This window comes from Haliotis cracherodii, unplaced genomic scaffold (genome assembly GCF_022045235.1).
Source record: "Haliotis cracherodii isolate W230 unplaced genomic scaffold, xgHalCrac1.p SCAF_16, whole genome shotgun sequence".
Taxonomy (NCBI): Eukaryota; Metazoa; Mollusca; class Gastropoda; order Lepetellida; family Haliotidae; genus Haliotis; species Haliotis cracherodii.
The window spans coordinates 23,741,923-24,030,280 of record NW_027266271.1 but is presented as its reverse complement, the minus strand read 5'-3'; the positions used below and the strand labels follow the sequence as shown (position 1 = coordinate 24,030,280).

The 288,358-nt window shown below is 39.6% G+C and overlaps 11 protein-coding genes and 2 long non-coding RNA genes across 17 annotated transcripts; 6 read left to right on the top strand and 7 right to left on the bottom strand.

Moving 5' to 3' along the window:
- Positions 1-7,339: 7,339 nt before the first annotated feature.
- LOC139463962 (uncharacterized) lies at positions 7,340-11,720 on the bottom strand. Its single transcript, XR_011653082.1, has 3 exons — positions 11,593-11,720; positions 11,212-11,295; positions 7,340-7,776 (listed from the first exon to the last, which is right to left on the bottom strand). It is a non-coding gene; the product is annotated as an uncharacterized lncRNA (long non-coding RNA).
- A 150-nt stretch (positions 11,721-11,870) lies between these two features.
- Positions 11,871-14,141, top strand: LOC139463963 (uncharacterized). The gene is made up of 3 exons (XR_011653083.1): positions 11,871-12,099; positions 12,537-12,627; positions 13,303-14,141. It is a non-coding gene; the product is annotated as an uncharacterized lncRNA (long non-coding RNA).
- A 3,388-nt stretch (positions 14,142-17,529) lies between these two features.
- LOC139463500 (NF-kappa-B inhibitor alpha-like) lies at positions 17,530-19,329 on the bottom strand. Its single transcript, XM_071244771.1, has 2 exons — positions 19,296-19,329; positions 17,530-18,757 (listed from the first exon to the last, which is right to left on the bottom strand). The coding sequence occupies exons 1-2, from the start codon at positions 19,311-19,313 to the stop codon at positions 17,660-17,662; spliced, it is 1,116 nt and encodes a 371-aa protein (XP_071100872.1). The 5' UTR covers positions 19,314-19,329; the 3' UTR covers positions 17,530-17,659.
- A 4,240-nt stretch (positions 19,330-23,569) lies between these two features.
- On the bottom strand, positions 23,570-26,210 carry LOC139463499 (NF-kappa-B inhibitor alpha-like). The gene is made up of 2 exons (XM_071244770.1): positions 26,138-26,210; positions 23,570-25,667 (listed from the first exon to the last, which is right to left on the bottom strand). Exons 1-2 carry the CDS (start codon positions 26,183-26,185, stop codon positions 24,600-24,602), a joined length of 1,116 nt encoding a protein of 371 aa, XP_071100871.1. The 5' UTR covers positions 26,186-26,210; the 3' UTR covers positions 23,570-24,599.
- A 9,723-nt stretch (positions 26,211-35,933) lies between these two features.
- On the bottom strand, positions 35,934-39,534 carry LOC139463961 (NF-kappa-B inhibitor cactus-like). 2 transcript variants are annotated; one of them, XM_071245432.1, is made up of 2 exons: positions 39,395-39,534; positions 35,934-37,779 (listed from the first exon to the last, which is right to left on the bottom strand). In XM_071245432.1, exons 1-2 carry the CDS (start codon positions 39,440-39,442, stop codon positions 36,703-36,705), a joined length of 1,125 nt encoding a protein of 374 aa, XP_071101533.1. In that variant the 5' UTR covers positions 39,443-39,534; the 3' UTR covers positions 35,934-36,702. The 2 variants fall into 2 exon arrangements, with proteins under 2 accessions (XP_071101533.1, XP_071101534.1); XM_071245433.1 differs by lacking the exon at positions 39,395-39,534 and adding an exon at positions 39,005-39,157.
- Positions 39,535-51,585: 12,051 nt separating this feature from the next.
- On the top strand, positions 51,586-55,469 carry LOC139463633 (ATP-dependent DNA helicase PIF1-like). Its single transcript, XM_071244903.1, has 3 exons — positions 51,586-51,892; positions 52,103-52,276; positions 55,003-55,469. The coding sequence occupies exons 1-3, from the start codon at positions 51,586-51,588 to the stop codon at positions 55,467-55,469; spliced, it is 948 nt and encodes a 315-aa protein (XP_071101004.1).
- Positions 52,015-54,754, bottom strand: LOC139463498 (uncharacterized). The gene has a single exon (XM_071244769.1). It carries the CDS (start codon positions 54,460-54,462, stop codon positions 52,624-52,626), a length of 1,839 nt encoding a protein of 612 aa, XP_071100870.1. The 5' UTR covers positions 54,463-54,754; the 3' UTR covers positions 52,015-52,623.
- A 5,423-nt stretch (positions 55,470-60,892) lies between the features above and the next one.
- On the top strand, positions 60,893-89,539 carry LOC139463960 (uncharacterized). Its single transcript, XM_071245431.1, has 3 exons — positions 60,893-61,178; positions 83,564-83,767; positions 88,893-89,539. Exons 1-3 carry the CDS (start codon positions 61,159-61,161, stop codon positions 89,134-89,136), a joined length of 468 nt encoding a protein of 155 aa, XP_071101532.1. The 5' UTR covers positions 60,893-61,158; the 3' UTR covers positions 89,137-89,539.
- Positions 89,540-95,320: 5,781 nt separating this feature from the next.
- On the bottom strand, positions 95,321-118,639 carry LOC139463959 (YEATS domain-containing protein 2-like). Its single transcript, XM_071245430.1, has 18 exons — positions 118,609-118,639; positions 117,767-117,925; positions 115,955-116,052; positions 115,674-115,760; positions 114,890-115,075; positions 112,422-112,531; positions 110,001-110,162; positions 108,792-108,903; positions 108,152-108,196; positions 105,709-107,147; positions 104,969-105,045; positions 102,755-102,834; positions 101,660-101,798; positions 100,885-101,088; positions 99,362-99,480; positions 97,354-97,428; positions 96,709-96,776; positions 95,321-96,226 (listed from the first exon to the last, which is right to left on the bottom strand). Exons 2-18 carry the CDS (start codon positions 117,858-117,860, stop codon positions 96,100-96,102), a joined length of 3,222 nt encoding a protein of 1,073 aa, XP_071101531.1. The 5' UTR covers positions 117,861-117,925; positions 118,609-118,639; the 3' UTR covers positions 95,321-96,099.
- A 9,749-nt stretch (positions 118,640-128,388) lies between these two features.
- Positions 128,389-215,778, top strand: LOC139463958 (serine/threonine-protein kinase DCLK3-like). 4 transcript variants are annotated; one of them, XM_071245426.1, is made up of 7 exons: positions 128,389-128,465; positions 168,786-169,286; positions 197,490-199,081; positions 206,324-206,470; positions 207,375-207,507; positions 209,013-209,180; positions 210,929-215,778. In XM_071245426.1, the coding sequence occupies exons 2-7, from the start codon at positions 168,875-168,877 to the stop codon at positions 211,162-211,164; spliced, it is 2,688 nt and encodes an 895-aa protein (XP_071101527.1). In that variant the 5' UTR covers positions 128,389-128,465; positions 168,786-168,874; the 3' UTR covers positions 211,165-215,778. The 4 variants fall into 4 exon arrangements, with proteins under 4 accessions (XP_071101527.1, XP_071101528.1, XP_071101526.1 ...); XM_071245427.1 differs by lacking the exon at positions 128,389-128,465 and adding an exon at positions 166,016-166,041; XM_071245425.1 differs by lacking the exons at positions 128,389-128,465; positions 168,786-169,286 and adding an exon at positions 179,915-180,805.
- A 3,762-nt stretch (positions 215,779-219,540) lies between these two features.
- Positions 219,541-234,803, bottom strand: LOC139463956 (sorting nexin-4-like). Its single transcript, XM_071245424.1, has 14 exons — positions 234,706-234,803; positions 233,383-233,489; positions 232,504-232,642; positions 230,819-230,896; positions 230,394-230,465; positions 229,872-229,919; positions 228,537-228,592; positions 228,073-228,145; positions 226,735-226,862; positions 224,824-224,913; positions 224,418-224,508; positions 223,747-223,904; positions 223,380-223,494; positions 219,541-222,138 (listed from the first exon to the last, which is right to left on the bottom strand). The coding sequence occupies exons 1-14, from the start codon at positions 234,796-234,798 to the stop codon at positions 222,091-222,093; spliced, it is 1,296 nt and encodes a 431-aa protein (XP_071101525.1). The 5' UTR covers positions 234,799-234,803; the 3' UTR covers positions 219,541-222,090.
- Positions 234,804-262,086: 27,283 nt separating this feature from the next.
- Positions 262,087-287,894, top strand: LOC139463953 (collagen alpha-1(I) chain-like). Its single transcript, XM_071245419.1, has 48 exons — positions 262,087-262,359; positions 264,777-264,983; positions 266,429-266,451; positions 271,053-271,115; positions 271,487-271,531; positions 271,746-271,799; positions 272,161-272,214; positions 272,504-272,557; positions 272,880-272,933; positions 273,110-273,163; positions 273,350-273,448; positions 273,602-273,700; positions 273,935-274,078; positions 274,259-274,357; positions 274,526-274,633; positions 275,072-275,125; positions 275,408-275,515; positions 276,100-276,144; positions 276,640-276,693; positions 276,964-277,062; positions 277,309-277,416; positions 277,593-277,745; positions 278,231-278,329; positions 278,744-278,797; positions 278,986-279,039; positions 279,258-279,473; positions 279,891-279,944; positions 280,144-280,197; positions 280,537-280,698; positions 280,866-280,973; positions 281,156-281,263; positions 281,425-281,532; positions 282,057-282,164; positions 282,321-282,374; positions 282,575-282,628; positions 282,970-283,023; positions 283,304-283,357; positions 283,619-283,672; positions 284,122-284,193; positions 284,470-284,505; positions 284,699-284,743; positions 285,290-285,349; positions 285,595-285,609; positions 285,869-286,007; positions 286,222-286,325; positions 286,513-286,590; positions 286,814-287,017; positions 287,277-287,894. The coding sequence occupies exons 1-48, from the start codon at positions 262,302-262,304 to the stop codon at positions 287,427-287,429; spliced, it is 4,137 nt and encodes a 1,378-aa protein (XP_071101520.1). The 5' UTR covers positions 262,087-262,301; the 3' UTR covers positions 287,430-287,894.
- LOC139464113 (calphotin-like) lies at positions 267,056-270,161 on the top strand. Its single transcript, XM_071245653.1, has 5 exons — positions 267,056-267,061; positions 267,766-269,262; positions 269,320-269,394; positions 269,524-269,675; positions 269,708-270,161. The coding sequence occupies exons 1-5, from the start codon at positions 267,056-267,058 to the stop codon at positions 270,159-270,161; spliced, it is 2,184 nt and encodes a 727-aa protein (XP_071101754.1).
- Positions 287,895-288,358: the final 464 nt, after the last annotated feature.

Genomic DNA, 288,358 nt, shown 5'->3' with positions numbered 1-288,358 from the left:
ACAAAACAGTTGAGAAAACAAGTACTTACGTTAAAGTGTCCACTGTATTTTCGGGAAATATCTTATCATTTCAGTAGACGGAAGTGAACGTTTCCTGCTGCGGGGAGGTTTTCACCTACAGATACAACAAAAGCCCGGACAACTGCCGTTCCTCGGGAATTGGTACTATGTCAGATGGGACGTTTCCTGTTTACTGTAATGTCAATGGCCTCGTTAAAGAGTTAAACTTTCCATACAAATACGTTCGGACACAGATGCATTTTATTGGATGTTCAGCCAAACATGTACATGGTAATAAGATCCTTATGTGATCGATTTCCATTAAAACGAAACCTTTTGAATTTGACACGAAAACAGGTTGTATAGCACGTGGTATATTCGTCTTTATTATGATGAAGGTAATATATATACGGAACGGCAAAATATAATTTTATATATATACTTATGTATAAGTATTTGCCGTTCGTTTGTTCTTGAAGATAATTGGTAATTCCTTGCATCTTGCGCCGTGTCTGAGATTGTTCGGCATATTCCTGACCTCCATATCCACTCCATCCCCCCCATGTCATAAACAAAATACAGTATTTCAAATAAATGTATACTTCAGTGCAATGCCGTCTCTTTAATCCTAAGGGTCGACCATTGACAATGAGAGAACAAGCCAAACAATTGTTATTTGACAGGTAAAAATGCATCCAACATACAGGCATTTTGAAACAACAACATATATGATATGTAGATGATATGGGCTATGAATGTACTTGTACGTAAAAGGTATTATCCATCGAATAGTCGGCCAAGCCACTCGATCTAATTTCATTGCGATTCAAAGTCATTCATGGATTTAACACAATGCAGATATGTCATATCTTAATGTGATATTCAATTACGTGGCATACGTATAAATGACAACGAAGTTGAGAGATAACACGGACACTTGTTTCCGAAAGTGTTGCTTTATTCCCCTTTTTGATTGGTTGGTCACGAACCAATGAAATACTAGATACTAGTTGTGCGACATATGTTTTGCATGTTTTAAGTTGTTTAGGAAATTAGGAAAACGGAAGAAGATATAAGAACTTGTTTTCGTGAAACCATGTAGATCTAGCTTATAAACTCGAAAACTATATATGAGAACAAGATAGAGACATTACGCGAATCAAAATCTGGCATAACATTTTATTATTTCGGTGCGCTCGAGGAAACGTATGTCATGTTTAATGCTAACGCGCTAGGTTTGATGTAAAGTGAGGGGCCGTTTTCTATTTTTAACTCACGAGAGGTGCTACCTCTCATGTTCAGTAATCTCTCGAAATCCTGAAGTCGCCATTGCAAGAAAACAATGATTAATAAAAGTAGGTATCCATGAATGCACGTTATGTGTTGACGTTTTCATATGGCTTATCGGTTAAGTAACGGACGCATCGTGTCCTCGGGTACATGAATGAATATATTCTTTACGTTATGATCATACTCATTATACACCTATTCGGTTGGTTCCGCCCATATTCGGGTATATCCGACACAGCATCCAAGAGATACGTTCGCAAAGGGGTTTTGCTCACAAAAGTGGTGATAGTATTCCACACAGAGACAGCAACGATAAAATAATCGAAATAACGAGAAAAAACTCGAGAAAAAACTCGTTATTTCGATTTTTAAGATACACTTGAAATAACGAGAGAAAAATCGAAAAAAAATATTTTTTTTGAAACGAGAAAGTAATCGAAATACCAAAAAAACAAAATATAATCGAAGTAACGAGTAAAAACAAAATTTCGAAAAAGTATACAAATAATGGAAATAAAGAGAAAATTCGATTAAAAAAAATAATTATGCAACCAAAGTAGCACCATTAGGCTTTGGTATGAATCCGAGCGTACCTTGTTACTTTTTATTCTAGCATGCATGTGTTATTGTTGGCATATTAAATTTCATTTTAACTAGGATGTACATGTTGTAAAAGTGTCTCGTAAGCCAGTTGGCAAGGTGTTCATATCCTGTTTTAAAACTATGAGTGAGTATGGTTTTACCCCGATTTTAGCAATATTCCCGCAATATCACGGCAGGGGACACCAGAAATGGGCTTCACACATTGTACCAATGTCGGTAATCGAACCTGGGTCTTCGGCGTGACGAGCAAACGCTTTAACAACTAGGGTACCCGACCGCCCCTTTAAAACTATGAACCGACTATTGATTTACATGTATGTAGAACGTGACACTGCAATAAAGTATTCTTCTCCCACCACCACAATAAACTAACACGCCGTGATATGAAGGGCCGACCATTTCGTATTAACCATTTTTATTTTACCCGCAGAGTAGGTATCCAGTATACGCATTCTGTTCAATATAGAATTGAAAAAAACCCATCATTTGTCCTCAAGTTTTCCCCAATACACTGTTCGCTGAACGTGCTAGATGTCCGGAAAAAGTATTGTGAAAAAAATAATTTTCTGCTCCTAACTTAATGGTGGTTCCATACTGAAATAATGTAAATAAAAGCGACAAAACCCTTTCCATATTCATAAGAAATCTCTGTCAAAAGCAATTCGATTGTACGATTCCGACTATATCAAGAGCACGTGCTCACTCACTCACTCACTCACTCACTCACTCACTCGATCGTTCTAGTAAATATGTCACATTGAACGGGTAAAAAGAAACTGTACATGTCATATCTCACGATGTGGTTTTGGGGCCACATTGTGGTCCCCATTGAGGTCCTGTGGTCCCAATTTTGGCGATTTCGCTTAACCGTGAGGGAAAGGGACTTGTTCTGCTCAATAATATTGAAGGGAGTCATAATTATGTGACTGTATTTCCTTAATGACAAATATAGCGTTTAAACAAACAGTAAAATGCATAAAATATATCATATAGAAACAGGAAATACTACAAAGACCTGATTTCTGAGCAGATACTGACCATGAAATATACCTTATTATTACTTACGTATCATACTTCTTCCTATTCCTATCCGATTTGACTGTCCGAAAACAAAATTACATGAAACTAGAATAAAAGGGGAATACCGGCTTATATCTCACGACTATCCACGTCAAGTACTGGTAATAGTAAATAACTAACACGGAAATGTCAAATTATGGTATAAGTATGACTATAGTCACGAATTGTAATACTAAACAACGCCCACTCACCAAGTGAAACTCCGATAGAAATTCTCCGGAATTATGAATATGACCGTTCTCTAACAAAGGGGAATACTGTGTTGGCAAGTGTTTATAAATCCGATTTATGCGGAATGTATTGGGGCCTTGGATTTGCCACGAAATCGAGCTTTGTGATAGCACTATAAATCTTTGATGCTGCTTGCCGTTATTCGGCTGTCTTCTTCAGGGATTAAAACACTAGGCTGTGTGAAAATGTGAACTATGTTACGAAATATAGTGAATGAATTCATTCGAATGGGGAGTGATTGTATGTAGAGATTGTGTATGAGTGGCAGAGAGTGAGTGACAGTGATTTATGTGATATATAAGAGAAATAGAAGACGCTAATCACCAAAGAAAAAGGCATGTCTGTGATTTGGAACGTCGCCTCATTGACGTAAAGTTTGGCAGTAAAACGGCGTGTTTTCGACTGATGCCGCGTCACATGTATTGAACCCAAGTGAAATGTGCATGCCATGTGACAAGATTTTGTTGTGCTGATGTATTTTAATAAAAACTATGTTCATGTTTATGCAGGAATATTTTATTGTGTTACATATTGTTAATAAATATCATGGAACACGAATCGTGTATAACCGAATGTCATGTGCATCGATTCATGATACGATGCTTTCTTAGAGTAACATTTTCAAGCCTTTGAATGACATTTTGAAGTGATACACATAAGGTTGAGAATTTACGGATGTCAACTTTTAAAATGAGGATGTCAACTTTTAAAATGAGGATGTCAACTTTTCGGAGTATATGCTCGCTCTTTTTATCATTTTCGTCTATTTTCCATTTATCATTTTCAACTCACCCAGGGCTTGTAATTGCAATTAGCACCTATTGCTCTAAAGCGGTAGTCGACGAGTAAATGTAGAGTACAAAACGAGCTCCCGTGTAACACCAGTTTTATGAAACGAGTGAATAGTTACGGTATATGAGGGGGCACGGGTGGCCAAGTCGTCTAAGGCGCCGTGATTCGCTGTGCAAAGTTGCGTCCCTTGGGCACGCCAGAAACCTATGATTGTGGGTTCGAATCCCGGTTCGCCCCGATTATGTTCCTAGGTTTGTCAGCACCATACCCGTGCTCTTGGGTTTCACCGAAGTGGTAAACGTCTGATATACCTGCATCACTTCGGGCTTTCCTCCCACATTAAGCTGACACGCCGCAATATATCTGGAATACTGTTAAAAGCGGCGTTAAACCCAACTCACTCACTCCCTCTTGTATCTGACGAGCGAAAGACACATTGTAAACACCTGCTGCCCTAATAACTCGGTCACGTGACATTCGGGATGTCCTTAGGTCCTATTCTTCCCCGAAATCTGCACAGGGGATTAGCAAGAAACGAACAGGATAGACGAGGGGGTAACCATTTATCGTAGATAAGTAAGAGGTATATAGGATTTGAATGAATGGCCGTAAAGGACGTCACGCCAACACACATTCTCCTCATCTTAACGCATAATATTAAGAAGAAGATAGACGGATATAAAATTATCTCGTATAAGAAAAGTATAAGTCGGTCATTCAGATTGCCGACTCTGTATCCTGTCTTTGTCTGACAGTAACGTAGGTCGGGTGGTACAAAAGAGCATCCCGTGTCTACATTTGCCAGGACATTGTCAGGGCCTACTGTTAACATGTAGAGCTGTAATTAACTAGTCTACAGTTTGTGACTGGAAAATGAAGAGTCTACCATTTCATGAGTGATTCTGCCCCCAAGTGATGATAATAATCATGGACTTGAAGATGAATACCATTAGGAGTACTACAATTTTACCACTGGTCGTTAAATTTACGAATCATGACATTCAATAATAATGTTGTTTTGTTAGTTTAACGCCGCACTCAGCAATATTCCAGCTATATGACGGCTGTCTGGACCAGACAATCCAGTGATTGACACCATGAGCATCGATCCACGCAATTGGGATCAATGACATGCATCAACCAAGTCAGCGAGCCTGACCACCCGATCCCGGTAGTCGCCTCTAACGACAAGCATAGTCGCCTTTTACGACAAGCATGGATTCATGAAGACCTATTCGACACCGGATCTCACGGGTCCAATAATAATGCAATGCGTTGAAGTTTGAAATATTATCTCAGTGTTATAACATAAGCATTGTCAAATTCTTTACTCGTGTAGTATCATAACAAAATATTTGTTTTGAACCACATATGACGAAACACTCTGTCCGACAGAAGCAATGTTTTGTTCTTAAAGAATTGGGAACTGGGGGCGTAATGTGGTATAAATACGGCCAGGAAAATACAATTTCTAACGTCTGATACGTAGTAGTAATCATTCATACCAAAATAACTTTCCGTAGCCTGTCAAATAAAGTCTGAAAATGTTGAGTAACATTGAAATTTTCCTAAAAATTACATTCAGTCTCAGCGTCCTGTATTCCTAGTCGTGCCGTTTAGGAGGGTATATCCTTGAAGCTGACGTAAGGATATACATATATTCAAAACTTCGCCATAAGCATCTGCAAATCAAATCATTGGATATCAGCTTTAGATGCTACGCTGTATATTCGTATTATTGAAGTGTACGACAGTAGGTACGATGACCTTAAAGATACGGGGACGATAAAGATATTTTCCAAATTACGTCGTCACTTAACTTCGTACAATGGATTTCGTATGTTCCCGGTACCTGCACTATTTGATAGTGATTCATAAACACATGCTCATGACAGCTGGAATCGTACAAGAGATTTAAGCAGAGATTTCTTAACGCCATATTACACCGAATGAAATCTGTTTCGTGGGATAAGCGAGACTTGTTATAATTTGGTGTTGACGATATATATATTTAATATGGAAAGGGGTTTATCGCTTTTATATTACTGCGATTATAGAAAGGATTTTGTTGCTTTTATTTCACCATAAGTACCAGCAGAGCCTTTCGTGGGATATCACCTTTATGTGCTACTTCCTTTCATTGGGGTTTGTGTTGAATATACGAAGTATAGTGTTTGATAGTATAATACTGTAGCTGACGTTATAAAGAGCTTTACTATATTCACAGCAAAAAAAATGCAGTTTCCGGTATCCGGATACCTGCCGGATACCACCGGACACTTACCCAAAACGCGTCCGGGTATCCGGTGGCAGAAACCTTGCCGGATACCAGATCCGTGGTATCCGGCATGGACACCTCACCTGAAAGTATGCCACCTGGAATCCGGGTATCCGGCACCGGATACCTCACCGGATACCTCAATCTGGGTGTCCAGGGATCCGGCACCGGATACCTCATTCTGAGTTTCCAAAAACATGTCACAATTTGGGGGGTGCATTTTGTTCAATTAAGTGTGAAACACCTAAAAATATATTGGAAACTAACCATGAAAATTGAACATTGCTGAAGGTATCCGGCAGGTATCCGGCAGGTATCCGGATGCAATTTTTCGAGATGTCTTTCTCCTAGTAAATAATGTTAGCCTGGGCATAGCAGATAGCTGTAGTAATATTCTGTGTTATTTTGGTTGTAAATATCCCCTTAAAGTTGAGATCTATGGGCAGGTACTTTTGGTGAAAACATTTTTCAAATTCATATATATTTCATTTTAGATGTTCAGCGTATTAAATGAAAAGCATTCAGTCCTGGTATGATGGTATCCTTACATTTCATCTTCATATTCCCAGTTTGTTCTAGCTTCTCGTGGTTGAAGCGCTCGATTCACCACATCGGTACATTGCTTGGTGTCACCCATCATGATATTGTTGGAATTTTGCTCATAAAGTGACATGACACCATATTCACTCTGACAAAACAAATGAAAGTCATTGGCTATGTGCTCACTTGGGCCTTTGTTCCTGGTGAGATTAAAAGATTATTTTGGAACTGTATCAGTACTTGTTACATCTTGACAGACGAGTTTCATTGAAGTTTGAAACAGAATATCATTAACCCAAATGGGTGCATCCACAGAAAACACCTAATAAAGTACCGGTACATAAAAACATCAATGTAATTTTTCTACTGACATGGAACTAAAAACTTCATTCAGTGAGCTGTATTAATTGTTGGAAAACATTCAGGGCATTAGTATATTTGATATATGTTAGCACCTATGTTATGAATGATCAATATCATATTTCTTTAAAGAAGCAAAACAAAAAAATTTGTTAAGATAACAAATCATATTTATTGATTTTATGACATTTCATTGGTTCAGTAACCAAAGGTGTTTGCAAGAACATTCAAAAACAGAAACAGATGCTTCAATGCCATTTTCTAAATAAACAAATCGGTCAAATCTCAGAAGAATTTCAAGGGAGAAGAATATCTAAAGTCAATTATGTTTGTGCAGTAAACCACAAAAGTCATTCAGATTTGTATAGTCAGCGTCAGTGTACACCACATAAACATAGTCTCACTGCTGTGGTATTAATTCCTTTAGACTTGATTAATGTCGTAATAAAACAACCTACAGAATCACACTGATGTGGCATTAGTCATTCAGAATCATCACTTTCTGAGGTGAACCTGCTAGTTGTTCTGGGGAGGATTATTCATCACCCTGAGAGTCCTTTGTATGACTTGTCTGATCTGGTGTCATTGTGAAATCCAGGTGCCTGAAACAATTTATAACATCTTTAAGATCTTGTTATTAAAAATATAAGAAACACACATATATTGACAAAGGGTAAAAAGTTGGTTTCTCAATGAGTAAGGTAATGACAGTTTATCAAGCAACTGTTAACCAAACAATGTTAATCAATGTAAAAAAGCCATAGCAAACAGTAAATTTTACAGAAAATACAAAATTGTAATTGATCTTCTGAAAACAATTCCTGTAGTGCCATAAGGCAGGCTCACCTGATTTTTTCTCAAATGTTTGCATTACATCAAAACATAAGGAAGGTTAAACAAGGCAATGCAAATTGCATAAAATAGGTTCTTATACATAAAACAGAACTACCGTATTTGATGTAATAAGCGCCTCGCTCTAATAAGCGCCCACGGGAATATTTGCTAAAATATTGTCTCGTTAACAATCCCAAATAGCACCCTTTCCAATTGATCAATGTATACAAGACTTATTTATTTGCATATAATACTCATTCGTGTGTGATATGCACCCTTAATTATGGGGAATTTCATTCTGGAAAAATATATTTGTCGTACATTAACATTTCAGGCTGCCAGCATAAAGCAGGAAATTTTGAGAGCGCCCTGGGCGCTTATTCTGTCGAATACGGTATTCATAATTATCAAAACTTTCAATCACACAAGTAATGTAAGTGATCTCAAAATATTATATAATGAGTGTGCAAGTTAGTATAGTTCCACACAGCTTTTAGCAATATTCCAGCAATATATCTGCGGGGACACCAGAAATGGGCTTTTCACACAGTACCCATGTGGGGAACAGAACCCAGTGCTTCGGAGAACGCATTACCCACTAGGCTACCAAATACAAATATCATCTCAAATACAAAAGTAAGTAACATTAGGATTTCATACAACAGATATTTTCTCCAAATATCAAGTCACTATACAACTGATTGAATTACTGATTAGAGAAGCAAGGACATATAAATGTAGCAGCTGAATCAGGCTTAATTTGAATCGTTCCTTGCTTCAGTTGCAATGGGAGCCACATTGAAAATAATTATCTCACTTATTATTGATAATTAATATCTACCATTAATTGGTAGGCCAAAATAGACACTGATACAAAAAATCAACTGAAAAGAACCACCTGAACAATCGACTAAAAACTATGTATATTACATTTGGGGGACCTTATTTCGGCTGCTGGCAATAGCATGGGCGGATACAGAGGGGGGGTTGCTGTGGTGCGCACCCCACTTTTTATTTCGAAAATAAATCTTTATTTCTGTATAAATTTCCACCAAAGACAATAAATAGCTGTAAAAAAGCTGTATCCGCCCATGATTAGTCATGAGTAAAATCATTATCATATTTTTATCATTTATCCTATCTTTAATTAAGATTAACAATAACGGGAAAAGCTGCCAAATATATTGGTCAAGTGTAATCATAATTTAAGTAGTTCTATTTGGTTTTGGAACTTTTCAAGGGTCATTGTAAATATATGTGTATTCCTATTTGAATACTCGTTTGATTGTTATAAAGTTACACAGTATTGCATCTATCGTCTGTTTCTAAATACAGTGGAACCCATCTTTGACTTGTGTGACATAATTGAATCATACCCCAAGTGCATTGTTATGCATCTGCACAGAGTGGTCAAAGTCCTTGTCACACACATAGTTTGCTACAAGGCAGAATCCAATAAGTACAGTTGAGACATCAGGTTGTATCCAGACAAACTGTCTGATAATCTCAAGTATGGTCTTGGTAGGATCAAGGGATGTAGCTAATCCTAAATAAACATTAAACAAATGACATAATCTCTTCTACAGAACACTTGATCAAAGCCTGCCCCACCTTTGATGTTTATCATCTTGTTACGCTCACAACAGCTCATTAGCAAGATGAACTCAATGTCAACTCATGGTGGATTAGGGATTAACAGGGCAATTAGTGTCAGGTGGGTATTATCACTTGCAATTATCTGTTAATTACTTAATTGAGTAGTGACGGCTTAGTTAGTTTCCAACCACACTGACAAGTCAGTTTACAGTTTACTAGTAACATGTTTCTGTGGACCAAGGAAATGTATCTTGCCAGATACTTAAAAAGTTCTACTCATAAGTAATAAAATAATGACAGTTTTGATATGCAATTCTCCCTACAAAGACATTTAACATTTGATATACATAAACTGTCTGTTGAAACTATGATGATGCTAATATACAAGTCGCACAAAACAACTAATTCATATACTGGTACCTAGCCAAACATACATAATTTTTATACGCGTATGCACATGCTTGTACATATATACCTCTACTGGCACAGCACACATACAAACAATCATTAGATGGATGTAATCGTTGAAAAAATATTTTACATACACAAACAAGTGAACAGATTCTGTAATAGCATGGTTAATATTGGGAGATGTTTAAGCATTTCCATTTTCACAGAATCGAAGGCATATCCTTTCAGGACTCAGATCAGCTTGTAGTGATTTAAATTCACATAAAAATGATTCATGTGAAATGACCTATCCCGCACGTGTGGCACCTGTTATAAAAATACCATTCATTACTTATTTGTGTGTCCAAATTATGCTATTATTAGAAATAATAGGTATTATTATACAGCATGGATATAAGAAAGCTTTATATGGAATTGTTGAAAATTATGTACAGGAAAACATTGAAATAAATCAATCAATACGTGCATTTATCTCAGAATCTGGTAGATTTAATCAATATGGACTTCTCCTTCATTATCTAATTATAATCAGATGATTACATTATTGCTCAACTGATAGTTTGCAATAGTATAGAATTAGTATTTTATTAATAATTATTTTGTATTTGAGCATCATTTAGATAAGCCAATGAAATAAATATATGTTTAAAACACATGTAGTAGAACATATTGCAATAGTTAAGACCCGAAAAGAAGTTATGTGTAGGATCCTCAAAATGGTATCCACAAGAGCAGGTTGTAGAATCATGTTGGTGTTTGTTGTTTAACTCTGCACTCAGCCATATTCCAGCTAAATGACGACGGTCTGTAAATAATCAAGTCTGGACCAGACTATCCAGTGATTGACATCATGAGCATCCATCCACACAATTGGGATACAATGACATGGATCAACCAAGTCAGCGAGCCTGATCAGCCGATCCATTAAGTTATCTCTTACAACTAGCATAGGTTGATCATGTTGATGGGGACTAACTTCAACCTGGAATCCCCATGTGAGTATGTATGCGGCTGTTAGCTTTGTTTGATGTTTAACGCCACACTCAGCAATATCGCAGCTATGTGGCAGGAATCAAACCTGCATGGGTCAAGAGTGAACGCTTCAACCACTAGGCTACCCCACCACCCAAAATTCCCCCATGATAAAGTTGTCATCATGGTTATTGTTCAGCTAGTTCAAGTGAAAATGTTCATACCCTTAAAATGTCTTATCTTCCACTTCACGATGATCTCTGATGCAAAACTTCCCTGTCATTAAAGCTGTTCTTGATTCTTCACATCTGGAAAAATATGTTGAGGCTATTAATCATCTCACAGAGTAAAGGGAGTATATGAAATAAGACAGTGAGTCACATTAGCATACAAATTATCCAGTTAAAGTAAACATATTTCTTCATTATATACATAAGCATATACTAACATATGATAGACAGGCTACTTGTTATATAAAAATATAATTATATCCTGATACATTTACTTACATGTTGGTTATGAAAGTTAATGTGTCACATGTGACAGGCTTACATGTGGTAAATTACTTTAATACGTGATCATTGTAATATTCACATATTCCTTACCTTAATGTGTCACTTCAGCTGCCAGCATTACCTCAGCTGCAATCTCAATATTTGGCCAGTTTTGACGAAATGACCGATTGTGTTCAGTGTATAAGCTGGGCCTCGTCTCTAATATAACTTGGCGCAAGTTGACGACGCGCATAGAGAGCCGGGAACTAGCTTATGTCGTGTTAAACTAGTTCCCGGCTCCCTATGCGCGTCGTCAACTTGCGCCAAACAATATTGTGATATTAGAGACGGGGGCCCAGCTTTGTGTTAACCCGGAACAAGCCAATTTACCCATATTCCCCTGCGGTCCAGGGCGCCATTTTAGAACATGGATGTAAACAAACCTCGTGTATAGATATACACCGTGATGCTTGATTACGATAAGCTTACCTCGTGTATCGATAGATTGTTCTCATTCACCTCCACCACGGAAATGCCGGCCGAAGTTCCTCTGAGCCATCCACAACGCGGAAGTCAACAGTATTTGGAAAGGCGATTGGCAGCAAATGCGGATGCCAGGTACGTAGCAGGGCTTCGTGACCTTATGATTTCCGTGCAGAGATCTTATGGAATGGATTGATTTAGATATTTTCCTGCTCTACATACTTTACTGTAAACGCCAAGGGTCCTTTTTTTAGTATTATGGTCAACTGTTTGTTATGACGACAAGGATTTGCATAAGGGGCGTAATGGATTTGTGGTCAAAACAAGATGATCCAAATTAGATCGGCTTTTTATAGATAATGAAGAAATGTACAAAGATCTAGGAACGATTATTAACTCTAAACTTTTGTGGGATGCTAATACAGACTATAATTTACAATAATGGCCACCAAAGACTTTACTTTTTTTACGCTTAACATATTTTTATAATTACACTGTTATGTCCTTGTTTTGTATAAGCTTCATAATTAAATAATATATTTCTGTAATGTGAATGCTACTTATTTTTGCAGAATGTCTGGATAAATGAATGAGTCAGTCATCTGCACAGCATCAATGGAAAAAGGGAAGCAATGAGGAACAAGAGAAGAGTAGCAGTGAGTGGTAAATATTTGAAATTATTCTGTTTGGTTCATCATGTTCATGTAGCTATTTTGCAAATATTTCTTCAGTTTGCTTGTTCTTTATCACCTGTTGGCATGGATGGCCTAATTATCAAAGGCACCACAACTTGCTGTGCATAGTTGCATCTCTTGGGCTTGACAGAAACCAATGGTCGTGGGATTGAATCGAGGGTAGCATCATACACTTGCTTGTGGGTTTCATCAAAGTGGTAAACATGTAAGACCTGCATCACTTCGCGCTTTCTTCCCATTTCACTCATTTAACACCACATCCAACAATAGTTCAGCTAAATGACAAGGATTATAAATAATCAAATCTCAAATCTCAACTAGGCAAACCAGTTATGAGCTCGATCAAGACGCACCGATGATGACTGTTATGGACAACATCCCACGTTATTGGGTCCGATTACGAGCGATCAATGAGCCCACTTGCTACCTCATCTATTACTTTGGCTTGTATGGCAAGCATTTTTAAGAGATGTCAGTTAATGATTGTTTCAACTCATCAGCATGGAACAATATATATCTCAAATGTTTGGTATATAACAAAACTCAAAGACGATAAATTAAGTGAATTTGCTGCCTTTTATCTGTAAGTACATGTTGCAACGATTCTTTTTTATTGCTACAATCTTTATACATAATTTTGCAGAAACTGAAGTCCAGCTTGAGATACCCGGATGACTGGTTGACAGTCTGGAAGGACCCTTCCAGATATCAGAAGTGATAGGCAGACAGTGATGAGGAGAATCCTGTTATTTCAATGGGGGCCTACCAAGAAGTTATATCCCAATTGACACTGGGACACACTCACACAGGCTGGTCTGGCTAATGTGAGAAGACCAGCCAATGCCAAGTCGGAGTGGGACCCTTCAAGGACGTTGAAGAAATTATTGTCTTTGGCCATGTGGTAATCACTTGAAAGGAATGATGTTTGCGACTACTTGTCTATAAATGTGGACCCAAACACCAAATAGAATTTTCACAATTCTACTAACACAATGCAACAGGGATAGAGCCGATCTGGCCTCCCCTCATCCTGGTTCCTGTTTTTCCATGGCAATATAGAAGGGAAAGGATATTTGAGGGCAAGTAACTCTGAACTGGTGAGCATGGTCTGCTTATGCTTTCAAGCGAACAGTTATCCCACTCTGTTATGAGTATTGAAGAATAGGAGGAAATTGCATACTGCATCAGGAACCATCATGTGAACAATGTTCAGTGTGTGATATAGGCATATAAATAAAAGAAATTGATAATTTGTTTGTTGTTTATGTTTCTTTAGCCAGGTGTGTAAATGGGGATTTTCCAATATTTTGCCTCACTTTGATAGCCATAGTTATCGGATGAAACCATGCATTGCTTGGACATCTTTGGAATAACACATTGATCTGCTATGTCAAAGGTCAATGTCATAGCCAGACAAAAAAATTGTTAATGGCCAAACTCTTCCTTAGGGCAGGGATAGAAGTTGGCAACAGGTCATACACTTACTTTTTATCCCCCCGGCATATAATACGGGGTGATGTAGCGATCAGCCAGTCTGTCTGTCCGTCCGTCCGTCCATCCGTAATCATTTCCTTTTCCAGGGGAAGGATTCCCAAACCATTCAGTGTATTTGATCGAAACTTGGCAAATCTATCAGGCACATACTGAAGTGGTGCCTTTCGATATTTTGGGATTTTTCTAAAAAAAATTATTTTTTTTTTTTTATGGAATGACGTTGGACATAGACTCAATTGGGGATGGGGTTCGTTTCCGGGGCAGAATTCAAAAACCATTCAGTGTATTTGATCGAAACTTGGCAAAGCTATCAGGCACATACTGAAGTGATGCCTTTTGATATTTTGGGATTTTTCTAATTTATATTTTTTTAAATTTTTATGGAATGAAGTTGGACATAGATTCAATTGGGGATGAGGTTCGTTTCTGGGGCAGAATTCGAAAACCATTCAATGTATTTGATCGAAACTTGGCATTCATATGGATGCGACCATGGTGGATCTTTTGTGGATAAACAATGTATGCTTCTTAAAGAACTTTAAACTGTTGACTCATTACATACAGAATTGCACATTTACTAGTGGTTACTTTACAGACAGCTGCCGGGGGGTTATGTCATCTTTCTGATGACTCTTGTTCTCTAATGTGCCTTTTCCTGCAGAAGTCTAAATAACTCTTATACATATAGTTGTATATCATTGTCATATGTTTGTCAATGTTATACTGAATGAAGCAATTTACAATTGTTTTTGAAATAGTCGCAACTGATATTGAAGGTCAAATTAGCTTTCAATGTCTTTCAGTAAAAATGTTCACAGTAACTGAGGAACAGCTCTCTGTAGTGTGATGAAATCTGGTACATGTCACCCTCAGAGTGAGGCATATTGTGTTTCAAAACTTAAATGAAGCTGGTATGCTCGTAACAAGTACTTGTACCTTTACAAATAATCATATTATCATCTCACTAGGACCAAAGGCCAAAGTGAGCACACAGTCGATGAGTTTATACTTTCACTCAGAACAATCTGGAAGTCTGAACATGAAATTTAAGGGTATCATCATACATGTATTAGAACTGATGTTTGTTCATTAAACAGCTTAACATCTAAAAAGATTGAAAAAATTGTCTTCTCCAAAAGTACATGCCCATAGATCTCAACTTTAAGGGGATATTTACAACTAAAATGACACAGAATGTTACTACAGCTATCTGATATGCCCAGGCTAACATCATTTACCAGGATTAAGACATCTCGAAAAATTGCATCCGGATACCTGCCGGATACCTGCCGGATTCCTTCAGCAATGTTCAATTTTCATGGTTAGTTTCCAATATATATTTAGGTGTTTCACACTTAATTGAACAAAATGCACCCCCAAATTGTGACATGTTTTTGGAAACTCAGAATGAGGTATCCGGTGCCGGATCCTTGGTATCCGGTGCCGGATCCTTGGACACCCAGATTGAGGTATCCGGTGAGGTATCCGGTGCCGGATACCCGGATTCCAGGTGGCATACTTTCAGGTGAGGTGTCCATGCCGGATACCACGGATCTGGTATCCGGCCTGGTATCTGCCACCGGATACCCGGACGCGTTTTGGGTAAGTGTCCGGTGGTATCCGGCAGGTATCCGGATACCGGAAACTGCATTTTTTTTGCTGTGATTGCGACTTGGCCTCAAAATAAACACATGAAGACATAACTATTGATCATATTGTAACTGTTGACATATCACATGCAACACGGATATTCGTGTCACTAATGTAAGCGATTACTCAGTACGGCTCCATTTCATACACATTCAGAGTAAAACACGAGTAAAACACGAGCAAAACACACTGTCACTCCAGACAATACACAGTATACAATATACTACGGTTATATCGAACGCAATGGGACCGCACATTTTAGTTCGTTATAACTGTAGTTCTATATAAGCATATATACAGCAAATGGCCGGGACCAAAAAAACAGATCGTTATAAGCGTGTTCGTTATTAACGTATTTTTCTGTACAACAATACATTTTGTAAAGCAGAGTGCACACGTCGCGGGAACACCCCTCAAGATCCGTATCTCAGCCTGTGATGCTGTTGGAAATTACAAGTCAAATATCGCATGCGTCTATCCATGTATATCCTAGACTCTGAGATCTGCCAGTCATCACGTCGCTTGATGTACTCATATACATGTTAAAATTATTACTTTATATTCAGTAAAAAAACAACACTCTTGTAGCAATACAGTGCGTTGCGTGATATATGTGAATCCTTTAGGTAGAACAGTATGTTTCATGTGGCAGAATGTTTTAGAAAATATATTGCTATATACAATTAAGAAAAGGAGTGAGAGATAAGATACAAATGGTGGGATATTCTAGAACGTATTTGTCATTATATCCCGTGAACTGAAGATGACTTGATGAGTCATGATACGCGTGAAGATCCGGGTAGGATCAGGTCTTCAGCAACCCATGCTTGTCGTAAGAGGCGACTATAAACGGGGTCGGGTGGTCAGTCCCGATGACTTGGTTGATTCATGTCATCGTATCCCAATTGCGTGGATCGATGCTCATGATGTGAATCACTGGAGTTTCTGGTTCAGGCTCGATTATTTACAGACCATGTGTCATACGGCTTGAATATTGCTGAGTGCGGTGTAAAACAAACAAACAAACAAACAAGCAAAAGATGTCTTGAAAATCGACGACTGTGTATTATTGAACATGTAATGGTTGTTGTTATATATATGTGTTATAGATGTACATAGCACGCTAAACAAGGAGACCGGTACATGCTTCTTTGTATCATCATTCCCGAAGGGATGTCGGGATCAGATTTGTCCCCAGTAGTGAGTGAGTGAGTGCGTTGGGTTTTACGCCGCTTTTAACAGTATTCCAGTTATATCGCGGCGTGTCAGCTTAATGTGGGAGGAAAGCCCCAAGTAATGCAGGTCTCAGACTTTTAGAACTTCGGTAAAACCCACGAGCACGGGTATGGTGCTGACAAACCTAGAAACATAATCAGGGCGAACCGGGATTGTCCCCAGGAACATATACTTGTAGTAAGAGTAGACTAAAATTGATCGGGTGATCAAGGTCGGTTACTGGGGTAACTGGGTGTCACCCCCTACCCCGAAGTGGTAAACGTCTGAGACCTGCATCACTTCGGGCTTTCCTCCCACATTAAGCTGACACGCCGTGATATGACTGGAATACTGTTAAAAGCGGCGTTAAACCAGACTCACTCACTCACTCATTACATACAGACATACAAGACGTAAACTCGTCATATAAGACTTGACATCAACAATGTTTGTGAACATACTTTTTATTTAACAGTAAATGCATGTTGGAATAAGTATGAAGAGCTGATGTAATATTTAGACACGTGCACCATTCATACATGCATCAAGCAGTGCGCTCACCACTCTGTTTGTAATTAGTTTCATATGAAGCAGGAATGTACATTACTAACACATGATACAAGCGTTGTTGATCAAGGTTATCATACAGGTTTCATCATATTGAGATTTCCTTCCGCAAACTTAAGCAGAACCACAGAACAATACTCTTCTTCTTCCGACTGATCTGAACCGTCTATGTCTGTGACGTCTGCACCGTTGGCGAGGAGGATGGAAACGACATCCCCGAACCCCCTCCCTGCAGCAAGACGAAGAGGAGTCAGACCCCCATATGTCCTGCAGCAAATGTCCAGATGGCACTGTGACAACAGGAAGTGAAGAAGAATTCTGTTTCCGGTTTCAGCAGCGTAATGGAGAACTGTCCTTCCGCTGGTGCCGTCACGCACATTGATGCTAGCTTTCTTAGACAGAAGTAGTTCAAGAACTTTGAGATGTGTCGACATGGCGGCCAGGTGAAGACACGTATGTCCATCAAAGTTCCTTTTCTCCAAATCCTGGGGTATCCTTTGGTATGGAAGATCATACTGGTTCAGAAGTGTCTCCTCATAATACACAGGTCTCAGAAGACACTCCACGATCTCCTGGTATCCCTCTCGACATGCTGTGTGAAGTGGTGTGTTACCATAGAAATCTGTAACGTCAACCCTTGCTCCGGCCGTCATCAATCGCCGGACTATATTCACCTGACGAGTAATAACAGCGAGATGGAGGGGCGTCTGTTGAAGCAAATTTGTAATGTTCAACCACTCACAGTTCGGCGCCGCCGATATAAACAACAACACCAGAGATGTGTGTCCTTGAATGATTCCAGTATGTAGATCCGTGTCGCCATCTTTATCTTGATGATACACCTGAAAGACATCAACCGATCTCATGGATGTCACAAGTCTGTTGTTCTCAGTCTCCTGAATGGACATTCTGTCTGTGAAAGATATTGACTTGCTTTCATATCCTTCATCTGTAGAAACAAACCTGGGGCAGGTGTTTGTATTGACACTGTCAAGTCGTACACATGTGTTGACCACTTGACCCACGCTGCCCACCTCTACCCCAGTTTCACACGTGTCCATGTCACTCTCATTAAGGCTGAGGCTACCAAAGTCCACATCAAGATCCACGTTTCCGCCTCGACCGAGAGGTCTCTCTAACTTACTGTCCTTGCTCATATTTTGTGAAAAATTCTGAAAAGAAAAAAAACAAGCGTAAGATACAAGACCAAAAAGAAGACTTTCCATGTTGAAGACTGATTCAACAATATACGAGATTAACACTGATTTCAAACCTGTAAGTTAGGAAGACACAGGTGGCCGCTATCGCCTAGCTAGAATGAAAATGGCCTAACATAAGCATGAAGTCTTAAAATATATAACTTTACACATATAGAAAACTCTAAAAAGAACATCGACATAACAAATAGTTTTGGTGATATTTCAATGAGATCGTGAAATGATATATTGTAACGGCAGTAGATCATAGAGAAACTTTTTCCATACATAATTTTTTCATTTCCCTGTAACTTTTCCTTGTTCATATTATCCTTTGAAACACGAGAGGTGTTACATTGAATTAAAACGAAACTGATGTTATTTGATAGTGCAATAGTAATTATTAAAATATTTAACAAGAGAACAAATCAACGTATGAACAGCATGTATCAGGCCATGAACAAACTGACGTGACATACATCAGTGAGCGCAACTTAACTACATGCCAACTTACATGTGTGTTGATTATCATAGTCACTTCTCTCACGTTCTACTTGGTAACATGATGACAACCGTTAATGTGGTGGTTATTTATACATAGAATTCAAATACTAAAATAGATCTCTGGACAATCCCACAAATTCAGTCAGGAGCAACAATCGAAGGTCATTTCATGATGTGACATGGGCTTATATCAAGGACATGCGTATATAAACGTGATCATGCTGATATACATAGGTGGGCCGTTGCTTATTCATCATTTCCTTGATTCGTTAGTACACATCTCATTTCCGGTTTAGATCTTCACCAACCCGTGTTTGTCGTAAGATGCGACTAACGGGATCGGAGGTCCAGGCTCACTGACTTGGTTGATGCATGCCATAGTATCCAAGTTTTATAGATTGATGCTTATGATGTCAATCACTGGATTGACTTACAGACTCGATTATATACAGACCGCCGTCACATAGCTGGAATATTGCTGAGTGTGGCGTTATAACAAACAAACAAACGGACGAAAAACACTACTTCACTGTAATGACTGATTATAGGAAAACGCATTCACACGGTTCTGGCTATAACTGCACCTACCAACATTTGTAAATCTAGAGTGGGCCCACACGCTCGCATCGAGAAACCTCACACCCTTTACTTTGAAACATTATGTATAAATGCGTACCAGATTATGAATCATCATATGAATTGAATTTTTACTGGTATCAGATTTTAATTTTTTTTTTTTAATAATATGAATTAGAATCATCATTATCAGATTCACTGCGATATATTCATATACATAACGGTTTCCGAAACCTCTTTCTTACCCCAGGTATTCACACGTCGTATGTCTTATCAACGCATGACTGTCGTGGCATATTGTTGCGAGCAGAAATAATGTACATTTAAGGTAACAAAGTAAATTGTTACCAAAGTATCTGCATATGCATTAAACTGTACTCCATTAGCAATAATAAGTTAATAAACAATTTATATAGCTTTCCTCTTATTACCGATGTCTACGTGTAACAATTTTGCAAATGTTTTCGTTTGGCTCTGGGCATGACGTTCCTTCTTTTAAAATTTATTTTGGTCTTTGTTATGGAAAATGATAATTAGGTTTCCTATTTCTTAGTAATTCATGTTGCCATGTCATTTCCATGTGTCAAATTGTAGAATAGTCAAATCCCGTTAATGTGTCATGGAAACCACGCGAATTTGATTTTCAAAATCATATCAATGTACAATTACATTTTAACCAAATCTTATTCGTATGTAAACTGCGTTAAATGTAATTAACTGTACACAAATAAGATATTGTATACGTCTATGTGTTGTATTCGGCTATATATTGTATACGTCTATATATTGTATACGTCTATATACTGGACATGTCTAATCTACATATTGTACATGTCTTTATATTGTAAACGTCTATATATTGTACATGTCTAAACTATATATTGTACATGTCTATGTATTGTATACGTCTATACATTGTAAACGTCTATATATTGTAAACGTCTATATATTGTAAATATCTATATTTTGTACATGTCTATATATTGTAAACGTCTATATTTTACATGTCTAATTTATATATTGTACTTGTCTGTATATTGTATACGTCTATTAATTGTAAACGTCTATATATTGTACATGTCTTTATTATATGTCTATGTACTGAATTATATTTTACATTGCTTGTCTGTGATAACGTGTCAAGAGAAGGCCCAGTAAGTCCACGTGACATGCTTCCAATCCTACAATATTGCAAATAACACAAGTACTAACCCAATGCTGTGTCAGTGAAATGTTCAGCCTTGTATTGTAGTGCTGAGAAAGAGACCATGGCCGCAATTGTAAATACGTCCTGTTGAGTTTCACAGTAGCTTGCCACAAACTATACAATCACGCAGCCTATCAAGTGTATCAACACTGTCAGAGAGATCATCAAAGAACGACGGCAATCATAATTAATCACCCAGAAACAATTCAATTGGTTTCCCTTCATTCAAGATCGTTTCCACGATGTATCCTTTAAACGTCCTGTACTACAATGAGTGAGTGAGTATGGTTTTACGCCGCTTTTAGCAATATTCCAGCAATAACACGGCGAGGGACACCAGAAATGGGCTTCACACATTGTACCCACGTCGGGAATCGAACCCGGGTCTTCGGCGTGACGAGCGAACGCTTTAACCACTAGGCTACCCGACCGCCCCTGTACTACAATGAAGACACTGAAATCCATAGCATTTTGTTACAATGTATCATTGTGTGTATGTATCCAATATATGAACATACCAACACGTGTCCCTATGAACAGGATGCTCATTTCCGGAGGGGGTCCCGTGTGGATTCCGAGTTAGAATAGGTCCTCACCATGTTGGTCGTCAGAGGCGAACAAATTGATCGGTGGTCAGTGAGTGAGTATGGTTTTACGCCGCTTTTAGCAATATTACAGCAATATCACGGCGGGGGACACCAGAAATGGGCTTCACACATTGTACCCATGTCGAGGAATCTAACCCGGGTCTTCGGCGAGACGAGCGAACGCTTAAAACACCAGGCTACCAGACCGCCCCGGATCAGTGGTCAGGTTCGGAAATTGGGTTGATAGCGTGTCATCGTATCCGACGGCGTGGATTGTTGCTCTCAATATCACTTGCAAGATTATCTAACCTATACTCGATCATTTACAAGCCGCAGTCGTTTAGCTGGATATTGCTTAGTACAGCATCAAACAACAAAACGATGGGGCTGGGGGAGCGTGGGGTAGCTGAGAGGTTAAATTCAAGGCCTGGGTGCAATTCAACTCTTGGGTAGAATGTTTGAAGAGGATTTCTGGTGTACACGACGTGATATTACTGAAATATTGCTAAAAGCGGTGCAGATATATACTCCCTCCCTGCACGCACGCACGCACGCAAGCACGCACACACACATACATACATCTGTATAACATACATACATACACACAAACACACACAAACAGCATACACCACACACAAACACTCTCTCTCACACACACACTCAAACACACATACACTAAACATACCTACACCACACACACAAACATATATACACCAAACACACACACACATAAACACAAATACACGCATTCACATACGCACACACACACACGCACACACGCGGGTAAACGCGATGTTAATCCCCTGTTCACCTCAACCTCTTATATGAATCAATATTTTTTCACAAACGTATTTCCGGTAGTCTGTCATATATATTCTGGAAATGTTGAATACTTGTCTGAAAATTCCAGTCAAATTCCATGAGTGAATCGAACGTCTGTTATTACGTGGTAACTCTGAGAGTACCAACCTCAGCGTCCTGTATTCCCAGATCTGTTCGCCGTATTGGATGGTACACCCTTGAAGCTGACGGAACAATAAAGATGTATTCCAATTACGACGTCACCTAACATTCACCATAATTTTACTGGCCCCGTTCCACAAAGCCATTATAGCGCTAAGACGATCGTAACTCCAATACTTTAACATTGACTTACGACTGTCGTAGCGCTACGATTGCTTTGTGGAACGGGGCCCTGTAGAGCAAATAATTGAATATCAGGTTCAGGTGCCATGCTGTATACAACTCAAACACAGAGAGAATCAGGGCAGTGCTTAACGTTCTTTTAGTGGTGTATAGTCATGTTATTGATGTAAACGACATTAGTTTCTCCCCATTAGTATTTTCATTTCATGCACAAAAAGACACTGCTGTATGTGAAGCACGTATGCCGGATCAGATTATAACGTCGCTGGCACATTCCTCCAGATCGTGTAGATCCGCACGACTGGTTATAAATAATACCAAGCATGTGAGTGTATAACCAAAGACTCCTAGATCTGCCAGTGTTTGTACCTATGTAACGTGTTTATATGTAAAGCTTACGTTAGGTTTATTGAAAAATCGCACTCTGATCTTAGTATGTTTACATGACAGATCCCCAGGGGATTCCGGGTCCGTTTAGGTCTATATTAACCTGATACTTGTAAGAGTAGACTCAATGGGCTGGGTGATCAGGTTCGGTGACTTCGTTGATTGCATGTCTTTGGGCCCTGGAGACGTGGACCCACTCCTCATATGCTTAAATGTTGAAATCCCAGCTGTTATCTGGCAACGGTTTTCTTGTAGAAACCGGATTTAAATTACTTCTCATCAGCAGACTCACGCACATACACAACTATACCTTTTCGTCACGATGTATATGTTTATTAGCGTATAAACATTATGTAAACATTAACTACATGTACATCCATATTATCTGAACCATACAAACATTGTTTAAATATTCACAAAAGTAAAAGCATATCCAACAACAACCATGAAACTCAGTTCACATAATAACATTCACAAACATATTAAGCATTAACAAAATAATGTCCTGGTGAGACCTTTCTGATCACAAGACACGTGATGTAACACAAATAAAGTCCATCAATAAGGTACTATCAATAAATAGTGGCAAAGAAAAATATCACATAAATGAAATGACATTTTTTTTCTATTTTCAAAATCAAAAGAAACAGTGATTTAATAAATTTAATAATAATCTTAAACTAATCATATTTATGTTAATAGGGACTATGTGGTTTTACAGATTGATCAAAAGGAAAATATAACTTCTTCTGTTCCTTCCAAACAGCTGAAATGAATATAAAAATCCCAAGAAATTCCCTACAACTTGTATAAATAATACAAAACCTGGAAAGCATCTTTAGGTCACTTCACAAGAAAATGAAATATCTCTAGATAAGAACATAATCGTAGTTACTTTTGCGATTCATTAAGATTATACAAACATATACCAACACAAAGCAACTAATGCCATTATTGACTGACCATTGCGTGTACCATAAAAACAACCATTCACACGCATTATCAAGCATAGTATTTGTCATGAAGAATAACCAAAAAACCCGATGTGAGTGTCAGTCATTTTGACAGTAATCACAAGTATTTTCTGTTTGGCACAAATTTCAGATGAAATGAGGTAGTTTGCAGATAGAGATTTTGTCACAACATGTGATACGTGCAAAGAAACTGGTGTAATCTTTTCATTAGGAATCGTCATTGAATATCCCTTATATATAGTTCCTCGATTGACTCCAGCATGTAAAGTAACCAAGGTATAAACAATAGAAAAAAAACCCGTTAAAGCCAGAGAATAACCAGTCTCCATTATAAGTCATTATAAAAACGTTTTTCAGATTACAGACAAGTGTTGTCCTTTATCAAGCATTGTATATATGCACCTTCGATATGATGTGACTTAACAGTTGTAGATTGGTTACAAAGCAACTGGGTGTCCATTGATACAAAGGTCATCAAAAACTTCTTCGTCTGACTGATCTGAACCGTCTATGTCTGTGACGTCTGCACCGTTGGCGAGGAGGATGGAAACGACATCCACGAACCCCCTCCCTGCAGCAAGACGAAGAGGAGTCAGACCCCCATATGTCCTGCAGCAAATGTCCAGATGGCGCTGTGACAACAGGAAGTGAAGAAGAATTCTGTTTCCGGTTTCAGCAGCGTAATGGAGAACTGTCCTTCCGCTGGTGCCGTCACGCACATTGATGCTAGCTTTCTTAGACAGAAGTAGTTCAAGAACTTTGAGATGTGTCGACATGGCGGCCAGGTGAAGACACGTATGTCCATCGAAGTTCCTTTTCTCCAAATCCTGGGGTATCCTTTGGTATGGAAGCTCATACTGGTTCAGAAGTGTCTCCTCATAATACACAGGTCTCAGAAGACACTCCACGATCTCCTGGTATTCCTCTCGACATGCTATGTGAAGTGGTGTGTTACCATGGATATCTGTAACGTCAACCCTTGCTCCGGCCGTCATCAGTCGCCGGACTATATTCACCTGACGAGTAATAACAGCGAGATGGAGGGGCGTCTGTTGAAGCAAATTTGTAATGTTCAACCACTCACAGTTCGGCGCCGCCGATATAAACAACAACACCAGAGATATATGTCCTTGAATGATTCCAGTATGTAGATCCGTGTCGCCATCTTTATCTTGATGATACACCTGAAAGACATCAACCGATCTCATGGATGTCACAAGTCTGTTGTTCTCAGTCTCCTGAATGGGCATTCTGTCTGTGAAAGATATTGACTTGCTTTCATATCCTTCATCTGTAGAAACAAACCTGGGGCAGGTGTTTGTATTGACACTGTCAAGTCGTACACATGTGTTGACCACTTGACCCACGCTGCCCACCTCTACCCCAGATTCACACGTGTCCATGTCACTCTCGTTGAGGCTGAGGCTACCTAGGTCCACATCCAGATCCATGTTTCCTTCTCGACTGGGAGGCCTCTCTAGTTTGCAGTCCTTGCTCATATTTTTCTAAAATACAAACGATTGAAAATTAATAGATATAACTACCAAATTTGTTCTTTTTTCATTAAAAGCGACAAAATCATAAAACAAACAAAAACAAATCCAGTTCAAAACAAGGTGATTCCTCACAACAAGCTAAACACATGTAACAATGTGTAAGTACAGAACACAATATACACAAAGGTTATCCATGTTTAGGCTAGAACAAACTAAAATACTTATGTTGCTATGGTTCGTGAAATATTTATCGCTAAAATTTTAAATTTTAAAATAGTATTTCTCCATATCCCCATTATCAGAAGAATATATCCAAAAGAACAAAGGAAGAATATATTGTGGCAAAAAAATGACTCCCTTTGAAATGTTAAGAAAAGCCAATTCTAGTTCTCATTTGGGATACGTATGTATATACTGTACTTGAAATATATAAATATAAAACGATGAACGTCTATTTCCGCTAGTTCAGTAAAACTCACGAAGATCGTGGTCTGCTGTTCTGTAACTATCTCTTTCTCCTTGGCCATGTTTAATGCTTGCTGACTCGGTTCAACGCTTCTGTTTACCTGGCCCCGCTCACACGAACATATATATATACCGTGATAGGGGATTTCCCTACTCTATATATAGCCAAATCGCGAAGCTTGTGTTGTATTAAATAGACACGCCCCTTTCTCCATTTATTGCGTGGGGGGAAATCCCATTGATAATGTTAGGCGGCAGTTACTGTTGAATGTTGTAGTGCACAGTAACCCCTATAGAGCACGCATAAATCATTCTGTTGCAACAGGTGGGGTAAATGAGTGCAGAAGTAAAACCGCATTCCTAAAATCACTGCTTGATTCCGCTGTGTGTTAACTCGTGTAATAGTTAATGACCGTCATTGGTATAAGCAAACAGCGTCCTGTCCACTATCAATACCTTTCCCCAAGTAGACATAATAGTAATATCAGATATTGAACTTCCTCCAGTGAGGGCCAGTCCGTACTTACCGCCCAAGTCTTGGGGTCAGGGTTTGAAACAAGACTTGGGTCTCTTAGGGAACTAGGTTGGTTAAAAAAAGGCCAATATTATTTTCGGGAGTTTCGGAAACTGATTTTTGCTTTTACAAAATCCCAGTTCTTCCCAGTATGTTTGGAATACCATGAAGCTTACTAAACTTAGCTCCGAGCCCAACATGAAACGGTTACTGAACGGGCAGGGTCGGCAGTAGCCTGAACTTTAAACGACCCGCGCTCTTTATTGAGGGGGCGGTGGGATAGCCTTGTGGTTAAACCGTTGGCTCGTCACGTCGAAGGCCCAGGTTCGTTTCTTGTCTTTTCCGCCGTGAATATGCTGGAATATTGCTAAAAGCGGCTTAAAAACATACTCACCAAATCACACACTCTTCGTTGAGGAAATACAATATGACACATCAAAACATGCAACTGTCCTACCTTAGTGAGTACACCCATGTTGTTGTTTTGAAAGATGGTAGAGTTAAGATATGTGAGTTACATTAGCTTATATAGACCTGGCCGCGACTTGACTGTCACCTGTGATTTCACGGAAGCAAAGAAAATATGCGCGTGTTCCTGTGTCTCTGTAAATTGATTCATGGAATTTCCGTGCAAAACGAAAACGAGCAAAATTTGAGAGATGGCTTGTGTTACTCGGCAATGTATAGTATAATGTGAGTTTTGGAACTCGATATTTAATTCGTGGTACTGAAATGATTTTAGCAATAAACAAGCGTTTCAACGCAGAAAGTAGGTATAGTCCATATCACATTCTTGGGTTTGTCTCGAGGCACATTTGATCACGTGTTTGAACTTTATATTTACTGTCTTAATTCAGTTAATGTCATTTTGTATCATTGTGTGTGGAATGGGTTTTTTGTTTAGTTTTAAAACACGACGGATTTCAAATGAGCTATCGAGCAAGCCACGGGCCCAATTGCACAAAGCGATCTTAGCGCTTAGATGATCGTAACTCCCATACTTTAACATAGGCTTACAACAGTTGAAGCTCTAAAATCGCTTTGTGCAAGTGGGCCCTGGTCACTTGTTCTTTTCGTGGAAACATTTAAGATATTATAGAAACAGAGAAGGTTGCATGCTGCGGAAAACCATAATTTATCTCCAGATTCACAGGTCGGATATCAAATCAAAAGTCACATTTTCGGGAGTATTTTACGAACGCTTCAAATGTTTTCATGTACTTTAACAACTATTGGAAATTTATAATTTGAGTCTAAGCTGTCCTTGTTATCCATTGTTCTGCACCATGTCCCCTCAAGTCTGACTAGTTTCTAATTAAGTTTGGTGTTTGATTTGTGGTACCCATTTTACCATACCTAGCACAAGGTTTATAATGACTCAAAGAAAGGTCACAGGAAGTACAACGTGAAAGGTGTTCCCCAGAAAGGTGTAGTGTGGCAGCTTTATATAATTATGACTTGGTTTTCGCTTGGTTAACGCTGTCATACGGAGTCAATGTCCTTTAGGTGTGAAAATGAAAGTAACTCAATGATCAATAACACATCGCTTGCAGGAAGACATAATCCCCACAAGGAGGCAACACCAACAGCGAATACTAAGAAAAGTGGTTTCAGTTTGTGAGAGCTCCGGGCCAGCGCGTTTGTTGGCCACGTTATAAAAGTAAAAGTGAACGTAAGGCAATCAAGTTTCTATGTCGTTGTTTCATTTATTCATTCATGTTAATTTCCACTTTGTTATGTATAATCATAGAGTTTACTTAATGGGTGGGTGTCTTGGATAAAGACAACGGATAAAAACTATTTCCGTTGGGGTCATATGCGGGTAGAGATGTAAATATCAAAGGTCAAGTAGGGACTACTTTTAGTGTTTACAGATAAACATGGCGTCGCCCTTGTCATTTGGCGATCGTGTCAGAATTAACCATCGGGAATCTGGAGAAACTACTGGGACAATTGCTATCTTTATATAAAATAATGAATGCCAAGGCTCGCTAAATACAATATTTTTTAAGACCCTCTACGTACCTTTCTAAAATTCTCGTGTCCTGTGAAAGCCCTTCTAGGCTGGAAATCCTCCTTAGGGTTATTACTAGATTGACATCCAGTCTCTGAAATGAACATATTTAACATTTGTTAAATTATAGTTATGAAATATAATAAAAAGGAGCCCAGCGACTTTCTTCATTTTCAGATGCTGCAGTAATCTAGACTTGTCGAACATTATAGACTTGCATGGGCTGTATTGAATATATTTGTTTCAGAGTCTGTATGACATACCGGTGGGCGTGTCAACTTGTATACAAAGGGACATAACTCTATGTCAAGGATCCGTTTATCTGGACATGTGTTTTACTTGAAACAATATTGCCCGGATTACGGGGTTGATACAAATGTTGTGGCCTATTACGGGGTCCACACTGTGAATTAGTATATCTGTTCGAGATTAAATATAAATAGCTACCTTCATAAGAAGCCGCACACACACACACACTAAGTGTGTTGATGATTATGATGAACTGGGTGTCAGGATCATCAAGCATAAGTTGGGCAGTACCCGAAAGGACGTATTTATATCAACAATGGAAACTTATATTTCCCTGACGCAGATAAGAATAAATGTGCACTATCAATTGGTAGTTTATTCAATAAATGCTAGTATTCATGATTGGATCAGTAAATGAAACTAATTGGCTTTAACGATGGCGTCACTTGGAGGCTGCTAGCCAGTGCACGGCACCCCAGGGGCTCAGTAGGAATGGGCGACTCTGGTCAATCCAAGTACGACGACAATCAGTTAACAAGTGATAACACTGGTCAAACGTCACCGTCTTAATTTCATTTTGAACTTTCTCCTCATTATACATCCATTATATCACAATAAAACACTTGTTAACCCGTCATAGTTTTGTTTTATGTAAATGCATAGGTCTACAGTGAATCCCCTGACAGACATTTGGTATTGTGTCCTGGGATACGCGGATCGCAACGAATGGTGATTTACTGTGTTTGGTTTCATTGAAAATGTGCCGGGTTCATTACGATGTAAACTTTATGGGAGTTGTGTATTTGTTTGCAATTTGTGTTGCTATTTCTATTGAAGTGAGTGAGTGAGTATGGTTTTACGCCGCTTTTAGCAATATTCCAGCAATATCACGGCGGGGGACACTAGAAATGGACTTCACACATTTTTACCATGTCGGGAATCGAACCCGGGTCTTTGGCGTGACGAGCGAACGCTTTAACCACTGGGCTACCCGACCGCCCCTGTTTCTATTTAAAGTGTTTACATATTCCATAGTTTGGTCGCTCTCTGTTGGTTTCTTGGCTAGGACTGTCCATATAACTGTTAAAAGTCTAGTTGATTCCAGTCAACTCTGATTGCCAGAAATATCAGCTGCCTTAAATTCACTCAGGGTTTGATAATCAAAGGCACGTTGTGATACGAGTTTATAGTGTAAGGGAGATAACTCTAATTGAAGTGTTAAATTCCAGGACGTACGTTTGTTCTGTTTGGTTTGTATGTTGTTTAACGCCGCAATTAGCAATATTACAGCCCTATGACCGCGGTCTGTAAATAATCGTGTCTGGACCAGACAATCCGGTGATTGACATCATGAGCATCGATCCACGCAATTGGGATATGATGACATGAATCAACCAAGTCAACGAGCCTGACCACCCGATCCCGTTAGTCGCATTTTACGACAAGCATAGTCGCCTTTTACAACAAGCATAGTCTCCTATTACGGCAAGCTTGAATTGCTGAAGACCTCTTCTACCCCGAATTTTCTCGGGTCGGACGCACGTTGGTCATGATGATAATTAAATTAATTACTACTACAACCTACATCGGATAATAGGGTTAAAAAAAATAATGTACATATTTGGGGAGGGTCATGACAAAAGAGGATATTTTATAATTAAATATAAAGTATTTTTGCATTTTGACTTTTCGGGGAGAGTCGTGAAAAAATTACATGGGGAAGATCATCATAAATTATGACAAGCATTAGGGGAGGGTCATTATTTTCAGCACAGATCTGCTATTATATTTGAGGTAGTAAATCACATCATGTCATTCCATGGTTTTGATTGTTACTGGATTTGTTGTTGTTTTCGTTGTTTTGTTTTGCATCGCTATTTAAGGCCATTTATCACCACACCATGCATTGACTGCACTGAATGGACTTAACGTGTTACTGTATATAAGCATACGCAAGGTATGTTGGATGGATTATGTTAACAATTGCAGAAACCCCCAATTGCTATACTTATCTAAACAGGACAACCTGTTTCGCAGATTTAATGTTCCCGTTATTCAAACAATCAACACTTGCCTCATGTGTCCATGAGCTAATATGTCAGAAATAAATGTCTTAAAATATCAAAAATTAAAACGAGGTGTGAAAATGTTACTTTTGTCATTCACAAGTTTATACATTGAAAGCTACAGTTGGTATATTTTTTCTGCAAGAGACAATAACCTTAATCCTATTAAGGAATATAATTTTTGAATGTCAATTTCTTTATTATGAGGAACACGACGTTTCGGAGTATATGCTTACTCCTTCATCAGAAATCACCTGATAAAGGAGTAAGCATATACTCCGAAACGTCGTGTTCCTCATAATAAAGAAGTTGACATCCATACATTCTATTCCTTATATGTATCACTCCCAAATGCCTTTCAAAAACTTGATCCTATTGTTTAGGGGATTAGCATATTAGAACAATAGAGTTGGGCGATGTGAGAACACCCCGTTCATGAAACCATAGTCACACAGACATAATGAGCGGGAGAGGTGTAGGGGTTTTTTGTGCTTTTTAACGTCGCAGTCATGACAAAATATGTCTAATCAAGAATGCATTATGTATTTTCCCGCAATTATGTTTTATTCATGTGTTGCCAATGTAGTGATTTTACGAAACTCAGTTATTTCCCTCTACCGTTTTCGGGACACGCAAAACGGGACAAACCTGCGTATACGTATAAGCAATACAGTCGTCAACAAAGTAGGAATAGTTACCGCTCACGTTATGTCGTCAAACACAAAGTCCGAACATTTATGTAATTTTATTTTATTTGATAACATGGCATCTCCTCTATGCGCGGAAATCAATGCGTCAACACTGAGATTTTTGGGACTATTGCCTGTTGCACAGGGTTGGCGCTTAATATGCAATCTGGGGGCCACAAGAAAGTATACCGAGTTTGTTAGTGATCTTATTAAAAATTGACAAAATTGTTGTTAAATGTTATTGTCTAATTTGCCATCACTCCTTCCTGCAATAATTTGTATAACGTAAACTGTGGCTGGGGAATTTTGTGTAAAAATAAATGTAGTTTAATGAAGACTGAGGTAAGAAATAAATTAGCAGCCATGTTTGAAATGTTATAAATTTGCTTTAACATTGATTTTTAAAGACATGATGTCTAAGATACCCATCAGTAGTTGTGTATTATGCAGTTGTTGTTTATAAATTTTCAAAGCTTTAAATCAAATTTTATATCAATTTTATATATATATATTAATAGTAGTCAACTGAGAGGCATTGTTTGTTTTGCTTCTCAGTTGATATTGATTATGATTCACAATTTCATATTACTCTTAATAAACTCGGAATACATAATTCTGTTTACGTTATTACATCTGCGTGCAAAACACTTGAGATCAATATATAGTAAAATATATAACATCACGACACTTATATAGGCTAGTTACTACTTCTATGATATCCGGTTTAAAAGCTTTATTGCCATCGTGTTTAATATCCTATGCGTTACCTAACACACACATAGACATTGGTACAGGTCTGTGTCTTTATATCAGATATCAGGCGGTGTATGATTTAATCAACAGTATGATAAACCTTTTCTATGAACCTTTAATTTTGAGGGACTATCCTTCAGCAATTACAGGTCTTAGTGTACAGCCTAAGGCAGCATAGCCGTGGCAAACACATGCACATGTAATGGCACTATAACATCGACTACATGTTTACCGGTATGTCCAAGGACAAGAGAGAAGACAGATTCTTCTCCTGCGTGGAACGGAACACGTCGTCTCTTCACACCAACACACCGTCGATCACCTTCCGCAGTGAGCGAATGTCTCGTGGCTCGAGGTATGAATTGTCTCCCTGGGTTGGAAAACCCAAGACAAAAGTTACATAAGCAATGCACGTGGTAACAACATTAAGGCAGGCATTGCTTGGTAATTCTCGATTCTAAATATAGATACACGTGCAAACCTATTTGATTTAAATATGATGCTGATGCAATGTTTCTTTAAAAAAATATAAATAACATTTTAAATTTACATTGACGTATTTAGTAACAAGTACAAAATAGAATTAAACTGACACCTCTTTTTAAGTGTCTTCACTACAAATACATAGCTCTCTAAGGTTTATATACAGCAAACTACGGTTATAACGGACACGCTTATAACGAACTGACGGATATAACGAACTTACTTTTGGTCCCGACTACTTGCTGTAGTCATGCTGTATATGTACTTATAACGAACTACGGTTATAACGAACTAAAATTAGTGGTCCCATCGAGTTCGTTATAACCGTAGTTCACTGTACTGTGATAGTTCAATGTAATGTAATATCAACTGTAGATTTGTGTTTGAAATACCTAAGAATGACGACTAGTGTTTGGTAATGATGTACTTGCAACTGAGTCTTAGTCTCAACCAGAAAACCAGTGATTATATATACTGCTCTCAGTCCTACAAGATCAAACACAACACTCGTGCTATCACACATAAACTATCGGGCCAAGGAAAGCATACTTCCATGTCTGATGGTGGCTAAAATAAAACAAACAGGAAATAATTATTCGATAATGATGTATTTGATAAGGGTATCATAGTTGTGTTTTGGACCTACAGTTTGTAGTGTTTCGGCAATAGTTTTCAGCCAGGTAACGTTTGTAACATTTGTTTTTGCTTTGTCAAATCCAATCTTCAAGCGTGTACTTCTTTTGCCAGGCTGTTTAGTATTTCTATTTTGTAGATCTGTATCGTATTTCTAATTCATAAAGTAAGCTAAAATATATTCATCAACTGAAAACGCAATGTAAAATCACTGCCTATCGATAGTTCGGTATTCGATAAGCCATATCATTATAAGTATGCAGCCCCTCGAATTTTTCTGTTAACACATTTGGGACAGAACACATAACATGTTACTGTTATTTCAAGGAAGATAACTCTGCCTACCTTGCAGCTCAGATGGAGAATTATGTCTACAGTGATATGTGTTTACCACTGAAAGAGACATGGTTTGACAAATACCCAATCTCATCAATCAAATAAAATAGTCCGCACAGGCTGATGTCAGACTGATGGATGTCGTGTATATTTTAGAATCTTCGTCATCAATTCCCCATGCAATGCTTACTAAGTTACTAAAATTACCAGCATTATACATAGCAGGACAGCGTGAATGTATTCATGTGATAAATTAATACACTTATGAAATATATTATGATTAATGATTTGTGAACAACATATACCTTAAACCGTAGGAATGAATTCTCACCATTCGCGTTGAGTATGAACGTGCGAAGCGTCTTAAAATCCTACGATGGAAGCTCAAAGTTCATTCGAAACGGTTGCCTGATATGTTCAAGGATCTTTGTCGGTTTAAGTTTGACATCTCCTTGTATTAGAGTTATAGTAGTTTAGAGAGTTTCCTCACAGAAAACATAACTAATGCAGTATGATGAGAGCATTACATAATAGAATGTTCTCTGTAAAGTAGCCTTTGGGACATTACGTCATAGAATGTTCTAGATCAAATGACAAGATAAATTTGATCAATTGAGAAATCACTCGAATCTGTTGATTCCGGATTTAGAATCAACCGATTCGAGTTATTTCTTCGACTTAAACCATGTTAAGTTCATACATAAGTTCTCTATAATTATGTACAGTGCCATTAGCTGTGTCAGTTTTACATGGCTAGAATGAATGGCCAATGACTTCCTCGTTTAGAATCAACTGCATCAAGAATAGCATGATGTCAGCATAATGGTTGAAGCATGACGAATAAAGAAACGTTTTACTCGTTATTTCAATTATTTGTTTATTTTCTCAAAATTTCGGGGTTTTTTTCTCGTTACTTCTTTTATATTTTCGTGATTTCAATTATTATCTCGTTACTTCGAGTTTTTTTCTGGTAATTTCCCATTTGTTCTTGTTATTTCAAGTTTATTTCAATAACTCAAAATTACTATTTTTTCTCGTTTCTTCAATTATTTACTCGTTTAAATCATGACAGTTGTTTCTAGTTACTTCGTTCATTTTCTCATTATTCCAAGTTTATTCACAAAATAATTGAAATAACGAGTTTTTTAAATAGGCTTGAAATTTCAAGAAAATAATCACAATTACGAGGAAAAGCTCGAAGCAACGAGAAAAATTGAGTTTTTAGAGAAACTTGAAATAACGAGAAATTATTTAAAGTAACGAGAAAGAACTTGAAATTTCGAGAAAATAATTGAAATAACGAGAATAAGAAAACAATTAATGCTACCAAAATGGCACCATGAGGCTTTCGTATTTTTAGGGGTGGGTGGTTATTCAGTCCTCAACGATTATATGACCATTTAGCTTCTTAATTTAAAAAAAAAAAAAAACTTCAATTACCCATGTACTGGAATTTACTCGTCTCGGTACTTCAGGGCATATTATTGCCAAAAACGACAATTGTTCTGGCTTGTGATGGAATCAACTGTTTGATTTAGACTGTTTTTTCTACGAAGATTTCAAAGCGCGTCATACGACTCTTGCTCAGAAATTGTTTGCTCAAAGTTGCAACATTCAAGGCATCAGTAAAGCTTTGAAAAAAATTCTTGACATGTGGAGGAATATTTCTCAGTTTGACACATCATTGACAAAAATGTCCAATTCAATTCCCCATTTTATTTGTACCATATCTTCCTATAATATGTACCATATGTTATTTTTTTCAGGTGAACAAGTGACTTGCCTTTGCACGTGTTTGTGACAGGTGGCACGGTTGAAGCAGGATACGCCCCCTTTACGCGGACATCTGGAATCATCACTGTTTGATAGTGATTCATAAACACGCGTTTCGTGCTTCGTATCCCAACTGCGTGGATCAATACTCATGATGTCAATCACTGGATTGTCTGGTCCAGACTCGCATATTTACAGACAGCCGTCATATAGCTGGAATATTGCTGAGTGCGGCGTTAAACAACAAACAAACAAGGTTACCTGGGGCAGAAACAAATAAGAAAAAAACAACTCTTCACAAAACAGTAAACGTTTATTGAACGCCGTCAAAACATTCTCTGTGTAAAGAAACATTTGTGAATTTGACATAGTTGTAGGGACTACAGCCGTAGGCTACTCTCACTACTGACAGGCCAAGATACACTGCATGTATAACAAATGGCGTCCATTACATGCATTTTGTACATGCATACTGAGAAGTTATAAGTGTACGAATGTAATATTTCAGATCAATACAAGTAATGTCTTTTGGACAACAATAATGATATAACAAAAGATATTATTCAAAACTAAATCGCTAGCAATAGCACACAAGTGATGTTAATACTAGCCATCTATATATACAGGGCTTGTACGTAGTGCCTTGACAAATTTGTTTACATCAAATACCAGTCGGTGAGGTAGTGGACTGATATCAGTAGACAATGACTCGTTGTTTGGTATAAACTATTGTCCGCTGGTCAATACTAGTAACATATTCAACTGTCTTTTGAAACGAGGACGCTACTAGTTCCGTGTTAAAATTGGATCAGGTGGTCAGGCTCGGTGACTCTCTTGATAGCTGAGTGCGGAGTTGAACAACAAACAAACATCCGCACGCACGTACGCACACAATATCAATATCATTCTATATCACAAGAAAACAAACACACCACAGTATCCCGCATGTTCTGGATCACAATAAGTTCAGACAGACATATACATGTTAATCATTGTAACATTAAAATATCGCTTGCTTGTCTTCTGATACGTCAGCGTTACACATCCATTCATTCTGTTGTCCTGATTGTTACAAAGCAACTGCGTGTCCATTGATACAAAAGTCATCAAATACGTCTTCGTCTGACTGATCTGATCCGTCTATCTCTGTGACGTCTGCACCGTTGGCGAGGAGGATGGAAACGACATCCCCAAACCCCCTCCCTGCAGCAAGACGAAGAGGAGTCAGACCCCCATATGTCCTGCAGCAAATGTCAAGATGGCGCTGTGACAACAGGAAGTGAAGAAGAATTCTGTTTCCGGTTTCAGAAGCGTAATGGAGAACTGTCCTTCCGCTGGTGCCGTCACGCACATTGATGCTAGCTTTCTTAGACAGAAGTAGTTCAAGAACTTTGAGATGTGTCGACATGGCGGCCAGGTGAAGACATGTGTGTCCATCAAAGTTCCTATTCTCCAAGTCCTGGGGTATCCTTTGGTATGGAATCTCATACTGGTTCAGAAGTGTCTCCTCATAATACACAGGTCTCAGAAGACATTCCACGATCTCCTGGTATCCCTCTCGACATGCTATGTGAAGTGGTGTGTTGCCATGGATATCTGTAACGTCAACCCTTGCTCCGGCCGTCATCAGTCGCCGGACTATATTCACCTGACGAGTAATAACAGCGAGATGGAGGGGCGTCTGTTTGAGCAAATTTGTAATGTTCAACCACTCACAGTTCGGCGCCGCCGATATAAACAACAACACCAGAGATATATGTCCTTGAATGATTCCAGTATGTAGATCCGTGTCGCCATCTTTATCTTGATGATACACCTGAAAGACATCAACCGACCTCATGGATGTCACAAGTCTGTTGTTCTCAGTCTCCTGAATGGGCATTCTGTCTGTGAAAGATATTGACTTGCTTTCATATCCTTCATCTGTAGAAACAAACCTGGGGCAGGTGTTTGTATTGACACTGTCAAGTCGTACACATGTGTTGACCACTTGATCCCCGCTGCCCACCTCTACCCCAGATTCACAGTTGTCCATGTCACTCTCATTGAGGCTGAGGCTACCAAAATCCACATCAAGATCCATGTTTCCTCGTCGACCGGGAGGCCTCTCTAACTTGTAGTCCTTGTTCATAGTTTTCAGACGAGCCTGAAAAAAACAATCGAATACAAATGAGTAGATATAACTACCACGTTCATCCTTTATATAGAAAAGCGACAAAATCAGAAAACACAAAATCCAAGTTAAACACGTGCAACAATAACATGTATAAGTATGGAACACAATTTGCCCGGGGGCCTATCATTGAGTCATGTGTAGGCTACATCAATCTATCGTTACATAACAGAACAGTAAGTTTATGTAAATGGCATATATTCCTTGAGTCAAGTGAGTTAAATAAAATCTATCTAAATATTCCGAGAGTAGTCATTACAAAGTAGATGACAGCAGCTGGGCCAATATAATCATGAACAGTAGCGCATTCATACGCAGGTCAGCTGCTAGACTAACATTTAGTCCCAGAAATAAACGTATCCTAATTATAAATATACAGGGAACTGACATTTGCAATATTTTTTTCAGGTGCAAAACCAGACATTTTTGTAAATTAAAACTATGAGCTTAATATTTTATGTTTTTTTAAACATCTTGCAACGGTATATTGTTTGTGGCAGATACTTTCAGATTTTTGTTCAGATGTCTGAAGCATAACTGGTTTTTTTAAACATTTTCTGGCGACAATTTATATTTTCGATAACATCTCAGCCCGGTCGAGAGTAGACCCTGAGACAGCGGCTACTGGACCGGTTGGTCGATACGCCAGGGAGATGCTAACGGGAGACCACAGTCCCACTATGATTATCATTATTATGAAGCTGCACAATATCATAGAATTCAGTGCTGTGGACCCAAAACAACCTCAACAACAGAACACCAGATATCCCAGATATAACAAGCCCGGGATACATGTATGTATATGGTAAAAGAAAGTTTAATAGAAGTACATCTGTATACACAATGTATAAACACGAACAAAAACCATCCCATTAGTTGGTGAGTGTGTTAGATTTTAACGTTGCATCGGCATCATTTCTGTCACATAGCGACATCAGTAGGTGTACATTAGCCTGTCTTACAGATCATGATACAAATATATATCAAATACAGCCCATGCAAGTCTACAATGTTTGGCAAGTCTAGATTACTGCAGTATAATGAAGAGAGTCACTGGGCTCCCTTATATTATATTTTTTTTAAGATAACTGAACAACTTTTTTTTTCTGTACGATATGTTCATTTCAGAGACTAGATGTTAGTCTAGGTGTACATTAACACGGAACATAATTTCATCATAACACCATGTTATACTCACACGTGTGTTGTACAGCAGTGTCCCACGTTTTGCTAGTGAACTAAAGTATTGACGCTATAGGGGTAATTCATACGTCATATTGGAAATACCGTATTACATCTAGCTTCAGCCAGATGATTCCAGCCCAAACCAGTATACATAAGGGACGAATGTTAATAAACACGTCCAACTGTCAGAAAACAGATACATGCCAAGGTCAAAACATAAAAAATCAATACTTGTGATACATTCCAGCCCAAACACGTAAACAAGTAAACAATGGACGAGTGTTAATAGACACGTGTCACTGAACACGTAACAAAAGAGTACTTATGATACATCTCAGACATATCGAGAACTGAATAAGTCTACGATGAAGATACTTGTACTTTAGACAGTAAAGATGCTTACTTGAGTAGTTTTGTGTTGTTCGGTAACTATATATTCGTCTTTGGCCATGTTAATCACCAGCTGCCGTTCTATCAATTAATGTTATTCATACTCGCTTTCTCTTTTTAAACATAGCACTATGTTCTATTTATAGCGCCTATCGCCTATCGGCTTTCATTCGGTTACGAAACTGGAAACCACTGCACTCCTTATTATCAATAATTTAGAATAGTATTTGTCAAATTTTATACACCTGATGGTTTGCATAAAGAAGCCTTGTGGCATAATAATGAAATGGGGAAACCCCAGTTGTCGGTCACGTGATTTCTTTCCAGCGCATTCGAGGTCAGGCGAGACTATCGTTTACTACCACGACTATAGAGAGGTGCGACGTAGCGACCAGAACTTGGATAAACACCACAGGGAATTATACGTCACATGTAACGATGTATTTAACCGACAAGCAGTTAATTTGCAAAGTGTGGCAATGACAGTTCTCACACTCCTGCACGGTGATGACTTCAAAGAATTTCGCCACAATCACAGGCTAATTTGCATATCAGATTTCCTTCGCTTATACAGTGAAATCAGAACAGACTGGCCTGATGCAAGCCTTTCCAATGCCTTAGCCAGCCGGGGGTCAGGGATGGCAGTTGCCCCCCTGGATTTTTTTTATAGACAACAGTTTTATTTGAATCATGAAAATACAAGTTGGGGACAAGTGATACTTGTACAAATATTTGCAACCGTGTCAAAAAAAATTAACTACGGCCTTGCTTTCGGTGTGCTATACATATTGTTTTGCATAATTATATAATTATATGCTACCACAACTGCGATAGTGAGGTGCATGACCATATATCTTTATACATCAAAGTGACCGTATCGCTAGCTCTTCCAAAGGCTTCGATGACAACACGTGGAGCCATACAACCAATGTAAACAAAGGATACATACTCAAATGAAAATAGTTTTTCACGTTTTCTCAGTGAAAGTTAACCATTCTATGACATCAAATGTGTTGAATCGTCAAAAGTGAAATCGTGAAATATCACGTTTCTCTCATCTCGGGACGGGGAAAAGAAGAATTCGTCAAAATATTCCTTCCACCGTCACGAGAAAGAAACATGACATTTCACGAGACACATGGAATATCCTATTTATCATATACTTTTTGTGTACCGGAAATGATTGTTTATATTATTGCATTTCAAATGTAAAACCTTGAGGTTCCACCAACAAAGATAGTTTGGTATGAGAGTATACAAATGTAAAATATAGATCGGTACATCATGTTCATGTGGAACATGACGTTAACTTTTTGGCATAGATCGGTAATTGTGCATACAACTGGATTCAAATAAATTTTAAAAATCTGTTCACAAAATTTCTGAAAAAAATGTCTTCAAATGTTTCCGTCGTGTTTCATGCATTGGATCAGGATGTCTCAGGGAATCCTTGTGCTCCTAGTGCAGGGATGGTCCGGTAGTTACAATTCGCGTTGTTAAGTTGCCCTTTGAATCCAGGCACATATTAAGGTCGGTTCAAATTGACGATTCTTCTTCATTATGGGGTACATTCTACTGTTATTAAATCGTATATCCCAATATTTCTACTGTTATGAAATCATATACCCCAATATTTCTACTGTTATGAAATCATATACCCCAATATTTCTACTGTTATGAAATCATAAATCCCATTTTTTCTCCTGTTATGAAATCATATACCCCAATTTTTCTCCTGTTATAAAATCATATACCCCAATATTTCTCCTGTTATGAAATCATATACCCCAATATTTCTCCTGTTATGAAATCATATACCCCAATATTTCTACTGTTCTGAAATCATATACCCCAATATTTCTACTGTTATGAAATCATATTGAGGATAACAGATACTAGTATGTGAATGGGAAATACAGGCATTGTCGATGTATTCAAAGTATATTTTTACCTTTTCGTTTACAGTGAAATGTTTGGTACACATGGAGTTTATTTATGAAATGGTACTGGTCGCAGATAGAAGAAAAATGAATCTGTCGTCAACCGCAATATCGACCCAACATTGCTATTAAGTTCAAAACGAATTACAGACGTTTTCATGAAGCAGTATCCATCCCTGTGACTGCAATGCCGGTTTAGCATACTTTACAATGTTGTTTCCGAAATATATGGCTCCCTAAGGATAAATCCGCTTGCAGTTCAGATCAGTCCGTGTAATGGCGGATCACTGGAGGTTAATCCGATTACAGAATCACTCCGACCTGAGTGCAGTGATGAGGAAGAATACTGTTGCCGGGTACTGTTACCGGTTAACATGAATGGTTAACATCAACGCCAATAATTAACATTACAGTGAGTGAGTATGGTTTTACGCCCTTTTAACAATATCACTGCGTGGGACACCGGAAATGGGCTTCACACATTATACCCATGTGATAATCGAACCCGGATCTTCGGCGTGACGAGCGAATGCTTTAACCACTAGGCTACCCGACCGCCCTATATTAGAGATGAGGTGAGGTTTAACGTCGCGTTTTTCAAAAGTATTCTACTTAATTATATAGCGACGTGATGCAAACAATTGCAGCAACAGGTTTTGCATGTTATCTAGCCATGAAACTGCAGCAGAATATCAACGTTCTCGTGGAAGCAACTGAGAAGGGAGGCTATTTACTGTGTCAAATGGGTACAAACCACGTCGTTGATGCTGTTCCCTTTAACGTAGATAAATGCGCGTGCCCTGTTGTGCCTGTATACTACCCAACTTGTCCGTTTTCATTACACTGAATGTCAGCCTACGTTGCAAACCCCAAATGTGTGCCTACGTAGAAAATTGTCTCGTTTCCAGGTACAGGGGTATTTCCGATATCTATTTATAGAGACACGTAAAATCCGGGCATGAGAGAGTTAATAGGTTATATATATATATATGGTCATCAAAGTGTATGTTTGTGGTTCTCGAGTTCACGCTTGCATTTACTGATTAAGCGCAGATCAACTTTCCACAATAAAAGATGGATTAACATACATTTCCTCTGACAGTTTAAGCTTGGTGATAGTGGTACGGGTTATATAAGGTAAGGCTGTGTGGATGTGAACGTAGAAACCAAGTTCTAAAAACAAAATTGCACTTTCTGTGGGAGGGGCGGGCATCTATTAGCAACATACAGTTTTATATTTTAATTTCAATTTTGATTTAATTTCAACCAAGACTGATTAAACTAATTTGCCTAGATGTACACATCGTTATGTAGTTAGAGGCACAATATACGTGGGATTTAAGTAATTATTTCTTGATTTGAAACAAGAACCTCTGTGGCCGACTTTGACTCAGGCTGTCGGTAAGGATCAAAGGGAGAACACTCTGCTTACCTTGACAAAATATGCGTTTACTCCAGCTTGTATTAATGTGTTGATTAAGAACACATAGAAAGAAGCTATGTGTATAGACTGGTATCATACATACTAAAACATACGTAGCCTTAGGTTGGAAGTACGTTGTGAAAGCCTGGGTAAAAATCTTTGTCATCAATTTTCCTGACAAGTATTTGTGTCAATAAATTATCTGACTAAGATACTATAATTACTCATATTGTCACAGGATACAATTGGAGTTATAAATAATGTATGATCATTTATGTCAGAAGCAAATATATCATACGAAATGTAATAATAAAATACACTGTGAAAAGAATGCGATAAAGAGATATATGGAGAAACTGAATAACGTTTAAAGCGCCTGTAATATCCTATAACTGTACTGTCATTGACATGACGCAAAACCAGCCGATTCTGTTAAATGTTCAAGATGGATTTTTTGTGAATTCTGAACAGCTCGATTCCAACAGGTTAAACTATTATCATCGATATACAAGTTGATATTTCTTTTGCAATATGGTAATATCGAACTGGAATATTCGGTTCAGTTCAAGGGACCATGAATATGTTTTTGGCACGATGATAGCGACTGTTAATAGGCTGAGGGCTGTTAGAAAGTTCATACGCATTTGGATGTTTCATGTATCATTACGTGTCCCCACACACTGAGCTATAGAAGGCATGTGGTGGCCATTATCTCTTAATACATAAAACTTAATACAATCGCTGGGTACTAACTTACTCAGGGTAAAGTGAACTAGGAGTGGATCTCCCAACGCAATTATGACTGTATGGGGGTATTGTCAAATGTGATGACGTGGATGATAAAGTGTTATTCAATTTATGACGATTTACGTTTTAACTTTTTCCAACATGCGTCTTACATAATCCGATCAATTTATAGTTTGTCACTTTAGAACAAATTATATGGTTGAAGTCCAGTGACAATCTGTAAATGTTTTCACCCAAAACCTGTCCTTATATTTTACAACGTGGAAGTAACCTATTATATCGTTAATCGGGTTCCAGATTAACGGTTGTTTGTATAAACATTTGTTTGTTTGTTTGTTGTTTAACGCCGCATTCAGCAATATTGCAGCTATATGACGGCGGTCTGTAAATAATAGAGTCTGGACCAGACAATGCAGTGATTGACAACATCAGCATCAATCAACGTAATTGGGATTTGATGACATGCATCAATCAAATCAGCGAGCCTGACCACCCGATCCCGCTAGTCGCCATTTACGGCAAGCATGGGTTGCTGAAGACCTATTCTACCCCGGATCTTCACGGGTCGGTTGTATTAACAAGGTGAGGTATGACAATACAGGTAAGATGACCGACTATTGCTGGTGGCTATACGCTCATCTGCATCAGATCAAATACATACCAGTATATCACATTTCCCGTGATATGTGTCACTCTATACGCCGGCTACTTCTGTGTTTGATTGTCACTGTGTAGGACGGTGATAACTGAAACCCCATTCCTCCGGGCGGCACTGTTCCGTGAACTACCGGATTTACCAATTTCCAGATCTACGAATCTTGAAACGACTTTGCCCTTTCTGTACATATGTAGGCACACGTCCATCAAATCGTCCGGAAAAGAGGGCTTCCGGACAAACGCTGTAAATTGTTTACCTTTTATCTTTTTTCCTCCTTGTATTTTGTTATAACCTCGTTGACAAACGTGTTCGTCACCATTCTTGTCCAGAGATGCTATCTTCCTTGTATACGGAATATATCCTCATGCTCCTTTTCTGTGTTGGGTATCATACCACTGTGCAAGTATATTTAATACACACGTCTTCATGACCTTATCAGGTCGGAAGGATGGTCGAAAAGTAAGACCTAAGAATAAATTCTGAAGATCGGAGTGAACCTGTTGACAAACGCTGTTCAAATATTTGAACGTATATGTTTCTGAGTGTCATACGGGTTAACCCTGAGTGAATATCGTTTTACGCCGCTCTAGCAATATTCCAGCAACATCACGCCCGGGGACAACAGAATAGTATCTTCTGGCTTGAGGCAAGATCATCGTTTCCTCATCACCTAACCCACGTTAATGTGAAATGAGGTTGGAAGGCGCTGATTTTAAAACAAATAGCTATTGTAATAAGATTTAAATGATTGTGATCAAATAACACGATGTCGAGTCTAACTTACTCAATAAATCGATCGGTGTTAATGGTGAAGTTGTGCGTGTAAATTTAAAACAAAATCACCAAGTATTTAAAATTGGCTATTTGATAGGTTTATTTCTATTTTTTTAGTGTACACCTATATAATGTAATGACAGGTGTCGTTTCAAGTACCAGTGACAAGCGTCGATCGATCAGTGTTGGTCATCAGTGAATATGCATGGGTCGTGCGCACCTGTTTTGTCACGTGATCAGCCTGTGTCGCCTGTAGCACTTAAGCTGAATGTGTTGCATGGGAATATTTACAAGAATTATCATTTCTAATAGATATTTTAATCACAGTGGTGTCGTTACATATTTTCATTTCCAATTTCAAACCGACATGCTTGCCTATATGTCTTAATAACAACCAGAATAAGGTGGCCAGTTGATAAACACGTGTACGTAGGTTTCCCTGTCAAGCACGATTTCATATATTGATATACAATTGCTTTATTTTTTATTTGTTATTCATGGCCAATAACATTATTTATAAATACTTAAATATGGACTACAGACTACTTAATATAGTATGAGTATCATGTACACAATATATCGACTAAAGCAGTATGGTACACTCTGTACGTGTACACTGTTCACCATTACCGTATTAAACACTGCAGTCTACTATAACGAATTTACATTGGGTCACAGGGTGGGGTGGGTGTCTGGAGGGTATGTCACAGGGTGGGATGGGTGTCTGGAGGGGGGTTACATGGTGGGGTGGTTGTCTGGAGGGTGGGGCACAGGGTGGGGTGGGTATCTGGAGGGGGTTACATGGTGGGGTGGTTGTCTGGAGGGTGGGGCACAGGGTGGGGTGGGTATCTGGAGGGGGGTTACATGGTGGGGTGGTTGTCTGGAGGGTGGGGCACAGGGTGGGGGTTGGATCACATGGTGGGTTTCTGGAGGGTGGGTCACAGGTATGGGGGTGTCTGGGTGGTGGGTCACAGGGTGGCGTGTGTGTCCGGAGGGTGGGTCACAGGGTTTGTGACTGGATGGTGGGTCACAGGGTTTGTGACTGGATGGTGGGTCACATGGTGTGGTGGGTGTCTGGATGGTGGGTCACAGGGTTTGTGACTGGATGGTGGGTCACAGGGTGTGGTGGGTGTCTGGAGAGTGGGTCACAGGGTTTGTGACTGGAGGGTGGGTCACAGGGTGGGTGACTGGAGGGTGGGGTGGGTGTCTGAAGGGTGGGTCACAGGGTTGGTGTTTCGATGGTGGGGTGGGTGTCTGGAGGGTGGGTCACAGGGTGGGGTGGGTTATTTTCAAGACACTTAATCCTTGAATAAACGCATGTCAAACTCCCTTTAAACTCGAGAAAAGACAAAAGAGAAAAAATATAACAAAACTGCACTTTTGATGCAAACAAAAAGACTGAAGGCTTGTCTCAAATAAATGCTTGACGGGTGTGTAAACACTACATTCCTCCATCACCTGCTTTGCCGTGTTGGCTGTAGTTTCTTAACTACGAATCAAGTCACGTCCTGTTTCCAGCAGAGGGACACCATCGACTGCCAACGGCAATGTTTCTGGCTTGACAACATGTGTGCCATGTGCCATGCACAGCCTTGCAGTACATGCACCACACATCGCTTCCATGCCAAGCAATGGTCGGGTTCGCAAAACAAATCATTCATTTCAGCCGACTGAAAACAGACACACGTCACCAGAGGGTGGTGGTGTAGCCTTGTGGTTAAAGCGTTTGCTTGTCACGCCGAAAGCCCGGGTTCGATTCCCCACATGACCTTCCGATATAAATTAACACTGGTATTTACGATATAAGCGGACCCAGGAGTCCAAGATTTTGATATTTTGGACCCCTTCCTTTTGAAAAGATGCATCCGCTCTTGTAAGCCTTGTAACACAGGCACCATGCTGAGCAGAAATTGATTATTTTTGATGCTGTATACCATCATATATTTGATGAAATATTCCCGATGTTGCAGAGGGCTTCCGGACAAACGCTGTAAATTGTTTACCTTTTATCTTTTTTCCTCCTTGTATTTTGTTATAACCTCGTTGACAAACGTGTTCGTCACCATTCTTGTCCAGAGATGCTATCTTCCTTGTATACGGAATATATCCTCATGCTCCTTTTCTGTGTTGGGTATCATACCACTGTGCAAGTATATTTAATACACACGTCTTCATGACCTTATCAGGTCGGAAGGATGGTCGAAAAGTAAGACCTAAGAATAAATTCTGAAGATCGGAGTGAACCTGTTGACAAACGCTGTTCAAATATTTGAACGTATATGTTTCTGAGTGTCATACGGGTTAACCCTGAGTGAATATCGTTTTACGCCGCTCTAGCAATATTCCAGCAACATCACGCCCGGGGACAACAGAATAGTATCTTCTGGCTTGAGGCAAGATCATCGTTTCCTCATCACCTAACCCACGTTAATGTGAAATGAGGTTGGAAGGCGCTGATTTTAAAACAAATAGCTATTGTAATAAGATTTAAATGATTGTGATCAAATAACACGATGTCGAGTCTAACTTACTCAATAAATCGATCGGTGTTAATGGTGAAGTTGTGCGTGTAAATTTAAAACAAAATCACCAAGTATTTAAAATTGGCTATTTGATAGGTTTATTTCTATTTTTTTAGTGTACACCTATATAATGTAATGACAGGTGTCGTTTCAAGTACCAGTGACAAGCGTCGATCGATCAGTGTTGGTCATCAGTGAATATGCATGGGTCGTGCGCACCTGTTTTGTCACGTGATCAGCCTGTGTCGCCTGTAGCACTTAAGCTGAATGTGTTGCATGGGAATATTTACAAGAATTATCATTTCTAATAGATATTTTAATCACAGTGGTGTCGTTACATATTTTCATTTCCAATTTCAAACCGACATGCTTGCCTATATGTCTTAATAACAACCAGAATAAGGTGGCCAGTTGATAAACACGTGTACGTAGGTTTCCCTGTCAAGCACGATTTCATATATTGATATACAATTGCTTTATTTTTTATTTGTTATTCATGGCCAATAACATTATTTATAAATACTTAAATATGGACTACAGACTACTTAATATAGTATGAGTATCATGTACACAATATATCGACTAAAGCAGTATGGTACACTCTGTACGTGTACACTGTTCACCATTACCGTATTAAACACTGCAGTCTACTATAACGAATTTACATTGGGTCACAGGGTGGGGTGGGTGTCTGGAGGGTATGTCACAGGGTGGGATGGGTGTCTGGAGGGGGGTTACATGGTGGGGTGGTTGTCTGGAGGGTGGGGCACAGGGTGGGGTGGGTATCTGGAGGGGGTTACATGGTGGGGTGGTTGTCTGGAGGGTGGGGCACAGGGTGGGGTGGGTATCTGGAGGGGGGTTACATGGTGGGGTGGTTGTCTGGAGGGTGGGGCACAGGGTGGGGGTTGGATCACATGGTGGGTTTCTGGAGGGTGGGTCACAGGTATGGGGGTGTCTGGGTGGTGGGTCACAGGGTGGCGTGTGTGTCCGGAGGGTGGGTCACAGGGTTTGTGACTGGATGGTGGGTCACAGGGTTTGTGACTGGATGGTGGGTCACATGGTGTGGTGGGTGTCTGGATGGTGGGTCACAGGGTTTGTGACTGGATGGTGGGTCACAGGGTGTGGTGGGTGTCTGGAGAGTGGGTCACAGGGTTTGTGACTGGAGGGTGGGTCACAGGGTGGGTGACTGGAGGGTGGGGTGGGTGTCTGAAGGGTGGGTCACAGGGTTGGTGTTTCGATGGTGGGGTGGGTGTCTGGAGGGTGGGTCACAGGGTGGGGTGGGTTATTTTCAAGACACTTAATCCTTGAATAAACGCATGTCAAACTCCCTTTAAACTCGAGAAAAGACAAAAGAGAAAAAATATAACAAAACTGCACTTTTGATGCAAACAAAAAGACTGAAGGCTTGTCTCAAATAAATGCTTGACGGGTGTGTAAACACTACATTCCTCCATCACCTGCTTTGCCGTGTTGGCTGTAGTTTCTTAACTACGAATCAAGTCACGTCCTGTTTCCAGCAGAGGGACACCATCGACTGCCAACGGCAATGTTTCTGGCTTGACAACATGTGTGCCATGTGCCATGCACAGCCTTGCAGTACATGCACCACACATCGCTTCCATGCCAAGCAATGGTCGGGTTCGCAAAACAAATCATTCATTTCAGCCGACTGAAAACAGACACACGTCACCAGAGGGTGGTGGTGTAGCCTTGTGGTTAAAGCGTTTGCTTGTCACGCCGAAAGCCCGGGTTCGATTCCCCACATGACCTTCCGATATAAATTAACACTGGTATTTACGATATAAGCGGACCCAGGAGTCCAAGATTTTGATATTTTGGACCCCTTCCTTTTGAAAAGATGCATCCGCTCTTGTAAGCCTTGTAACACAGGCACCATGCTGAGCAGAAATTGATTATTTTTGATGCTGTATACCATCATATATTTGATGAAATATTCCCGATGTTGCAGAAAGAATTATCCGACACCTGTGTCTGTTCATGGTGTTACAATATTCAGCTGACTGGAGCTTAACGATTTTGTTTATAGTACATCTATACTTGTTTTTACAACATGCCAATTAATGTAGTCAATGTGAATACGGGAATTACCAATTACCAGGTCTTAATAAAAATGTTTTAAACAAAATTGTGTCACATTTTCGAAAGATTACAAAAACATTGCACGATGGGGTAGCCTAGTGGTTCGTTCGTTACACTTCCCGGTTCGATTCCCCACATCCAATTCTTGCTGTGCTAAGCCGTGCATTGCTTTCATAGTTGTTTGTTTGTTGTTTACCGCTGCACTCAGCAATATTCAACATGGAAGAACTGTTTTCTTAACACATGGCCTGCAAGCCTCACAAAGCTTGACCATCTGATTCCCATGTCAATTCAGATGATATTGTTCCTGTTTGTTGTTTAACGACCCACTCAGCAATATTCCAGCTATATGACGGAGGTCTGTAAATAATCGAGTCTGAACCAGACTGTGATTGATATCATGAGCATCGATCCACTCAATTGGGATACGATGACATGCATCAACCACGTCAGCGAGCCTGACCACCCGATCCTGTTAGTCGCTTCTTACGACACGCATCGGTTTGCTGAAGATCGTCACATGTCAACCGGCGTAGAGCAATACTCACATTCGGTGTGATAGGAAGGGTCAAACTGCATCATTAGGATTAATACTGTTATAGTTGTTATGAGAATACTGAAAAAAATAGTATTTTTCCATATTTGTAGATGAGGAGTAATGCCAGTAAGTAAGTGTGTTAATATATGGTCTGCGTTCTTTATATTCAGGGGCGGTCGGGTAGCCTAGTGGTTAAAGCGTTCGCTCGTCACGCCGAAGACCCGGGTTCGATTCCTGACATGGGTACAATGTGTGAAGCCTATTTCTGGTGTCCCCCGCCGAGATAGTGCTGGAATATTGCTAAAAGCGGCGTAAAACCATAATCACTCACTCACTCTTTACATTCACATATCTGTTAAACAAATCGAAATGTTTACTTTAACATCCCCCCAATACACCCCCACCCCACCGCACCAACCCCACCCCCAACACCCCCAAACACACACCTCCAAAAAAAACCCGACTATGCATATTATCAGTGCCGTAGCCAGCAATCAAGTTGGGAACAAGTGATACTTGTACAAATATTTGCCCCTTCCCCCAACCCCCATCCCCCCACCCCACCCCCACCCCTCCCCTGTAAAAAAAAGTTAACTACGGCCTTGATCATAATGCAATCTGATAAAGAAAAACAATGTTATTGACTCTTCACTCTGAATGTGCTAATTGTATATATACTATAGGCCTGTGGCCTCCTCAGTACGGGCAAATATCGAAGTATTAATTCAATAATGATAGTAATAATGTTGTACATGCTAAATGTTCAGTAGAGTAACCCTACACATGTAAATGACATTCCTTCACGCATGTTTGACATTCCCAATATTCCAGTATAGGGGCACTTCAGATAAATTTAATTTTGAATTTAAAAAATGTGAACAATCCGGAAACAGATATGAAGTGCGATTTATCGGAGTGTTGAAGTCACAGGGCCACGTATAGCCATACTGTACTGACACACTAAAAAAAGAGAAGGGAGGACAACTCCGCTGATCGAAAACCGAACAATTTTCTACCCCTCTATGCTGCAACCGCTATTTCAGTCATTTCCGTATTAATAAAAAAAATTTACAAAAGCTAGGTTAAAACAAAAGTGTTTTAACTTCATGTTAAATCTCAAATTATTGCTACATTTATTTTTCCTTGACTTATAATTAATGTGGAAGTTCAACGTTGTCGTTACGAACACCGAGACGCCCGGAAGTGCTACTCGCTCCGTATGTTACTCACTAAAACATGCGAAAACAATGGCGACACAACCAAGCGACTCAATCATAAATGCGGCTGTTTCTGGGCATAATTTAATTATCTTAGGCCAAGCAGGTACAGGCAAAAGTCATGAGTTAAAGAAAATTGCATCTGCACTAGGAAACGAGGGAAAGACCGTTCAACTTTGTGCATCAACGGGTTTGGCGGCATCGCTTTTGCCGGGTGTTACAATTCATCGTTTCGCGGGGATTTTGGATGGAAGATATTCAGATGAACAGTTGTGTCATCTTGTTATGTATGATGACGACTGCAGGCGGTATAAAGATAACATACTGAACACTGACATTCTCCTACTTGACGAGATATCTATGTTATCTGCCAAATTGTTTTTACAGATTGAACATTTATGTAGATATGTGAGAAAATGTGACATGCCCTATGGGGGCATGCAAGTGATAGCAGCAGGGGATTTCAATCAGCTGAAACCTGTACCAAACAAAGACTACAATGACCCAGGTCATTTGGTGATCAGCCATCCTGATATCAAGAGACTATTTCCACATCACTTTGTGTTGAAGGATGTCCACAGACAATCACAAGGTATAATTGAAATCAAAATATTTATTTTCTTTTTTTACATCATAAATATCTATTATATATTATATTATATACAGCTAATCATTGTTATTGTGATGACAAATCTGTGTTACCATTGCTTACATTCAACAAGTTTTAAATTTTCATCATATATAATATTTAATCAACATATTGTAGTAAATTTACATAGAAATTAATTTCTTTGTGTTTCAGTTGACTTGATACAAGCTGTCAATGAGCTAGGTAGAGGGGAAATTTCCAAAGAATCTGCTGATCTTCTGAGACGATTGAAGCGTTCACTGCCACCAGGACCAGAGCCAGTCAGACTGTTCGCTCATCACTATGATGTTGAAAAGTGCAACTCAGATCACCTTATGGATATGGCAGGTAAACAAACATGATTATACACCTCTCTTTATTTCAGCACTGATAATCTGATAGACTGACATTAGCTGTGTAAGTCTTCAGTTAGGCAGCCACACATTACATGATTCACACTCGTAAGGTTTTTGGCTTCTTGGACAGGGGACCATCAATGTAAAAGGAAAAAGGCTTAGCAGTAGCAATGCCAGCATTTGACTTCCTCCCTCTTGACTTCAGTGTTTGTCCAAGTATTATTGAATTTACAGTTGATGAGTAGCTACAATAGGTGGGATGAGTAGCATTTCCATTGTGTAGACCTCGAGCTTGGCAAAAGTGGTTTTCAATAATGTCAGAATTAAATCTGGCTGGTACTATATGTCATCTGGGAATTCAGTTAGGTGCATTCTGCATATTTCTGGAAAGGTGATCAGCATATTTTCGACATCGTCACAGCATTCTCTTGACAGAAGTTTTTTTCCCTTGTCCCGCTTTTCAATGGTTTCATCTTCAGTGACTGAATTCCTCCAATTCTGAAAAAACATTAGTAATGATTTCAGTTTTTCCACACGATCGTCGGTCAAATGAGTGATAGGTCTTTTGTCTCTGAATATAGAAATAATCTGGCTTGTATTTTCCAGCAGTTCTATTGTACTGTTGAGAAATGAACCATCTGGTAAGCTGCTTTGAAAACATTTCATCCAGTGAAGTGCGTTTGAATCCAATACTTCCTCTGCCAAATGATTACGCATCTTCTCTGCAGGATTTGGAAATAAGTGAGTGTCGGATATCTTATGATTGATTGGTCGACTGTTAACCTCACGGTCCCATCTAGCAGCAGATATCCAGTGATCCCATAGGATAGTGATTCCATTTAATACAAGTTTTCTTTTGTGTACACCAGGTGTGTCACCACTGGACATGATACTGTTCCTGATTTTCTTCATGTTATGTGAGAAATCCTGGCAAATAGCAATACACTTGCTGGGGTCAACCATGTTTACCCAGAGGTATTTATGGTCAGTCGGATTTCCTATGAAACATGACCTTGTGAAGTGTCTATTTTCCTCCCCACCATCCTGTAGGATAAAATTTACTGAAAAACCCCAATCTTGCAATTTGGCAATTACTGATGGCAAAATGATGTGTAATTCTGTAGCTTTGATTCCATTTGTAGGAAAATGGCAAAGTGGAAATCTAAACCCTGTGTAGCCAATGAATGAAATCTGTAGCACTTGACTTGCAAGGTGTTGCTCTACCTTTCCTTCTCTAAGATAACGCAAATCGTTACCTGCCTGGCTAGTGTCCACCCATCCCACAAGTCTAGGTGTACCGCCTTCCATGCTCATGACAAGATCTGGTTGTATTTTGGTCTCATCATGAAGAATGCCACCTGCCATCCCATAGGTTGGTACTTTTGCATGCTTGGCAGCTTCATACATCCATTGAAACATGTCATCTGTCAATCCGGAAGCCTGTGATACCCTGTTCTTGTATCTTCGTAGATGACGGCCAGATGGTAGAATAAGCATATTGCTATCACATAAATCCTGATAGGTTTTTGGACTACGCGCCCAGAGACTAAGGCAAATGCCAATTACTTCCTTGCTCCATCTTAGAGAATGTTTTCCTTTGGCACACAGAGCATCGTGCTGACTTTTCAGAAGTGTTTTCATCTCTTCTGGAGCATCCGGAAACACTGACTGCAGGATATCTGCTAAATCCTGTTGGTCTTCAACATTAAGATCAACTTTTGGCTCTTCTGCTCTTTGGTCATTGTGGGATGGTTTAGGTTCCGGTTTCTGGTTCCCGATATCAACATTATCGTACACATAAGTATGTTGGTCTATTTGACATCTACGACAAGTATTTGAAGTAGACCCAACATTTAATATTTGCCCACAGTACTTTGATCGAATAACTTCTCTGCTTGAATTCTCATTGCCAACAATTGCAATAGTCTCTTTTATGAAAGATTTACTGACGTGTTTATCATGTACATCTACCCCACAACATATTCTGAGCTTGTCTGATATAGCTATGATGTCTTTCAAACAATTTGAATTGCACGAAAAGTTTGGAGAGATATCATACTTGATAAGATCTATGACCTTCGTGCGAACTACAAGTTGCCAAGAAGTTGGCCTGACATGAATCTCTTTGATGACAGTATTGCCGTTAGCAATTATTGAAGTTTGATTGCCAAGTACCATTTCTGAGGCACTTTTCCTCAGTATCAGTATGGAACTAGGTAGATATTGTTCTAAGTTTTCAAAAGCAAAAGATGTGGGGGGTGTATCTTTCAAGGAGATACCTTTGTAGAATGTTTCTTTCTGCTGTGTCCCAGTTTTACTTCTTATTCTCTCAGCTTTGGCACCAGGAAAACATTGTGTAAGCTTTCGAGAAAGTGAGAGAGAAGTTATGGATCCATTTGAAGAACACCACTTGTCGAATAGACACTTTAGACTAACTTGTCCATTGATATCTTCAGTAAGATTATCTTGTAACCTGAAAGAGAAATGATTATGATGAAATGTCATCGATGATGATGATGCCCTTATTTTTTTTGTAATATATTCATTAATAAATAAAGCTAACTGCTTATTTCATATTAAAAATCTGACAGTTGATGCTCTTATCTGCACTAGTTGTAGTACTACACTTTAATACTTAAATTACATTTTGCTGTGATCTCTTTGCATGTTGATGCATGAATTACAGTCTGTGTATAATATTGTCTTATTTAATTGCAGGTGATGACCACATCTTCAGGAGCACTGACACTGGGAATCCTGACGAGTTATCAAAGATGACTGCACCAGGCGAACTCCACCTGAAGATTGGTGCTCCAGTTATCTTGACCGCAAACCTTTCTGATAGCCTAGTAAATGGATTGAGAGGTGTTGTCCACAAGATACAACAAGACTTCATCACAGTCCTTTTTCAAGATGGAAAGATTATTAAAATTCACAGATATACTTTCAGTGTATTTAATCAGCTCATGAAAAGAAATGTGGCCACAAGAAAACAGTTTCCTCTCAAGCTTGCCTTTGCTCTTACTGTGCACAAGTCTCAGGGCCTCAGCTTAGACAGAGTGGAAGTTGATTGTTCAGAAATGAATGTGCCAGGGCAGATTGGGGTTGCTATTGGACGAGCAACAAACAAGAAAGGCCTTCGTGTCATAAACTTTCACCCAAGACTGGTTACAAGACAGCCATAATTCATAGCAGACTTCATCAAGAGCCAGTCCGATGAAATAATGGCTGATAAATCTTGTTGTACAAAAGAAATCCATGCACACAATGAAGATATTCAAGAACGTTATGAGGGTGACAACATTGAGAAAGGTGATGATGATGATGATGACGATGATGATGAAGCACTTGCAAGGGCAGTCGAATTTCTGGATGGGTACTTTGATCCTGATATTGATGAAGAGGTAACATGTCCAGAAGCGGAGTTGACATTGCCCATGGATTTTGACAGTGACAGGTTTTTAGATAGTTTAATGCTCAAAGTAGTGACGCTGCCACAGCATGAACTGTTCAATAAGAACATCGACAACTTAAAGTCTGATAGGTGCCATGCTTTGTCTTTCTGCAGTGAAATCTGGACAAAACTAAATGAAATACTTGATGCTACAATTCCGAAAGACAACAAGTCATTGCTCTTGACAAACAAGAACAGTACAGCATTTTTTGGAGCGGTCTCTCAGTACACTTCAACAGATGACTACAAGTCAAAAGTAAGAAAACTGTTTAAAGTACACAATGTTGCTTCGCAACACTACAGAGTGTCTTACAGCATTGTTGTTTCTTTACGTGATCGACTTATGAGGGATGCTGCACAACCACTGAAAGAAGAGGCCAAGGAGCAGGCTAGGAGGAGCAGTCGATCATTTAAAGGATCGCAAGGTGGTCTGGGAAAGTTGAGATACTTATCAGGCTGGTGTGTCTCCACCCTACGACATCGAAAGAAGAAAGTGGTCATAAAGTACTTGTACAATAAGAAGTCTAGAGCATATGCAGACAAACTTCATTCACAAGTGAAGGACCTGTCTATGCTGACTGAGAGGGAAGATATATTACTGGAGACATCAAATTGTAAGGAGTCACTGCATGATACCAAACGTCGACAGAACCTACGTTGCAGTCTAGTCAATGTGAAAGACAGTGTGTTCGATTTCTTTCAGTTACTTGACTTAAAGATCAGAAGTTTAGAAACCAATGAAAACGTAAATCTCCATGGTGCAGACATTTACGACTTTATTGTGTATGAAGTGTCACATGACAATGAGGTAACCTCCAAATGGTTTCAGAGTTTTGTCACTGATGAGGTAGTCAGAGATTCCCAATCTGAAGAACGGAAAACAAGCAGACAGGAACTTTTGGAGGAAGTAATCCGAAAATACACATGTATGTCTTCCGCCCAGTTCCGGAAGGAATTTAAAAGAAAAATGAAAGCCAAGAAAGAGGAAGCACACCGAAAGCAAATAAGAATGAGAACTGAGAAGACCAGTGATTCCAAAGCATCCAACGAAATTGGAAAACTAAAATTCAGTGAGGACAAGAGTTCTGGACACATTGCGACACACAGACGTTTGCAAAGTGAACTACAGTTAAATTCATCATACTTTGAATCTTGTAATTTTCGAAAACTCAAGTTAGTAATGCTATGTAAGGCCTATGGTCTTTCTGTTTCAAAAAAATCAACAAAGAAAGACTTGGCAGCTAAACTTGCCGCAGAAATTTCTACCGTGGATAGCATACCCAATACAGAATATCTAGACCTTAAAGACACAGACTCAACTAAAATTACACCAACAGCACCATGTTCAACAGCATCATGTTCAACAGCATCATGTTCATTTCAAGCACCTGATGAAGATCTCCCGCGTGCAAAAAGGCAGAAAACCACCAAATCAATTGGAAAGGGAAAAGGAAAAGGAAAATCTAGGCAGGAGATAACTGTATTGAATCCATGCACAAAATGCAAAGAAGAGTGTTCTTTTGATTATATCATTTGTGACTTGTGTGGCAATGTATACCATTTCAAATGTCTATCCCTTCAAGACAATGAAGAAGAGTTACAGTCAGATGAATGGTATTGTACTGACTGTCAGAGTACAATTTACTGACAAAAGTTTACATGTGACTCGCAGTGTTGTATTATAATTAGACCAATGGTTATTATGTTTACTTGTTCATAAATCTATTTTTATCATGTGTCATGTGAGAAATATTATCTGATCAATATGCACATTAGTGGTGACAATGCTCTGTTTCTTTGTTGATGAATCTATTTTGGTCTTGTATGATGTCGGACAATGACAGACTGTCAGTTGTTGATCTCAGTATTCCAGTATGTTTCATGGACATTATTACCAGAAAAATTACATTATGATATTTGTTCTTGTGAAGATAGTAAAAATTATAATTACTATCACATGTTGAACTATGCTTGTACAGGTTTGAATCTTGCATGTGAATTATCTTCAGATATTTTTACCTGATCAGTATTTATCTGAATTTTTTTTTTTTATTGTTGGTAATAGTGTATTATAATTAGGCCAATGTTTTGCATGTTTATTGATTCATGAATCTATTTTCACTATTTGTGATGCAAGATATTATTGGATCTAGGGGTGAAATTATCATTAGGCCTATACTGACTATAGGTATAGTGTGGCTATCCGTGGCCCTGTGAAGGTATACAAAAGTTTCAGGCATGCTATATAAATAATCTTATTGATGGATTGATAATGAGGAAAATTATTGAGAGTGGAATATTTGTTTAATAATGGATTTCTGCATAATTTCTTAAAGTAATAACAGTTTACTTTTAGATTGATGCTTTTGTATCTGTGATTTACATCATCCCTAATTTACATGAATTCACATTCTACCATGAATTTGGAATTTTCTCGATTCTGATTGGTCAATCAGAGGCTATTAAATCACAATAAACCCCCTCTGATTGAAACAGTTGGTTTGACGGCCGCATCACCGCGGAAGCTAATATTCATAGAATAGTACTATTGTCAGTCATTGTCGGTAGGCATATTTGAATAACTATATCTACAATTACCGGTTACAAAATGCTCAGATGCGGTTACTACAATATTCAAAGGATGTGTGACAATACATTTCGTGCAGAAAAACACGACAGAAATCAACAAAGGGAATGTATTTACATTTTGGAGACAAAAGAGAGCTTGAAATTTTGGCGCTTTTCTATATACGACTGTGACGTCATATCTTTAGCGTCACAATGAGCGATATGACGTCATAATGGTGACGTGCGATGTAGAGCGAAAGCCTTGCAAAGCTTGCTTTGTTTTCTTTAGGGATGCCCACCTCATGTTAGCTTACCAAGTTTCCGTGCTTATATGCTTTCAATGCCTGTCATATGTTCGAGTGAAGTAAATACGGTCTAAACAAACTGCTTGAGTATATACAGCACCATATTTTGTTTGGTGATTCTGTAATGCAGATCGATAACCCACTCAAAACACTGAACTCAACCCTTGCCGCTTCACTCTGTATATTTGCTAACACCAAAGAGTTCGCATTTTATTTAGTCATGGTAGAATGGAGATAAACATACTGTGTTTTCAATGTAGAGCTAGGTTACCTGTAGATTTAACCCCGCTAAATTTAACATTTGAAACCTCACGTTGCGCGTTTGGTTCCAAATTCAATTTAGCGGGGTTAAATCTACAGGTAACCTAGCTCTACATTGAAAACACAGTATGTTTATCTCCTAATTGTGTGATGTGATATTGATGAGTTAATTGTTTTGCAGTTAATAAAATATCTCATTTATGTATCATAAAATTGTTGTGTTGTGATATGATGATGCAAGTAATAGTCAAAATATGTGAAGCTGTCATATTTAATGAATAGCTTCTTGTTATTGGCAATCTGTAGGCCTGTGTACACAGTGATCTCAATTCCATGATATAGTACAGTGTTCCCGTTTACCGGTAATTACAGTCATGTGTCCCTGTGGAATGGCAAATAAAGTACTTATAGATCTTTGTTGTTGAACAAAAACATCAGTGATATTCATATATTCAGATATAAGTACATTTTTCGAACAAATTCAGCTTGTCTGTTACTATCAGGGTTTCCCCCTGTCTATTTCTAGGTTAAATAACCAGTTGTAGCGACTTTGTAGTAAAATATTAAAAAAGAAAGAGAAAATTGTGATTGAGTTTGTGTGAATGACGTACAGATCTAACTAATTATTTCAGAACATGAAGTTGAAAGAATTAACACTAAATAATTTTCATATTTTTTTTAGTTGTTGAAAGTTGTGACTGGCACAAATTAGAGGGGACTGGCAATTTCAAAAAGCCAGCGGGAACACTGTAGTAATTGGGTACAACAGATGACAAGCTACTAAATTAAGAGTAGAATAGTATACTAGTGCAATTCATACACATTTAACACTTCTTGATGGCTGCATTGAACACCAAGGTGGGAAAAATTTAACTATGCAAGTAATATTTTATCTAATTTAATGAAGTGGAATATATATATACACATATATGTATAAATATTTTATTATGAATCTACAATAACCCATAACCCTATAAATTGATGTATTGCTGTATTTACCAAAGATTAATCATGCTGAAAACATCATGACATCTGTGCCCTTTTCTAGACCAGAGTTCAATAATATTTCTCCACTTATTTGGTTCAACTGACATTTAGACATAAACATTGGGCTATAATCTAACAGTCAATAATGTTTTTACCAGCTGACAATCTTGCAGAACGGATGATTTGCCATTTACTCAATGTAGTGGTAAGCTTAGCAGACGAAGTTATAAAAAACGCCAACGGCGATTAGCAATTATTTTTCGACCAATCGGAGACGATCTTTGGAGAGTGGTATGTGAAGCGAGTACAACTTCCGGGCGTCTCGATGTTCGTTGTTCGCCGTTTACTTTTTGAGACGAAATTGTGATTAAACTATGTACAAGGTAAATACTTTTTCGGGTGCTAAATCTTTTTAAAGTTATATTTGACAAACTACTAGTCAGTTGTAAAACGAAATACATCGGACTGTTTTGGGATGGAAACATTGTTCGGTTTTCGATCAGCGGAGGTGTCCTCCCTTCTCTTTTTTTAGTGTAACCAGTACAGTCAGTATAGTATGGCTATACGTGGCCCTGTGGTTGAAGTTGGGTGAAAGTTTACTATGAGTAATGTCACTGGTTAAATGCATGCGCACCCACACAACATACCTATTTTCAGATTTGTGAATAGAGTATTAATCTGTTTATGGATGCAGGGTTGCCGAAATATACCCCCACTTTATTCAGAGAAGAATGACTTATTGAAAGTCGCACGGAACCTTCCCAATGCTGTGTAAATACAATGCCATACTGCAGTTAGTTCCCTTTAGATATGACAATAACAGCAGGGTTAAAGTGTTGCGTCTGCGACAATGAACTGTTTTAATTCATGCGATGAGTTAACGCCTTCACTGCGATATTTATGAGATTGTTATCATGTGTCAGTGTCTTTTTATGTTGAAAAGAGAGACAGTAATTTGAATCTAACCGTTCGGAAAGTTGGAATACTGACGTTGATTATTCATGCTGCGCGGGAGACTGCGCATGTGAGTCACCAGTAGAAATGTAAATTAGGTGTGTCCTGTGATATAGACGGCGTTCAACAGAAGATGAACATTTGAAGTGACGGAGTGAGGAAAGCGTGTTGTCGGACTCAGTCAGTGGGTAGAACTATAACACAAGTGAACGGAACTATACTTCCAGTGAACAGAGTTAGCGACAGTCGGAATTCTAGTGATATATCTGAGGATTGTTATTTCACCTGGGACACCGCCAGTAGCAGACGACATTTTTCACCTGAGTTACCTGAGCCCATATTGAGATGGCCATCCGCAAAATACCGTGAGTCACTTTCTATTATTCTGTTCAATAGAATATGTGCTCACGCCAGCGTGAAATACCTCAGGCCGACTTCAGAGACTTATGTGCTGAAATTGTAGAGAGGGTTAACCCCTATAATTTAACTTGTCATAAAGGAGCGTTTCAAGGTATCCTGTTATTAAAGTGACATTTAAGAAGACATGCTCTAACATTTTTACGTATCACCTCAAGAAAAAATGTATTATCAGTATGATGTGATAACCAAATGATTCCCCTCCTCAGTATTTGAAAACGACGTGCACAGTTGGGTATCAACTATCTATTGATACGCGAATGTAATTAACAGAAAGTACATTTTGTATTATTCAATCCACATATACAATGCACGGTGACATATGTTCTTAACCATAGATGTGTCTCACCAACATGTTGTCACTTTACAAATTTGATAATTGGATGTCGTGACTTGAACGCGCCGTTTGGGAAATGAGAGCAACGTTAAGGAGAAACGGTTCTTAATGGTTACTCTGTGACCTATGACAAGACGTTATCTTGAAAGATAACTCGGTTGCGTGGCGTTACACATACACTTGATTACCAATGCAGCCCTATAGTAATATTTTATCATCACTACCGAAATTTGCGTTAGATATATGGGAAAAAGCAACACTGTCAAACAGTCCTAAAACGACGCGAGTTACACTTCATGCCTACCGTTTGTCCTATACAACGAAAGTAACATTTCAATGCCGTACAATACATTGCATTATACATGTAGAGTTTGTTACGCCAAGTTGCCATAAGGCCAGTGAGTTTGAGAGTACGGTTATTGTTTCATTTTTTGTCAAGCTGCATTTACCACTGGCGCCGGACGTAGAGGGCGAGTCGTTTTGTTCCGCTGAAATCGACAGGTGGTATTCAAAAGTGGCGCATTTGTATGACAGTATTATAAGGAAATTTGAAATCCGATAAGAAAAAATGTTGTTGCTTCTTATTCAAAGGGTATATCACATGTCATTATGTATGCTTGTATTGTTTTGGTGCTTTGTCCTATTATTGTTGAAAAATGTTATGTATGGAGCAGCGTACCGCTCGTGGTAAAAACACATTTCAGGCTTTAGCGTATATCCAATTCAAAAGTAAACAAACCGGTTTTGATTTTTTTAAATGTTCATACCTTATCCGTGTTATTATTAGTGTTAGCGCTTTAAAAGTAATAAAATGTAAAATGTGGAAAGGTGTGGTTCCCGCTCACGATCACCATATCAAAGAATAAACAGGTGTTTTTAAATAAATGCAACACATACCTTGTTCATACTCATATTACAGGTTTGTGATGGAATGGTATACTATTGTGCAATTTAAATATGTAGAACACATGCCTGTAAAATAGGAGCGCGAACGTGTCAGAGAACGTGAGGACCAATCAGAGTATACCTTACGTTTTTACAAATAGTATTTGGACTAGTATCTTAATCCGGCGGTGCTCACTTTCTCTGTCATGCTCCTGGTGTTAGTATCGTACAAATTAAATATTTAAGCACAAATGTCCCTGGATTAATAAATGTGTACAGAACATTTTGTACTTCCGCTCTTTGGCGAATAGGGGGCACGGGTGGCCCAGTCGTCTAAGGCGCCGCGATTCGCTCTGCAGAGTTGCGTCCCTTGGGCACGCCAGAAACCTATGATTGTGGGTTCGAATCCCGGTTCGCCCCGATTATGTTTCTAGGTTTGTCAGCCCAGATTAAGCTGACATGCCGCGATATAACTGGAATATTGTTAAAAGTGGCGTTAAACCCAACTCACTCACTCACTCACTTTGGCGAATAGCTCTGTGGTGAAGTGTCTTCCTAAGTTTCCTGAGTTCGATTCTGGATACTGTTTGCATATACCCAGAGAAGGAACTTACTCTATACGGCGTCACTGCAGACCAGGCTGTAGAATACATATAGGACTACATTGTGGTCGGTTTCTTTAAACGCCTTATTGTCGGATACACTTGGTACTTGCCTTTAAAAATGAGTCGTTGTTTCTGCAGGTGTTTTGTACGAGTGAAATAATCGGGGTTAGTTCCTGCAGTTTCTATGCAGGGTAGGGGATCAGAGTGAGGATAGGCTTGTGTAACAATGGCTATACACTCATTTCATCGTTCACATAGACAGGTGCCGCCGTGCATACAAACTTGGAATAGCTAACATCATTTATAGGAAGGGTCAGTCAACAGAAGTTTGTAGAACATGTTACATGTATTGTGAAACCCCGTTAGACCGGACACCTTCAGTCTGGAAACTCGTCCTTTCGGGCGATTACTATCGGTGACTTCTGTATGATATAGTTAAAGTGGTATTACTATCGGTGACTTCTGTATAATATAGTTAAGGTGGTATTACTATCGGTGACTTCTGTATGATATAGTTAAAGTGGTATTACTATCGGTGACTTCTGTATGATATAGTTAAAGTGGTATTACTATCGGTGACTTCTGTATGATATAGTTAAGGTGGTATTACTATCGGTGACTTCTGTATGATATAGTTAAAGTGGTATTACTATCGGTGACTTCTGTATGATATAGTTAAAGTGGTATTACTATCGGTGACTTCTGTATGATATAGTTAAAGTGGTATTACTATCGGTGACTTCTGTATGATATAGTTAAAGTGGTATTACTATCGGTGACTGCTGTATGATATAGTTAAAGTGGTATTACTATCGATGACTTCTGTATGATATAGTTAAAGTGGTATTACTACCGGTGACTTCTGTAAAATATAGTTAAAGTGGTATTACTACGTCCCCATGATCCTCTAATCCCGACACCTATTAATCCGGACGACTTCACGGAGTACGGTGCCGTTCGGATTGACGGGGTTTTCACTGTGTATGCCCATAGACATACAGTAAACTACGGTTATAACGAACACGCTTATAACGAACTGACGGATATAACGAACTTACTTTTTTGGTCCCGACTATTTGCTGTAGTTATGCTGTATATATGCTTATAACGAACTAAAATTAGCAGTCCCTTTAAGTTCGTTATAACCGTAGTTTACTGTACTCGATTTTCCAGTTATGATATCTTCTTGCGATTATAAGGATGGGTGTTATATACTCTGGATAACAGAGGATAGTACATAGTTCATGTGTATGTAGACTATTTAATGCTGTTCTATATCAGCTTGATAGACAAGATTAGTTGTACGTTTACAGCACTTTTATTAATATCTGGTTATATTTACTCTAATTTACTATAAAAGTGGGATTGTTATAAGAAGAAGGGTTTTAACTTAATTATAATGATATACGTTTAATCGTTTCTTAAATATCATAGTTGAAGTGGAAAACGTAATTTATCATGAGACGACCCCTGGTGGTGTTGTATTTTATTCTTTGCAAGAGAATGATATCGCCGTAACTTTAATTCAGGTAATGTATTACACGGTTGCTAGGAAACACACAATGTATGTCATGAGCTCTTTCTTCGAGATATCTGCCCATTGCTCACATAATATTTAATCAAACTATCCCTGTTTGCGAGTGTCGTTTTGATATCCTTTTATTGACATGATCTTCTTTAAGCCGCGCGCATATGTTATCATATACATGTTTGTTGCCAGGGAAATCCTGAAAGTGCACAATGCCCAACGCCCACTGACGACTCGAATACCAGATAAATACATTATAGCAATCAATTTACTACAATCGATTGTGTTATATATCAAAGGCGCCGACATCACTGTGACATCATAATGATTCCCTCGTGTGTGTATAGTCTTGAGAAATCGTAAGTGGAGGGCGGGTAAGCGTAATCCAACATTCGGTGAATTTCCTGTGCTCGGGAATATTTGATTTCAATGAGACTTCCCCCTTGTGTGTGGCATGTGTGGCGACGCGCCCCGATAGACTTGCCGAAAACCCACTGATAACAACTGGAGACTCACATTGGCCAGCAATTGCAACTCCGTTAGTGTGTTCTCTTAGATGTTTCCTGAAAAGAGTTAGTAAATTACATCAATGTTGGCATGACTAAGGCGGAAACAGGATAGTTTTGGTGCTGGGTAAATGGCATTGTCAATCCATGCTTATATTACACGCGGAAGTATAACCTGTGATTCATCGTTTATATTTAATAAAAAACGGGATATGGACCTAACATAAACGCCCCTACATTTAGAGCTCTAATGTTGATGACCTTTTAACGTGTCAACTTCTTTACTGGACTCCGTGCTATCAAATGTATTGCAAGTTACCATTATGTATGCATACGGCCCCCGTTCTCTATATACTACTCAAAAGAAGTTAAAGAACACCGTGATTCTTTCATATTAATAAAATTGTAAATCTGTCATTGAATTCACTGTTACAGAACACCCGACTCTTTGATATTACTACACAGGTAGTTAATCTGTCATGGCATGACCGATTCACTCTTGTAATATGAAAGTATCGGGTGTTCTTTCACTTCTTTTGAATGGTATATATCATCATATTATTACTTCGCCATGCTGGTGTCTGTACAATCGTGATGATGCATGATGTTCGGTGAGTGAGTTTGCTGACGTTGACAGGTGTCACGTCCACTGAACTGGAGGCCTATAATCACTCCCGTTGAAGGAATGTAAACCACTCCGAGCATGTGACACAGTTGATCGATATGAGGTATGGTATATACAGGGAGAAATGGTAACACGTGCAGACACATACATGTCCTGCTGTATGATATCCGGTTATAACACATGCACGGCGTATCTTTAACATGTTTAATGCGTGGATACTATATGTAGCAACAAAAGACGGGGCAACAGGTTACCCTGTACCGTTGTATATGTAAACAAGTTGTTATCAATATGGCCTTGTTTCCCTATAACTGTTACTTAATTACACAAGCTCACACCCTGTACCTGACCTGTCGACATAACTGCAGCAAACACATACGGCATGATTGTTCACTGTTTTCCAACATATAATATATGCTTATGATTAAATTAAACGGTGTGTGTATACATATATATCCTTATGGGTGAATCAACATTCTAATACGCATTAACACTTTGGCAGTTGATTAAGCTGTCATAATCTGATATTGGGAGTATTAAATGTGTTAAACAACGAAGCGGAACAAACGCCGACCTCCTCAATCCCATCACATTATTAAGTCAGGTGAGCGTATTTGGTGCCCCTCTGTTGTGGTCAAAACGGAAGTGTCACCTCATATTGTGTGTGTTTCACACCTGTGTGCCGAGCTTCACTTGTCTGAAGAGAAGACGGAGCATCACTACAGCTTAGTGGGGCGGTGTCACAAGTGAGGGACGAGTATAACAGAACCCCATAGTGAATGACTTTAACCTACGTCGTTGTCAGTCATGGGGAAAACAGAACCTACAGAAAGGTTTAATAGTACAATACGCCATTCGTGGCTAATTAGCAATTTCATCAAGTATCGTGTCATACTGTTTCCGGATTTTAATGTGTGGGCGGAAATTGGTAACAGTCACGAAATTTTACAGATACATCAATTGATTGAAAATTTCGTACTGGGACAAGATTACAAATTTTGAACGATTCATTGTGACCTACATTAACGAACATCCAGTCATTGGTGAATGATCATCTGCGTTAGAAGCTGTCCCGTGCTAATTTACCTCTCAGGTAACCCAGGCATACACGAGTGATGACATAATGACAGACCACAGAAGGGGTGTCCTCTTCATGGTCATCATCAGATCAGGTAACGTCCCAGAGGCCAAACCTGAAATGTAAACATGTACTAATATGGGGAAAAGGTAGCGCACATCACAATGCATGTAGATGACGATGAGTGTGTGTGCGTGCGTGCGTGCGTGCGTGCGTGCGTGTGTGCGTGCGTGCGTGCGTGCGTGCGTGCGTGGGTTGGTGGGTGTGCCATCAAAAGATATGTAGTCTTACATGGCACAAACCGCCTGATATTTATTTATTAATTTTATGAAATTGTGGGATTGCATGTACGTGCGTGATAGATTAACTGAGTGAAAGCACATCATGGGGAGGTGACCAGTGCATGGGGGAGATAAGATGAAAGGGCCGAGTTTACTGATTAAGCTGGATTTACATACAACATCTGTCAAGAGTGACCACACATAAGACAGCTGTGGGGTTTCATTTCCATTGCTACAAGTATGCTCTTGCCGCGAAAAGGAAATGCTGGAGGTGATGAAGTCGTCGCAGCTGTGATCTTTGCATTGCAGTGTGACACAAAAGTTTGAATAAAATGTTACCGGTTTTTTAATTTGCCCAATCGTGTTCATTCATTAGTTGATTACATATATATTCGTGAGTTAAGTGGTAAGGGTATGTATAAAGGTACAGCTTGTTGGGGGGCGTTTGCACGACTAACATATTTCTCAATGACATATACACTGCACGTTTGTCGTCCATCTATGGGGAATGTAGCACCAAATAGGCTACTTCCCGCTCACCACCCACGACCGCAGTCACAGTGGCACGTCACGGCCGACCGTAACGACGGGTCACACACTGCAGCCTGGATGCACACTGTGAGCCTATTGTTTCGCACCACCCAGATGATGCACCGCTGACAGGATATAATACCACATTCCCCTACACCCAGCATGTATCACGGTGCACGTAGATGAGGTGTGTCCCTTCATCATGGTTACATTTACTTAATTAAGGAAGTCCTGTAGTGATAACATATATAACGCACCTTTGGGATTCCAGGTGAGAACAGGTTCCCAGCAATTAACAGATACTGTCCGTAAGAGGCGAATAAAAGTGTATCAGGCCTGGTTAATTGTGCTGACCGACTTCGCGGGATGTTCATAATATCAATTACTGGTTTGTCTTGTCCATCCTCGATTATTTACAGGCCGCCGTCATATATATAGGGCATTGCTATCATATTGTGTCCTATGAGGTTACCATACACCGTCACATTACATGGGAGCTCTCTGTTTGGAGTCCAGAATGTTCCCAGTTTAGTATACCCAATGTTTGTAGGGCCGGAAGAGCCGATCGAGAAGATCCGGGTTAGAATCGGTCTTCAGCAACCCATGCTTGTCATAAACGGCGACTAACTGGATCGGTAAGTGAAGCTCGCCGACTTGGTTGATGCATGTCACCGTATCCCAATTTCGTAGATCAATGCTCATGATGTCAATCACTGGATTATCTGGTCCAGACTATTTACAGACCGCCGTCATATAGCTGGAATATTGCTGAGTGCGGTTAAATACAACAAACAAAAACAAATCGTAACAATTGACGTGGGGATCGGATGGTCAGGCTCTGTGAAGCCTGTCACATGTTTGCAGACCCCGTGTCAATTAAAACAGTTCTTCCGTGTTGAAATAACTAATTTCTTCAAATCAGTCAGAATGACACCTCTTTGATATACATTAAATAAGCTAACGTGAGGCTACACCTTAACTTTTGAAAGTTGTCTGTCAGTTGTACGCTCCATGATGTGGTGTACAAACATGCAGTGTACATACATGTGATAATGTTTTACAGCAAGCACAGGGTTCCACCGACCGCCGTTGTACAACACAACTAAACCGACATCCTCAAGTGGTTTGATCTAATACCTAAAACTAAATAACGCAATGACATGGGGAAGTGTTGATGCTATATAGCTGAAGTACCGATTTATGTGATAACGATTGTTAATTTCATTTTTAAAAAATACTTATAATATTTCCGTTATTGTATTTCTTGTGGTTCATATTTGTGCCTTTTAAGAAAAGTGCTCATATTCTATCGGCCCTATTTTATTAAAAGTCCCTCTTTTGGATTTACGTCGTGGTGATAGGAAAAGTTTGCTGATAAAAGTACAAACTACAAATTTACACTTGTCTCTTCAGTGTTTAACATACCTCTGTTGCCGTGCCGTACAATATGATATGGACAATGCCGATGTTCATTTGAACGACGTCAATGTCCATACATCGATTCACAAGTGGCAGGACAACGTGGCGGAGCAGCGTGGTACACGTTCTTGTCGCCACTGCACAGGAAGACATTTCGTGAACAAACAGAAATACACCTATGTCAAACACAGTGACATTTCCTCTCAATCACAATATAAAACGGGACGAACCCTTTTATATGAAATTAGAATGAGACCATTCACAAATCTTAACTCAATACGTTATATTCGACATTCCTACTTAATGACGTAAATGGTATCACCCACTTTTCATATGCTTTAAGCGTGTCCTTATATGGATTATACAGGATCTCAGGCGTCCAGGTACACCGAGATGATATAGCATGTTTCCGAGATGATATAACATGTTTCCGAGATGATATAGCATGTTTCCGAGATGATATAGCATGTTTCGGTATTAAGACATATCAGATGTTAGAAATTCAAACTAAAACGCAAGCTATGGAACGTGGCATTAATCTAGTGTGTTAATGACGCTTGGGTGGTCTTGGTGTGAAAATATATTTGATTGACTTAGGTTACTGATATAGGAAATCTCCCATTTCATTACATTAATCTACATTTCATTAATAATTCAATAAAGTCAACAAAAATCGACAGGGCCACCGCGTCAATAACTATTAACCTCGCCACACGCATGTACGCTCTCCGATTAAATATTGTGAAATAATATCATACTACTGGTCCGCATTCAAGCCCATATTCATTACCTGGGGCGTTATTGAAATTAGTTACAAGCCTGGGCGTACGGCATTTCACTGATGAGCAAAAACCCGTGGCCATCTTGATACTCATCGCTCTTGAGAGAACCGTCCTTGCCCCTGAGCCATGCTATACGAGACATACTTGACGAGACACACACGCTGTGTGCAAACACATTTAATCTCTGGGACTACAAACGCAGACTGTCAATACATTCATACGATGCAGGCAAACACTGCATCCGTATTGACTTCAAGGTGGTATGACAACCGAGCTTGTAGACTATAAGTAAGATGAGGGAGGTTTGACGACGTTCTAGAAGACACAGTAAGCATATGGATCTCCGTTCGAGTAGTGCTTGTCCTGTTTCGTTGGACCCCCTCATGTTGTGATCATTGTTTGCATGGAGTCGGTAGATTGTGCATGAACGCATGTAAACAGGATGATGTTAATGTGTAATATGACCTAATTCATGATAAAAATCGATATCAATAGAAATATATTACACACATGTTGCTTGGCTATTTCCTTGTATTTCGTATGTGCATTGACTTCATAGGTGTTTGGGTGCACTATGTGGCTTCTTTATGACGACTTGTGAGTCTGTATTGTTGTGGAACTGCAAGGTATCAGGGCAAGCGCAACACGTACATTGCAGTCGTGCATACAAAAGGAACTGCAAAGTTCTGAGGCGGTTACCATGTTTAAGGCAAGAACAGCAAAGTTCTGAGGCTTTTGCCGAGTTGAGATTACATAGAGCTGAGGCGTTTGTCGTGTTTAGAACGAAAAATACTGAGGTGGTTGTCGTGTTTAGAACGAAAAGGACTGAGGTGGTTGTCGTGTTTAGAACGAATAATACAGAGGTGCTTGTCGTGTTTAGGAAAAAAGGACAGAGGCGGTTTCCATGTAGAGAACAAAAAGAGCTGAGCGGTTGTCGTGTTTAACCGCAGATTTTTAAGCGGATTTAGGACAAGTGGCGCACTTTTCTGATACTACTGGGGTGTTCTTGAAAACGTGCCGCAATAAATGGCGGTATACACTAAATTCCTCGTACCATGTCCCTGTCTGTGTAATCTATATATAAAGCAGGGGGCGTCTCCGTCTACACAAGTGATGCATGTTGTGGCGCCCGATCTGTCAGCGAAACAATTACCACAGTCACACAAGGCCCACCTACTTGTGTCATTGCATGATACACATGGTGTACTGTACGCCAGGTCACACAGGCCTTTGGCAGATTAACACCACACAGCGAAAAAAGCATCTTTACACGCAAACAAAGGATTTTCTTGTTATCATGTGTGAAGACCGTAGTGTTGAATAAAGCCCGAATCACAGGAAGATTTATGCCACATGGGCATGGTATAATCCATTATGACTTAATTAAATATCTAGGAATGATATATGGATGTCATTATTAAGTAACCGCCCAGGGTACTTGAAAACACAGGCCTTTGAACTAGCCTTGTTCGGCCACCTCCACATTGGTGCGCAATGTAAAAGTATCTTTGCCTGGTTGTATATGGCATGCTATATTACACTCGCGTATTGATAATACTTACCAGGGGTTTCCACTGATCCTCAAAATGAGGGCATTCTTGTCTGTAATCTAAACTGCCCACTAAATGTCTTTACAGCAAATGCTAAATATAGCGGCTTGTGTGGAGTGAGTGAGTAAAGATTTACCCCACTTTTAGAAACAATCCTGCAACATCCCGGCAGGGGACACCAGAATTGGGCTTCACACGTTGTACCCATCTGGGAAATCTAACCCGGGTCTTCGGCGTGACGAGTGAACACTTTAACCACTAGGCTACCCGACTAGTGTGGGCTTGTGTTGAACTGACTTAAGAAAATAAGTCCTGAAAATATTCCAATCAAGATGTCTCCAAACACATGTACATAATCAAAATTGTAAAGAAAATTGCTATACAAATTGTGCATCAGTTTTTGTTAGTTCATGCCGTGGCGTTTGCAGTTATTCCAAAGGCCAGCCTCCTACATGCTTGACCTTTCAGCATAAACATTGGGCAGTATTCCATATTTTTTTATCCAAAATAACTGTGTACATGTACATGCATAAAAACATCATAATCTCTAAGATGCCATCTTAGTCAGGATCTTGCCGAGCCCCAAACATGACTGAGCATCACGAATACACAATGGGCAATAGTTATGTATGTGACAATAAGATATTGCTTCAGTACCAATGTATGCATATGTATCAGCTTATAAGCTCTAAGATACGATCTTAGTCGGGCTCTTATACTACGGCGGGGTCAACCTGTGCCTTAATGCCTTGTTGCCTGTTCATGTCCCTTGTGGTGAGTGTCGTACCGGGTTGTGTGTTTGTGACACCCGGAGAAAGCTCATTAATTTATTTATTACTGATTCCCAAAGAAAGTGTTTCATCACACCGCTGTCACGTTAAATCTGACACTGGTGAGATGGGCCTACAAGTTGAACACCTCGGTGCCTTATCTTGCGATAAAATTCGTTGAGGCCGCGAAAAGGTGAAATGTTTGGTATAATATTCTCTCTGCTTAATATACAAATGGCAAATTAGAGCTTACACGGTGATGATAAATGCACTCTTTGAACGATATCTACTGATAGATCAAGGCATCTTAAAGCAACCCGATGCAGGGATCACATAATCAAGACATTATGAGACATTCCTTGTGAGCCTTAAAAACATATATATTTTCTGAGAGGATTACGGTTGCGCTATTCGTAGTGTAGTGTTTCTTACGGTATATACATTCACTTGTTTTACGCACAAAACGTCAACGCTAGAGAAGTACGTCATAAGAATAATGCTGTATGAAAAAGCATTGGATGAAGACTATGTAGAAAAAATGTCCTTGACCGTTCATCAATTATAATCAAGCATCGCGTCATCATTATTGTTTGTCCATCGGTGAAACGATTTCCGTTTTAGTTGAGAACTGTTCTTTGAATAGCGAATGGGGTATATCGGTCCTTGAAGATGACAGGTATAATAATGTGATGTAATTCGTGAATCTGACGCAGGTATAGACTACGGGACGAAATGTGTCATTATTATGTGAGGACGAAAGTAAAAACTGTTGGCAAACATTTCTGCTGATACTACATTTTAATCTCATTGAACAGTAATTCAAATGTTCATTAAAGCTATTTTTTGTGAGTTCATGTCAGTCTAAATCGAGAACCTCGCACCCTAGGTCCGACGTCAGATAAAACAAGTGATATGTCAATTAAACAACTCTATACGTTATCGGTCAAGATGCCGGCAGGTCAGAGGGGCAGTTTAAATGTCAATCACTCGGAAGCTCTATCGTTGCAAGTAAGTACTTAATGTCAGGCGTATTAAATAATCAACATTAGGTCTGATATACAACTTCCTGACCACAGGTATTCCTCTATCCGACCAATATGTGAGGTTTATGAGCTGGAACGTCATCAACGTGGCATAGATATCTCGGATTCCTGAATAGCAGGTTGGGCATGCAGGATTCAATTTTTTGTCGAATTTCCTAGGCCGTCGTATACAAGTGCAGTTTATTCACGCAAACAAAACATCAATTCCTCAAACATCTGACTCTTCAAATTGTTCATGTCCACTGAAATAGATGAACTGAACTTGACGAATACTGATCTATTCCACAGTACCTTACTAACGGCATATAATAAATCATATATGTTATATTAACAGTTATATACCTTGTGGCGATATCTTTGTATGCCAGAGCAAGTCCTATTGCTTTCAAGACCATGGTCGTTTGCTTATGGCGTTCTCTCCCCATGCCTTGTTCACTATGTACCCAACTACCAACGGTCATGGGTCGAGACATCTTTACAGCGTTAGGGAAACATTCGTTCGATGTCCAGGTACCTCCTCTGGTTGTCCAGGCTCCGGGATATCGTAAAACCAACAAGACTATGAACTTCTCATTTGGTGGGGGTATACTGCCAAAGATGTCTGAAACAATAAAGCTCTGTATTAACAAATGTGAACTTCCTTCATTCATACATGTCTACTATTGGAAGAGTCTGTAGTCAAAAGGTCTTACTTGCTTCTTTGAGTTATACCACTCGTGAAGATCCGGGTTAAAACAGGCCTTCAGCAACCCATGCTTATCATTAAAGGCGACTATGCTTGTCGTAAGAGGCGACTAATGGGATCGGGTGGCCAGGCTCGCTGACTTGGTTGATGCATGTCATCGTATCCCAATTGCGTGGATTATTGCTCACGATGTCAATCACTGGATTGTCTAGTCCAGACACGATTATTTACAGACCGCCATATAGCTTGAATATTGCTGAGTTAAACAACAAACAAACAAACATTGATTCTAACCATTCGATGTTCAGGTACCTAGTCGCGGTTCAACTGGTTTTTATTTCTAAATTCCATGTCCCGGTCCGACACCCTGCCAATATACCCCCAGTACCGTGTCTGAAGATGACCATGCTGAGTCATAAGAATGGGTCACAAGTCCAAATTTATAAGTAGCCCTACGGAAGCAGACCTTCCCATGGGACATTGTAACATTTCACACATCTCTGATATACAATTCCCATTGAAACCCACACGTCTCTTTCCGCATCCTTTCACTTGTCCTACCTTGTTTGTTTGGACTATGTAACGCACTTTCACTCTCAGTCCGTCTCAGGTCCATTCCGCTATTTGTGTAACCCACTTACAAAATGTCGACTAAATGTTACTAATTGACAAGCCTTGCCTTTCCCTGTCACAATTCCTTCTCTCTTTCTTCCTTCGGAATTTCCGGACAAGTTGACCCTGTCAATCAATGGCAGTGATATTTATAGCATCCGTAATGTGTTGATTGACATGGCGCAAATCATACATTTAATTACCATACAGGTTATACATATAAGGCGCGTCTCATTACGAGTATGATCTAATATGTATATGTACCTTATAGTCGCGAAAGTACGAATCATTTGGCCCAGTGAATTCTCTACCTGGTATTTAAAAAAATAGTTTTAAATTTATCAAGAGTTGCTTGTGATGATTGGTTAAGAGGTTACAATAAAATTATCATATATACAGCAGTTAGTAGCACGATACCGGCCTGATAATTGATATGTCATTTTCTTTAGAACATTCGCCGATATTGATTTTCGAACATACAAATATCCATAAAACCTTCAATAAATTCCATTTGCTAATATGTTAGCTCACAAGTTCTAATTTATATTTCCTGGTGTCGTTATCCTAATGAAGAAGTCGTTCGAACTATAAACATTGCTGTACGCTCCACATGAACATATCGCGATGTATATTCGTCCAGCTTTAACTTTTCACACTATATCTAGGTATAAATCACATATAGTTAATCTTTAGCATATCTCAGTGTTATCACTGCCTAACAGGAAGTCTCGTCCACGTCCATGCTGGGAACAGAAGGAGGTCTGTGCTGCACGGGCATGACGAACGGGTCAAGTTAACAGTATCTGCGATATGTCATATTCAATGGACTTAAACAACACCCGTGATAACATATTTATAGTGTCCATGTATTCGTGAAATACACACATCGCACACATTGACATACAAAACCATTGTCATTACTTATGATCGTATCCCTTATCTAATGTGTTAGACAATGTGCTTATTTCATGATTATGGAATACATGATATAGATATGGGTGTCGTTATACAAAGCGATCTTAGCGATAAGGTGATCGTAACGCCCTTACCTTAACATAGACGTACGACGTTCGTAGCTCTAAGGTTGTTTGGTACAACGGCAGCATGGCCTACACTATCACAATATATAAGTAGCAGAGTCGCCCTTGTATTCAAATAATATTGTATGTGTATGCTCAATTCAACATTTTCACTTAAGTCATTTGAGAGAATTGCAAAACGACCTATTCATTACATCTTAGGACCGTCTACGTGGTCTAGTGGATAGAGCCTCTGCCCGGAGAGCGGAAGATCGTTGGTTCGATCCCCGGTCGTATCATACCAAAAGACATTAAAATGATGGTACTTATTGTTAGCCTGCCTGGTGCTAGGCATTAGGGGATAAAAGAAGACTGGTCCTCACGGAGACAGTATAAGTACAACACACAAACACACACGCACATTAAACCCCATTGCACCTAATTACATTACATCTTAACACAACTTAAGGTATTTACTTGTGCAAATTATAATTGGTGGTCTACCAACTTTCAATGTAGAAAACTATAGTTTTATCAAATGCTACCATACCGTGAGAAGATGTTTCGGCGGCGAATGTGTTTTTAAATTTTTAATGAATGGGAAGTTTTGAAGGAAAGTATCAGAAATAATTCAGATGGATATCATTACGGTAAACAGATTACAGGTCCAGTTCGAAGCATATAAAGAAACTGTGTCGGTCGTAGCTTGACATGTCACTGTGTCATCCTCTTTATACAACATCGGCAGGCTAAAAGCAGATACTGCAAATATTGGCTCGCCTCAAGTAGTATTTAGACTGGGATTCTCCAAGTAATGTGACTGCTATCCGTAAAACTGAACACGTTGTGAGACAACAAGCGTGTACTGGTCAGAGTTCAACTTGAATGGTGTCTTTGCCAGTTGAGGATCTTCTCGTAGTGTGTGTTTTGTCTCTCATTAGTGCAAGGAATTTGAAGGAAAGTTGTATGTGAGTGTCAAACGCCATGATACGATGAGCTGAGATTGTATTAACACTGCTGAACAATATTTCAGGTATATCCCGGCCTTGAACTATTATAATGTAGGAGGGAGAAATCAAACTGACACAGCCTGTAGATATTTACTTCTTGGTTGAACACATGATGCGAGGTGAAATGGGGTTTAACGTGCACTTATGCATGCAGGATGCGTATGTGTAGCTGCTTGTACTAGTCCAGACTACACCGATTTCAGTGCTAGCCCACTGAGATACCATGTCGCAGTTTAACATGGATACCTCACTCCGAGCCGATCAGTCCTTGTGTTATCGAGCGTTAGGCAGGGTAACAAAAAATACTGATCTCTGCGCAGGGCATTGCATTGATTTAGACAAGGCCAGCTGTGTCCCATCAGCGGGAATAGTGAGTGAGTTGAACATTTACGGCGCTACAGCAATATTATCTCTGGATATAATACTTTCATTGTTATATGATAGACGGTACTCTTCTCATAACATACCGACGTAGAAATGTAGATGCTTTTTTTCAAAGATCACACCCATAACCTCTGTGCTCAGTACACGGGCACTGTTGTCGAATCCTCGGATACTGGGTGGTTACGTGAAATAATTGGTATAGCTATTAATTACCTGCAATTGTCGGTGTACAAACGGTCTCATCCCTATTATAAAACAATCGCACTTAACAATTTTGAATGTTGCACAAGTCCTAAAGCCTTGCTTGACCCCAGTCATCATCATGCTCGTGTGCTGGTCAAGCACCAGGGTTAGATGCCGACATCACTAAGGTATCCGTATATTGCCCGGTCTGGATCGTTGCTCTTACTTTCAACCACTGGTTTGCCTGGTCTAGAATCGATTATTTTACAAACCGCCGTCACATAGCTGGAATATGGCTTAGTGCGGCGTTAAACAACAACAACTAAAAAGATATTCGATGACGCACAGACCCATGTGATGTATGCGTTGCATTATAGCTAGATTGTTGCTAGCAGGCAGTGGGTGTAAAAACACATTTCTGCTTATGAAGCATCCATTTTATAACAGTGCTACATGTGCCCAACAGCAGAGCGGCATACAAAGGACGTTATGTTTCCCATATGATAGATATATTGTCAGTATACGGGCATTGTAGCCGGGGGGTCCTTGGGTGGTTACATGTGCGTGTCCGAAATAATTGGAAGAGCAATTAATTGCCTGCAGTTGTCTGGATACGAATGAGATAACGCTCTGGGAATATAGGTTATTATGTTGCCAGTTTTGTAAGGACGTTAACGCTTGGAGTATAATATATCTTTTATACGGTAAAAAGTAATTAACGCAGCGTCGACCTTCGAAGCGTGGAGATTATCAAAATTCACATCTTTCTCTCGATATCCTTAGAACCATATACAGAATATACATTTTTCAAGATATCGCAACAAGCATAAGTTTCAAATTTTGTTCAATATCTGATGTTATATGTTTCCCAGTTCTGATGTACGATACACACAAATGCTTCACCATACCCGCCCAGGAAATATACTGAAAGTATCAATTAGATGTAAGAACTGATATAGATTGATTAGTATTGCAATATTCATGGTCATAATATTTGTCCCTTATTAACAAGTCAAGCCTTCGCACATATAGTCTGTAACCCATTCTGTCAATGAAACTATAAAAACAACATGGTCAAACATGTGGGTGTAATGTCCTACTGTCACTGTACAAGTGTTGAGGCCTAATCCGCCCAGGTGATCTCGAACTATTGATTTGCTACACGTGTCGATACCGCATTTCTGTCTTCAGTGGGGAGAACGTGGATTTCCACGTTGTTTTTGTGTGTGTGGAACAGCTGGTACCCGATAGCATCAGTGACACTTAACAGACATGTGTTGCAGAGATTTGGATAACATTGTCGTTTGTGACTCGTGTGGTTTATTGTTGTCACTTTTACACACAATATGCATAGCACCCATGTAGTAGTTATTGTTTTCGAAATACGCTTTGTTTGGAGAAACATAATACACACATGTACAAAGGTGTCAGCGGTGCATGGCTTTCGAAACATGAAAACAAGAAAGGTGCTAGCTATGCATGACTGTATTTATTACTGTGTTGTGCTTGCTAGAAAAAATATCATAGTTGTTTCCGTTGTACATAACAGATCGTTTTGCACATATGCACATTGGTTTCGTGAATACTAGGCATGATCATATTTATATTGTGACGTTGTGCAAACGGGTGGAGCGACACGCGCACGCACACACGCACACGCACGCACACACACGCGCGCGCGCGCGCACACACACACGCACACGCACGCACACACACACACACACATGAAATTCTCCATGTGTGATTGTGTCAAGAAACCATGCCAACTAAGACCGGTGCTTTGCCTTTCACTTCTTCCGAAATACATTAGTTTTCAAAATTGTACTGTTTAATATTAACAGGAAACCGGTGTTTTAGCCTAAGTATCATCATTGCGTATCAAACTTTGTTTGTATCGTCTTGTTCTCGTGTCGAAAATGATTATCCATACCAAGCTGCAATATGAATGCACTGCTCTTAATGTTTGATTTGCCGTCACAACATATTAAGCCCTCCGTGTGAATGTACTGTGTATGTTCTGTGAATGTGCTCTGAATGCATTGAGAATTCACTTCTCTTAATGTTTGATTTGTGGTCACTACGTGTTAAGCCATCGCTGTGAATGTACTGTTGATATATCTGTTCACACTGATAACCCAACCCTTCCTAAACATCTGGCGTATACGTTAAGACAGGAAGCGTTTGATAAATAGTCCCGAATTATCAATATATAAATCAACGAACCTGTCTGTAGGGATATCAATTCATCGACAGCGTGTATTCGATAAAACAGTGGTCTATATTGCTGACAAATGTAAGAGCTTAGAATGTTTTAATTAACATTCTATCATTAACAACAGTATATCGTTATGTTTATATTTTTTGGAACTAGTATCTGTTGTGATTCCCAGAAGTATGGCAATACATTGTGCCACGGTACGAGTAACGTATCCTCAGGTCATGCCTCAATGCAGAGGATACATGTGTAGAATTCAATAAGGACATTTTTGTCATATAAACATGACTATAAACTATACCTTCTGTCTGTACATACAACAGGTTATATGACATTGTTAGCTTAAATGAATCAAGGTAATTATACAGTTCCCGGGTTAGAATACAATTCCTCGACATGATAACTGTCACATTGCCACGTTTCGTATAGTGCTTTTTCCGTCGAGACACGACCCGTGAAGATCCGGGGTAGACTAGGTCTTCAGCAACCCATGCTTGCCGTAAAAGGCGACTATGCTTGTCGTAAGAGGCGACTAACGGGATCAGGTGGTCAGGCTCGCTGACATGGTTGAAGTATGTCATCGATCCCAATTGCGTGGAACGGTGCTCAGGACATCACTCACTGGATTGTCTGGTCCAGACTCCATTATTTACAGACCGCCGCCATATAGCTGGAATATTGCTGAGTGCGGCGTTAAACAACAAACCAAACCAAACCAAACCGTCGAGACACTCTCGTCACAACATGGCTGGAATATTGCCGATGTAACGTAAAATTTAACTTACTCACTCACTCTGTTGAGATACGTATAGTTTTGCGACAAAATGTATCTTTAGAACCTAAGTTCATAGAGGGCAGTTACTTGTTTAAGGAGTATGTGAATGTGTCAGATATAGCTGTGTAGAAGGTGTTCACGGACAGACGGGATACATGTCGTATTCACTTGGAGATACCCATGCAGCTCCTCTCCTTGTTATTTGTGAAGTAACGGTGGTTCTCGGTGATCATTACTTGACATGGAACACACACAAACTCTCATTTATATATTAACCTTTTATCTTTACTTGTTCTCAGTGCTATCTTCCATGTTTACAAGTGCTATCTGTCGGTGATAATGACGCTCCCAAGTCTCAAGGCTGTAGTGACATTACACAGAGACAGCACGCAACGACAACACCACTGCACCATTGTAAATACACCAAGTTGTTAGCGTTCAGGGACAGTACTGACTAGCTATGCTTGTGTCGTGGATCTGTGATGGTCTCACGTTGTACAGTAAAACCACCTTGTCCGGAAACACGTCTTGTCGGACTGGTACTGTTGGAAACGTTAACGTTGTATATGTATGTGTTGTATGAAGGAAGGTGTACACAAACCCATACCCGTGTTTCGTTAATCCGATTTTTTCTCTCGTGAGAAAGCGATCTTAGCCTAAGAAGATAGCTTTTTTGAAACGGGGCCATGGTTACAGTTTTTCTCTGCGTAGCGCAATCTAACCCCGTTAGGCCTGGTGACAGCTTTTCTCTGTATTTTGCAAATTCCGCTTTCTGGACATTAATTCTCGAAAGGTCCACACATACTACAGTAACTTATACCTATGATTCGCATTAATCAGGTTGATGAAGTCAGCGTGTTGTTTGTCATTAGCTACATCACAATAAAGCGCACATTCTTGTCCAAGAAAAGGTGAACTGGCATTGGGCTTTTGTTTGGCGAGTTATGAGGCTGCACTGGTACCAGGTATCTAAAGAATGTGTCGTCTGAAAGTTGAAATGAATGTGTGGAGTGCATGGAGTTTAAAATGTCACCATACACTACGACTAATACTTCCCCAACAAACTGCATGACCCACACATCCCTGAACATCGCCTGTCTGCATCATGCAGGTTGTCTGTTATGAACAACACCCTTCAGCGTCCAGGTAAACACGAATATGACCTCGGATCTCCCTTTATTGTGATAAATACTTTGGATGCCAAAATACTGGTGCGTGTTTTCATAAAGTTAATACACCTTGCTCCACGTATTATGTTACCTGTGGGTTGTCATGACCTGTGATGATAGTACACCTACGTATGCGAGCATAACTAGAGCGAAAACAGGCTGCCCTAGCCATCATGTCCCTGTAGGATGCTTGTTTGACAGGTTGCAGTGGCATGCTTCGATGAACGACGACAGAAGCTAGTGACTGTAACTAGCCAGCTCATGTGGAGTGATGGGTTCCCATATACTCGGAGGGAAAGTATTTTATCTGAAATTAGGCATGGCAGATAAATAAGAAAGGGAGCGTTACTGCACAAGATATGTTTTGAGTCAACGATTGTTTAAAATGTGAGGCTGGTTTCATAACTTTAAAGCAACCGGTACTACTGTCATATATGGCTGTTTTTCTAAACATATCAATGACAAACCTTGTGACAAATGTATGATAACATATACATATCACATGTTATATCATCGGTATACGCAGTTATCCCAACATCAGTTATATTGTACAACTATACATGTATTGATGATGAAAATGAGAGTATATGTGTTGCCGAAGGTAAAAGTGTTTCATCCGAATGCCTCTGGGATTAACTACAGAGGCACAGGTGACAACTAAGGCGGTGATACTCAGTACACCATACTGGCTCATATGCCCCCTGCTATTAATATGCATGGCTACGCACGGGCCTCTTATCGGTGTGAAATGTCATTACACGTCCATCTGTGCTGCTCTGCTGGTCACTGTAGATATATCACGGTATCTTATCGCCGCTGTACATCTCAATATCCTCGTGTACAAATTGGAGTGAAGTGCCATACATTCATAACATATATATGAACAAATTGGATACTTTCTCGCATGTTCATACAGATGGCGAAGCCGTGTTGGCTGCTACCTAACGCATCTGTTTTAATAGGCTAATGATCATAAACAAAATATGGTCCGTTTCGACTGGTTATTCTCTTGCGTTGACGTTTTAGGTTATATTGAGCTTACGGATGTATAATTAGTTATGTTTATTTTAGGTAGAATCTATACCATTTCAAGACCATTCTACGGCACTGAGTCACTTTTTTGATTATCATGATATTACTACGATAATTCCTTTAACGGTGTCCATTTAGGCAGCATGCTCTGGGAAATTGCCATCTAAGTTTCTTTACAGCTCATCATAAACATACGACCCATAGCCTCTATGCATGCCCTCTAATTGTAATGGGGCGGTCGGGTAGCCTAGCGGTTAAAGCGTTCGCTCGTCACGCCGAAGACCCGGGTTCGTACCAAACATGGGTACAATGTGTGAAGCCCATTTCTGGTGACCCCCGCCGTGATATTGCTGGAATATTGCTAAAAGCTAAAACCATACTCACTCACTCACTCTAATTGTAATGGTCATGATCATAACATATTATGCATTATTTTGCTGTAAAGTAGGTTTATTCAACTATGTAATGTTTATGGAGAAAAGTCGGGTTGCTGTACTCCTGTGCATGGTTTGAAGTGTGAGAAGGTTTTGGCCTCTGTCATCATTATCCTCTGTGGATGGTGCTCAGAAAAGTAATGGTACTGTATGTCCGTTAAATACAAATTTGCGAGTGGCAACACAGCCCTTTCTTGCGTACTCAGTCCCTCGGTATCATGTGCACGCTGCAATTAACGGGATATACGAGATCCATTACATGTTTGGGGAACCTCTTTAGCCTTATATATTACTTCTTGTAAGGCTATAAAAGCACTTCATACAAATAGTATATGGCGCCTAGGATGACCAACATATGTTCTTGTTGACCATGATATAAATAATGTCACTGACATATCTCATTCGACTGTTCACACATATACGTCATCACTATAACAAGGATGGCATTTCTACTATGTTCTTTGTAATACTGGTGTCATAAATTAACGCTCTAGTGGCATCATTTTAACATCGAATACTCTTACATTTAGCGTCACTATTCAATAAATAATTTGTTTGATAAGAAGGAAAATAGGTTAACCTACACTTCAATAACTCAGTCTTAACATGGACAAACTTTGGCATCATAAAGTAGTTAGAAAGTTCTTAAAACGAATGTACTGTTGACCCGTGTCCTAGATGAACATAACAAACAGGTGGTGAGATGGCTTAGCGGTTCGCTCGTCACCTCGAAGGGCCATGTTCGATTCCCGGGATGGGTACAAAATATGAAACCCATGAATGGTGTGTACCCGGCTTAATATTGCTGGAATATTGCTAAGAAGCGATGTAAAACTCACTCACTCACATCACGTTTGATTCTTCTTGTGTTACAGGAAGGAAGTCGAGCAGATGTTTGACAAATACGTGACCAACTTCACTCGGCGCCTGAAGAAAGACGCAGCCCTGAACATGCTGGAGAAGGAGTTCAGTCTCTCGGAGGAGGAAGCCGACATCATCTTTGGCGTATTCGACAAAGATCAAAATAACGAACTCAGCTTGTGGGAGTTTAACCAGTTCTACAACACCATTGGTGGGGAGTAAGTACTGAATAATTATTGTCATGGTGACCTTGTAGTGGAATCTTTACCTTTTCTCTGAAGTATTTCCCAAGATCTCACTTCGTTGGCTAACATATGTGTATCCGGGGAATCCCTGTATAGTCACCAGTATCTCATTGCCCACTAAAGATGACCCGGCCCGAAAAGTTGGCTGATCACGAGTCGGGGTAGTCGCTGTACAAGATCACTTTTCACTGATTTGTCTGGTCCAGAGTCAATTAGTTACTTGCCGCTGTCATATAGATGGAATATTGCTGGCTACCGCATTAAAAATATTAATTCACAGTCACTCACTATATCGGAAGATATGTGGTAGACCTGTATGTGTTTATGTCGTGTATTTTTTTCTGACGGTGGCGTAAAACAGCATGCACTCAGTAATTTGTAGACCTGCACGTGGGGTATTTCGTGTGAATATTGCTGACTTCAGTGTTCAAAGACGTGCACTCACTCACTCTGTTACATCATGCAAATATGTAGACTTGTGGTTCGAACACAGCTAGAACACAGTGTTGTAAGGGAATGTTATATGTTTAACTTAAATATAGGAAAGATGTGACTCTCGTTAAATAACAGTCGAATTGGTACATATCAAACTTCAGTCTATCTTCCGTGTAAAAAATAAACATTAAATAACAATCGAAAGAATAGGACAAACAATACATAATACTATCAGTTCCCTGTAAAAAAAGTGTTCTGTCTGAAAGCACTTTTGATTTCATTTGTAAAACTTCCATTTGCACTACACGACTGTGACCTAGTCTTCAGTATTCAGAGTCTGAACATAGATTAGCCGCCCACTTGCAGTTTAACAAACAAAGGCCAAAAGTAAAATTGTATGGACCAGGTGGCATATTTGCGAAAGATCATGGGGATTATGGCCCTTACATTTTATACATGGCGCGAAGGTAAACTGGCTTCTCACGACCTGGTTCACGTTTGACCTCAGTTCTCTCTGAACATGAGGAGAGGATATATATTCATATGAAAGAAACGCTTTCGGATGGTATTTATAGGCAAGTTGATGTTCGTGGGGAACTAGTTAGGTCGGACATCGCAGTAATTATAAGTCGTGTGTGGTAGTGATCAGATTAACCATAGCAAGGGGTCGATCATTTAGTGATAGAGGCTGTTCTGCAGTGTTGTTTTAAAAAAAGAACCCGTACCGAAAATTCGGGATATAAATTTTGCCCTCAGCTTTTAAACAAAAATAAAGATCGGAACAAACACTAGACATGGTTGATGTCCTGCAAAATAATGTGTTGTGGTTAAAAACAAGTTGGCTTTTTCTTTCAGAATTATTTAATATGACTTTAAACGCTGACTGATTTTTTTTATGTCCCAGACAAACTCTCCCCCTTCCCTATCCACGTGCTACTTAATTTTCGACTACTTAATTCGAATTCATTCCTGCAATGACCCGTTTTCTCCCTTGTAAGAGAAAGTTTTCTAATGCAGAATATATAAGTGACATCTTACATGTGGAATTGCATGTGGTCACGTCGGCATATAAAGAAAAAATGTCTTTGCTGTATAATTGCCTATGTCAAAATATTGCATTCCTAAATACATTATTCAGAAAGACGAGTCTGATTCACGACAACTTTGTTTGCGCCGGAGGTGACACTGTTTGTCGTGCACTTTCAGGTGTTGGACGTCCTTGTAAACAGAGGTTGCCGTTAGTACCCAGAGCACGTGGCTAGTGTTTACTGTTTCTCGTAATCTCGCTGTAATTGGTGGCTCTTCGCGGTATACAATAGTGGCTTAGCGTCAGTACAATATATGGTGGTTCTGAAATATCAAGCTGTTTGTACGAGCTGGTGTGCTTTAGTCTCGCGTAGTCTGGTGACCCTGCACCCAAACTTGACTCTTCACTCCTGAATCTGAAATTACAAACTTTCAACGTACACAATAAGTATGATATCAGGCTGATTTATTGTGTACGGATGCTAAAGTTCACGTTCAAGACACAGCTAGTATTTATCAATATATATATGATAGTAATATACTGTTGCTTGTGTGTATCTAAGTAATAAAAGAGTGCGTTTTAAGCTCGCGAACCTTGTAGAAAGAGGTGTTATTTAAATGGTCTTGATTTGAAGAAGTACAGTATGCTAACAAGATTCTGGACTGATGCTTTCTTGCATCAACAATATTCCATCTATAGGAAGACGTTAATATTCGAGTGTGGACGAGACAAACCAGTGATTACTATTATGAACAACTCCCCACGCCTGGGGCACGATGACACGCAATCACCCAAGATATTACATATTAGAATCAATGCAATATTACCATATATTTTATGGTCTCTGGTGTAAAGAAGCCTGAAGACTACTTGCAGCTTTTCTCTTTCCCAAACTACTAAGCAAGGGCGTTAATTTACTCAAAAAGGGCAATCGTGGCTTAAGTGAGGCAGTCAGGAGAACGAGGTGTCGACACATGCTTTTACGAATGTGCACTGAACCACGCGTTTTATGTGGCCCTTTCCCATCGCACAGCATGGGACGACCGGGTTTCGCCCTGTGAATATGAATTCCATAAAGACATTATTGTCAACATAAAAGTAGGACTTTTCTTAATCTACACCTGACGTTTATTACTATTTATTAAACGCTACTCTGGAGAACAATAGGGCTTTTATAGCTTTTATATACATCATAAACAGAAATCTAAATAAACCAACGGCCACGTGGTGTTGTGATGGTATGTTGCCATTAGGAATCTTATACCACTCATTTACACCATCGCCTGTTTATCCTCTTCATGATAACATCGCCGGAAGTTACATGTTAATTATATGAACACTAATATTACACTTTACCGTACACTTAAACTGTAGGCGTCCCGTCTTCTACTACACGCTGTATATGAGTTGAGGTGAGGTGAAATGGGGTTTAACGTCGCGTCCAAGATTATTGCAGTTATATAGCGACGTGCATGCACGTGTGTGTGTGGCTGCTTGTACTAGACCGGACTGATGCCGATTTATAGTGCTAGCTCACTGAGATACCATGCCGCAGTTTAACATGAATACCCCACTCAGACACAGTATACTGACTCCGAGCCGATCAGTCCATGTTTAAGCCCCTTAATACCGCCTGCCAGACAGGGTAACAACAAGTACCATCTTTTAACGTCTTTTGGTATGAAGCGGCCGGGGATCGAACTCCGGACCTTCCGCTCTCCGGGCGGACGCTCTACCACAAGACCACGGAGGCGGTCACGTTGTATATGAAGCCACAAGAACAAGGACATACCTATAGAGTGAACTGTACTTGCCTTAATGTGTTATAGTTCAATGCCAGAATCATAAATAGATAACTACATATTCATCGAAATTATAAATGACTCCAGCTACATTCCACTTTCAACGTCACACCTACCGCTGTTATGAGTTCCGTACTCATTAGGGGTGTTATTTATTTCCTAACATGCACAACCTGAGAGCTACCGGTTAATGAGTGCGTATTTGGGTGTCGGCCCGTTTCCTTAATGTATTGCAAAGGCATTTGATCTTTTGTTAGGCCTGCCGTTGGAGTAAGCTGTTTCAACAAGGACATAATACAAATTCTGAACACAAAATTGCCTTTTCCCACGTCTGGAATCGATTTTCTACTTTAAAATTCTGTCCCCAATTGTTTACGTGTCAGGCAAAAGTCCAGATTGTCGTAATTGTCGATTAAGCATTGACGCCCGTTTGACAAACCGAGTCAATCAGCGTCATTGTTTTAATCACTTTCACCCAGTCCCTTCATTTTCAGTCGCGTCAAAGCACAAACTAGGTGGTCTAAATAACATGTTTATATTAAAACGGAAAATTATTCATACACTCAGTTGATTCTTAATCCTATGCATTGTTTTCTGTCAGTAATGTGTAAGTTTAATGCCCGCATATGCGTAAGTCACATTACTGTTGGCACAACGTTAAATTGATGAATTGACCTCTGAACGATTTTGGGGGTGGTCGGTTAGCCTAGTGGTTAAAGCGTTTGCTCTTCACGCCGAAGAACCGGGTTCGATTCCCGACATGGGTACATTGTTTGAAGCCCATTTCTGGTGTCCCCCGCCGTGATACTGCTATACTATTGCTAAAGCGGCGTAAAACCATACTCACTCACTGAACGATTATGCGTTACGGTCTGTTATGTACAGTGAACTTAATACACGAAGATGTGGAGATCGAGTGAGTGCCTGTTGAGTGCCACAGTCAGAAATTAGAGTTAGCAATATCGCTGAGTAATCGAGTCATGGACTAGCGAAGGTGAAACTGGGGGCACGGGTGGCCAAGTCGTCTAAGGCGTCGTGATTCGCTGTGCAGATTTGCCTCCCTTGGGCACGCCAGAAACCTATGATTGTGGGTTCGAATCCCGGTTCGCCCCAATTATACTCTATATGTTTCTAGGTTTGTCAGCGCCATAACCGTCCTCGTGGGTTTCACCGAAATGGTAAACGTCTGAGACCTGCATCACTTCGGGCTTTCCTCCCACATTAAGTTGACACGCCGTGATATAACTGGAATACTGTTAAAAGCGGCGTTAAACCCAACTCACTCACTCGAAGTTGAAACCAGGGCTGCATAGCACGAACTGCGAACGCCGTTGGGTACGATTGCCGTAAAAAGCGACTATGCTTGTCGTAAGAGACGACTAACGGGATCGGGTGGTAAGGCTCGCTGTCTTGGTTGAAGCGTGTCAGCGATCCCAATTGCGTTGGTCGATGCTCATGATATCTATCACTGGATTGTCTGGTCCTGATTCGATTATTTACAGACCGCCGTCATATAACTGGAGTATTGCTGGGTGCGGCGCAAAACAACAAACCAACCAACGTTGGGTACGATGGCACACTACCAGCCAGGTCACACATTGTAATCACCCAATCCCCATGTCAGCTCTTGTGAAACGTACAGGATACTGTGGACCTTTTATGCCCAGGAACTGAACGGGGCTGGTATGTCAGTACTGTTTCTTGAAAACATGGTCGTTTATCAAACACTGGCCGAGAGACAAAAGATGTTCGTCCTGTACAAATGTGTCCATTTATGATCTATTTCTAAATGTAAATTATTATTGTTTTTATCATTATTATTTCTTTTCCTCAGTGCCCACACATATCTCGCCATGTTCAACGACCTTCAAAAGGACCACACCGGCTTGGTGGACATCGAGCGTCTGTGGGATGTCCTGAAAGTTATGAAAACTGCCCAGGGCAACACCTTGGAAGAGAAGGACGTGGAGATGTTCATCAAGAGCACTGCTGGCAGCGAGAAGAAGATTGATCTGCCCAAGTTCATTAACCTCTTATGCCGAGTGAAGCTGTTCCGCGGTGGGGTGGAGGCCCACTAGTCGAGGAATCAACTGAAAGAGCAGACGACATACCAGAGTTCTGTGACGGGTGGACATGATTTGATTTTGTGAAAAACACTTTCATTGGCTCGAATCCGTTGACTATCACTGATATGATGAGGGATTTTTTAAATTGTGTTGGATTTCTTCGACCGATCCGTAAGAAGACCGTGTCAGGTTACCTGTGGACTTCTCTGCTTTATAGAGCCTAAAATAGCTTGACGTTTGATTATAGTGTAACTATTAATGAAACGTATCTCACACTAATTACAGAAATATCCAGAATGTAGAGTGTACATACCTGGTCTGTGACAAATACAAAATAGTCGAACAACAATAACGGCAATGTCCTGTACAGAGGATACAAATCTGCCCTGAAAACCAGTTTATGTTGTACCTTTTCAGGGGGCGGTGGGGGGGGTGGGGGGGGGGTTCAGTCCTACTATAAAACTAATTTTGATCTCAGGCTGTAATGATGCATAATAATGCAATAGAAAGTGACGCTGCAGAACACAGGCAGCATTAAATACACATTTAAAGAAATCATTTCAAACTAGGGCACTTCTGAAAGGCAGAACAGACTTCATTTGTTGGAACTAGGTGTATGAGGTTGGGAACTGGGTATGTTATGGTTGTTACTGTTGCATATTTAATTATGTCAACGATATAAATACTGAAACAATAAGATCCGTGCAAGTGTTGTATATTTTCCAATCACTTTATATATTGTGAAAATGTCAAATCACTGGCAACAATTGGGTGTCCCTGGCAGGTGTATAACCCTTAATATTGACACTTGTTCAGTGTATGTATGATACAATGTGATGCTAGTCTTCGGGTGACAGTGGCCCAAGGTGCCGTGTTATCTCCCGACATGACAAATAACACCTTCCTTGTCAGTCTGACTCTGTCTCTACATACTTCACGTGTTGAAGCATAACCTAAGATATTAAATCTTTGTCAGGACATTTGTGGTCACAATTGGCCAACAGATATCAAGGGAGACAACTCGTGTCAGATATTGAAATCAAGTGGTACTGGTGGTTGTACAACATATATTTTCTTTTAGAGTATCGCCTGCAAGTGTGACCAGATTATTGTAAATGAGATACAAAAGACAAGACCTTGGCTTTTTTCACAGTATGTCCTATAAAATGGACACACAAATGAAATTTTGTGGATAGAACTGAATAACTGATCATACCCTCAGGCTAATAGATTGGGAAGCCATTTAATGTTGAAAAGTGCTTCAGATAGAAGATAGGGCCATTAAGCCGCAGAAGCTAAAATACCTGCACTGTGGGAACAAGGGTCACTGACAAAACATCTCTGTTTGAGAACAAGCTGCATGTCTGCCTCCAAAGTGTTTTCAGTGAGAATTACCCATCTATTGAATTCCTGTGGTCAGGTCACATCTGCATTGATAACACAGGAACTCCTTATAGGTCAGTAAATAAAAATATATACCCCCTATATGTAGGTAGAGATAGGGGGTTATATTTCTTTTTACTGACCAATAACAAGTTCCTGTGATCGATAACTATTTGATATCTACCACCACCACCCACTTGGATTGCCATGGACCAGTCACCTATATTCATTTATTCATCATGCTCATGTTATAGACATCATTACCATATATGGTATCTGATCCACCATCACTCCATACTGTAACATTTCAAGTGTTTCTTCCATACTTAGATAAATACACATGTTATATTTATGAAACACATGTATTGTATGTGATGCAGTAAATTATCAGTACAGGGGACGTTTTCCATGATTTTCTTATGGTGCTTACTTCGATGATATAATCACATATTTTCTCCTGTTATCTTGAAAAATCTTGTAGAGTATTAGCTTTTAGAGCATGTAGGTGGAAGAGGTTATAATTTTTCATTTCTCAGGGCTCCTCAAAAAACGTTCACCATTTGATAAACATGGATAAATATATATCTTGTAATTTCAATGTAATATTTTACTTTCAAAAGTAGGCATGTAATAGTGTTGTGTACAAAGATATTAAGTCTTTGAATGGCATTTAGAAGGGATAAAAATATATTGGAGAAAAGAACTGATACCTAGTCTATTATAAATTTAAAACCCTGCATACGGTTGAGCTTGTCAAGCCTGTTGTTATGAAGCCTGTTTCAATCCTAGGTAGGTGTTGTAGGCATGTAGGACAAATGGAAGTCGCATACAATATATTGCCTAAACAGCTTCACCCAAATCATGCTTTGCATTCCGAATGTACAATTTTTATTGATATTTCTTGTATATACTGTATAATTTACCTCGTTATTTTAACTGTAGACAAATTAAAATGAAATAAAATGTATAACCATTATATCATGAATGTTATTGTGTCAGTGAGTGAGTGAATGAGTGAGTTGGGTTTTACACTGCCTTAAGCATTATTTCTGCCATTTCACAGTAGGGGACACAAATGTTGGCTTCACACATCATACCCACATGGGGAACTGAACCCCTGATATTCTCATGACAAGTACAATGCTTTAACCACAAGGTCACAGCACCACCCCATTAAAATCCAGTTGAATTGTTCCAATATAACTCGTTATCATTTCTGAAATGTTTCTTAGTTTCACTGTTTGTTTGTTCTTTAACGCCATAATCAGCAATATTCCAGCTATATGACAGTCCTCTGAAAATAATCGAGTCTGGACCAGACAATCCAGTGATATGAGCATTGATCTACGCAATTGGGACACTTTGGCATTCATCAACCAAGTTAGCGAGCCTGACCACCCGATCCCGTTAGTCACCTCTTACGACAAGCATAGTCGTCTTTTACGGCAAGCATGGGTTGTTTAAGACCTATTCTAACCCGGTTCTTCACGGGTTAGTTTTAATGAATGCAGTTTCACACTGATATGAAAAAGATGAACCTTCTGCACCATGTACATCACACATGTTCATACATGCAGCTATATCACATAATGTGAGCAAAATAGTATTCTACTGAGGTAGACACTATTTTTCATTAAAATGTTTGGCAAACATTTTCAAGCAAAAAGTAATTAACTAATAATCCTATCAAAAAGGTTCAAATATACCATCATCCAGTTTTTGGTCTGACATGCTGAAACAAGCAAATGCAATCTATTCCTCCTTACATCATGTACATACAAGGAAGTGTGTGTTGCTTTCTCACGAATGTTTTCCAAACTTAGAAACAGTGGGGAGCATACAACCCAAGCATCATGAGAGGTGCCAGAAGGTTCACAGTCACATTACCATCTCCTACCGGGTACCCATTCACTGCTTGGTGAACAGAGGCATAGTTTGAACAAAGTCCTGCCCAAGGAGACATCACATGTGTTACATGAGATTCAGTGTGGGGCAGGACTGAAGCTTACAACTTGTGAAACAAAGGACTACAATAATAAGATTGCAATTGACAAGCCAACAATGAGAACCAGGGTGAATGTTAGATTCAAATCTACAATGAGCCAATTCTGGCCACTTAAACAAGAGAAGAAGGCCCCTTACCACACGCACTTACAGCATATAATCTTTAAACAGAGTGCAGTGACAAATGGCATGATAGAGGGGAGATAACTCTGTTCATTTTCACTACAGACGACACTACAATCTGCATATCATCTTCCGGAGGCAAAAGCGTTAGCAGACTATAAAAGTCCAGTTTCCACCCTTGCCGAACTAGGCTGGAATTCCGGAGTTACATTTTGGCTTGACTAACGAGTCATAGTCCAATCAAAATCGAGTAATGAAATCGACATCCGGTTCGTAAACAACATGGATTTCAATGTGCAAAGCATGTGTACAGTCAACTTGGTGTCAACAGATATTTTGCAAATCTGTTCATGTTTTTAATCAATGTGCTCGCATGATTTGATGCACTTGGCGGGATAAGACCCGTTTTATCACAATATAGAACTTGATTATTGATGAGATCATCTTGACTCTGCACCATCATTTTGTTTAAAGCACATGCAAGTGATATGAGAGATGGAATCTTATTGGTCAATAAGAGGAACATCGACAGGACATAACTCGTAATTGCCACTGGTGGCGCAACGATCGAGCCTGGAAATTAAAGCCCAGTTCAGCAAAGGTGGAAACTGGACTTTGACGGTCAGCTAATGCCCTTGCCTCGGGAAGACGTCTGTATATTGGAAATGTACATCTCTTATCATTCTTTGAGTAGAGATGCAGCTACAAATAATACATGACTTCAGGTTTCAGGTGAGACACAATCAACAAAGTATATGAATGCTGCATTATTTATTCTACATCTTCTTCAATCACAATTCAAATATTTCATGGCAACTACTTTATTCATATTGAAACAATATAAACGTAGCATTTGTTCAACAAATAACAATAACATTTGCCTCAAAAACCCTGTCCTTCCAGAGACAAGTGCATAATCTCTTTACTTCTCTTTACCTAGACACATGCATTCACTTCCCTTATAAGATGTCTCTCAGTTACTGTAAATCTGGAAAGTTATTAATTTTTATATTTATCATCATCATCATCATCATCATCATTATTTTTGTTATTATTATTATTATTAATTTATATACCGCAGGTATCCAGGTATCTTCTCATATGCAGTTTTATTTTGTTGACGAGTGTCACAGGTTAGTAAACTTAAGAGTAATGAGACTATTGAAGGAGTGAGTGAGTGAGTGAGTGAGTTGGGTTTAACGTCGCTTTTAACAGTATTCCAGTTAAATCGCGGCGTGTCAGCTTAATGTGGGAGGAAAGCCCGAAGTGATGCAGGTCTCAGACGTTTACCACTTCGGTGAAACCCACGAGCACGGGTATGGTGCTGACAAACCTAGAAACATAATCGGGGCGAACCGGGATTCGAACCCACAATCATAGGTTTCTGGCGTGCCCAAGGGATGCAACTCTGCACAGCAAATCGCGGCGCCTAAGACAACTGGGCCACCCGTGCCCCCGACTATTGAAGGAAGCCTCCTCATGCATTTTGTTTGTTGGTGGTCTGCAAAAATAGCTGTGGCATGAAATTATTGCGAGTGTGTGTCACTTACAGTTTTCACAGTACTTTCCTGCTTGCAAAACTTTCCAGGTTTACAGTATTCAAGGAGCACTAACCTCAGGTCAATTGCTAGTCCTGGGAAGTTTGATTGACGTAATTCAATTCATATTGACAATTAACACTTACCAATTTACACTGAGGCAATGCCTCAGTACAATCTCATTAAAATCACAGTGCTCGCTCCCACTACACAAGGATCTGAGGACATCCCATTACAGGTCGAGTTGGACACCCTTCACAAACTTTGATCAATGAAAAGACTAACAGGAAGACGACATTAACCAGTCAACTACGAAACATAGAAAATTCTGGAATGTCTAACAGATGGCTGAGAATGTATGGCAGGACGTCCCGCAGGCTATGGAAAGTCTCTTCTGGTTGACATGTGTATTTTACTGTTGTTTGTAATGCTCAGTTTTGTCCTTTACGATGTTACCATGGTTACATGATTTGTTAAATACATTCAGACTGGTCACATGAAAGGTCATTAACACCCATAATTGTATGTGCTCAGATCATTGTGTAGAGGTAGAAAGAACGAACATCAGATTTTAATGGGATTGTGTCTCAGTGACACATGTGGTGCTTGTCACAACACCTTGTCACCTATTGGGTACGAATCTGGAGCAGTGCCAATAAAAAGTCACTGCTATGTTCAGAATAGGCAATGAATAAAAGAAAAGGGAATAAGTTACAATCTCATTAAAATCAGATCTTAGTTTTCGCTGGCGCTTAACAAAGATCTGAGGACATACCATTAGGGGTCACGTCAGGCCGACCTTTCACGAACTCTGGCCGACCAATGGAATTACTGACAAGAAGTCGACATTAGCAAATCAGAAGGCAGCTTTCTCGTGCTTTACGGCACTAATTTCAAATTGGCGACTACGCTTCGAAACATATTTTGGCAAATTCTCGCTTAAAAAATTGAAACTTGAACAAAAGAACATTCTTGAATGGCTAATATATGGTCTAGAATATATCGATTCAGTCGTTAAGCCTGTAATTATCTTTCGGAATACCCCGTTTAAAAGTTTTCGAGGTTGCATGATGAGAAATCACATTCCAACTGTCACTTTCATGATCTGGTAAGCAACGCTCTGATTGGTCGGATGAAAGGTCGTTCCGATGTGATCCCTAATGGGATGTCCTTAGATCTTTGTTTAACGATAGCGAGAACTAAGATCTGATTTTAATGAGATTGAATAAGTTATAATCCAGGTATAGTTTCAACAGTCAAATTTCACTGTTACATATAGTGTGTGGTACCTTGGGGAGAAAAGATGCTTTGTCTTTTAAGCATGCTGTCATGCAGGATTTCCACTGATAGTCTAGACTTTTTTTCAAACTTACACATTTTCATGTATCAAGGTGTGAGTATGGTGAAAATAGTTCCAATTAGGTGTGAATCGATACAGCAAGGTCCCGATATTATAAGTATCACGATACATGGGTCACGATACGATATGTATCACAATATGCATATTTACGTCGAATTGCATGGAAACTTCTTGACAAATAATATTTTAGAGCAGGTTCAAAAAGAAAGATAGCTGTAGATACAAGTTCGTAGCGGTTATTTTTATTGGTGAACTTGAAAAGCTAATTACGACACATTTTGCAATATTTGACTGACAAAAATCCTGAGGGGTCATTAAACGAGTAATAAGTAATTTATTTCAGGAAGTGTATCGTGTATCATATCATTACATGAAAACTCACGTTGAAACGGTGCCCCGATGTATCATTTCACCTCTAACTCCTATCTCCTTTAGCATAACGACTGCATATATCGTATAAGTTTTGTTTAGAATCACAGTCTAACTTTCCCCCTGTACAACATTCAAATGCAAACAAATCTTTACATCCAAACTGGTGAAGAATTTCCATTATTGCAACAGTTCCTGTCACCTCACTCCAGATGGTGGTGCTGTGTTGTCATGGATACCAAGATGCTTGTTAGTGAGAAAATCGGTGAGTGCCATGTTGTTTAGGGCCTTAAATACATTGCCTGCAGACAGCTCTTCCACGGTGCTGGAAAAGAGAACATAAACACAATTTGTTTTATCATACCTTCACGTCAGAATGATGAGATCTGATTGGGCCACGTGATCTTGATAAAAAACTGTGTATCCCACCTTGGAGGGTAATAAATTTCTAAGCGAATAATCTTTTATACCCCGCCATGAGCACAACAGGTTGCACATGCACTTCTGAGAGACAGGATAAATCGTTTATACCTCGCTTCAAAGCACAAAGCACCATTTTTTACAATGTCATATTTAAACATGTCGGTAGGATAAATTCATTTTATGCGGCCTGAATTAGGTTTTATACTACTCGCCTCCGGCTAATGGTATAAAGCTCAGTGCGGGACGCATAAACCCCATGTATCCCTCGTGATCCTGCTACAACTTACAATGTCCATCTTCTGTACTGAAGGATTATAATAGAGGACAAAGAGAACATAAAGAAAAGGACGTTACAAAACAGTGAATCTGGTCTTCGCTGTTTACCTATTGGATTCCAAGTTTGCAACTGAGAAAGTCTCTCTCACAATATCCTCAGCCAGTCTTGACATCACCTGCAGAGACAAATAAAACACAAATCAGTAACTATAGTATTATAGTGAAGGAGTAAGTGAGTGAGTGAGGTGGGTTTAACACCGCTTTGAACAGTATTCCAGTTATATTACAACGTGTCAGCTTGATATGGGAGCCATTGGGAGGACAGCCCGAAGTGATGCAGGTCTCAGACGTTTACCACTTTGGTGAAACCCACGAGCATGGGTACGGTTCTGACAAACCAAGAAACATAATTGAACCTGGCAAACCAGGATTCGAACCCACAACCATAGGTTTCTGGCGTGCCCAAGGGACACAACTCTGCAAAGCAAATTGAAGCCACCCCTGGGCCAGACATGAAAAACATAGTTTGCTAGATGTTAATTATTCAATGAATCTGTACAAATATTACTTTCTTTGAACATGCTGAATAGTTAAATTTTGTTTCTTTCATTGGTGTACAAGTTGGGAAAGTAGCTTAATAAAAGAATTGTATGGATGACAATATCTCTATTTTCACTGCAGTGAACATAGAAAAGTTGTCGTCTAATTGTTTGTTGTGGTGCTATCTATCATTGAGATATCAGGAGTACTCACAGTATAAATGGTGTCTTCTACAACTGAAGCTGCCACACCAGGTTGAATCTGAGCTGGCTGGAACCTCACTCCAATCTGAAGCACAACCAGGAGTGACATACACGAACATACTGTTTTGTTTGTTATCGTTTGTTGTTTATCGCTGCACTCAGCAATATTCAAGCTAAATGACAGTGTCTGTAAATAATCAAGTCTGGATCAAACAATCCAGTGATTCATATCATGAGCATCCATCTATGCAATTGGGATACGATGACATGCATCAATCAAGTTAGCGAGCCTGACCACCTTAGTCGCCTCTTATGACAACCACTGTCGCCTGTTACGTCAAGCATGGGATGCTGAAGGCCTACTCTAGCCTGGGTCTTCACGGGTTCCAACATACTGACATCTGTACATATAACCATCAATAAATACATTGAGTGATTCCACGGCTTCTGATTGGCTAACCATGCTAACCAAGCATTTCTTCTTCATAAACCAGAAATATTTAGGCCACGCCCACTAACAGACTACTGATTCTGATTGTCTGATAACAGATTGGGATGGGCTTGTGTTGTTTTCTTACGCTAAACGATGTCGCTGATTTCATATTGTTTGTTTGGGTTAATGGTTAAATGAGAAGTTTGTGAAGTTATTATTGTTGACAAATTTACTTATAAGAATTGACTTCAATATGTTTTTGCGTTATGGAGTTACGAACATGCCCACTTGGCCCCGTTGCACAAAGCTATCTTAGCTAAGGAGATTGTAACTCCCATACTTTAACATAGGCTTATGATAGTCACAGCGCTAAGATCGCTTTGTGCAAAGATGCCCTGGTTTTTATGTTTATAACTCCATAAAAACAAACAATTATTGAAGTAAATTCTTAAGTAAATTACATAAACCTGATTATGTAAAACATATTATGCATGTGTGTGTCTGTTTGGGATGTATTCATCCACTATCTGTGTATGTGTATGTTGGTGTGGGGGCGTCATGCGTGCATGCGTGCATGTGTGCATGCGTGCATATGCATCTATGTCTGGGGACAACGGTAAAACCGCCATAATGGGTGCTGTGCATGCATTGTTGAATGCGTCACTGTGCAACATTGCAGCTGTATGTTGATCCAGTGATTGATAATATGAGCAACAAACCATGTCATTAGGGTACAATGACATGCAATCAACCAAGTCACACAGTCTGACCACCCAATCCAATAAGTTCTCTCTTACAACAAACATGAGCTGCTTGAACCTATTGTTAATCGGAATCACCACAGGAGAACCTGAGGCAAGGAGAATCTGGGATTCATCGTCAGTACACCACTGTTGGTTTCACCATAGAAACCATCTAGGTTTTTTTAGAACTCCGTGCAGAGATGCCAGCCCTTTTTGAAGCTGTGAAGTAATCAGTAGGGTAAAAAAGCGTAATTTCACGTGAGCAATGAGATCACATCGAAAAGGTACCTAAAAATAGAAGTTCAATAATGGTATGCAACAACCACATCAGCGACATACACCTTGATAGTAACAGATTATAAATCAGGTACGAAAGCATTTAATTCAAGTTGTGTGGGGCTTAGCCCTCCAAACTTCATGTTATTTTAGAGAGGCGACAAAAAATGAAGTCGAAAACACTGCATTCATGCTGAAACACATGTTCAAAGCTCCACAAATTCATACAATTGATCATGTGACAATATTAACTGTTTTGCAGAAAGACAATGTGGTGTTTCGAGTTCCTAAGAAATATTGGTGTACATGCAATTAGCTCCAAGTAGAATTGTTCCCGCGTTCAGTGCATTAAAAATGTGCTCTCTGTGATATTTTATACATGTAAATAATTTGTGAAAAAAATGTCAAAAATCGTAATTTGAGGGGGATAAACATAATAGCATAGTCTTAGCCTCAAAAGCGTAATTATTACGCCAAAAGCGTAATGGCATCTCGGCTCAGTGTTAGAAGACAATTCTGCCCAGTATCGATAAACACTGTGCAACAACATGAAGAGTATACACTACCTGTTGAGCAATATCTTGTACAAACACAGCTTCATCACTCGGAGGAATGACCTCACTGTTGCCATGGTGACTCTCACGTTCAACAGGAGGTTCTTCTTTTAATTTCACCCTTGGCAGATCTTGACAAAATAATGACAAGGTTCAGTGAAGGAAATGATGGGCATTTTTAGGATAAATTCAATGTGATCACATCAGAACATCGAACTACATAAACAAGGCAGGGATATGTGGAACAAACCATCCTGACCAAGTTGACTGACAAGATCAACAGCTTCTTAATCATACTAAAGAATGGCCTTGAAAAGTGAAAAAGCTGTGAAAAGATCTGTTGATGATTTGGAATCAAATATTTGAACATTCAAACTGCTCATACAGCATTTGTAAGCTCAAAGTGTCTGTGCCTTAACTTACAGATTGCCATCCAAATTTAACCTCATACACTGCCATGTCTTGACCAGCTTGTCGCCAAGTCAGTAGCTTCTATTTTAGTCTGCTTTGCATCTTTAGCAGTGAAATAATCACTTTATCCTCAGACTGACAGATGTTGTGGCCACAGTGAACTATGTTTTATGACGTAAACCGTCTAGCAATATTAATAACGACATTCCACGATTACCATATCTGGATAAGCTGTAACAGAGCTCTAGATAAGCTTTTGGTGCTGTGGGTATTTTACCCATGCATTTTAAAATCATTGGGTATCAGTAATTCTATCTGGGTATTCAAATTTCTGTTACCCACTAGCTTTTACACATGTGGGTATTTAAGTTAATATCTAAAAACACTATTCATCTAGTCCCTGCAAACTGGTGTCGTGTGAGATTGATAGCTTTATAGGACTGAAAAAAAAAACACGATACTTCCACAAGAAAGTGTTATGGCAAATGATCATGATGTAACTGTCATCGTGTAGTTTGGCAAGGTTGACAGAATGCCCGTTTATAATTTCAAAATAAGTTGCTGATTTGCTAATCGAATACGCAGGGTTACTTCACAATATTTTGATGATACGCACAAGTTTTATTTTTGTAGCGTATCTGTAATGTTCGTTGCGTATTTGATACGCTTGGATTTTATTTTACTGCGTATTTCTGCGTTTCAGATGCGTATTTTACGCAGATACGCACCTTATCTGGAGCTCTGCTGTAAGTAATCAAACCAGTGAGTCCTGAACACAATCCACATTTCACACAATCTGATGTACTGTAAGCCCTCCCACCCTAACTTAACCCCCAAAATATTATTTTTCTGGTCCCTGGCCATACCAGTTTCAGCCACCTTCAGTTGACTTGTCGTAATCCTCTAACTGACTTTATTCAGTAGGTGTACAAATGATGAGTGAGTTCTGTTATCTTAAAACTAGTAATGTCATGCAAATTCCTTATCAAACAAAAACAAAATTAAGAAGGCTCCATTGCAAATTTGTATCATTTCAGGTCAAACCAAACTTTTAGCTCCACAATCCCAACAAGGAGTTGCATGGGAGAAAACATTCCTAATTCCTCTGATGATATTTAGCTTACCAACAGACACAATGTCAAGGTCACTTTCTTCACTGTCGTCAGAGGGCGCCACCTGTTCCAGCAGCGTGTCCACCTGGTCCATGTACGGCTCATGGTCAGACAGGCTGGTCAGTGGCTGTGTGGCAGGGGTCTCGGGGGTATGTTTTTGTGACATCGACTCAGACACCGACGTATTTGGGACACCGTCTACTTGTCCTGTATTTTCTAAAAAAAGTTGTGTTTTTCTACCATCAAGAATGTTTGTTAATACTCCATGTTTTCTGTGTGTATGTAAAGAGGAAGGCTGTAATGATACACTTTGTCACAAATGATAATCGACCAAAATGTATTGATATCAACTACACTTACAATGAGTGAGTATGGTTTTACGCCGCTTTTAGCACTATTCCAGCAATATCACGGCGGGGGACACTAGAAATGGGCTTCACACATTGTACCCATGTCAGGTATCGAAGCCGGCTACCCGACCACCCTACACTTACAATGAACATACCATACATGCCGTAAGTGGGGTGAGGTGAAATAGGGTTGAACGTCGTGTACAAGATTATTTCACTTACACATGCATGTGTGTGTGGCTGCTTGAACATGGCAATTTACTTATTCCAATTTGGGATTTTCTTCTGATAACTTCTTCAGACTTGGGGCCCAAATATTGGCCTCTGAGCAGGTCTAGATAAATTGCTGTCCTGGTAGGTGATCTCTTTCAGGAAACTGAGGTTTTACCCATTTTAGTAATAATCCACCCATATGGTGGTGCGGGACATAAACGTACCTAGATGGTGAGGGCTGAATGCATGAAGACGACACCAAGTCATGATTTGTTTTGTGGTCCAGAGTTGTTCCCCTTTGAAGGAACTCTCCTCCTTTAGATGGTCCAAAATGAAGGTCCTGACAGATGCAGCCCTCTGCCACTTGAAACACAAAGCAACATCACGTCATATTTTAAAGTTTGGATAAAGCCATCAATATTTATTTTACAGAAAAACAGAAAAAACAAATACTCTGTTCACATAGACATAATCATTTGATTATAGTGACAAGATATATATTCATAATCTTACTATGTTTATCCATGTACTTTCACCACATTACAAATTACAATGTTAACTCTAGGATCTTGGTTAGCTTAAGAATGAAAGAAATAGACAAATACTGCTTCTTGTCCGTTGTTCTTTGAATGGAACTATCATGTTTACACAACTGCTCAGATGGATGTCAATGAGATAGGAGAAATTTGGTGACATCTTGCAAAGAATTACTAGTACATTCAAACACATCTGTGACGTCATTCTACATCAACCTCAACATCAACGAACACGCTTATAACAAACTGATGGATATAACAAACTTACTTTTGGTTCCGGCCATTTGTTGTATATGTGCCGCATATATGCTTATAACCAACTACAGTTATAACGAAATAAAATTTGTGGTCCCTTTGAGTTTATTGTAACCATAGTTTGCTGTATATCAGTGAGTGAGTGAGTTTGGTTTAACGCCGCTTTTAACAGCATTCCAGTTACATCGCGGCGTGTCAGCTTAATGTTGGAGGAAAGCCCGACGTGATGCAGGTCTCGGACGTTTACCACTTCGGTGAAACCCACAAACACAGGTATGGTGCTGACAAACCTAGAAACATAATCGGGGCGAACCGGGATTCGAACCAACAATCATAGGTTTCTGGCGTGCCCAAGGGACGGAACTCTGCACAGCGAATCGCGGCGCATTAGACGACTGGGCCACCCGTGCCCCCTTACTGTATATCAACTACCCATGTCCAGGCTGTTGAGACTTTCAACATTTTGTGCTCAATTCTCAGATTTTATGACACTTCGACGTAATGGATTCACAAAATAAGCAAGTATACCTCTGACGCCCGCCTCTTGCCAACGTTCCAGCTGAGCCACTCCTCTGTGGACTGCGCACAGTAAGGGTGCAGACTGCGGTCTGGGAAAGTTCAGTTGAAAACAATCAATGAATTGTATCATCATGGCAAATATGGATTTGAAATTGCTGACATTTGAGGTGCTTATCTTGAAGTTAGACCAGTATTACAAGTCTTTACTTAAACATTAAGATTTCCTAACGAGATGACACCCTTAATTATCTAGTTCATCATTCCATTCTATTATGATATATACCCTGGACCTACTTGCCATAATGTCACGATTCTATAAAACCATTTATAACTGTCCTGTGATTTGTCAAAATACATTAAGAGTTCACTTGGAGATGGCGATTTTGAAAGTAGTTCATCTACGCTAAACTCATGTTCAGAAGAGGTAGTTTGAGTGGTTGTTGATTTCAGGAAATTGTGAGAGAAGTTAGTGATAAGAGAAGTGGGGCTGGTGACATCACTACCAAAATGAAGCTACGGTTGCGAACAGGTCCAGGGTATTGATGATACTAATAGAATTTGAAATGCATTTCTTCCTCGATTCTATGTGGAAATGTGCTTGAACCATGTTTCCAGCTTCTAAAACAAACACTGTTTGGACCTAGAGAAAATGTTTGTTTCTTAGGGGGTGGGGGGGGGCGGTGGCTTTGTTTCGTGGACTGGGACATCCTGCATGGGGAGAAAGGACATGCTCCGTCCAGCGTGTACAAAGTTGTGACTGCCGTGACCAGTGACCGCTCTACAACCCGATTCCACTCGACCTGGGTATCCATACCCGCCAGGTTACTCAGATTATGGTTTGGCTGCGGGCTATGGTTGATCTCCAGTTCGTCTTCCTTCTACTGATGATCTCATCACAAAGACCCTCTTAGATCATGAAAAGGAGGAAAGCAGCTATCTTCACTTCGTGCCTGCTCATCGAGATCTCAGATTCCTTATCTCTTCTCGCTATACTCACTTTTACTGATGCAGAAGATGAGGTCGGTAACATTGTGGCTCTAAGTCTTCCGCCAGACTCTACAGACTAGTGACTCTCCTCCACTACAAGACGACTAGGTATTTCCGCCCACTGCCGTTCCTATCTCAGACACTCCTGTTGGCTCAAAACCGGGGATCGTCCTTGCATATCCCTTCAGGATACAGTTGATCCAGAATGGATATTCTCTCCCACTGACCTCCTCACCACAAACAATGTTCCGGCCTCGACACTAGAGGCATGTTATTTCTAAAGAATGAGATAGAATGCCTCGATCTCGGAGAATGAGTTGGCAGAAATACACATGTGATCAGGTCGTGCATGGTTACTGTGCACAGGATGCTGAGGTGTTTTTTAAGGTGAATGTTTTTTGTTTTAGAAGCTGGAAACATGGTACAAGCACGTTTCCACATAGGATTGAAGAAGGAAGAAATGCATAGAAATACACATGTGATCAGGTCGTGCATGGTTACTGTGCACAGGATGCCGAGGTGTTTTCAGGTGAACGTTTTTTGTTTTAGAAGCTGGAAACATGGTACAAGCACGTTTCCACATAGGATTGAAGAAGGAAGAAATGCATAGGATCAGTTTAAAAAATGGGAGATTTAATACCCTGAATAATCATGGATGCAGATGCCTGAATGGAAGTTGGATGCCACCAGTGTTGCTAAAACAATGTATTCAACATTGTAAGGAAATTCTATTGCCCTAATGCCTGGGTAACCATATATCGGAATTCAAGTGTTTTATCCTCATTCTTAACATGCTTAACTTATATCCTACTCATAGCAAGTAAAAGAACACACAAGATTTGGAGTGTGTGTGTGTTTGTTATTTAACGCCACACTCAGCAATATTTCAGGTATATGAGGACAGTCTGTAAATAATTTAGTCTGGACCAGGCAATATTGGACCAGTGATTGATATCATGAGCATCAATCCGCACAATTGGATACGATGACATGCATCAACCAAGTCAGCGAGTCTGACCACCTGACCCCATTTGTCACCTCAAACGTCAAGCATGGGTTTCTGAAGACCTATTCTAACCCGGATCTTCATGGGTGTCCCACAAATGGAAGGATGTGTTTTGACAGACTATAGTCACATGAAAAACTTGGGTATTCTTTGACTTCTTTTAAGTAGAATGCCTTGGTAAACATCTATGGGAAACTCTGAGAGGAAATAAAGCTTAATGATTCCCTCACCCACAACTTCACGGACAACAGGATGTCTTCGAACTGCTGCTCGTATAATTGACAACAGATCCGGATAGTCCAACAGTCTACAATTGAACACACATAATGTTACCAGGGACATGCTGGTACTAGCAGGAGTGCATGACGCTTAAAGCTGCATCAACAATATTCCAGCTTTATCACAACACCCTGTAAATAATCAAGGGTAGATACACATATAAAAATATACGAAACAAATGATTGTCTATCACTGAGACTTTACACACTTTCCTCCTTACATTTATGCAAACAAAATATTAATTAATGGCAAACAAGTTCACGTTTGATACAATTTCACGAAGTGTGAAAAGATAAATAATTTTAATGAGTGAAGAAAAAAATTAGGGTAGACACATTGCAGCATCAATGGTAATATCTAAAAAATAATCTAAAAACATTGCTCTACAGAGTGAGTGAGGCAGTGAGTTGGGTTGAATGCCGATTTGAACAGTTTTCCAGTTACACCAAGGCTTATCACCCATGCTCCCCTTCTGTAAAGTGAGTGAGTGAGTATGATTTTACGCCACTTTTAGCAATATTCCAGCTATATCACAGTGGAGGACACCAGAAATGGGCTTCACACATTGTACCCATGTCGGGAATTGAACCCGGATCTTCGGCATGACGAGTGAACACTTTAACCACTAGACTACCCGACAGCCCCCCTTTCTGTAAAGAATGTAAACACATGATGAAAGAAGCTTCCTTACCTTAAAGGCAGAATTTCTTCACTAAATCCAGCCAAATCTCGAATTTTCTTCTTCCACACATGAATTTTCTTCTCAGGGTCAAAACTTGAGCATTGTTTTTGACTGGTTGAATGTGTAGCATCTGCTCTCTGGTGAGCTGATTGCATGCTAAACGGAGATGATCCGAAAGAGAAAGTCAGAGACTTCTGTCCCATGTGTTGTGTTGTAGGATTTGTCAAAGTTGATGCCAGAAGTGACTTCTGTGGCTGAATTGTGGGAGTTTTGGCAGTCCCTGTGGGCTGACCGGTTTGCTGTGTACATGAGGGTTGATTTGGCACAAGGAGAACCTGATTATCTGCCCCTGGTATGACCTTCAACAAAATCTGTCTGTCACCTATATTTGCTAAAACAAGGGACTGGTTTGATTTGGTATCTGAGGGAGGCGGAGGCATTTTAGAGGTTGGATTTGGCACAGTATGGTTGGATAGTTTGAGATTTAGTTGAGATTTGGACAATAACGAGTTCACGGCTGTATTGGAGGGTTTAAGAATACCTGGCTTCACTCCACCAGCCCCCTTCTGTTGAAGTACGGAGTTTGTATTTGGGACGAAAGAACCAGCATTAAGTAAAGACTTCAGTTTCGGTTTCCCACTGACTTCAGACCCTTGGAGAATATGAGTTGGCTTGGCAACTGATGTGGTGCTCGACTCACTCTCTGCCGGAACCAGCTTTAACCCTGTTGGTGTGACCTTGAGGACCAGATTGGTGGTCTTTGTGGAAGGAGTTATTGCATTAGGTTGAGGTATAGACACAGACCCGGACGTCTTTGCAGGAGTTGAGGTAGGTGTAGCAGGCGACTTGTTCAAGGCACTGGGGTCTGGTTCCGGTGTGCCGGGTCCGTGAGTGGGGCCCAGCTTGTACGGGAGGAGCAGGAGGTTGCCCTGCTGGTCCTTACACCGCATGTACATGACACCAGGCTGAGGAACCAGCTCGGCCGAGGTAGGAGACACCTTGGAATGATTATCTTTTCCCTTTGGACTTGTGATAAGGTCACTGTGTAAAAGACCCTTAGTTTTTAAATGAATGACTTTGGGAGTATTGTTTGTTGTAATATTGCTTTTGGGTACCATGGCAGCTTTACCATTGACCTTGAGATTGATAGGACTATTCACTTCTTGAGCACCATTTTGAATACAATTGTCCTCATTTCCGTTTGTATTCCCCACCTCTGTCTTCACCGAGTTAGATTTGACACTATTCTCAGTATCAGTTTCCATGGAAACTTCAGTCCTCAGTCCATCACCTGTACTAAACACACTATTATCAGGCTGATTTTCAATTGTGGTATTCGCATTATCACTGCAGTTATCTCCCTTGTTATGGAGACTGCCTGAGTCCGATGACAATGGCAGAGGAATTTCGCTTTGTGGAATCTCTCGTTCCAACTCAATCTCCACAATCTGTAACACAAGTCTCAAACTATAACACAGCTTTGAAAGGACTTCACACTCCTTACACTTATGTTGGACGGAATGTATATCACAGCAACCTAAAGTGTCTCCATCACATATAATGTGTAGTGCATCAACACTACCGTAATCAACGTAATAAGCACCCCGCTCTTATAAGCACCCACGGCGATATTTGCTAATATATTGGCTAGTGAACAATCCCAATTAGCACCACTTCGGATTAATCAATGTACACAAGACTTATTTATTCACTCTCATTTATACGCACTTGTGTGTTATATGCACCCTTAAATATTGGAAATTAAATTCTGGAAAATTATATCTGTCATATATAAATATTTCTGGCTGTCAGCATAAACCACGAAATTTATGATCTTTCAACTCTGTTTTTTTCACCAAAATAATATTCTAATAAAAAGAGACTATTTCTAATTTTGAGAGCGATCAGGGCGCTTATTACGTCGAATACAGTAATACAGATACAACATATAAACATGTCCTCGACAGTGAGATTCATTAACTCCTGTTGCTTGCTTCCCTAACACATTTGGAAATCCCTGTGTATGATAAATGAAATTCCTTGTCGAAGTAGGCACAAATAATTAATCCGTCATCTCCATGGATATGTGGCAATCAACACCATTAACAGCCCCATCCGACTAGGGAAGAGGCACAATCAAACCAACAACTACCTCACCGTCCCCACGAGATGCAGAGATTACACGGTATCCCATAGCCTTGCTTGACAACGGTATAAGGACCTATATCAAAACATCACCTTTACAGTATTAAAGAAGTTGTTATCCATAAGTTGTGCCTACCTTGTCATCTGTCAACTTGTAAATATTGCCTATCAAACGAAATGCCTTGTGCTGTGCAAAAAGAACCTGCCCTTTTGCCACCCTGTCCTAAAAGAGCCTGTCCTCATTTGTGAGTTTCATATCATGCCACTACAGATCTATAAGTGTATATGAAGTAACTAAAATACTCACTGTTTCAGAACCAAGAGTCTGTAGACCAGTACATGTCTTGTCCAGCTGAAACAAAAAAAGAACACATGTTGTGGATGACATGAGGGGCAACGTTACCTTCAGGTTGTGGATGACATGAGGGGCAACGTTACCTTCAGGTTGTGGATGACATGAGGGGCAACGTTACCTTCAGGTTGTGGATGACATGAGGGGCAACGTTACCTTCAGGTCGTGGATGACATGAGGGGCAACGTTACCTTCAGGTCGTGGATGACATGAGGGGCAACGTTACCTTCAGGTTGTGGATGACATGAGGGGCAACGTTACCTTCAGATTGTGGATGACATGAGGGGCAACGTTACCTTCAGATTGTGGATGACATGAGGGGCAACGTTACCTTCAGGTTGTGGATGACATGAGGGGCAACGTTACCTTCAGATTGTGGATGACATGAGGGGCAACGTTACCTTCAGATTGTGGATGACATGAGGGGCAACGTTACCTTCAAGTTGTGGATGACATGAGGGGCAACGTTACCTTCAGATTGTGGATGACATGAGGGGCAACGTTACCTTCAGATTGTGGATGACATGAGGGGCAACGTTACCTTCAGGTTGTGAAGGGCAGTTAGCTTCCTGTGTGACATGAGGGGAAATGTTACCTTCAGGTTGTGGATGACATCAACCCGCTTGTTGCGAGTGTCGTGGAAGTGAAGCTGGACACGGACAGGGAACTCCCCCCAGCCCCGGCGAGTCAAGTGGTACGGGGGCTGTCTGTAAGGAGAGGTAACACATGTACCACAGAAGATTGTTGTCATCTCGTCATGTTTACATATCACTGCTGTTCATTCCACTCAGTAAGTGACATCAATGGGGATGTCAGACACAATGACTAGTGTCTCCTTCAGCAATACTGCAGTACAAGTCATTTTTCATAGCTTAAGAATCTAAACCATTTAGTCACTTGTGCTAATAATGATGTGATCGCGTGCCATTACATGTTCTCAATTTAACAGACAAGACCTGCTATATTTCACCCCACAAAAGATTTCACTCCTTCAAGGTTCAGACATCATATGAAACACGAAAATTCAAGGACTTTTCAAGGCTTTCACCTGTCACTTGAAGGCATTTTGGCCGAGTTATTAGCAACAGTCTGATAATATTTTTTACATTAAATCCAGCATATCATATGACCTAAAAAGCAGTTTGAAAATCACAAATTTTCCTGAGAATATAGTTTTACAACCCAATTATCAAATATTTTTAGTCTGTCATGAATTTTAATACTCTTTTTTAACAAGTTTTTGTCATTTTGTACAAATTCAAGTCTGTTCAAACTATTTTGGTGATTTTCAAGGCTTTTCAAGGTTTACATTAAACAAGGTCTTTTTAAACAGGACCTAAAACTTCACAGCCTTTTCAAGCCTGTATGAACCTTGTCTTTACACTTGATGCTGACTAGATAGAAAGAATCTTTATGAGACTTTGGGGTACGAGGCATGTTTCAGGTTCTGTGTTTTCTATCAAAGTGAAGAAAGAAATTGTTGTATCAGGATAAAAAATAATTCAATTCTAGTAAAATCATAGATATTTTTTTATATTTGTATGCATATCCTGCATTACTCCTTAATGCACATTACTGCTTTTTCTTGACAGAAAGAAAGAGCTGTGTAAAGTTTTGCTGAAGAAGAAGTTGTTTCAACTAGCTGTGAGGACAACCCTATCACACAGCTCCAACGTGACACGGAAGTGATGATGTCATAGATCAGCACATTCTATTTCCGACAGTATTTTAGTGCTACTATGCACGTTTTATTGAGAATTTGTTTTGTGTGAAATGTGTGCTTGTGTCACGTAAAGAGACTCACGTTATTTCTACCAGATCATTTGGCTTGTAGCTGGGATGCAGGAAGAACCACACTTTCTTCACAAAGGTGTCAATGTTTGGCTTGTCCTTCGGTCCACGTACATACACCATCCACTTGTGTGTTGACTGGTCGTTGACTTCCCGGTGCTCCAGCGGGATGAATCTGAACACATGACACACATCACCATCTAGTGGACATAGATCACCATCTAGTGGACACACATCACCATCTAGTGGACACACATCACCATGTAGTGGACACACATCACCATCTAGTGGACACACATCACCATCTAGTGGACACACATCACCATCTAGTGGACACACATCACCATCTAGTGGACATAGATCACCATCTAGTGGACACACATCACCATCTAGTGGACACACATCACCATCTAGTGGACATATATCACCATCTAGTGGACACACATCACCATCTAGAGGAAACACATCACCATCTAGTGGACACACATCACCATCTAGTGGACACATATCACCATGTAGTGGACATATATCACCATCTAGTGGACACATATCACCATCTAGTGGACACACATCACCATCTAGTGGACATATATCACCATCTAGTGGACACATATCACCATCTAGTGGACACACATCACCATCTAGTGGACACACATCACCATCTAGTGGACATATATCACAATCTAGTGGACACACATCACCATCTAGTGGACACACATCACCATCTAGTGGACATGTATCACCATCTAGTGGACACACATCACCATCTAGTGGACACACATCACCATCTAGTGGACACACATCACCATGTAGTGGACACATATCACCATCTAGTGGACACACATCACCATCTAGTGGACACACATCACCATCTAGTGGACACACATCACCATGTAGTGGACACATATCACCATCTAGTGGACACACATCACCATCTAGTGGACACACATCACCATCTAGTGGACATGTATCACCATCTAGTGGACATGTATCACCATCTAGTGGACATATATCACCATCTAGTGGACATATATCACCATCTAGTGGACATATATCACAATCTAGTGGACATGTATCACAATCTAGTGGACATGTATCACCATCTAGTGGACATATATCACCATCTAGTGGACATACATCACCATCTAGTGGACATGTATCACCATGTAGTGGACACACATCACCATCTAGTGGACATATATCACCATCTAGTGGACATATATCACCATCTAGTGGACACACATCACCATCTAGTGGACACACATCACCATCTAGTGGACATGTATCACCATCTAGAGGACACACATCACCATCTAGTGGACACACATCACCATCTAGTGGACACACATCACCATCTAGTGGACACACATCACCATCTAGTGGACATGTATCACCATCTAGAGGACACACATCACCATCTAGTGGACACACATCACCATCTAGTGGACACATATCACGGACATCTTACCACTACCACAGCTCAGTGTTTGAAATAATTTTAAAACCTAACAAGACAGTCGGGCAGGTGACCCATAAATGCTGCCTGCCCATCTTCAAAGTTACTTATCCTGACTCATGAGTATAAGTATGAGTCAGGATAAGATAAAATTTGAAAAATTGCAACAAAAAATAAGAGACAAATCATGTCTTGATTCACTTGAAAAATAATGCAGACAATCACTTGAGAATCTTGAAGAAGTAATAGTGAGTTGGGTTTAACGCCGCTTTTAACATTATTCCAGTCATATAGCGGCGTGTCAGCTTAATGTGGGAGGAAAGCCCGAAGTAATGCAAGTCTCAGACGTTTACCACTTCGGTGAGTGAGTGAGTGAGTATGGTTTTACGCCGCTTTTAGCAATATTCAAGCAATATCACGGCGGGGGACACCAGAAATGGGCTTCACACGAACCAGGGTCTTCGGCGTGACGAGCGAACGCTTAAACCACTAGGCTACCCGACCGCCCATACCACTTCGGTGAAACCCACGAGCACGGGTATGGTGCTGACAAACCTAGAAACATAATTGGGGCGAACCGGGATTCGAACCCACAATCCTAGGTTTCTGGCGTGCCCAAGGGACGCAACTCTGCACAACGAATCGCGGCGCCTTAGACGACTGGGCCACCCGTGCCCCCAGAGGAAGTTATAATACTTGAATATGTAAGTAGTCTTAAAATTGTCTGCCAAACAGTCAAGCAGGTTGATGTAAGTTTCATGCAGCCGTCACATGCTACTTGTCAATAAACTACCATCAGTGGATGTTAACTTGCCCTCAACACAATTTTGCAGTAAACAAAGACCCCACAAATTTCTAAGGGCATGGGTACGACACAAAGGATGCCAATCACAACCCAGGTAGCATTCAAACCCACTAACATCCTGGCCGAGTATTAGCAGGCTGAACCATTTTAGTAGCATATAGCAAAGGTCTTACTTTGAGATATTTCCGACAATGATTTTCTTCTTGATCTTGAAGCGTGCGCCCCTGGTATCCACAATCTTGTCAGGGGAGAGCAGAACAGATGGGGGGACAGACTGCACTTGCTGCAACAAAACTCTGGACTTAACACAGAGAGCTAGCAAATACCTACAACTGACATAATGCATTGGTCATAAATTAAGCTCACTATCAAATTATATGTCATCCAAAATATATGACACAACATTTGCTTTGGAACAAGACAGACATCTTTAGTCAAAGGCTTGTTCCTGAGCATATGTTGAGTAGTACACAAAATGCATAAAAAACAAATAGTCATATAACTAATCATGTAATGTGTATCAAACTGCTAGACACTGTCTTCACAACTGAATACATACCAACCTTCTGAGTGTGTGAAAGGGCTATTAGTCTTTGCTTAGCTTTGGTTTGTTTATTTGTTGTTTAATGCCGCACTCAGCAATATTCCAGCTATATGACACCGGTCTGTAAGTAATCGAGTCTCAAACAGACAATCCAGTGATTGACATCATGGGCATCAATCTACGCAATTGGCTTAGCATCAACCAAGTCAACGAGCCTGACCACCCGATCCCGATAGTCACCACTTACAACAAGCATGATCTTCATGGGTCTACAACAGTATGCAATATTCATCCTTCGATCATAGAACAGTGTAGAACAATGTTGAACAATCACCCGAACACAACCCCCAACCACTTGGCTCCCAGCATGCTCCTGTGCTTGTCTTTTCCTGCAATTGCCCTCAGACAGGTGACAAATTGATCCCAAACTTCAAGGGGATGGATGGGCGGGCAGTCATGACCTGTTGTGTCAGGATACAGGGGAATATTCTAATTCCCTTCACGTTTTTACTTATCCCTCTGCAACAATATGCACAGTAGGACGGCAAGTTGGATCTGCTCCTACAGAGAAACCCTAGAAGGATGTTGTGTCTGACAGATAGCGAGAGCCAGCGTGTCCTGCAAATGGACCACACATCTACAGCCAACGACTTTGAGCATGGATGTGGTTAATGAGTGTGCAGATTTCTGAGCAGACCATGAAACATGGGGAATTCTAAGTCTGGCCCCTGGAGATGGGGAGACCACACCCAACTGGGCCAATAAGGCACTACTAAAAGAAGCTGGATGTCCACGGTTGATGCCAGTTTCTGCAGAACTCGGAGGTGGAAAAGCAGACGCATGTAGGCCGTTCACCTTGATGGCTAGGGCCTTGTCACATAGTCCGATATTGGTGATACAAACATCTGAAGCTGATGGTTGTAGCATGAGGTGAAAAAGTCGATGTTTGGGTGGCCAAAGTACTGGCAAATCATCCGGAAAGTGTCCGGGTACAGCTGCCACTCCTTGGGAGCTGACTGACGGAGACGAGAGAGAGCGTCAGCGAGAATGTTGGAGACGTTCTCCTATGGGATGTTGTCTATCAGACTGCAGAATGCGAACATGAGATCCAAGAGACTCTGGGAGTGAGTGGATCCCAGCCAGTTGGTGTCATGGGAAGCTGACTGAATACACACAGATTGTGAATCATATACAGCTTCGATGAATTTTTCTTCAGAACCAGGTAGAGGCAGCAGTAAAATCCTGGTGTAACAGTGCCTGGTTACATCTGGTCTGTCCAGAAGAAGCTGGATGTTGTCCTGTAACAGCTCCAAATGTTCGTCTGTGTACGACGGCACTAATGAGGGTGAGCAGTAACTGTAGCAGAGAGTCTGAATGCCCCAGCGGTCCAGGAAGAGTTGACCCTAGTTATGTCTGAACCGCTGGAGGGGTCCGTCGGCTAGAGAGTCGTGAGGGGTGACGACTGGTGATGGAAGATCCAATTTGACCGGCTAGGTAGGAATAACACTGCTGGCCTCCGATGTGCCATCCTCCACCGCGTACCCAGCACCACAGGAGGAGGGCCGAGTGCGCCCTCTTGCCGATCTGGTCTTAGAAGCCTGTAAAGATTTGTGCTTAGCTTTGGGCAGATAAGGGTGTCCTCCGTGTATACTGGGTACCTGGTTGGGTTAAGCACATCTGTAAGACCTGAACTGTAGCTTCGGCCTGAGCGGTGGCTAGAGACTTCTCATAACCATGAACCTGATTGTTAAAGAGTTTCTCAACCATACCACGAGAAACTGATTGAGAAATTGTTGTTTGATTACCCAGCAATTATTAATATTACAAGGACACCATGACACACAATCACCATGTTACACATTGTTTCCACCCTATACCTATATTACCTTGTTTTACATATGATATGGGATGGAAATTAACCAAGAAAGTCTACCAGCATGAATAGTGATAACACAGCAATACCTCCGAAGTGTTTGAAATCCTACTAGCCCTTAGGATAAATTAACATTTAACAAGACTGGTCCATGATTTCCATCCCTGACGATCTGAACAGACCATGTTGCCTTGCACCTGCGCACACATCCACGCAGCACTCACCTTGTCAGATGAGGAGGCATCAGCTCCTGCAGGCGCTTCCTCATTCCCCATCAGTTGATCCTGCGGCCTGACATCCGTTCCTGTTTCCCGCTCCCCATCATGGGCGGCGCTGCTGGTGACTGTGGCGGGGGCCTTCCCAAGTCTGGCCTTGACAGTGGGATGGATGGACGGGGGCTGTGACTTGTCCTGTACAACACAAGAAACAGGGGAGGTTACCGTGACATCAGATAGTGTGATGCCTGGGTTAATATGTTGCATCTTCCCGAGGCAAGGGAGATAACTGACTGTCTTGTCAAAATCCAGTTTCAATCCTTGACAAACTAGGTTGGAATTTCGTGACTCGATAGTAGTGCCACCAGTGGCCATTATGCGTTATGTTCCTTCTATGTCCCTCCTATTTACTTATAAGATTCCACCATTCATATCAGTTGAATTTGCTTTAAACAAAATGGCGGAGCCCAAGTCAAGAAGATCTGATTGATAATGCGTTAGAGCAAAATTATTTTTTAAAGCTGGAAACTTTGTTCCAGGGCGTTTCCACACCAAGATCAAAACTAGGAGAAATGCATAGTGTGAGTTACAATAAGTTTAATAATTAATACTTCAGTTAAATGTAGCGGCCATAAAATTTCCGATTTCCGTGATGGGATTCGAACCACAGACCTTCTGATCAGAGGTCGGACGCCTTGTCCACATGACCAAAGAGGTTAACCCGGTCAGCAAGCTGACATTGCACTCACTTTCCCCCATCACTGTAATCATGATCTACCCTATCTCCAGCTACCTTGGATCCTGGGATTGAGGATGAATAGTGACAGGCCACAATGCATGCCCGCAGTCGGTCCACAACCAGGCGGGATTGGTTCAAACGCTGAAACAGAAAAACATTCCAAATATTGGGAAGGTTGTATTGGAAAAGGGATGTTGTGAAACTGTACAGGTCATATGATCAGTTGATAAACATATGAAAACAATTTGCCGAATATCAATAGTTATTGATATAAATTTGCTCAATATCCGACTGACAACACTGGAGTATTAATAATCGCTTCAACTCTGCTCTACCTGATCTGCAACACTGATCTCTGCCTCCTTGTGTCGAATCTCCACCTCAAACTGGGCCCTAATGATGCTCTCAATCTTCCTAATGGCTGATTCCTTCGCTGAAACAATAAAGCAGTACAAAAAGTATCAGAACTAGAATGAAAACTTTTACCATGATTGAAAAACATCAAATTATGAATAGACCAGTTTAATAAGGTTTGTTGCGCTGTAATATGCTTTGTACAGTGTTACAGTTTTATCACAGTATGTCTGCCATTGTGATGTGGATTGAAGATGTTAACCAGCTTTCTTTCATGAGAGCATCTTTACCGCTTACAAATCAAGGAACCTAGTCAGTGGATTCTGGTAAGGCCAAGAGAGGAAACTGCAATGCCCCACTGTCTACAAGTGGTGTCCCACATACAACATGAACAGAAACATGTCCATTAACACAGACTCCCTGTATGTCACAAGGATTTCCTTGAGGGAGCTAACCATGCTTCTAGACACACAATTTCGAACTATGGAAGTTAATCGGACTGTTCCCAATGAACATGATAGGCATGATAATGGCTGAACCATTGTTGTGAATATTTTCTACTGACCATCATTTCTGAGTGCCAAGGCATCTACGCCCAAAAAGGAATACCATCAAAGGAATACTTTTGTTGTCTATGTTTTCACTTTTGTTAATATCCAAATTTCTGAATTGAAATAATGAAGTTAAATCGTTTCAGAAAGGTGACATCTGATTGGCTCAGGTACTCAAGAAGACTTTACTCAGGCTGAGCATTCAAAGTAGACTCAAGGTCCACTGGACCAACCTATGAGGTGTCCTCAGATCTTCACACAGAGAGTGAGTGAGTTGGGTTTAACACCGCTTTTAACAGTATTCCAGTTATATCGCGGCGTGTAAGCTTAATGTGGGAGGAAAGCCCAAAGTGATGCAGGTCTTAGATGTTTACCACTTCAGTGAAACCAACGAGCATGGGTATGGTGCTGACAAACCTAGAAACATAATTGGGGCGAACCGGGATTCGAACCCACAATCATAGGTTTCTGGAGTGCCCTAGGGACGCAACTCTGCACAGCGAATCGCGGCGCCTTAGATGACAGGGCCACCCGTGCCCCCCTTCACACAGAGAAGTGCCATATTAGATGTTGGTTGGTTGGTTGCTTTGTTGTTTAACGCCACACTCAGCAATATTCCAGCTATATGATGGCGGTCTGTAAATAATCATCAAGTCTGGACCAGACAATCCAGTGATTGACATCATGAGCATCGATCCACGCAATTGGGATCGATGACATGCATCAACCAAGTCAGTGAGCCTGACCACCCGATCCCGTTAGTCGCCTTTTATGACAAGCATAGTCGCCTTTTATGGCAAGCATGGGTTGCTGAAGACCTATTCTACCCCGGATCTTCACGGGTGCCATATTAGAGTAAAAGATCGGATGTCAGTGAGATTGTCATGATAATAGAAGTTAACATGAATATGGTCAAGAGTGAGCATGGTTTTATGCCGCTATCAGCAATATTCCAGAAAAATCACAGCAGGGAACACCAGAAATGGCTTCACACATTGTTCTTAAGTGGGGAATTGAACCTGGGCCTTTGGAGAGACTAGTAAACAATTTAACCAATAGGCTATGAATGTTATCTATTTCCTCAATATTTCAAAACAAAATATCAACAATTTTACTTACTTATCTATGTTAACAATTCTTACAATAATAATTGTGCCAATTTTCTATATCAAATGCTAAACACATGGACAGCATAAACTGGAGTTAATTATATCCTATCATGTACTGTACTTGGAGCCTCACCATCTTTTTCCAGAACTCTTTGTCGCTTTGCCTGCTGGTCTGTGACATCTTCGTAATCCGGGTCGATGTCGATGTGGGACCGCTTGTTACTCATTATTGCTCTTCGCTCACTCAGGACAGCAGCACCTTTCTTTCAGCCACATTGTCATAAATAACAGGCTGAAAGACAATGTTTGCCTTTTATGTTAATATTCCTTCAGACTGTTAATGAATTGGGAGGCCTGAACAATAATTCATGTTTAAGGTAGCTACAACTACTGAAGATTTCCTGATCCCACAAAAACATGGCTTGAGACCTACCAAACATCAGAGGTGTTTTCACCCTGCATCATGACCATATAACAAAGGATATGGTTCAGTTGTAATTCTAACATTCACATCCAGTTGTGTCATGTATGTAGCAATACCAACATAAACTTCATGGGCCATCAATATTTTTATGGGCATAAATGTTTCATCGTTGGCATGATCTTTAGACTTGCTTGCCCAACATCATGTTTACATGTGCAAATGCAGGCTGAAATATTACAGCAAATGAGACACACAATTGACACAGACATTAAACATATATACATAACAGTATCATGTTGGTAACAGTTTGTGCAACACATATTACACATACCGTTTGTGAATGTAAACATGGTAAACATGATAAACACGACAAGAGTTCTTGATTATTTGGTGTGAATTTTTACTACTGGTTTGTCTCTGTCGAATGATTAAACTATTAAACATATGCGTTTAGAGAGAAATAAAGTTTAGCTGGGAATACTGTCGATTAGATAATAAGGGTCCTGGGGACATTGCTGCACTACCGTGATACTATGAAATAAACTGAGCACCTGTTCGTGGGTGCCGCCATTTTGAGAAAATTAAACCTCTTTGAAAATTAGAGTTATCTCCCCTTCTTCATACAGCTCGCTCTGTGATGAGGTTGAATGGCTTCATCATGTTCAAAGTGTGAACATCCTCTTGTGCCAATTTTTGTGACAAACGTTTGTTTAAATAGTTACCCATGCAGAACCATTTTCTCATTTAATTCAATATAACACAAATAATATTTGCAGTTTTTGTAGTTCATGCGCCAAAATTGGGTATTAATCAGATTAATTACTAGTTATTATTTACAGTTATTATTATCATTGTGTTTCAAATGGCTGTATACTAGTATTTATGAAACATGGTTGCATGCTCGGGCTGAAAGCCATTTGATTATAAATACGTAGTTGGGATTTTGTTTGCGATCTGCATGCTTTCTCTTCACATAACATAGGAATTACATTATGTATATTTCTTTGATGCTTAAAGAATCTGTGAATTGCAAATGCTTGATCATTTACAGACCATCGTCATTTCTCTTGTCTGGTTGACTGCGATGAAAAAACCCATTCACGAACCCCCTTACATACACACTGGACCCATGAAGATCCGGGGTAGAATACGTCTTCAGGAACCCATGCTTGCCGTAAAAGGCGACTATGCTTGTTGTAAGAGGCGACTAACGGGATCGGGTGGTCCAGCTCGCTGACTTCGTTGATGCATATCATCGATCCCAATTGCGTGGATCGATGCTCATGATGGCAATCACTGGATTGTCTGGTCCAGACTCGATTTTTTACAGACCGCCGTCATTAAGCTAGAATATTGCTGAGTGCGGCGTTAAACAACAAACAAACGGAAGCGGAAACACACACACTGAATCTTTATTGTTAATTCATTTATTATATATAACACAAACAGGATATAGCATTACTGTATAATGATGTGTATTGTAACTGAAGCAATACTACTTGTTTGTTGACCCAAGAGTACGTATCCTGGATCTCCCCAAAAATATATAATTATCATAGATAACGAATGAAATCAGAATGATAAAAGATCGTGACAAAGATAATAATACACTGGATAATCGACGATAACAATTACTATTTACGTTAACTATATCTACTACTGTTACATTGGTCCATGAATTGAAAAAAAACCCGTTGTGATCTTTCTTTATCGTCATTGACAGTAGGGCTTAAACATGTTTTACGGTCCTACGTCTCATCCTAACCATATTAATCAAAGACATGTCACGCCCCTAGCCGACCCCTAGCCGACTGTGATTATACAACTAGTAACATCAGGCACCTGCTGTGGTTCATGGTTGATTGATAAACCCAAGTGTGGTGAATACTTTCGTGGATTATTTACGCTCTGGTCGTACTGATCGATTTACATCTTCAGAAGGGCATCCGACCGGGAAGGAGAATTAATCAAATTTATGAGTTCCAGCACGTAGAATTTCCGGTCGTGATCGGGAAGCAGAATTTGTCCAAGGCCTCAAGCCAAAAAACCTTCAGAATGTGGATTCTACCCAAATATTAGTCCTGCAATTAAACATGATTGGTGTTGCATGTATCTACTCAGTTACAAGATGTTTGTGTTAATATGTCAGACTGTGTGAAGCATTTTTAAACGAATGGCAATTCAGTAATCATATTGAACACATGTATATTTCTGTATTATATTATCTCAAAAAAGCAGAGGGCAATTCGAAAATATCAGATCATCATGATTATTATCAGGTTATCGTGATCATTACAGTAATACAAAGGGGTATCAACAGAACATGTTGGCGGTGTATTGTAAGGATGCACACAACCAACAATGACAACAGGGGTGTGTTGTAAAAACAGGATCTTGATCAATAATGGGTCAGGCCCTCACGATTGGTTAAACGTTTGTTTGTACGTCGGGGCATGGTCCGAATCAATCTTCCAATGATAATTTGAGGGAGTCTTGTCCCCTTCTCTTGCAGCGCTTGGTCGTACTGGGTGGCCTTTGACGTCAGCGTGCGTCTCCCGATCATGTCCCCGACGTGTTCTATGGGTTGAAAGCCAGGACTCGTGCAAGGCTGGTCATCGCATTCTGGTGATGTTTTGCTGCTGGAGGTAGCCAGTTACGAAACAAGCAGGGTTGGCGCGATCGTTGTCATTTTGCATGGCACGCAAACGGCACACCTATTGGCGTTAATCTGTTGTCTGATCTCGTCTCGGTAGTACTGTCAAGTGACCTTTCCACGAACAATATGCAGTGGCGTTCTGGCAGTCATAGTGATAAATATCCCCCCAAAGACCCAACCCCACATCTGACGTTGATACGACGTCTATATCCAGAAAGTCCAGAAAGGAATCTGGACTTGTCTGAAAGCATTACAGACCATCGGCGATTCCCTTAGTTTCTACACTCTAAACACCATTGGTTTTGCTAGAATGTGTCGATTTGTTGACGCTGGCACAACACGTGGTTGTTGAGCATGCAGACATTTGTAATCGTCAGTAAATTGAACCCTGGTGGCCTGGCGAAAGTGAACAGCTATTTGATTTGCTGTTTGGGCTAGTTTCTGATCAATCCGGAGTTTATGCGTGGATAATGAAACCAACAATACTAATGGCTCAGAACGAGTAAACGACATTTTGCTGACCCCCCTGCCCACGTTCGCGGATGAACTGCAATGTTTCGGGTGTGTTTGGGCGTTAGGATTTAGTTCCGAAACCGTTCCATCGCTGGCAGTCATGTTTCAAAGTTGACCTTTCTTCTAACGGCCGATCATAACACTTATTTTTAATAATCCCCTACTTTTTGACAATATATAATATGGGGACATACTGAGATTGCGTGATACCGGCATTACATAAGTTCATTTATATTATATTTTAAAATATAAATGTCTGTTCAATTTAACACGTTTTGCACAGTTCACAGCTTGACCTAAACTTAGCGAACTGATTCTTATTCTCATACATATGTGCAGTGTACATAAAACGGTATTTTGTGAGTTCCTTCTCTTTGGTGAATAAAGTCATTATTGTTCGTTATCGGATTACCAGCCTATTGACTGACCGTACTCCAACAGAGAGACGATGATAAACTATAGCTGCACGATACTGCTGTCTGTACTAACCACCCCTTACAAACACTGTGGTCTTGGTTTTGATGAATAAATCAGAAAACACTAAATAGAAGATAATTCCCGCGGGAAATTCCGTTGAGTGACAGCCCATGAGCAGTATGTTTATTTCCAGCTTGACATGTACATGATAATGTACAGCGCCACGATTGACTGAAATACAATACTGTATACCGTTGATCGGTCTAGCCGGCGCTCTGATATCTACGTATACAGCAGCATAGAAGAATGTGCTTCTATGAATGGATTAAATAACTTCCCTTTCGAAATTATTGTCTGAGATTCGGTTTTACTGTAATGGGGCGGGCAATCGTGTTTTCCCAAACCGACTGTACATGTTTATTGAATGTAAATCTACCGATAATATTTTTATAAGCTGTCAGCAACCCGCCGTGACACGTATTATGGCAAATAAAAACTGTATGCACATTGACTTTCCCAAGGCATGGTTGAGTATCCAGAAACAAGAGAGCAATAACTCACCATTCATGTTTTGAATTTTACTTTACATATATTATGTATGGATAATAATATGTGCCATTTTCACTTCACAAGGTGAAAAATATATGCACAGAACATAAATAATTCTACAAATCCATTGATAAGACTAAATACTTTATTATTTCAAAAGAAATATTTGGCCTCTTTAGGCAAAGAAAAGCATTTCTTTGTTCTCCTTGATTGATCAAGTTAAAAGTGCGGTATATGGTTGTCTTTCCTGCACGTGTGCGACTTGCCTACTTCAACTTTTAATAAGGGGTCATGGCGGAAGATGAGGTCTTAGTTCGATTCTCCACGCATCTTCCCGAGTCAAGGGCGTTTTCCACAACTGGACTTTTATAGTCGGTTAACTCCCTTGCGTCGGGAAGATGTTACCGACATGGATATACTTTCTGAAGCTTATTTCTGGTGTAGCCTCGACGTGATATTGCTTGGATTGTGGAAGAGCGGCAACAAACACTATTCTATCACTTAGCTTTATCTGCAGTTTTGAAAGAAGCTATTTATAGGAGAATATATATCGTAACTTGCACATCATAAACACCAGGTACACGCTACATCGTGTGAAGCCCATTTCGGGTGTCCCCCGCCGTGATATTGCTGGATTATTGCTAAAAGCGGCGTAAAACGGTACTCAAAGAAAAGTCAAACGACTGAAGGGTTTGTGCAGCACGTGATGGGTCAAAAGGCACACCTGTTTTGAAGCCTTGTTGTAATTGTATGTGTAGACGTCTATCTGCTTTGCAGCAGTCCTTTACTGCCCAAGGACTTTCATACGCACTGTAGTCTGGTACTCATCTGATGGCTTGTTTGTTAGTCGTTTAACGCCGCACTCAAGAATAACCCAGCTATATGACGGCGGTCTGTAAATAATCGAGTCTGGACCAGACAATCCGGTGATTGACATCATGAGCATCGATCTACACAACTGGGATACGATGACATGCATCAACCAAGTCAGCGAGCCTGACCACCCGATTCCGTTAGTCGCCTCTTACGACAAGCATAGTCGCCTTTTATGGCAAGCGTGGGTTGCTGAAGACCTATTCTATCCCGGATCTTCACGCGTCCACAATACGGGGCGGTTGGGTAGTCTAGTGGTTAAACGTTCGCTCGTCACGCCGAAGACCCGGGTTCGATTCCCGACATGGGTACAATGTGTGAAGCCCATTTCTGGTATCCCTCGCCGTGATATAGCTGGAATATTGCTAAAACCATACTCACTCACACGTTCATCTGATAACGTTCCTCGTGGTGAAAAGTGTTCTTGAGTTGGGGAAGCCATTGGCAGTTAAACTTCAAAAACGAGTCCAAGATGTACAAGCATACAAGGACTGACAGAATCCGACCCTCACACACGTCCAAACATCAAGAAGCGCTTATTATGGTTTCATTCTTCCCATCAGTAGTGTAGAAGCAGAACGATAATTTTCAACTCTGAGGCGATGCAATACGCACCTCACAGAAACAGAATGGGAGTCGAGCCTCAAGCAGGTCTTGCTCTGATGTTGGGGGTACGGGTGGCCCAGTCGTCTAAGGCGCAGCGATTTGCTGTGCAGAGCTGCGTCCCTTGGGCACGCCAGAAACCTATGATTGTGGGTTCGAATCCCGGTTCGCCCCGATTATGTTTCTAGGTTTGTCAGCACTACACCCGTGCTCGTTGGTTTCACCGATGTGGTAAACGTCTCAGACCTGCATCACTTCGGGCTTTCCTCCAACATTAAGCTGACACGCCGTGATATAACTGGAATACTGTTAAAAGCGGCGCTAAACCCAACTCACTCACTCAATCACTTTGATGTACATAGGAGGACGATTTGCCAGTTGTTCATTTAAAAACACACCAATGTAGAATGTTTTAAGTCCGCCGCATTCATTTAAAGGAAGCCATAAATTGTAAAAGCAGTTAGATTTCTAGTCAATGCACCTGCAAGCCCCCCACCTATAGAGAGAATTTCTATCATCCGGATCCCTCCATATCAATAATGCTGGACCCGCCCTTGGTATGAAAACCGACTCCATGCAGTCGCGTGTAACCATGACTGGTGTGAATTCGCACTCATACGAGTTGCCATCTACTAAATATTGGAATTGTTATTGTTTTGGCGGCCACGTGGCCATACATAAATACTGATGTGGGAAAGTTCGATCACATGTACATCTACTCGTGTAAATGTCCAAGTATACATTGTGATAATGTAAACATGTAATACGGAATAAACACCTGGAAAATACCACATGTTGTATATGATCTAGACGACAGGATCAAGGACATTCAATATATAGTTTAATCCCTTGACATATCTTGGACCACTGACATGGTGGGATTCTTGTTAAAGCCGACATTCAAGTATTTGTTTCCGATAACGCACAACAGGCCTGCTTACTAATAATACCCGCTCCAGCGTCTCTTGGAACCCGACAGGACAAAATACAGACATTTGACAGTGCCAAAAATATAGAAAAAACTTTATTTGAAAAAGCTCAAGTTGCCAGCAGGACACTTGAACGGAACATTCCTTCTCAGCGTAAGTCAAGTCTGGCTTTATCATTACGAGTTAAACAAACCGTAAATATAAGACTATACAGTAAACTACGGTTATTACGAACTCAAAGGGGCTACTAATTTTAGTTCGTTATAACCGAAATTCGTTATAAGCATATATACAGCATAACTACAGCATATAGTGGGGACTAAAAGTTTAGTTCGTTATATCCGTTAGTTCGTTATAAGCGTGTTCGTTATAACCATAGTTTACTGTATAACTGAACATACGTAATAACGGTAAATCCAAGGTTGATGTGTAATGATAGGAAATTAATAACCACGATTTTGTAACCTTGACAACACGTATTAAGAAGGCATGTTAACATGTGCTTTCATTCTTTGGATATAATTATTCAGCGACTTGAGAATCTCTTTTTTACAGTGTGTGTATTTATCATGAAATTATTTCATACACATTATTTGTTCACTCGATGATGAGACATTGAACAGTATTATGTAACAACTCTTCAATGTGTTCCCTTAATCGTTTCAGACACTCTATATGAGCTCCAATATTGATTTATTATTTACATACACTTCGATTTGCCAGGCAATTTTATTCCAAACTATTCTGAGACAATTTCACCAGAACTAACACGCGGAGTGACGTAATCATCAATGGTGTTGGTCGATCAGGTCTGTCAAATAGATAAACAGCTCTTCTTATGAGGAGGAATGGCCGAGCTTTCCGTTATACATTATACACAAGCGTTTCGGCGCGGCGGCGCCTTTCTGCGTGGCCTTAGAGTCCTTAATTGGGTATTGCCTCAGGTAGTCAATATCTATTATTGATTTTTCCGTCGTCAACTAAGCCCAAGTCCGATACAATACATGATCGACTCCTTGTCAGGCACCGCTCCTGGTATTTAGACGGCAATATCCTGAGGAGAGACATGGCTTGGAATATATGGAGATCTATCATCTATACAGATTCTTTCATTCAGCTGTTCGTGACAAGCAAACAAGTTTGTTTTCTTTCAGAACAAAGCGTCGTTACCACTCACAGCACAAATGCAGCGCAGGGAATGTTTAGGCTTATTGTTGTTCAGTTCATGGTTGGAGGAGAATATATCATGATGGCTTCAAAGTACTTTTATATGAAACAACTTCAGTTCTTTTTTCTTCCCAGAGACGTTTGTTGTTGGAATTGAAGTTTCGTAACAACCATAAAAAAAAAACAGACACAAAAAAAACCCAAAAACAACAACAATGCGCCCTCACCCATAAAATGTACACCGATATATCTCAATAATAACTTGGATCGTCAGCAACGCCTTCTGAAGAGGATGCTACATATTTCCCTGAGGTACTGGGGTAGCTCAATGAAACTGATTCACTCAAAATTGACGTGCTACATGCTTTCAGTGCTTGTCATATGTTCGAGGGAAGTATTACGGTGTAAACAAACTGTTTGAGCATAGAGATCGCCATATTTTGTTTTTAAGGGCTGATCTACAACCCACTCAAAACACTGGACTCAACCTATGCAGCTTCACTCAATATAGTTGGTGACACCAAAGAGTTTGCGTTTTATTTAGTCATGGTCAAAATAGAGATAAACATACTGTGCTTTCAATGTATTGCTAGGTTACATGTAGATTTAACCTCGCTAAATTTAACATTTGAAACTTAGCTCTACAAAGAAAACACCGTATGTTTATCTCCTAATTACGCTGATACGCCGTGATGTACACTGAAATACAGTTTAAAACGGTTTTATAAACAACTCGTTCACTCAGACAGCAAATCGTCACGATCACCATGCATCACTTGTGTTTGTGGTACTATTCTTTGGAAATCCAGCATAACGATTTTCCCAAGCTTACATCAAACATTTTTTATAACTTAAAAAAGACAATTATCCAAGAGGTCACGTACCAAAATATAGAAATCACACACACTAAAATGTAAACGGGAGTTTTATTGATAAAAATCTGTCAACGAGGCCTATGTTCATCATCTGTTTTGTGAGTCTAAATTACATCATGATATCTAACAAAGCGTTAAAAAAGATTATTGGATGTCTATATACGGAGACTTTGCGATTGTTTAGTGAGACATATGTACTGATTAGCGTATGGTGAACTATTTTTAGTGTCCTAATGGTGATACAACTTTTCACGTGTGAGAAACTGGCGGTTTTAATGACGTAACGTTAACAATTTGTGACGCCATAAACAATGAGTGGAAATATGACGTCAAGTTGCTCGGGTATTTTGGAGAAAAATAAAGACAAAAGAGGCAAGGAGAAATAAATCCAGATACAGGAATTGAGTGCATTTAATCAGGCAAAGTAGACATAATTTAGGCGAGCAAGGTATAAGGATCTATACGGAAACGTCGCTTATACAGTATTAAAGAAATTGTTATCCATAAATTATGTCTACTTTTTCTAAGTAATGCCTATCAAACAATTCATTTAATCAGGGTATATAAACTAACCTGATGGGAAAGGTATCACTCGGACCTTCCAAATAGATATGAGGTCAAAATACAGAATCCAGTATTTGACGTCCAGCAAACTCCGACGTCATCTTTGTGACGTCACAATTACATAATGTCAGAATTCACTTACAACTGTGACGTAGCAATCAGCTTAAACATACTGCCGACACGCGGGTCATTCACCCATTCAGAAGTCTTTACTATTTCTACAACAGCCAAACGCGAGTCTTTTATGCAACAGAAACCTTGATGCCTACTCTACTTTTACATTTACGGAAGTAATCTCGATCTATTTTCTTTCCGAATAATAAATTAATTTATGGTGACACTGCGCAAGTGTCGTTAACAGTGAACTATGGGATCAAGAATATGGAATGTTCTATCATTATAGAACACAACTAGTAACATAATTATGGTTAGACCTTAAAGGAACAAATGTGAATGTGTCGCATCTGACAGGGTGAAAACGTGGTTAAATCGGATTTGAAACCCCGAAATCGTCAACAGGCTGGACTAATCACGAAGTGTGAACATGTTTATTGCTGAATAAACAAACATTCTTAGTTGTAAAAAAAATAGTTGATTCATGCAAATTATTTTCAATGAAAAAAGATAAATGTGTTATATTCAGCTTGACTTTTATTACTTCTGCATTCTGTGGTAGGTCATAGTAATATTTGATTGGCTTTTATTCTGTAGAATATCTTAAATTGAATTTAATATTTTTCCAAATCTTCTCATATCTGTAATGAAATTCGAAACATCTGAGACTGAAATCAAAATATATCTGACTGAAAAGGATGGAGGGGGCGCCAACATTTTTGGTAATTTTCTTTTTCGTTTATTGTTTATAAAAAGATGTAACTGTTACATAAAACAGGCTTCCGCCCAGGGAAGCAGAAAGCCCGTGACGTGGAAACTATACATCACAAGTCTAAAGTGAAAAACTAAATTTTCGAAGCTCCTTCTAGGTAATTCAACCTCGTGCAGTTTGATGTACAAATACAAATAAGTAACAAATCAAAATATTAAATCGAGTAAACTGTTATAAGCCAAAGGCATTTGTACTTATAAAAATTCACTGTTGTTGACAGCATGACACGCTGATCAATCACCAATAATATAGAACGGATATGACCTTTTCACGATATGCAAATGTGAAGGTCGAGGGTCGGGGCAACCAAGATGGCGAAGTTCGACCTGGATTTATGTACCTGTTGTTATGGATATTTGCTTCTGAAACAGTGACAGTAAGTTACAACTTTTAAAACACTGTCTCACATACTAGATTTATACCGTGCCTTTGTATACTAGTGTTGAAATGTGTAGTATGTCGTGTCATAACGTAAACAGAGACATATTGTTGCCATTACTAGGGACGCGATAACACATTACTCGCAGCTAATCTAAACAGGTGCCCGCGAGATCGATCATGGTGAGAAATCGAATATTATTACAACTGAGTCGATATTGCTGTGCGAGAAATAACTCGTTTTGCCTGACTGTTGTTTGTAATTAGTGACCAATCTGCCATCACATGGAATACCTACTAAACAGTATGACATACAATTTTATTGGAATATATAGGCCCCTAGAACCAACAATTATCATGTATTACAATTTGGTTAGTGTAATTATTTCCATTAAAGATTAAGTGATACACGGGACATAGAATAATGAGGCATGTACCTCTTTTTTAATTACAAGTGATGTATATTTGTTAATTTAAATTGTCATTCATTTATTTGTTTGATGCTCTAATTTACATTTTAATGAAGTACAATGATAAAATGGTAAATAAACCTAAGAACACTTAGTACAACCATGATTTAATTCAGCTCAAAGAAGCACTTGACTTGGGGTCAATTTGCAGTCATAGCACTTGTCATTCAACCACCACTTTACTTGATACCAACTTTTATGTTCTCGCTCACTCTAGCAATAAATGATTTCAGTAATTACATTAATTAGTTACACAGGGACATGGGCACTACTTATGACGTATAAACCTAGACTGGAAATGTATTCATTCTAATCTCCTTTTAGATTGTGATTGATTTTGATGTGCTTGATTTTAATAATCAGAATTTATTTATAGTTTGAATAAGTATGATAGACACTGAGAGATTGCAAATATTTAAAGACAGGATTTCTGTTATCCCGAATTAAATAATTTTATATTTCTTAGAAAGTAAGATATGACTTCCTGGAATAATCAACAATCTTATATTATCTTGACTCCGTGAAATATGAAATAAACCCCCTTTAAGAGTTCAGAGAGTCATGATGACATATTCCCGTATTCAACTTAATAAGCGCCCCTGCTCTAATAAGCACCAAAAACCGATATTTGCGAATATATTGGCTAATGAACAATCCCAATTAGCACCTTTTCAGATTGATCAATGTATACAATACTTATTTATTTGTGTATAATACGCACTCGTGTGTTTAATGCACCCTTAATTATGGGCAGTTAAATTCTGGAAAAATATATCTGTCATGTATAAACATTTCAGGGTGTCAGCATAAACCACGAAATTTACAATCTTTCAACTGTTATTTTCATCAAAATAATATTCTAATAAGTGCCCCCCCCCCCAGTTTCTAATTTTGAGAGCACCCTGGGTGCTTATTATGTCTAATACGGTAATTGCTTTTTAATCCCCTAAACAGTGAAAGTCAGTTTCTATTTATATTGATTGAGACATTTATTTCTACTTTATTTTCATTTCACTTCATTGCTTATGTACTCTTATCTTGTGCTCAGATAGGATAAAAAGTTAACAGTTCAGAAGTGAAACTTTCAAAGTTAGATGTTTTAGACTATGTACAACATCAGTATTCTAAAATTAACACACTGATATGAGGAGGTAGACTTTTATTACTTCTGCATTCTGTGGTAGGCCATGGTAATATTTGATTGGCTATTATTCTTTAGAATATCTTAAATTGAATTTAATCTTTTTCCAAATCTTCTCATATCTGTAATGAAATTTGAAAAATCTGAGACTGAAATAAAAATATATCTAACTGAAATGGGTGTGAACCTAACATTTTTGATAATTTTCTTTTTCTTTTATTGTTTATAAAAGAAGTAGCTGCTACATAAAACTTTTTATAAGGAGACTGCTCTTACATCATAAAAAAACCCTACCATTTCTGACAAATCTACTTTCAATTACTTAGAGGCTAGTATGTTACTTTATCAGTCTACCAGATAATATTGCTCACTGCAGTGTGATTTCATTTTATTAGACACTGGAAAATAGGATCCCACAATTGTATGTAGAAAATACAATGCTGACAGGATATGAAGGTTTATTTTGAAATTCTAATAGACACAGCATGCATAGGGAAACTCTAAACAGAATATTAAGTAACAAAAAGATTTTAATTCACTTTCTCAAATTACATGATTATCTTACATCTTATGATTACATCTTTTACAGGGTGTGCACAGGACTTGATGAAGCCTTGAAATTTACAGTTTGTCCTGAAAAGGCCTTAAATCAGCAATGACAGTGATATTGAAAATATACAACATGCCTTGAATTACACCCAAACTACACTAATTAATTTCTTTTTTACTACTTGTATGCAGAATAAAAAAATGTGCTTTTGAATGTCCTCAAACATATGCAGTAATGTTGCATGAAAATGACTAATTTAATGTTTGTAGCTAATTTTGTATACCTCGTTTGCAAGGGGATTGTTTGCATGGTTACATCCCATTAGTGAGACATCCCATTAGTGAGACACCCATTGTAAGACAGTGGGTCTCCTCCCATTAGTAAGACAGCCCAGTTGTGAGACACCTTAAAACAACAAGGTCATACCTGGTTGCACATGTTAATCAGGTAATTAACCCCTATCATGAAAATGGACTTGTCTTATTTTAGACAAAAGAAATGACTCAAGATGTTTGATACCCTCTTTTACTTTATTTAATTCAACATTTTAATTCATCCATCCCTTAAAATCCATTAAAATCCAGTTAAAGTCCACCTGGAATGTCTCTGGGTTGAATAGTTGGTTCAGTAGTTGTTGGATGTGAACCTTCAACTGAGCAAAGAGGCGTTGGTAAGTTGTAGTCCGACGATCAGGCATCAATGCGTAGACTAGGGGATAGGTAATGCTTCCTTTCTGTGCATGCAGTATGTAAAGCTGATTCCAAAGATCTGGGCAGGCGGAGAAAGTACCATCCATGTAGACAATGGAAGCTGACTGGAGGACTCTAAGCTGATCATCAGTTGCAAATACCAGCATCTTGTCTTCTTCACCGTCGGCAAAAAGCAGAAACCGCTCACCATCATGGGTCTCTCTCCAGGGTGCTGCAATGTCGACTTCAGCTCTGGTTTTAGGGAGTTTCGGGATGGTGTGACTGCGGTGTCTGTAAGCTCCTACTAGCTCCTAACTAAGTTATTTCCTGAGAATATTCAAACAGAATTACTGGCCTACTCTTATTAATTAATCCGCTAATCATGGGCTGTGACCATTGTTAAGTGGGTAGACTGGCTGTGTTAGCTAATTAATCCCACCTACTCCACTGTCTGGTTTACATCCCATTAGTGAGACATCCCATTAGTGAGACACCCATTGTAAGACAATGTACCAAATAAATACAATTAGAATCAGAGATAAAATTATCCTTGAATTTGACTATAAGCACCTTGAAAAAGCCTTGAAAAGGCCTTGAATTTGTTGAGGACAAATCTGTACCAACCCTGCCTCACCACCTTCCCCACCACCTTCCCCACATTGCCTAGCCTCAGTGTCGGACAGTTCAGAGAAGCCTGCAGCTTCTCATGTCTGTGGGGCCTGATGGCAGCCTGGCAATATTTCTAACTTCAAACATTGTGTGTATTAGGAAATTATTGTACCAGATATTCATCTCATGAAAAAAGGCTGGATGTGCTAATTAAGTTCCACGAAATGAGTTTTTGAGGGAACGCACTGATCACTGTACAAGGCCACTGATGAAGTAGCTTGTCTGACTTGTATAGGTTTATGTACCCGGTCATCACGTAATGGTATTTGTTAATCCCTTGAGGAAACACTGCTTTGGGCTATTAATAGTAAGCTAAAACCTCGGACACGGTTTACAACTAATAAGTAGAGCATGAATTATATCATTGTTGAATGATTAATGAAGGATGTTTTAGGGCACCTTGACATCACAATATTGTATTTATAAATACAAACATGTGTGATTAGAATGGATACAATGCTGCTGTTGGCAAGTTTATATGGCTTCAGTTGCCTAATATGACATATTGCCAGTCTGTGCCAAACACTGTTGCGACTACATACAGAACATGGCTCATTATAAAAGGATCATTTTCAGGATCATTTTCAGGATCATTTTCAGTAGAAGTTAGAGTTATTTTGTGGACTATTTTTAGTTTACTAGGCCGAACAGAATTTTACAGACTGTGTGCTCTTTCTTTGTGGAATGGAGCCCTGAGGCCACAGTAAGTACTGCCTTTGTTTCTGACAACCTGCCTGCACCTGAGAAATAGTTCTAACTGAAAAAGGTGTTGGCCAGATTCAATTTGTCTGTCTGTCTTTTATCATTATATAATCTGGATGAAAATACCCAACCTCCCTCACCCATCCAACTGCATGTAACTGGATTCTGTTGACCGAAGATATCTTTAATGCAGTCCTAGTACTCACGCTTGTCATATGAGCCAATGGGAGTGAGGGTTACATATTGCAATGGTAACCAGATCGTGTACCATCAGACCCTGGTGTCATGGATTGTTGTTAATGCAGTAACCACTGGTGTGTCTGGTCCAGACTGATTACTTCAGCCATTCAATAAATTCAAGGTTTTACACAAAGCTTAGTTATTGGTATGATCATAAGTGCTGTAATGAATCAAAGATACCTACAGTATCATCGATACTTGGTGCACATGATACTTGAATCGTCAGTATCTGAGATCGCGATATGCTATAAATAGAAGAAGAACGCATAGCGTTACCGCCTGTAAAGGCAGTACAGTAAACTACAGTTATAACGAACTCAAAGGGACCACTAATTTTTGTTCGTAATAACCGTAGTTCGTTATAAGCATATATACAGCATATATTCAACAAATGGCGGTGCTAAAAAATAAGTTTGTTATATCAGTCAGTTTGTTATAAGCGTGTTAGTTATAAACGTAGTTCACTGTAGTAGCATAACACCACCTGTAAACATGGCAGAAAATGAAGGACATGGTAGCTGAAGACAATCTGATTAACTGTTACATATTATAACCATCCCTTCATTTAAAACTGTTTTTTTTCTTGTGGTTTTCATTGTTAACGTCCTGGAGAAAATGTGTGAAGAAAGAGGTTTTAGAGCTGTATCTAGGTGATTTCATAATTTCTTACTATTTGATATTGTGTATCGTGATACCTGTAGTATTGTCAGTCCGTATCGTGATACAAATCATTTGATCAATGTACACAAGACTTATTTATTCGTATGTAATACGTGTGTTATATGCATCCTTTATTATGGGAAATAAAATTCTGGAAAAATTTATCTGTCGTATATGAACATTTCAGGCTGTCAGTATAAACCACAAAATTTACGATCTTTCAACTCTGTTGTTTTTCACCAAAATAATATTCTAATAAGAGCCCCCTATTTCTAATTTTGAGAGCGCCCAGGGCGCTTATTATGTCGAATATGGTATGTATTCGACATAGGTCTTCAGTGATCTCAAAATAGATAACTCTCATATGAATGAATGAACTATGGTGATTGTTTGGTTACATTATTTGTCCAAACCTTGACAGATCCTCCTTATATATCTGTAATACATCTATATAGGGTTTACCTGTGGTTTAAAACTGCATAACTCTCACAATGGCCAGGTTGCAGACTTGTAGGCTCAGTTTCCGTGGATCAGAGCAACTCCTTGAAAATATTTCAGATCCATTTGAGATTGTCAAGAACCACTACAGTCACTAAAATACAAAACCGTCATCATGTTATGTTATATCACATTGTGATTCTTTAGAAGAGGGGTGGTGTGGTAGCCTTGTGGTTAAAGCGTTCACTCGTCACATGAAGATCTGGGTTCGATTCCCCACGTGGGTACAATGTTTGAAGTCCATTTCTGGTGTCCATTGCCATGATATTGCTAAAAGCAGTGTAAAACTATACTTACTCATTCACTCATGTTTAGAAGAACCTACCTGAATATTTAAAGTATTCTGGTGTTTAATTAGACTGGAGATGGAAGTCACTGTCTTTCTTAATATATACTATTGGTGTTGCAAATATATGAAAATTTCAGTTAAGCTAAGCGCTCATCTCTTTGTAACAGTTAATTTGTATGGTTCGTAATCCCTATTCAAAACAGTAAATTACAGATTATCCTGGCCTTGTGAATGAATGTTTCTAATCCCTTAGCCTGAAGCGAGAGAAAATATTATACTGTAAATGAATAAGTTACTCTACAAGTATTTTTCACAAAGACAAAAAACAAAACAAAAACATATTACATATACAGTGAGTAAGTAGAGGCTTACAAATAGTTTTTTATATTTACATTTGTCACTGAAATGACTAATTATTGCAGTTAGTACAATGCCAGTATGAACAGAACAATTATAGGAAGGAATTCATAGCAAATGATGTTTGCAGTATCCTAATCCTAGACAAAACAACACACATTATTGCGCTAAATACAAATAAACATGTTCTAAATGTATATTTAGGGGGAAATATAGTGATAATATATATTCCATTACCCATAACATAAAAAACCCATCTACATTCTCATAATAGTGACCATAGCCCATGACAAGTATTTTACAGAAGAATGGCTGTAGTTTATGCTTTGTCAGGTAACCTGAAACTAGACAGGTGTCGGATGTCTGTGACATGCCAGTTTGTTTGTCTCTAATGGTTTATGGTGGGTGCTTCTGTTAGCAAATATTTGGATAATGTCCAGCACTGAGTTTGTATTGTGTTACATGTATCCTGACACTTATTGTGCTCCTTGAGTGATTCTGCTTCCTGTTTGAAAGGGGAGACCACTGATCAGAGATGATAACTTGTCGCCCTCTAGCAAATTATGTTGTGTCCAGTAGAAATACCAATGTTTAGATATTTTGTCTTTGATACGCATTTTGTACTAATACTAGTACATGTATTTAGTATTAAGCATGCTTACACAGTATTCACCTGATGAAGGGGAAAGAATAAAATGTCAACACAAATGTGGGGGGTTAAAGAGGACCAAGCAAAATATCTCTCTTCAATCTCGTTTATTCGCCGTAGTAGCTAGAATCGTAGCCACCCATGGCGTAACCTAAAACAAATACACATAACATTTCTTATAAACATGGCCATATGGTAACAGTGTACATAAGTTATTATGGTGAAAAAGCATTTCAATTCATAACAAACTTCATACAATATTATTCAGACGTAGATATTACTCCCGTCAGGATGTTACATTCACCAGGATGAAAATACATTTCAGTTACATGATAAACCAACATATCCTACTCTGAATAGTTCATACCAACATGGTGACAACTAAGGAATGTTATATGAAATTACAGGTTGATGAAATAGAATGATATAGTTGAATACGACTTAATACTGATAATAAATAAATAGACAGTGACTAGATTGGTAATTAAAAGTTGAAATATTGTTAATGTAGCTGCTGATCAGCACTCACCCCCAAGGAGTCTACAAACAGCTGAGACACTTCAGATGGAGCAACACATCTCCATGGTGACTCCTATGCAGGAAAACAAAACTACTGTTATGGTTTTGTCTCCAACAATAATCACTAATGCAACACGACACAGTCTATGTTGTGATATTACTATTAGTCTACGAAGTAAAACATTTAGGTTCACGGACTAGGTTAAAATACAAAAAGGAAAACTAATTCACTACTTTCGCAACATCTCGACATCATCATCCAAAACGACACGAGACACAGCTAACAATTCCTCAAGCTAAGGGAAGTAACTCCTGTGTTTACATCGCCCACGTGGTAAGTGCTATCGGATTACAGTTTACTACAAAAGCTAAAACGTTATGATTACTTTAATGATAAATAGCAATAAAGTCTTTTAACAATTCATAAGTATATAATTTTAGATGAGACGATGACATTAACAACTGAAAGTGCACGAGGGCGATTACTAGTGAAACAATTGTAAACAAAGGGCAAAGGGAGCTAACTCGTGTTTTTCATGAAACACCTATGCTAAGCGACCGATTATAACTGGTAATGGTCATTTTACGTACTGTGTTTAACACAGTAACTAAAATACTATATGAAAACGCAAATACATTCGGATGACAACACTAAATTCTGCTAACATATGCACCAAACAGAATAGTCACATGGCACGGGATGCGCGAGGATAGCAGTCTCACGGCGCATTGTGGTTTACAAAATAAAACTACAGCAAAATACAACTATCTTGTCTATGCAAACAAATCGCAAACATCACAGTAAAAGGAAGTCAGCATGGGGAGCGTACTTACTCGTTATTTTCTGGGAAATGAAGTATAAACGTTGAAAATGGCTTGCTGGGAAAAGACACTACATCAGCATGAGCTTGGTGCGAGATGAGATGATAACAAAATGCACCATGGGAAAATGTGGAACATTTTCGTTACGAGATATAGAAAGTGAAAATACTACTAATTAATAAACTGAATATGGAAATTAATTAGTTCTGCCAATCTCACAAAATTGCAGAGAAAGGCTTTATTTAAAATAGGAAAAAATTGACATTTACGATTACTTCCGGAAATTGCCGATGATTATAAGCTTACGAGCCAAAGACTGGAGGTACAATAATTGAGTACTAAAACTCTTTTACACTCCCCTGCTGCAAAGTTGGCCCCTGACAACTAACTATACTGTTCATTACATCATGAACATGAAAGACTAACAATGAAGGTGTTGCACAATCTTCGTGAAGTACATGTACAAACTTCTATAGAATTAGCAAGTTGCAAGAAAATGTATTTCGTATGCATCCTGAGATTTCTTTTAGTTTTTCAGCACCAGCATAAATGTCAATAATAAAACATAACCAAGAAAGACATTCCAACTTTAACAGGACTAGGATATGACTAGAATGCAAATATACCCGTATTATACATGTATAATCAATGGATGGACGGATGACAACTATTTGCTGGACTTTGATAGCATCTCCATCAGCAATAAATGAGCTTTGCTCATTTCCGAAAGCAACTTTAAATCAACAGTCTCTTTGGGATTTTCAACTGGTGTCATGACAATCTCTTCTTGCACTGCTGACTTCGGCAAAGCATATGGGTTTGAATGCTTTCCTGCAGTCAAACGTGTTGACTTGCGAGGGAGGCTAGCCTCATGAACTACACTTGTACAGTCACAGTGAGGCAAGTCAACATTGTCAACAATATTATGGTTCATTATGACACTGTCATGATCAAAATCTGTAATCACAGTTTTGATTACAGGTTCGGTGTCCTCTATCTGCTGAACGTTAGGCACCTGTTCAGTAGAGTCAACACTTTCAGGTTGGACATTCACCTGATCATGAACACTGGTATTGATCTCTTCCTCCCCTGCTGTAGGAGAAGCACTTCTCTTCGCAGGAACATTTTCCGGTTCAGGTTCACAAGGATTCAATATTCTGAATAGAGTAGATTCTGGCAAGACCTCGTTGACCTGTTCACTTAACCCATTCAAGCAAACATCATCTGCCACTTCCGTCCGTTGATCTAACGATACTGGTTGGATGTCCGGCACGAGAGTACGAGAGTCTAGCATTTCTGAGCGATGAACCCGTTTCTCTCCATCACCATTCAAGGGTGAAACGATGTAGGTGCTTGGCTCTTGTTTTCCGACCACTTTGTAGGGTTCTGGACGCCACATGTCCTGTATCTTGTGACGACCTGGTGGGTGGTTCTTAAGGAAGATTCTAGCGCCTATGGGAATCTCTTTATTGTTGGCATTTTTGTTAAGAACTGTTCTACGTTTCAATGCTGCTGCTTCAGTTCGTTTGCTAGCTTGTTGGTAGGCTGTCTGTAACCTCTCCTGGTGTTCGGTGACCCACTCAGACTCGGTTGGACTGTTTTCTGAGCTGCTGCCAATGATTAGATCGATTGGTAGTATAGGATCCCGGCCAAAGAACAGATAGTATGGAGAGTATCCAGTGGATGCATGTGGAGTGCTGTTATAGGCATAGCACAGCTCTGGCAGCAAGATTGGCCATTTCTGCTTTTGGTCAAGTGGAAGAGTCCTCAACATGTTGTGAAGCGTCCTGTTATATCGCTCACATTGGGCGTTGCCTTCTGGGTGGTAGGGAGTGGTCTTCGTTTTCGATATTCCATAGATAGAGCATAGTTCTTGTACTATCTTGTTTTCAAAGGATCGACCTTGATCGCTGTGAAGCCTGATAGGGACACCAAACTTTACAAACCACTCGTTGACGAGGATCTTTGCTACTGTTCTTGCCGTTTGATCTCGAGTAGGATAAGCCTGGGTATACTTTGTGAAGACGTCAGTGAGGACAAGGACATTTTCAAAATTGTGGTATCCCTTCTCCAACATCGTAAAGTCCATGGCAAGAATCTCAAGAGGCTTGGATGTGATGATGGAACCATAGGTTGGTTTTACACTTGGACCATGTTTTCCCAGCATACAGCGTTGACACTGAGAACAGTGTTGCTCCACATCTCTTGCCATGTATGGCCAAAAACATCTGTCCTTCAATATGGCCAATGTCCGAGCTGCGCTAGGATGACCACTGTCGTTGTGAGCTGACGTGAGGATTCTGGTAAGCAGGCCTTGTGGTATTACAACTTTCTCGCGGACTTTGCCTCCTTCCTTGGTAATTCTGTAGAGTATCCCATCCTTGGTGATGAGGCTCTTTCTCAAGGTGTAAAGCTTTCTGGTGTTGGGGTGGTCAGTCTTCAGAGTCCGTCGAGACGGATAACGAGCCTGTTCCTTGTAGACTAGGAATCGGGCCATAGTTGGGTCTTCATGCTGCAATTTTGACATTTCTTTGTTCGCTATAATAGGAACTTGTATGGAAGGCAGTGGGGCTTGTTTTCGTGGTATCCCAACGATGGACTCGATCCTGACAGTCTTGATGTCGGTCTCAGCTTGTTTGATCAGGTCAGAGGGTAATCTCGTTGTGGATGGCTGGACATATATGGCCTCTAACCTGACAACTTCTGGACCATGCTGTTCCTTCCGACTTAGAGAGTCTGCATTCTTGTTTTTCCTTCCAGGCTTATGGCGGATGGTGAGGTTGAAAGTTGCGAGTTCTCCCATCCATCTCGTTTCAGTGGCACTGAGCTTCGCAGAGGTTTGGATATAGCTTAATGGGTCGTTGTCAGTGTACACAACACACTCAGCTCCAAGGAGAAGATCCCGGTACTTTTCCGTTACTGCCCACTTCAGTGCTACTAACTCTAGTTTACGGCTACTGTAATTTTCCATGTTCTTCTCGCTTGGCCTCAAAGAACGACTAGCATATCCCAATACAACCTTCCCGGCCTCTTGACTCTGTGATAACACAGCTCCTAATCCTAAGTGACTCGCGTCAATCTCCAAGATGTAGGGCTTTGAAAAATCAGGGTGACCAAGTATTGGTGCCATGGTCAATCGACGCTTCAGCTCCTCGAAGGCGCCATCACATGAGCTGTCCCAAGCATCGATTCCACGCTTCTCTTGCCTAGTATTCTTTTTCTTCTTCCCAGAGGTAGGGCCTTGTAATAGAGCATGAAGGGGTCCTGCTATAGAAGCAAACCCAGACACAAATTTCCTGTAGTAGCCGGTGATGCCAAGGAATCCTCTGAGCTGTTTGTCGGTTTTGGGGGGTGACCACTCTGTGATCGCTCGGATCTTTTCTGGGTCTGGTGCAATACCTTCTGCCGACACGATATGTCCTAAATACCGCAATCTTTCTTTGAAAAGTTGACACTTCTCTGGTCTAACCTTTAAGTTGTTCTTCGTCAGCCTCTCTAGCACCATGTCAAGCCTTTCAAGTGTTTCTTCATATGTCGAGCCGAATATCAAGATGTCGTCAAGGTATATCAATAGAGTTTGGAAATTTTGATCGCCAAAGATTTTGTCCATTAGACGCATGAATGTTGCTGGAGCACCAGTCAGACCAAAGGGCATCCGTAAATACTCGTATAAGCCTTCAGTACCAATGCGGAACGCGGTCTTCTCAACATCTTCTTCCTCTACGGCAATCTGGTTAAAACCATGAGCAAGGTCTAAGGAGCAGAAATATTTGGCACCTTTCAGTACTGTCAGGGCTTCGTCAATTCTCGGCAGAGGATAGGCATCCTTACGGGTTTTGAGATTTAATGCACGATAGTCACAACATACCCTTAGTTTGTTTCCTTTCCGGACGAGGACGACTGGAGACGCGTAGGGGCTTGAAGACTCCTGGATTAACCCAGTACTCAGGGAACGCTTGATATAATCCCGAACCTCTTCCCATTGACTTGGTGGTACTCTTCTGTGCGGAACACGAACAGGTTTTGTATCTTCCAAGACAATACGGTGTTTGATGGCGTCGCAATATCCAATGTCATCTTCGTCCTTGCTGAATATGTTGCTATGCTTTGAAATGATTTCTTTAAGTTTTTCTTGTTCAGGGTCAGAAAGTGTTTGATTGACATCCATTCTCTGGAGTAGCTGGTTGGTGAGCTCAGACTTGGCGCAATGGTTTAAATTGACTACATGTACCTCATTTTCTTCCAAATGTACGTCGACACTTGGCTCAACATTGGCTCTGCTAAGAAGACCAATTACAGTCCTTGGACGCAGGTAGACATCAGTATCGGTAAAGTTAGCAACTTGGAATGGGACACATCCACTGTGATCAACTGTCACGACACTTCGACCTAACTGGGTCCCTTTCGGCAGTGGAGTTGAACTTGCCTCGATGATTCCAGTGAATGGCTGTTTGCTGGCTCTGACACTACCATTGATGACTTGAAGCGAGCGTGCAGGAATGAGGACTGGTTTCTTCCCTGGAATACGTACTTTCAACTCGGAAGGCACTGTGATCTCTTCAAAGAGAGCAAGAGTTCGTTGGAGTTCATCCGAGATCTGAAGCTTGTCTCTATCAATGGTTCTCTTAAAATCTCGCAAGGCATTAGCCCCAAGGACTCCAGGAACTTCTGTTTTGCGCTTCCCTAATTCTAAATCTGTGGTATCTCTGACTACTAGGAAAGCAACGTCTCCAAGGTCGTGGTCGTATACTTTTACTTTTAAGATGATGCAGCCCACGTAGGGAATCTCGGATCCACTGCCTGACACGATGCGAATCATCTGTCCGATGTCCTGTAGGTTTGTTCTCTCCAAGTGTCTCCGGTAGAATGCTTCTGTTATCGTAGACACCTGGGCTCCAGTATCAATCAGACTGGTGAGAGTGACATCATCTTCGACAATCAAGTCAGTAACAGGACAAGTCCCTACGATCTTAGGAAAAGTTGGACCGCTTACGTCAGTCCCCACTGTGTGATCCTTCACAGTGGGTGGATCTAGTTTAAAGATCCACCCCGACCACCTCGACCACCCCTTCGACCTCTTGGAGCTTCTTGCCGCGGTCTCTCCAAGCAGTCTCGCTGGAAGTGTCCCTCTTGTCCACAGAACCAGCAGGCAAAGGACCGTTCTCTCCGGTTTTGCTGAACAGCCTTGAGGGAGTTGAGGATTTGCTCGATTTGTTGCTGCTGTTTTTCCACTACACTCTCTAAGGCTGTATGCTCATTTATAGTGACTCTGCCGCTGGTAGTGGAGTTAGAGGAGCTTCTGGTCCAGCTGACCAATGTGTCTCGCAGATCGAAAAAGGATAACTCAGGCTGTTCCCGAGTAAGTCTTCTTATTTCACGCCGATGGACATCACTGGCAGCTGCTTCGGCGAATTGTCCCTTCAAGGCTGCGTCTCGCTTGGATCTGCAGGACGGGTCTATTTCTACAATTTTTGCATAGAGATCCGCTAGATCCAAGGAAAGGGTCACAAGATCCTGACCCGGCAGTTGTTTGTGAGAGTAGAAGCGGTGTTGGGCAGCCGCCAGATCCTCCCCATCACCAAAAACACGACGAAGAATGTTTGCAATTCTTGTAGGGTTTTTCTTGATAGATTCCTCACGGTTGAGGATTTCACGACGTGCCCGTCCGCCCAAATGTTCAACCATCAGCTGCGCATGGTCTGCAGTAGTCAAATGGCGAGATTCGCTGGCAGCTTGGAGGTCTGCTAGCCATTCCTCCAGCGTGACATCGGATATTTTCGTTGCTCTGTCCATAAATCGGCTGAGCTTACTCCCTGTGGCAAAAATCATGGCTGGCTTGGATGACTGTTGCTCCAGTAGTTGCTTCTGTTGAGCGATTTGTAGTTGAAGGGCAGCAAGTTGTTCTTCCAGTGCTTCCATATTGCTATTGGAGATCGAACCTTCCTCTGCTAGGTTAAGAGCTGCACCATCATCTGGTCCAGATTCATTTTCATCGTCCATCTGCAAGTGCAGGACATCTTCTTCTGCCATGATGACGACACATCAGCTCTCCCTGGGGGTTACTTGTTGGCGAATCCCACTTCTGACACCATTTTTGTGGGGGGTTAAAGAGGACCAAGCAAAATATCTCTCTTCAATCTCGTTTATTCGCCGTAGTAGCTAGAATCGTAGCCACCCATGGCGTAACCTAAAACAAATACACATAACATTTCTTATAAACATGGCCATATGGTAACAGTGTACATAAGTTATTATGGTGAAAAAGCATTTCAATTCATAACAAACTTCATACAATATTATTCAGACGTAGATATTACTCCCGTCAGGATGTTACATTCACCAGGATGAAAATACATTTCAGTTACATGATAAACCAACATATCCTACTCTGAATAGTTCATACCAACATGGTGACAACTAAGGAATGTTATATGAAATTACAGGTTGATGAAATAGAATGATATAGTTGAATACGACTTAATACTGATAATAAATAAATAGACAGTGACTAGATTGGTAATTAAAAGTTGAAATATTGTTAATGTAGCTGCTGATCAGCACTCACCCCCAAGGAGTCTACAAACAGCTGAGACACTTCAGATGGAGCAACACATCTCCATGGTGACTCCTATGCAGGAAAACAAAACTACTGTTATGGTTTTGTCTCCAACAATAATCACTAATGCAACACGACACAGTCTATGTTGTGATATTACTATTAGTCTACGAAGTAAAACATTTAGGTTCACGGACTAGGTTAAAATACAAAAAGGAAAACTAATTCACTACTTTCGCAACATCTCGACATCATCATCCAAAACGACACGAGACACAGCTAACAATTCCTCAAGCTAAGGGAAGTAACTCCTGTGTTTACATCGCCCACGTGGTAAGTGCTATCGGATTACAGTTTACTACAAAAGCTAAAACGTTATGATTACTTTAATGATAAATAGCAATAAAGTCTTTTAACAATTCATAAGTATATAATTTTAGATGAGACGATGACATTAACAACTGAAAGTGCACGAGGGCGATTACTAGTGAAACAATTGTAAACAAAGGGCAAAGGGAGCTAACTCGTGTTTTTCATGAAACACCTATGCTAAGCGACCGATTATAACTGGTAATGGTCATTTTACGTACTGTGTTTAACACAGTAACTAAAATACTATATGAAAACGCAAATACATTCGGATGACAACACTAAATTCTGCTAACATATGCACCAAACAGAATAGTCACATGGCACGGGATGCGCGAGGATAGCAGTCTCACGGCGCATTGTGGTTTACAAAATAAAACTACAGCAAAATACAACTATCTTGTCTATGCAAACAAATCGCAAACATCACAGTAAAAGGAAGTCAGCATGGGGAGCGTACTTACTCGTTATTTTCTGGGAAATGAAGTATAAACGTTGAAAATGGCTTGCTGGGAAAAGACACTACATCAGCATGAGCTTGGTGCGAGATGAGATGATAACAAAATGCACCATGGGAAAATGTGGAACATTTTCGTTACGAGATATAGAAAGTGAAAATACTACTAATTAATAAACTGAATATGGAAATTAATTAGTTCTGCCAATCTCACAAAATTGCAGAGAAAGGCTTTATTTAAAATAGGAAAAAATTGACATTTACGATTACTTCCGGAAATTGCCGATGATTATAAGCTTACGAGCCAAAGACTGGAGGTACAATAATTGAGTACTAAAACTCTTTTACACAAACAATAAAAAAGTTGGTGTCCAGAAAGGTTTAATGTCTTTAGATATTTTATTTTATTTGGCATATTGAAAGGTTGTTGGTTTTTTTTACAAGGAAAAAATCTATGATGTAAAATTCTACTTGTAGGTACAGATGTCCTTAAGATGGACAAACATTGTGAAAATTAAGTGGGTGCCACAACATATTAGAGACAATCCCAATATATTGACAGGTAGACTGCCGTTGTAATAGTGCAGGGCAGATGCACTCTGTATGCACCTGGCAGCCACGTGAACGATGCTAGCATCCTGAATCTTAGGATAATCAGGATAGTAACATTTGACACAATCTTCGTTTCAAGATTATTAATGATTGGTAACCCATGAACAATTGGTTAGAATTGGTCTTCAGCAACCCATGCTTTGTATAATGTTGTAAAAGGTGACGTCCTATGCTTGAAAGAGGCGACTAATGAGATCGGGTCATCAGGCTCGCTGACTTGGATGAAGCATGTCATCGTATCCCAATTGCGTCGATTGATGCTGATGATGTCAATCACTGGATTCTCTGGTCTCGACTCTGTATATACTGTGCAATGGTGTACCAATAACCTTTTCTTAGATTTGGGCTGTACTACTTACCTCTATTTATGTGCATTCATTGGACCTCGTCTTCATTTCTGTCAGTTTGGAGGCAGACTTGTCTGTCATACAGACCCTGAAACAAATATATCTAAAACAATCCTTGCAAGTCTAGATTAATGCAGTTTTCTGAAAATGAAGAGCCTCGGTTCCTTTTTATTATATTTTATTAAGATAATTTAACAACTGTTTTTTCTCTGTGAAGTATGATCATTTCAGAGAATGGATGTTAGCCTTGAGGCAGTTTTCCCAGTTGTGTAAGGTGCAGCAGTTCACTGTGTAGAGTTGCGCTCCTTTGGCATGCCAGAAACCTATGATCATGGATTCCAAACACAGATATTGTTTCGAGGCTTCTCAGCACAAAACCCATTCTCATGGGTTCCAACAAGGTGGTAAATGTGTAAGACCTGAACCACTTCAGGCTTTTTCTCTCACAATAAGCCGATATGTTGTTATATAGTGAGTGAGTGAGTGAGTATGGTTTTACGCCGCTTTTAGCAATATTCCAGCAATATCACGGCGGGGGACACCAGAAATGGGCTTCACACATTGTACCCATGTCGGGAATCGAACCCGGGTCTTCGGCGTGACGAGCAAACGCTTTAACCACTAGGCTACCCGACCGCCCCTGTTGTTATATAACTGGAATACTGTTCAAAGCAGTGTTAAACTCACTCATTCACCCTCCCTTGTCACTGGATGTATTTGTACATCTCATTTGGCTGTAAAGGAAACTTGATTCTCCTGATACGGAAGTGTTCCATGGATCTGAAGGTTGAGAGGGCAAGACATTGCATCAATGGCCTAGATGAAGAGATAAGTGTAGAGTCAACTACACAGTTGACAGTGCAGGATTCATTCCACAGATTGTGAGGACTCTAGACCTGCACCATGACCATGGAATATATTTATTTTATGAAACAAAAATAATCTAGAAACGCATACAAAAACAAGTCAAGCCAGCTCTAGCTAGCTCTATTCCACAGAAATCAGCATAGGGAATTTTTTAAATATTTTTAGAGTCAAGAAGGATATTGTGTAATATATGATTTCAGAGACTAAATGTTAGTCTATGAGGACTCCAGAACACATGCTTACAGTCACTGTAACCTCTGGGCAGAGCATGTAATTATTCAACTCCAAACGTAAGCTCTTACAATGAGGAGCCTATAAATCCTTTACCACTTTCTTGTTCTTTTTATGCAAGGGTGAAGCGCATGCTAATACTTGTTTGGAGTCTCTGTAAGATAGTACCACTTGAAGCATACTTGTGGTCTATATTTTGATGGTGTTTTTTATTGACTCAATCCAACAAAACATCTTGTACTTGTGACATATGCAGAGGGTCAGGAGTGTCTCATAGATAGTGAAGTTTTGTCCTGAAGTAGCCGTGTACTGGAGTAGTGTGCACACTAGACTAACATCTAGTCTCTGAAATGGGTATATTTTACAGAAAAAATAGTTGTTAAATTATCTAAATATAATATAATAAAAAGGAGCCCAGAGACTCTTCATTTTCCTGAAACTGCGGTGGTCTAGACTTGCCCACTATTATAGACTGTATTTGTTTCAGAATCTGTATGACAGACTAGTAGACTAACAACTAATCTCTGAAATGAACATATTTTACAGAAAAAAACAGTTGTTAAATTACAGGTATAAAATACATTAAAGAGGAGCCCAGAGATTTTCTTCATTTTCAAACATTATAGACTTGCATGGGCTGTATTGGATATATTTCTTTCAGGGTCTGTATGACAGACTAGACAGACTATATGCATACTGATATCTATAATTTTATTTCTGACTTGAATTTAAGAAGTGTATTAATTATGTTACCATGCTGAATTATTTGATATATGATCCTAACCCAGGGGTCTATATCACCTATTATATATATATGGTTTGTTAACTATTAATGTATCATACATTTATATATTGCACTTATCCAGGTACTAGTATCTGCTCAATTGCGACAATGACCAGTGACCACATTACTGTCAAATTAATTATTATACGAGTGTTGTCTTTAAAGAAATCCATGCTTATAATATGTTGTTCTTATGGACATATTTAGGTATAGGGTATGTAAATGCACGATTGCATATTCATAAATATTCAATTCAAGTGGCCACGAATAACGAATGCAATTCATGAATTGATACTCGTACGCGAGTGAATCGTAACAGCCCTAGTAAGCATCACTTTTAAAGATGTTGAATATTCATTTGGCATTGATTGTTTTATTGCCTAGTCAAGATTTTAACGTTGATAATTTGTAGTTACCATCGCATCCATTTTGAAAAATTATTTTTCTTGTCCATTTTTGTAGGTAATGTGGTGAGATTTGGTCAGTTGTATAATGTCATTTTTTCACTGAGCAATTTATTATGGCCAGATAGTTTTGTTTTGCTTTATGTAACACTACAAATCAATGCATTTCAGACACCTTGATAAGTACACCCTGTCCTGTATACAGATACAACGTAGCTTGATAGTATTTATGACCAAAGGTTCGTGTTTCTTTGTCAAATAGTGAGGGTGTTATGAAACATAGTTAAAACGTGTGTGAGTTTCTTAGTACAAGAATCATTTGACAAACATTGTGAACCAGTGATTTGGTTAAGAAATATTGATGACTAAAATATATATCGAATGGTGACTGTCTCTTTCTGTAACCGTCTTCTACACCATGTAACAAGTTTGTTTAGGTGACATTTTTAAGCCACTGGATTTGCGTTGAACAATGTTATTGTTGAGATACCATCATCGCCATAACTAGTGTGTTGAGAGTGTAGACATTTAACAGAGCTCCAGATAAGCTTTTGGTGTTGTGGGTATTTTACCCATGCATTTTAAAATCATAGGGTATCAGTAATTCTATCTGGGTATTCAAATTTCTGTTATCCACTAGTTTTTACACATGTGGGTATTTAAGTTAAATATTTAAAAACACTATTCATCTGAGCTTTATAGGACTAAAAAATACTGTGATACTTCCACAAGAAAGTGTAATTTCAAAATAAGTTGCTAATTTGCTAATCGAATAGGCAGGGTTACTTAACAATATATTGATGATACACACAAGTATTATTTTTGTAGCGTATCTGTAATGGTCATTGCGTATTTGATACGCTTGAATTATATTTCACTGCATATTTCTGCATTTCTGATGCGTAGTTTACGCAGATACGCAGCTTATCTGGAGCTCTGCATTTAACCAGGACATAAACCATTCAGGATGGATGTCTTATAGGGATATGGTCTAGGTTGTGGGCACATATTGAGACCTCACGTTGTGGCGGTACATGTTGATTATAGTAGACTGCATGGTTTATGAAGCAGCCCTTTGTAAATGGAGGTGCTTGTGTGTTTTCTGAATTTGACTGCTGCTACTGTCACCAGCGCCGCTGTACTTTGTTTTTGAAACCATGCAGCGCTTGGACATCTCCAGTCTCATTAAGATGAAATGTTTTACATTGATTTGGTACCTCTCTGCATGAAGGTCTACAGACAACTCCATAAGAGGTTGTGTCAGGTGAACATTCTAATCAGCCAATAAGCCTTGATGCTTCAAGTTCACTGTAGCATTGAACAAAACATTTAGACCAGCACTTCTGATTTCTGTATCTCTAAAGATAAGAAAATTGAGGACTTTCGAATGCAAAACCAATATTCAAAACGCAGTGCCATAATATTTTGTGGAAATTTTATACATCCTGGCGTTTCTAAACGCGAAAATGGTGTAATATGGAGTTATGTTTATGTTTTGTGACAATTTTCTTTTGCTAAAATCTACATTTGCAAATCAAAGCAGTAGAGAAAAGGAGCCAAATCTCTATAGAAAGTTGACATGATTCGTCTTGCAACTTAATTTAGATTGTTCGGTCAAAATTTTGCTCAGGGTTCTTCTGATACAACCTTCTATGGCAATGTCGCCAGATCTTCAAACTGGGAAGTATCAGATCTTCCTCAAGGTACTGATTTTAATGAGACTGGAACAAGTCAGGGATATCACATATATCTCCTGTATAACCATGGGAAGTTATTGACCAGTCATGTCATCCATGAGTCTGGGCCACAATCTGAAAAGGTTGCGAGTGACCTATGTTCAAGGCCATTCAGAGAAGGTCATTTTTAGCATGTTTACCCTGTCATGTCTTTTTCTGCTGACTTTTTAAAAGTCTTATGAATGTAGTAGTTATATTGTTTGAATAATTAAAAACATCTTCCCGAGGCAAGAGAGTTAACTGGCTATAAAAGTTCACTTTCCACCGTTGCCGAACTAGGTTGGTATTATGGGGAGTTAAATTTTGGCTGGACTAATGAGTCTTTGCATAGTCCAATCAAAATCGCGCAATAAAATCAAAATCCGGGTCGTAAACTGTCGTGCAGATTTCGGTCGATTGCAGGATTTGCAAAGCATGTGCACCGTCTAACCCTTGTCAGGAGATATTTTCCAAATCTTTTCATGTTTATAAAATATATATTGACTGATAGTCAAATTAGAAATTGGGAAATCAGTAACATGATCGATTTGTGCACCACTAATAACTGCACCTAAATGTGTTAATGTTGGATGTGAGGTTGTCTCACTCCTATATTAAGTATCTCTGAACATTTATAATAGAGACCTAACAAAAGGACTTTTTTATACTTGGTTATAAAATTACTGTGCATATTATTCTTGGTGTGTGTTGCCCTTCAAAAAGGGGGCACGGGTGGCCCAGTCGTCTAAGGTGCAGCAATACGCTGTGCAGAGTTGCGTCCCTTGGGCACGCCAGAAACCTAGGATTGTGGGTCCGAATCCCGGTTCGCCCCAATTATGTTTCTAGGTTTTGTCAGCACCATACCCATGCTCATGGGTTTCACCGAAGTGGTAAACATCTTAGACTTGCATCACTTTGGGCTTTCCTCCCACATTAAGCTGACGTGCCCTGATATAACTGGAATAATGTTAAAAGCGGCTTTAAACCAAACTCACTCACTCACCCTTCAACAAAGTTTCCTACTTAACATTTTTGTTATTTCTGAACCTAAAGAAATGTCCCAATCAAAATTTGAGTAGTATATTTGTTGTCTAAAATTGCCACATATTTATATTTTTTGTTGGTTTTATTTACAGATTTTCTTTTGTAATTATGAGGCCTTAAAGTTCATTACATGCATGTTCAAGAATGAAGTTAAAGATTTGTGCATGAAACAAGACAATGACATTTATTAAGCCTCTCTTTCCAATCAATGTTAATTCTATGGCAGACCTGCACGGTGTAGTTAAGAGTGCTTGTTGCTTACAGTGACAGTGCATGTTGCTAACAGTGACATGCTGACAGAGTCTTGCAGGTGTATTGTCTATTTCAATCCTGCTGATTCTCTGAAGCTGAACGTAATCAAATTAAGATTGATGAAATGTGTTTGACCTTGGTCGGTTTGATGTTAATTAACTTAATGTCTTCAATTTTCCTACAGGGCTGTCGTTAGCATTTTGGATTAATTGGTTAACAATTTGATCAAAATAATTCCCGCTTATGTATTTAATGATTGTCTTTTTACCATTCTACATGAATGAATATCGTTTTATGCTGTTTTTAGCAATTTAGAAATGGGCTTCACACATTCTACCCTTGTGGGAATTGAACTTGGGTCTTCAACGTGATGAGCTTATGCTCTTACCAGTAGGCTACCCCACTGCCCTCTTAAGTGAATAACTCTGAAAACAATGTAGAACACAATAGAATCTTGTGGTGTAGATAGTCATCTAAATAGTTATCAGTTCATAGTTATAAATAAATGAATACATTGGATCGCGTGTTGTCAGTCATCTGCTGTTTGACTTAAGACATCTTCAAACGCATGTGAGACTTCTAGCAAGTCTAGTTTTGTCAAAATGTTATTTTGTTTTGATGTTTTTCAAAATTGGGAGAGTAATTTTCATGATAATATGTGGAATTAAGGGGAAGTATGATGTTGGAGGGCAAAATAATTTGTTAATGAAAATACAGTGTGTCTCCTCGGGAAGAGTTTCAAGCCGCGACATTTATTTGAGGAGGGTCATATGGTTTAGTATTTTAGATGAAAGATCAAATCATGGCTTAGAGTAAGGCTGCAAGGTCTTCCTTGTATAAAGCCAGGTTGAAATTATCATAGTACTTAGGACAGCAAACATATTGTTTCTTGGACAACCTCTGTTTAAAGATTTATGGTAATCTGAATATGTGAAAGGCCAAGAGTTTGCTCACGTGAGTCGTAAATTAATGAAGATATTTTATATTATACTCAATCTTTGTAGGGCGGTCAGGTAGCCTAGTGGTTAAAGCGTTCGCTTGTCACGCCGAAGACCTGGGTTCGATTCCCGACATGGGTACAATGTGTGAAGCCTATTTCTGGTGTCCCCGCCGTGATATTGCTGGAATATTGCTAAAAGCGGCGTAAAACCATACTCACTCACTCACTCAATCTTTGTGAATTTTCCTGTACCTTCTTATAGTTATTAGCTATTGCAAGTTGTAATATTGGAGAAATGGGAAGGGCAACTTTATATAAGCCTGCATGCATTTGACTACTGCTACACAAGCCACTCGGCATGGCCTAGGCTCCAGATCAGTGTTTAATACCTGCTCCAATAAACAGAGTCAAAGAAACAGTTGCGGTATACCAGTTTCAGCATTGATTAACTGGGCGGAGGTGTCTTATTCAAACAAGGCCCGGCTTCAATCATCTATGACAGTTATAATTGTCAATAAATGTCTCAGTGTCTCTGTTGCTATGTATATAGCTAGACACTGTGACAATCTATGGTAGGTCTGCCCACCTTGTGTGGGAGACCATTGTGACAGAGGAAATTAACACTGTCAATCATATGGATGTCTATTAAGAATAAGAAGATAGTTCTGTTGATCTCACCTACCCTAATTGTCTGAGTTCAACACTCATGGTTCATAGACTTTCCCATATAAAAGGCATGTCCTATATCTTGATGGCAATGAAATGCCACCTCAGGCCAGACCAATTGATTTTCTTATTGCAGATATTTTCTTGGTCAATATGTCAAGAGGCAGGAGGTAAAATTTAGGTTGCGAAAATATTGACAGGATTGATTTGAAGTTTATTTCATAATAAGATCTATATTTCACAATATACAACATACAATTACATGCATACAATTTGATAAGTCCTGTGGGATACTAAAAAGCAGGACTGCTTGAATCATTACGTTTATCTAAATTGTGGATTGCATGTTACATATACCATAACTTACTATTCTAATCTGGTACAAAATACACTTAAAGTTCAGGGTTACATTGTACGAAACAACCTTAGTGCTAGGATTGCTTGTACAATGGCCCCTTGGGGGTCAATGGCTACTTTCTTCAACCAAAAATTGAAATCCCCATCTGTTGCAAGCTTAAGGCTTCTGAGCACATGTAATGAAATGGCATCAATAAAATTCTTGGAAATCAAATGAAGAGCAGGTCACCAGCTTGGGCCCCCATGTTCGTACATTGGGCTCCAAAAATATACTTCTGAGAGTTGCATTGACCTGAAAAGACCCAAGTTAATCTGTGGAAAGATGTGAAACAACACTGTCAATCAAACATACCATTTTGATTGAATATTTGTCTGTTAAACAAGAAAATAGTTTTTCAAAGGCAGTGAGCATGCTGTTGCGTTTTGCGGTTCATTCCTCTCACTGCCTGTTCATGGTGGGTTAAAATCACAGATTTGCCCTAGGCCTGTCAGTTCCTCACCGAAGCCCTCACAAGACACTTCCCTCTTAAAAGTAACGTTCCATATATAACATCATTAAGATGCGAGCGCTTTTTTTAAAATTTTTTAGAAATGACATGCTAGAACAATGTTTTATCGTGAAGCAAACCATGCTTCATTCTTCGTTGCTCTTTGTGATTTATGCGTAGCTATGTTATATTTCACCATAAACCATGTTATAATTTGACTTTTCGCAGTAACATTTTAACATTTTAAATATTGTTCAGGCAACATAATACCGTAGTGTTACTAGGTTTTAACAGATTATGAAGTTGATAAAAGTTGGGACGATTATGACAATAACTAAGTAAGAATGAAATTGTTTTGGGTGATATGTCTTAATCCTCTCTCACTTTCCTCACTCTCATTCCACATTAAGGTGAGGTGGCCATAATGATATCTTAAAAATTGTTCCATGTAGCTAAAAACCAGCATACTCATCACTTCATTACTGAATCCAGTGGGCTTACAAAGCTTGTTTATTGCAGAAGCAATGTCATCAAGATATGCCAGTAGCATTATCATCTGATGTTAACCATGTGAGCTGATTCGATAATGCCGATTTGATCAATGACATCGCAGAATTTCTGGTCTCATCAGTATGATCAGTATTGATGCTACATTGATGTAGTCGTTGATCATTCAATGATTGATGGCTGTGTCAATGCCTGCTCAAATATACACTTCAAGTAGTGGTCATGTAGATAGTGGTACATGAGGTCCAGCCATGCACGGAGCTGATGGTAAGTAAGACTGGGATCATGCAGATTGTTTACTAGGGCTGCAACGAATACGATTCGTATCATGAATATAGGGTAACGAATACGAATAGCAATTCACGAATACAATAACAAGTCAGCATTTGATGTATTATTTGTTGTAATCAGTAAAACAATAACAACATAAATTATTTGACATGGTTTGTTCATTATTGATATATTATACATTTATATTCTGCACTTATCCAGGAACTAGTATCTGCACAAATGCGACAATGACCAGTGACCACAATACTGTCAAATTAAATGTTATGAGAGTGTTGTCTTTTGAAGACATCTATGCATATAATATGTTCTTATGGATATTTGTAGGTACATGGTATGTAAATGCACCAGCTATCTCACCTGACATGTAATGTGCTTTAATTTTTTTGGTCAGTGATGGTTTGATAAATTTCCATGTACCCTGCTAAAGCTGGAAAATATACACCTCACTGTCATAGAAATGATGTCACATGTTTATTGACTCTGATTTGAAATGTACGTGATGCATTAAACATAAGCAATTTGTCTTCTGTCAAAATGTCAACAAACAAATGCTTGACAACTCAATCGCCATTTGTTTTCAAATTATGGTAAGTGATAAGATACAGATCAAGTCTTTTTGGGCTTAACACTCAGGGAATACAGTTTGATGTACCTCTGTGTACCCTGAGCCACACTGAACGTACCCCGAGCCGCACTGAACGTACCCTTAGCTGCACTGAGCGTATCCCGAGCCACATTGAACGTACCCCGAGCCGCACTGAACATACCCCGAGCTGCACTGAGCAAACCCCGAGCCACGCTGAACGTACCCCGAGTCACACTAAACGTACCCCGAGCCGCACTGAACCTACCCCGAGCCGCACTGAACGTACCCCGAGCCGCACTGAACGTACCCCGAGCCACACTGGACGTACCCCGAGCCACACTGGACGTACCCCGAGCCACTCTGGACGTACCCCGAGACGCACTGAACATACCCCGAGCCGCACTGAACGTACCCCGAGCCGCACTGAACGTATCCAGAGCCACACTGGACGTATCCCAAGCCGCACTGAACGTACCCCGAGTCACACTGAACGTACCCCGAGCTGCACTGAACGTACGCCGAGCCGCACTGAATGTACCCCAAGCCGCACTGAACGTACCCCGAGCCGCACTGAATGTACCCCAAGCCGCACTGAACGTACCCCGAGTCACACTGAATGTACCCCGAGCCGCACTGAACGTACCCCGAGTCACACTAAATGTACCCCAAGCCGCACTGAACGTACCCCGAGCCGCACTGAATGAACCCCAGCCGCACTGAACCTACCCCGAGCCACACTGGACGTTTCCCGAGCCGCACTGAACGTACCCCAGCCGCACTGAACATACCCCGAGCCACACTGGACGTACCCCGAGCCGCACTGAACGTACCCCGAGCCACACTGGACGTACCCCGAGCCGCACTGAACGTACCCCGAGCCAAACTAAACTTACCCCAAGCCGCACTGAACGTACCCCGAGTCACACTGAACGTACCCCGAGCCGCACTGAACGTACCCCGAGCCACACTGGACGTACCCCGAGCCGCACTGAACGTACCCCCAGCCAAACTAAACTTACCCAAAGCTGCACTGAACGTACCCCGAGTCACACTGAACGTACCCCGAGCCGCACTGAACGTACCCCGAGCCGCACTGAACGTACCCCAAGCCGCACTGAACGTACCCCGAACCACAGTGAATGTACCCCAAACTGTATTCCTCGAGGGATATGCCTTCAACCTGTGTTCGGCGTGAGTTGGTGAGAGCCTAGTACTTTCCCTGTGCTTGTAATTTACATTTAAACCATCATATCCCTCTCTGAGTGTGTGAGTTTCCAGCAAAATTCTAGCAATATAATCGAACCCAGGCCTTCGGCATGACGAGCAAAAGCTTTTACCACAAGGCTACCTCATCGCCCCTATCCCTGTCTGATATTGAATTACCTAAATGTGTATCCCCAAAACATCACATCACATATCTCTTGAGACCTACTGCGGGTACCCCGGTAGGGTCAGGTAATAGATGGGTGGGTTCCCAGTGTAGTAAATTTGGACTCGTCCCAGCCCTATATTGGGGTATTCGGTCACATTTGTGCATGCATAACCTCTTTATATGTCATGCATGTCACGGAGTACGAAGGCTGCATTTAATTGAATAATGCATTATTAACTACCTGAGATCATGTTCTTGCATAACAAAGACAATTTTGGTAAGCAAACCTGTCATCTTCTGGCATATTTGACAGACTTGTGACCCCTTCAAATGAACCTTTTATCTTTGGCCATAGTAAGCATGAACTGATTTAAATATCCTAATGTTGATTCTTTGTTAGGTAAGTTAGTTTGCCATTCCAGGTAAACCTGTCTCATTGTCATGCAGACTGTTGGTGGAGTCAGGTTGCTTTGTGTGTTGTTGATAAGAGTGCTGGGCTGGTTCACAACCATGTTGCTCTGATACACTGATTAAACACAATGCACTATTCGGATTACGGAGATATATTGTTTTTTGTATACCCAAGCTGCATGGAACGTGGGCAGAGTGTCTCATGATGGAATTTGACTAAAAAAAATGTTGTGTTAAATGATTTTGTATAAGGTTCAACAATTAATTGTATAGATCTTGTTTCGACAGAAACAAAAATGTTTCTCTGGTGTTCTTATGACTCCTCTCCACAGAGTGGGGAGACATAATTTTTGGCTCAGTTCCCGTTGGCGTTGGCGTTGGCGTTGGCGTTGGCGTTGATGTTGGCATTGGCATCCTATTCCAAGCCATAACTTGAAAACCGTTCAATAAAACAATGTTTTTCAATGAAACTTGGCATATGCATTGCTCATCAGCTGAACTGGTGCTTTTTGCTGTTTTAAAGTTTTTCCAAATTTTTCATTGTTCCATGAAAACAATTTTGACTTTGTCTCAAATGAGGGTAAGGTTAGTTTCTGGGCCATTACTTGAAAACTGTTCAACAGATTTCAATGAAACTTGGCATATGCATTACTAATGAGATTTACTGATGCCTTTGTTTATTTTGAACATTTTGAAAATTATATTTTCTTATGTTTCAATGGAAACAGTTTTGTACCAAATAAGGGTAGGGTTCGTTTCTGGGCCATTTCTTTTGGACTATGACTCAAACTAGTAGTGTTTGTTTCCCACCAAAACTTTACCGCTAATGAATATTTCTCCATAAAACTATTTTCTTTCCAGGCTTTAATTTGCTATTACTGTTTGTTTATTTGCAAACACATTTACAAGTAACAACTTGAACTAATGTATCCCCCAAAATGATGGGGAGGAGACATATATTCTTGAGTAAGAACACATTCTAGTTTTCTTTCTTGTATAAGGATAAAACAGTTTATTGGTGGGATATTGTGTATTATTTACAGGCTAAACCATAAGTTTGTTTTGTCAGAAATAAGAAATAGTCATTAATGTTCTTATGATCACGTGTGTATAGGGCTAAAGTAGTTAATGTTTAGTTCTTGATACATGATTAAAGAACCATTTTGACAACCGTGACTACAAAAGGATATGAGGCTATTAAAATGCTTCATTCTGAGTATCCATCGTGTAAATAACATAAAATAATATTTGCAAGGGCGGTCTTTCTTAGCCTTTGCCCAATGGAACCCAAATCATGACCTTCAAGTACTGCTATACAAGCTTGTACTTCTATTGGACAGTCCTGAATTTTCTTTGGTTCAGTTTTATATTAAGAAAAATATTTTTCAAAGCATAGTCTGGAATGGAAGTTGTTGGTTTGTAACTAGTGCCGTAAAGCTTGAGAAAGGTGCTTTCTGATTGGCTAATATTGGCTTCTTGTTAATTAGTTCATTGGCAGGTAAAAGTTCACGAAAGGTTGTTCTGATGTGACCTGTAATAAGACGTCTTCAGATCTTCGTGAAGAGGTACAGGGCTCAAAGTTCACTTTTTAACTTATTTGCTGAGTAAATATTTTTAATCAGTAGCTAAAATGAAATGCAAGTGGCCATGCAACCTTTACCTATTACAATCATGATAAATAAAAGATTATGTTTGTTTGAAGTTGTTTGTTATCTGAATATTGATTACAGTAAAAGACATCAAATTTGAACACAATGTTGCAATTGTAACAATGTTAAATGTTTGAGCATTTATATATTAGCTAACTCAAATAGATGTTTGTTTTGAGAACTGTCAAACATGAAATGATTACATGATGATGGATAGTCACTTTAAAAAGATACATCTCTTCAATCTCAAATTTTTACACAATGGTGTATGTCTGATGAGTAGATATGAGGCCTCATTTCTCAACCTGAGCTTAACCTGAAACAACATCAGGAACAAATTTGAAAAAAACAAAACGACACTAAAATTGACTTAATTTAACTTGTCACTGATTCATGTCAATTGAGAGTTCACATTATTGTCTCTGGTTTCCTTGTACTAAGTGAACTTCTGAGCGGACTTACTAACCCTAAAGAAACTGCTCAGAATTGACAGAAACAATGTCCTTGGGCCATGCTGTTGTCTGGGTGGAAGGAAACCTCCTCTTCCCACTGGACAGCCATTTGGTCACAGATTCACATGGGTCATATTCTGCAAGTTCAGGACCTCCACAACTTATCAGAATTAGATGTGACAACCTCTTAACAGACATACTGCTCCTAACATGTGATTTTATTCTCTTCTGTGCTGTAAAGGATCTCTCACACTCTGCTTCGCTTATGGGAAGTACTGGCATAATTTCAAGAGATGCAGAATGTTTTTCAGTTCAGTTTTATAGGGTTCCTTGCCACAAGTTGAGGTAGGACTTTCCTTTGAAACAATTTGAGACCAGTACTTTGAGCTGCCTCCATTCAGCTTTTATGGCATCAAGGTTACAGCAACCTGCTTTGAGAGGCCTCTCAAACCACTTACAAAGTGTTTCAATTTCCTGTGTGCCAAAACCTAGCAAATCCTTCATTGATTGGAACCATGCATCATGATGTAACACTCGAACGCTTTCTACTGTCTTCCTGGTATCACAGTCCTTCTTGGTGCCAAGAACGTTCTGAAATCTGGCATTCAGTTCCTTGATACAAATGACAACTGTTGTGTTAATTGCCGATGAAATATTTTCTTTCACCTTACAAATGTCACCTGTCATTTCTACCAACAGCTGACATCTCTCATGAAGTCCTCCAGGGACCGGTTGATCTTTCATACTCTTGACTGTGTCAATACAGTCTTTAGTAGCTGACACTGCACTTGGCATAATAAGTGTTCTTGTTTGTAGTTTCAGACTGAGTAATGTAATTTCACCAAACATGTCAGCCATAAAATGAGCAAATGCTACAAACTTTAATGTTGTCATTTGCTTGAGGATTTTTTTGCCTCTACCCTTTATATCAGGATTCTTGCTGGCTGCTGCCAAGCTCTCCATTGGTACAAACTGCTGTGTAATGACCATTGTCGCTGGCAAGATTCCCATCCTTTTCACCTTGAAGGAATAATCTCAAAGGCCTGTCAACATGTGGAATCCATCTTGTTCCTTTGATAGGTGTTGGCCTGTAAATTCTAGTGTCCAACTCATCACCGATCATTGTTCCCTTTTACTCTTAGGACAAAAGTGGTAGGTTTTCAAAATTAAATGGAGACAATCACTAACAACTTCAACCAATGGGACTTTCTCTCTGGAGTTTCATCAAAGCTAATTTCCAGTCAATGGGCCATACAGTCTATCAGATGAGGGGCAATCTTTCTGAGTTTAGAAACCACACCATTTCTCTGACCAACATTCACAGATGCCCATCAGCACAAAAGCCAATAAGTTTATTTTCAAAATGTTCTTGGCCATTGGCTGAAAGTGATTTTTGAATAGCTGATAACACATTATCAGCATGGGCATGTTCAAGTTGTGTCAGTATCTTGATTTCAGGCACACCATTCTGTACAATTCTTGCATAAATAACTTCATTTTCTGAAAATGAGCTGTCTGTGGCCCCATCGATCATCAAAGAAAAGTAATTGACTTCATCTTATGTTTTGGATGTTTTTTTCTCTAATTGTACTTGCCACTGTTTACAACATTTCTGCACATTTCACATCATTGATTTAATTTTCAGTTCATCCACATTTTTCTTATTAGTTTTTGTATCAGTTTTTTGTATTTTGCTTGAAATTGTTGCACAATAGCCGATTGAGATATGGACGTTTTTTGTCTGCTGCATAAAATGTCTCTACACTTTCTATGTCTGTGAGAATCAATGTGCCCTAATATTCTCCAGCTTAAACTTCTGACAACCATTCGCGAATCAGTATTTCCAGCAAAAGATACACCTGCGTGTCTGCAAAAATCACAAGACATCGTATCTGATGATTTGTCGTATCGCAACCAATCAAAGTCTAGCAACCATGATGCCTTCAACACACTTAATTGAACATTCTCGACTTTTGATTTCTTTTCTGGGGTGACAGGTTTATCAGTTTCGTTTGATGTTTCATTCATGTTAATTTGAAAATATGATGTAATCCTTCCTTTTCCTTTTGAATTCACAGAAGTCGCCATGTTTGGGCGTCTGCTAATGCAAGAGATTGTGGGAACCCTTTTATCCATATTCTGTGAACTAGATTGCGAGGCTGGATAAATGAAATGAACTAGAATTACTTACAGTAAATATCGCTAAGACTTTTGTTGATAGTCTTGCCGACTAACTGCATTTCACAAAGAGCTAAAAGAAAAATTACTGACAGGTAATAAGGCCTATTTTACCTTAAATTCATTATTTTTTCGTTCTCGCCAAGAGATAAGTGTTTTAAAATATTTCGTTGCATTCCTTAAACTTCACTCGCAAATGCAACCAAATCACTCGCAACTTCTAGCACTGAGGTAGCAAACACTAATGTCTGATTTTTATGAGATTGGATGGAATCTGCATAATCGAGAATGGTTATTCTCTGGCTTGACGTTTTATATTATACTCAGCATCAAGAACACTTTGAAAAATTGCAGAGGCAACATACCTCGATCCATAGTCTGCTATTTATCAGACTGCTGATGCCTTATACTTCACCAAATTATCACAAAAGAACTTTTATAATTGGCAATTAATCGATCAGAGATGACAATCAATTCCTTATTTAGGCACCCAGAATGACTGTCTCTCATTGTCCTTTGATAATACTGCTTAATCTTGTCAAGGCTAACATATTTTATAGGTTAAATCTGTAGTATTGCGGACTGTGCCATGAAAATGGAACTCTTCAGTATTCAGTGGGTTTCTTCAGTATGTATTGTTTGGTTTCCATAGTAAAGTGGTGATTTCCCATCCAGTGTCTGTCTTGATGATGTTCTGAATAGTTTATGCCCACTTCATCAATCATATTGATGGATGCCCAATCAGAGGATTAGAACAACATTATGTGTAAAAACAGACCATTAATTTCTATTTTCAATTTGGCAAATGTTCAGTAGATGGGTTTGTGTTGTCTGGCTTTCTGAATGTGCCCTATTTAAACATGCACTATTGTGAAAGCCAAAGTGTCTGTGTATTGATTTCAATCTGCTAAGCACTGAAGCCATTTACAAGTTGAATAATGCATTATGAACGCAGTTGTTTGTTGTTTGTATGAAAACAGAATAAAAGGTACTTGCTGTGACATAATCTTTCAGACATACATGCTTGTTGCTATTATGAATTTATAATACACAACCTTGGTTGCATGTAGACAATCAACAACAGTATTGAAAACAGACCAAACATTTATTTAAAAAAAGGTTCATAATGTTGTCAGGGTTGTTTTTTGCTCTTGAAATATAAAAATAATATTTTTCTAAGTTTCAAATTTTGTTTTTATTGATCTGACTTAATCGTATGCCAATTGTATAGATCAATGCTCATGATGTCAGTCACTGGGTTGTCTGGCCTAGACTCGATTATTTACAGGTCGTCATCATATAGCTGGAGTATTGCAAAGTGTGGCGTTCAACAACAAACAAACAAACAAACAAAACTCAACTACACAAGTATATGTGAGAAATCATGGGTCAGTATGCCACGATACCTCTCATTACAAACTTATTTTTTTCTGTTATACAAAAGATGGAAATAGTGAGGTTTCATATAGCACACTTGGTGGAAGATCAGCTTAGCATTCATCTTCATGGTCTGACATAGTCTGCTCCAAATTACTGTTTCTCGATATGCAGTAGCAAAACTTGCTTTTCCATATAAAAACTACTATGACTGAAATGGAATTAGAATAAATGCATGGTTCCCCTTCTATTTTGGAGTGAAAAGAGACAAAATAAAGGTTTTATAGTCATGATATTAATTGCAATCAACGATTTATGTAACATTACAACAATGGGTGTTGCTCCTCTTAGAAATGTGGTTTCTTTTTGTCGTGTTTCAAAGGTGACACTAATTGTGACTTTGTGAGTGTGAGACGGTGACACCGAACTGGTACGCTGCTGAAAGTAATTGGACGTGATTGGACAGTGACGGGAACTTCAAAGAGCGAAACATTCTTACTTAACACATATTTCCCACTAAAACTGTCACTGTGTGGAGGGACCTGCCCATTATACACACAGACAATTAGTTGTTGTTTTTTCAAAAGCAAAGACATTACCGCTAACACGTAACACTGAAAACAGCAAGTCAACAGATCCATACTGAGGTATGCAAATTAGACTCTTTTGCTCTATCTGGTAACAAAAAGTGTTTATTGTATACCTGGCTTTCATATTTTAATCTGTTTATTAATTCTTTATATAAGTACATGGCTCCATCATGACAGGCTCCGCTATAATGCATGATAGCGGAACTTGAAACTAAGACAAGAGATATTATTTGGATGAAATGGTCGCGGATGTGGAGGTACTGGTGGACTTTAGAAATGAGCTTCAGACCAGAGACATCCCCCCGGAATACCGAAGTCAATGTCCTGTAGGTGCTGTCTCGCCCGGGTCAGGAAGCTGGACGCAACCAACCATACTGAAAACATGAATCAATAGGAAGAAAACTGTTCTTGCATGGTTGGCGAATTAAATGTTTGCAGGTATGCGTATATAGTAGGGGTGTCACGATAAATCGAAATATCGATATATTGCTATTTGTAAGCACTTAAATTGAATAAACCGATTGTTAAATCAGTTTCCGATCAATAGTATCGATTTCAGTTAGGAATATTGATAGTTTCGATTGTATTTAATACATGCAATGCTGTTTACATTTGTTTTCCTTTTGATCAAGAGTGGTAGTAATTTACACATGGTAATGTGGAAGTTTCTTTTTCTTAAATTATTAGGGTAAAGAAAAAACAAATCAGTCATATCTCAAACTTTACTTTATATTTGTTATCACCAAGACAACAACCACTACCACTATGTGCTGACCTGCCACATAGTGTTTTTTTTTTGTATGTATATATCTACATGTATAAAATAAAATTGTAAAAACTGCAAGCCATCGACTCCAAGTTGTCACTTTCTACTGGGAACCATACACCGACCCCTCGCGTATACATACAAGTATGCAAATTATTCATTAGCAACGTCAAGTGTGTCTGCATCACACATGCACCAACTCGTTGGGTGAGACAAGTGAGACAATTATATCACAGTTAACTATTCAAATACCTGACCTAGAAAATCATGACCATATCAGTCATTATGAGGAAGGCCATGCTTGCTGACAGAGGAGAAAGATTAAACAGACTGAAACATAAGCAGCAAGAGTCATCGTGAGTGAATGTTGTTTTATGCTCCGGACAGTGATGGTCCAGCTGCATCACAGCAGCCTGTATAGTTTAGTATGGGCCTGGCATACCAGTGGGGGACAGCTGCGTCACAGCAGTCTGTATAGTTTAGTATGGGCCTGGCATACCAGTGGGGGACAGCTGCATCACAGCAGTCTGTATAGTTTAGTATGGGCCTGGCATACCAGTGGGGGACAGCTGCATCACAGCAGCCTGAATAGTTTAGAATGGGCCTGGCATACCAGTGGGGGACAACTACGTCACAGCAGTCTGTATAGTTTAGTATGGGCCTGGCATACCAGTGGGGGACAGCTGCGTCACAGCAGTCTGTATAGTTTAGTATGGGCCTGGCATACCAGTGGGGGACAGCTGCGTCACAGCAGTCTGTATAGTTTAGAATGGGCCTGGCATACCAGTGGGGGACTGCTGCATCACAGCAGCCTGTATAGTTTAGTATGGGCCTGGCATACCAGTGGGGGACTGCTGCATCACAGCAGCCTGTATAGTTTAGTATGGGCCTGGCATACCAGTGGGGGACAGCTGCGTCACAGCAGTCTGTATAGTTTAGAATGGGCCTGGCATACCAGTGGGGGACTGCTGCATCACAGCAGCCTGTATAGTTTAGTATGGGCCTGGCATACCAGTGGGGGACAGCTGCGTCACAGCAGTCTGTATAGTTTAGTATGGGCCTGGCATACCAGTGGGGGACAACTACGTCACAGCAGCCTGTATAGTTTAGTATGGGCCTGGCATACCAGTGGGGGACAGCTGCGTCACAGCAGCCTGTATAGTTTAGTATGGGCCTGGCATACCAGTGGGGGACAACTACGTCACAGCAGTCTGTATAGTTTAGTATGGGCCTGGCATACCAGTGGGGGACTGCTGCATCACAGCAGCCTGTATAGTTTAGTATGGGCCTGGCATACCAGTGGGGGACAACTACGTCACAGCAGTCTGTATAGTTTAGTATGGGCCTGGCATACCAGTGGGGGACAGCTGCGTCACAGCAGCCTGTATAGTTTAGTATGGGCCTGGCATACCAGTGGGGGACAACTACGTCACAGCAGTCTGTATAGTTTAGTATGGGCCTGGCATACCAGTGGGGGACTGCTGCATCACAGCAGCCTGTATAGTTTAGTATGGGCCTGGTGTACTGTGGGGGACAGCTGCGTCACAGCAGCCTGTATAGTTTAGAATGGGCCTGGCATACCAGTGGGGGACTGCTGCATCACAGCAGTCTGTATAGTTTAGTATGGGCCTGGCATACCAGTGGGGGACAACTACGTCACAGCAGTCTGTATAGTTTAGTATGGGCCTGGCATACCAGTGGGGGACAACTACGTCACAGCAGCCTGTATAGTTTAGTATGGGCCTGGCATACCAGTGGGGGACAGCTGCGTCACAGCAGTCTGTATAGTTTAGTATGGGCCTGGCATACCAGTGGGGGACAACTACGTCACAGCAGTCTGTATAGTTTAGTATGGGCCTGGCATACCAGTGGGGAACAACTACGTCACAGCAGTCTGTATAGTTTAGTATGGGCCTGGCATACCAGTGGGGGACAGCTGCATCACAGCAGCCTGTATAGTTTAGTATGGGCCTGGCATACCAGTGTACTGCTGGGGCAGGGACAAGTCCTAATTTCCTACCCTGGTCCCCAGCCCACCCAGTACCTGCTGTAAGTCCCAAGTTCGGTACAAAATGTCTGATTGGAAATTGTTTAATCGAGGCCTTTGTAAAAATTAATTAGATACACATTTAAAAGAATTTTATCATGCACACACTGAAGTTTACTGAAGCTTTATCCTTATCCAAATATTTAAAAGGAATGTGTGCATAGTCAGAAAGAACATTACTGACTTTTAGTGTAATCAATGAATTTTATTGTTGTTGCCATTTTAGAAAATATCACATGACTAACCACAGGTCCGGGTAGTCCTGTGGGTACCCGGGTCCTTCTCACAACCCACCTGACCCAAATACAGATATATTTCTAAATAAGATGAATGTATTTCTGGGACTAAATTTCAGTCTATGGGGACTGGTTCTGCCCTGAGTCTCCACAGTGGGACTCACAACAGATATGTATAAGTGTTCCGACTGTTGTTCAGAGAAATCTGTTGATATTGGTTCTCTCTAACCATCAGGTAATGGGCTTTTCATGGTAATGACTTCATTGTTGAATGCTTTGTTGACAACTGTTTACAAGTTGAAGTGAGACAATTTGAAACCTTTTGTTCCCATATTGATTGTTAAATGGCTTTCCTTGCACTCCCGATGATATTTGTACAAAATCGTTTATTAATATGATGCGGCTGAATCATTTCAGCTTTTGGTAATGGGGAAATGTTGTCATGGATATGGCACTTATCTGAATGGCATTTTTTCACAAATTACCTCAAACAACTACATAAAAATTGAGGTCTGTGCATCAATTCTTGTTAGCAGCATAGGCCTCAGTGCATGGATCTCTCCTAGGCAGTGTATTGATTAAAAAAATGATTGTAAAACATCAAATCTGTTTTTTGTCTGAATGGCTGTTTTCATTATCAAGCAGAAGGGGCTTGTGAATGGCCATAGTGATTGAGGCATTTCAAGTTTGGTGTTAGTATGTTAAGCAGTCTTGAGGAGGATAGTACACCTGAAATGACAGACTTCGATTACCATCCTGGCAGTGTTGGTTTGTACTTTGATAGTTATTTTTTCACTTGTTAGTCATTGGTTATCGGTATTTGAGGATCTTGAAAATGTCCTGTATTTATGTTATTTGTTTTATGAAATGTCTTTTATTTATTTTTATTTATTTAAATTAATGTAAAAATTTACATCATTGTAGAGATGCTCTTGACATATGCCAGCAGTTCACTTGTGTGGAGAATTGCAATATACGTTATTACTTTTATTGAAGGCATACACCAGGAAAAAAGTCAAATGCCAGCAATAGAAACTAACAGTTTTAGTCCAGTAGTCCGTATAATGATAACATATAGCAAAACCCTTAAAAAGGGAAAATTTCTACTAGTCCTTATGATACCTTAACTAATGGGCAGTTTGACAAGGACTACAGGACTAGTGCCAATTTTTAATGCTGAAATGCCCCCTGCTATTTTGGCCATGAGTTTTGAAACCTATGTGCATCTATGGCATAGAAACCAGAGTAATTATCTGTTGATAAATGAAGTCAAGAATTTATAATATTGGTGGACATTTCATTGTGTGTATTATTGACAGTGTTGGTACATGACTTCAGTATTGAGCTGTAGGGTGTCACAGACAGTAGTGGCTGGCAAGGTGTTGCCCAAAATGACTGATATGATTTCCTGTGATGAGGTTGTCAATAGCATCTATAGCGTCCATGTTCCTGGATCAGACCGGAAGTTCCTGAATCAGACCGGACGTTCCTGGATCAGACCAGACTTTCCTGGGGTAGGGTTTGCCATTCTTGGTGCAATGATTGTATTAATTCTGTAGATAGGCTATTGGTGGATTCATTTTCTGAATTTTATGCCCCAGGATGTCCCAGATGTGTTACAGCAGGTTGAAATCTGGATTCATGGCGGGCAAAGGAATGGTCAGGATGGCATTCTGTGAAAGGAACTATTATCTTTTGAAAACAGTGTGGCCTCATGTTGTCATCCATGTAGACAGATCTATCAGCCGGATGATGGTTGTCACAATGTGGTACAACCTGCCAATTCAGGACTTGCCACCTGTACCTGTCACCTGTCATATTCCCCTGAACAGTTACGATGTCCAGCTTGCAATTAGTGGACAGGCAAACTTCCTAATGACTGATCCATGCCAAGGAGACTGTGGGACAAATGTTCCTCGGATACTTGATTTCTCAATGTCTGTGATGACATTTGTCTCTGGGGCATCCTGTTCTTCAGGCAGGTGCTTGTGGAAGAGGGTTGTTGCTTACCCAGGTGAGGTGAGGTGAAATGGGGTTTAACGTCGCGTCCAAGATTATTGCACTTATATAGCGACGTTCATGTATGTGTGTGTGTTTGTGTGTACTAGTCCGACCTGATGCCGATTTATAGTGCTAGCTCCCTGAGATACCATGCTGCAGTTTAACATGAATACCCCACTCAGACACAGTATACTGACTCTGAGCCGACCAGTCCTTGTTTTAGACCCTTAATGCCGAGCGCCAGACAGGGTAACAACAAGTACCATCTATTAACGTCTTTTGGTGTGACGCGGTCGGGGATCTAACCCCGGACCTTCCGCTCTTCGGGCGGACGCTCTACCACTAGACCACGGAGGCGGTCGTTGCCTACCCAAGTGGAACTGGTAGTGACCTGCCTGTGCTGTTTCACACAAGACCGTGCAGACCCGGGACTGTCTTAACCTCATTAGGTGGCCATGTTTCTGTGCCAATCTGCTTATATCTGAATGCTTGTAAGAAAGCTGATGACCAACAGCTTAAGTTGAAGGACTTTCCTACATTAATCATGCTCTTTGATTGCCACCTTTCACCATCAGATAATTTCCTACAAGCAATTATGAACAAGAATTAAGAATAATTTCAACTTGTATATGGATTTAGTGTTAATTGCATTTTTAACGAGTAGTGTGTAGAATGTTGCACATGGTTTGCAAGCCAGGACCTCTAGCAAACGTTGACCTCTTAGCTGTGGTTAAACATTCATGTCATTACCAAATGATCTTACCAGTTCCGTCTGAGGACATCATGTGATAGTGATTAACTTCTCCATGGGGAGCTTAACTTTTCGAGTTGTATATGTACATATGTAACATTAACATGACTGAATGATTAAAGGATTGAATGGTGAATTCAATTCATTATTTGATGACCACACATGACTCATGGTGGTGTCAGATCCAATAATTGTGAATGGAGAGGAGGTAAGGTGTCCAGATTAATATTTTCATTATTTTACAATGCATATATGATTTAAGAAGTATCATTTGTATGGCTTCTTAAAATGGGGAGGGGCGGTCAGGTAGCCTAGTGGCTAAAGCGTTCGCTCGTCACGCCGAAGACCCGGGTTTGATTCCTGACATGGGTACAATGTGTGAAGCCCATTTCTGGTGTCCCCCGCCGTCATATTGCTGGAATATTGCAAAAAGCGGCTTAAAACCATACTCACTCACTCACTCACTCTTAAAATGGAACTCTATGGATCAATGCTTGTTGAACAATGTGAAAGAAGTTTGTTCCTGCTTAAAATGTAATAATGAAACTAGTTACCATCATGCCATAAACAGTTAGCAGTCTTCTGTCCTTGTCCAATGTCGGTCATAACAGTGTACATGTTTTCTTCATGTGATGAGAATAGTTATTTCCAGTTGTGGTTCGGGTTGCCTTTTAGGGGTAATTGGGTAGAGGAAAAAAGCAATTATTATGTATGATGATATGTGACACTGATGATAATGGGACAATTACTCCATTTATAGGTCAAAGGATGTTGACGTTTGGAAGTGGAAGAATGGACATCAACTTTGACCCTGGCTTTTGTTCACTGTGACCTGCATCGTCGACACAAATGACCATGTCAAGTCCAGTCCAGATGGCATTGCCAGAGTTGTCACACCGGATGCACAATGCAGGGATGTCTCAGGCGCACAGGGACATCACAGATGAGCGGTACCATAACCTCAGAAGACCCCGAAAAGTCCGCTTTTATGTGAACGGTGATCGCTACTTCAAGGGGAAGAGAATGTACATAACTCCACATCGCTACCTCAACTTCAATGATCTGTTGAATGACCTAACAGGGAAGCTGCCCAATAGTGTCAGCCTCCCTTATGGCGTGAGACAGATCTTCACACCAAACCAAGGCCAGCGGATCCTTGAGATAGAAGACTTGCAGGATGGAGAGGCGTATGTTTGTGCTGGGTTTGAAGGCTTCAAGGGACTCAAATATGGCAAGGCAGAATTGGAACCTTGGTCGGTTGGTGAGTACCAATTTAGTTTATGCAATGTAGAATTGAGTTTGTGAAGAGGCCTTTGTTCATTGCACATTGCAACATGTGATATGTTATCCTTTCTTGAACAATTCCATTAAAATCAGATCTTAGTTCTTGCTACCACCATGGCATTGTTAAACCCAGAAAAAAGGGTAAGACGAATACCTCAAGAACACAGTTAACTATTCAAATGCATGACTACTGCTGAACAAAGATCTGAGGACATCATATTGTGGGTCAGAAAGACCTTTCATACAACCAATCACCATATCGTGAAAGGGACAGTCAGAATGTGTTTTTTCATCATGAAACCTCAAAAAGGTTAACACAGGGTAGTCCAGATGACAGTTATGGACTGTATGACTGATTCCGTCAAAATAATCGTCTATGTCTCGCTTGAATTGGATAAACATTTGAAACAGAGGAAACTTTCTATTGCACGTGTAAAGTACTGCTATGCAATCTTTGAAACATAGTTTTCAAATATTTAATCTAGAACTTTGTCAAAATATTTTTCAAATGTAGTCTGGAATAGAAGTCACCGTTTTGAAACTAGTGGTGTTTAGTTCGAGAAAGCCGTTTTCTGATTGGCTCCCTGTAAGTCATTTTATTGGTCAGTCAAAGTTTGTGAAATGTCGTTCTGGTGTGACCTGTAATTAGATATTCTCAGATCTTTGTGTAGCGGTAGCAAGCACTAAGATCTGATTTTAATGAGATTATTCGTGGAACAGCTCAATGTACTTGAAAACTTGTTATCAATTTTATATGTGTATGTGTTATGCTTGTGAAGTTACTTGACATTTTGTACAGGGTGATGTTGTCTTTCAACAAACCTTCAGCAACATTTGTCTGCCATGGTTGACATTAACCAACTTTGAAATAATTTGACATGTACTGTTTACATAACGACTGACAATATGCTTGGTAATATGTTCCAAACATATTCAGTTTACGGTAGGGTGTACGTAGCAGTTTGCCTTTCCCATGTTGGATTAAATTCACATGTGTTCGTTTGATTTGTTTCATATTCACATATTTAATCGATCTTCTATCACGGCTGTCAGGAAGTCTTCAGAGCCTCAACCATTGCTGTCTACATTTACAAGGGGTGGGCTTTGGGTGGCATTTTAGGGGGACAGTTTGGGGGGACAGTTTGGGGGGACTTTTTAAACTGACTTTGATAGACTGTTCTAAGACCAGACATTTGACCCAAGTATGATCCTTGCAATGGCCAGCCAGGACCGTACCCTTATGGGTTTCTCTGAAGTGGTAGATCTCGTGTCACATCGTATAGACCAACATCAGGCTCACACAGTGTGACACGGCATTAAACCGAACTCATTCACGTGAGATGCCTTATGCCAAATATATGAAGATAATTTATCAGATATAATTCAAGTAATGAGGACAGTCATGAAAGGTTTGTAAAGTCTCCATGACACAGCCTACTGACATGTCAGAAACAAGAACCATCTCCCTTGGGTCAGTATTGTCGTGCCATCAATACTGCCAGGCAATTCAAAATACTGTAGGTGAATTAGTCCTAGGAATTAAGACAATGTTGTTTCAAGGATCCACTGCAGAGCCGATCCTTTGGCTTCTTACAGACATCGGAAGTGGCCAGCTCATAGCCCAGGGTATTATTGGCCTCCTATAGATTGGCACTGCAATTAACTGTCCTGGCAGAAATGTTTTCCTGTAATATTAGTTAATCCTCTCAGCATGGGGCAGGCAGAGATTATTGATAGGTGGGACTCACCTGATGAAGGCATAGAAGATGTATAGAATTATTGCTAATGCTGTTAGCCCAATATAAAGTAATTGTTCCATTCTGATCCAACTGTTTAGAAAATGAGAGCTGGTAGGTATTTTGTTTGGTGGCTTTTTAATTTTTATTAAACAAACTGTTGAAGGCATCTGTGTACATTAAATGTCGATGGATGTGATTCACATGAAGCATGGATGTTTTGTAGGACTGTAGGTGTATGGTGTATTTCATCAAGTATTTAACAAGGCAACACACATTGGGATTTTCTCCATTTGCAGGTATTTGGGGACAATACAATGATGCGAGATAGGGTGCAGTGCAGGGTTCAATCTAGGAATTTTATTTATGTGAAAATTTCATATATTCTAGAGGTACACCCACATTTACCCATACAGCAAAATGTCAAAATGCCCCATTGTGTTTGAAAATCTGGGCGGCTAAAAGCACAAGGACCCACCCTAGAATTATCCCTGACAGTGGAACCTCATAACTGGGTCTCAACCACTCCTAATCTGAACCACAGTTTGTCTGGCTCACATGTGATTACTTAAATACAGATGACCTATCTGGTGAGTGAGTGAGTGAGTTGGGTTTAACCCCGCTTTTAACAGTATTCCAGTTATATCGCGGCGTGTCAGCTTACTGTGGGAGGAAAGCCCGAGTGATGTAGGTCTCAGACGTTTACCACTTCGGTGAAACCCACGAGCACGGGTATGGTGCTGACAAACCTAGAAACATAATCGGGGCGAACCAGGATTTGAACCCACAATCATAGGTTTCTGGCGTGCCCAAGGGACGCAACTCTGCACAGCGAATCGCGGCGCCTTAGACGACAGGGCCACCCGTGCCCCCAGATGAGCTATTGCTGACTAGAGCATCAATGAGAAGTAGAAAACAAAGACTAATGGCCTCTGTATTTCTTCAAGCGATGGAATATTTCAGAGAAATTTATTGAAATGTGAAGTAAACAAACTACTTTGAAACTTTGGTAGAAATAACCAGTAGAAATCCATTCATATCTTTTTGGTCATTGAAAGTATCTTCCATGTTTTAAGTTGTATTTTGAGCATTTTCAGAATTCGGACTTATAGGTGTTTTTGAATATTTGAACCCAGGTATTTTATTTGAAACCATATAATATTTAGAGTTTGGCTGTACGACAGTTTGAGAAAAAAGTTGTGCTGATCAGGTAATCTCATAAATATCACATCATATACTCTGATAGGCCTCCATAGGTTATTGCATCAGGTTCAATCAGTATCAAGGGTTCTAATTCTCTCTGCGAGTGAGCATTCGGACAAGCAGATCTGATTTCTGTATGTCAAAAATGAAGTTATATGGCCAGTTCTCAATGGAAATAATGAAAGGCAACATGATTATATTGTTATGGATATTTTATATAAGCTGTCACTTTTCAGTATTTACACCCAAAAGTTTATACCGTAGAAGGAATATTTGTGTTCTGTGTTGGTTTTCATTTGTTACAATACAAATTTCCAAATTGAGATGGTAAAGATATGAAGCTGAATCATTGTTGAAAGCTGATATCTGATTGTCTCAAGAACCCACACACCCTTTATTTTAACTGTGTGGTCAAAGTTTGCTTATGGTTCACCTGATATAACCTTCTGTGGACCGCTAGTCAGGTCTTCAGTGAAATACCGTATCAGAGTAATAGATCTGTTTGTTTGTTTTTTAACGCCGAACTCAGCAATATTCCAGCTATATGACGGCAGTCTGTTAATAATAAAATCTGGACCAGACAATCCAGTGATTGACATCATGAAGTAATAGATCTGATTTTAATGTGATTGGATGATCAGGCTGAATATATCTTATATTTTTCATATATCACCTTGACTTTCATCCTTGACTTTGAATGCATCCGTGATAGTCTGTTTGTTCGGAAGTGGGAACTTAAAATTGCAACATGTATCCTTATTATCATTTGTTTAAGGTTTGTTTCAGCTTAGGAGTGATCCTTACAGCTTATTCTGGCAGCTTGTCACTTCCTTAGCAACACAGTAACAGGGACTCGGGACAGAAGTAGATACAGATTTATTGCAAAACTCTGCCTAGTTAGGTCAGAAAAATTAATCTCAATGTTTTAGAGTATGTGTGTATTGTGCTTGATCTCAAATACACGATCTGCGGCTGTTATTGACAGACTTATTCTATATTGCAATGTTGATTAAGCAAGTGTGGTATGGAGATTTGCTGATAAGCTGGGTTGTACAGTGGGCTCGGTGACCTTGAACTGGTTGGCAATGGAAATATGCCATTTGTGATCAATAAAGAATAATGATATCTTGTAGCATGTGAGAGTTTATAACAACATACCAGAGTTATACACCAGTCTTGTATTACAACATACCAGACTTATACACACATCAGAGTTATACACCAGACCTGTATTACAACATACCAGAGTTATTCACCAGTCTTGCATTACAACATACCAGAGTTATTCACCAGTCTTGTATTACAACATACCAGAGTTATTCACCAGTCTTGCATTACAACATACCAGAGTTATACACATATCCGAGTTATACACCAGTCTTGTATTACAACATACAAGAGTTATTGACCAGTCTTGCATTACAACATACCAGAGTTATACAACAGTCCTGTATTACAACATACCAGAGTTATACACCAGTCCTGTATTACAACATACCAGAGTTATACACCTGTACTGTATTACAACATATCCGAGTTATACACCAGTCTTGTATTACAACATACAAGAGTTATTGACCAGTCTTGCATTACAACATACCAGAGTTATACAACAGTCCTGTATTACAACATAACAGAGTTATACACCAGTCCTGTATTACAACATACCAGAGTTATACACCTGTACTGTATTACAACATACCAGAGTTATACACCAGTCTTGTATTACAACATACCACAGTCATACACCAGTCCTGTATCAAACATACCACAGTTATACACCAGTCTTGTATTAAACATACCAGAGTTATACACCAGTCTTGTATTAAACATACCAGAGTTATACAACAGTCCTGTATTACAACATACCACAGTTATACACCAGTCCTGTATTAAACATACCAGAGTTATACAACAGTCCTGTATTACAACATACCACAGTTATACACCAGTCCTGTATTAAACATACCAGAGTTATACAACAGTCCTGTATTACAACATATCACAGTTATACAACAGTCTTGTATTAAACATACCACAGTTATACACCAGTCCTGTATTACAACATACAAGAGTTATTGACCAGTCTTGCATTACAACATACCAGAGTTATACAACAGTCCTGTATTACAACATACCAGAGTTATACACCAGTCCTGTATTACAACATACCAGAGTTATACACCTGTACTGTATTACAACATACCAGAGTTATACACCAGTCTTGTATTACAACATACCACAGTCATACACCAGTCCTGTATTAAACATACCACAGTTATACACCAGTCTTGTATTAAACATACCACAGTTATACACCAGTCTTGTATTAAACATACCAGAGTTATACAACAGTCCTGTATTACAACATACCACAGTTATACACCAGTCCTGTATTAAACATACCAGAGTTATACAACAGTCCTGTATTACAACATACCACAGTTATACACCAGTCCTGTATTAAACATACCAGAGTTATACAACAGTCCTGTATTACAACATATCACAGTTATACAACAGTCTTGTATTAAGCATACCACAGTTATACACCAGTCCTGTATTAAACATACCAGAGTTATACAACAGTCCTGTATTACAACATACCAGAGTTATACACCAGTCCTGTATTACAACATACCAGAGTTATACACCAGTCTTGTATTAAACATACCAGAGTTATACAACAGTCCTGTATTAAACATACTAGAGTTATACACCAGTCCTGTATTACAACATATCACAGTTATACAACAGTCTTGTATTAAACATACCACAGTTATACACCAGTCCTGTATTAAACATACCAGAGTTATACAACAGTCCTGTATTACAACATACCAGAGTTATACACCAGTCCTGTATTACAACATACCAGAGTTATACACCAGTCTTGTATTAAACATACCAGAGTTATACAACAGTCCTGTATTAAACATACTAGAGTTATACACCAGTCCTGTATTACAACATACAACAGTCATTGATTAAATTATGTGCAATATAGATTATATAGGTTATACAAGCATCCTAAATAAAATAAAATTTTATGGAAGGTTTTAAACAATTGACCCTCTGTAGGCTGAATAAAAAATTGTTACATCAAAAAGAAGTTTCTGTGACTTCAAAATATCAATTTTATTAGATAATACTAAAACTTGGGACTGATGCTCATGTTAGATTTTAAGAAACAGGCAAACAATTCTGATTCCACGGAATTTTGGAATTCTTTTTCTTTTCCCCTAAGTCCTGTTCTTGTTATGTACTGGATACGTTGGAGGTACTGTATGTTTATAAATACATGGGAATAACACAACAGCCCCATAAAGTGCAAGTCAAGTCATGCTGTAGACATGTGCGGGAGAAGATCATTAGACTAAATAATTGTCCACCATCACCAGCATAAGGAGAACATTAAATCCAGAGAGATGATAGACCTTTTAGAATTACCAAGTGATCACCTCAAAATCAATGAAGTGATTGTTTTGTTAAGGGTTTAATTGGGTAGTTGTACAGCAAATAACAGTGTAGTTGTAGCTTGATCTTACCAGGAATGGATTACTTGATGCAGTAGTATTAACATCATTCTTAGAGTCACATATATCGTTCCTTAAAGTATTTATATATATATCTACTGCTCACATGGTTAATATGTGTTTCTTGTACAGATTACTAGTACTTATATGGTAGGCTCTTTAAGGAGATGGACCGTGAAGATCCGGTGTAGAATAGGTCTTCAGCAACCCATGCTAATTACCATAAAAGGCGCTTTTGCTTGTTGTAAGAGGCAACTAACAGGATCAGTGGTCAGGCCCACTGACTTGGTTGTTGCATATCATTGTATGACAGTTGCATGGATCAATGCTCATGATGTCAATCACTGGGTTGTCCGGTCCAGACTCAATTATTGACAGACTGCCTCACTGCCATCATAAACAAACAAAAACAAACTTGAAAAGATGAAAAGCTTTTCATAGATATGTCTATGTAATAACTCTTTACAGTAGATAAAAGTAAAATGTAATTTTATAAACAAATCAATTTCAAAATTTGAAGCATAAGAGTGTTAAATTTTCAAGGATTATTTTAAAACATGGAATCATCTTTCAAATGTATAAGGCACCTGAATAAGAATATTGTTCATTTACTCAATAAACTTCTACTTTCTGTTGCAATGCTAAATCAGCTGGGATGTTTGAAGCCAGCCCTAAAAGGACTGATGTCTATACTGACAAGAGTTGTCTCCCTTCACATGCCATCCCACCAAATGTCATCCCTGTAGGTAGTCGTCCTGACTTATTGCAATAAGCATGCAACTATCTGTTGTTATTTAAGTTTTATGCATTATTGTTGTTTTTGTATAGAATAACGAATTGTTGTGATTTGTTTCTGTCAAAATTACAAATTTATTTCAATTTTAGGAAAATCAAAGAAATACATAGATGCGCCTTTGGGAAAATCAAAGCTAAAGTGTTTGTTACTGCACTGTGAAGATATCCGATATCAAAACATTGTGGCTGAAATTGACAATTGGATGAATAGATCTGCAAAAACATCAGTCCCTGATATAATAATATGCTTTTCTGAAAATATGTCAGCTCCACAAATTGATAATTTGGATATTCTGTTTGTTTTACTAGACAGCAGGCGACTGTGACCTAGAGGTCAAAGGCCCCACAATCAGCTGTGGAAAGTATTTTGAAAACCATGCACAGCTGCAAATTTTATGTCGGAGAGAGGGCAAGCTTAGTTCAAATGCTGTAGCAAAACAATAAAACATTCTGCGATAACATGTTATAAAACTTTACAACTTTAATTGTATTATCTGTTACAGTCTGAATTTTCATGTACTCTAAACAATACTATTGTGTGCGTGTTTGATCGTAAAACAACCTGAAAACAGCCTTCACACTGAACTGTGATTCTTACCTTTGCACCAGTGATTCAGTTATCGATGCCTCACATCACTACTTTGGTTATTTAAAATGCAAAGATCAAAAGAATTTAAATCTACATCCATTATTGTCATACATACTAAAGCATAGATTCACCATTTTATAATATTAATACTACAAGATATTGTCATACCTGCATGGGGTACCTCAGTGTGGATTTGTTGACATGTTATTCCCGGTGTTAACGTGCTAGCAGTAAGATACTCAGTGTCTGCATGTATAATACACAATTCCTTCTTAGACTTCCACACAACTGGTTGTGTTGCTCCTAATAAGCTAATGACTCCCAGTTAGACCTGGTTTAGATTCTGACCCATTTCTGGTGTCCCCCGATTGGATATTGCTGGAATATTTCTAAAAGCACCTTAAAGGGGAAGTGTACACGCAAAAATCACTTTCTTTCTTTTTCTAAACAAAACGCAATTTTATAATTAGTTAGTATCTGTGTTTGAAAATATACACTCATTTTTTTTCACAGTGAAAGTAGGAAGCTCACAACAGTGTAAAAGTGATATGCCGTTATGAGGCCTTCGTTTTACGAGCGAAATAGGCCTGAGTTATCCCCCTTAGATTATGACGTAATTGGTGCCAATTCAACTGGGTCCCTGTCTATTCTCAACGCAAAAGATATCAAGGACCAGTTTGCGGTAAAACAACATGGTCTACGACACACTCCGGCGCAGTGGTGACTCAGCATAACACAATTCTGGATGGCATCTGAGATGCTAGAATCACAAAACTGTACCTACACCACGTGAAGCGGCTCTAACAAAGCATGATGACGTCATAATGTTTATCAATTGGCACCAATGACGTCATATTGCAAGGGACATAAGCCATGGTGTTTTTGTTATGGAAATAGAACACTTGGTAAATGTGAAAAATATAAATCGTTTTAGTGCAAAAAATATGTTAATTAAATATGATGTTTTTATATTTTTGTCTGTGACACTTCTATGTTAACACTTTTAATGTGGAAAAAGTACAAGAAAAAAAGGTTCATTTCCGTGTGAACTTGCCCTTTAAACACTGGTTAATGTTCAATTGAAATAAGTGTTTATCGAGCAATTTATATGTGTCATGACATGCTAACTGATTGTTGTTTATATGACGGTCTATTGTTGTCACTGATACTGACAGAGCCTCTGGCATGTTCAAATAATTTCCTTCAAATCTTTCCCATATACTGAAGAAAAAACATGCAATTGCATGACTTTCCATTTTTTTAATGTGAATTATTCTCCAATAAGAAAGTCGTCAGTGAGTATGGTTTCATGCCGCTTATAGCAATATTCCGGCAATATCACGTCAGGGACTCAGAGATAGGGTTCACACATTGTACCCATGTGGAGATCGAACCCGGGTTTCAGCATGACAAGCGAATGCTTAACCACTTGGCAAAACCACCACCCAATAAGAAAGTAGACAAGCCATTACGATCACCGAGACAACATTGTGACAGGCCAGATCACTGGAGGAACTATGCCGACTGCCCCAACTCGACAGACATCTTTGACCTTCTCTGTGATTAGCCATTGATAATCTTGACAAAGCTTGTCACAGTTAAACACAAATGTCTCCTTCAGATTCCATTGCCTGTCAAGATCATTTGAATATGACATAAAAGACTCAATACCCTGATTGTCAATTCAATACCAGCTCTTGCCTCTTTTGGATTTAAATGGATCTGTATTGTAAAGAAATCATTGTGAGTGTGGTTGGGAAACCATGTCATTTTTTCATCAATATTGGTTGATAATTTTGGAGTTGTTATGCCTCTTTGTTTGCACTGAGTGTGTCATTTGAAGCTGAATAATTCAACAGTTAAAGGGGGGCTCTCCCTCTTTATTAGTAGACAGTCTTGTTATGGCATTCACTATGTGATCATGCGAGTTGATCGTCTAGGTTTGTTGATAGGGACTCACAGTGTAAGCTTATGGAGGACGGTTGACTGGAGCCATGTTGGAAACTGAAATCATTTTGACTGATTTCCGAAAGTATACCTCCCAATGGGTGTTCCAGTGGGAGTTTGTGTCATGTGATACTGATCGAGAATCCAGGATGATATGTGATTTACGCCACTACTTTCAGGGCAAAAACTGTGTAGTTTGAACCACAAACATGGGAGTGTACTTCGGAAGAAATCTTTTTCAAATATCTGGAATTATCAAACAGAGGCAATATTATATTAGGAAGATGATGTGGTGTTCATTTGTTAGATAATTCAGTCATGTCTCGTGAAGGAATTGTAAGTGTCTTTGAAAGTTATCTCATTTGTTAGTCCTTTGTGTATACACAGTATGCTGATATTAGGTTTCAACCCTGGGAATTATTTCCACTCATGTAATGTATGCAATTAGCCTATATACAGCCATGCTGATGATTCGTTTTATCTTGTAATGGTGGAAATTAGAACATTTGAGATGAAATTGGCAAGGGTATTATACTTACAGAAAAAAGAAATAATTACAGTGATTGATGATATTGGGCAGTTTAATTGGCCGCCTATATTGCGTTACTCAAAGCCAATACGAAATTGAGAAAATGCTCTTGATAATGAACATTATTGACACCTTATCTGCATTCAAGGAAAGCAGCTTTTTTCTTATTTGAAGTTAATTATGTGGGGCTATTCTTATCAACTCAGTATCACACGTCAGAAGTAAGGTAGGTGTTCTAATCCATATACGACTACAGGAAGCAGGTGATGGTGTACTTTTCATAGGTTATATATCTTCATTTGATACCTTTTGAGATTGAGATAAAAATGAATATGGAGTACCTAAAGAAAGATTATCGGTTTAGAATGTATCAACAACAACCAAGAAGGTTATCTGCCAAACGTGGCCGAAACATATTGGGCAAGGAACATGGTTCCAATGAAAATAAGCCTTGGTTTGGTATTTACAAGAAGCAAGCTGGGGTTAAGGCACAGGGCTATCGCTATGGGTATCACAGATTGTACAGTGAATCAGAAGACTTCAATGAAGATGATATTGAAGGTCCGTTGGACTATGTAGCAGGTTATGGAAAGTTAAAAATAGGTGGACAGCATTTCAATAATGGCGTCTATGGTGCAAGACAATATCCATCACAGTACATCAGTACTGAAAGTGATCATCAAAAGCAAGAAGAATCTGGAAGTTTGGACATTATGTCTGGCAGACGTCATGAATATGGCAAAGAGACAGACAAGTATCACAGCTATGATCGGCATAGACAGGGAAGTGTCCATGATAGTCAGGGAGTTGATGGTGTTGTGGGTAGTCCTAGAGTCAAGGATGAGTCTCTCCGTGGTCCGGGAAAGGATGTCAAGAAGAGCAGAAGCCATTATTATAATGGTGCATATGGAAGAGAATCAGTAACATTGAAAAATAAAGGGCAGGATAAAGTGTGCAGTATGAAGAAGAAGAAGAGGAGGCGTCCAGCTGGCCCATTTGGGCCTGAGAAGGGGCGGAAGGGAAGGCTCAGTTCTGCTGACAGTAAAAAACCTAAAGGTGCTGAAGACTCTCCCCGAAGCCTTAAAAAGGACTATGATAGTGAGGTGGATATTGGACCAGATGCTCCTCTGTTGTACAGGAAATACATCTGGGGCAGGAAGAGTAAGTTTATGCTTTATTTCTTGTCATATTATTCGAGGTGAATCTAAAACAAATCAACTCCTGTTAAAGTGGCTTAAAACCCAACTTACTGATACTTTTGGAGAAAAGGAATGTTATACCATCCTATGGCTTTTGTCTTGCTGTTTGCATGAGGAGGAGCCTTGATATGGAGTATGGTCTGCATTACATTCTCTGTGTTAGACGTGGCCACTAGTTCGCAAGTCCAAAGACCAGCGGAAATCAGAAAGTCTGCCTGTTTTCCTCCAAAATCTTTGTTATTTTACACGAATCACTTGTCTGAAATAAGCTTTGGACTAGTTGGATGTAACTTTGGGTGTCAGTGTTCTGACCTTCGCTATATAACATCTATTATGTATTTAGACATCTTATGGTTTCTATCATGGGTTCAAATCCTGGTTTATTTAGAAGCTTTACGGAAATTGTGAGCAAACAAAATACTGCCTAATATCTAAACGACATAACTATATATCAAATGGAGTTATATGCATATGTATAATGACATACATTCAATGCCAAAAATAGCATGCTGTAAATGACAGAAACTTATTTTTCTCTATGACGTCAAAAGGCAACAGAGAGGTTTCAAACGTACAAAGAAAAGGGGGTGTAACTCTGCTATGCTTAGCACTAGTATATTGTGACTCAGGTCAGTTGGTGAAAATTAGCTATGGGTGAGGACAATATATTTTCTTGTTGTTTTGTTCACGAGGAACCAAACTATTCCAACACAAATATCTATAAAGAAACTGTATACGTTTAGTTATAAAAAAACCCCATAAGAAATGATGAAATCGTACTTCATCAAAAAGAGGTAATAGAGAAATGGATGGCCCTATCTAACCTATAACTTAGTCCTTACAATCCAACATTCTCCTGATTGTGTAAGTGTAATTTGACTTACGTTGCACCATTATTAATTAATAGCCTTATCTTAAAATGTGGTGAAATATCAACAAAATAACACCATTCTATTTGACGTCATGGCTGGTTTTATGTCTTTGATAGCGTCGGAAAAAGAGGACACCTGTATTTTGATTAATATATATCTCCCCTAATTTTCGTTCATGGTATGGGAAATCTGGATGTGTAAAACTGAATTTGACGCTTTTTTGACACAACATAAAATGTATGCTTTCACCAGGTAAATAATGTATTGAATATATAAACAATTAGATAGTTTATAGTGTATCTTAATTGGACAAGACACACACCTGTTTGGCATCAATTTACGTAATAAAATACCCAAAAGTATATTTCAAAACAACCGAAATTATATTCAATATTGGACATATATTTGTTCATTTTTATGTTATTATCCCTCACCCCAACGAAGTTGACGGGGGATATAGAAATGGGTTCTATCCGTGTGCGTGCGTGCGTGCGTACGTGCGAGTACGTACTGTTAAATAATTACTTACAAAACTTTGCATGTTTACCAGACACATACTGAACTGGTGCCTTTTGCTATTTAGGAGTTTTATAAATTTTTATTTTTTACGTTTCCATTACAACAAGTTGGACTTAGGTTCTATAGGGTAGAGTTTGTTTTTGGAGCATAACTCAAAACCCATTCAATACTTTCCAACAAAAACTGTGCATGTTTACCAGACACATACTGGACTGGTGCCTCTTGCAATTTAGGAATTTTAGAAATTTTTATTGTTTATGTTTCCATGACAACAAGTTGAATTTAAGTTTTAATATAGGATTGGTTTACTTAAGTAGTATAAAAAATAAACTGTTAAATATTTCCTTGCCAAACATTGCATGTCTTTATATAAAGCGCATACTGAACTAGTGTCATTTGATATCAAGGAGTTTTAGAAATGTTTATTTTAGAATTTCCATTGCAGCTATTTTGACATGGGCTAAGAGAAATGTTGGGTCAGTTACCTGGTTTGGGACCATAGCGTGTTAAAATGGGCGGGGGATATAGATGAATTTGTCAACTATACGCTTGTTATTTCTCTTCATCTCGTCTCAGAATTACACTATAAAAGATGCGAAAAATGCTCTATTGGTATAGAATTATCAGGATAATTGTATATGGTTGAACCAAGGGGGTACATGGCATGGGTTTTATTTTTTAACTTTTTTACAATTCCTGGAGAAATAAATAAAAAGTTCAATTTCCTGTGATCACAATATTGAAAAAAGAATGAACCAATTGATTATATAAAGCAAAACGAGAGGAATAATTCGTAAAATGTTTGTGGCTAACGCGCACCTGGCGAATCGTTAGATATCACTGTTCTGTGTTTCAAACGACATAAAAAAAATAATTCCAAGATCAAGACAATTCTTTCAGAAATGTGTGCATGCATTTTAACGAAAAATATTATCCATTTTGTTAAAGTAATATATTCAGTTTTAGTTATAAAATAAAATGAAACGGCTATTCGTGGACATTGGTTATATGAACTTATAATATTGACTATTACACATTCCAAGTTATACGTACATGCTGCAGTTACATTTACATTTCATCTTGTAACGCTTGTCCAAAGGAAAGAAATACTGTATTCGACACTATAAACTGTGATTTTGTAAACACTACCCAAAATGGCGGAAAGTTCACTTTGGCGCCATGTTTGCGTATTTTCCAAAACATTCTAAACGATTCTTGGGTTATCATCAACGTTTTGGAATGATAATTGGTAACTTCATAAAAGACAGAAATCACTCATATGTTATTTATGAAATTCATTTCTCTGAGTAAATATTCAAAATTTAGATTTCAAAACATACTGTAAATAACACTATGACTGGTGATTAGTAATGTGAAAAAAATGGCGACATTTACGATGTACTTAATTTTCAGAGGTCATTTTCAGTACTTTTGCTTGGCTTATAGTGCCAGTGGATGATATCACAGAACGGGGAATTTCCCACCTTATTCAAAAGTGTGAAGTATATCTGTGTGGGTGATGTATTTTGAATTTTATTCGGCTTCAAATTGAGGGTTGTAGAGGAGGGACATATATGTCCCTCCTGCATCCAGGGGGTTAAACCAACTCACACCCTCACTAATGGTTTTGAATCATCTGTAAAGGAACATTTCTGTGGCAGAAATATTCATTCCCATTATTTTACAGCGTCACGCCTGTGAATGCGACAGATACATTCTGGATGTGTGCCCAGGATGACATTGTATTCTTATTGGGCATGTGTCCACAAGTCATCTAGCCTGTTGTTTTTCTCATGTGTGTTTCAGTACGGACTTAATTATCACTATTCTCTTCTACCAGTAACATAAGATTTACATTTATGGTTAGGATTAGAGTTAGGATAGTGATATTTTTACGAAATCTAACTTTCTCATTATATATAATACTTTTGGCTATGATCATCTTCCCGAGGCAAGGGAGTTAACTGACTGTAAAACTAGGCTGGAATTGCTGGGCTGGATCGTTGCGCCACCAGTGTCTATTACCAATTATGTCCCTTCTAAGCCTCTCCTATGGACCAATCAGATTCCATCTCTCGTATCACTTGCGTTTGTTTCACACAAAATGGTGGCGCCCAGTCAGGACGATCTGATCGATAATCAAGATCTATATTGTGATAAAACAGGTCTTACATCGCGAAATGCATCAAATCACGTGAGCACCTTGATTAAAAACATGAAAGGATTTGGAAAATATCTGCTGACAACGAATTGGCGATGCACATGCTTTGCTAATCCTGCAATCTATCGAAATCTGCACGACAGTTTACGAACCGGATTTTGATTTCGGTGCGCGATTTTGATTGGACTATGCATAGACTAGTTAGTCCAGACAAAACGTAACTCCATAATACCAGCCTAGTTCAGCAAGGGTGGAAACTGGACTTTTACAGTCAGTTAACTCCTTTGCCTCGGGAAGGTGGGCTCTCATATGGTAAGATCTGAGAGTCTAAAACTGATTCTTGGTTGGTATAGGTCCCCAGCAACCTGTACTTGACATACGAGGTGACTTAATGGATCCAGTATTTTGGCTCAGTGACGAGGTTGATTATGTGTCATCTTACCTTCAATGTGTGGGACGTTGCTCAGTTATTGGTTTGTGTGGGTCAAACTTGATTATTTACAGGCATCCATCATATAGCTGGAATATTACTGAGTTCGACATTAACCAACAAGCAAGCAAACAAGCAAGCAAACAAAAACATATGTGCTTAATGTTCTGAAAGGGTCTTTCTTGGAACAACTAATACAACAATAAAAATATAGTTAACAAATATTCCCATTTGCAAACCATACTGTTGTACTGTATGACCTCTAGCAAGTTGAAGCAAGCCCACATTGTGACATGTTGTATGCTGTTGGGCAATCTGGGATGTATGGTGTCTGGTAAGTCAGTTGAAGTGTTGCCGCCACCGCAGTCGCCCTTAGTCAGAATAGATTACGAGGAACACTGGGATTTGGGTTCAGGGTTTTATCTGTGTGTAGATAATGGAAGGACGTTTCTTTTCGCTGTTCAATGGATCTATGTTTAGTTTGATTTAGTTTATTATCCACTGATAAGCTTTCAGTATTTCCGACTTCTTTGTCTCGGAAATATGAATCTGTTTTTCCCTTGAATGTATCTTGGGAATTTAGGCTTGGCTTGTTTTTGTTGTTAGAAATTGGTTCCTGAATCTTGTATAAAAAGTAGAATATCTTCGAGTTTAAATGATTTATTTCTATGTGAGAAACATGTCAAGGGAGAAATTGAGTGCTGTATAAATAGTCTTTTTTTTAGAGAGATTTTTATGTCTCACATTTATCAGCTTGTTATCATCTTGACAAGGTCATCAAATTTTCTCCTTGCATCTCATTTATTTTGTAATACTGATTTACATATTATTGGTGATAGATAGGAATGAATACTTTCATGTATTTTCTTTGCAAGATTGGATCTTTTAGTTTTTGGATTATCAGTAATAGAATAGTTCTTCTTTGAAATATCCGTACAGTGAAAACAAGACAGATATCTCTTATGTGCGCCATTTTAAAAATATGTCTTGTCGATTTGTGTAAGACCCACCTTCTATGTTAATTGAATTATGAGCTGATTGCGAATCACTAGATTGGACCCTTAAAGGCTTGAAAACAGCAATGAATCGTCAACTATCACCAAGCACTAACTTGTTATCCTTCTGAAGTAAGACAAGTTCTATGGATGAACAACTTCTTTCTTACAATTAGTGCGACGTTTCGGTGTAGATCCTAACACCTTTATCAAGCAAGATAAACACCGAAACGTTGCACTAATTGTAATAAAGAAGTTGTTCATCCATAGAACTTGTCTTACTTCATCACACCAACTTCTAAATGCCACTTAAAGTTGTTATCCTTCTCTTTCCCATTTCACTTACACTGCAAGCAAATGAAGCAAACGAGCTTGACAATGTCATATTTGGCTTTAAGATTACAAATGAATTGTTTAGAATGTCTGTTGCAGCCTACCCAACAGACACATGTCCATTAAAGGTGAAATTAGCTACTGTTTCTGGCCGTCTTGTCCTGCAGTGAACCATGGGGAAATATTGGCCATTATTGCTACTATGCACGACTGTTACCAGACAAAGTTTAAGAGCTTCATAATGACATGTCGTGTTATTTGGTTTATTACTTTGCACACAGTGTAAGTCTCCAGTGTCTATTGTAGCTACACGACAGGTCAGTAAATTATGACCGACAACTTGTTTGGTTACGCTGGCCATTGGTGGTTGTCAGCGAAGTTGTTCTGATGTTCTGTTCAACAAATTAAAGCAACAAAATCCTTTCCATAATTCAGAGGTCCATTGTCCAACTCAAACTATGTAATGAACATCCGTTCATGAATCAATATCAATTAAAAAGTGATGACACCGGGTGATTGTGGAGAATAATGATTTCCAGACAGACGTCATCTTTGGTCTTTCGAGAGAGAGGAATCATCAGGCATTAGGGATTCTGAAATCTTGATACAATCCATTGTCAGAGCGCCAGATAACTTTTTGAGTAATTGAGTTTTTACTCTAGGGTTTCTATTTTAATTGGGTTACTACATTTGTCATTGGGGTAACCAATATTTTTTCACTCATCTATTCATCACTCTATTGGGTTTTTCCCCAAAATTAGTGATCATTTTAAGATTTAAAAAAAAATGAAATAATGTTTTAGATGGACATAACTGTTCTAAATATATATAGGCTTGACTTGGAAAGTAAATCAGCTTGTAATTGTGTTTTGGAAATTAGCTCCTTTGTACACCATTGAAAAAGTTTCATTGGGTATTTATGCATGTTGTTTTTAAACATTTGAGTTCTTCATTTAATGCTGTACGCAATTTAATTGAAAGTAATTGGGTTATGAATATTTTTGGCGGTATTTTACGCAAGTATGCAGCTTATCTGTAGCCCTGCATCGTGCATATTTTCACTGTAAGTGGACCTTCATTACTCTGGTAGCAATATTCCAGTTATCGTACTATTGAGCAGGGGATGCGAGACATGGACTTCCCACAGTGTTCCTATGTGGGGACTCAAAGTCTGGTTTTCAGTGTAACAACATTGTTGACCACCCTTTAAGGGAAAGTGAGTTGAAATAGGGTTTAATGCCTCCTAACATAGCGATGTTTATACATGTGCATATAATACAAAAGTTACTACTCCCTTCTTGTCATCCATGTTTCATGGTATAACCCTACACCTGTGTTTTTGTTCCCTTCCCTTGATGCTCAGTTAATGACATTATTACAGATAATGGTAGAACCACTCAGACTACCTGACAAAGACGTTGCAAAATAACTCAATAATGTTCACCCCTCCCTCTGTGGGTGTCGACCGCCTCCGTGGTCTTGTGGTAGAGCGTCCGCCCGGAGAGCGGAAGGTTTGGGGTTCAATTCCCGGCCGCGTCATACCAAAAGACGTTAAAATATGGTACTTCTTGTTACCCTGTCTGGCGTTCGGCATTAAGGGGCTAAAACAAGGACTGGTCGGCTCGGAGTCAGTATACTGTGTCTGGGTGGGGTATTCATGTTAAACTGCGGCATGGTATCTCAGTGAGATAGCACTATAAATCGGCATCAGTCCGGTCTAGTACAAGCAGCCACACACACACACACACATGTGCATGCATGTCGCTATATAAGTGCAATAATCTTGGACCCGACGTTAAACCCAATTTCAACTCACCTCACCTCTGAGGGTGTCAAGGATATACAGCAGTTAGTGGTTTGCATTTGGCATTTCTTGTGTTTGGGGTAATTATTCAATCTAAGATTGGGTTATACGTCCAGGTCTGATGTGATGAATGTATTACATGTTATGTAATATGCACGTGGCAGCACAGCAAGAGAGGAATAATCAGTGGAGTTGCCAAGAAACATTGATTAAAGGATTAACCGATAATACATTGATTCATAAATTACTGTTATCTTGCAAAGTGGATTTGTCAAGAGTAAGTGTTTATATGTGTAGGTTTACTTAAGAAGATAGAATACACCTAAACCTGGGCATGGAGTGCCTATGTAAAAACAACATACTTTGTTCAAAGGATTAGCAAATCATACGCTGCTTATTATTATCTAAATCAGTGGATTTTTATAAAGAACGGTGGACATCATGAACATAGTTGTCACGTGTGCTATCTCAGCTGACCAATGGGACTTGACCCCTCTGTGAAACACCTGAAACAAACCTACGTGATCAGTTGAGAGATGAAGACAGGTTATAATTTTTTAATATCCCAAAACACTATGTCTATTTTTGTATGTTACGTTGTTACGAAGACACATGACACATACAGATTCAGCTATATGGGATATTGGTCCTTTGTGTAGATATTGACAGATACATTCCTTGAACAAGGTAACTGCCTAATATTTAATAGAACCTTTATCGGTTGTAATAAGGATATTTGCATTCTGTTTTCATTCATTTGCTGTAGAATAGCCCTCAACGGTGACTGATCAAATTGTTCCATAACACATATCCAGCAATTGATATTAGTTGTTCCAAAATGCTATGTTAATGATTATCATTATTATAATATATATAGTTGCAACCAAAATAATTCGATATTAGAATATATTATTTCTGGTAAAAAAATAGTTTCAGATACGATTCATCCGATCATTGTATCAAAATTCTTTGAAGTTATATTCATTGGGTATTTTTTAACCGAATCAACAGTAGATTGGGGAAAAAAAATATGGGTACAGCAGCTTAGTTTAGGAACAAATACACATGGTATCCTTTATAAAACAATGCCAAGTAGAACAGAAAATAGAATTTACATGGTAAATCATCATGTCAAGTCGTAATTTATCTCAAATTAAACATTTTTATTGACCAAGTTTGTTATCACCTGTTCTTTTACCTGAATTCTCTGAAGGGATACTATGTAGTTTTTTTATTGTACTTGAAATGATGTTGATGGATAGCTTCACCCTTTCAAGTTGTGTATGCGTTTATCAAAAACATATGTCAGTAAGGCTGTGGTTCTTTATTGTATACCTTTGTTATGATATATGGGTTCTCATTCTTCGATCCTCTGATATGTGTTGCTTAGCATAGTGCAGCGAGAATAGCGCTGAACACAAGTCGAACCAGTCAGAATTATAGACCATAATGAGCACATTAATTTTGAATCCGAGAAGAAAAAAAGATTTCCTTTGAGCTTAAGTGGCAGAGCGACAGGATTACTTAATATCAAAGAGTAATTGATCCCAGCTTATGAACTCTTCAGCATTGAACCAGTGTTTACAGAGATCTTCAATTAGCACCGAAACTTTGAATTTAATGTTTGTTTTCTGGAAACATTGAACACAAAACTAAAATCTAGATGTTCAAGAAAATCCTTCAGATTCTTGGACATTGCATGTATAATGTTCCCAATCTAAGAAGCTGGATATAGCCAGCACTGTATTGCCCCTTCAATAGAAAATGAACCTATTTTTCTGTGTGATTGGATCTACATAAAGCCAGGCATTATGTTGGTTGGCACAGAGCTATTACAAGTGTCCTGTTATAAAGGGGTTTACGGGTGTGTTGTTATAGTGAGGCTTATCTACTTGTGCGGGTAATCTCAGCCAGCATGGGGAGAAGGGAACAGATTTTATCATGGCACAGAATAGAATGGCTTTAGGATACAGACTTTGTGAAAGTTGGTCGCTTTTGTTCTTGTGGGCTCTGTCACTTGTTGGCAGTTATAAATGACAGACATCTTGAGGAGTGTGTACGCTTCAAGTTGTGGATATTTCTAAATGGCGTGGCAATGTGTTGAAACAAAGACTGGCCAGGTATTGGATCTACATACATTATTCACTGAAGGTAAGTATGATTGATATATAATTGACTTAAATTCAGCTGTTCTTTGAAGGAATGTGTAAGCAAGTCGACTGTTTGACTTCTGTGTGCATTCATTGGAATTCTGGATTGGATACAGGTAGTTTAGGCATATATCACTTCTGATTGTTGTGATAGAGACCCTCATTCATTGCTGGTGTACACAGTCAGTAAACAGGTAGGTGCTAGTTATCAACATATTGAAATTCTCATTAATTGGACATAGTTTATGAATTATTACAGTAGTTTAACATGCATTATTACAGTAGTTTAACATGCATTATTACAGTAGTTTAACATGCATTTGTTAAATGAGCTTGAAACCTAGTTTTTGTTGTCAATGGGCCCAGGTGCACCTTAGGGGTTCCAGGTGTGTGTCAGTGTTACAAGGTGTGTGTCAGTGTTACAAGGTGTGTGTCAGTGATACAGGGTGTGTGTCAGTGGTACAAGGTGTGTGTCAGTGGTACAAGGTGTGTGTCAGTGGTGCAAGGTGTGTGTCAGTGGTGCAAGGTGTGTGTCAATGGTACAAGGTGTTTCTCAGTGGTACAAGGTGTGTCGCAGTGGTACAAGGTGTGTCTCACTGGTACAAGGTGTCCCATATGGTACAAGGTATGTCTCAGGGGTACAAGGTGTGTCTCACTGGTACAAGGTGTCTCTCTGGTACAAGGTGTGTCTCTCTGGTACAAGGTGTGTCTCTCTGGTACAATGTGTGTCTCTCTGGTACAAGGTGTGTCTCTCTGGTACAAGGTGTGTCTCTCTGGTACAAGGTGTGTCTCTCTGGTACAAGGTGTGTCTCACTGGTACAAGGTGTCCCCACTGGTGCAAGGTGTGTCCCCAGTGGTACAAGGTGTGTCTCTCTGGTACATGGTGTGTCTCACTGGTACAAGGTGTGTCTCACTGGTACAAGGTGTGTCTCACTGGTACAAGGTGTGTCTCACTGGTACAAGGTGTGTCCCACTCATTCAAGGTGTGTCTCACTGGTACAAGGTGTGTCTCACTGGTACAAGGTGTGTCTCTCTGGTACAAGGTGTGTCTCTCTGGTACAAGGTGTGTCTCTCTGGTTCAAGGTGTGTCTCTCTGGTACAAGGTGTCCCCACTGGTGCAAGGTGTGTCCCCAGTGGTACAAGGTATGTCTCTCTGGTTCAAGGTGTGTCTCTCTGGTACAAGGTGTGTCTCACTGGTACAAGGTGTGTCTCACTGGTACAAGGTGTGTCTCACTGGTTCAAGGTGTGTCTCTCTGGTACAAGGTGTGTCTCACTGGCACAAGGTGTGTCTCTCTGGTACAAGGTGTGTCTCTCTGGTACAAGGTGTGTCTCACTGGTACAAGGTGTGTCCCACTCATTCAAGGTGTGTCTCACTGGTACAAGGCGTGTCTCACTGGTACAAGGTGTGTCTCTCTGGTACAAGGTGTGTGTCTCTGGTACAAGGTGTGTCTCACTGGTACAAGGTGTCCCCACTGGTACAAGGTGTGCCTCACTGATTCAAAGTGGGTCTCTCTGGTACAAGGTGTGTCTCACTGGTACAAGGTGTGTCTCTCTGGTACAAGGTGTGTCTCTCTGGTACAAGGTGTGTCTCTCTGGTTCAAGGTGTGTCTCTCTGGTACAAGGTGTCCCCACTGGTGCAAGGTGTGTCCCCAGTGGTACAAGGTGTGTCTCTCTGGTTCAAGGTGTGTCTCTCTGGTACAAGGTGTGTCTCACTGGTACAAGGTGTGTCTCACTGGTACAAGGTGTGTCTCACTGGTTCAAGGTGTGTCTCTCTGGTACAAGGTGTGTCTCACTGGCACAAGGTGTGTCTCTCTGGTACAAGGTGTGTCTCTCTGGTACAAGGTGTGTCTCTCTGGTACAAGGTGTGTCTCACTGGTACAAGGTGTGTCCCACTCATTCAAGGTGTGTCTCACTGGTACAAGGCGTGTCTCACTGGTACAAGGTGTGTCTCTCTGGTACAAGGTGTGTCTCACTGGTACAAGGTGTCCCCACTGGTACAAGGTGTGCCTCACTGATTCAAGGTGTGTCTCTCTGGTACAAGGTGTCCCTACTGGTACAAGGTGTGCCTCACTGATTCAAGGTGTGCCTCACTGATTCAAGGTGTGTCTCACTGATACAAGGTGTGCCCCACTGATTCAAGGTGTGCCTCACTGATTCAAGAAGTGCCCCACTGATTCAAGGTGTGCCTCACTGATTCAAACACTTTATACCCATGCTTGTCAGACACACCAAGTGGCTGTGCATCACTCTGGGCTTTCATGACCTAAATTAGAAACCTAACTCAGGATATGACTGACATTTGGACAGATAATCCCCTTATCATGTTCCTAATGTTGGTGTGGTAATTTAACTGAACCTTTTTACTGAACGTGATGGGTCTAGAAGTTTAACACTGTTTTACTGTCAACTCCACACATGACAGACACACAACTATTTATTTATGCGTAACTTGCGTACATGTAATAAAATATAGTGAATTAATTATAAAAAATATGTGCTACCAATAGGACTGGGACGGGTAACTTGGGTAACCCGGGTAACCCGGGTAACCCGGGTACCCACAGGACTACCAGGACCCATGGTTGGTCACTTGATATATTGTTTAATGAGAACAATTTATCTACAACTCTATGGTTACACTACAAGTCACTAATGTTCGCATTTCTTTCTGATTATGCACCCATTCCTTCTGAATTTTCATATGGTTGAATAAAGATATAACTTAAGTCAATTTCAATGTATGCATGACCAGATCGTTTAATACATGTATCTAAATACGTTTTGCAAGTACTGTGGTAAAACAATTCCCAATCGAACAATTTGTATCTCTTGAGACCTACAGAGGTTACCCAGGTAGGGTCGGGTTTTAGGGTGGGTGGGTACCTGTGTAGTACATTTGGACTCATCCAAGCCCTAGCTACCAAGTCCTTTACTGAGATGGACCACAGAATTACTTCAGTGGCAATGAGTGTTGGTGTAATAATGTTTGATGTTTGAGACTGAGGTTACATAATAAGCATAGGAAGTTGTACAAAGTGTAGAGTTTTGATGTGTCTAAATTACTTGGTGACATGTCACATGTGAATATTCCTGATACTGGTACATTGACGCGAGAAATGTGTTGTTTCCTGATTTACATTGAAGTATTTTGAAGTACTTTTTACTTCATTGCAACCTGTTGATGTCATTACACACCAAATCTTTGTGGAATGTATGACCATACCTTACATTAAACTTGACATTTTTGTCCTCTTTGTGTTCCTTTTAGTTCAGCCGAAAGTGGTGGACTATTGATTCAGTGCAGAAAATATTTTGCTTCCTTTGAATTTTTATCCCTGAAAATGCTTAGTGTTTGAGAAGAACACAGATGTAAACTTTATTGCTGTACATTACTATCCAAATAGTTACTCTTGACCAGGTCAACTTGCCCTAACACAAGGACCCGAGGACCCGACCCCTGAGGTGGTCTGAGGCAGCAGGCTGGGTACGGTCAGACCACTGAAGGGGTTGGGATAGAGGGTTCTTGTTTGACTGGTGTCAACTATTTAACCTGATACCTGAACTGGTGTCAACTATTTAACCTGATACCTGGACTAGTGTCGACTATTTAACCTGATACCTGGACTAGTGTCAACTATTTAACCTGATACCTGGACTAGTGTCAACTATTCAACCTGATACCTGGACTGGTGTCAACTATTTAACCTGATACCTTAACTGGTGTCAACTATTTAACCAGATACCTGGACTGGTGTCAACTATTTAACCAGATACCTGGACTGGTGTCAACTATTTAACCTGATACCTGGACTGGTGTCGACTATTTAACCTGATACCTGGACTGGTGGCAACTATTTAACCTGATACCTGGACTGGTGTCAGCGATTTGATCTGATCATGTGTAAGGTACTTTGACTTGTGCCATCTATTTAATCTTTCAATGTGTATCTCCCCTGTAACTAGTGTCCACTATCTAACATGGCTATGTGTAACACCCCAGTTCCTGGTGTCCACTATCTAACATGGCTTTGTGTAACACCCCAGTCCCTGGTGTCGACTATCTAACATGGCTATGTGTAACACCCCAGTTCCTGGTGTCGACTATCTAACGTGGCTATGTGTAACACCCCAGTTCCTGGTGTCGACTATCTAACGTGGCTATGTGTAACACCCCAGTTCCTGGTGTCGACTATCTAACATGGCTATGTGTAACACCCCAGTTCCTGGTGTCCACTATCTAACGTGGCTATGTGTAACACCCCAGTTCCTGGTGTCCACTATCTAACATGGCTATGTGTAACACCCCAGTTCCTGGTGTCCACTATCTAACATGGCTATGTGTAACACCCCAGTTCCTGGTGTCCACTATCTAACATGGCTATGTGTCACACCCCTGTACCTGGTGTCGACTATCTAACATGGCTATGTGTCACACCCGAGTTCCTGGTGTCGACTATCTAACATGGCTATGTGTCACACCCCTGTTCCTGGTGTCCACTATCTAACATGGCTATGTGTAACACCCAGGTTCCTGGTGTCCACTATCTAACATGGCTATGTGTAACACCCCAGTTCCTGGTGTCCACTATCTAACATGGCTATGTGTCACACCCCAGTTCCTGGTGTCCACTATCTAACATGGCTATGTGTAACACCCCAGTTCCTGGTGTCCACTATCTAACATAGCTATGTGTAACACCCCAGTTCCTGGTGTCCACTATCTAACATGGCTATATGTCACACCCCTGTACCTGGTGTCGACTATCTAACATGGCTATGTGTCACACCCCAGTTCCTGGTGTCCACTATCTAACATGGCTATGTGTCACACCCCTGTTCCTGGTGTCCACTATCTAACATGGCTATGTGTAACACCCAGGTTCCTGGTGTCCACTATTAAACATGGCTATGTGTAACATAGCTTGACTGGTGTGGCTCACTTTATGAGACGTGGTATTAGAATGGGGAGAAACAATGAAGCACTAAGCTGTTAGGCTTGTGAGGAGCCAATCAGGCTTGATAGAATCTGCAGGTATGAATACTGGCTTACCAAAAAGGGCAAGGGGGATAACCTCTCACAGCAATGTCTTTATGTGTTTGTCACAATTGATACACAGATTAATAAGTGTTCATGCAGAAACAACATGGTATTGCTAATCATAGGCCCTTGAGGTCATGGGAGTCAGCCACCCAGGAATGTTTCAGTGGTCGCCACTTACAGTCAAATGCTGTTGGTTGTTTTTGATATACCTGGAGACACCTTATTAACTTATCTTCACTTTTGTAACACCTCGACAAGGATGATGACAGATCTTGTCATTGACAATTAGGCTGAGTAGGTATGTGTATACAATGCAGTGGAAATCTGACGATTTGAAAACACATTGGCTGTTGTTCAAGGTGAGTTGAGGTGAAATGGGGTTTAAGGTCACATCCAAGATTATTGCACTTATATAGTGACGTGCATGCACGTTTGTGTGTGGCTGCTTGTACTAGTCCGGACTGATACCGATTTATAGTGCTAGCAAACTGACATACCATGACGCAGTTGAACATGAATACCCCACTCAGACACAATATACTGACTCCAAGCTGACAAGTCCTTGTTTTAGGAGCGCCAGACAAGGTAACAACAAGTACCATCTTTTAATGTCTTTTGGTATGACGCGGCTGGGGATCGAACCCCGGGCCTTCCGCTCTTTGGACAGATGGAATAATATTGATCTCTTTCATATTTTCTTGTTAGAATTGTTGTTCTATTTGAACACCATAGATCTTTGTATTTCTGTACAACAAAATGCAGGATATTCTGGTTAATCTTGTTTGTACTTGTTATTCATTTTGTCTGTTTGTTGCATTATAAAAAACTCACTTTTTAAATGAAATCCTGAATGTACACATTTCTTTTTAAAATTTAAATTCCCTATTTGAAATGTCATTATATCACACCTTTACGAAAACATATGCCATAATTGAACTTCTCAGGAAGGGAATAGCAAATATATCCATTCAGTTTTAAGCAATGCCATGGGAATGCCTTCACCTGCCTCAGCTCGCCGTGAATAGCTGGAAAATTGCTGATGCGGCGTAAAACAATATTCATTCATTCATTCACCTGCCTCAGTGCTCTCTAATGTGTCAGGCATTACTGGCCACAAGTTAATTAAGTATTTATCTTATTGATAATGAAAAGGAAATCTAATGCTATGATTAATAATAATTTGTGTTTAAGATAATCTATTTGATATATATTCTTTTCCATCTTTTCTATTGCTGGTTATAAGGACATTACTACATATCTGTCTGTAGAAGCGATGGTATCAGTTTGCCTCAAGTATTTGAGTTCAATAATAAAAGTGAAATGTATATTGCATGTTGTAGTTGTATGTTGCTATGGTGGCAAGCCAGACATGTCTCAATGACAGGTTGACATATGAGCTTGTACGGAAATACACACCCTTCTCGACCAACAGTTGGTAGTATTAATCACACAGCTGCTTCTTCAGACATGCAATGTTATGAGTTACATCACCTGCATGGGTTTCATTAGGGACCAATGACACTGATGACTATGTGTCAAGAAACTCATAGTCATACTATGAGGGAAGTTCATATATATCAGTTCAGTCAGCTTTGAACATGGTTAGGAGACTGGTTGAGAAATGACAAACTTGTGGCTTAAAAAGGATGCAAACTGAGGAAGGAGAAGTACAACTTGGTAAATACTGATATATTTTCCTAGGTGACAATTAAGTTGGTATGACTTATTGTTTGGCTCTACAGACAAGATATTTAGGTTGACAGAGTCAAAGCTGCTTTTGTCATTGGGAAACTGGTGGGCAAGTGGTCTAAGGTGCAAGCTGTTGGTAATGGGTTTGATGTGTCCTAGTAAAGAGATTCCTCTTTTGTCCACACCATAGTTGTGTTCTTTGTTTGTGGTGTGAAATTGGGCTTTCGTCCCACGTACAGCCGTTGTCTATAAACTGCCCCATGTCATTTTGACAGACCATCTCATAACTATAACTCTGGCCTTTGAGCTTTTGACCGAAGAACCTTGCTTCACACCTATTGGGGAAATCTTAATCTCAGCAACAAGGGTTGTGTTACTTGTTTCACCATTAAATGAAGTCTTTTTCACATTAACTGAAGAGAAAAAGAGTTTCCATGGGGATGCTGGCTACAGCATGTCCTTATTTTCCAAAATACATATATATTATATACAATTATTGAGTGCGAAATAACAATGGATTATTGTACTGGTATCTGTTATGGAAGTAGTTTGGCCGTATTTTCTTGTTGAGTTACACCAGTTTTGATGATAATATGGACCATCTACATATCATTTCTTACTTTTATTGAAGAATATTCCTTTTTTGTTACAGCACGTCCTCACAATCATGGTGATCTTGACATGTCTGGAGAGCTTCAAGGATACCGTTACCGTGGTTATGCCACAAACAATGCTTTCCACCCTGGCCGTTACTTCCGGGCCAATGGCTCCCTACCAAACAGGCGCTGGCCTGGAGCCTTTGGGACAGCAAGCAAGAATGCTTACCTTTCTTCGGAAAATGTGTCTATGAAACCAAAAGTCATCACAATAGTGCGCAATGGAAATCGGCCAAGACATAGTGTTAAAATATTGCTTAATCGACGAAGCGTTCAATCATTTGAACAGCTTATGGCAGACATATCTGAAGCCTTTGGACCAAAGTGGAAAAATAACAAAGTGCGGAAATTATGCACGACAAAGGGACGTGAGGTTCAGGGTATCTCAGACTTCTTCCGTCACGATGATATTTTTGTGGCAAGCGGTAATGAAGCCATTGTTGAGGAGGATCTGAAAGACATTCTTCAGGAGATGTATCCAGACAGTAGCCCTCATGCCAAAAACCTTCATAAAGAATGGGAAAGGTCACGAAAGAAGAAACACGCTGCTCCTGTGCACCGAGAAGTAGATGCTGACAAACGGGATAGCGGTTTTGGAGAGCCAAGTGAAGGAAGCAATAGCAATAGGGATTCCGACCATGAGGCCACGCAGACAGGCCGAGGTCGCCCTGAAGAGGGGCGACGGAGAGACAGGAGAGATAAAGACAAACACAGTCAAAGTCCTTCCAAAGACACTGCAAGAGATCCCCATTCAGAGACTCCTCGGGAGCAGCAGAAAGATGCATTTGGGAAGGGCGTCTATGATGAAAGGGAACGAACCAGGCGGCGACAGCAGAAGATGTTGGAGTCTGAGAAACGGGCCCTGGAGGATGAGAGAAGGAAACGTGGGCTTGTTCCTCTGAAGGGCCAAGATGATCCCTTCAAGAAAATGAAGGAACGAGAGAAGGAGAAATTGGAAGCCAGGAGGAGGAAGGAGCAGGAGAAGAAAAGACAAATGGAAGAAGAGGAAAAGGAACGGAGGAGGAAGGAATTTGAAGAGGCAGAGAAAGCTGCTCGTGCAAGGAAAGCAGCAGCAGAAAAGGAAGAACGTGAAAGGGAGGAAAGAGAAAAGGAAGAAAAAGAAAAAGCTGAACGAAAGAAGGCAGAACAAGAGAAAGGAAAAGAAGACAAGACTTTGGATAAGGGCAGAGTGAAAGACAAGGAAAACAAGGAAACAAAAGACAATAAGGACAATAAGGATAATAAGGATAATGAGAAACCTCCAGTGAAGAAACGACAGAAGACAAAGATTGTGAGAAGGACAAAAGCCGAGAGGCTGGTTGCTAACGATGAACCTGTGTTGGAAAAGTATGACCTTGGTAGGACTTTAGGGGATGGTAATTTTGCTATTGTGCGGACTTCTAAGTTGAAAGCTTCAGGACAGGAGTTTGCAATGAAGGTGATTGACAAACCAAAGCTGAAGGGTAAAGAGCACATGGTGGAGAATGAGATTGAGATTATGAAGGATTGTAGTCACCACAACATTGTCAAACTTTATGAGGAGTTTGAAACTCCAGATAAACTCTATCTGGTAATGGAGCTTGTCAAGGTAAGATTGTTATTGTAGGTTTGTATGTGTGGTTCCAACACAGTGGCCATTAAGACCTGTGAAGATCTGGGATAGAACAGGTCTTCAGCAACCCATGGTTGCCGTAATGGGATACTCGTAAGAGACTTCTAACAGGATGGGGTGGTCAGGCTCGCTGACATGGTTGATGCATGTCATCATACTTTAATTGCGTGGATCGATGCTCATTATGTCAATCACTGGATTGTCTGATCCTGAGACTCAATTTTTTACAGACCGCCGTCATATAGCTCGAATATTGCTGAGTGCAGCGTTAAACAACAACAAACAAACATTAAGGGTGCTAATTTAAAGTATTTCCAAGACAGGTGCTAGTTACAGTTCTGTCTCAGATACAGGGAAACCTTGTTATCAGGAACGCCATTATCATTGGATACAGTGAAGCCCTGTTAATCTGGACAGTACTATTCCCAGTCAAATAATTGGGATTAAAACATGTTTGGAGCAATGAGTCATTGGTACGTAGCAAAGTCCTGTTACATTCTTAGTATATGGACATTCCCAATAGTAAATGCCTGTAAATAATCAACTCTACACCTGACAAACCAGTGACTGATGTCATGAGCAAAGCCCCAAATCACTGAATCTGACCACCCAATGTCTTTTGTCACCTTGTATGACAAACACAGGTTGCTGGGGACGTATTCTGACCTGGATTCCCCCCCAGTGGCCTCATGAAGTGTATCTAGGATATGGGGCTAGATTTGATGTTTGGTGTGACTATACTTGTGTAGGGTTCTGTCTTCAGACCTGTAGAGCTGCACTTGTGGGTTGCTGGTCAGCCCACCGCACTTAGTCATCTGTTATCTTACATGGATTGTTGACATTCGCATACTTGCATGCCATGGAATTCATTTCATGGTGACTCCATTACGGGCAGAACTATTAGATCAGGTCTGTTTAGTAACTTGCCTCCAAGATCCGCATGATAACACTGTTCTTTGGACCTTATCATGAGTGAGTGAATGTTGTTTAATTCTGTAGTCACCACCATTCACCCTTTATCATAGCTGCATGTTTTGTTGGTTTGTTGTTTAACGCTACACTCAGCAATATTCCAGCTATATGACAGCTGTCTGTAAATAATCAAGTCTGGACCAGACAATCCAGAGATTGACATCATGAGCATCGATCCATGCAATTGGGATACAATGACATGCATCAACAAAGTCAGCGAGTCTGACCACCCGATCCTGTTAGTCACCTCTTACAACAAACATAGTTGCCTTTTAAGGCAAGCATGGGTTACTGAAGACCTATTCTACCCCGAATCTTCATGGGTCATAGCTGCATATAATAGTCAGGTCCGGGACAGTCCAGTCAGTGTTTGATAGGATGAGCACTGTCCTACACCATTGGTGTACATGCTATCCCCAAGCTACCCATTATTGTAAACCAACTCTTGTGACAAGCATAGGTTACTTGGGACCAAGTGTACCTCGGAATCTCCACAGGGTTGAAGCTAAATATTCTTAGTAAGTTCTGACTGGGGTTGAGGACTTGATGTTTTGGAAAGGAATGTTTAGCTGACTAACACATTAAATATGAATGTTAGTTCTCATGGTGATTGAATGATATAGATAACCTGAACAGCTTAGTGATACTTGCAGAGAGTTTTGATGTGGAGGTTCATGACCGAGAATGACATCTTATTTGGAGTAGGAAGGCCTGAGGGGATAGGTCAGAAAGAAAGACCAAGGGCTGATAGTTTTTTACCTATCCCACTAAAAACGAATTCAAGGGCCAACTTATAAACTGAGATCTTGTTAGATTTGTACACGCAGTAGTCAAACATGTCGTTTTTATTTCATCAATGGGGTTGCAGGTTTGACTCATGTCGTGGGATTTTCATGTGAAACTAATCTTGACTATTAACCAGTCATAAATCAACATTAGATGTGAATTAATTGATATAGGTCAAAAGTAAAACAACAAACCAAACTTAAAAATATTCACAAATATATCATTATGTGTACCTCATGCACTTATGAATGAAACATCTTTAAATGCTTACTAAATGTTCTGTTTTTCAAATTGTCTCCTGTACAAGACATGGTTGATTTGATTTTCATTTCCTGAAAATGTCTCTTGAAATAAAGAGTTTTTACTCAAATATAAACAAAAAAGGGTGTTAAAAGAGCATAATTTAAATCAATCATAACATTTTTGTTTACAATTTTCCTTTCAATACCAGATTTACCCTGAAACAATAATCTTAAGTTGTTCTTTCCGTAACAAGATTGAGACCTAGTTGACTTGGACTGATGCTCACACTGTTGACCATCTCTGCTGCAAGCAAGGGTATTTTACACACAAATGTGATTTTGTATTGCTGTTGTTATCGGATTCATTTCAGTTTACCGTATTCATCATAATTAGCACCCTGGAATTTTAGAAAATTGACAAGTAGAGGCGTTTATTAAAACCATAAACAGCAAGTTAAATCTCTTGTCAGATATCGAATGGTAGTGAAAAATATTAGTTCAAATGTTAATAATACTTACCTCGCTAAAATTACCCTTTTGCGCTGCTGTGTTCTGTGAACAGTTGGTCTAAAAGTTGGTTAATGGATCAGTGCGCTTAATATGGTGAATATGGTATACCTTGAAAATCTCCAAACTAATCTCCTATAATAATTGACAGGTCTCAAACACAACTTGGCTATGTGTGCATAAAAATATGGTATTCCCACAGGCAGTTCTGTTCATTACACCTTAGGGATCAGGGTGAATTTTTTTGTAGGCAATGTTTCTCTGTATATGCCTTTGCCTAATCCGAAATTGACGGTAGTTAAATATTTTCCTGACATTGACAAGTTTCAAATTACAAGACAACAAGCCTCACATGCCAATATAGCTCTAACCTTGGAGTGCTTGGTACACCATATCAGTCAGAAAGCTAACACCATTATGAAATATTACTTTATCACTCAAACAACAAACACCGTCATTGAATATCCCCTATCACTCAAACAACAAACACCATTATACAATATTGGTCAGCCCTGAAGTGCCGCTGGGTGCACCCGCGTCAGGCAGGGAAATATACAATGGGGAAATATATAGAATACAGCCATGGTAGCCAGTGAAAGGGGTCTTATACTGTAGTCGCACTAAGATGATATATGGGACAATATGGCCTATGTTTGAATGCTGTTTCATGCATGGTTAATCAGTTTTCCCCAAATAAAGATAAGGTTTTTGGATATGCTTTGATGTATGAAAAGAGTCGTTTGTATTGTTTATATTACCTTGCTGCCTCATTTAGCACGTCAGGATATTTAGTCTTATGTAGACTGGAGTATTAATTTCTCCGCTTTCTGTTGACTTCTTAGGACAAAACTGTCTGGAGCTGCACTTTCTAGCTTGAATTGGAACGGTCATTGTTTTCTTATTTTGGACAGTTTATTCAAACATGATTAATTCTAGACTTGTTAGTGTTATATGACATAAAATACAATTCTAAGTGACTTATCAAAGTGTATGAATTCTATCAACATGATCGATAAGATTCACAAATTAGGTTATGTTCTTTTTTTTTACCTTTTGTCACCTTTTTTACCAAGATATCTCAGTCTGTCTCAAACACTTGACATAAAAAGAGATCTTTTACACATATTTTAACATGTTAATTATTGTAACAAAAATACATTTGCTATATATAGGTGCTAGTAAGGAGTTGATCTATGCTACCTTTCATGTTACTTTCCAGACTTTCAACTGAAGAAATAAATATGATAAACATTTGAGCCTAAAAAGGTTATTTGCAAGTCCCAGTAATGGTAAATGTCTTGATAATAGAAAGGGTATTGTAAAGTAGAATTTATGAAACATGAATTAGTAATAATATATAAACTTCATAGGAAAGACATATCATAAAATCTTTTAATTTGAGTGCATTGATTCTTTTAACATGCTTAAATTACTTGCTTCTTGTCAAGTGATTGTCCATACTTATCAAACCCTTAATTACACCATTTTACAGTAATATGTTTGGAAAATGACTAAAATTGGTATTGCATTTTGTAAGTAGAAGCTTTGGACAAGATATATAAACACTGATATCAGCAATAATTACTACCAGCTTTGAACATCCTAATTCACAAAGAACTCCAGTAGTAGAATAAGTAGGTATTATGCTTCATATGCAATAAAGTTTTGCTCCATAATTTGTTAGGTTAGGTCAAATAATTTGTTGGTTTAGGTCAAATAATGCTAGAAAATATCTATCCTTCCATGAATGTAAATCATGTTTATTGCTGCAAAAAAGATTTGGCATACTATCTTTTGTCAGTTCAACATGACCCTTCTCTTGAACCTTTTATGTATTGATCTTATTGGTGAGAAACTTGTTACACCATACTATATGTAACTCTCAAAACTTTTTAAACCATATAATAATTATCACTTTTATTAATCTATGAGATCTCCTTTATTTTCTTGTATTCAAATTGAAATGATCTTCGTAAAAGCTATTTTTGTGCTGAATAATGCAGTTATATGACTACTAGTATCTAAGCCAAGTTTATTTTGAACATATTTCCATTACAACTACTTGTAATATTGATCCCTCAGTCAGAATATTAGAGATGTTATCAGTTGTTAGGTAGCTAGTGTCAATTGTCCTGGCCAATAACAGAGAACTTATATTCGATCATATCACTTGGGCATAAACTCACTTTCAAAGAAAGTATTATATCTGACTTGTCCGTGGGCCTGAGAGAGAACTGACTCGTAGCTCTTTGCACGAGACCAGGTCATGGAATTTGATTCATTTCTTGTCTTGTGATCCTGACTGAGAACTCTGAGGGGGTAGTGAAGGGTATCTTTCTCTACTTATAGTCATGCAAACTCACACATATTCAAATGACACTTGAATTTTTATTCTGAATTTTCTACAGGACTTGGAGACAGATTTGTTATGGCCATGATTGACATGCTTGAATGGAAAATAGGAAATTACATTTAGTGTTTAGTCATGACAGTTCAAACTGTTTTTGCACTTATCTCTGTTGCAGCATTTACAACTGAACTTTCTGCTCTTTCTCAGCAGTGTTGTGCAGTAATGTTGTGACAACACACATTCTTATATCGTCAAAACATTATTGAAATCCTTAGGATTCAATGAGATTTTTTCATTGCCCCTTACTGAAAGATTTATCTGCTCATTTTGATCTAATGTAAGGCTGAGCATATTAAGGTTATTTTAAAAGATTATATTTATTTAAATTGTTTTGATGTCAATGTATCATGAAGATGGCCTATATTGTTCTGCTTCTCAAGTACAAAACCATGTTTACAGTCAAAGCTAGGTAAACTTTGGGACATAATTCTCACATAAAAATATTTTATCAACATTAAGAAATGTGTTCATTACCTGAAAATTCATAGGTTCATTTTTGATACCATCTGTAAAATCCTGGAGCTTATTTTATGATATGACATGATTCTTAACTGAAATTGAGGGTATTGGTTATGGTATAGAGACATGACAGACTTGCTATATTTATTTTAAACATGTTTTATATTCTCATAAAATATGTTCTGTTCAAATTTCTGTTCAAACATGTTAAATCATGCATTAAGGAGAAAATTTAAGAGTAATATTTGCGACTGTCTGTCTGTCCATATTTCTCTCTTTGTTTCATGTCATAATATTCCACTGTTCAAAGTGATCACCATGTTGGAGTCATATTTAATAACACATTTTAACCAAGTTGCTATGGTCATAAGCTACCAGCAGTCTTTAAATCAGAACGCCTTCTACATAATGATTTTCACCACAACCAAACCCAACACCCAGTTCACACGGAGGTTGCTATTTATTCATTGTCTATTTGCAGGACGGCTTATCACTCCATTCTTGGTGTGAGAGCTTTCACGGGTTTACTGTAATTCCTGATTGAATCCTGGAGTACAGTGAACCTAGTCATGGGGTAAATTATTAGGACCAAAGCGGTACTACTGTCCAACAATAGAGTAGGTTGGCAAATAATCTTGTACAAAAACTCCAGGTGAAAAAGAAAATAAATAGCTGCATAATAATTCCTGGGTTGGGTTGGTTTGTATTCTGTTTATGCTGCACTCAGCAATATTTAAGTTATATGATAAGATCTTTATAATCGGGTCTGACCAGACAATACAATGATTGCTATTATGTGTATGATGACATGCTTTGCACTAAGTCACTGAGCCTGACCAACCGTTCCATTTAGCTTCTTACAACCAATATAGGTTGCTGTGGACCAATTCTCCATTGGAACCCCAAAAGGGGAGTCACTGAGCCTGACCAACCGTTCCATTTAGCTTCTTACAACCAATATAGGTTGCTGTGGACCAATTCTCCATTGGAACCCCAAAAGGGGAGAACGTTATACTTGTATATAAGTTACGCCTGGGGTGGAGTTCTTCATGTTTTGATTTGAAATGATTGGGCTCAACTAAGTCACCAAGCCTTCCACCAAATCCCTTTAGTCGCCTCTTATGACGAGCATAGATTGTAGAAAACCAGTTCTAACCCAGAACTCCACTGTTCTTGTGTTGATGGTGACTGTCAGGAACATAGTATTGGGGGTCGACCTGAGTGTTGGTCTAGGGGGCTGCTGTCATGTGAAGTCAGTGCCCTGGTGGGCCTGTAGATGACCTTGACATACCAGTTTGTTACATACTAATTAATATTCATACCATACATTATAGATCAATGGATGCACAAACAGTGCCAGGATTCACATATTACCTGTTCATATGTCTTGTTGGTTGTTGAATTTATTAAAGGGCCATTTCTTTTTTAACAATATCTGTCCCTGCTGTTTTATTTTTTAATGAATTTTTATAAATCTTTCCCTGTATATACTTTACATGAAATCATGTTGTCACAATGTGTTTTCATTATGCCTATTACATTAATATGCAAGTCAGTCTCATTTAATCAATACCTTTCCATGTGAAGATAAGAGGGCACCTCTGTAGAAGGTTGTGTCAGGTGTATATAGTTATAGTTACAGCAATAAGCAAAGCTAAACCAGTTGATTCAGAATTTTTTTGAATTTTTTTAAAGGAATTTTGATTATCACCATCCCTACAAGAATTATAAATGAACAAATGAAGACATTGAGTTTGTATAAAACCACACAACTGACACAAATTTTACTCATCTGAAATATTAAGAATTTATAGATTGTTAACCAGGAACTATTTTTTGAAGGGTGGAGATTTGTTTGATGCCATCACCCAGAGTGTCAAGTTTGGGGAAGTAGACTCGGCCAACATGGTCAAGGATCTCTGTCATGCACTCTTCTACCTCCATTCTCGCAACATCGTACACCGTGACCTCAAGCCAGAAAACCTGTTGGTGAGTTGACCTTGGAGTGAGTGTGTGACATTAGATAATTTGGTTTATGATGTAAATTCTGTGGTCATTTCACTCACTGGATGAGGAGATTGACTTTATGAGGTTTATTTTATCCATATTGATTTCCAAAGAGGAATGGGATTGGTGAACAGGCAAAGTCCATTTGAACACCTCTCCTTACAAGGATGTTTCACAATTAAAACAGGTAAAGTGTACATAAAATAATATGTCATGATGTTGCATGATCATGATGTAAATATACAAGTACCTTGATGTAGGATATAGATAATATGAGTCAATAAAAGTGTTATCTTTTGTTTCGTTAACCTTTTAGGAAAATTGATGTCATAAACAATCAGGTAAAGGACTCTGGAACAGTCATTGATGTGATAATGAGTTAGTTTCTAATGCTCTTCATGTTAGGAATATCTGGGAGTGTGATATATTTTCTTTTCTATTTTTCCTTTACATTTTTATTGCATGTAGATCATTTTCACAATGAAATGAAAAAGATTTGACATGTTGACCAAAACTGCTGCACATTTTGTTACATTATAGCTTTAGGTTGAATATTTTGGAAAGTTGGCAGCCTATGCTGTTTATTTTCATAAATGAGTTTTTTTGACAAATATAACTATTATATTTACAGGGTCATTATTTCTTTCCGGGGAAACCAAGAAGTATATTCTCCTTGTTAAGAATGATTTCAATTCTGTTTTCTCAAGAGGCCAACTTTCCAAGTATGTCTGAAATGGATGAATTTTTGTAAGTCCCCAAACACATGTGGTATAGTTTCTAATTCTAATTTATGATGTGTTTTCTGCTGAAGTCTTGTAGAATCATTCTGTAGTAACTGATTTTGTAAGTAATAGATTTCACATTTGGAACATGTGATTTGATTCAGGTGCATCGAAACAAGGACGGGACAATTACGTTAAAACTGGCTGATTTCGGGCTGGCGATGGATGTGAAGGAACTCATCTACACAGTTTGCGGGACGCCAACATACGTGGCACCAGAAATACTGTCAGAGATAGGTATGTGAACATTTATGTAAATAAGTATGTGAACGTGTATGTGAATATGTATGTGAATAGGTTTGTGAATATCTATGTGAATATGAAAGTGAATATCTATGTTAATGCAATGTTTGTATGTGTATATGAATGTGGAGAAATTTGTGAATATGAATGTGAATATGTATGTAAATATAAATGTGAATAGATTTGTGAATATGAATGTGAATATGTGTGTGAATGAGTATGTGAATAAGTATGTGAATATCAATGAATAAATTTGTGTATGTGAATATCAATGAATAAATTTGTGTATGTGAATATTAATGTGAATATTAATGTGAATGTGAATGTAATGTGAATATGTATGTGAATACGTATGTGAAAACATGGCATTAGATATGGGGATAGGTATTATGTGGCCAGACCTGTGTGTGATCTAGCATATATTACTGGGTTTTGGATGACCTAGACTCTAGGCAAACTGCCCAACTCAACCCTTCAGATCCTGATGTGCCTGGGAGAAGGGCTTATTCAGCAGAAAACAAACAGCTGATAGACACAGCACATAGACTGATGGCTGAGAGACATGGCACAGGCCGGTGATGTTGTTAAATCCAAGCTACACTGGCAAAGCTTGATGGTCTAGTCATATCACTGAAGACAATAGAATGCTAAGACCAGCAATGATAGTGCCCAGTACAGTAACAGATGTGACTGGGATTATTCAGCAGATAACATTGCACGTAATTTACTTTGAAAAGGTCATACTGGCAAAACTACACTTGAAACCTTTACTTTTGTGTGAGTTCATGTATGTGTACTTGTCACAAAACTTATATTGAAATGTATTGATCATGAGTCGTCAAGGACTCTCACACACTCTCTCACTTTGAAACTATTCAGTGGCCCTGCACAATACTTACAAAGAACGTATTTAATGCCTTGGATTTTTAAGTAAGGATGAGATATATGGAGGAACAACTTTATCATTACAATTAGGAGCGATGTTTCGGTGTAGGTTCTAGAACTTCTTGAGAGGCATTCAGAAGTTGGAGTACTAAGTAAGGATAAGATATATATGGATTAACAACTTCTTTATTACAATTGGGAGCAAAGTTTCGGTTTAGGTGTTGTCTTTACCAAACTGCCCAATAGTAAAGGTATCCTAAGGACTAGTAGAAATTGGCTCATTTTAAGGGTTTTGCTATGTGTTATCATTATAAGGACTAGTGGACAAAAACTGTTAGTTTCTGACCCTGTTGATGCTGTTGATGTGTGTGTTGGTGCTGTTGCTACCAGTGTGTATGTTGATGCTGCTGTTATGTGTGTTGGGGCTGTTTCTGCTGGTTTGTGTTGGTGCTGTTGTTGTGTCTGTTGCTGCTGTTGTAGTGTGTGTTGCTGCTGATGTTGTGTCTGTTGCTGCTGTTGTAGCGTGTGTTGCTGCTGTTGCTACTGGTGTGTATGTTGATGCTGCTGTTGAAGCATGTGTCGCTGCTGTTGCTGATGTAGGTGTGTTTCTGCAGGCTATGGTCTGGAGGTGGACATGTGGGCAGTGGGCGTCATCTCCTACATTCTGCTGTGTGGCTTCCCTCCCTTCCGGAGTCCCGACCGCAACCAGACGGAGCTGTTTGAGTTCATCAAGTCGGGGGTGTACGAGTTCCTCTCTCCATACTGGGATTACATCTCCGACGGTGAGTGCAAGTCATCAACCAATCAGCTCTCTCAACATCAGCTGAACTTCATGGACATTTAGTAAACATATCATGCCTTTTATAACACAGCTACCCTTGACATTAACATTTTGGCGCTGGCCTGTAGGATCGGTCACAGAATGGAACCTAATTATTTGTTATACCTTGTCCTATTGAATTGTCAGACTATTATAGATCTGAAATCGGTTTATACAAATTAAATTATCTTCAAAATGGATTGTCAACAGGCACAGTGACTATTTGATTGAAGACCTTTCCTGTATGAAATTAAGGACCAAACTAACACATTGCGATTGTCGACATCCTGATGTACACTGCTTACCTGACATGAGACCTGACATTGTACTACATAAGTGTCTATAGTATCATTTGATGTCTTTGTACTAACAACAGCTAAGATAAGTATCCTGCATATTCTAAAGTACTTCTTCTAATGCAATATGTGCTCATATGGTCAGTGATAAAGTTGTACCTCATATCAGATGTAATAAAGTCAGGAAAAAAATATGACATTGAAATTGATCAAAGCAAATGTTCCTGAAGCTGTAAGAGGATGCCCCCTTATGTTATATAGCACCCTATATGTATCTGCTTTTGTGCCGCTGTGAGAACAAGTATGAATGGAGTGGTTAATTAATCTCCTCCAAAACTGCTTCAGTTTTATCAAAATATAATCTTGAATTAGTCATCATTCAGATTTAGTAAAAAAACATGACAGACCTTTCATTCTCATTTTGTCTTCTCAAAAAAGGGGCGGTCGGGTAGCCTTGTGGTTAAAGCGTTCGCTCGCCACGCCGAGGACCCGGGTTTGATTCCTGACATGGGTACAATGTGTGAAGCCCATTTCTGGTGTGCCCCCCATGATATTGCTGGAATATTGCTAAAAGTAAAGCCAAACTCACTCATCACTTCTAAAAAAACTTATTACTATTACTATGGTATAACGTAGAACCCTACAATTCAAGCACAAAAAGAATATTCATGAAATTGGCACCAAAGCAGCAGTGAACAGAGTTAGTGTGTGTATTCTGGACAAGCTATAATGTCAACAAACACAATACCATTCCTTCAGACACACACAACTTCTGGTGGCAAAGAATCTTACTAGGAGTGTAAAATATATTAAACGAACAATTATGTTTGCCCTATGATAGTACTATATCAATAGGAATTTTAACATGTCAATAGTATTCATAGCAATCAATATTTTCAATAACTGCAATTAGTTATAAATAATCCATATTTTATCTGAATTTCAAACCTGCCTGTGTGTTGGTAGCAAGGATTTCAACTACTTCACATTTGAGCTACTTTCCTTTGGTTTGAGTAGTGACAGGGAAGAAAATGGCCATCTTTGAGAATGTGAACAATACCATATTAATTTCTATTACATTGAATAATATAATTATCAAGCCTTACAGTTAATTACTACCATCGCAATGCTATTGCTAGTAGTTTACAACTATCGCAATACTATTATAATAATGTGGGCTGCTTTTACAGTACAATTGCAATAGTGAAAATAGCTACAATAGTCCTAAATCTCACAGTTGTTAAATTAACTGTTTATAATGTCAATGGAAACCAACAAAATATTCATCTTTTTTTCCACATTAAAAATTTGAGCCGGTCCACCTTTGTTGCAAGAAATATGAAAAGCTGCCATTACCTTACGTACATTTAAAGAAAACCAGATATATTTTGTGATCCATGCGCTCTGCCTCCAGCCGCCAAGGACATGATCCAGCACCTGCTGGTGGTGGACAAGAAGCGGCGCTACACGGCGGTGGACGTCCTGTCACACCCCTGGATCCTGGCCGGGGGGGACATGACCCAACTCCTGGACAGTACCGGCATCTCCGAGGCCAAGCGGGAACGCCGGAAGGAGCTGGAGACACAGGCTCGGCAGAATCTCGACACTTATACCAGAATGAAGGAGAAGAGGAAAGCCAAGGAAGAATAGATTTAGTAAACTACATTCCTTGTGATGTGTTGAAACACATGTTGGCAAATGTGACTTAGTTTTTGACGGGTGTCTTACCATTGCCAGTTTATTTGTATAAAGCACACTGATTGGATTTGTATATATCATGTTCAGTGACACCGACTGTCTCAAGTATCTGTCCAAAACAAGCAACGGCTGTGAAGAAGTGTGGATGCATTTCAAATTGCGTCTTAACTAAGGGGAGATAATTTCCGACTGCTTATCAGTATTTGAAGGAATCCCCTGGAATTTACATATTATTGTTTTCTTGTTTTTGAAGGAAATATACACAGGAGGTGAGTGCTCTTAAATGTCATAATACATAAGTGCTATAACATATCGGTAGTTTCTGCACTGCTTGTCTGACTGATATACTGGGTAATGAGAGCAATGTACAGAAAAACCCTCTCTCTCTGACAGCTGGTACATCTTGCTTTTACAGAAAGTAGAGAAAAGAATGTGATGAAAATATTGATTGAGTCTTGATTGGATGATTGAATGTGCAGTTAATGGTAGATGTCTTTGTTTGAGTGATGGGAGGCTGATTTCGTAAGGGGAGACAACTTATTTCAAGGTTTTGAAACACTGTCTTCTGTTGCACACTTCATTCACATTATATTGATTACCGTATTCGACGTAATAAGCGCCCCGCTCTTATAAGCGCCCACTGCAATATTTGCTAATATTTTGGCTTGTGAACAATCCCAATAAGCACCTCTTCCAATTGATCCATGTACACAAGACTTATTTATTTGTGTATAATACGCACTTGTGTGTTATATGCACCCTTAATTATGGGCAATTAAATTCTGGAAGAATATACCTGTCGTACATAAACATTTGAGGCTGTCAGCATAAACCTCGAAATTTTTGTTTCAACTCTGTTTTTTTCTCTCATCAAAATGATGGTCTTATAAGAGCCCCCTCTTTCTAATTTTGAGAGTGCCCTGGGCGCTTATTACGTCAAATACGGTATATTCTGAAAATGGCCAGTCTACACGAATGACACTGAGAATATTCCTCTGTCTTTGCTATTCTCTAAACAATTTATTCCTTGCTTATGTTGCTGACAAAGGTTTAAGTATTCCTTTCAAGTCATTAAGAAATCGAATACTTGTATTGTAACTCAAAATTACTCCAGATCTGTAACACCTAGGAACATTTATTTTAAAACACATACTAAGGACAGGCCATTTTGTCTCCTCATTTATCAGAATTTCCCAAGATACTTAAAATGATTTACAAAGTCATCCTGCTCGATGTTCAGTTGTTTGAAGTTACTGTGAGTGCTGCTGAAAGGTTATGCATTATTTCACAAGAAGGATTATGAAATCAAGTTGACATATTAATTCACTGTAAATATGGACTTAACCTGCATTTATACCTATACACTTGGGCATGGGGACCAGTTGACAGTTGTCTTTATGATATTTTTCTACACATATTTTAGAAACAAGAGCCTTAGATAGGCTGTGGTTCTCATTACAAGACTTGTGTCAGTAGAAAGGCAAATAGCTTTGTATTATAGGTTATTTTAAATAAAAACCAAATGCACTTTTAAAGATTGATATACTTTTATATGTTGTTAGAAAGATAAATATGTTATGAACATAGATTCCATTGAGAGAAACATGCCTTTCTGTTCAAGCTTAAAACCCTGTCAATGTTCAATATGTGATACTGACAAAAGGATAATATGACGAGTAACAAGCATGACATTGAACATTTGTTTTTAGATTTGATGTTCTGGCCTAGTTTCGAGAAACTGTGATCCAACAGTTGAGCTATAAATGTCTCTTAGCAAGTCATGTTATTGTTTTCATTGTAAAATTTAAATTGCAAAATGTTTTTGTGATGGGCAGTTATTTGTGCTTAATCTAAACAGTTGTTTGCAAAGTGGTATTGGTTGCAATAAAATTCAGGAAATATCCAGATAATTTGACCAGTATTTACCTGTATCAATCAACATATAAGCTATTCATTATCCATCAAAAGAATTATAAAATGTATTCTTGTGAGTTAATATTTCAATCATACTGTTTGTTCCTATTTCAGACAAATCTGAATCTAGTTACATTAAATATGTCTTCATTAATATCATATAGCTTTTAAGAAAACAAGCTAACATTCCATATGTTGTATAACCACTGTTGTGACATGATCAAAACGATAAAAAACTGCACTTTATTTAAGAGCACTTTATATTCCTATATCTAAGACACAAGGTGTATCCATTTATATTGAACCATATTTTATTACCCAACAAACTGTGATAATATTAGCGTGTAGAAACTTTGTGTCTGACTTGTTTGTCCATTGTGTTGCATGGACAGTTTTATGCTAGCTGTGATACCAATATGTTTACACATCTATAATCTTATACATAACAGTATTTATGTTATTGCTTTTCATGCCCTGAATGTAAACATGGTCTATTGGCTTGACTTGGAGAGACCAGTGATTTGTAAGTACTGACAATAGTAAGCATATTGATGAAACAATGAACAAAAGGTGGTGATAAGATAATTTTGACAGACATACAGTTTGGAGGAACCATTAAGCTATCAGATATGCTGACAAAAGTATTTATTTTTTGCAATATCTGACCAACTGGTATAAAATGTGCCAAATTAAGGACACGACAAATTATCCATGTTGCAGGTTACGTAGATTAACATTGTTTCTTAAACATTTCACATCAAGGTAAAATTGAAACATTTTTTAAATTGCTGATTGATTGTGAGGGTTAAAAAAAATTGAAACATTTTTTCTTAAATTTTAACAAGTTTCTTGTTTAAGTCTGATGCAATCACACCAGTCAAGCTTACAGACTGTAAACAATGTTCTATTTCCTGCCATAACTATATGTACTGTGAACTATATACATACCAACTGTACTCTGTAATATATATGTGTATTCAAGGTGACCATAAGTTCTTCATGTAAATTGTAAATATGATGTATAATATATTTTTAGAATAGTCTAAACAGTGCATTGCTGACGACTGTTGTCACAAATTTGTACGTTTATATTCACATATAGGGTGATGATAATACGTGTTTAGCCTTTGTCTCTTACACACTGACTCCATGTACATGTGTGCAGCTTGTATTTCCACTACTTTTTGTATTCTATGCTGAACACAGCTGTGTTGGAGGTATTGCGATGTGATGAGTTGATAGGTACAGAAGAGGTTGGATGTGGTAGATTTATGGGTTGGAAGTAGGTGTGAGGGGATGAGTATCATTATGACCATCTTTCAAAGTGTACCCACTGATACCTACGGTTTCACAAACACATCTGTCGGAGGGATTTGTATTGATCGTTGTTGACAGTATTTGAAACAGACGTAAAATATTCCTTAAAACAGTTTCCAAATCCTTATTCCACCCCCAAGTAGCAGAATGTTGATGGCATTCACTTGAGTTAGTGAGTGAGTTGGGTTTAACACCGCTTTTAACAGTATTACAGTTATATCGTGGCGTGTCAGCTTAATGTGGGAGGAAAGCCTGAAGTGATGCAGGTCTTAGACGTTGACCACTTCGGTGAAACCCATGAGCACGGGTATGGTGCTGACAAACCTAGAAACATAATTTGAACACACGATCATGTGTTTCTGGCATGCCCAAGGGATACAACTCTGCACAGCAACCTGCGGCAGCACAAGCACAAGCACGGCATATAAGAGACACCTACTTCCAAAACCCTTTTTCCAGCTGCAGTAAATTTATATCCTATCGTGAGTTCTCTCCCCCTTACTAAGCACAGCACATTGTGCATGGAGAGCATGCAGGTGCAGAGCAGTCCATCGACCTTGTTGTGTGTCCTTTGTTTAAACGTATCCCACATGATCTAAGTCATCAGCCTCCAGCTGTATTCTAATTTCAGAAGTGATGACAGACCATAGCATTCTCATCCGTCCAGTTACTTACATCGGGGGTCGGTCGGGTAGCCTAGTGGTTGAAGCGTTCGCTCGTCACGCCGAAGACCCGGGTTCGATTCCCGACATGGGTACAACGTGTGAAGCCCATTTTGGTGTCCCCCGCCGTGATATTGCTGGAATATTGCTAAAAGCGGCGTAAAACCATACTCACTCACTCACTCACTTACATCGGAATCACCATCGGATGACAATACACAGTGACATATGAGACTGAGTAACGAATGCACAATATATTTCTGTGCAAATCTGCACCAAAGTTCAAACGAGGGAACACTCATTATTCCCATGATCATAATTAAGATCTGATATTTGTTTGCACATCTGCTGGTATTACTGCTTAAACTTACCAGTCCTACCACTTTGCATGTACAGTAAGCTACAGTTATAACAAATTTTAGTTCGTTATAACTGTTGATCGTTATGAGCATACACATCATATACACAGCAAATGGCCGGGACAAAAAACAGTTTGTTACATCCGCCAGTTCATTATAAGGGTGATTGATATAATCGTAGTTCATCAAACCATCATGAACATACTAGCGCCCTGCTACAATCAAGTATTCAGTTAACAAGGTGGAAATATACTGTGGCCCATACCCGCCACTGGTGAGATCATTTTTCACTGTAAACCTCTATATCTTATCTCACCAGTGGAAGTATCTGGTGGCTGCCAGATAACATATAGAGGCATACAGTGTAAAAATGATATCACCAGTGGCGGGTATGGGCCACTGTGGAAATAAGAGTCTCTCTCATAAGCCCCTCTAGAAAGTTTCTCATAGATCCTGGATGCTCAATGCATGGAGCATGTTCGACATGACCAGAGACGACCGAGACAACTTGGCACTTGGGGGAGCCTCAGTTTGTCACAGGTATATGGTTTACCCAGGTGGTGTTCAGTGTTCAGGCCTGGCATTAGGAGGCAGGTGTTGGTATTCCCAACTTGTCAAGACTTCTTGTTGCACTGTACCATGCACAAATTTCCATGCATACTAAACATTCAGCTTTTTTGTTGAGTATATTCATATACTTTTTGAATGTGATACGGTATTTACCAAATAATGTGATCATGGAAATATATTATTTGTGAGGTGGTGGAAACACAACTCTATCGTTATTTATTGATTGGTTGTTACGATTATCTACATCTGTTGTTTCCCTGCCCTGATTATTGTGCTTCAAGAAATGGTAGATATTTAGAATGGGGGTGAGTGATTATTGTTTTACACCACTTTTAGCACTATTCCAGCAATATCACGGCAGGGGACACCAGAAAATGGGCTTCACACATTGTACCCATGTAGGGAACCAAACCTGGGTCTTCGGCTTGACGAGCCAATGCTTTAACCACTAGGCTACCCCTTCGTCCCTATATATATATTGGATACTTAGCAGGAATTATTTACTTACAAAATAGAATAGTTAACATGACACTAAGATTTAAATGATTGTCATGGACCCCTTTTCCTCACTGTATGGCTGTGGGTGGTTACAGTGTTCACTCGTCACACCGAAGACCAAGGTTTGATTCCCCACATGGATACAATGTGTGAAGCCCCTTTCTGGTGTAACGTGACATTATATTGCTGGAATATTGCTAAAGGCGGCGTAGAACAATACTCACTTACTCATCATTGGTATTACAAAAAGATTTAACTGCTTGAATTATTATCTAAGGGCATTGTTTGAGAACTTCCTTCTTGTTCTCTATTAAGACTTTGAACAAGAGGATATGAGTTATATCAGATATGTAACTAGTTGTAACATTAGCTGCAGGATGTATATTACAACAGATGACCATTGTCAATAAAGAAGCCTATGATTTCCACTGGTGTGTCCTGTTCTTGAGGCGGGGTGAAATGGGTTTAACGTCGCGTTATTGCACTTATATAGCAACATGTGTTTGTGTGGCTGCTTATACTAGTCCGGACTAATGCCAATTTTATAGTGCTAGCCCACTGGTGAGGTGAAATGGGGTTAATGTCGCATTCAAGGTTATTGCACTTATCTTATATAGTGATGTGCATGCGCAAGTGTGTGCGGGAAGGGCAAAAGTAAGTACCTAACGTCTTTTGGTATGACATGGCTGGAGATTGAACCCCCACTTCTCTTGGAGTGGACGCTTTACCACTAGACGAGGGAGGCGGTCCTCTTGATGCGGAGGTGGGTAGCACAGTGGTTAGTGCTTTCACCAGTTCAGAGATGACACAGGTTCTTTGTTTGTTTTGTTAGAAAAAGTCTGCTGCCTGCTACCTGATTGTATCATGGTCCTAGAGAAAATGGATACATTTAGGTTAAGGCACAGGAGATATTTTCTCATTCATTCTTGATGTAATATACAACGCTGAGACATGACTTGAAAATGGAATATAACTCCATAAACTCACATTCCAAATTCCCTGTGAATAGTATCTTGAGAGGAAATTGAAATAACAAATTATGAAACACAACAACAGATTTATTACACAGACAAACATGACAAATCATACCCCAATTATAGTCATGAGTAGTATAGGTATAGTATATACTACTTCATGATTACTCTTCACAAACCAATGTACATTACATAACAAATAAACTTAATCCTATACAATATAAAAATACTCCACGCAAGAGTAATAATCTAAACAAGGATGATAAAACATCAGTGCATCTTCACCTAGCAACTGGGTCTTCTGACAAGATCCAAGGAAATACTTTCTCATATTTCCCAAAAATAATACAAGATTTACCCATTTTACCCAAGCCTTAAACGGTCATTTCATCAAAACAATGCCACATACAAACACTAGCAGCAAATATACATAAATAAGTTTCTCATGACAAAACCGATTGATTCAGAAGCCAAACATTCTCCAATAACAGCCATGTATACATCTCAAAAGAAGTTAAGAACACCCACTTTTCGTATGACTTTTGTAATGTGTAATCTGGTGGGTAATGCAACAAACAGCCTTCCTACTGTGGGTGTTCTTTAACTTGTTCTGAGTATATACTGGTATATTTGTTACTCATGCTGAAATCAAGTGGCTGGGCCAGTATCACTAATGTGACGAGATGAGCTGGATTACTCCATCGTGTATTTATTATAATAAAGCTAACACCAGTGTCACATACGTGCATATACAGCATCCAGGTATAAGAGCTGTTATTCACGCGGAGGTGTAATGTTAGGACCATGTTATAAAGTAATGCTTGTCTGACTGGGATCTGTCTATTGCATCTTCACTGGCATTCACATCAAGCTGAGGGGCAAGGCGGAGTGGTGTTTCACTGATAAAAACAGTCACTGCTGCACGGTCAAAAGCTATTGTGCTTGTATCATGCAAACAGATGTACAGTTAACACTTGACATGAATATGTACAGCTGAAAGTGAATGTCATGGCTAATTCATGTCCATGTATCCAACTGAAACAAATATAACCACTTCTCTAAATCATAGATCATAATTTGGGTTTGTGACAATGACGACGAAATATTCAGCTGCATGCATTCAGCAACATGATCAATGTATGAAAAAGAAAAATGGGGAATCATGTACATTGGATTAAGTGAGTCAGATGTGAAATACTGTCGAACGAAAAGTTTGGATAGTACTTTGCTATTTTTATTATATTTAGGCTGTTTGAAACCTGATGTTTTGAGCCAGAGAGGCTTCTGGTTCCAGTCACGTCAGGCATAGTTCGATTCTCACGTGGTTGTGTACCAAATAGTTGTGAGAGACTAACAATTGGTGTCTCAAGTCATGGCTGGAAACTGCTTGTGTAAACTGCTCCTCAGCCAGTTATCCGGATGAATTCAGTGTCATCGAAGCAGGACACCAGCCATTTTGTGTAGTATTATTTAGGATTTACAAACCAGCAGGACATGTGGACGGACACTGGACAGTGGACACCCATAATGCAACAGTCTGCTTGAGGTCAGTTGCTGATTATCTTATACATGTAGGTACGCTTGTGACACTTTGTATTGCACACTTACCTTGGAATAACTGAAGGGGTAATTCTTAGGTTTTTGAGTATTTCGTTACTGTTGTGAACACATATGTCCTCTACAGTATAAAAACTAACATCTTCCGGAGACAAGTGAGTTAACTGACTTTAAAAGTCCAGTTTCCACCCTTGCCGAACTGAGCTGGTATTATGGAGTTATATTTTGACTGGACTAACAAGTCTATGCATAGTCCAAATAAATTCGCGTGATGAAATCGAAATCCAGTTTGTAAACTGTCGTGCAGATTTCGGTCGATTGCAAGATCTACAAAGTATGTGCACCGCCAACTTGGCATCAGCAGATATTTTCCAAATGTTTTCATGTTTTTAAACAAGGTGCTGACGTGATTTGATGCACTTTGCCATGCAAGACCCGTTTTGTTACAATAAAGATCTTGATTTTTTTTTTTTATTCATCAGATTGTCTTGACTGGGCACCACCATTTTGTTTTAAGTAAATGCAAGTGATACAAGAGGTGGAATCTGATTGGCCAATAGGAGAGGTATAGAAGGGACACAACTTGTAATATTAACCACTGGTGGCACCACGATCGAGCCCAGAAATTCCAGCCTTGTTCGGCAAGTGTGGAAACGGAACTTTTATAGTCCGTTAACTCCCTTGCTTGGGGAAGATGATAAACTAAATCAATAATAACACTTGACACAAATATATAGAATTGAGATGAATGAACAGACTTCTCTATTATACAACTTCATCTAACAGTGCTACACAGTGCCATCTGTAAAGTCAGCATATGTTAATTCTGATAGTTCCATTGCCTCCTTCATGTACTAGACTGACATTTTGATTTGAGTGACATGATAAACATACAACATATCACATTCATCTCTTTCCTGTGCTCATTTCCACATTCAACAGACGGACTGAGTACTTCACTGATGGTAAATTGTCAGGCAGTATCTGCACAAGGGTAAGAAGTAGGTTGTGGTTCCAGTTACCGATTCCATTCACCATGGGCAGAACAGGTGACCATTTTACCCAATCTTATTAATATCAGATCTTTACTGTAATTGATACCCGTCTGCGTCTAGATATGAGAAAACCTCCATGGTGGTTGTGTCAGATGAATCATGAGAGAGCTTTGACCCATTCAGATGTCAGCTTTCAAAATGATTTTTACCATTTTGATTCCGAATAGACTACCCAAAGGAAACCCACACAGAAAACAAATATTCATTTGAGGGTGTAGATAAAAATGGCAATCAGAAATGGATCAGAGTGTTATAAAACATCCACAATAATATAATGTACAGTCTTTATTATTTCCATTTGGGACTGGTCATGTAAGTTCATTTCCGAGATGCAGATCATATATGCTGGTCTGAATACCTTGCTCACTCATGTGAATAAAGAAGTCTTGACACTGATTGGCTAACTAAAAAGCCTCTCTATACAGCCTCTATTATTTCCATTTGGGACTGGTCATGTAAGTTCATTTCCGAGATGCAGATCAAATATGCTGGTCTGAATACCTTGCTCACTCGTGGAAAACAGGAGACTCGACACTGATTGGCTGATCATAAAGTGAGGGGTTGTCAGATCTTCATACAGAGAGGCATCATATCACAGTAAAAGATCTGATTTTAATGAGATTGTCTGCCTACTAAGGTAATTTGTATGATAACTAATCAAAATTACAACAGATATTTACACTGAGGATATATGAATGAAGAAAAGAACGTATCTCTCTATGCTATGAAATGACAATGAGACATAAATTTACATCTTGTAATGAAATCTTTCAATATCTTCAAAATTATATTTACAATTACAGTAATAATTCTATCACAGTCTTATTCAACTTTGTAATGTTGAATAAATAAGGCTAACACCTACATAGTGTAAGATAAATAGAATCGTGCCTGAAGTATGTGTGTGTTGGACAATGCATTAGGTTATTACACATATGGGTCTTACTTACTACCATGGCATCATTAGCTTTTCAGGTGTTTGATGCTTGTCAACCCTGGGAAAAACAATATTTTCAGCAGACTTGTAATAATCCATTACATGGATCCTACCTGTCTAAAATCATACGCCCAACTTACTTCCCTTCCTCTATGCACATAGTATACGTTTTCCATTGCTGGCAACTTATCTCAGGTATTGGGACATTGTTGGAGAGTCTCTGGTCAATCTGACCAGTTCTTTGTACAGTCAACTTGATCACTGGCGTTTGGGGAATGGTGTGACTTAGTATTTAATTCTTGGATTTATGCTAGATGGCAAAGTTATTGAATTTTAAACATCACAATCTCTTTGTTCAATAAAACAAAATCTTAATTTCTTACTTTAACGTGTAATATACGAATAGATTCATTATTGAAACTTATTCCTTGAAATGGACAGTCATGATAATCATAGATCTATATAATTATGTCTTAAATCAACACACATTTTGGAGCATCTTCAGTACTTATGATTACTTGTTGAGCAGTTGCAAGGACAGTAGCATTCACTGAAACATTGTGTAATCTTAGCCCAGTAAGGTAAAACTGTCACATTGCTGTGTAACACTGATAAATGCAAATTCACATCAACATGTCCAATTATTAGCACCTCAGGAAAAAATCACTGAATCAACTTATTTTCATGTATTTCCTAAATACATTGAATCATGGTCATGAACAGTTTCTAAAAGAATGGCATAAAAGAATATCAGTTCTGATTTCAGAATATGAATTGTCAAAATGATGTTTTTTCACCTTCATGTTCTTACTGCATGATACAAAAGTAAACTGACATGACATATTCCATGTTGGGTAAAATAGCAATGATGTGGCTATTGTTAGTATTTGTGAAAACCCTGATGAAGGAACAGTTCGTGGGTGGGATCAGTATATGAGACAGACTGGCGTGTTGTCCAGGAGCAAGGTGTCATGCACAACATCAGGAGCACAACATAGCAGGAATGCAGACAGTGTTTCATTGGTTGGAACAACATCACATCTTGCCGAAACAGTCCTTGGCGCTTGTCCATATTGCAATACCCTGAAAATAAAAGGAGTGAGTGAGTGAGTGAGTGAGTGAGTGAGTGAGTGAGTGAGTGAGTGAGTGAGTGAGTGAGTGAGTGGGTGGGTGGGTGGGTGAGTGAGTGAGTGAGTGAGTGAGTGAGTGAGTGAGTGAGTGGTTACTGTATGCCAAAGTGAGGAACATTTCAGCCATATCTGTCTTGAGCAGGGGTCAGATGCTGACAAAACCTGGGCCCCATTCCTAAAAGTGATCTTAGCACTAAGACGATTATAGCTCCCAAACACAGACTGACGATAGTAGCGGCGCTAAGATTGCTTTGTGCTATCAAACTCCGGTTAGACAGTGCAATATCAGTTCCACACTCTAAACAAATTAAATTCTATAACAAAATCTGGATTTGATACAGACATAGCAGTAAGACCTCTTTGTTTGGTCAGCAAGCTGGTAAATTCTTTCCGACATAACCAACATGACAGAGTGAGTGAGTCTAAAACATCAGATCAGAATATCTGAGCAATACAGTGACGAGAACAAGATAAACATTCATAAAAAGCATGCAAAGTACAACACAGTAAGGTAAATATCATGATAAGATACAATGTTTAGTTCTTACAGTAGGTCTCATTGCCATATCCATCTGTACAGATGATGCATGTAAGGTTGAATGTGCATGGTCATGTGGGACAAATTTTATTCAACAATAAATCAATTAATTAAATAATCTCAATTGGATATATATTTAAATTTCTTTTTTACATAGATAATTGTATATGATATGAGGTGAAAGGTGAAATGGGGTTTAACGTTGCGTCCAAGATTATTGCACTTCTATAGAGATGTGCATGTACATGTGTGTGTGTGTGTGTGTGTGGCTGCTTGTATTAGTCCGGACTGATGCCGATTTATAGTGCTAGCTCACTGAGATACCATGCCACAGTTTAACATGAATACCCCACTCAGACACAGTATACTGACTCTGAGCCGACCAGTCCTTGTTTTAGCCCCTTAATGCCGAGCGCCAGACAGGGTAACAACAAGTACCATCTTTTAGCGTCTTTTGGTATGACACGGCCGGGGTATCGAACCCCGGACCTTCAACTCTCCAGGCGGACGCTCTACCACTAGATTACGAAGGCGGTGATATGACACAGAGAATGTTATCATTCAGGAATTTATTTATTTTTAAATGTAAATTATAAATTACCTTGCATCAAACGATAACAATATTGACAGACACTGTTTGTGTCAGTGGGACTTACCTTTTTACATTGTTTTATTTGCATGATAGCATAGTTAGTGAAGATTTCTTTTAGGTCCTTCACCTTCTGTCTCTTAAATCTGTCAATATCTCTCAATGCTGCCTCAACAAATTTCCTGGAGAGAAAAAAACATAATTTTCATCATAATTCATTGGTCTGTAACTAACATTTTCAAAATTTCATACAGGGTAACTATCAATTTCTAAAACAGTTTTTCATTCTTCTTAAAATCAGCTCATCATCTGTTCCGTGCGTAGTGCAACACTCATCCAGAATGATGGTCAAAGGGAGACAATTTAACAGTTGTTGTGTAGAGTAGTCTCCCTTTGACCATGCCTCGATTTAACCCTGGCGTGTCAGGACATACTGTGTCTCCTCCTGTGTTTGTCTCAGTTCCACCTCAGCCTGGACTATCTGCTCCTCCAGCTGCTTGATCTTCACATCTCTTTGTTCTGGAGTGTCACTGCCAAACAGCTTTGTCTTCATCCCACTTAGTGAGAAGCTGCCTGCTGCCTTACCTTGGACCTGCAGGAACACAGGAAACTGGGACTTACACAACAAAGATACATCTACAACAGGGATAACAATTCATCACAAATCAAAATTGAAACGTTTACTCCTATACATGACCTATTGATGGACCAGGATGACGTCAAGCCAAGTATACAGCTTGTCCGCTAATCATTCAAGACTTGACATTTCGAGTGTTGTTCTGTGTCATGAGTGCTGTGAGTTCTGTGTATTGAGTGACTCCTGAAGTCCCAGGTTAGAATAGGTCTTCCATGCTTGCCATAAAAGGCGATTACGCTTGTCGTAAGAGGCGAGTAACAGGATACAGTGGTCAGGCTTGCTGAATTGGTTGATGCATGTCATCTTATCCCAATTGTGTGGATCGATGCTCATGTCTAGACTTGATTATTTACAAACTGCTGTCACATAGCTGGAATATTGCTGAGCGCAGCGTTAAACAACAAACAAACAAACTGTGCCATGAGTATGGCTTATCAACGAAGACCTGTATAACAGAGTACCACTCACCAGCAAGTCCTTCTGACTGGCCTTATAGGACAAGTTGTCCTCTGCTCTCTCCAAGTCGTATTGAACACATTCGTACTTCCGACACACAGACCTACACGAAATATGCAAATGTTACAATAGTATTCACGTCATATGATTTTATATGGATTTGGCCAAATCGATGTATTTCTTGCTTTACTGACAGTTTGTTGTTAGTTTACCCTTATTTTCACAACAGAAAACATTCTGTGTTGAATGAAAAGTATGTAAACTACATGTATTTTTTTTAATGAAAGTAATCTGAACTCAACACCGACACTTTTCTTGAAGCTATGCAGGTGTTCGACGCTTACCACCCTGATGCTGACAAAGCTAGAAACACAACGAACTCAGCCACCTGTGCCCCCCAAGAAGTTTGAAGACCTACCGGAGAGCTTCTCCAAATGCCAAATATTCCTTGAGTTGGTCCGCATACTGCTCTTCCTCCTCAAGCGTGGCATCCACTGAAGATGCATAGCTGTCAACACACAAGTGTATGTTGCAGTGACTTCCATCATAAATCCTGAGTACATCTCCCTTCTGAGCATTGGTTACCAATTAGTGATGGATCATTTGTTTGAAATCACGGCACATGAACATCATGAAGGGGTTGAAAATGTTACATAAAAATCATGAAAACAGACATAAACAAAGTCATAACAGCTTCAAATTATGGTGTACCATACTCAGAACCACAACAGCTATATCATCTATATGATCTACTGGAATGTTTTAAGTCAACAGTTAATAACAGAAAGACAGGAATAGAAACCGTGCCTGTGTGGCACAAATTCGTTGAGGTGAACATGTGATTGAAAAAATCCTCTTTCACAAATTTCATGAATGATTTCGTGTTGAGAGAAACTATTCATGTCGAACCTGGCTTGATGTGCGTCATTGTGCTCATACTGCCAACCACTTGTCTATTCAGTTCTGATATTTGAAAGGCTGCCGGTATATTCCCTGTCTGCAGACACTACTCCCTACCCATGGTATAAGAGACTGTGTATGACCTACTGTTCATATAATGTATTGTAAATCATGATATTAATGCGAAAAATGCAACTGACCCTTCGATTCTCCCATGTTTGCATTGATAAAGTGACGCTATATGACCTGGACATATTAAGTTTATTGTCACGTCCAGTTCACTGCATGATAGAAACAATGACCTTCTCACCACACACACTGTCAAGGTTCTACTACACCAAATCAGTACCAGTTTGGAGAGTGCGGTTTTCGTAGGGAGCCTTCAGTGCAGATCGAGAGATATCTGCAGGCTGTGATTGGAGGATATTCTGTAAGATTTTTATGTCTTTCAAATGTACATCCATCCAGTTATTAAAACTGACCATGTTTTTCTATATTTAGTACTGTCTTTTTCAACATGATGACTTATGCTGAATGTGACCACAGCTATTTTCAAGTAGGTGACATTTGGTGCGAAACTGGGGGTGGTGTGTTTAGCTTCCGGTACTCGGAAAAGGAGCTGGCTAAGCTAGTCATTTTTATTTTTTTTATTGCTGCTCTAAGGCCAAACTGTGCACACACGTACAGGTAATAGCTGTTGAATGCTTAGTTATTTAAAAAAAAATCATAACGTTACTATAGAAGTCTATGGGAAAACATTTGGTTGTGTGTAACCTCAAGTGACATTTGCCAACTGTGTACGTGATAGCTTCTTTTTTCATGAAGAAACCTTGTCAGACAAGGGCAAAAGTGAGTGTGGCTCACTAATACCCCCGACCTGCCTAGTGTGTCAGTAGTTTCAAATTAAATAGCAAGGATAGGGTTAGGGTTTGAAAAATTCATTAAAAAAATGGAAAATTAATAAAAACACCGCTCTTTTGACTGCACCGCTCCATATGACACAGATTATATGAGCTAAGTTTGAGATGAATCTCAATCGTTTAAGAGAAATCACGAGGACAAAGTTTTTGAATGGATGGACAGATGGACGGACGGACGGACGGAAGGAACCTTGGTATAACTATATACCCCCGACCTAAAAGTCCAGGGGTATAATAACGTCACAACCACATGCAAACCACAGCTCACCCATGGTGCGAAAATGTCCAGTAACAGCAGTCATGGATAATACATAACACAGCCCATGTCTAGCTGTCACTACCATATCATGTCATGAAATTTTAAATCTACAGGTGTTATTAGGAAGAAAGTTTATGGATGTCAACTTAATTAATTTCATGACACATTTTAGGATTTGGTGATGCATTAACTTCATGATTTACAGTATCCATTTAGAAAACTCTGTCCACACAGAGGCCTGGTGACTCACACATCCATGTAGTGTCCGCTGCTCTGCAAGGCCTCTGCAATGTCCTTCTCTATCCCGCTCCACTCGCTGAACACGCGGGCATAGTTGCCATGGACCTTGTGAATGCCATACAGCTTATCACATATTCTCTGAAAGGGACAGGACAAATTATGGATGTATGGTTACTTCATTGATATCTATTCATAAACATTTTGTTTGTTGTTTAATGCAGCACAATTCCAGCTATATGATGGTTGTCTGTACATAATCAAGTCAGGACCAGACAATCCAGTGATTGACATTATGAGCATCGATATTTGCAAGTGGGATAAGATGACATGGAATTAACTTGAAAGAGCTTCACCACCTGATCCATTTAGTGGCCTCTTACAACCAGCACAGAATTCGTAGGACTCTATTCCTATTAAAATGAAATAGGCATGGTAAAGCTCTTAAAGCCCACCCTGATTATAAACCATATATATGGTTGCAGTGTTTCAGTTTGAACAGTGACTGACAATGTAAACACAATTGTGTGTGGAGAGAAACTTTTTGAAAAACGTACGTAAACAAGATCACCATTGACTGTCAAACTTTGTATCAACTTGAATGACAAACCTTGGATACCACAAATGGCTCTATATCTAGATATAAGTCTGCAGTTTTATCATAAAAAATCAAATCAGTCATATATTGTGAGGAATGCCATTCATAAATTGTAGATATGCCTTACACCACAGGATTACGATCGGTGCCGTGATACATATTATGGTGTTTTGTTCACAAACACTGCTCTTATTCATCATGACAAACGTGTGTCGTTCTCATCCAGAGAAATGCGCAGAACTACTTTGTGTGTTGGACTGGAATATAAACATAAATCGAGGACATTCCACTTAGCATGACGTCATATTGACCTATCAGGTCACTAGTATAATCTCCGCCAACTGACAGTGCAGTTGACCGCAAGTGCCCCTTTAATTTAGTTTATGCAAATTTTGTTAATATCTACATGAATTACTTGCAACTGACATTCAGCCAACCAGATGACAGGTGACCTAAGTTGTATCTATTCATATTCAAATGTAGCATATACAAACTAATGCCATTACTGACCTACGATCCAAAACATCCAAAATAATAAAAAAAATTAAGAATTGTGGCCATTTAAAAGTACATAGTAACACATTAGGGTTTCCATGGGCCAGAAACACACCATCTGTTTTGTTGTCATATTTTTGTATTTAGTGTTTTAAGAAAAACGACTGGCATGGAGGTCCATAGAACAATGTGTTGCTTTTTAAATTGTCACAAATAATAGTGGCAAATCTCTGATAAAATGAAGACGTATTTACTTACAGCTCTGATTCGAAGTATGTTCGATATGTTGTTCTGTAGTTCATTGCTGTAGTTCTTCAGCTCCTCGAACCGCCTACAATAACACATGAACAAATAATGTCACTGCGAAAAAAAGAGAGTTAAAACAAATCTAACTTTTCGGGAAACAACATGCACAAGGCTCATTGTCTATGACCATGAGAGCAGATAGTACAAGTACAGCTTCTGTGATAATTCATGGGTGGGCCAAGGTCAGTTTGCCAGAGATACACTTAATCTGACATTACTTTTGTATATATTCCTGTCTTAAGCACTGGACATTCTCTTATCTGCAAGGGGCAGTATTACAGAATCTTGAATCATCAAATATGGCATGAATCCAAAACACTCATGGCCTATGATCTGTTATTGTCTTCAGAGTCTGACACCCTGATATCACTGGGACCAAATAACTAATCTCTACTGAGGACAGTGTCAAAATCTACCTGTCAGGTTTCTTGAGACGGAATGAGGCACTCAGTGCCTTTAGTCTGGAATCTGCCTGAAAATAAACATACCAATAGAGTTAGCTGTGACAGTGATGTAGTTGTGAGTAGAAGATATTGCCATCTCAGCCATTTATGGCTTACTCTTGTCTGGATGTGCTTGAGATGAGATAAAAGGAGGTTTAACGTGAAGATTATTTCACATATGTTATATAGCAACGTGCACTCGCGTATGTGTGTGGCTTCTTGTACTAGTCTAGTATATAGACTAGTGCTATCCTTTACCTGCACTTTAAGGTGCACTGAGATACCATGCCACAGTTTGACATGGATACCCCACTCAGACACATGAAACTAACTGAGCTGACCAGTCCTTGTTTTATCTCCTTAATCCTGAGCTCTAGGCAGGGTAACAACACGTACCATCATTTAACGTCTTTTGATATGACGTGGCCATGGGATACAGTGTTGAAGTTACACAGTAAAACAAATACCGAAGTCTGTGTTACCCTGAGATTTGAACATGTATGGAAGTCCTCTCTAATTCAGTTACCAGTAACAACTGAATCATTGATGGTTGAAGATGGTTGAAGATATGTTTATTCCACTCAAAAGTTAACCTTTTTATAGAATTCTTACATTCATCACGTTCATGAAGATCCGGGGTAGAACAGGTCTTCAGCAACCCATGCTTGCCCTAAAAAGCGACTATGCTTGTCTTAAGAGGCAACGAATGGGATCGGGTGGTCAGGCTAGCTGACTTGGTTGATGCATGTCATCGATCCCAATTGCGTGGATTGATGCTCATGTTATCAATCACTGGACTGTCTGGTCCAGAATCGATTATTTACAGACCGCCATCATATAGCGGGAATATTGCTGAGTGCAGCTTTAAACAACAAACCAACCAAACAAACCAAATCATCACGTTCATCACAAGGCTACCCCACCATATAACTTTCTTTTCCTAATGGCTTGCAGCTTAGGTATATGACAGGCATGTCTTATCCTCTATCATGTAGGGGACACGGGTGGCCCAGTCGTCTAAGGCGCTCTGATTCGATGTGCAGAGTTGCATCCCTTGGGCACACCAGAAACCTATGATGGTTGGTTCGAATCCAAGTTCGCACCGATTGTGTTTCTAGGTTTGTCAGCACTATACCCGTGCTTGTGAGTTTCACCGAGGTGGTAAACATCTGAGACCTGCATCACTTCGGGCTTTCCTCCCACATTAAGCTGACACGCTGTGATATAACTGGAATATTGTTAAAAGTGGCGTTAAACCCAACTCACTCATTCACTCTATCATGTATACAGCAGACAAGACCTCCTCACCTTGCTTTGAAAGTCTGTGGCGTACACTGATTCCTTCCAGCCATTCTCCTGCAATGATGTAAAGGGTAGCCTTGATCAAATTGTCTGATCACAAAGTTTATGTTCTTATGCTAGATAATTGAGGTACCCCATACAAATAACAAGAGTTGTTGTGCTATATGAGAATAAAAACATGGTTATTACAGAGGAATAATGATAACTGAACTTGTAAACCACAAGATGAAGATTGCACAAGTGTAAGAAGTGACTTGACTTACGTCTGAAAGATGGACACAATGTTAGCATGGTTAGTGGTGTAATAGAGGTACTGCATCTTTAATCATGACATCACATTTTTTGGGAGAATTATCTCATGAAATTATTCAGCATTTTCTTTCTGACAACCTAGTCATCAATGCACACATAAGAACCACAAAACCAAGCCATGCTTAGTTATGATAAGACACCATTTGTTTTGCTAAGATTGGGTATAGCCCTGCTGCGAGAATTGCCACAGTTTGGCTGTAGTTATCCTAGCTGTACCTTCTGCATGAACCCGAGGAAGGTCTTGTCTTGACAGAGGATGGGATGTGCTCCAACTCTCAGGAGGTACACCTGACAACAAACATGGCATCATAGTCAGGTAGCCATTTATCTCACTTTCTCTCAAGATATTCAGTCAACAAGTAACCATAACAAACATGAGTCTTGAGACTGAACTGTGGTTAAAAATTAACTAGCCCATGTTTGCAAGAAACCATTCATTCCACCAGCTGCTTGTTCCTGGTGTTTAACTCCAACCACTCACATTACCGGTATCATAAACTCAAATTCAGCCAGTAATTAAGTGGTAGTTACAAAAAAAAGGCTTTACAGTGTAGGGGATTGAAATGAAACTTGTATTTTAAATGACTGGGATTTATAGACGGTTATCCCTCCATGTTTGCTGTATGTGATCTGCGCCTTACCTCCAGTGCCTGTCTCCTCCTCTCTATAAAGTCGGGGTCAAACTTGTCCGTTGAAGCATTCTGCCAGGTATACGAGGCCTGCAACAAACACACACTGTGCTTATACCATAACAGAGACAAAGTCGTGGCTATAATGTCCACTGACAAAAAGTGAAGGACATCCTAGACACATCCCAGACATGTCATCCTGGTCAAAAGAAAAACATTACAATGCAAGTGGGACAAGTTGTTACAATGATGTAACTTTACAATAATGATCAAAATATTGGCTGAAATAGTTCATACCTCATAAACATGATAAATGATCTTTCATTTTGCAACAACATACAGAAAATCTCACTTGAGTGTGTTTTGATACCAAATATATCAACACTAGTCGATAAAAGCTTAAAGCTACAAGGCATGATGTTGATATATTTTCTATCAAAAGACATGAGAGTGAGATTCTAATTATCATCCAAAATCATTCTTCCAACTTTTTCTGTTTGTAAACCGTCATTACTAGTGTCTTGGGTATAAATAGTGCAGCTAACGAGCTTGATCTCATCCAAGCGATACCTCCAAGCCACTTTTGATAAAATATCATTTCACAAAGTGTTTTAATCATATGGGACATCACAAACTAGGGTCCACAAACTAATCCTGCGAAAACTGAACAAGGCTTTACTTAAGTCCTTTGTAGGTTTTACTCCATGATGGTTATGTTACCTTTGACCTACTCATAACTGACCGATCTGACAACAGTAAACTACAGGTATAAAGTACTCAAAGGGAACTCAATTTCTAGTTTGTTATAAGCATGTATACATAAAGTATATATATAGCAAATTGACGGGACCAAAAAGGACAGTTTGTTATATCCGACAGTTTGTCATAAGCGTGTTTGTAATAACCGTAGTTTACTGTAGTCATTGAATTTGACCTTTATTTCATGACGGACTAACAGTACATATATAAGGAATAAACGAAGAGTGGGAATTGCTTATTGTACAATAAAACACTGCAAGGAGAATAAACCATGAAGGGCACTGGCCCTGAGTCATATATTTCTTATATGAGATATCAACATTTTGTACAGCCCCTTTAAGATTCTTAATAAAATGTACATGCTTTAAATTTAACTCTAATTTAAATAATAATAACTGCCTGAATAAAATCCGACCTTGGCATGTCAGACAAGTCTATATTATGAACAGGAGGCTCACGTTTAGTATTTCTCTGATATTCTCACAATTTTCACGTCGATTATCTGTACTTTTACTGATTACCATATCTCTCCCACTTTTGAAAAAAATTGCTCGGCAATTGCATTCATCTGCATTGCCCCGCTACATCTGTGGGGAAAAACTCACTAGAAAATTCCCTCTCAAAAATAATGTTGTCCAATTTGCGACGCCATCAAGTTGCAAGCACGTTCAAATCCCCAGAAATGACCTTGAGATAGAACAATGTTTTATCGTGAAATATACCACGATTCCTTCTTCATTGTTCTTTGCGATTTATCGCGTAACTATCCAATATAACATGATCAAACTCCATCATCATTTGTACATGTTCTCATGAAACAAGAAATGTCAAAGTGACAAGTCATATAAACAACGGACAACACAGCTTTTTGTGCATGCTCTTTACCCAGTTGAGCTAACACATATATCATGTATACATAAATGAGCACACATACTAACTTTTTTCTCAGGCAGCGGTGGCACGACGACAGATGGGTATGTGATGTCGAGGTAGTTGCGGAGCAGTTCAAACTCACTGTATCGCCTCCACAGTGACGTTGCGCCCTCTCCGTAACCCTTCATATTCTCATCTATTACTCTAGAAAATATCAAGCACCACCTCAAAACAGAGCCAGGAAGTGAATTAAAACAAAAATAATGAATGTTTTTAAATTGCACATGCTAATAGACAGATCAACACTTAGCATAATCAACCAATATGTAGTGATCACAGCAGTTATCAATCAGTGCCATTGAAAGAGTGTCACTTGTGTGTCGATCCTCACTGGCACTAGAAGCCATAGAACAGCTATGCCTTACAGAAGTCTTCGTACTACACTTTCGTGGAAATTGTCCACGTTGACTCACCATGTTCAAGGGATAGAGAAAATGCACGTAATTATCAAACATTTGTACTAGAGCAGTTCCGAAAGACCCACGACATTATTTTGATTATTTACATGATCTAGTTCTAGTTAAGCGATACATTCACTTACTATCAACATGTGCCAAGTGTCCTGAAACCCATTTCCAGTCTGTCTGTTGACTTTGTAATTACTGCCACGTATGGAATTAATACATTATCTCAGTGTATTTAAGGCAACCATTAACTGTAAGATTAATACACATAAAAGCAGAAAACATTTTTTTGTTTGAATGACTTGCATCAAGTTTTGAGTCAAGTCCCTTTTAATGACAGTCAGCTCAGATGAGCATAAGGAATATAATCCATTAAATAGTTCATATTGTATTGATCACATTATGATCACCCATTTGTAAACCAACACAGTTCTTATGTGCCCTTTTTCCCAATGTAAATGTTATTGTGGTTGTACGTACCTTGTTTCTATGAGGTATACGATGAACGTGTCTTGCATCTTCATGGAGGCATTGGTTCGCTTCTCTGGCTCCGACACTGTAATCTCCAGCCATTGTAGCAAGTTGGGCTGAAAGTTAACCAAATCAGTCTTTAAAACACAAACCCTCAATAAGAAGTAACTGAAAAAAAGCAAGCAACAATTTGAGCAAGAGTGAGTGAGTGTCCACCTTGGGCAGTATTTCAGTTATCAATGGTCATCATGGCATATCAGCTTAATGTTGAATGCTTGTCTGAGGTGATGTAGGTCTGAACACCTTTACCTCCATGCTTATATCCAACAGTGACTCGCGCTTAGATTCAAATTAATATAAACGATATCCAATCTACAGTTAGACTACGTCAAATTTAAAAACATAGTAGGTTTATCTCCTAGAAAATCATTCATTATACAAAGTAAACAAGACACTAAGCTTGCACATGCTCCAGTTTGATAATTTGTCTACATCATGTACATGGTCAATGAAAAATCTTTCAAACATGCCATGTACAATTAAAGTAAAGGATTTACTATTATTAGTCAGCAAACTTCCAGTTATATCCAGGCAGACCTTTAAATATTCAAGTATTGTTCAGACAAACAGGTGACAGCATCAGAGATGATTCATGCTGTCACAAATTGTGACCTTCTGATCCACATTTCAGTTTAAAGAAAAGCTTGGTGTTATATGTAGTTGCCAGTGTATGTTCACGTTTCATTGTTTATCATGCTATCAATAACTGGTGTACATGATCTTGACATGATCATTTTCAAGCCACAATGTTATAGCATGGATATTGCTGACAGCAGCAAAAATCAGCAGTCATTAAATGAAATCCAATATAGATGTTAAAACAGAGATGACAGAGGATAGCTTGACACATGCATTGGAGAACACAGAGTATGTCAAATAATTTGAGAAGATTTTTCTCACAATGTCGATCTGCAAAATGATGAAGAAACCTGAATAGGCTTGTGAAGGGGGTGTGGCAAATATCATATTCGTAATGTAATAAATAGAGCATAACATGTAAACAATTCGGGCTTTTTTATCATCCAGTCATTCAATCGATACCACACAAATAATTAATTCTCCGATGTTTAACAAAACAGGTAGACAATCATCGGTAGTATAAACGGCCACCCGCAGAGAGCTGTCACTCGGGAGCGAGCGACATTTGTTATCAGGGTGACAAAACTGCATAGATTATCATACATTCATCTGAGGAAGGGAGGCGTATTACCCTACATTAGTAACAATCTTGTGACGAATTACAGGCGTGGGTTTAAGTAGCCCCATAGTTACCTTTGACAGCTTAACAGTCTGGTCGGAAATCACCCGTTGATTCAGTTCGACTTTAGTCTGCGTAAACTCTTTATTTTGTTCTTCGTCCGCCATGTTTATTTTGGTCGGAAGCTAGAACTACTTCCGGTAAAAGATCCTACTGGTTGTACGAATATTACAATGTTACAATAGTTGTTTTTTTTACAAAGATGTGATTTCACACTGTCCTGTATACATCATGATAGATGTAAAGATTTTAGAATGCAGAACTTATTTAGTTTTTTAGTTGGTATTTTTCCAAGCACTAAAATAGTCTCATTTGGAGTTGAGAAATGAAACAGCTTAAAATGTACTGAGCTCTATTATAAATTGTTGGTTCCTGTTTTAGTTTGTCAGACTACTTATTTTGTGGTCTGAGTATATATGCAATAAATATATAAATTTTTCACTTATGAAGCGAACGACCACAAAAATGTCTGATAGTAATACAGATCGAAGCAGATGCTGGGGAATTGGAGGATTGGCTGTGGTAGGCAAATTTTCACTCCTGGGTTTCTGGGGCGTGTCCTGTCGCACACTTAAAGGGGCACTGATCTAACGCAATTCCCCGGACTGGTTGCTGCCTTTGTTATTGATTTTTCCCCCGTGAGTAGCCGGATGATAGGCAACGCAACTGAGCGTGACCAGAGACTGGGCTACCGTCTGCAAGGACAGCTAAATGAACTTGGAGGCTGGAGGCAATATTTGTTTTACGCATTTTTGCATAAACACTGATTGGTTAACTGTGATCTATAAAGATTTCGACAAAGGGCGCATGTTAATTAATTTCTTCAGCCTAAACAAACAGACAAAAAGAACGGCGGAGCTCATCGGAGGTCGTAATTTGGAAATACCCTAGATAGTTATAGTTTAACACTGGTTATAAAGCATGTTGTGACTTTGTTTCAAAATTTACATCTGTTCACCCTGCAGTGAATGTTTACCTATTTGGATAGGTTGGTGATGTGAATGTTTACCTATTTGGAGAGGATGGTGATATGAATGCTTATCTTGCAGAGTGAGATGGTGATGTGAAAAACCTTTCAGCATCTAACGGGTTGTTTTGTTTGTATACTCCCAAGGGAGCCGAGTAAATAGAGTCTTGCAGTATATAAATGGCGTATATATATTATCGTTATTACATGTATGCATATCTTAGTACATACATAATATTACATAAAAGAACATGAGTGATATAACTTCTGCAGTGTTTACTTCAATATTACTACTCTATCCATGTACGCGTATTTGCGTAGAATACACATAAGATAAACTGAAATTCGCAGATAAATCAAAACCTAGCGTATCAAATAGGCAAAAAAACCTTTGAATACGCGATTGAAATTATACTAACGCGTATATTACAACTATAATGAACAACAAAAGTTCCTGTGACATTGAATAAGATTTAATGCAAAGTTATGTTTTTTACCAAAACTGAATTTCGGTTTGCAACAGATAAAAGACTCCTGTAAGTGTTCAAATGGTTTAATTTGCCATACTGACTTCAGAAAATACATGATTTCATAAAATACATGAAAATGCCAAAATGTCAATTTACAAACCAATAGCGTGTGTGTCCACCTCTGGTTGCGATGCAAGCAACACATCTTCGTCTCATGGAATGGAGCAGGCGTCGCACAAAGTCCTGCGGGATATCTGTCCATATCTGCTGGAGCATGTTTCGAAGTTCCTGGAGTGTCTGTGGAACACGTGGTTGACGTCGAAGGCTATCCATCTCATCCCACATGTGCTCGATTGGTGAGAGATTTGGGGAGCGAGCCGGCCAGGGGATGACATTCACGTTGTTTTGTTGAAGAGAATCCTGAACAAGTCGAGCAATATGAGGCCGGACGTTGTCATGTTGAAAGGTAATGCCTGGGCCATGACGTTGCAAAAACGGTAGAACAACAGGGCCGATGATCCGTCGCGGTAGCGCTGTCCATTGAGATTTCCCTCTACCACTATCAAACGGGTCCTCTATCTTGCTGTAATCCCACCCCATACTATAACTCTGCCGCCCCCGAACCGATCTTCTTCCATGACACAATGATTGACGTAACGTTTACCTCGACGTCGGTACTCTCGAACCGTCCATCGCTGTGACTTAGGTGAAATCGAGACTCGTCAGTGAATAGAACTTGTCCCCACTGCATGGCCGTCCAGCGTAGACGCTGTCTGCACCACTGTAGACTTGCTTGACGGGTCTTCTGGCGACAATCCCTGCACATCTGAGGCGACGACGTACGGTTTGTGAAGATATTCGTCGAAGGCCAGGGATACTTCTTGCAGTCACTGTTGCTGGCTGGAATCGATTTCGTAGGTGTGTTGTTCGAATCCAGTTGTCTTGTCGATTACTGGTTAGCGTGGCCTGCCACTCCGAGGATGGTCTCTGACTGCCTTCGTCTGTTGCCAACGTTGCCATAAACACCAAATGGTGTTTCTGTGGACGTTAAATTGTCTTGAAACATCACGTTGACTCGATCCTGCTTCAAGCATACCAATTGCTCGCAGACGCTCATTTTCGGACAGGCGTGGCATTTCGCAATGTTGAATAATTGCATAATTTTGTTGTTTTTCAGAGTGGTTCTTCGCAGGTTTTTATACCCATTCTTGGGTAGTGAAATGCATGGGGCTTGCATAAAAGTCAACTTTTGCATGGAATGCATGCTTTTCTGTAGCAGTTGCGTTTTTGTGACTTGATTCCATACATGTACTACAATATTGAAAACCAAACTTTACTTGTTTGAAAAATATACTACAATATTGGTGTCACAGGAACTTTTGTTGTTAAGTATATAAGCTAAAACGACTGCGTGTGTTATTATGCAACTTCATATTATCAATATGATAAATTGATTGTGTATCAGACGATAGCGAAATTCATATCCGACAGTTACTTTGGGAAAAAAATTGTGCAACAAAACAAACTCGAATACCGACAGATTCCACTTGAAAAGAACATCGTTCCTAGTCCATACATCATAAACTGTCGCTGATGGGTGATTGAAACATAGGACCTTTCATAAATGGTAGGTTTGGCAAACAATAATGTCTTCCTGGAAAGGGAGCCGCGAGCAGACGCAGACGGGTATACTACTATATTCATGTTATAATGTGGCATCATGAATTTTGTATTCATGATGTTTTCCATTTGAGTGATACTAGGCCCCAAATACCTTGTTTTGTTGAAATTAGTATTTTCTGCAAAGAATGTAATGGTAAAAAAATAAAAAAATACCGTTTGGTTAACAAAACATTTTCTAATCTTACCTTATATTTCTCAGAATTCGACTGACCAGGTGGTAAAGAAGTTGTTCTAATTAAAAGACTCTTGAAATTCAATATATCTCAACATATGTATGAAGCACAAGCAAAGAGGTTCTCCATTATTAATTATTTCACATGCTCACAGACTTATACTACTCTGAAACCAGTACAAGGTGTATCACATATGCTCACAGATTTATACTACTCTGAAACCAGTACAAGGTGTATCACATATGTTCACAGATTTATACTACTCTGAAACCAGTACAAGGTGTTTTTACAAAGACGTTGTTAACATAGAGACAACAAGCAAGAGCACCATTTTCAGTCTGGTATTTTTTTTGTGTGTGTGTCAAAATCCCAATACGACGAGCATGCCGATCTGCGGTCAAAGGGAGATAACCACAAACCATCTTCTAGTCAGTTTGGTCTATTTCTTTACAAATGCAACTTAACTTCTTTTTTTCCGAAAGTTTCCTTGAAAGGAAGAGAATCAGAGCTGAGTGGATATCACACCACTACCATGTCACCATAAACTGAGTGAACCTAAGCTGAAAAGCGACAACCATGCCAGACGAATCTTTTGTGGTCAAAGGGAGGTAACTATGCGATACGCCCGTCAGAATTACTTCCCTTGGCTATATGTAGCACAAGCTCCTTCCCAGCGCGTGACACCTTCGTTACACTCTCGGTAACATCGCTGCCACCAGTGTGGGCGCGGCCATTTCAAGAATCTTGAAATTTGCCCTCCAACCCCATATGTAGTAACGTTTATACTTTTGTTTATGTCTTTGGGAATGCCATCATATTTCAATTTGAAAAGGTTTACGACTGACCATGTTTTCCAGATGAATTTACTTTGTTGTTTTGATAATCAGATTGGTTCGAGATTGCAGACTAACGGAAAATCAACCAACTTCTCCCTTACATTCTTACTATATCAATAACATGATAGTTTTAATGAAATAGAAATTCAAATTGACAAATGAAGAAAGTAATTAAGCAGCGATAAGTGTATTCGGCGTCACGACAGTCGTCACTTGTTTGTAAACATAACGGTCATTCGGTTGCGAGTTCAACTCCAAGCATGGTTGTGGCCACCTATTCACAGTGGGGAGTTTTGACTGGTGGCAGCGATAGTATAGAGAGCTCCGAGAACGTACTATCGCTGTGAGGAGCTTGTATGTAGCACACAGAGTGCAGAGTTTGAGGTGACTTAACTCTGTTTGGAGCTTTTGTAAGGACTCCGTGACGAAGCATGCGATGATAGGAGTTTTTCACCAGGGAGACACTGTTTGGAGCCTTTTTGATAAACTGCTTCCTCCGTTAGTACGCCTCGCAAACTCACCGATTTTAGCCAGACAGGAGGCCAGTCAACCTTTTTGAAGGGACATAACCCTTAATCCACGAGATTATCTCCCTTTGACCACAAATTGAAAGCAATGGTTGGACGTATTAATGTGTTTGGACCTGTTGCGAGGAAGGAGCTTCATATAGTTTTGGGGTTGAAAAATGCAACGCTAGGATACTTAACGACCGGATAAAGTAACTATTACAATCGACTGCAACAATACAATGCCTGTCGACTCCGAATGAGAATTTAAGGATTACCTCCCTTTGACCACAAGACGGGCAGCTTAGTAACCCCCAGCCACACACTGAACGCTAAGTGAGATTCAGCAAGATAGCTCTTGTATTACGATGGTTTGTATGTTAATTTGTTGGGTGCTGAGTGAAGTTTAGGACTATTCTCATCTACATTTGCTTTAGAAGCGTAAGAACGGCCGTGTAAAAACAGAACTTGCATACACTTCTGGAACAACGTCTCACGCAGTATTAAATGGTTGCACCGTTTGAACAAGACAAAACAGTGTCATACAGCACGAGCAATGACTAACACCTTAGAATATTATGGCAGAATTTTACATAATACCTCGACCAAACTGCATCGAGAAGTGAATATTGTCAAGGGGGGTAACTCTTACAGGCTTATTGTTTCAAATACACAGTCAATGTGGTTCAGAGTTCGGCAGATAGAACACGATGACAAATGTCTGTTGCGGCACGAAGTTACACCACCTGACCACCTCATCGCCATCTTAGAACCATGTCTGATCTGTATAGTAGTACCGAGTTTGATAACTGTGTTGCATGGTGATCAACACCACTGTAGTCAAGCACTGGCTGCAGCATATCAAAACCACCTTGTGTTGTAAAAGATTAATAGTCAAGTCAATCTGTAATTTGAAGTCAAACAAATTGCAAAAGAAATATGTTTTGATAAACCTTGTATTATTGCCCAAGTCATATATCAAAAGTCTAGAAAAGTTCAGCGTACGGAAAAATGTTTAAAAAACGAAATATTATTGACTGATTTTCAGTGCTACTTTTCTTTTCTTTTTTTCCCGTGAGGGATACGATGTAGCAAAAGGGATCGGATTAACTTTCGGAACAACGTTTTATTGAACCATTCTCTCACTGAAACCACACCTACAGACACAGTCTGCTGTGGGGACCCTGGTTAGAACAGGTCCCCAGCTCTATGTCGCACCCCGACGGCCTGGATCGTTGCCCATTCTTTCACTCACTGGTTTTCCTTGTCCAGTATCGATAATATTACATTAATATTGCGTATTTGTTACGTAAATTAAGACACGAAACCCCCCCCCCCAAAAAAACCCAAAACAAAACAAACATAAACAACGTACCCAGCTGTCAGCTTTTGATCACTTAGCCTCTCATCGTTCCATCATCGATAGTGGCATGTGTTTTAGTTCTCGGTACGTCGAAGGCAATAATAAAAATAGTTGATTTAGAAAATAAACGCCACAATATTGGAACGTGTAGGTTACAACATGGAGTGTATACACTAAATGTTCCACCAAAATGCCTGTTGTAAGAGGCGACTAACGGGATCGGGTGGTCAGGCTCGCTGACTTGGTTGATGCATGTCATCGATCCCAATTGCTTGGATCGATGCTCATGATATCAATCACAGGGTTGTCTGGTCCAGACTCGATTATTCACAGAGCGCCGTCATATAGCTGGAATATTGCTGAGGGCGGGGTTAAACAACATACCAACAAACCAACCAACATAAATTAGAAGCAACTCTTGTTTGAATTTTTGTGGGCACAAACATTCATCCCGCGTCCATTGCTTTCAATGTTGAAACATTGTTGGAGTCTAAATGTTGAAACATTGTTGGAGTCTAAGAAAGCATAATACTTTTCACGTAACAATAAGTTCGCTGTAAGGTTTTCCTGTAGTGCTCCTGTAACCATATTCTCGAAGATGTTCTTATCACGAAATACGATAGATTGGCACGACTGTAGATTAGTATTAGCTGTTGCCAGATAACCTCACTTCCTGTTGAGCTGGGTTGGAGTCTCCATGAAGTTATACAGAACGACACAACAAATAAATAGCAGGAGTTAACGCCCCCGAGATGAATCACCCGTGTCATTGTACACGTTTGAAAACAGTAACAACTTTCGTCGTCTCAAAGTGCACACTTGCAGCTGCACGTGCGTTACTTGCGCATGGTCTTGATTCTAATATTTTCACGCCATGAAGGGTGCAATTAAATGTCTTACTCTTTGTATGCGCAACATTAATACACACGTGTATGACATACAGTTCATTTGGATACTAATATATGACCTACGCTCAATATTAATACCTGACCTACACTTTATATGAACATATGACCTAGGACTATATGACCCACACTCAATATATATAGCACACGCTGAATAAAATATGGCATAAGCCAGTTCTATAGCTTTGTCTTTTTAATATATACTCGGCCTTAATGTGTTGTACATACTGTCGTAATATCAATGATACGTCATTCATACCTAATTCTCCTTATACATGTTTTGAGTGATTAAATAACTGTTTTTTCACCTTTCTGGCATTAATCCAGCAATATAACGCCTGGGGAAGCCAGAAATACATTTCACACTTTGTACCTCTTTGGGGAATCGAACTCGGCCTTCCGCGTGACGATACACGTTTTGCCAAGAGGAGACTAGAACTCCCTCAATCTACAGGCAACTATGCTTGTGGTAAGGGGCAACTAACGGGATCGGGTGATCAGGATCGCTGACTTGGTTGATGCATGTCATCGAATCCCAATTGCGTGGATCCATGCTCATAATGTCAATCACTGAATTGTCTGGTCCAGACTCGATTATTCACAGACCGCCGTCATATAGCTGGAATATTGCTGAGTGCGGCATTATGCAATAAACAAACAAACAAACAAATCCCTCAATCTACACTCGGCATTCGTAGTCTGAGTTGACTAAACCCAACACCCTAGAAAAGTGCAGACATGTGTATCAGATATTCAAAACATTAATATGTTTAAATTGCTTGTATCGATGCAGTTTAAAACTAATTTGCAAGACGGACAATTTCTATGACACGAAAATACGCCCAAATACTTATTATTTTTCAAACTTACAGTGTATGTTATTGAAACGGAACGGGCGGTACCCGTGCACACATACATACCGCATTACTATTGTAGAGTAAAACTTAGGAAATGGTTCTTATCCTGCAAACTCATCAAGTTTGAATTGTCCAAAATATTGTCAGCAGCAAATTGTCCCCAGGATAAAGTCAACATAACTGTAAACCAACCAGATGGCGCCCAGACTGAATGCTGAACGCTATGCAATCCTATCCAGATGTGATGCTGGACTCCTGGATCCTTGTTTAACGTCCTCGGTGTACGTCTTTTGACAATACAAATGCTATGTCATCTGTGCATTAATGCTGACTGATGTTCAACAGCGTCTGATTATGTGTGTAAAGTGAGATGAACTCTGCATGTACGTTGATTTTACATTTGGGAGGCTTAGACCAATACTTCAGATGAACTTGTCCCTTTACCCAATTCAAGTACTGAGGGATAGGAAGTAGTTAATCATCACGATAGAACGGTTTGACAAATCAAGTAGTCACTTAACAAAATCTATGTGATATACCTATTTCAGTATGCTAAATGTTTTTTAACTAAATGTACATCAACGTATTTTTAAACTCGAGTATGCACAATTGCAATTCGTCAAATGGATGTGAATGTTTTCATTCAACACATGTTGCACATGAATGCAGCTGATTCCGTTCAGCATCCTTGGTCATTTCGACCCGAAACACAATGCAGGTATTTCAACTATTTCAACTCAGCTACATGTTCCAGCAGAGAAAAGAGAAAAAAAAATAAAGTGAGTAAATTGTTCAAGAAGGCTACAACCTATAGCTTTCCATATCCAAAATAGACATTGTACTTTGTTCAAGAGTATGCACTGTGCAGGGAATGACATCGTACGTTTAACGATATCAAGATGGCATCAATGAAACCAGTTAGATCCTAGGAGAATTGCGTCATCAAAATGAAATGCTTTCAAAGTCTCCTTCATAGTTCGAGTTGGGAGTTCTCGAGTCATTGTGGTGTCTGGTAAAGGAAACGATTAAAATACTAGAGTCTTTACCGAAATAAACATAAAGGCCGTTGCCTGCTCCGTGTCCATGACGTCATAGGAAGTTTCCAAGACATACGCAGTCCGCTGACTTTGTTGGGCCGCTGTGTATATGTACTTTTCTTTCTTTTAATCATTGAAACGTTGTATTGCCTTTATATAAATATTGATAAGTTCGTATAAACCTCTGCCACTGGATGAACCGAATATAGCGCGTGGTCGTTAGAGGTTGAAGAGAGAGGGAGGTAGAACGTACATCACTATTAAGAAGGCTGGTGATAAAAACATGTCTCACGACAATGTCCTTGCAGAGTGAATGTTTGAACCCTGTAAGGGACAAGTTATGTCTTTTCGTGGGCGGGTCGGAGAGAATTACACAAGGGTCAGTCATTTACGATACCGCCTTGTCGAAACCCTTGAGCACGGATATGATGCTGACATTACACTTATTATCAGGGGGAATCTGAGACCCAAAGTGGCGACCATCGGATTCTGGCACTCCAAAGGGATGCAACTCTGCACATCTGATGCGAGACCTAGACGGTTGGGCCACCCGTGTTCCCTATAAGGACACTTAAACCAAAATGCAATTCTTAAAATTACGTAACATATTTATTATATACACAAAGTCTTTAATAGTTAATCCAGTAATTGGTCTTTGAGTCTTTGAGAAATTGAACGAGGATTTTTGAAGAATCCCCCCCCCCCCCCCCCCCCCCCTTTTATGTAATGCGGAAGGGTAAATCGCTTAAAAGACCCCGGGTTCGAGTCTCTCACACGGTCACAATGAGTGATGCCCATTTCAGGTGTCTCCTGTCGTGACATTGCTGGAATATTGATAAAAGCGGCGTGAAACCATACTCACTCACGAAGGTTAAAATGACCTTATGGTCCGCTTGTCTCAAACTACTGCTTGGGTGTGTGGTGGTCTCCAGGACTTCGAGTTTATGATGTATCACTGAACATGTAGTGTATTATCACATTTACCTCTAACAACAAAAACTGTTAGCCGAGTCGCAATGTGTCCACGTTTGGCCATTTGACATCCATATCACCGTGACGACAGATTCGCAGGCTCCAAACACGTGAATCCCGGTGGACATTCGAACCTAAAAGTTCAAATGGTAAACAAATGAACTGACCATTGTGCCATTCATCAGCATTCAATTATTCAATCTATAGAGCAGTACCACACTCCTCATCCAATCGCCATGGTTACGTTCGACTGGACCAATAGTTATTAAACAAGCTCAGGGCAATAATGAAAATAGCTCAATATTATGAGTGCTTACACGTCACAAAGCCGGCCTTGCATGGCTCGAATTACGTATGGAAAGAATTTGCGATAGATGCTAAATATTTTTCAAACTCTTGATTTTCTCTTACGAGAAGGTACTAGTGAATGTGGAAACCACTTAGTCAGCAAAATGTAAAGGGCTACTTTGTATGGTATTGAGTTGTCCTCATTATCAGTGGGACCACCTCTGTAGCCCAGTGGGAAGAGCGTCTGTCGATGGTTCGATCCCCGGCTGGTCGGCTTCGAGTCAGTACAATGTGACTGAGTCGGGAGACGTGTGTCGAGCTAACCGAAAGCATTACCGCAGTAAATGGGTTTTACGAAATTGTGGACTGTTGATTCCAGTTCTGGTCGAATCCCAGTTCTGTTCGCTACAGACGTGGTATGCCAGTGCAGAGTTAAAACCAAATATCTTTAGGATTGGGATAAATGGATATATGGATGTATTTTATAAACGGTAGTGCTCTCCCCTTGATTGCTACAAGCCTTCATATTCCTCATGGCCCGTAATCAACACAACACTCAGACGGACATCGGGAGGTCGGTAGTTCGATGTCCTGACTGTTTCATACCAGAATACATAAACAGATGCTACGTGTTGTTATAATTACCCAGCCTGGCGCTCGTCATTATTGAGGGGACTGGTCAGTAAAATGTGTTTGAGTGGGGTATCCATGGTAAATTGCAGCCTTGTGTCTCATTGGGCCAACACTAAAACCAGCATTTGTCCGGACTAGTACAATCAGCCACCCACACGTGCATCTACGTCACTATATAAGTGCAATAGTTTTCAACACGTTAGTTTAATTTATTTGCATCAATACAAGATTATCTGCAAATTCCTTTGTGAATCTTTCTACAGTACTGGTGCATATATACTTGGTTCTCCAGGACACGCTGATATCTCCATAACTTTACAGTCAGTAACAATCTGAACTTGTCTAGACGCGAAGCTTTTCAGCACTCCTTATAGTTAATGTTTGTACATCAGAAAATATGGCTTTAATTATCCATCAGCTGGGCATCTGTGGGTTGTTTGTGAAATAATATTGTTGTCTTCAAGGTCAATGCAAAGTGCAAATGGAGCCAAATGATGCTTACATTTCAGGAGTGTTCTTTAAAATGTTAAAGTAAGTAGAATTTTACAGGAAAAGAAATAAATGGCCACCTGTTAATGAATTCAAGCCCTAATGCTCATGGATAATTGCGGAGTCATCAACATTCTCTTAAAGCGACCCTCCCCTACGCTTAAGACCAACGGCGTTTCTGCAGTACCAAAACATTTATAAGTAAATATAGGATTTTTGTCCACTCAATTTCAATTTCCTATTCATTGCCTAGTCCATCAAACAGAATCAATGGTTATATGTAGCACTGGACAGTGCACGTGTCACTAGGTATGTGGAAAAATAAATGCTGTAAGCATATACAAACATATAACTATGGTAGTGCAGAATGAAAACCAAATATTTTGAGATAGGAATGGATAGATAGTGATGTTTTTTAAAGGGTAGTACTCTCCCCTTGATTATTATAAACTTCGAATGTCTCAGGATTAGTCCGTGATCAACATATTTCCAGACAGTGGTCTAGCGGATAGTGCGCCAGCCCAGAGAATCATGGGCGATGGTTCGATCTCCTGACCGCGTCAAACCAACAGACGTTAAAAGATGGCATTTGTTACACTGCCTGGCTTACGGTCATAAGAGGATAAAGCAAGTCCTTTGTTCAGTATCATGTGTCTGAATGGAGTATCCATGTAAAACTGGTATCTCAGTGGGCTAGCATTATATAACCGGCTGAAGCCTGGACTAGTACAAGCATCCACACACACACGCAACGGACAATGTTGCCAACGAGCAACGCACGCACGGATACACGCACACACATGTGCATGCACGTTGCTATTTCACGTAACAATCTTGAACGCGGCATTATACCCCATTTCACCTCACCTCGTCCCATTCTTCCGTTAGTCCAGACCCTGACTCCTACTTTTGGAAATGTCTACATTTTATTAAAGACCAATACTACGTATCCCTGATTTCCCCCCGGAAAAGACATGTTGGGATAAGGACTCCTTGTGCCTTACTAAATCAACATACTTTAAGACGTTACGAAAAAAACTTTTTCTAAGTTTTATGAGGCTGGTATGAAAGAGAATTAGACCTTATTTCGACGCATGTTTGGGGATTATAAGGTCTAATGTCGAGGTAAGCTAATATGAGGTTTTCTCAAGGCTGTTTCTAATATTTGAACATCACCACGTCCTTGACCCATGCTGGTCTTTTAGGATATGAACAACATCGCTTTTATCATTCAGCGTCTTTGTTAATTCGGACTATTTCAGTGAGAACAGCGATGGTGGCAAGATATATCCACCCTTTCGGTGTCGATGATGGATTAATAGAAAACACATTGTGTGGTGTCAAATCGGACTCTTGATTTACCACTCACTTCAGATGTATCTAATTGAGAAATTCCTCTTGCTGAACGTATTGGACTGTTCGGCGGAATTAACGTTTTTCTCATGGGGTATTAACATGTGTTTTAACCCTTGACGTGCTGACACATATAACAGCTCTTTGTGACACGCGGACTCTGTTAAAACACATGGTATATTCGTTTTTCAGGTTTTATAGGCATTCTGTTATCCCTGTGATATATGGAGCAGGTTGTCTTTGAACGTCATATGTCCGGAACATTTTTATTAGCAATTCCGTTTGTCGGTCAGTGCAAGAAACGCCATCGTGGTTTCTACACCTTGACCTTCCAGACCTGCAACAGAAAGAGTTAAAGTTCATGAAGACATAGCAACACATAATATCCACATTCTGTGTAATGTATAATTCAAACGTAAGCTTCAATTGAATAGTGCCGCCAAAGGCTCTGGCGCTTAATCGTAGGAACACTGAATGACCTTGTCATATAGTCTGGCCCCGAGCCTGCAGCCATGGTGACACGTTGGGGTTGTCGCGACAGACACATAAAACAACGTCTGATCACTTCTACAGACGGCCGGTAAAACTGCTGACGACCTAGGAATAGTGCACAATCGTCAAGATTTTTTAAGTTCTGTTTTCTTTTGTTTTTGAAGAGCTGACTAAACCTCAGTGAGACATGGAATCTGATCGGTATTCCTCGAAGCATAAACAAATCGACAGAGAGAGGAAAGAAAATTTATAAAGACACTAAACCTGATTACCCTAATTAAAAACAAGTATATCACAACTGCTGCTCTGAAAGAATTCATACCCCATGAGTAAAAAAAAATAATTCACATCTAAGAAAACCTTTTTTTTACACAACGGGTACCAAATGTAACCAAGCATGAAGGAACTGATCGTGTGTTAGGATTAGGAGCTCACACTGTGGGAACTCCTGGTCAGAATAGGCTTCAAGAACACCATGCTTCATGCTTGTCGGAAGAGCCGACTGACATTGAGATCGGATAGTAAAGAGCTAAAGCTTATCCGATAACGTGTTATCGTACCCGGGGATGTGGACCGTTACTCTTTCTTTCATACATTGGTTTTCTTGAGCCATACTCGAATATTTCATACCGTGGTAATGTCGGGCAAGTCCTAACCTAACAGTACCCCACTAGGACACATCCATGACATAAAGTCATACGCCATCACAGAAATCCCGCTTTAAACGCTTTGTCCCATGATTTTGAATACAAAAAGCCATGACTGTAAATATCATGCATGGAATATAACATCCTTATACTTGAATAACCGACAATTCATACCACCAAATTATAAATGAATTGAAGTTCTATACTGTACTCCGTGGGTCATAGCTCTGTCAATCTTTCTTAATGGTTCAGTGCATAACCAGCGCCATCATTACTTTATTGCGCTTCTCACATAGCATGCATTATTTGTTTTATTTATCCATAAGCAATTTATTCCTGGGCCACTTTCTGACACTGATTCCAATAAACTGTACATATGTAGTGGTTCTTGTCGGTTTTTAATATGAAACACACTCAATACAACCCGTGATCGTTGTGTGTTGTGATTACCAAGGTGGTCGTCTTTACCACACATGTTTGATGGTTGGTGAGGTGATTGTGAGACTTGTTTGTTATGGATGATATATAGAAGCATGTCTGATATTTGCTGATGTGTGTGGAGATGGGGAGACATGATGGTGTAGGGTGAGATTGAGAAATATGTTTGTGGATGTAGGAGATAGAGATATATGTCTCTTAGTTGAGGAGATGGAGGGACATGTTTGTTGTTAGAGGCGGCAGAGAGATATGTTTGTTGGTGGAGGAGGAGATAGTGATATTTGCTAGAACATGAAGGAGATAGAGAGATATGTTTCTTGGTGAGTAGATAGAGAAACATGTTTGTTGTTGGAGAAGATAGAGAGATATGTTTATTGGTGGAGGAAGAAATAGTGATATATGTCAGTATATGGAGGAGATGGAGAGACGTGTTTGTCTGAGAAAGATATAGAGGACAATTTGATGGTGGAGGATGTAGAGAGGCCTGTTTGTTGGAGACAGAGATGGTAATACAACCGTGTTGGTGGAGGAGATGGAGAAATAAGTTATTGATGGAGGAAGAGATAGCGATATAAGTTTGTTGCTCGGGAGGAGATAGAAAGACATTTTGCTGGTGGGGAAGAGATAAAAAGATATGTTTGCTGATGGGTGAGGAGAAAGAAGGACATGTTTGTCGATGGAGGACAAGGACTCGTGTTTGTTGCTTGGGGAAAGGTATGGAAGCATGTTCGTTGGTGGCGGACGAGAAGGATAAAGATAAGATTGTTGATGGGTAAGAAGATGAAAAGACATGTTTGTTTGGTGGAGGAAGATAGAGAGGTATATTTGTTGAAGGTGAGGAGGTGGGGAGGTATGTTTGGTGGAGCACAAAATGGAGAAAGAAATGTTTGTTAATGGTTTAGAAGATAAAGAATCGTGTGTGTTTGAGGAGGAGGAGATATATAAAGAGACATGTTTGAGTAACTTGTTTGTTGCTGTGTTAGGCGACAGGGTGGGATGATTATTCATGAAATATAGGGTTTTAATGTTTTTGATCGGGATAGACGTCGGGTGAAATGGTGTTTGACCGTTATTGAACTTATATGTCGACGTGCATGCATGTTTGTTGTTGGAGGGGATAGAGAGACATGTTTGTTGTTGGAGGAGATAGACAGACATGTTTGTTGTTGGAGTAGATAGACAGACATGTTTGTTGTTGGAGGAGACAGAGAGAGATGTTTGTTGTTGGAGGAGATAGAGAGACATGTTTGTTGTTGGAGTAGATAGACAGACATGTTTGTTGTTGGAGTAGAGAGAGAGACAAGTTTGTTGTTGGAGTAGATAGACAGCAATGTTTGTTGTTGGAGGAGACAGAGAGACATGTTTGTTGTTGGAGGAGATAGACGTGTTTGTTGTTGGAGTAGATAGACAGCAATGTTTGTTGTTGGAGGAGACAGAGAGACATGTTTGATTTTGGAGGAGATAGACAGACATGTTTATTGTTGGAGGAGACAGAGAGACATGTTTGTTGTTGGAGGAGATAGAGAGACGTGTTTGTTGTTGGAGGAGACAGAGAGACATGTTTGTTGTTGGAGGAGATAGAGAGACATGTTTGTTGTTGGAGGAGATAGAGAGACATGTTTGTTGTTGGAGTAGATAGACAGCAATGTTTGTTGTTGGAGGAGACAGAGAGACATGTTTGTTGTTGGAGGAGATAGACGTGTTTGTTGTTGGAGTAGATAGACAGCAATGTTTGTTGTTGGAGGAGATAGAGAGACGTGTTTGTTGTTGGAGGAGACAGAGAGACATGTTAGTTGTTGGAGTAGATAGACAGCAATGTTTGTTGTTGGAGGAGACAGAGAGACATGTTTGTTGTTGGAGGAGATAGAGAGACGTGTTTGTTGTTGGAGGAGATAGAGAGACATGTTAGTTGTTGGAGTAGATAGAGAGACATGTTTGTTGTTGGAGGAGATAGGGAGACATGTTTGTTGTTGGAGTAGATAGACAGCAGTGTTTGTTGTTAGAGGAGATAGACAGACATGTTTGTTGTTGGAGGAGACAGAGAGACATGTCTGTTGTTGGAGTAGATAGACAGCAATGTTTGTTGTTGGAGTAGATAGACAGCAATGTTTGTTGTTGGAGTAGATAGACAGCAATGTTTGTTGCTGGAGGAGATCGACAGACATGTTTGATTTTGGAGTAGACAGACATGTATGTTGTTGGAGTAGATAGAGAGACATGTTTGTTGTTGGAGGAGATAGAGATACATGTTTGTTGTTGGAGGAGATAGGGAGACATGTTTGTTGTTGGAGTAGATAGACAGCAGTGTTTGTTGTTGGAGGAGATAGAGAGACATGTTTGTTGTTGGAGTAGATAGACAGACATGTTTGTTGTTGGAGTAGATAGACAGACATGTTTGTTGTTGGAGTAGATAGTCAGCAATGTTTGTTGTTGGAGTAGATAGACAGACATGTTCGTTGTTGGAGTAGATAGAGAGACATGTTTGTTGTTGGAGTAGATAGACAGACATGTATGTTGTTGGAGGAGATAGACAGACATGTTTGTTGTTGGAGGAGATAGACAGACATGTTTGTTGTTGCAGGAGATGGAGAGACCACTGAGATAAACTGTCTCACTTCAACACAGCTTTTGGTATTATGCGGCCAGGGAATCGACCCACTGACCTTCCGTTTCTTGGGCAAACGCTCTTTCTACCACACCACGGATTCTTTTAATGCAGGTAGATTTATTCGAAGACGACTGCAGAGACAAAGCGGCATGTTTTATTGTGGCGGATGAGATACAGATGATTCTATTTTGCAGAGGCAGCACCCGTCGCTGGTGGAGGTCAAGGTCACCATACAATCGGACCATAAACCGTCTTCATGACTGTCGTTAACACAAGATCACGCAGGTGGATATCCCAGGTATACATCCTTTAGAAAAAACAGATAGTTTTAGTGTAAGACTGATACGGATAGTATAAGGAAACAGAAATATGTCTACAGTCAAGGGATAACGTCATTAGTAGATGAATATTACTTGTCATAAACTTTCAGAACTGGTTTGAAACTGATATCATGTTACGCAATACATTCAGAGCCACTGCAAAAGACATAGTGTGATGCTAAATCTTGGAATACGATTAACTGAAATTTCGAACCTAGAAATTGGAACTTCTAAACAGCGTTCCAAACATAATGCGATTGTCAGTTCAATTTCGAATTCAATGCCTCAAGATACAGCAATGCATATTGCACATGTCTATGCCCTGTTTTCTTTACTGGAGCGTGCACACTCCAGAATATTTGGTAGAACGCCCGTTTGTAGTGTGTAATTTATCGTCTGATTGTTCTAAACCTTGCATTGTTTCAACAATATGTTCTTTTTATGTAACGCTAATGGAAATCTGCCGATGTTGAAACTATAAGGATCATACGTATTAAGTGCAGAAAGGTCTCCGTGCTTCAAAGCTAGTAAGGACAAGGTTAACTGATTGTAGAGTCCCTACTTGATATGATTTCTTCATTTGATTCAGTTGCTATAAACTTATTATAAAAGTGTCTTACTCCGTTTGTCCGAGTGTCTATAATCCAGTTCAGCTCGTACAATCCCATACACCCCGGTTGTGGCACATCTAAGGAATGTTTCCTTACTTCAAACGTTAAAAGAATTATTTTAGGTATATTTTTTAATGTGAAGTTTACACGATATTTGTTTTTTCCATTGGACAAAAGATCGGTCACATAACCGCGAAACAGATTTTCATAACTCTATTTTGACGTTAATACGTCACATTTGGACGTTCAGCAGTTTTTCGTGAGATATTATTCTTGAAATGACAGACTACTTCCACTTTCCTGGGGAAACCTCTGAAAATTTCATTGCGCGAATAACCTCTGGAAATTTCATTGCGCGAATATCGGAGCGTTGTTTCTCATCATTTAGACCATTTAATCTTGAACGTAGCATTTTAGCAAATATTTTGATGCAGAGTTTACTGCATGCCCGTTGAAGACTATCTTCGAAGAGAACAAAAGGAAGAAATTCACATCCAAACTATGGATTCGTGTCTAGACTGACAAGTGATGGTCCACAGCAATCTATAAATTTACATCAATATCTATTTGACACATCTTTACCTTGCAATGATTTGCCAACTGATCAATGCTGATTAAACACTTGAAACCACCACAGGTTCTTTAACATCTTCGGAAATCTCCCCCGTAACTTTTATCGTGTCGGCCATTTTGACGTCCCGTATTTGATGTTTTGTTTGATTGTTTGTTGTTTAACGCCGCACTCAGCAATATTCCAGCTATATGACGGCGGTCTGGGCCAGACAATCCAGTGATTGATATCATGAGCATCGACCACCAACGCAATTGGGATGCGATGACAAGCATCAACCAAGTCATAAAGCCTGACCGTTAGTCGCCTCTTACGACAAGCATTGTCGCCTCTTACGGCAAGCATTGTCGCCTCTTACGGCAAGCATGAGTGAGTGAGTGATTATGGTTTTACGCCGCTTTTAGCAATATTCCAGCAATAGCACGGCGAGGGACACCAGAAATGGGCTTCACACATTATACCCATGTCGGGAATCGAACCCGGGTCTTCGGCGTGACCAGCGAACGCTTTAACCACAAGGCTACCCGAACGCCCCTACGACAAGCATGGGTTGCTGAAGACCTATTATATCCCGGATCTTCACGGGTGTATTTGATGTAAATAAATTACGACAAGCTAGCTGTGACGGTGACTGAGGTAGCTTGTAAGGCACCTTTTTCATTTAATGATGGTGTTATTTATTTGAATCTGTAAGTTGTAACCAACCTGCAAAATATACTGAGGAGCAAGTTGATCATACATACGCTCATGTCGCCTCCCCGCTTGTGACACATCAACGGACTGTTTTCTTGCTACGTCACACGTTCACAAAGGATTGTTTCGTTACATATTTCTGTGTGACAGTAAGATATATATTTTGACCGCCTTCGGGCTCCCAGTATGATAACTTTAAGTTTTAACCTGGGTTTTATAGCACATAATCAACCTGTTCATTAATTGTAACCACCTAATTCCTAGTTTAGTCGGTTCTTACGACCAGCAACCTGTCGACGAATCAAAATTACCAATTCTTCAATGAATTATATAGCATAGACAGGAAAAGGTATGTTTATTAAAAATTGCTATGTCAGCTATAAACACAGAGAACCCTGCAGTTCGTATGCGTATGTGATACTTGTATGTGCTCAATTCATGTCGTCAGGGTAAGAAGTGGAGAACGCACGCACGTACAAGTACACGCGCACACACACGTACCCAAGCACACATGTACACAGGCACGTACGCACGCACACACATACGTACATACACGTGCACATACGCACATACAAGTACACACACGCACGCTCGCTCGTACACACTCTCGCAGGCAAACACACGCACGCAGGCACACGTACACACACGCACTTTAGCACATACATAAGCACACACACGCACGCACACACACACGCGCGCGCGCACACACACACACACACACACACACACACACACACACACACACACACACACACACACTCACAAACGAACATATATTTCACCAATATAATAATTGTATGCAATGGATAATAGTATTTATTTTTAAAAGGTACCCATCACTCTGTACTAGGTATTAGTAAGGTTTAAAATGAGGAGGTAACAACGTGTTACCCGGGTGATCATGTATCACCTTTGTGGTTCATTGCTCGTGCTGTCGATCACTGGTTTGTGTGGCCAAGTTTCAATCTTTTACCGGCATTACCATTCGCGGCGTAACCGTTATTTCTCATAAATTCTCTCTTTATAATATCATTTTAAATATTAAAAAAGCGCAACAAATAAGAACTTGTTTCTACGCATTAAGGACATTATCGAAATCATTTTCGGCATCCATGACCATAACCATTATATTAGAAGTGTGAACCTTCCCATCACTGTCTGGCATTCAAGTAACGTTAAGGTTTCACAGATGCCTTTGTGTACTCGTTGGTATTTGTAAATGTTAAACAACGACGTTCTCCCTGTCACGTTGAAGGCGGTAAGTCCATCTCAGAAGCTGTACAAGTGTGAAAAGGTGTGAATTGGTGGGATATTCTCTTTGTGGATTCTTCCATGTAGTTTTTTTACCCTGGGTCCCTAATGCAGATATTCTGATAACATATTTAAAAGGCGATCGACCATTCAAATAGGCAGTTATTGATAATAGAAGAGAAACTTGAAACACGAAGGTTACGAAGACACAGTACAGTTCCCACGATGCTCTGTCAGTTTTTGGAAATGCGTGCCCTCTCTGTACGTCATGGAATAACTTCGTGACTCGTTCATTGGGGTTTCCTGCGATTCTCGACTGCTCCACGACATGCAGATACTTTTTATGGGGTTCTGGAACTGAAACTTCGGCATTGTTTGACAGTTACACCCCAGTCAAAACAGTCGCGTGATGCCACACAAAAGTTTAATTACCCAATGGAAAGACGGATTCTTTTCAAGGTCTCCAAAAAGGCATGATGGAGCGACATTTTCATTTTTTGGGTAGCAGTTTTATTCAATACTTTTATTTTTACATTAACATGCATATTGGTGTTTGATGAACATTTGTGCTGCCAGCTGGAAAAATATTCATAATATAAAATTATACGTGCTTTGGTTAAATATTATTCCGTTTACGATCTGCTTTTTCTATTGGTGGAATGCAATTCCTCGGAGAAATACTTTATTGTATTATTTTTTGTTTGTTTAACGCCGCACTCGGCAATATTCCAGCTATATGACGGCGGTCACTAATTAATCGAGTCTGGACCAGACAATCCAGTGGTTGACATCATGAGCATCGATCCACGCAATTGGGATGCGCTGACGTGCATCAATCAAGTCAGCGAGGCTGACCACCCGATCCCGGAAATTCTTTATTAAATCCCTATGACATTTCAAGGTCCCTTCTTGTAAAATTAATCAAAGACGTATATAGACACACTACCAGTATAATTCATTCTGATTTTTTAACACACCACAATAGCTGTATCACAGCAGCTGGTTCATTGGTCTAGGTTTGTCAGCATGTTACCCCAAACTAGTAAACGGCTGTGACCTGCATCACTTCAGGCTTTCCTCCCACATCAAGCTATTCTGTAAGGTTATTAATGAAAGAATAATGGAACACATGGATAAAAATCAATTACAAGACCACTGTCAGTCTGGATTTAGGAAGGGCTACCAAACATCAGATAATGTATTTGTTCTTAAAACATTAATCGATTCTACAAAAAGTAAAAAGAAAAAACTATACACTTGCTTTGTAGATTTTCAAAAGGCCTTTGATTCAGTTGACAGATCACTACTCTTAACAAAGGTATTATCAAATAAAATCTCAGGAAACATATTTAAAATAATATCATCACTATACAGTGATATCTCTTATAAAGTGAAAACTGACAAGGGCATTTCACAATCCTTTAAATCCAACATTGGAGTACGACAAGGGTGCATTTTGTCTCCCACATTATATAATATATTCCTCAATGACCTTCCACATTATATCAAATCTGATAGCAATAATATAACACTCAATGGTTTCAACATTTGTCATTTGTTGTTTGCCGATGACTTAGTTCTATTTGCCGATTCCCCCCCAAAACTACAAGTGTTACTTGATGGACTAAACGTATTTTGTGCCACAAATAACCTAAAGATTAATAGTGATAAAACAAATGTTGTAGTGTTTGGACAATCAATTAAAACAGAAGAAAAGAATACTTGGACCATGGGTGATACAAAAATACTAGTTACAAATAGTTATAACTATTTAGGAATACGCTTCGAAGCAAATGGTAAACTTAAAAACAGCGCTAAACCTCTCTTGAAAAAAGGCCTAGGGGCCTACCACAAGCTTCAGTCCACCATTTTTAACCAAGATATACCAATAGCTCTTGCTTGCAAACTATTTAAGACACTAATCGAGCCAGTAATTTTATATAATAGTGAAATCTGGGGTGTAGAATCAATCCTACTGAACAACTGTGATTCATTTATCCCCGAAAAACTGCAGCTCAAATTTTGTAAATCCATATTAGGTGTCAACAAAACAACACATAACTGGGCAAGCCGAGCTGAACTAGGACTCTACCCCCTTATCTACACAGTATTAATCAAAATAGCAAATTTTTATCACCATGTCTGTTCTTCCAAAAACATAATACTTCAGAACGCTTTTACAGAAAGTACATATTTGGTGAAAAAACGATTAGGATGGGTTTACCAGCTAAATCTATTCTTAGGAAAACACAATTTGAGCATTTCAGCTTTCCTATCACCGATATTTAAAGAGACAATCAAATCTAAATTCAACTCCCTCTTCAAGGAATCTCTCCAAGATGTAAATACAACAAGAGGCACAGGAAACAAACTTAGGACATATAGGATAGTTAAAAATGAAATAAAATTAGAACCTTATCTCAGTCACTGTAAAGTAAAAAAATATCGAGTTCACTTTTCTAAACTAAGATTAAGTAACCATAAATTAAATATTGAACTTGGAAGACACACAAAGCCACCAACCCCACTACATCAGAGGCTATGCTCTACATGTTCAATCATTGATAACGAAAAACATTACTTACTTCACTGTATTAAACACACTCGAGAAAGAAATATACTCTTTGGAAAATTATCTAGACAAAATGTAAATGTAAATGTCCACAGTCATGAAGATAAATTATTTCAATACATCCTATCAAATAATGAAGCAGTCAATATCAACTGCATTTGTTTCCACATCTATAATTTCAAACAATAAATACCCCTCCATAATCAACCGTTGACAATTTTATGTATAAAAAAGAATATCATCACATATATAATATTGATTATTTTGTTTGTGTCTACAGGAATGTAAATTATGTATGTCTGTATATATGTTTATATTGATCATAATGTTTTGTCTCTTAAAATTGCATCTGTCCCGTAATGGAACGATTCTGCAATAAATATTATCTTATCTTATCTTATCTTATCAAGCTAGCACGCCGTGATATAACTGAAGTTCTGTTCAAAGCGGCGTTAAATCAGACTGGCTTACTCACTATTTCGATAATAGGCAACATCAGTTCACTGAAATCTGACTGCATGTGGATAAGATAGTGTTGATACGGACACGGTAGTAGTGTTTACATCCTTGCACATAGTACTATGCCGCATTTGATCAAGGTTATGATATTATCAGTGAATATAAAATAACTGATAGGAATATGTATCTAATCTGCGCGCAAATGGTGGTCCTCTACGAACATCCGGTTTGGAAACTGTAAATGGTAAACTCAGATGTGGACAGAAATGAATGGCTGTCTGGTATACTTGTGGTCAAGTGTTTATTGCTGGGGCGAAATCATGTTTACACTGACTAATCGCCAGACCATTGCCATGGATGCGGAACCGTTCTCTGGTCAAAGTTCATCGGGGCATGTATAATTAACCTTGCTGACTCATCACAGCAGCTGCTTCTTTCAATGGCTCCTCACAGTAATCTTTCTTTGGCAAAACTCCACAAAAGTGGAACAATTGGAATTGGCAAAAAGTAGCCACCGTCCATCAAGCTGAATATTTACTTCAGGGGATGAACATAATTGAATAGACGTTCATGCTGTGTTATTCATTGTTTATGTTATGTCTCCCCGGTCAGGCGACCGCCATTGAACTAAATGCCTCTGCCTCGTGTATAAATAAATAACCAACAGTTACAGGAGAAACCTAGGGTAAGGGGCATTTACGGTAGAAATATGTTTACTGAAACCTACGTTATCAACACACCACAAAACTAAAATAGTTATAGCCTTTATTCCCGTAATACAACGTCACCAGAAAGTCTATAAACTATACACTATATAATCAAAAGAAATAGAAGAAAATGCACCAACAGGAAGTGACGTCAGCAGAAGAAACGTATTTCTTCTGTTGATAATCATTATTTTGTGGTGTGTACTAATTACTGCTTTATATTGACTTCATGCACAAACATGTCAACAGATCTATATGAATAACCTTTTAATATCATCTACTGTTTAGGCATGCCGGCACAATAACTGTATAGATGAGTGTGTGAGTGAGTGAGTTGGGTTTACCACCGCTTTCAACAGTATCCCACTTATATCACGGCGTGGTTTGAGTTCTGTTACTCTTCTTCAGTATACCTGATTTCTTATGATTATGGAAATTGTTTGTCGCTTGTATTTGCCATTTCTATATTTTTGGCATGTACTAGTGTTTTCCTTTCATCCATGTCGCATCTGTACTAATGTTAATGCAATAAGCACGCCAGTAGAATACATCTTTCCCTAGCAAATACCTTGATTAACGACATTTGTCCTGCCAGCGAGCTTCCTAACATGAATGTTTTTATCTTTTTTTAGAGTAAGAAAACACGCGCATAATCTAAACTTTTCACTTGAAAATTGGATTTGACCAAAACCCTTACGAACGTCATCAAAACATTTCCAGTCTGAGAGGAGTATTGTAAACTAACATCACCATCGTATAACTATTTTTTGTTTGTTTCAGTTTTAGCCACTATCAAACATAGGTGCATACTTTTCCTCGCACTTTATGCTAAAGTAAATAAGTAGATAAACGTTTGCTATATATATATCCTTGATATAATTATTCAGAAACGTAAATACTTTATATATTTTTAAATAACTCATCTGACTTTAACACTGTCCCTGTCGGATAGATAGAGAAGATTGATGGAATGGTCATATCAAAGACCGATTATTCTTGGTCACTGGGTCAGGCGAGGAACCTGACCAGTTGTAATACTATCATGGGTCTTTGTTCCTCTGACTGTGCTAGAATTCCTCAAGTGATTTGTGTCTTTAACACGATAACAAGTGTCGCTGCAGGGCCTTCGAAACGTCCAGCTTGGCACCGTCCCGCGCCTGGGAACAGCTCGCTAAAACATATTGGATCCAGCTGCCGACTTTCTACGGCAGACCAACTGGGCCATATTCGCTCCTCCGTAGCGGGTCCCGCGACGGCAGATCTTACTTTCAGAAGTTTTAGGAACGTTTGAAATTGATAGAGGATCGTATTTTAAGCAACCAAACTAGAACAATGAATATGATTATGTCCTCTAATAATCACTTTAAGTACAAACGTGATGTGTTGCAAGTGTGACGTGTGATGTAATTTACATATTTCCCTCCAATTCAAATAAACATAACACATTATATCTAATAAAACTCACACATGCAATATATTTCCACATATACGTATATTATAAATATCTATCTATTTCCACACGCCCCCCATCTCTCTCTTTCTCTCTCTCTCTCTCTCTCTCTCTCTCTCTCTCTCTCTATATATATATATATATATATATATGTCTTGTATGTATGTATGTATGTATGTATGTATGTATGTGACTTGGATGGATCACACATGTCATGCTTGCAACACACCCACTTTGTACTGACATATTACAAGACATAACACACCATTAAACAAAATATGTATATACAATACTGATGTAAATACTATCCTAAAGTATACTGCTTTCAAACTGTGAATAATGTCCGCTTCATATACATCTGACATTATATGTCATGTTTTATGCAAACTATAAAATAATACATTAAACTTTTGATGATAAACGTTATCTGCTGACATTGTTTCTTTATATCTGGTGCAGTTGGGTCAAGTAATTAGCCTAAGATGACCTAATTAGCTGTAACCTAAGCTTGGAAGGAGAACAGGCCATATAGAATATGCGGGTCTTGCAGTTTCTACAAGTCTTGCAAAAATCACTTCAAGACACAAATTGTGTTATCAGCCAGACAGTCATTGACTGTCGGGTCACTGACCGGAATTTTTAAAATAAAAAAATAATCAATTTGTAACATTTCAACCATTATGACTGCTCTCCCACATAATTATCAGTAGGTCCCATTGTACAGCAACATAGTGCCAAAACGTGTGCTTGTATGTAACACACAATCATTAAACCCTCTTGAACAATTAGGTTCAAATGATTCAATGAGTTGACGGCCATGACTCGAATGTTGCGCTCTTGTGTGTGATTTTATATTCACTTGTGGCCTCACACTTTCTGTTTCCTTGACCTAATCCTTGTTTGCAAACATTTAATTATGCAATGTTTGATTGTTATTAGCGTCAATGAACATTTAGTAAACAGCCAAGTATAAAGCATGCTTCACAACTATTGTTATTTCTTCCCATAAAAGTTACATGAGATTAATACGTGCATATTTTTTGTTACTTGGTGTTCAAGTGAATGCACTTTTGGAAATCACATATCAAATTTACATAAAAAAACAAAGTATTTGAAAAACAACAACATTCTGTCACAATTAGCATTACACGACACATAATTGAATGTGTATTGCTTACTCAGCGAAAATTAAATGGAATTGTTTTGTCAGGAGATACAAATGTTAACGTGTTGGAATTAAGTCCTTCGATGACAAGATGGTGTGAAAGTAGGACCGTGTCATGTGTCGTATTACGGACAATTATAGAAACACTTTACGGTCGCAGGGGGAGGGCTGTAGGCTTCTCAGGTCACCACGATAGATTTTCGTGATCTTAACATACGTGACCCAGATTTGTTTCAGGTCAAAGCAAGACATTACTACTCGATAAAAGTTAAACACTTCAGAAAACTCGTTTATGCCACTTTAATACTGAAATAAATGAAATTTTAAGAGTGTAATTAAAACTATCTTAACATGACGAATACATTACTTATTGTTATTCTGTTTAATAAATATATTGTCTCTATTTTCACGTTGGTATTGAGGTTTTTGGAGCATTGGTAGAGTAATGCTCAAATAGTTATGTGAATAAGGGTGATTCTGGCAATACCAAATGAATTAAATATTAGACACGATGTTGCAGTTACAAAATTTAGTCAGTGAAATAACTAAGAAGTATATTTAATATTTTAATAAAGAACACCTAAATCCTATACTAATAAATATATTTAAAGTTGCAATTCGTATCAGAAGTTTTCATGTTTCAAACAGATTGTGCAACCATTCTTATTCTTATTCTTATTATTCTGTTATTAAAAGTAAATTATCGTCAAAAGTTGAAAGATGCTGAGGCGAGAACAATCCATTGTTTAGGTATCGGGTTACATTTAGGCAGAGCTGCGGAGTGTGGAGCTGTGTGGAGGTTGGAGTTTCCAGGCTCGCACAGAGAGAGGGTCATATCTCGCCTTCCCGATTGGTCCATTTTTTATGCACGCCATATAAAATCCCTGGTCTAGCAGACCGGGTTTGTTGGCAGCTTTCACAAGCCTGCCAGACAATATTGTACCCAAACTTCCTAGGAATCCGTTGTTGAGCTCTCAGGAGTTCAGGCTCGGCTCTTCCTAGTAGTAGAAGCCATTTTCTGGCTTCTAAAACAATCTTGTAATTTTAAAGTTTGTCTGTGAATGTCTTGACGTTTTGTCGGACTACACATCAGGATGTGGAGAGAGGCTTTGATAGCCCTTTTGGCTCTTGCAGCCGTGATACACGCTCAAGGTGGGTTAATTTCAATTTTTGCACGTTTTAACAAGTTTTATTCATAGACAGGTCTTTAAAGTAACTGTACACATAGCATAGTGACACATACGGCAAACGTATTTTGTCTGCGTGTCAGTTTTCATTCAAAAGTTTAATGTACATAAATGTAGTCGTTGAAAAACGTCACCTCTTCGGGTAGATATTGTTATTTATTAATTTTGCATTGCTTTTCATATCCCAAATCATTTAGCAGCTTGTAAAATTATTCTGTGTTAATTATTCAATTACTGCTTAAAAACATCAAAGAAACTTTTGGGCAGAATTATTATTGATTTGACAAAAATTGTAGGTGTACATTTTTTCATATGTATGTTGGCATGGCTTAGTTATTTTATTGAATCGCGCTTTTACTCCTGAAGGAAACCGAAGCGCGTTTCTTTAATGTAACACGTTTAAATCAGGATATGTGATTAAACACTGGCCTTTTGTGTATGTACTTTCTTAACTGATGCAAAGAAGCTGCGGATGCTTCCATGCATATATTAATATTCATTTCACAGAAATATCCTTGGTTAAGCGAACAGATTTCAATGCAACAAGTTGTCAGTTTGAAATATTGACAATAGTTCACGCAAGGCAGATCACACTGGACTGCAGTAGACCAATGAGATTTCCTGACCTAGAAAATTAGCATAATGGCTGAGCTGAAGGTCATGACACGTTGCAGAACGACACGTTCACTGTATGAGATTTCTTACTGCTTAGCTGTCCTTGCTTGCATGGAAAGGTGGTCGGTAGTTTTGTATTTTGTGATCGGTCGTTACAAATGATTAAATGACTCCTACTTTGATTTATTGTACTTTAATTGACTTAGAGCTTGAAAGCTAGTTTTAACATTAAAACAAAAGAACTGCTCAGTCAACAACACCTCATTGAAATTTAATTTCAACATAAGGCACACTGTACCTCAAAGTTAGACCCGCCTTAAGTCGGCATCGGTAGTGAACGTTCATCACCCCGATGAAGCATGTAATGAAGTATCTTTAAGTTGCAGACTATGCCAGTTAGCATAGGAGTAGTTAGGAAGTAGTTAACATAGGAATCATTTAAGACAAACAATTACATAAAGTTACTAGTATTCAGAGAATTTGTAGAAAATGTTATTATTGACACGTATTCTTAACCTGTCGCATATAATACATACTAAGTCCAAATATCTTACCTTAATTACTCACTTTGTTTAAATCAATACTCAAACTTGTTCACATTTCTATTTATTCGATTCGATTACTGAATGTATGTATGTTGTATTGTTGAACGGGTTCTGTCTTTGCAATTGCTTCATCTGATCAACCATCTCCATTATCAATAATACTTGTATAGCATTTGCGAGGTTCCTAACGACACACAAGCTACCATGTGAAGCAATTATGGTTTCACGTTTAAGGGGAAGAGTTTTTTTTTAAAAATACTGTCACCTGGCTTTCAGTGAAATATCGGAGGTAAATGGCAATGTCCGAACTTTCAAAAAGTGTAGAGTCATTTCAATAATGTTTGCCTGCCTCCAGAGTACATGAAACAGGCACATGTGAAATGTCTGATCAGCGAACGTTGTATCCAACAATGGATTTGTTATCCTTTGTTCTTCTCTTGTTAAATAGGGTGGGTGATGCTCTTATTGAGTTACCTGTTTCAATACTCTTGAACAACATCAAATGATACGCTTATGCAGCAAGATGCAAACTGCATTCATTCGCCAATTTCATATTGTTGTTTTAATATAACCCTCAGACTTTGCAATGGACTTGGACACCCTGCGTCTAATAAAGTCTTTGTATTTTTTCATTTGTGAAAAAATATAATGACCATCGTATCAAGGAAAAACCCTTACAGGAAAAACAATTAAATCTTCAATACACTTCCTTTTCGGCATGCGAATGATTGAGTTCTGTTGGCATGATCCGGTATGACATATTACAACGCTGCGGATATACACTTATTTGAGATATTGTTACCTAAACTATTACTCGTATAGCTTTGTCTGAAACTTTTTGAAGCTGTCAACTCGAAAGTCGAATTCTATATAAACCCGCGCTAATTAGAATTATAACATAGGTTCAAAAACAGGTCATATTTTCACAAAGCAGTGGTATGTGTTGATGTTTAATGCTCAGTACATAACCGGAATCAGAGCCCTTTCTTGGTTCAACGTTAAACGGTTGCCTAGTGGTTAAAGCGTTCGCGCGTGACGCCGTTCACACGGATTCGATTCCCCACATGGGTCCTATGTGTCAAGCCCATTTTCCGATGTCACACCACCGTGATATTGATGGAATATTTGTTAAAGCGGCGTAAAACCATACTCACTCACTCACTCAAACTGCTTACTCTGTTCCTTTGTAAAACATATTTCTGAGATTATATATTTATTCCAGGTGTTGAGAGCGAATGCTATAATGAAGATGGTGACGAAGTTGCCGACGGCGATAGTTGGATTCCGGACAGAACTGACCCATGCTATGTTTGCACGTGCAGGCGCACAAAGGCTATCTGCAAGGACACCGCGTCCTCCTGTCAGTCTATCGACTGTGGTGATGATGAGCCTGTGAAGCCAGTTGGTGTATGCTGTGCCTCGTGTCCAGGTGGGCGAACATTAGACATTGATACAAACACAAAGTGTTAAGAAGTCTGCACCTCCATCACAAATATGTAGAGAGTATACGTGGTTACATTTTCTAAACAAAAACACTCCAGCTGGCTTGGTCGAATTGTTAATGTGTTCCTCAACTCTCGTATGAAGACACATTTGTTCTTTCCGAAACCAGAAACAAATAAAAGTGATGTTTTCCGAACAATTTATGTAATACATAATTTGTTGAAAACAATAAATGATCATCTATTCGGTAAAACGATATTAATTCATCCATTGCACGTTGTATATAACATGTTCTATGTTCAGTTTGACCTGATATCATTGAACCCTTATGGACATCATCAGATCATAAGACCACGTATAAGTATCACAGGATATTATATCAGACACAGTGTCACCATGGGCGGTCACCATGGAGATACGATGTTAAAAAAGTATAATGCGAGGAGGGGGTAACGACTTGTCGGGACTCATTCACATTGTCCAGACTTATTTAAGTCTCCTCCAGAACATGCACATCACCGTTTGACCGACGGAGCTATTTGCTATTCGACCGGGCAGTGGTATTTGAAATGTCTACCAAATGCTGATGGCGACACAATACTGCGTTCTAAGACGGGACACATTTGTAAGCTGGGCGGTATCCTGTAGGCAGCTGTTCCGTGTTGAAAGCATATGGCATGTCGTTAACTCGGCCAAATAGTGCCTAGCCAGTAAACTAAATTCGGCCAAATACATCTCAGCAAGTAAAGTCTTAAGTGTGGCTACATGTGGAATGATGTAAAGTTACTTTTTCTGCTCTGAAAAATGTGGATGAAGTTATCGCTGTTATTCTTTATTTTGGGGCACGGGTGGCCCAGTCGTCTAAGGCGCCGCAATTCGCTGTGCAGAGTTGCGTCCCTTGGGCACGCCAGAAACCTATGATTGTGGGTTCGAATCCCGGTTCGCCCCTATTATGTTTCTAGGTTTGTCAGCACCATACCCGTGCTCGTGGGTTTCACCGAAGTGGTAAACGTCTGAGACCTGCATCACTTCGGGCTTTCCTCCCACATTAAGCTGACACGCAGTGATATAACTGGAATAATGTTAAAAGCGGCGTTAAACCAAACTCACTCACTCACTATTCTTTATTTATTATGTCATGCCTAGCTTAAAATCAGGCCTAGTCCAGACTACATGCCTTTCCAAGCTTGATTCATAGTATGCGGGAAATTGTGATGACAGTTTGAAAAAAACATCAATTTAGACAACATAAATGCTGAAACTTTTACGTCTAGCCCCGGAAAGAAATAGATTGTTGGAATGTGATTCAGTTGGCTACCCACTCGCCGTCTGTGGAGCATAGAGACCTAAGATTTAACATGATATATCACATATCCATCCACTGCAACTATCAATCTAATTCCATATTTAATATTCAAATATATTTTTCAGAGAAAGCATCCAACACAGAGCAGGTAGGTGTACCCGCGTTACCTAGACGCACGTGCACCAGGCGGCGACTGTTTAGCTTAGTTCATAGTATGCACGTGCATGTTCCTTCATGTCTGTGTATTCACTCTGAGAAGGCATAGAGTTCAACATCAAGGTGTAATACAGGTCGATGATAGCATACACAATATTGACTTCGAGACTTTAAACCTTGGCCCAAACACACTGGCGTGCATATATCTCATCCAATAAATCCTGTATCGTGTTCGAAAATGGAAATGCAATGCCCATATCTCTCTCTCTCTCTATATATATTATTCAGTGAACAAATATTTCATATATTTCAACTGTCTGCTTTGTCTATTTGAAGCATGGGACGATCGGTGTTTTAGAGAAAGAAAGTAACATGTACAAAAAAGGTACATAATGCTCTTTTAGCAAGGTTGCAGACACAAATATGGTCACTTTTGTTTGAAAAGAAGAGGTAGCTGTTATTAGTTACAGAAACTCGGGGATTATATGCTTCAGCTTTGTAGCAAATTGCTCATTGAATATACATATACAGTGGATTGCAAGTATGTTTCGATTTTTCAGAGCTTTCGAGGCCCTTACTGATTAGCGCACGCGAGAATGGGAGTGACATGTGATGGCATACGAAGATTACGCCTCTATGTCAATTTCATCTCTGCGCATGTGCATCAGGGACTTGAACGCTGAAAAATCCAAATTTCCCGTGATCCACTGTATGTAAATGATTTATTTCTTTATACCAAGTATACGTCTCAAAATTGAATTGCACCCTTGTGTGCTCAGACACATGATGGCACATTATTATAAATGATGGCCCATTGGCGATGTTTTGAAATGTATTTAAAAATTCAAATTATATGAATGGATATTCATGCTGTCTTTAATAAATATTACATCATTAACGTCGGCATGATGATATAAGTTCGATATTTTATTATGGCCATATTAAACATGCACCACATAAATAGGGGGGATAACTCCTGCATTAGTCCCCATGTGTCTTGTTTTGGTTTGACATTTCAAGACAAGACGATCTTTGAAATTGATGCGAGCAAAGTTTAAAGTCTCTCTCAGAAACTCTGACAAACGACAACCCATCTTTTGAACTCTCAGCCGCTCAGAAAGTTCCAACCGTCAGAGCTTACGTCACTTCCTTTCAGAGATAACCCTCGTCATTTAACTCTTCGATGCACGAGTTATCTCCCCTAACATATGCACATAGTATGTATTGATACTTACTTGGTATTTGTTGATATCTTGTCTGCAGGAAATGCTCAGTGATGAAGCATCAGAGGGGGGATCTGATATAGCTAAGTCACGTAAGCGTAGACAGGTCGGAGGCACTCGACGTCGTACTAGTACCAGAAGACCTGCCAGTAGACGTACTGGTAACTTTAGAACTAGAGGCGGTGGTAGCACTGGTGGCGCTGGTGGTAAACCTGGCAGTAGCTTCAGTTTTAGTTCAGGTGGTGGTGCCGGTGGTGGTGCCGGTGGTGGTGCCGGTGGTGGTGCCGGTGGTAAACGTAGAGGTGGTGGGACAGGAAGTAGTTTTAGTTCAGGTGGTGGTGCCGGTGGTGGTGCCGGTGGTGGTGCCGGTGGTGGTGCCGGTGGTAAACGTAGAGGTGGTGGGACAGGAAGTAGTTTTAGTTTCGGAACTGGTGGCGGTGCTGGTGGCGGTGCCGGTACTGGTGCCGGCGGTGGTGCTGGTGCCGGAGGTAAACGAAGGGGTGGTGGAACAGGAAGCAGTTTTAGTTTCGGAACTGGTGGCGGTGCTGGTGGCGGTGCCGGTGGCGGTGCTGGTGGCGGTGCTGGTGGCGGTGCCGGTGCCGGTGGTAAACGTAGAGGTGGTGGGACAGGAAGTAGTTTTAGTTTCGGAACTGGTGGCGGTGCTGGTGGCGGTGCCGGTGGCGGTGCTGGTGGCGGTGCTGGTGGCGGTGCTGGTGGCGGTGCTGGTGGCGGTGCCGGTGCCGGTGCCGGTGGTAAACGTAGAGGTGGTGGGACAGGAAGTAGTTTTAGTTTCGGAACTGGTGGCGGTGCTGGTGGCGGTCCCGGTGGTGGTGCCGGTGGTGGTGCCGGTGGTGGTGCTGGTGGCGGTGGCGGTGCCGGTGCCGGTGGTAAACGTAGAGGTGGTGGGACAGGAAGTAGTTTTAGTTTCGGAACTGGTGGCGGTGCTGGTGGTGGTGCTGGTGGCGGTGCCGGTGGCGGTGCTGGAGGTAAACGAACGGGTGGAAGCAGTTTTAGTTTCGGAACTGGTGGCGGTGCTGGTGGTGGTGGTGGTGGTGGTGGTGCCGGGGGTGGTGCCGGTGGTGCTGGAGGTAAACGTACTGGTGGTACACGTGGTACAGGTGGTACTGGCAGTACAGGTGGTACAAGAGGGACCGGGGGCAAAACAGGAAGCAGTTTCAGTTTTGGTACAGGTGGTGGAACCGGTGGTACACGTGGTACAGGTGGTGGAACAGGTGGTACAGGTGGAAAAACAGGAAGCAGTTTCAGTTTTGGTACAGGGGGTGGAACCGGTGGTACAGGTGGTACACGTGGTACAGGTGGTACACGTGGTACAGGTGGAACAGGTGGTACAGGTGGAAAAACAGGAAGCAGTTTCAGTTTTGGTACAGGGGGTGGAACCGGTGGTACAGGTGGCACAGGTGGTACACGTGGAACAGGTGGAACAGGTGGTACAGGTGGAAAAACAGGAAGCAGTTTCAGCTTTGGTACAGGGGGTGGAACCGGTGGTACACGTGGTACAGGTGGTACACGTGGTACAGGGGGTGGAACCGGTGGTACACGTGGTACAGGTGGTGGAACAGGTGGAAAAACAGGAAGCAGTTTCAGCTTTGGTACAGGGGGTGGAACCGGTGGTACAGGTGGTACAGGTGGTACAGGTGGAAAAACAGGAAGCAGTTTCAGTTTTGGTACAGGGGGTGGAACCGGTGGTACAGGTGGTACACGTGGTACAGGTGGAACAGATGGAACAGGTGGAACAGATGGAACAGGTGGAAAAACAGGAAGCAGTTTCAGTTTTGGTACAGGGGGTGGAACCGATGGTACAGGTGGTACACGTGGTACAGGTGGAACCGGTGGTACACGTGGTACAGGTGGTGGAACGGGTGGTACAGGCGGAAAAACAGGAGGGGGCTTCACATTTGGTTCTGGGAGTGGGACAGGTGGCTCTAGTGGCACAAGAACTAGTGGCTCAAGAACTAGTGGCTCAGGTTCTAGTGTTTCCGATAAAGCTTTGAATATTGGTTCAAGATCCGGCACAGGAGGTACAGGTAGTAGTTCAAGGAGTGGCTCTTCTGGCAGCCGTGGTTCATCAGGATCTAGTGGTAGTGGGGCTAGTGGCACAGGTGGTGGCGCTAGTGGTACTAGAGGTACAGCAGGTACAGCAGGCTCATCCGGTAGCAGGTCTTCTAGTGGATCACGGTCATATAGCACATCTGGAGCGTCAGGTAGTCGGACTCGTTCCGGTTCCAGTAGGCCGTCTTCCTCTAGAGGCAGCAGCCGCTCCTACAGTACTTCCAGTGGTCGTTCTAGAAGTAGTGGTGGTGGCGGCAGACGCCGCACTGTGAGTTCTACTCCACACTCTTTCATCCGTGTCACTAGAACAGTCAACATCGAAACGTGGCCCAAAGAGCCATGGTCAGACGTGGTCACTCGCATCTTACTTGACCAATATGCCCACCACATGCCTGCTTTTTCTGTTTAGTTTAGTTGTGGTAGACGCATTGATCCGGCAAGAAAACAGTTACCATTAACCCGCTCCTTGGATCACGTTTTGTAAATATTATTTCTCTGACTTTAACGCACGGTATTTGTACACATATGTTCTAGTGACACGAATTACCTTTAAAGAAACCTACGTGTCTCTTCTATGAATAAACAGATGTTCAGTGGTTTGAATATTTCCAAAATCCTGTACTGCTATCTTTTATCCCAGAACAAACACGTAGGTGTCATAACTGCACATGCATCCATCACACATTGTATGTCAGTAAATCATATTGATGTAGATAAAACTACACATCTATCCATCCCATTGTATGTCAGTTCAACATAACGATGTAGATTATATGATGTATTCGTAATGTACTGCACATTCGTAATGTCTTTGCTTTTGTGTTGTTCTCCCGCAAACGAAACCCTGTAAATCATAATCTGTTATCTGCTTATTTGTATTGCTTCATGAATGATCGTGAGTTCCTTAGAACTCTTTTGAGTTCTGTAGATGCCGTATTAACTTGGTGAATAAAACACCGAGTGACATAATGAGTAAAACTGATATAGTGTAGATATAGCTCAACGTAACGGCGATGTTTTAACGTTACCACTAATGCATGATGTCGTCAGACGATAGTATTCATTAGGAAGCTAATTTATTAGGATTGATAAACAAACTTTGATACTTTAAGATAATAAGATTGAATAAGATGTTCTTTAGCTGATATTTGATTGATATTAAGGACACAATCAATAAATATGTGCAAAACGAAATTTTAACAATGTAACATAGTTTACAGTTTCTTACAGTGTTACCGCTGTTAGAGGCTGATGTGATACAATTGTTATCAGCGTGTTTATTTTCACAACAATATTGCAGGCCCAGAACACACAAGGCAATGTCAAGGCCGGACCCGCCTACTCTCCACAGTACTACTCTCCAGTAAGTGAAGGATGCTAGAAATCTATACATGGAACCCCTTTCAACTGACGAAGCCATTTCCATGATCATAAACAATCTCCATTGTCTAAGAGTCCATTGTAGATTCAGCCTGACTCACATGTGTTTATGTGTATTAAATAGTAATGAAACCGGGTGTCTTAATGATGTCGTACGTTAAGAATACGATATTGCTGCATCAGCGATATTAGTACAAAGATACATGTACAGACAAATAGAGGTGAGGCTGTGTTTGAAATACACAAAATCTACAATAAGCATGTTTCTATTTTGTACGAGAATGAGGTTGTTTTTTATGGCTTCGTTGTCCTATTTGTGTTCATGAACATAACTGTTGTAACTCTCCATTTCAGGGTGCTCCCGGCCCACGGGGACCCCCCGGACCCCCCGGTCAACCTGTAAGCAGCTTTAGATGACTCGTCACTTCAGTCTATATACATTCTCACACTTCACACATGAAAAGAGGATCAAGCATTTATGTAGAATTTGCAATAAATTATGTAAATATAAAATGACTAAAAGTCTGTAAAAGACTATGATAATTTATTCTGAATATATACTTATTGTTTGTGATGAAAGTAAAGATAGTGACTGCTCTGTGTTCTGCTCCAGGGACCCCAGGGATTCCAAGGAATGCGCGGAGAGTCTGGCGACCCAGGCCCACCCGTAAGTAGTCTAGTGATGCTGATGTAACTTTGATTTAGCCATGCGAATCCTGGATCAATGTAGGTCTAGAATACCACAAGTCTGTTCTAAAATGAAGATCAGGTACAGTGTAGGACCTGTCTGATTGATTGTCACCGTAGTCCAACGGCACAGATCAAATGTCATATAACATCTCCATGCTCTTCATACCCACCTTTAAAGCAACTATGTATATCATATATGCAGTAGCTATTAAATCATAAGGTCAAATAACACAAGGATTTCATGATCTATCAAGGATTTCATGATCTATCAGTTGAAATGTCTGTATGATGTCTGTGTAACGACAAATGTTTATTGATCACGATTTGTCAAATTTCAGGGTTCCACTGGTCAACGTGGTTTCGCTGGCCCCCCCGGCTCCCCTGGTCTTGATGTGAGTGGCCTCCCGACATATCACACTCTCATAACTGGAGATAACCAGAACCACCATGATAATGACTCGAACGACACCGTGACGTTATAACAGATAATAAACCAAATGTTTATACCTCACTCAACACAAGTTTTAACATTATATGATCTATCCCAAACACTGTTAATATGAATGTCAAATCATATATTTCGTACATTTGTGTCTATCTACTCATTTGTGATACGTACTCGTTGTTGCGTTTTCCCGTATTTCTTGATGCCAATTTATACATTGTTTCTTTTTGAATCAGGGCGAGGAGGGTATGCCTGGAGACCCTGGCCCCGCTGGACCCCTTGGATCACCTGTAAGTGTTGATTGATGAAACTGATATAGGATTTTTCTGGAAGCTTAACGACTTTACCTTACGAACACATGATTGACTGAACTATTATGCGAGCTACCCGGCACCCATTTGTACTAGATGGCAACTAACAGATTTCTTATATAAAAAAGCGCATATGATCATTGCAACGTATTAATATGATTGACATTATACCAATTTACGTTAGATTTACCTAGTAAAACAAACCCCTCCCCTTGTTCGTGACACAAAGTAATCCAATATGGTTGATATTAAGGATGTTATTTTCATTTCATGACCTTCTCATGCATCCTCTCTGCTGTAGGGATCATCTGGACGCCCAGGAATGCCAGGAATGCCTGGACCCAAAGGACACAGGGTGGGTTGAAATATGGATGTGATGTAACATCGACTACAGCTATTGTACACTTGACAGTAATTACAATCCTCTTTTTGAAGATGATTAGAAAATGTATGTGTTTCTACTTCAGTTATTAACGCCGCCGTGCAAAGTATCACTAATACATTTACTAACTTGTGTGGTGTGTGTTTCAGGGACCTTCTGGTCGCCCCGGTCGTGACGGAGAGGCTGGAAAGCAAGGAGACAAAGTACGTATTTGCGTTTATTGTTCATGTGTAGATTCCTGGTCTATTCCGTTTAAGTCCAAAGGAACATTATCACATATGTATGACGTACAGTGTACCGTTTACTGTGCCACGTAAATTGAAATGAATAGAGAAGATCATTTTATTGGTTTTTCCATACACTAACGTTTGTATTTCCTATGTTTTCAGGGTATAACCGGTGCAGGTGGACCCCCAGGATCTTCTGGACCCCAGGGACCCCGTGGTTCCCCCGGAGAGAGAGGCCGTGATGGAAGCCCCGGATCCCCCGTAAGTACCTTCTCGTTTTATAAACATCATAATTTTAGTATAAAAACTCTAATCAGCATGATTAGCCTTAGACATTTTATGGTGTTTTCCCGTTTTGGGCCATGATTTATACAAGAATACCAAATGGCTGACGACTGCGTATTTGTTCTGCAGGGTATCCGTGGAGAGGACGGTATGGCTGGTAACTCTGGATCTGCAGGACCTATTGGACCCCCCGGACCTCCTGGATTCCCTGGATCATCTGGAGCTAAGGTAAAATATATTTCCTGAAAAAATAAGTTTAAGGCAGACATAAGGATAAATTCGGTCGTACCGTTGAAGTTTTGTGAAGGTTTTTTTCTAAATTAACTTGAATAACGGAATAACTTGTTATGAGAACTGTATACATTAACGTTATTGGTATAAGGTAAGGAGCCTATGAGACAGACATCTTGTCGATGTGTGACGATGCAGCCAACATAATAAGTGACGTGCTGTGCTTTATAGGGAGATGCTGGTCAGTCTGGAGATCGTGGCCCAATGGGATCATCCGGTGCCCCAGGAAACAATGGCGCCGCCGGTCAACCTGGTCAGCCCGGAAGGCCTGGCTCTCCTGGTGATGACGGCAACCCTGGTACTAAGGGTGAGATGGTGAGTTGGGAAAATCACTTATGATTGGTATTTTTAGAAAGGGAAAATGTTAAATAGTTTTCTCTATGCTTGTAAACTGACAAATACACTGAAGATTGTGACTCGAATTATTGTTATTTTGAATATTTTTTTTCTGGCCGGATCAGTCTATCGTACATACATTTTTTTTATTACCTGCAGGGCCCCGCTGGTGGCCCCGGTTCTCCTGGCTTCCCTGGCCCCCAGGGACCCCCCGGAGCCGCTGGATCCCAAGGAGCTGCTGGAAACAAAGGAGATCAGGTCTGTGTTTTGACTTCTCCGTTACAATCTCAACACCAGTAAATTCGATGTGTACAATATGCATTTAAACAACCGTGGATTGATTTATTGTCAAACTTATTTGGTGTTCAACTAAATACTCTGTTGTTTTACAACCATCATGTACATCTTTGGTATCTATCTCAATAGGGACGTGACGGTAGCCCCGGTAGCCAGGGAGAGGTTGGAGCTGCTGGTCAACCTGGTGCACAAGGAGAGAGAGGTCTGCCTGGACTTCCTGGTCAGGAGGGAAAGAGGGTAAGAAGTCCAAGCCAAACACAGTTCACTTGTGTGAAGGCCTTTGGTCCATACACAAGATATACAATGCCAATAATACAAATCAATTAGATGGAGATTTCAACGTCATGTTTTTTTTTGTATGCATAGTATCAAACGCTGCAGGCGTTTTAATGAATCATCCCCGGTTGTTCACAACAAAAGTTTGAATTTATAAATAGTTGGGAGTTTCCAATACAATTCAGGTAAATAAACTTTAGAAACCTCACCTTCCGCCACAGACAGTACATATCACTTCCATCTGAGCAGTCACTGACACAGGGGTGAAACCTACAGTTGAATAATGCAGTCTTGGTCGTCTGTCTTTTAATTACCTCACTTAATGACATAAAGCCACGCATTTCCTTCACACATTATTCCGTGCTTTTTTTCAATTTATGACATGTTTCTCTCCTGCAGGGACCCCTAGGAGCAGGAGGACCACCCGGACCACCCGGACCTAGCGGTGAAAGGGTGAATACCTGTTCCATTACACCTGCTCAGGGTTTACTATTGTAATTTGTAATATCGTTATGTTATTGAGGTCCGTAATTTCTATATTTACCCTGCACTTCACCATTGTCAGCTGGTGTTCATATGTTTATTGATTATTATGATTATCACATATATATGTATATATATACATGATTAAAACCTCCTCAAATAGTTGTTACAATGGAAGTGGTCTAACTAAAAGTCAATTTTTTTTGGAGAATTTTCAGCTTACTCATAAATGTTGATTGGTGACCTTTTTAGGGACTTCCCGGAACCCCCGGAATGTCTGGACGCCCCGGTGCCGCAGGAGTAGCTGGAAAGGATGGAGCACGTGGTCTTCAGGGAGAACGCGGAGAGGCTGGACAACAAGTGAGTATTACATAATATACCATCTTGTATTCCATAACATGGTACATTCTACAGCCACATATAAACTGTCATAGACACTATCACAGAAACACATTGCCATTATCATAGAGGTGGGCACTTGTGGCCCAATCGTCTGACTCGCTGCAATTCGCTCTGCAGTGTACGACAGAAGAGCACGACAGAAACCCATGATTGTTGGTTCGAATCCCGGTTCACCCCGATTATGTTTCTAGGTTTGTCAGCACCATACCCGTGCTCGTGGGTCTGACATTAGTGGAAAACGTCTAAGACCTGCATCACTTCGAGCTTCCTCCCAAACACGCCGTGATAACTGGAATGCTGTTAAAAGCTGGATTAAACCCAACTCACTCCCTTATTATTATCATAGAAACTTCCTTCTCGATGGTATGTCCACTGCAATGTTTTTGTCATAGCTACAGCTACAGTTTCGAATTACATTACATATAATGTAATAGTTTTCAAATCCTCTAATTGATCCCTGAAACATAGCGTGTTGTGGTATGAACAGCTACACAAGGGACCACGTGTTTGTAAGAATGTGACGATGTTACTGCCTATTGCAGGGTGTCGCTGGAGCCCCCGGAAGCGCTGGACAGACCGGAGCTCGTGTGAGTAACATTCCGTTTAAACAACTTTTCCTATGAGGGTAACGCTGCATGGTATCACGCCATTATGACCAGAGATAAAACTTAAGTGAAAGATCACGGATCAGTTAGGCTATGTATTTCCAGTAGTAAATCATACTGAATACTGAAGACTTACGTATTCAGTAGACTGTTTCCTTTTAGGAGTAATGCAGCCTAGACTAAAATTTAATCCCAAAAATAAAGTTATCTTGTCTAAAAATACATTACTTCAACATGTAAAATAAAATCCAAAATGGAGCCCAGAACAATGCTTAATTCCTAGAGCTGAGACAATCTAGATTTGCCAAATCATTCTAGACTTGAGTTGAATTCATTTCTTAATTTATTCTATACCGCCACAAGTACGCGCCCTTTACGCTGTGCGGCCCGTACCAAAATTAGCTACTGATTAAAACATATTAAGGATCACGTTCTTGCATTATCTTGTATTGATTTACGATGTTATCTTCCATACAGGGTGCCCCAGGATTCCCTGGTGCCGACGGTGCCCCTGGTGAGCGTGGACCCGCTGTGAGTACAACTGTCATTGGCTATATGGGTCAAAACGTTCAAAATAAACGCCATTGGAATCTGGAAATAACATTTATCACCGCAAAAAAAGCTCAACTACCGTAATGATAGGAGTAACGTCAAGTCTGTGTAGATGGTAAATGTTCAATAATGCTGTTTACTATTTGTATTGCTATTTTGTCTTCATAACATTAAAAAATGACAGTCGTCTCAATCAGTGCTATTAAAATATCTATAAGTGTGATTTGCATATGAACTTACTTGCTTCAGGGCAACCCCGGAGTTGATGGTAACCCAGGAGAACAGGGACCCCAGGGCATCCAGGGACCACCAGGTCTTCAGGGCCCAGCTGGAAATAAGGGAGATACTGTACGTATTCTTTACAACTTGACGTACGTCCTTAAGATGAGGTAAATGCATTATTTATCTGATGGAACTGACAGTTATGCTCTCATTATAAACTGAAGGAAGTAATATTGTGTTTGAATCCGAATGGTAGTACTGAGCTCGCTGCCTTAGGGTTGAAACAAGTACAATGAGTTTGATGAGTCAAGCTGGTGTTGTATGATGTATCCATGGTGACAGTGTAGTTTACGTTATTTTCATGCTCACCAGGGTCCTTCAGGAAAGGATGGCGATGTTGGCCGACCCGGAGCAGTAGGACCCCGTGGAGAGAGAGGACCCGCCGGAGAAGCTGGCCTTGAGGGACCCCCAGGATCACCCGTACGTTCTTCCTCGAACTGATTTCGTTGATTGTTGTTAAATACAAATAATCTTATGAAGATGTATATGCGCAATTATTAGTAATCAGTTATCACATACAAAAGTTGTATTTATATGTACGAATGGTGTGATATTCCACAATGGATCATTTCACAATGCGTGAATATATATATCAGGGCGCTGAAGGAGAGATTGGAGCAGCCGGTCGTCCTGGTGAGCAAGGATTCCAGGGTCTCCCCGGCCCCGCCGGACCACCCGGTGAAGCTGGACGCCCAGGACCTGTTGGTGAGAGTGGAATCCCCGGAGAGCCTGGCGCAAGCGGAGAGAGAGTAAGCAACATTCTCAACTGTATACCATGAGGGGAAGGCATGATATGATACGGCACCATTCTTGAGAGAACATCGGGATAATGCAATGATGTGTGGAGCCTTATGAACACTCGGACAGAAAATGATACGACGTAACAGTAAATCTCTTGAGAAGGTTCATCTGAAGTCCTGTTCAATTTTATTGATTCGTGATATTTTTATAGAGAGTGACGAAATACCAGGACATACATTTACATATCATTGTCACTTCACACAAGCGATTATTAATACATATACAGTAAACTACGGTTATAACGAACACGCTTATAACGAACTGACGGATATAACGAACTTACTTTTTGACCCCGACTACTTGCTGTAGTCATGCTGTATATTTACTTATAACTAACTACGGTTATAACGAACTAAAATTAGTAGTCCCTTTGAGTTCGTTATAACCGTAGTTTACGGTACACATATTTGAGTTCGCTGTTTCTTTTTCCCAGGGTGAGCGTGGTGCCCCCGGAGAGGTTGGCGTTTCTGGATCACGTGGTGCCCCAGGAGAGAGAGGACCAAGTGGACCATCTGGAGAAGTCGGACAAGCTGTAAGTAATCCACAGTGAATGACGTTTTTCATCCTTTTAAAACCGTTTCAATTATGGATACCTGAACAATGTATACCTTATATAGTTCTTGCTGTTCGTTGCAATTTTCATTTGAATAATATATCACGATACACTGTGTGCTTAGATTATGTTGTCATAATCAATGATAATTGTATGGCGCTTAATCCGCACAACACATGCCCATAGCACGAAGACGGGTTCGAATTCCATCATGGATACAATGTGTGAAGTCGGTCCTGATATGGCTGGGATATTCCTAAAAGCAGGATAGAACCCAACTCACGCACTTACCCACTCTTCTATCTCGATCGCCTATGGCTGACATGAAATAACATTATAGAATTATAATTGTATGTAAGTCATGTAGGCTAATTCCGATTGCTGTTTTTTCAGGGACCACCCGGACCCGCCGGAGCAAGAGGAGATGCTGGCGCACAGGGACTTATCGTGAGTGGACTTTGTTTTTACAAAATTGCATCCATGTGTTTTCTCATTATGAAACCAAATATCAGACACCATCGTTTCACTCTTTCTCTTAAGAAAAGACTGATATAGAGGTGACCTTATTGTAAGTTTAACGTTGATGATCGTACTGCTGGTGGCTATGAATCTCATCATCTCGTGGTCTGTTTCAGGGTATGCCTGGCGAGAGAGGCCCACTAGGACGCCCCGGACCTCAAGGAAACAGGGTTTGTTTTTAACACATCCAAGTTAAGAGTGTGTGAATTATATCATATTTAACGTCACATTGACAATTATTTGGCAACGAAAATAATTTATAACATTTGTGTACCAAATATCAATAATTAGAAGACATAGAAATAATGTACTTTGATGCTACAAGAAGATGTCAGAATTGATCTCCCTAATAGAGTCCAGGAGTTACATTGATTTCTTCCCTGGGTAGGGTCTGACTGGTGAGCGTGGACAGGACGGAGAGGCTGGACGCCCCGGCGAGGCTGGAGCCCCAGGATCCCCCGGTCAACCCGGACCTTCAGGACTTGTCTCTGCCAAGGGAGACCGCGGAGAATCTGGACCCGCTGGTGAGCCTGGTCCACCAGGTTCATCTGGACAGAGAGGACCATCAGGAGCCCAGGGACCACAGGGACCAACTGGTCTTGCTGTGAGTGATGATCTAGTGGACCCTCCTTAAACCACCGTATCTGTAATGTGTTATCTACATTTGAATTAAATCTAATTTCGTCAGATTGTTTGCTATCATTTGTTTATAAAAACTGAATGCACCATATCTGTAGTATGTAATTAATAGTCGTATAACTCTTTAGTATCATAATGCATTTATGATATCGTTGATTTAAATCTCTGATGTTGATTTTGTTTATCTAGGAATTAAACCATAATCGATGTGATATGTAATTTATGCTTGATGAATTCGTAGTACAAATAATAGCATTAATGTTATCATTGAGTACTCTGACCTAGAATTTAGTAACTATGGCATTATTTGGTATGTTTGTGACAGTACAGCTAGATCCAATTACATACACATAAATATCACGATTCACTTATTCTTATTCAGGGACCTACAGGAGAGATGGGTCAAACAGGATCCGATGGAAATGATGGTGCTAAGGTGAGAGGTCATAAAATACCTGCATGTATATTATAAGGACAATATTGCATAGTGGTCACACAGCTTACAGGTGTTTTTTCACTCATTTGAAAAATATGTTTGTTTGCTTATCGATAGAGTAATCTGGAAAGGGGAATAACAATAATACCACTATCTATTTCAGTAAAACTAAACCGTAATACATTGTTCTTGATTTTAGGGCGACACCGGAGCACGTGGATATCCAGGCGAGGCTGGACCAATCGGAGCACCAGTACGTTCACTTGTGTTTATTTTCAATTGAGATTCTCAATTCGATGTTGGTAAAAGTAGCTGTTATTGTTGCTCATGATTTGATAACTAAACCTGCTGAGTAGGTTTACACATGTACCACATCGTGGTGCCTTTCCAGCTGCTAAACATCTCATAAATTGATTTGGAAAAAAGTATTATAGGTAAAGGTACTAATTTCACAATGCAAAAGTGCATATTTCTAAATGTTCGTACATCTGACCTAGATCATGTGGCAGGACTTCGAAGCTACATCCTTCTCGTTGCATCGGAATTTTCAGCCTAGGAAATGTAACTTTACAATGATGTTCATAATTTGCAGGGAAACGAAGGACGCGAGGGCAGGAAGGGCGCCCGTGGATCTGGTGGTATTCCCGGCAACTCTGGTACCCCAGGAGACCCAGGACGTGCTGGACCCCCTGGCTCCCCTGGCGCTCAAGGACCCCCCGGACCCTCAGGAGCTACTGGACTGTCCGGAGATGGAGTATGTGTTTTCCTTTGGAGCTGACTCGTGTTTGATACTTGTTTCCACAATGCTGAAATTTAATAAGACCACTATTGAAATCGCAAAAGCTGAAACTAATGTTTGCATTAGAAATTACCTTTTGTAGAGATGTATTTTGTTCACTGGAACCGTTCTCTACTATCCAGGGAGAGCGTGGTGAGACTGGACCCCCCGGACGTTCCGGTGAGCCTGGCGCTCCTGGAATGCCTGGTCTGGATGGTGCCCAAGGAGAGAGAGGATCTCCAGGACTTAACGTAAGAATACTACCTTCAATGTTCGATAACCACATGTCAGGGCGAAGGGCCTCATATATTTGTACATTAATTGTCCAATTGTACCATATGACAAATTTCTGTGTTGAAATTGAACAGCTTTAAACAAAAAATTTGATTGACTGGTATGCCATATATTGAATGGGCGTATTGATTTGATACAGGGTCCATCTGGACCTCCCGGACCAGTAGGACCCCAAGGAGAACGCGGTGCCAACGGATTCCCAGGTTCTCAGGGAGAGGCTGGTGCTGCTGGACCCCCAGGATCTGCTGTGAGTTCTTTGTCATTTCATCTACAATGTACAGTAATATGGTATTTAGTTAATGACCTTTTAATTGTCATTATCATGAATGCTTTACCCAAAGTGAACTTAATTACAAGACATCATAAATATATTTCGCATTCACAAGGACTCACTAAAACCTTTTGCAGGGAGAGCCCGGACTTCGTGGAGACAATGGAAATGACGGTGCCCCAGGACAAGCCGGACCTCCAGGACCTACCGGACCTGCTGGCTACCCAGGAGAGACTGGACAACCCGTAAGGATTATATCATTGTACCCTGATATTTACCTTCAATACATAAAGTGACATATCAAATTGGTTTTAATGCTAAAATATCTCCTGAATATATGGACCACCTCCGTGGTCTAGTGGTAGAGCGTCCTCCCGGAGAGCAGAAAGTCGGGGGTTCGATCCCCGGCCCCGTTATACCAAAAGGTATAAAAATATTGTATTTCTTGTTACTCTGCCTGAAGCACGGCATTATGGGGCTCAAACAAGAACTGGTCACCTCGGAGAGAGTATACTGTGTCTGAGTGGGGTATTCATGCGTCATGGTATCTCAGTTGGCTAGCACTATTTCACCTCACCCCACCTGAATATATTGTTACCTTTTAAACAGGGAATACGGTACCTACATCATGCATGCGCGTTTCCAGACAGTTGACACCAATTGTTCATCTTCATTCTGATCGGTATTGTGAATCTAATTATTCTCATGTAATAAAAGTCTTTGTAATTTAAACAGCCTGCCCTAAATGAATCACGATCCTCTATCGCAGGGATCCCCAGGCAAGGATGGACCACTTGGACCTGTTGGACGCTCAGGATCAAAGGGAGCTCGTGGACCTTCTGGAGCCAGTGGACCACCAGGCCTCAATGGACCCGTTGTGAGTTGCAGCAATATGCCACGTGTGATCTTGTATTGACAAAACAATTATCCTGTCTCAAAAGCGAAAGGTTAAAAAATAATACATTAATTTGTCAAATGATGATGTGTTTCAAATATTTGGTGACCCTATTTTATTAGACTGTTTGAATTCTAGGGCGCACCAGGAAGCTCAGGACCACCCGGACCTTCTGGAGAACGCGGCGAGAGGGTGAGTTTTATCTGCTGAATGTTTGTACCTTCTAAAGTACATAAAATCCTGATGTACAAAATCCCTCATGGTTTTGTTTCGAGACATATAGTTTCACTGATCGTTTTGCATAGTTTAACACATATAACTGATCAAATCTGTTCTTCTTAAGAGTGGACATAAAATATACAATCCATTTTATGCATAATATTTGTTTTCAGGGAGAGGTTGGCCCCAGTGGACCTTCTGGTTTAACCGGACAACGTGGACCTGCTGTAAGTATCTGGCATATGCATGCTATCGCATCCTTTCAAAAAAACTCTTAAATAACATGGCAATGAGGTGTGTTAATCAATTTTAATAGCACACTACTGATAATACATATTTTTTTAATACTGCATTTATTTATATTATCATTTGGTTGTGTTCATATATTTGATACACAGAATTGCATATGGAACATAGTGGAATTTGAGGCTAATCCAAATTGTTTTACCGATTTGCCGTGTAATTCCGGCACATGTTTTAATCAACATGATGTTTGTCGGTGTGTTAAAGTGAAGTACTGTATTTAACTACATACCATTCTTCAATACTCTGCAATACATCATTACAGGGTGCCCGTGGTGCTGCTGGAGATAAGGGAGAGTCTGGATGGGATGGAGCTAAGGTAATGTGATGGCATTTATGGCAAGGAATCATGTAAAGTCATGTAAAGTCATGTAAAGTAATGTCAGGGAATCATGAGCCTGATATTTTGTCACACACGTTGTACCACAAAGTGATTCTTTCTGCATGTCCAAAATAGGAACCATCGTAAATGTTCATATATTGTCACATGATTTTAATATGTTGATTTAGATTAGCCACTACAGTGTATCCTTGTGCACTATTAATAATGTCGAATGATGACAAGAATGTTACGCTCAAATTTCCATTGTACCTTACAGGGAGACAAGGGCTGGCCAGGTATGCCTGGACCCCAAGGACCTCCCGGACCTCTTGTGAGTAGACACAACTGTTGAAAGTAAAGGCTAATCAGCTGATTATGATATGTAATCATAAGTCACAAAACCATTTCCACAATCAATGCTTTACGAAGTATAACTTTGAATTAATTCTAACGTTTTTCAACATCAGCCAAATTACATGCTATTGATACATTATCTCCGGGATACACATATAATTTTTTTCATTGTTTTATGTTTGCATAAAAACTCATAATTTTAACTTTATATTTTGATGCTTTAAATGTCTTATTTTAGGGAAGCAATGGAGACCCCGGCCCACCTGGACCTCCCGGAGTTGCTGGTCAAAATGTAAGTAACATGCCTCGTGTACTGCAGGCGTATACATGAGACTGTGAATACGTCTTCCCTCTAAAACAGCAACCATTACTGAAGGAAAGATATTTTACAGTGATAGATCTTTGAATTGGTAAGCATAAAATATATAGCATTCACCACGTATAGTCAATGCAGATTGAGTGAAACACAAGGAATAAAAAGAAATGTATGTTATGAGATTCATATGGAAATTTCAGAAAATCGTTTCATTTGTCTTATCGCTGGTCACTGATTTTCAGTCATCCATTTTTACATTTTTCATCACTTTTTTTTCTTTAACGCCCAGTGGTGTCAGTTGAGTCAGATATCGCGACGTTTTGAGGTATTATATATCAGCTGTTACAGTGGAAAGAAGATGGATATTATAAGTTTTCTCTGTTATTCTCGATTACAAGATGTTGATGATGTTGATGTTGTTTTAGGGAAAGTCTGGAAGCCGCGGACGTCCAGGACGTAGTGGAAGCCCAGGACAACAAGGACCTGCCGGACCTTCTGTGAGTACAATACGTACCAGCCCGGAAATTCATGACAACACAGCTATTATCGTCACTAGACTCTTTGTGACTGCCAGCGTTTATCCCGAACACCTTCACACGTTATGGTTCTGTCGCTGGATTGGAGTTTCAGATGAAGCATTCTGAAACTATAGAACCTTTAAAATCATGATTTTGATAGAAAACGTAAATCCATTTCCTAATGTCTTGAAACTAAATGGTGTCCAACCTTTTCTTCTACGTGTTTCTTTATATATGTACTTCGTCTGATTTCAGGGTGCCCGTGGACCTTCTGGTGATGATGGACTCACTGTAAGTTGACAACGCGTTAACGAGATGAGACTCATGCGATCATATTCAACTATAAGCATTTTTCCTGTAGTAGAAAAATAAGTACAAGGTAATATCGGATTTAATCTATTGATATAACTGAAATGCTAATGTTATGCATCTGAACTAATGATAGTTGAATTTTGTATTTTCAACGTATACTGTAATATTACAGGGACCATCCGGACCTTCTGGACCCCCAGGACCTCCTGGACCCCCCGTGAGTACACATATAATGTAGATTTACATTCTGTAAGAAGCTACGACGGGTAGCCTGTTGGTTAAAGCTAACGCTCGTACCGCCTAATACCCGGCCGGGTTCGATTCCCTCGTGTATAAAATGTGTTAACGTGATATACCTACGTGAACACCTTGAGTTATCACTGATTTTCAGTGATCAATTCATATATTATCGCAGAGTGGAATCTGTTTCTCGGATAACCGTGACTGATTATTCTCTTGAGTTTACATATTATATTGAAATTCATTGTAGGAATATTGTAAAAAGGTAGCTTAAGACCGTATTCACTAACCCAATATTACTCTAGTAACCCGTAAAACTTGTCTTAAACGAGACAAACGTTTTGCTTTTTTGTTGCATATAGTATGTTTTTGCTTCCTTGTTGCATATAGTATGTAATGAATTATTTGATTTGTAATTGGAGTAGTTTTCTTTCGAATGTGTACTCTTAAGCGTTAAATCTGTTTCCCCACCCCCATAGTACGTATCCTGACAGAGCGAATCATAACTGTTACATACTTGCAGGGCTACGGACCAGTATATTCACCTCAGCCAAGCTGGAACAAGGGACCAGACCCATACCAAGTGAGTCATCGTTAACGCTGTTACAATAGAGATCGGTGCGATTAAAAGGGTAGTTTTTAATAAGATCTCCGTAAACAAATTATCATCTTTATAATTATTAGCACATTGATTTCACTATCATGCGTTTCAGCCGTGTGGCGTTGGAAGGAGATAATTCCAAAAGCTGTGTAAAACCGTTATGAGTATTTATAAAAATAAATATGATAAATGTCAATATCTAATACAATCCTGTCTTTTCTTTTCAGTATGATGAGCCAGAGGTAAGTTTGGTCTCAATAAGTGATGAATATACTACAGCCTCCAGAACATATAATACCTGAACAAACGCGCTATCGAAACGGTTTTACAAATAACTCATTTATGTAAATAAAACGATGCTTAAAAAAACACCGTGGTTTAAATGGATCTATACTGACTGCAGTTTAAAAGACTCTCTTTCTAAACTATGTACATGTTATACCTGACATCATGTCAATATGTAGTTTCCCGGTTCCATCACTGTTACTGTGTGTCCTGCAGGGCGGTATGGCCGTGTACGAGAACCTCAACAGAGTCAGGGAGGCCATCGTCCGTGTAGGACACTCCAGACTCGGCAGCCGTACTTCACCAGGCAAGAACTGCAGGGACATCAAGCTCAGCAACCCCGACTTCAAGGATGGTCAGTTAAATACATTGCTTCATGTGTAAAGTTTAGTTGTGGAGTCGAGATTTCTTTGTTTACTTGTATCATTCCAACATTTCGATATGGAGTGCATTTATTTTGACATAAACATAATTAATTAAATTGATTAAATACTGACTGTTGCTGTTAGTAGTTTTAGCAACATGACAAGTTGTCAACGTACTTTTAATCAGTGTATTTCTTCATGTAGGCGAGTACTGGATCGATCCTAATGGCGACTCTGCTCTTGACGCCCTGAAGGTATTCTGTAGAATGGAGACCCTTGAGACTTGCATCAAGCCCAAGATAACTGAGGTAGGTAAAGGCCGCAAGAACTTGTCAGTTCAAATTTCTCAAAACCATGTAAAGGTATTTTCTGAAATAGCTTGATGTGTAAGTTTAGGAGTCATGAGTACAATGTGTTACTGTCCTAAATTTGGAAGACGCTATACCAGACATTGAAATCTGTTCTTGAGAGTCATTTGTTATGTTCCTATTTCAGTACCGTCGTGACCGCTGGACCAAGGACAGCACCAGTGGCCAATACTTCATGTCTGATGTCTTCGGCAAGATGAAGGAGGTACGTCGCACCTGCTTCTAATCTATAACGGAGAAACAGTTAATGTTCTTTCAAAGTAGTCTTCTTTGTTCAGTTGTACCATCGTATCCCTATAGCGTGGACCATGTTGTCGATATGTCTTCCTTTTTTCCTATGACATGTTGTATTGCTTATAATGAATCTGGTTGGGAACTACAAATGTATTGATCATTGGCTACAGCGTTAAATCCTTATTCGCCCACAGTTCAAGTACGACATCGACGTCAAGCAGATGAAGGTTCTCCAGTTCGACTCCCAGAGCGCCCGACAGGGAGTAACATACCACTGCCTCAACTCTCACACCTACGGCACCCGCTTCATCACCGATGCCGGCGACGAGCTTGACTCAGCTGAGGGTAGATTCAAGAGGTCAACATACATCGACATCGTAGAGGGAGACTGTGAAACTGTAAGTTGACATTTTAAGATTAAAATCAGTAATTCATTAACGAGGGGAACCGCCGATTGACGGTCGCAATGTTTAAAATTATAATTACATGGGTGTGGCCTTTTAAAGAAAGAGGCCTCGTGCATTCTGCTCTCGATAGATACGTGGGGCTTTGTAACAAGTGTAATCTCTATACAATAAAGAAAGATGTTCTAGTGGTGTAAGTAATTCTGTACTCTTTGACTACACCTATATTTACACTCACTTTTTTTTCTTTCAGGTATCATCTAAAGATAACCAATGGCATAGAAACAGATATGAAGTTAGGACCAACAAATCAGAACTATTGCCTTTAGTCGATGTCTTGCTATTCGATATTGGTGGAGAAAACCAACAATTTGGCATCGACGTAGGAGAGGTGTGCTTCAGCTAAACCGACAAGATACATAGCTAATTTGCATAATTTAATTTTTTTGGTGCTATGGGGCCAAACGTTTTCAAGGAGAATCATCCATGTTAGTGGTCTGTATTTTCTATGCCCAAATCAAATTCCGTCCACATGTTGTATGCTAGTATTATTAAAGATCACGTGAATGTAGGACCTCGTTCTGACTTTGATGACCTCATTGTTACCAAGGCAACTGTGATGCAATCCACCAATGACATTTGGCGGGGAAACAACACTCAACTGTGATGTAAATATTGTGATACAACAACTCTAACACTGCCACGATTGACTCACACCTCGCCAAAAATCTGGGATGAACCTCAAGGAAAACTTATCATTTTATCCAAGAAATATTATCATTCGATTACTCCATGTCCATTTACAATAACATCTTTCATTGTCGGTGCGAAGCTGAAAGGGGAAATAAAATTAAAAAATTATTTTTTATAATGTTGTTTTGTTTGTTTTGAATAATCAAGTTGGCAAACAAGGAAACGTTCTATGCACAGCTTGGTCACAGGTTCGAATATCAGATTCGTCCAGATTATGGTCCCTTTGGGCGCACACCTACACAAACACACGCACACGCCGTGATAATATACCTGGTTTGGTTTGTTGTTTTACGCCGCACCCAGCAATATTCCAACCACGTGACGGCGGTCTGTAAATAATCGAGTCTGGACCAGACAATCCAGTGAGTTACATCATGAACATCGATCCACGCAAATGGGATCGATGACATGCATCGACCAAGTCAGCGAGCCTGACCACCCGATCCCGTTAGTCGCCTTTTACGACAAGCATAGGAATATTGGTTTAAGCGGCGTTTAACTCGAGCATAACTCAACGCGGGGTCTGAAACGTGATGGTCTCATCATACATATTGTATTTGTCCCTGCCAGTGGGGCAGTGGA

Excerpts from the sequence above, each read along its gene's own strand:
- LOC139463499 (XM_071244770.1), bottom strand. The coding sequence starts at position 26,185 with ATGGCCAAGGAGAAAGAGATAGTTACAGAACAGCAGACCACGATCTTC. Across the intron at positions 25,668-26,137 it reads AACAGCAGACCACGATCTTC|AAAAATATGAGCAAGGACTG; the intron begins GTGAGTTTTACT and ends TTTGTATTTTAG.
- LOC139463959 (XM_071245430.1), bottom strand. The coding sequence starts at position 117,860 with ATGAGTAACAAGCGGTCCCACATCGACATCGACCCGGATTACGAAGAT. Across the intron at positions 112,532-114,889 it reads ATGCCTCCTCATCTGACAAG|CAAGTGCAGTCTGTCCCCCC; the intron begins GTGAGTGCTGCG and ends GTTTTGTTGCAG. Across the intron at positions 105,046-105,708 it reads GAAGAAATTCTGCCTTTAAG|ACTGTTGGACTATCCGGATC; the intron begins GTAAGGAAGCTT and ends GTTCAATTGTAG.
- LOC139463953 (XM_071245419.1), top strand. The coding sequence starts at position 262,302 with ATGTGGAGAGAGGCTTTGATAGCCCTTTTGGCTCTTGCAGCCGTGATA. Across the intron at positions 273,164-273,349 it reads CTGGAAAGCAAGGAGACAAA|GGTATAACCGGTGCAGGTGG; the intron begins GTACGTATTTGC and ends CTATGTTTTCAG. Across the intron at positions 283,024-283,303 it reads CTGGATGGGATGGAGCTAAG|GGAGACAAGGGCTGGCCAGG; the intron begins GTAATGTGATGG and ends TGTACCTTACAG.
- LOC139463498 (XM_071244769.1), bottom strand. The coding sequence starts at position 54,462 with ATGGTACTTGGCAATCAAACTTCAATAATTGCTAACGGCAATACTGTC.
- LOC139464113 (XM_071245653.1), top strand. Across the intron at positions 269,263-269,319 it reads TGGTACAGGTGGTGGAACAG|GTGGTACAGGTGGTACAGGT; the intron begins GTGGAAAAACAG and ends CCGGTGGTACAG. Across the intron at positions 269,395-269,523 it reads GGGTGGAACCGGTGGTACAG|GTGGAACCGGTGGTACACGT; the intron begins GTGGTACACGTG and ends CACGTGGTACAG.
- LOC139463956 (XM_071245424.1), bottom strand. The coding sequence starts at position 234,798 with ATGGCGGACGAAGAACAAAATAAAGAGTTTACGCAGACTAAAGTCGAA. Across the intron at positions 233,490-234,705 it reads AGACTGTTAAGCTGTCAAAG|CCCAACTTGCTACAATGGCT; the intron begins GTAACTATGGGG and ends GTTAACTTTCAG. Across the intron at positions 232,643-233,382 it reads GTATACCTCATAGAAACAAG|AGTAATAGATGAGAATATGA; the intron begins GTACGTACAACC and ends GATATTTTCTAG.
- LOC139463961 (XM_071245432.1), bottom strand. The coding sequence starts at position 39,442 with ATGGCCAAAGACGAATATATAGTTACCGAACAACACAAAACTACTCAA. Across the intron at positions 37,780-39,394 it reads AACAACACAAAACTACTCAA|GCTCGTCTGAAAACTATGAA; the intron begins GTAAGCATCTTT and ends TGTTTTTTTCAG.
- LOC139463958 (XM_071245425.1), top strand. The coding sequence starts at position 179,971 with ATGAATATGGAGTACCTAAAGAAAGATTATCGGTTTAGAATGTATCAA. Across the intron at positions 207,508-209,012 it reads AGAAATACTGTCAGAGATAG|GCTATGGTCTGGAGGTGGAC; the intron begins GTATGTGAACAT and ends GTGTTTCTGCAG. Across the intron at positions 209,181-210,928 it reads CTGGGATTACATCTCCGACG|CCGCCAAGGACATGATCCAG; the intron begins GTGAGTGCAAGT and ends CTCTGCCTCCAG.
- LOC139463633 (XM_071244903.1), top strand. The coding sequence starts at position 51,586 with ATGTATGATGACGACTGCAGGCGGTATAAAGATAACATACTGAACACT. Across the intron at positions 51,893-52,102 it reads TGTCCACAGACAATCACAAG|TTGACTTGATACAAGCTGTC; the intron begins GTATAATTGAAA and ends TTTGTGTTTCAG. Across the intron at positions 52,277-55,002 it reads TCACCTTATGGATATGGCAG|GTGATGACCACATCTTCAGG; the intron begins GTAAACAAACAT and ends ATTTAATTGCAG.
- LOC139463960 (XM_071245431.1), top strand. The coding sequence starts at position 61,159 with ATGGCCATCCGCAAAATACC. Across the intron at positions 61,179-83,563 it reads ATGGCCATCCGCAAAATACC|GAAGGAAGTCGAGCAGATGT; the intron begins GTGAGTCACTTT and ends CTTGTGTTACAG. Across the intron at positions 83,768-88,892 it reads TACAACACCATTGGTGGGGA|TGCCCACACATATCTCGCCA; the intron begins GTAAGTACTGAA and ends TCTTTTCCTCAG.